The sequence below is a fragment of the Rhinolophus sinicus genome, linkage group LG17 (genome assembly GCF_036562045.2).
Source record: "Rhinolophus sinicus isolate RSC01 linkage group LG17, ASM3656204v1, whole genome shotgun sequence".
Classification (NCBI taxonomy): Eukaryota; Metazoa; Chordata; class Mammalia; order Chiroptera; family Rhinolophidae; genus Rhinolophus; species Rhinolophus sinicus.
In genome coordinates, this window is record NC_133766.1 from 7,676,312 (window position 1) to 7,920,104 (window position 243,793).

The 243,793-nt window shown below is 43.4% G+C and overlaps 1 protein-coding gene across 1 annotated transcript; it reads left to right on the forward strand.

The window, feature by feature from the left end:
- Positions 1–24,741: 24,741 nt before the first annotated feature.
- PAPPA2 (pappalysin 2) lies at positions 24,742–243,463 on the forward strand. Its single transcript, XM_074322117.1, has 23 exons — positions 24,742–24,873; positions 26,608–28,465; positions 48,588–49,659; positions 99,635–99,780; positions 112,641–112,934; positions 114,597–114,789; positions 118,039–118,160; positions 121,129–121,618; positions 124,597–124,725; positions 128,395–128,486; positions 131,919–132,112; positions 134,032–134,178; positions 154,481–154,616; positions 154,817–155,033; positions 173,409–173,580; positions 177,066–177,243; positions 178,437–178,650; positions 193,727–193,895; positions 195,258–195,393; positions 197,075–197,184; positions 206,299–206,370; positions 238,036–238,134; positions 240,216–243,463. Exons 2-23 carry the CDS (start codon positions 27,547–27,549, stop codon positions 240,288–240,290), a joined length of 5,376 nt encoding a protein of 1,791 aa, XP_074178218.1. The 5' UTR covers positions 24,742–24,873; positions 26,608–27,546; the 3' UTR covers positions 240,291–243,463.
- Positions 243,464–243,793: the final 330 nt, after the last annotated feature.

The window sequence follows — 243,793 nt, forward strand, 5'->3', positions numbered from 1 at the left end:
TGATGAACACACTATCTTTCTGTGAAGTCTAAACACACCTGACGCATAACTGCTGCTATCCCTTAACTAACACCAGCCATTTCCTTCTTCTCACATCCCCACTTTCTCCCAGAACTTACAGAAAACTCTGTCCTCTGCCCTGGACACAACTACTTCCTTAGATGAGAAGTAGATGAGAATTTCCCTAATTCTTCTCATTCATTAACCTCATATGGGGCCCATTTTGGAACCCACAGACGCACAGATTATCTCTAATCCCTGAGTCAGACAGTGATAAGCTAGAGCCTCTGTCCACAACTTGAGCCTGACTCATCACCAGCTCAACGCTATTTGTCTTGCTGACGTCTTTCAGGGAGGCTCTGACACTTAGGAAATTTCAGACAAAAATGATCTGTGCTCAGAACTTCTGAGTTTTTTTTATTTATTTTCTAAGTGGCATGTCAGAGATGGTGAGTGGTCCCTGTTCTTGAGAAATTCACTCATGCGTTCATTGTTAATTTTTTTGGAAAGACTCTATAAGGAAGTCAAAAAGGAATGAGACATAGACTCTCGTGTGAAAAGAGTTTATGATTCAGTGGGAGAAATGAAACAGTCATACCTACCCAGTTTGGCAGGGTTGATGCCCTCTTGGAAACGGGAGCTCTAAGTGAATCAGAGCTGTAAGGGTTATTTACGGCACAGTCCCTGCAGAATTAAGTTCCTCTTTTATACATTGACAAATGGCTGTTCTCTCCCCCCCAAAGTCTCTGGAGTTGTGACCTGCAATGCTGTGACCTTCAGTCCCACTCATACAACTGGCAGTCCTTGCAGCTGACAGTGATATTTCAGTCCCCTCAATATGGGAAAAGACTCCCTCCCACCAGACTCTAATTGCCTGCTGACTTTTATCCTCGGTTTGCTCATCCATATCCATTTCCTTGAACAAATTATCAAGGGGCTCCAAAACTTACCTTTCGACACCTGTCAAGGTACTCTCTGTGTATTTCTTTCTACTACTCTCGTTTGCAGGCATTGTCTTACTCCTTATAGGTCAAAACTGTTGGTCTATGAACATACACTGAGTGGTAGAGGTAAAGGATGTGATAGGTAAGACACACCCACAGCAGAATGCTCTCAAGTTCAAGGTAGCATGGTGGCACTCTTCCTCGTGGGGAACATTTGCAGTACGATGCAGTAACACTCAGTGGCCAGGAGGGCAGGTATCAGGCCGCCATGCTAGCTCTCACACGCTGGCACTCAGGTCATGGAAAAGAAAGCTATATGACTAGTACACTTTAACTTTACTGGATTTTTTTCCTGAGTATATTTCAAAGGAAACAGCGTTGTAACAAGTCAACACTATAAGGGAGGGGAGATGATGTTAAAATAAATACACACGCATAGAGTAGTGACATGAAACAAATAAAACACAAATTATTGGACACTATTATTTTTGGCTCTGGTAATCAGGAAAGGCTTCCTGGAGGAGGTAGCCTTTGCTATGGCATTATCTTCTTTGCAATGAATAATGAGACTGTTCACCAAGGGGTAATCAAGTTACCTCCAGGTAGATGAAATGTAATTAAGGGAGCAGAAGTATGGTCCAGCTCTTCTTATGAAGCTGTATTTGTTCCTCATCAAATGTTACAGGCTTGAAATATCAGGAGCATTGCGATGGGTGCTTTTGGGAAACAAGCTTGGCTGTAGCTTTTCTTTCTTTGTCTTCTTGAAAGGCAGGAACTGTCTCTTACTCATCTTTTTAGCCTTCAAGCCTTGCACAGTACCTGACAAATGAATGGCTCGATAATAATGATTCAACTGATTGGTGAATGAATGAATGACTCAATCGGTCAATCTAGTAAAACTCTACTGATTTCTGACCAGCCCATGTCGTCATGCAAGCATCGTCTGCCGAGTTTGAAGTGTCCGTACTCACATTACGGTGCATTTGCTTGTGTAGCTCAGTGCTCTGACAGGCACACGACACTAGGAGGGTGTCCTGCTTTACTTAACAAATTATAAAGTCGATAAGTGGGTATGTAAAGATGCTCGGAATTTCTTTTAATATATTAGGATGGTGGTTCTTAATGATGTTAATGGAGGTATGCCTGTCTGACTATTTCAGAATGATCTGGGAAACTTAAAACAATTCAGATTTCTGGGCCTTCTGTCATTTTGAAAATTTCCTCCTGTGATTCCGGTACCCAGCCAGGTTGGAGAACCACTGCCTTAATCTTTAAAATCAGATGCAAATTTCAACAATCCTAGCTACTAGCAATTTTAGCATACATGGGTCACGTAGTAGAGACCAAGGTGGGAAGTGCTGGTCTCTCTGAAAATTAAAAATAAATTAAATAAGTGCAGACATTCACCTAGTGCTTCTCTAATCTTCCACCAACAATGTGTTCATTGTGTGTTCACAATCACTGTCTCCGAATGCAAGTTGGTACCCATTTATCTTGGGATTTTGAGACAGTTCTCATTTCAAATAATCTTCTCTGTTAAGAGTAGAGATGAGCTACCGGCAGCCACACTTTTGAGACGTAGATTATACATCTCACGGAGATTATAAAACCTGCCCAGTGACCTAGAGCTGGTGAGGAGAACTCAAGGTCATATTTGTCTCCCTGTATCCTGCTGCCTCCCCTCAGTGGCTGTTGACCAAGGGCTTACAATGGCGCTGGAGCTCTTACATGCCTTCCTCTAGTCCTTGCAACAGCCCTGAAAACAGGCCCCCGTTTTGTGGATGGAATGTTCTAAGTGTTGACCATCTCCACGACATTGCTGCCAGTCAAATGCTATTGCCCACTCTAGCAAAGCCTGCTGTGTTCACTACACCCCTTGCCTTGTCCTCATGGGTGCACAGCTGCGCTACATTTCCCATCATTCCTTGCAGTTTGATGTGACCATGTGGCTGAGTTCTGGCCAGTAGAACGGGCAACATTGATCATTCCACTTCTGAGCTTAGCCCATGAAGAAGCGCCAGTGCAATCCTTTGGGCCCTTTTTCTTTTCCCATCAACTGGCTGAAAGTCGCAGACAAAAACACCCTGGAAGGTTCAGAAGAAAGCCCCAATGGTTGTGTGGATCCTCGTCAGACAGTCCTGTGGGGAGGAATAAACTTGTGCTTAGTAAAGAGACTGAGTTTTTCGGGTGGTTTGTTAAGCAGTGAGCCTGCCCTGACTAAGCTGCCCTGACTTTGAGCCACAGCCTCCGTACCTACAATGCCACCCTCTGACCCAAGAGCTCCAGAGCAGTGGGCAAAGGGAAGAGGTCTTTCAACGGAGCTGCGAGAGGGCTGTGTGACGGGGGGGAAAGCACAGGCTTGGTGTTGGAATAAATGGGTTTAAATTCTCACTCTCTGCCTGACTGGGACCTGAAGTAATTGCTTATTCTGCCAGCAATGCCTCCCCTGTGAAATGGGAATGACATGAGGTGACATACGTAAAGGACCTGGCAGTGGGGCTCATTCAATCTAAAGACTCTTCAGAAATGCAGCAAGAGTGTAGCGGAAAGTGAAGGAAGCATCAAAGAGGAACAGCTGGGGGCTTCAGATACCAAGTCCAGAGAGCCCAGGGTACCACCCTGGGTGACGCTGAGCAGTGCATCCTGGGTGGCATCTCTGCAGTGAGTGCTATATGTGCATCCTCACATTTGACCCTGCAACCAAGGTATTGTTATCCCCACACTGGAGGTGAGGAAACTGAGGCTCGTCTAGATCGAGCTTGGCACCAGATGCCAGGCACTTAGCACGATGCCTGAATCATGCATATTTTTTGGTGGAATGACTGACTAAGCTCTCAGAAGAATAAATGAGTAATTTGTTCTTTGCTTTTGCCCCCTCTCATCTACAGGTGGAATGGTCAAGCCTGCTTGTTTGGACTTCTGGATCCCCCCGCCTCTGGAGTTCTTTGATGGCTTTTCGCTTCAGAGCCAAAGAGAGAAGTATTCCTTTGGCCAGATATTCCGAAGAAAGCCGTCACCCAGGTTGGTGCTTTGACTTAAAGACACAGAACTGGTTTTGAGAGATGGAGAGTGGCGTTGCGGCCATCCTGCCATGCTCCCTGACAGGGCCTCTGATGGGGTGGCATGTGAATGATACCGGTTGTGACACTGAGTGCCAGGCAGGATTCCCAAATCATCCCCGTTTTCCTTGCATCCTGGAAACCCTTCAGTCCTAGGTAAACCAGGAGAGTTGGTTTCTCTCTACTGCCATGTCCAAGGAGCTGCAGTAAAAGATCATTCTGCCAAGGTTGGCCTGGGGGGCATGGAGCCTTCTGCCTTCAAATGGACCAGGAGGGCTCAGATGTTAAGGACTCAGGTTGCCCAAGAAGGACTAGAGAACAGAGGCCTCTCCCCACATCCTCTGGACGCACAAGTCTTCTGAGATTCATGAACATTTCTGTGGAGGGGCAGCCATCCCCCTGACCTTCTTCCGCCCTTCTCCCAACATTACAGAGAATACATTTCTTGCTTGCTAGTAAAGATCCAGAAGCAGATTTAATTTGACTTGGAAGAAGAGGCCAATATGATCTTTCTTATATCAGGGAGGTGAGCAAATTCAGACCAGCTCCCAAGACTTGGCCGGAGGCCCAGAGCTAAATAACGGTAGCATTAGTACTGACATACAGATCTATCTGGCTCAAGTGTTGGTTTTCTTTCCATCCTACAGTGCCTCGCAGGCACAGCGGCCCCCGACACTGAATGAAAAGGCAAACAACAACTCGTCCATTCAAATGGACTTTTGCACAAGCTCTCATTCACAACTGTCTTCTTCTTTATTTCACTTGATTGATTTGATTTAACCCAAGCACCCGTTTCCCTTCCCTCCAGTCCAAATTTCTCAGTCTGACATTCAAGACTCCTGGTTTTGGCCCTGACCTACCTTTTCGGGCTGAGAGCCCATGACTTCTTCTGTGCACCCTGTGTGTTAGCCAATCGGGGCTTCTCCGTGCCTCCCCACCTGGGAGCATCTCCCTGGAATGTGCTTTACTTCAGCCTCCCTTTTAAGATCTTGCCATCCGTCCAGTCCTCCTGAAGTCACCTTAGGTCCTTACTCTCTGATCTCTGCAGTTAAAACCTCTGTGTATTCCATTAGTGCTACGATAACTCATTCCGCTCACTGGAGGCTTCCTTGAGGGTAAGACACAGGCCATGCATTTTATTTTTTGACAACCTCCAAGATAACCTAGCACAACACGCTGCACATAGTAGGCATTCTATAAATATTTGTTGAAACGCAGTATAGAGCATTAAAGAAGAAATCTTTAGATTTTCCCCTAGAGTGTGACTTGAAATTGGGGCAAAGCTAATGATAGAAATAGAGGTGAGAGAGTGAGGCGAGCAGCCCCATTTCATTCTCAGAGTGTCCCTGAAAGTCTCAGAAAGAGTCCGAGACTGACCTCTGTGACCTTCATCCAAGTGTCAGAGCACAGCTCACTGTAGGTGAAAGCCCACTCTGAGGCTTTCCTTCTTGCCTGCAGTTGACCAAGGGGGGCAGACAATCAGAGAGCGCTATGGATCTGATCTCCTGGCTGCTGAATTCACCGAGGTCTGCGCTTCAGAGTGCTGGGGGTGTCAGTTACATAAAGTTGGAGGGCATTTTCTTCTATCCTAGAGTGAGGGCAGGGTAACAGTGTGAGGAAGAGAGGAACACAGCAGCTATTAGCCCAGGAGAACTGGTGCATAAGCTGTGTCTGCCTTCCGTCACCACACACGTCTCGATGTTGCATTTTCCAACCTAAACAAAAAACCTGGAGGAAAAATGATTTTGTGGCTAGTTCTGTTTTCAGTGCCGTGGAACATTTGCCGGCTTGGTGATCCATCACCAGACTTTTTTTTTTTTTTTTTAACCGTGCAAGATGACCACTTTGCCTTTTTCATGGGCATGTTTGCATCTGTATTGCTACTTACTTTCTCTCGAGGCCAAGTTTTCTTCTTTCCTCCCCGCCCCCCCGCCCTGCCCCGGATTTTTGCCATCTGTGCCATATTTCTTTAGAGTTTTACTTCTCTCGTCTCTTCTTTAATGCCAGGAGCAGTAATACCAATGGGCTGGAGGGATTCCAATGCTTGATGCACAGGAACTGGCCAAAAATCTCAACAGCATTACTTCACACACATTCTGGAAATTTCTCCCTTTCATTTCTTGCAAGTGGGCATGTAACATGGGCTGCAAAAGAAGACAAGCTCCTACTTCAGCACTGCTCCGAGGCTGACGAGTTACCTGCTCTTGGCATATCAGTCAGTAGGCCGAGCGTCTGTCCATCTGTCCTGCTGCCTGCTGTCCTGGGGAAAGGATGCCCCCAGGATTGGGATGGCACACCTAGGAATCACCATTTCAATTAAGACAGGCAATACCTCACTCTCCCCAGGCATCAAGTATGTTAGGAGTTGTGAAATCTGGGAAGCTTAAGATCCATCTTGAGGGAGGCGTAGAAGAGTCTCCTGTCCCCCTTAAATTGTCATGTGGGAGAAAGAGGCTGAGACGCAGATAGAGAGACGTCTACCAAATAGTTCTGTGCTCTTGGATGGCTCCCTTCAGATCTCTGGATCTTAATTTTGTTATCTATAAATTGTTTTAAGAGTTAGAAAATGCCTGATTTTACCTGAAGGGTGTCTATTTCAAGAACTGCCTTCTCGCAGCTCTTGCAGTTGGTTTGGCATGAAAAGCAGGGTCTGAGAACTGGAATTCAAAATTTGATAGGGCTAAGGGAGCATGTGCATTGTTTTTCCCTTTTTCTCTCCATTTTCATACAACTCTCCTTCTTGCTTCCATCTGGGACAGTCCGTTCTAGGAGCACATGAAAGTGTCATTAGGCCCAATATCTTAGGCCACTTTGGTAGTTCATAAAAGACAACCGAAGTTTGAGCTCTGTCTGCATGAGGCTACCAGGCCAAACTGGAACTGAATGTTCTGATTTGTACTGAATCATTTGCCAAGCAAATATGGAGCTCTTTTGATGTAAACAGGAGTGTTCACACCAAGACGGGTTCCTAGCCGCAGGCCGGCGGACCGGCTCCAGCTCAAAGGCTGCCTGCTTCCAGTAGTTCTGCATCACTGTTGATGGGAGTTAGTCCAACTTGACCCAGTGGGATGCTCAAGGTTCACCATCATTGGTTTTCAATGTATTGTATCAGTGGCGCAGGCTGCCAGAGGCATGACTTTCTGAACAAGGATAGAATCTGCAAAAAGGCTCTGTCTGGGCCCTAGAATGTTCATACACATGGTATGGAGATAATCGTAAGCCTGGGGTTGCACTCAGAGCCTCCGATATTTACCGAGAACCTGTCGTAGTTGGTGGGGATAGAACACGAACGATGGTTTTTAAAGTGCTTTTGCCCTTTTCAAATTTTCCCACCACAGGGCCTAGATTTTCAATTAATTTTCTCCAGCAAACTGGTGGGTCACTGTCCTACTTTTATGAAGGAGAGTAACTGCACAGCTTCTCTTTCTGGCATTTCTGGGAGCTCCTTACAAGGATGCACTAAGGTCTCTGTTTAACAACCAACGGATATTGGATTGAATAGAAGTTCTAGGGTTCTAGGTTCCTCTTTACGCTCACCCCCAGGATTTTCTTTCCAACTGAAGTGTAGACAGTACACAAGTCAGTCAAAAAAACAAAAAAAACAAAAATACCCAAAACCTACCAGCATAAAATCAAGCGCGTGGTCTTTAGTATTTTACAGGACTCACACTGAACATGAGCCGGCCCCCTGGCATATTTTGGCACTGACCAAAGTAGATGTTCGTGGTGGCACATCTGTCTCTTGGGAACTGCGCTCCCTAGACACTCTCTGGGTCTGGGCTGCGTGGGCTCAGAACTGGCCTTGATATTTTGGCAGAGGTGCCGCAGAAAAGCTGTCTCTTACTCTGACGCTTTTCACTCCATAAACCAGCAGCAATTTGGTTGTGGAAGACCCCGCAGAAACAACTCGAGAGCACTGAAAACACAGAAGCACATTTGCTGGGTTTAATAGCCCTTCTTCTGCTCTCTTCCTCCGGTACCTTAGGCATAAATTGCTGACCTCTATTTAATTTTCTGAACTGCAAGAATTATGGGCCCAAAGTTCAGTGAATTGGAAGAGCTAAGCTTTTATGCCTCTGAGCCAGCTTCCCCATAAGCATTAAGTCCACAAATAAAAGCAACATTTCTATTTATACTTCCTGGGGTTTGTGTGTGAGTGAAGTCAAGCGTGTCCCTGTAGCTCTGAGAAGGTGACTGCATGGTCACATCTCCGTCCAGGTAATGCGACAGAGCCTTCCAGTTTGGGCCAGAGGAAACAACCCGAGCAGATGGACAAGAGATATTAAAAATAACACACGCAATTTCATTCGGAAAAGGGCACCTGCTCAAACAGTGACTGATTTACTCATGGTGGTGTTTGTTTGATTCTCCTCCTGCCCACGGGTAACAAATGTGTGCTAGGGGAAGTCTTACGTTCATACCCTTCCTGGGTACTCACCTTTAGTCATGGTTGAGGGCCTGAAGGGCACCCCAGCTTCCTGTGCCCACCTGGCCGTGGGTCAACGCAGCAGGAGTGTAATTCCGGCCAACGCCAGCCTTACAGGAGACTCACATCCACGTCATGTCTTCTCTGTGCAATTGCCAGACTCTCGGCTCTGTGCTCCCTGCATCCACCTCTGCCTCTGTTTCTGTCTCCATCTCTGCTGCCCAGTATCAGCACAATCATTCGATGCCATTCACATGGATCGAACACCCCCTGAGGGACCCCCAACTAGACTAGAAGCTTCCCACTTGCCCCAGTATCCTCTGCGCTGGTGGGATTCATGTAGATTTGTTCATGGCAATCGTGGGGGTCGTTCCCAGTGAGGCAAACTCAGGTTTCTGACATTCGTATTTGATTTCTCACTGCTGCCCGGTTGCATGCTCTCTGCCCCCCCTCGAGGCCACTCTTTGCCAGCCTCAAAACTTTTCCTATTCCGCTCAAAACCCTGACCCTCTGCCTCTTTCCTGCTGCATGTGTGCTACACACAGGTTTCAGTATGGCGCAGGCAAACCTATGTGGGGTGCCCCTTTCCAGGGATGAGCTTTTCATTGCTTGGGACTTTCTGAGAATAACACCTCGGTCCAAGGGTGTAAGTCAAATGGTAAGGATTTTAACTACCTTGGTAGGCTGCTAGGGAGTTATTCTGGGGAAGGTGGTGATTCTGTTGAAATATTTCCTATGACTGTCCATAGGTAAAGGACTGTGTCACCGTCACAGTCGCCTTATGCCATTTTATTAAGGCTGAGCCCTGGGTACTGGATCACTAAGAGGTCTTCAGCTGCTGAAGAGATGATAAGTCTTCTGTTTCTTCTGACCAATCCATTTGGAGCTATTTGCTATTCAACTCTAGTCCTATTTAGTTAAATTGTTTTTTTCTGAGCAACTGGCCAGGAGTGAGGACATTTTGCAACCCCTCCCTGCCTCTTCTGTAGCACGATGCTAATACCTTAGTAAACATTCATCACATACCATTCTCTCCTAGAAGACTTCTGCCGCTGTCTGTGGCAACGTTTCTCCAACTCAGATGTGTCTGTCACCCAAAGAGCTGGCTAAAATGCAGGTTCTGATTCAGTGGGACTGTCAGAGATTCACCCATTGTCACAGGCTCCCAGGTGACGCCGGTGGTTCTGGTTCCTGGACCCCACTGTGAGCAGGGGGATCTGTCTAGACCTGCGCTGTCCTACACAGCAGTCACTGGCCACGTGTGGCTACTGAGCTCTTGAAGTGTGGCTGGTCTGAACAGAGACTCGCCACATGTGTAAAATACACACCAGATTTTGAAGACTGGAGTATGTGAATAAGAATGTAAAATGTCCCACAAATTGTTTTTTGGTTTTTTAAATATTGATTTGCATTTTGAAATGCTAATATTTTGGGCGTATTTGAGTACATAAAATGTGTTATCAAATTTTATTTCACCTTTTTCTTGTTGAAAAACTGGCTAGTAGAAAATGGTAAATTACACGTAGGGCTTGCATTACATTTCTGTTGGATAGCGTTGGTCTAGAGAACTCTGCCTAAGAGAAGCAGTAGAGAAGCAGGGAATTCTGATTTGAGTTCTGGCACCTCCTTGCGTTTCTGTCCTGTCACCCCAGTGTGTTTGATTGTCATTAGCTCCCTGGTTGTACGGCCTGGCTTCTTACCTGAGGGTCTAGGTTGACTGCTGATTTCTGGGTGTTCTCTGGGCCCAGCCTACTCATTGCCTTCGTCAGTCCCGACCTCCCTCCCGATTTCCATGATTCATAGCTTCCCACGGTCTCAGCAAGATGGTGGCTCAAACTTGCCCAGATTGGAGGAGCCAGTCTGTCTGCTTAAAACGGGGGAAGAACATGTCGTGCATATCAGGTTGCCTTTAGATAAGAAAAAATAAGGATAAAATATTTGGAAGATATTTGATGACGTCAACAGATTAAATAGATTCACAGTTAGAAGGCGGTTATTTTACTTAGGATTGCTAACTGCAGGAAAGCCTATTTCAACATGTGCGGTGGCTTATCTGAATCTGAGCTTGTAAGAGGTGTGTGCCTGCAAGAAGCAACCTACACACTCGAGCTCATCTCAGAGTAGCCGACGTTCCAGATTCAGAGCTGCTTTCTCATGGGTGGCCATCCTGAACTGGTAAACGGAGACTCCTGAAACGGTTGCATGTGATTCAACTGAACACACAGACACGGGGCTTTGGGGGGACTTGGGAAGAAGAAGGAAGAAGAGAGAGGGTTTGCAATAGTGGGAATGCAAATTATTTGCCCTGGGAATCCTGCTCAAATGACAATGCCATCTTTTGCACATTGCTAAATGTCTTGCTTATTGGGGTGCGAAAGGATCCCAGATTGTTCTTTGCCATGTTCCTCGTGCTCCTGTTTCCATTCCTGAGATCAGAGGGAGGTTGTAGAAGGTTGTATAATAAGTGGAGAGTGGAGGGGGACTGGGTCAGCATGCCACAGGGTGGAGAAAGGAGCACGATGTGAAAAAGGGGTAAATGGTCAATGAATAAAATACAGAAAAAAAAAATATTTTTAGAAGAAAGGAGCATGCCCTCTTCTCCTTTCCTCCACGCTGCTGGCTGGAATGTGGGTGTGACACCTGGAGCTCCAGTAGCTAAGTTGGACTGTGAGGCAGAAGCACGCGTTGATAGTGGGGCAACAAGAGAGAAGGAACCCCGATTCTGGAAGACGGAGGAGTCATGATGCTTTATTTTGCTGACCTCCAGATTTCATTTTCTTAAGAGCTGAGTTAAAAACCTTCCACTTGGCTTAATATACTACTCTTGGGGGATTACGCTCCCTCAGAGTTAAACTAATTCTCCTGATAACAGAGGCATGCATGCAAATAACCTGGGGAGGCGAGCATGGTGGCCTAAAGGCTCGTGAGAGTGTTGGGGTTTCTTCTGAGAGAAAAGTGCGTTAGGGGGAGATGGGGAGAGCAGAAGAGCACTGGGCTTGAGGGAGAGGGCGGAGTTAGGGCCCGAAAAACAGCCTCTGGAGCAGTCATGCGAATGGGACCACACAGAAGTGTGTTTTAGTCACTAAGTAGCCCTGTGACCGTGGAAATGGTGTTACTTCTTTGAGCCTCAGTCGTCTCATATATATATATGGGATAAGAATCGTCCTTGCTTTTTGGATTTTTGTGAGGAATAAATGAGATGATGCCTGGCACAGGGCCGGTGCTGCTATTAGAAGTTGAAAGTGAAGGCAGAAGGCCCCAAGGACACATCATACGGTACCTTGGATTCTGCAGGTCTCCTGACAAGTGCTTTCTCAGGACCTCATACCTGAGGGAACGTATAAGGCTGGGATTGAAGTTGATGGAAGACGGGCTCTTCACTAATTAAACTAATTAACAGTTCGTCCTAGCAGCCTGCGAGGTTACACTGTCACGGGCATTTTCACTCACGAGAAGAATAATAGCGTCATTAGCAACAACCTGTCAGGAAAACAAGGCACTAAGTTCTGAAGCTGCAGCCACCTGCTCACGGTGTCTAATTCTTTCTTGCTTGCTCTGGGAAGCATAACAGGTTGTGAGAAAGACGTTTTGCCCGCGACAGCCACGTAGGGGATGGGTGAGCCTTTTTGTGCTCCTCTGACAAGTACCGATTAGAAGAAGAATGACGATACCGAGCTTAGTAATAGTAGCGTTATCAGTTATCGATTGCCAGGATAATGCCACTAACGAACAAAACCTCAGTGGCACCCAGCCATATAGATATATTAGCTCATGAGTTTGTGGGGTTGATCTGACTGGGCTGACCTTGGCTAGACCAGTTCGTGCTTCTGAGGTCAGCTGTAGGTTGGCTGAGTGCTCTGCTGGCCTAGGTTGGATTTGCTTACCTGTGTGTCTGTGTGTGTGTGGGGGAGGGGGCTTGTACTGGATGATGGAGAATAGCCTCAGCCTGGAGGATTGGGCTCACTCACCGCTGTTCCATAGTTCCCGTCCTCCAACAGGTCAGCCTGGGCATGTTCTCCAGGCCCTGGCAGAGCAGCAAGAGCTAGCATGCCCAATCGTGCAAACAGCTTCCAAGCCTCTGCTTGGTCACATTCACTGGCATCCCACTGGCCAAGCCCAAAGCCAAATACAGGAGGAAGTGAGGAATTGGAGGCGTTAACCAACATACAGCAAGTAGCATTAATCCCAACAGGTATTGGCCGTGTACTGTCTGTATCGACACTGCTGAGTCTGTTCTTCTATTATCTTATTTCATCTGCCCATAACCCTGTGACGGAGGTGCAGTTCTCACCTGGATTTTGTAGATGAGGACAGCAGGCTTAGAGAGGCATTTGTTTAATATTTAGTAGCACTAGGCTTGGGCCTCACTTCTCAAACTCCAGAGCCCATGCTTCTAACTTCTATGCCACCCCGTGCCCACTGAGGTAGGGCAGATTATTTTCCCAGGAGACTTTTTTTCTAAAGGGACCTTTCTTTATAGATTCTTCTGCACCTGACTGATACCTGACTGAGAGTGAGGGGAAAGCATACCGTAGAAGTCATTTTCACTCTGATTCTTCCTGTGCTCTGAGTCCACTTCGTACAGATTTGATCGTGTCGCCCAACGCCGACTTAGTGAGTACCCACTGCCCCTCCCTGCGAGGCCGTGGGCAAGGCTCAGGTGTCATCCGTGCTGGACACTCCTGCATCTCTGTGTCTACTCCTTTTACTTGGGACTTAAGGTCTTCTCATGCCACTTCACCTGGCATATACCTTAAGTGGTTCTCTGAATACAGGAATTAATTTCATGCTCTGCCTTATTTGAAAGTCCTTCTCATCTGCCTGGTGCATCAGATCCTGGCGTACAGAAGAACTAGAACTCACCTTACCCCTTGGCCGTGCACTGAGGTCTGCGTGCTCTTCCTTATTTTCTTTATTTGTTCAGTGCTTAAGGAGGCAAATCTTTTTCTTTTTTCCTGAAGAAAGAAGATGGTCATTTAAAAGCAGAGAAAGTATGGTGTGTTTGTGTGTGTGAGTGTGTAAGACGCAGGTAGCTTCTTTCCCTGACACGGATAAATCAGTGACTAGAATTAATTGGGGAAGGATTTAAGGACAGTACTTCCCCGAGTGTGGAAGGAGCAGCCCTTCAATTTCCCTGAGAAAGTACCTCCCAGGATGCCTTAGTGTGGGCTCTCTCTTCGGCTCTGTCCACCTCATGCACCCGAGAGCCTGGCCTATGCACAGAGAATCGGCGGCCCTGTCCTCGGCCCAGGAACCCTCAGTTGCTAATGCTGTGACCTCTGGGACCCCGGCCCTGCTACCTAGGCCTGTAGTATGACCTTGGTCTTCCTGCCTTTTAACCTCTTGGCTCTCTGGATCTTTGCTGATGCTGTTACCTCTACTCACCCCTACGTCCTGGAACCTCATGTTTCATGGATTCCTTCTCCCATGTGAGTACCATGTCCCGAACCCAACCATGCAGCCCAGGCCCAGGTTTATCTTTCTTCTCTTTGGGACCTCGATGCTTGGAGAAAGGCTCTGACCTCGACTCAGTTTCTTCATCACCTCATCATAGTGACTCCACTCAAAGTGCTGTGGGCCTTGTTTCCATCTCATCCTTCCTCACCCTCCCATCCTAACCTGTTTTTCTACTCACATACGCTCCCAAGTGCCCTAATTAGCTCCTCCACCTCTCCCCGCTCTCCTCGGCCACTCACGCCCTCTGGAGCTGGGACAAACCTGAGGGTCCTCAGTCTTCCTTTGTCTCGAGCATGTGTTAGGAGTCAGAGTGGACCAAGCACTTTACAGGCACCCTTTTGTTCAATCCCCACGTTTCCATTGTATAGACGTGGGAGTCGAGACAGGGAGGGGAGGGCAGGTGTCCAGGGTTTTCCGTACTGATAGGACATGCGGATGCCAAGCTCCAGAACCACATCTGATGACGCCAGGGCCTGTGCCCGGAGCCACTGTGTTCTCACCCAGATGTTTTCCAGAAGCCAAATCAAGCTGGGTTTTCCTCTGACCAAGGTCTCAGGATTGCTTTTAGAGATGAGAGGTGAAAGGGAACTTACAACCTTTCTCCTCTCCTTTTTGGATCAGTCTTGCTTTTCTTCAGTCCCTTTCCCCCACTCCCCAGCCCCCGCCTCCCCAACTCTTGCTGGCCCAAGTTCCCTAAGCTGCATTCACACTCAGGGAATGTCTTTTCCAAGTCCCTTTGCCTCATCGCTAGACAATACTTCACAAATTCAAGCCACCTATGAATCCTGCTGCTCGTTCTTCATTCACAAGTCTTGTAAAGGGAGGCAGACTTGTAAGACAGGCCAGCTGAGGTTCTGGTTCTGGAAGTCTTCTGGTCTGGTTTTGCTTGGCCTCATAGGTTTAAAAAAAAATGGTTAAAGTCATGGCTGTTTATATAACCTTTATGGATTATCCCTCAGAGTCTTGAAGAGACTTCAGTCATCTCTGAACCCTTTTCTCGTCACCTATATCCTAATAGCTTGGCAGGTCCTAAGACTCACACGGTGATGAATGAAATTGGGATTCGAGTTTCATAGGTGTTATGTAAGGGCCTTTCATTTCCCCCCGGATAAGCCCTTCACCAAACTCTTGCCGTTCATATGCCTGTGAGCTGGTCTCAACAGGCAGATAAGAGCCACTGTGACAGCAGAGCTTAGTGGGCTCGAGAGTCATGCCAGTTTTCTCATCTGGCTGCCAAAGTTGCTGTGGAGTGTAGGGCTTGAGCTGGGGCCGGCAGCAGCGTGGGTCCAGCTGGGAAGGTGGAAGGCCGGTTTGGGGGAGGCCAGAAGGTGGAAGGCCAGTTGGCTCAGGTCCTGGTGGCCTGACGCAGCCACAGATGCTGTCACCCTCAGCAGAGCTGACCCCTCATGTGCAGCCTCTATTTCTGCTCGGTTCTCTTTCTCATGGCTGAGTAATATTCCATCGTGTATACACACCACATCTTCCTTATCTGCTCACCCATCAATGGACACTTAAGTTGTGTCTGTGTCTTGGCTATTGTGAATAATGGCTGCAGTGGACGAGCGGGTGCAGATACCTTTTCAGGATCTAGATTTCATTTCCTTTGGACATACACCCAGCAGTGGGATTGCTGGATCATGTGGTCCTTTTATTTTTAAATTTTTTGAAGAACCTCCGTGCTGTTTTCCATAATAGCTGCACCAATTTACATTTCTACCAAGAGTGTACAAGGTTCCCTTTTCCCCACATTCTTACCAATACTTGTCTCATCTTTTTGAGAAAAGCCATCCTAACCATTGTAAGGCATGAGGTATCTCATGGTTTTCATTTGTATTTCTCTGATGGTTAGTGATGTTATTAGCTATAAGATGCACCTTTTCATATACCTGCTGGCCCTTTATATGTTGTCTTTGGAAAACTGTCTTTTCAGGTCCTTTGCTCATTTTTTAAGGTGTGGATTGTTTGTTTGTTTGTTTTAGTGAGTTTTTTTATTTTGTTTTGTTTTTTGCTATTGACTTTGAGTTTCTTGTATACTTCGGAGAGTAACTCCTTATCAGATATCTTGCTTGCAAATATGTTCTCCCATTCCATAGGTTGTCTTTTCATTTTGTTGACTGTTTTCTTTCCTGTATGTGGTCGTGCTTTTCTTTCCCATCATACTTGGCTGAGCCTGACACTGGAAAGAGAAATAAGGAACAGGAACCCTTTTGCTATTCAAATAGTGCTTTTAATTATTGCATCTTTGAGAGCTGTAGGTACTGTTTCAATCTCTTTATGTCTGTCTGGTCTTAGTCTGCTTGGGAGGGCTCCAAGTTCTTCAATGGGAAGATCAGAAAAGGGAAGGACTCTTTGCTTCGCCCTAGGAATTTCTTTTCCCCAGTCATCAAAATTTCTTATGGTTCCTCAGTTGAGCTTGTTTTCTTCAGGCCTCTGGGGATGCACAGAAAATACGACATAGACACCACCCGAGATCGCCTTGCATGGCCATTGGGGAGAAAGACATCAACGTGGCTAAATTGCAGGACTCAGCGACAAATGCTATCTTGGAGGCTGAATGAAGTGCTCACTGGGACGTCTCGTACATGCCATGCTCTCCAGAAAGGCCCTTCACTTGGAAAACTCCTAGTCTCCATTTAAGACCCTGTTAAAAGAAAACCACCCCACCCTGCCCCGTGAAAGCCCTTGATTACTGCATGAAGAGTTGGTTGCTTTCTCCTGGGTGGCTGGTAGCACTTCATCAGACTTCCAAGATACCATATTTCCCCGAAAATAAGACCTGGCCAGACAATCTAATGTGTCTTTTGGAGAAAAAATTAATATAAGACCCAGTCTTATTTTGCTATAATATAAGGCCGGGTATAATGTAGTATAATATAATATAATATAATATAATATAATATAATATAATATAATTAATATAATATAATACCCAGTCTTATTTTACTATAATATAAGATCGGGTTTTATATAAGACCGGGTCTTATATTAATTTTTGCTCCAAAAGACGCATTAGATCTGATTGTCTGGCTAGGTCTTATTTTCGAGGAAACCCGGTAGCACTTATAGCCATGTCTTAGCAATTTATTCACGTTCGGGCTTTCTCGCTAAGACGTCTGTGAAGTAATCCAGGTTAGTGCTTGTATCTCATTGCTGGTGTATCCCCAGAGTCTAGTGTGATGTGTGGCAGGTGCTCAACTTCTGTTTCCTGGGAGATTAGGAAAGACCATCATGGCTTAAGTTCAGAGGGCAAGCGGAGGCTAAACGGTGGGGTTAAAACGAGGCTCTTCACCATGTGGCCCTATAAACTGACCTACTACGTTCCAGCCGATGAAAGCAAGAACTCAAGCCGTCCACTGGTAGAGCGGGTGTGTAGCATAGTGTGTGATACACTTCTCCAGCGGCAGCCAGCCTCTCCACCACAGCTTCTGAGATCTTATTGCTTTAGCCCAAGAATGGCCTCTGTAACTAACATTGGCCAGTGATAATTTGAGGCATTTGGGGGACAAGAACCAGAATCCATGACTTGCGTTTTGAGATCCATAATCCCGGATACTGTTTTCTATTTATTTATTTTTAAGTAGAGGGAGCTTAACAGAACTGGGTAAAGTGCTATTTGAGCAGGGAGGAGGTCACTGGATGGTATTTAGAATGTGTAGGTAGAATGTGTTCTATCCGTCTTTGGGTGGATATAAGGTACACACAGTTCAAACCACTACTGAGGAGCATGGACTTCAGTTTTATCACCAAATACCGTAAAAAATGCCGTTCCATTAGGAGCCTCCACATCTCCTCCCTTGTACATCTTGGCAGCGTGTCAAGAGCACATTCAGACGTAAGTTTCAACCAGATTTGTCTTCCTAGGCTTTTGGCATTGGTTGAGATGAGTGGTTCTCAGTGGGGGGGAAGTACTGCCCCCTAGGGACATCTTGGAAAATAGTGAGGGTGGTTTCCGTGTCAGGATGATTGGAGATTGCTGCTGGCATTCAGTAGGCAGGCGTCAGGGACATTAGAGGTGGACAGTCACACAAAATGAATCTTCCCGTATCCTGCTGGCCTCTTGAATGTCTGGCCAAACACTCATGTAGGGAAAACCCATTTATAATGATTGGAGTCTAGGAGCTAACTGTATTTTAAATAGACATGCTTAATCACAAAAGTATTTTTTGTACACTTTATACTTTCCTAAGAATGCAATGTGTTATTGAAGGAAGATTGCTTTTTGATTTGTTTGTGCTTTTTGCCAAGAGTTGTCCCCTCATTTTGGAAAGCTGTGCCATCGATGGCAATGCTGCCTACAGTATTTGTGTCACCTCCCCCACATACACCTCTATGAATCTGCATTTGGAGGTACTGTAGTTGTGCTGACTCTGCAAATATATACTAATACACTTTGATAACCCTGATTTTGAAATGTCAACATAAAGAAAAATACCTGTAATGTTTGTTGAATATCTCTCTTCAGTCCAAACTTATGAGAAGTAAGTTCAAGCATTTGATTACTACATTTGTCTTTTAATGTAGTCGTGTCAGAAATATGTACATATTTAAATTTATTTTATTTTCGTTATAAAATTATTTTCTTTTTTTATATTCCAGATAGAACATTTTTTTGAAATCATGTCAGGTGGGTCGTCCTATGTTTGAATTTTCAGTAGAAAATATTTACTAGAAAAATGGGACTTGTGGGACGGCGGGACTGAGAATGACAGATTTAGGACAAAAGAGCAGCTGGACCACAAGAAAAGCTTATCTTTTGAATACAGTGAAAAGTAGCATCAAAATGGATCTTTGGGAGTGATTGAAAGTTGAAAATCAGAGACTTGTAGGGTGGAAAATTTGAAGGACTTAACTTCTTTTGTAGAACTACCGCGTATTAAATACTTACTCTGTGCCAGATACGTTGCTGAGAAATGTTTCTTATTGTGGCCTCTCACCTATGGCATACGCCCTTGTATCTGTAAGACCACGCCGGCCATTGGGGGCAGAGCCGGGATTAGAATCCATGTTTGTCACCTACAGAGCCTTCCTTCTTAACTATACTTCATTAGCTAGAGTTTAGTCTGCAGAAAAGAAACTTGAACTTTTCCTGGCACCTACTGGATAGGGTCTCCGTTGAATGAGTTGGAGGATAGCTGAGAAACTTAGGGGTTCACACTGCCTTGATTTCCGTTCCTGCTTCCAGCTGTGGCTGTGATCTACAGAAAGGCTGAGCTGGACTGGAGTGTAAGAAGGGTAAATTTTCTTTTCCGTAGGCCTGCTCCCTTCCCTAAATACATCTGGGGCGGTGGGGGTGGAGGGGGTGGGGCGTATCCATTTTGAAATACTTGCACATGGACCACATTTCAGTAATTAAATGACGTGAGTACCTCTCAGTATTTCGAATCTGGGCTAAAACTCTGGGAGTTCTGTATCAGAGTTGACCTTAACACAGGAAGTACATATTTTATGATGGTTAATAGACCATTCACTAATCGCGTTATTAGTATTAAAAGTTTGTATGAGTGATAATAAATAGACAACTCAACATTTGTTCGTCTTGCATGATTCCTCCCAGATGGAGTTAATGAGCTGGGGAAATGACTAGTTTTCCATTTATAACTACTTGTTACGTGTCCCTTCGATTTCAGCAAAGTCATGATGGATGTGGGGGCAACGGTAGTGAGAACAGGAGTCCCTGGGGGTCTGTGTAGCCACCTTAGCCCTGGCAGAAGCGGAGCCTGCACTTGGCTGCTGCTATCAGCTGGGGCTACATTTCTTGAAGGCATTGGACCCTCAACTCGGGGAGATTTTAGGACAAAATCTTTTCCTCCAGAGAAATCAGTGGAATTTCCTCATCAGGAAACCTCTGGTTTTGTTGCTCTGGGAGTCAGATCCTCATCAGTACGTACTTTTGTCCTTCAGGAAGAGTGAGTGCAGGGTGGGGATGAAGAGCAAGGGCTCTGGAGACAAGCAGGTCTCTTCAAGGTGGATAAGCTCAGATGAGTCGCTTGAACTCTCAGTGCCTTGGTTTTCCCATCTGAAAATGGGGCTCATAGTGGAGCTACTCATAGGTTAGTTGGTGGATTAAATGAGATACTTGATGTGCATTGCTCAGTGGAGATGTACATCGAATAATAGATACTACATTGAGCATATAGTATGTGCTCAATTAATGTTAGTTGCTACTATTATTCACTTGAAAATGGGGATACCAGCAGTATCCACCTAACAGAACTGGTGAGAAGACCGAATCAACTACTATGTACACAGTGACCAGAACAGTGTCTGCCATACTGTAAGCAATAAGTGTTAGTTATTATTAATGTTGCTTTTATTACCATCTTGGAGGAATTACCAAAGTTTAAGATTCTGGCGCAGTATCAAATTTAAAAACCATTCCCATTGAAGTATTTTCACACTAGTACCATGTGTTCTGATATTTGACTTGCTACACACATGGCACCTGTTGCTAGGCCATCTTCCTCACTTTATTAACAGAGCTCCAAAGCGCCCCACATGTGCTGGCCATGTTTCTGGCTGTCAGTGTTACCGTGGAGTTACATTGGGATACATGGCTTTCTTTCAGGACTCAAAGTTCAGGGGTGTCCATGGCTAAGGTACACCTGAGTCTCTGGGATATGTGTACGAAGTGGGCACTGGCTATATATCTATATATTTATGTATTGATATATAGATCTATCTATCTATCTGTATATATATATATATAGCTATATATATATATATATATATCTATATATATATAGATAGATAGATATATATATATATATATATATATATATATATATATATATATATATATATATATATATATATATATATAGCTGAGAAAACAGATTCTTAGAGAAGTGTTGGGGTGAAAAATTAGAGAACCTCAAGTGCGAGCTGGAAGGGGACTTAGAGTCCTTGTACTCCCAGTCTCCTTTTACAGGTGGCTCAGAGAAGTCCGTTAACTTGCCCACAGTCAGGGAGCTATTAAGTGGCAGATCAGGGGCGTCCTCATTGACCACTGCTCCCTTGGTGTTTGGTTATTTTGTTTGTCAGGGTCATCAGTTGATGGAGCTGGAACTAGAACCCAGAGATGCTCCAGTCAGTGTGGTTCCACAGGGTCCCGTCAGAGGCTAGGCGAGTGGACCCGGGGAACGTTTAGGCACAGAGTGGCTCCAACCCATGACCAAGCAATGTCACCCTCTCCTTTGGCCTTTGGCCACTTAAAGGATATAGACAGGACACTGTATTCACAATCCAAAGACCCTGGCCCTACCCTTGACTCCATTTTTCTGCGCACCCCCTGCCCCAGGTCTACTGAGGTATAATTTACATACAGTAACCTTTCTTTGAGTTTTGACAAATGCATACAGTCACGCATCATCACCACAATCACAAAACAGTCCTGTCACCCCCAAACCCCTTTGTGCTTTTTGTATTCAGCTCCACCCCCAAACCCCAGCTTCTGGCAACCACTGATCTCTTCCATCTCTGTAGTCTTGCCTTGTGCAGAATGTCACGTAAATGAACTCATACAGGATGTGGCCTTTTGTGTCTGGCATCTTCCACTCAGCATAGTTCATGTGCGATTCGCCCTGACTGCATTCTTAGTGTCTGCTGGTCCTTGGGTCATTTGCTTGATTTTTAACCTCAGTGTCCTCATCTGTAAAATGGGCATAACTTGCCTTACATCTGTGGTTCGCAGGAAAGAATGCATGTGAACTTGCATTAGGTCAAAAGAAAAGCAAATATACAAATCTAGGTGTTAATCTTGTTATGATCTTGTCTTTTGAAGACACTCAGGGGGGTGCCAAGGCAATCCCAACTGAAGCATAAACCCTGCAGAGCCTTTGTTCTTCTGATGAGAAAAGCAGGATCCAGCAAGACTGGTAAACTCTCCCCCAGCCCAAGGACTCTACACGCTGGTTCCAAGGCTCAAAATGTTACAGGAAACACCTACCCAACTGGCACTGTCACCAGGGGAAATCCATCTCTGGCATGTTGCCTCTGCCACGCAGCTCCCCCAGGGTTGGGAAGCCTACCTACCTTGTCGATGAAATACTTTGATCTATTTGAATGAAAGACACTTTGCAGAGCACCCCCCTTTAACATCCATGGCAATTTATAATAGCAACAGTGCTGTGGATAAAAGATGGTTCTCTAACATACAGAGAACTGTACATTTCAACAGAACGATCAGGCCCCTCCTGGCTCAGAAGGCACAGGGAGGCACGTGAAATCCAGCTTTGCGTTTCCTTCTGAGGGTCGTGTGATTCTGAGGTACAGAACATACGTGCGGTTTTGCCTGGATGCGGACCCTGACAGGACAGTCTCTGCTACTGCTCTCCCGTCCGATTGGCTGTGGGTGGCAGACAGCAAGACAGGTGCAGAGGAGGGAAAGCCTGCGCTGGGTGTCAGGAGACCTGGATGCTGTATCTGGCCCTGCCATTAATTGTGGGACCTCACCCTTGTTTCCTCACCTGAAGGAATCTCACGTGACCCCCGTGAATGAGAGAGACACTGATTCCCAGCTCTGAGCATTGGCGGTGGGGCAGAGGGTGGTGGGTTGGGGGGGTGGATAGAAAGCAATAAGCCTTGCTTGAACCTGGGAGTGAAACACCCTTCAGAGAAGCTCACTCTTTCTAGCACTAGCTGAATAGGATTCCAATAAACATATTGCTGAGATGTTTGCTTCCAGGTGTCATTTTAGACTGCAAGTAGCTAAAACAGATTCTGCTCCTATATATAGATCCTGAGTTTGGTTGTGTTCTGGGAGGCTTTTATTACTACGCTCCCTGGCCGGCTCCCAGCCGAGCTTTTCCCTCCAGGGAGCAGACTTTGGAATCAGAACCTCAGACAGGATCAGTGACCATATTAAGGGGTCTCTCCCACATCCTCCTCTTTCTCCCTCTCTCCCCACAAATGCTATGAACTGCAGGTGGATGCCAACTGGACTGGCTCCTCCCTTTGCTCCAAGACTCGAAATAATGTGACAATGTTAGTGGAAACTGACCGGCCCCACTATGGCAGCAAAGAGAAGCAAAACAGCCCTGATATCCTGGCTTAAAGGAAATAGTGTAAATTGGGTTGAAATGAAGTGCAGACTGTCACAAACAGTTCAGTCTTCAGATCAGAGGACCCAGGTGGCTACTGGAGGAAGAGATGAACGCAGGGAAGGAGGAGGGAAGAGAGGTTACTTTAAAGAGACAATTACGGAGCCCTGACAATCTGACTTGCTAAAAAATGTGTCCAGTCAGTAAGAGTAAGCCTCTCCACTGTGTGTCCTTATTTTCCTGTGAATAAAACCCAAGCTCTGCTCGGTTTGACCGTGTCTCCTTTCACCTGCCTCTGCGATTTCTTTATGTTTAACCATCAGAGATCTAAACTGCCTTCCTGGTCTCCACAGTTTATGTGTCTCATCACCTCTCTCTCTCTTTCACTTCCTCTCTGTCTCGTTCTTCCCTCCTCTCTTCCTCGCTTTTTCTTTTTCAGTCCTTTCTCCTCCCAGACTTTCCTCTGTTCCTTTTGTCCCCCTGCCCTCCCCCTTCCCGGTTACCCCCTTTCCTCTTCAATCTCTCCCCCCGCCTCTCCCCTTTCTCCTTCTCTTTCCTCCCTCTTTCCTCTTCCCTCTTTCCTTCCTTCTCTTTTCCCCTCGCCCTCTGTCAGTCTTCCTCCCCATCTTCCCTCTCTCCACTTTCCCGTTCCCCATCCCCTCTCCCTCTCCCCCTCTCTCACTCCTCCATTCCCTTCCCCTCCCCCTCCCCCTCGGTCCTTGTTTATCTGTAAGCTCCAATTTCTTGCCTTATAGATTTACCTGCAGAGGAAGACACCGCTCCTCTTGCAAAAACTCTTTAAGACATCCATATTTTGTCCCTTCATTCCTTGGGCATGTCAGAAATGATATTCCTCCCCCAACTCCCCCCGTCAAAATAAAATAAATTCAGCCAGCTCCTGCTGTGTGTCCTTAAATCCATTCCCTCCAGCTTCGCTGGTTTGAAAGCCTGTACCCTAGAAGGGGCCTCCTGCATTTGCTGGCAACCCTGCTCCACTCTGATCGCCACAGATAGTGCTTTGCAGTGAAAAAAAGGGGGAAAAACCCTCTCGTTGGAGGTTTCAAAACAGATTCTACCAGCTTTGAAATCTGTGCACTGGCGGAATGGCAGGGCTTGGGGATGAGGGGTAGGCGATTGGGGTGCGAGTGTTTGTCATAAACAAATAAGCCACAGAATTTATATATGTGTCTAAATGTGCGTTTCCTTTGGCATGCTTGGTCTCTTTCTCCCTGGCATCCAGGGTGGGTGCTGTTCCAGTCTGACTTCTCTCACACTTTCGCTGGGGTCTGCGGTGTATGTGTGCCTGTGATGGAATTGAGGCGGGGGTTGTTGTGTTTTTGATCTGATTCACTTGACAGATTATTTGAATTCAGCCCACCTTTCCGCACATGTCAAACAGATGGGATCACTGCTAAAAGCCTTCAGAGAGCCTTGGCTGAACGGTGGGTAAGGCAGGGAGGGGACAGAGAGGAGGGGGACCGAGGGGAGACAGGGGTACCGTCTAGTGGCTTTGTGTTTTCACACGTTGGAACTGACAGGAGCCCTGCTTCTCCGTGGGGGGGTATTTTGGGGGTATAGGGTTGATGAGGGGTGGGATGGAAAGGAAAGCGATAGGTGGGGTGTTGGTGGGCAGGGTTATGATGTCACAGCAAAAGTTACAACAGGAGGAAAACACAGAAATGGTTCCACATTTTTTTTTTTTTTAAACTTTGGACTGCCAAGAGCTGAAGGAGAGTGGTGAGCAAAGGAATGAAGGGGAGAGAGAGAGAGAAACTAAACTGGAAGCTTGAGTCTTATGTAGCTTCTTGCAACCTTATGAATGGATTACTAGCATCTGAGAGCCAGGAGAGACCTATAGGGGATGCGAGATCCTTCCCACAGGAAAAGGGGAGCAAAGCACACGGCATTCCTCTTCCTGGCTGTGTTAGCCCTCCTTCCTGAAATGAATGGTAGGAAACCTTTTGCTGAGGGTCCTGGGGGTGGCATGAGGGAGGGGAAGTTTACTTCTGCTTTTCTTACCTGAGTATCTTCCCTTCATTTAAACTGAGCTTCCTCTCCTCCCTGCCCTCCTTTCTTTCCTTCTCTCTCTCTCTCTCTCTCCCTCTCCCTCTCCCTCTCCCTCTCTCCCCCACCCACCCTCCCTCCCTCTCCTTTTCTGTCTTTCTCTACATCTCCCCCAACCCCCTTCCAAAGCCCCAATCTCTATGGAGCTGCTTCAGGAAAATCAAGGACTGAGTCAGAAAAGTGAAGGGAGGTAGAGAAATGATAAGAGGAAAAGGACAGTTCAGGATGGAGCGATTTCTGTTTAGTGACGTCCACGTGCCTGAAGTGATATCTTCTTGGGGACTTGCTTTGAGGCTCCAGGGGACGCTGCACAGGGAAACAGGGCGCACCCCGCGGGGGTGTCTGGGGACACAGCGTGCTTAAGGCAAGTAAGGCAGTGATTAGCTGGGGGAGAGGAGTTTAGAGGTCGATGAGGAGACCCAAGGCAGAAGAGGCAGTGTGGTCTTACTCCATACTGTATGTGGGCTGCAGGTTTTCTACGTGGGTGACACAAGCAGTCATTTAAGAAGCATAAGCGATTTTTTTCTTATTATTGAATGAAGGACCCAAGACATTTCTCTACTTGCTTTGTGCCCACCTGAGGTCATACATCTGTACCTGTGTTGAGAATTCGCAACCATGCTCTGCGTGTGTGTGTGTGTGTGTGTGTGTGTGTGTGTGTTGTGTACTTGCAAGTGTGTTGGGGGTGGGACTCCTTTCAGATAGCCTACATCTAAGCAAATATTATCACAGAGGGTAAAGGCATAGTATCTGCTTCCCCATCCAATCCACCCATTTCTAATCAACTGAAAAAAATAGTTGCTTGGGTCTTGCTGTTCATTTTTGTAAATTACTTATTTTACAAAAAGTCACCCCACTCAGCATAGGGTGACTTTTAGTAACTTCAGAGTGAGGAACTCCAGAGAGAATAAGATCTTCATAGGATGTGTTCATGGCCTTTCCATTTAGTGCTTCTTACAGCAGGATAAGTGGTTTGCTCCCATCTCCAATGTCCAATATAAAGGGAATCTGGGGTATTTTGTTTTAAATCCCAAATGATTTAAATAAGAAAGAAATATAGGAGGTTTGTGCAAAATAAAAGAGATGCAAGAGGTCCCTACAAGGCTGGTGTGGATTTATTAGGCAGGTCTCTTCACAGCACGTGTGTGTGTGTGTGTGTGTGTGTGTGTGTGTGTGTGCGTGTGTGTGTGAAAGAGAGAGAGAGAGAGAGACAGAGAGAGAGAGAGACAGAAACAGAGACAGAGAGACAGAGAGAGAGAGACACACAGTGAGCGAGAGAGAGAGAGACACAGAGAGAGAGAGAGACAGAGAGAGAGAGAGAATACACACAGAAAAGAGTGCTCCCACGCAGTATTGATTGTTAGTTATTGATTGTGTGAGCTGCGTCTGTCCCTGTGCCTCAGTGAGGTGGGAGGTTTTCAGGAGGAAGGAGGGGACAGGGAGTAGGTGGAGTGATGCCCTGAACTTACTAGCTTTGCCATCATCGTCGTCTTTAAAGGCAACAAACAAGAAGATAGTTGCAGGCAGAGAGGAAGGGAGATGGGGCGCAGAAGGGACCAGAGCAAACAGGTCCCCTGAAGTATACGCTCTTCTTCTCGCTCTCTCTTCCATCTTCCCAGGGACCCACAAGACTCCCAGAAGGTGAAGTCCAGGGCTCTCAGCCTCATCAGGTTATTAGGACATCTGACTGGCACCCCAAAGGAGCACTGGACAGAGACTTGCAACATACTAGCAAGTTGAAAGGAGATTGAAAAAAAAAAAAACCACACCAAAAAACAAAACCTTCAGCACTCAACCACCCAAGCCGGGAGCTGAGGGGAACATCCTGGCCAGCACAGGCTGACTGGAGGCTGGATGGGCTCTGGCTGAAGAGACATCTGGAGAGTGAAAGTTAAGTACCAGCCTGGGTTTCTGTGCACCCAGATCCTTTTCGCCTTTTTAGATAATCAGCCTCCAATTCTGTGTCTCTCTCTACAAGTTCTTCTAGTGATTCGTTTGAAGGTGAATGTCTTTTAGGTTAAAGAGTGCAAAGAGGAGATAACTCCTAAGGAAGAAAGGGGAGAAAAAGGAAAATTAGAGAAGAGTCTTTTTAATGGGACTTCAGGTGGCGGGGGGTATGTGTTTGTGAGGGAGTGTGTGTTTGAGAGGCTTTGGCATCTGTCCATGTGTCCCTCCTCTAGAATCAGCAAGGGGAGGGGCTATTGAAAAAGGGGGAAAAAAAAAAGAAACCTGAGCTCTCTGGAGGAAATTCAAAGGAACCCAGAGAAATGAACTTCATTCTGCAAGGACTCAACTAGAGCAGGGAGAGGTAGAGGGAGAAGGGGTGAGGGACGCGCGCCGGGGCGAGGTGGAGAGGCCAGGCTGGCACAGCCCCCGAGCGGGAAGCCAGGAGGGGCACTCTTTTGGGGCTGCTTGAAAAAGTTTGTTCCGTGAACAAAACCCTTTCCCCGGTGACTGCGAATTCACGACTGGCCGTCTCTCTCTTTCTCTTCCCCCCATCATTCTGGTGTGGTACCCAGGAGTTGAATTCTGGTTCTGTGTCCAGAGCTGGGGGAGGTATGATTCACGTCCAGATCCTAAGGCTCAGCCTGGTGCTCCTGGCTGGGTGGGCCCTCAGCACGGCCAGCTCTGAGCCGGGCTGGACACGCAAGAGATCCCTGGCTCAGCGGGGAAGCCTGAATCAGGTGCCATCGGAAGGCGAACGCTGTTGGCTGGGGGCCAAGGTGCGAAGACCCAGAGCTGCTCCCCAGTATCACCTCTTTGGGGTCTACCCCAGCAGGCCTGGCAACTACCTGGGGCCCTACCCTGTGGGGGATCCAGGTGTCCACCATGCAGGATGCAGTGAGCCAGCCGCCGAGGGAACGGCTGTGAGCCACGGTCCCCCAGACCCGACTACAAGAGCAGGAATGAGCAGTGAGGCTGAGCAGCCAGCGGCCCCGTGGGTAGGGGATGGTCCTATTGGGCAATCTGAGTTGCTGGGGGATGATGACACTCATCTTGAGGATGGCGGATCCAAGGAGTCTCTAGGTGAGGCTGGGACTCAGGATTGCTTAGCTCCGGCTGTCACCATTCCCACCAGCTTCGCACACCGGAAGGAACCCAAACCAGAGACCCGAAGGAAGGGTCGCGCCAAGACCAGGCGTCGTCGCCAGGTGGTGAAGGGGCGGGCAGAGGGCGTGCGGAGAGACCCCGATGCCTCTCCCCGGCATTTCCAACCCTGGCCTAAGCGTCCCCTTGTGCCCGGGGTCAGAACCAGTCCTCTGGAGGACAGCGTCCAGAATGGTGAAGGGGACCCCTCCAGGGAAGCAGAGACCTCAAACCCCCATGGAAGAGGACTGCCTGTCTTGTACTTCTCGGGGAGGCGGGAGCGGCTGCTGCTGCGTCCAGAAGTGCTGGCTGAGATTCCCCGGGAGGCGTTCACAGTGGAAGCCTGGGTGAAACCGGAGGGAGGACAGAACAACCCAGCCATCATCGCAGGTAACAACCCGTTCCTGGGCTTTCTGTGGTCCTCGGGGTATGGCCAGCTTTGGTTTTGATTGGGTCAGACATAGGGGGCGATGAGGGGAAGGGACAGACTAGGGAGACCAGGCAGGGCTGGCCAGGGAGCGGTGGGCAGGAGCAGGAGGCTTTCTTCATCAGCAGAGCAGGACTTCAGACAGCGTCCACCATAGTGCTTATAACCTCAGGAGCATGGTCCCTTGTATCGACCTCCGGTGGGTCTGTACATTGTGCTGGCACTCAGGAGAGTTCCAACTCACTCTCTTCCTCTTCTTTAAAGAGGGAGACCTCTGGTTCTTTGCCACTGGGGAAGAGGTGCCACACTCCATCTCTCAGAGTCCAGGATGAGATACCCAGGCACCTTTGAAATCCCATGAAAGTGCAGGGACCTGGGCAGTGAGTCATGCCTGGGCCAGGCCAGGCAGCCAGAGAACAAGGCTGCCAGGTACACAGACATTGGATCCTGACTGGTTCCCTGTTCTTTGAGCAGCCCTGGAACTTACCAGAAAGCTGCTACCTGGTCCAGGTCCTGGGGTCCCCTAACCATCATCTGTGAGCCTGGGAACAGCAGGGTCACGTGGAAAAGGCGGGCACTTGCAGTCCAGGACCCTGTTTTCGAGCCCTGGCTGTTGTAAGAGGGACCTAAAAGTGCACCTTGTATAACTCTAAGGTCTCAATCAGAGGCAATGTCTGGGAACGTTACCCATGTTTATTCTCCACTATACCCAGATCTTGGTTTTCACAGAAAGTCACCCAGACAGATAAAGAAAAGAGTTGGGTTTGGAATAACTCATTTATTGCTAACTGAAGGGGGACTAGTTTCAAGCAAGGGGTGGGGTGATATGTGTGACTCCATTGTGTCTCATTATCCCTTTGGATACCCTGTGACAGAACCTCATGCAAGGGTCGGCACCTTTCATCTTATTCATTTGGCTTCTCCACAACACCCCTTGGTGTTTCCGGTCCCATTACATAGATGGGGAAACCAAAGCAATGAAAGGCGGGCCAGAGGAGCACTGGGAATGCAGCTCACAGCCCCTGAAACGCTTGACCGCTCCCCAGGTTAAAAACTTCTCAGGTGGCTGGATGCCTGTGACAAAGTTTCGACTAGAGAAAGAAATCTGGAAGGAGGGAGCCTCTTTCAATGGGGTGTTTCTGGAACATCCCTTCCGGACATGCTGTCTCCCCCTCTTTGGCTGTGATTTCTCCCTTGGACGCTGGGATTCCCAGACACTGAGCACTCTAGAGTTTTGTGGTTTTGCTTTATTTTATTTTGGGGGGGATGGGAGAGGGCGTGAGGGGAGGGGAGAGAGAAGGGGCTGGGCTCTGAGATAGGTGGGGGTAGAGAAGGAAATCCTTATTCTGGGGCCAAATGGAAGAAATAATGAGATGATTATCTGATCCCAGTTGGAAGCTTCACAGTTCTTCCCAGATGACATCGTCTTGCTGCCTAATCTCACTCCCTAGTACCCATCTGCCAGGGAAACTGCTTGCAGTCTAGACTGAGACCCACGACTCTGCCTACCCCTCCTCTTGCAGTAGCATCATGAGGACCTGGGATCCGTTCCCTGGCTGTGAAGAATTAGAGACGGGTCCAACAGGAATGTAGGAGGGAGGCTCTTAGAGACAATTGCTTTGCGTTGTTAAGACCCAAACCTGGGGGACAGACTCCAGACAGTGGGTACCTGACCCCGTCCCGTCCTCTCCATGTCCTTCTGTCTCAGGATCCGCACAGAGGAGAGTGTCGTTATGATTTGATTCCAGTTACAGCATTTCTTGTCACGCCTCTCCCACCCCACCCCCTGTACATCTCCCTCCCGTGCCCACCTGTCCGCCATCACCAACCGCCCCCCACCTTGCCACAGCGCACATGCTCAGATCCTCTTCCAGTGTGCCCATCTGAACTCTCTTCACCTCCCTAAGCATGTAAAATGAGGTAGGCAATCTTTTGCAGACAGTCTAGCTTCTGAGGTTGCTTTTTCTTCACATCAGAGTGGCCGCTGTGGTGTGCCGGTGTTTCCCCTGAAGGCCACAGCAGGCAGGTGAAGGGGAGGGAATACACGGGTCTCTGTCCTCTCTATCGTCCACCCTGTGTCTTCCTTCAGCCTCGTGTTCCTCAGCAAATACTCAGGAAAGATGAAAAGTCTGGGAGGGATGGGGGCTGGGAACAGGCTTTCAGTCTCCAGGATTCTAGCAGCCAGGCTCCCGAGGGCAGAGGCGTCCTCGTCTCCTTGTGCTTACCACTTCATGCTTCACTAGGGGCCCCATGGCTGAGAACCATGAAGTGGTCAAGGCAGTCCCCCTAAGAAAGAAAGGTCCTGATTTGCACTCAGTGACTCACTTCCATCAACAGAGCAGCCCATCTCCTCCGCGCCCCTCCCCACCCCCCGCCCTTTACCAGACCCCTGGTCCTTTCACGGGTCACTGCCTGTCACTGGGATGGTTGGCCTCCACCTACGCAGGATGGTGACAACTGGATCGTGTTCCTAGGACCTAAATACAGTTTTGTCGCTCCCCTGAGGATACTGCCGGTCCTGCAAGACTTAGCTCCACACTCTTTTCCAGCAGCTCTCAAACCTCAGCTCTGCTCACTTACCTTAGACCCAGTTTCCCGGTTCTCAGTTCTGTCCATCTGGGGGCATTTTCTCTACAGCAGGGACCAGGGACCTCAAACAGTTCAGCCACAGCAGCCCTTGTGGAGGACCGATCCCCCCCCCCCCCCCAGACAAGGGGCTGTGGGGAATACTTCCCACACGAGGCACTAGGTGGCAGTGTTGCTTCATGCACAGGAGAGTAGGGGTGTCCTTGGAAGCCACGTAGTGGGGAATGTGCCTGGTTTCCTGGAGGGCTGTCCCTACCCTGGCCTCTGGCCTGTGTTTAATCATCCCCTCCCAGAGGGTTGCTCGTAGGCATCCCTTAGGCTCAGCTTCACCCAAGTCTTTTTGCAGGGCCTATGCAAAGGGACTAAAGTGGCATTTGGGGGGTTCTGACTAACTTGCACTTGTAGCAACTAGTAAAGAAAACAAAATCAGCTAGTGTGACGCCCTCCCCTCTTAAACTGCCAGTCTTCCAGAATAGGAAGTCGGACTCCAGAATGGATTGCCGGGATACTTTTATTTAGGGCCAAAGACAACACAGGTCCCTTGGACTTTCGGCACTGGATTCCCGGTGGCCCCTAGAAGGGGAATGACGGTGCTGGGTCCCCTGAAAACGAGACCTGGTGACATTGCCTCTCTCCTGGAGCTCAGAAGTAGAGCAGCGAGGTCTAGGACAGGGCTGGGTGCAACTGTGTCCGCAGAGGGGCGTCTATAAAAGCAACTACTCAGGGGCCTGGCGGGTTAGGGTATGTGCCACTTCGGAGTCGCCTGAGGTCAAGATCCCATTCACATGGGCCCTTGGAACTCAGCATGGGACATAGCCCAGTTCTGTCCTGCCCTGGTGTGAAAACGAAACTCCAGCACCCAGCCCTGAAACCGTCCTGTTCCTTTCCTTCTGCCTCAACTTCCCTTCCTCTCCTTCAACCCCAACACACACCGAGGAAAAGCTGTTAGTAGGGCCCTCCTCACCCGGAATTGATTTCACATGTTTCCTGCAGTTGCCCAGCTGAGTAGCCACCTGTAGTTCCAAGTAGCAGGACCCTGAGTCAGTGCGTCGGCATCACGACTGGCGTCTGAGCGCAGGTGTCCTCACCCAGCACACACGGAGTGCCTCGCCACGCAGCACACGGCAGAGCCCCGTGGGGGACACAGAGGTGTCTGAGAAACCGTCCCTGACTTGAAGACAAGTTTTCCTCCTGTGAGGATCCAAGTTTCAGAGGGTCTCCCCGTACAGAACTCGGGAGCCAGAAAGGCCAGGAGTCGGATTTCATCTCTGACACTTACCACTGCTGGCCTCCTTGGCAATCCATATAATATAAGACCGGGTCTTGATATGATATGATATATGATACGATAATATAACTGGGTCTTATATTAATTTTTGTGCCAAAACATGCATTAGAGCTGATGGTCCGGCTCGGTCTTATTTTCGGGGAAACACGGTAGCAGCATCCTCTCCTTGTCACGTTCACTATCTGCCTTAAAACAACCTTGCTCTTTGGATCTTTTACAAAAGAGAACATTCAGGAATAAAGCATAGTGGTCATCTCAGAAACATCCCAGTTCTCCTTATGAGACAGAAACGAGTAGTGAAGAAGTGTGCTTCTGCCCAAATAGGCAATACAGTCACTGGAACCCAAAGTCTCAGCACCTTTTGAAGTCAAAGCATTGCCATGGCGACCAGTTGGGATGTCAAGACCAGTCATTATGGCTCAGTTCTGAATTAGAAGTCCAGTTGTCAATCAGAGGGGAAATCACTGTGCTTAAAAGTTAATCAGTTACGAGTCATCATTCAAACGGTGACTCAGCATTTGCTAACTTTCATACAAATAATTGCTGGACATTCTGGGTAAGTTAGGGAAGAAGTATAGTAATTTAGTTCTGTTCGTTTATCTCTCCATCCATCCATCCATCCATCCATCCATCCATCCATCCATCCATCCATCCATCCATCCAACAGTTACAAGCTTCTATTAGGTGAAGTATCAGGCATTTAGCCACGTGCTGGGGAATCAGGAATGAGAGAGGCAGGTGCTGTACCTGGAAGATGCTCACTGTCTAGTAGGCGCCAGCCTGGAGCTAGATTATTACAGCCCGGCCGTCGGGAAGGCCAGTGCTGCCTACGGGATGAGCTTGAGGACTCCTCGGGGCTATGGAAGCACAGCTGGCAACCAGACAGACAGAAGGACGCCTGGGAGAAGCTGAACTGGGGACAAAAGAGAAGCATAGAGCTATCAGTGTCAGATGGCACAGGACACCCAAAAAGCCAGCAGGCCTGAAGTGAGCTCACTGGATCTAGCTGTTGGGAAATTACTGGTGCCTTCGGAGCGAGGAGTTCCGCTGTAGAGTTGCGGGTCTGGAGTGGACTCCACCTTACAGGAAGTGGAAATCCGAGTGGGAGGTGAGGGAGTGAAGACAGAAAGCAGGGTCTAGTGTCCTCTACTCAGAAACAGCTGTACGGAGAGTGCGGAGATGTCAGATGTAGACGCAGGTTCAGAACGATTTTAAGAGAGATGCAAGCGTCAAGGCCTGTCCTGAAGCCCTACTGATCTAAAGCAGGCGACAGCACAAACACACAGGGAAATAATGGATGGTGAAGTCACAGAACTGTAAAGCATGCAAATGCAAGCTCCGTTGTTCCAAGACATTACTGAAGACATTTTTATTTGACAGATGCTCATGTAGGACTTACTCTGCCAGGCATGGCTGTGGTTGCTTTACAGACATTCACTCACAGACTCCTCAGAACAACTCGAGGAAGAAGATGGAGAAGCTGCAGCACCGAGGGGACTAGAGTGTTGCCCAAGGTCACACAGCTAGTTAATGCAGCACCGAGAAGCTCCCTGTCCCCAGAGTGCATGCTGTCACCCACGATGCGAAGCTTCTCTGAGGTTTACGGTGGGAGCGGTAAGGAGTGAAGGGCCCTAACCTGTCTCAGGGAAACCTTTTCATCTCAATCACACTCTCCTGTCTCCTGGACCTCAGCAAAGGGCTCCGTCCACACAGGCTAGAGCTCAGGGGTTCTTGTCCCCCATGAATACCCCGCACCCACACCCCTCAACAGCACATGTAACACCGGTAATCAGCCTCCAAATCACGTCCGTTTCACCTCAACAGTCTTTTCTGGGCCTGTCTTATTCTTCCCCACAGCCACCACCTTACTTCTGGGCATCTCTCACCTGAGAGCACTTCATTCTTTAGCGAACTGACGGCACCAAAGGAAACTGGCTCAAATACCGAGCAGAGCAGCTCAGATCACTTTCCTGCCTGAAACCCTTGGAGGATCCTGCTGGGCACTCAGGGTTACTTTCCGCCTCTGCAGGTTGCCATGGGGGACCCTACCTACCTCTGCAGGCTCATGACTGCCCTCCAGAGTAGACACACACACACACACACACACACACACACACACACATATGTAAACGTGTGCAAATGTGTGCACCTCTGTACCTGCACACTCACGTTACACAATCACACACACTCAAAACCACAGTCACGTACACACACATTCTCTCTCTCTCAGTTAACTTGTAGCAACACCAAACTACTAGCAGTGCCACAGATACACCGCTCTTTCCTGGCCTCTGACCTCTGCCCTTTCCACTCCTCCTAGCAGGAAACAACTGCCCCAAACCCACATTCACCTAACTTACTCTCAGTCCCTCCCTGGGTTTTTAGTTAATCTGACATCTCTTCCAGGAAGTCTTCCTCGGTCTCACTGGCGTAGGCTTGTTCTCCAGTGGTTCTCCTGGCTCCCCGTACTCAGTCTCATTAGGACACAGAGGTCCACTTCGCATAATTCCCATTTGACTTTTTATTCATTGCACAGATGCTCGGTGAGCTCCTGCTGTGTGCCAGGCACTGTGATGGGGGCTGATGTTAGACGGGCAGATACGGCCCTGCAGCCACGCCCTTTCTTTTCTTGGCTGGCTCGCTCCTGGGCTGGAAGCCGCTTGAGGTCAGGGGCTGTACTTTGTTCACTGTCGTACCCCGAGCACCTACTGCGTTGTGCAAACAAAACTCATCCAGTAACTGTTTGTTAAGAGTATGAATGAACAAATGAATGACTCAACCAAGGGGCAGAGTCAGTCTGACAAAGTGAAGTGAATTCCTCTCTTTGAAAGAAGGCACAGAAAGATGCGGTGTTCTTGAAGTCCTAATGGTTTGGAAGACGGTGAAGAGGTTTGAAATCCACTCGGTTGTAACTGGAAGGAGTGGTTACGCTTACTGTCCTCCTCAGCTCTCCAAATCCATCTATGGTTGATAAATACCAGCCAGGAACTTGTCTCCTAGAAAAGCCGAATGTAATTGCAATTTGGTGTAACTGATGAGTTTTACACTTTCAGAAAGTAGTCGAATTATTTGCTTCTGCGGGTTTGTACGTGTTGTCGCTTCCTCATTCTACCCCCAGAACTTTTGTTGTGTTTCGTGCATTTGCTCACATTATTCCTGTGGGGGAGGAGAGTGGGGAGAGGAGACCGTGGGAAGGTTAATCCTGTCAGTCTGAACAAGAGACTTTGCTCCTTCTTTGCTCCTCTCAAAATCTAGATTTATAACAAAGTTCTGGTTTGGGGGACGGGATTCTTGTAACAAAAGACACAGACAGTACCGAATTCAATTTGTTTTTTAATCCAGTACCTCGCTTACCGATTCTTTTATCCAGCAGGTATGGTTGAGCACAAACTAGTTATTCAAGAACGATTTCTGAAATAAACTCCACCTTTACGCAGTTGGCGTCATCGTAAACAGTAACCACAGCAGAGGTCTATTTTAGACGTTGTTTGTTTCAGGGCATGTTCATTATTTGAAATAATCGCACAGTAGACTATCCCTATAATCTGGCCTGTGGCATGTGTCCTGGGCATGAAAGCAGTCTTGGGCACAATGCCCTCCCCGGGTGCGGCAGTCTTACTGGGCCCTTGGATAGAGTGCAGGGTGTCACTGCCCTGACCTTAGCCAGGACCAGCCACGGCACAGGAGGAAGTGCAGGAGGTGGCCCCACCCGCTCTGGTTCTCTGCCCACAGCCAGGTCTGGGAATTTAGGAAAGACGTGCCATATGCCGGGTTGCAGAAGGCAGGCAGGAAAGAGAAAAGCAACTGCTTGCCTTGCAGTTCCTGGGGCTTCTGTTACCATCTCTCCTCCGGGCCCTGCCTCCTGCTACACTGCAGCCTTCCTTTTCTCTAGTCCGAGACTGTTGGTTGTTCCCACTTCCAGTTCAAATTCCAGTTACTCAGCTCAGCAGTCGGAGCCTCTGCATCGCCTGCAGGCTGCTGGGGGCTTCGCTGGATCCCGGTCAGCTATGTGTCAGCCCAGCACCTAGCGTGGGGCCTGGACTGGAGTGGGCACTTGGGGTTGAATAAATGGATGGAGAAAAATCTGGCCCCTTTCCACACCTACAACTTGATCTCGCCTCAGAGTCAACTACATTCCCGAGTCAGGGAAGTCTTTCTCTCCTCTCCACCTGACCTGCCTATTACCAGCTTCTGGCCTCTGCACAAGTTATCTGCTCACCTTAAATGTCCTACCTAAATGTCTTCATCCATCTAAATTCTTTTCTTAATGTAGTGGTTAGGAATTCAGGATGTGGAGCCGTATGTTCTGGGCTTAAGCCCTCTACCAGCTATGTGAACTTGGCAAGTTAAAGTCCCCTCATCTGTAGAACTGGAGTAATGCTCATTTCTGTCTCAGACTTGCGATGGTGAGATAAATGAACACACACCACATGCTTAGAGCTGCCTGGTGCATAGAATGTGCTCAGTCAATGCTGTTGCTATTTCATCCTTCCATAGCGATGTGGTGGCAGAAGAAGGACACCACTCCTTGCCCTCAAGTCACTGCCAGCTGAGGAGGCCAGGGCTGGTCATATCCCTTCTCCCTGGTCCATTCTTGTCCATGTAAATTCTCTCTTTCCTGAGCTCTTCTGAATAGATGCGCATGCCTAGCTGTGTGATATGGTTTAGCATTGCGTTATTTGTAGTGAAAATTTGATGCACCAGATTCCAACTGTCCAGTCTCCTCAACTAACTGTAATGTTTTAGTTATTCCACTTTTTAGGAAATAGAAGCACATGATTACATCAGGAATTTGGGTTCAGCTCAATCCTTTACACTTTCTATGGCCACCAACACAAAGCGAGAAACGGTCAGAAGGAAGAGGACCTTGAAGTCCTTCAGGAAGGGCCTAGAGCTTCCAGGCACAGATCAGAACAGCACGGGCCTAACAACCCTGCCCAGCCTCCCCTTCACAGATGGGACCATGAGGCTCAGAGAGGGAAAGGCACTTCCCAGACATCACACAGCAACAGGCTGGAACCACACTCCCAATTTCTTGGTTCCCACTTTGGTGTTATTTCAGCTCTTTCAGGTTGCCTTTTGTTAATTTAAATCTCTTACTGGACAGCAGGAGAAAACACTTTAGAAAATTTTTCAATCAGAAAAGGAAAAAAAAAATTATGACTATAGTCCTCATTTAACCTGAAATGTCAATTAATGACATCACTTATTTTCCTTGTTCTTTCTCTTTCTTACTCAGAGATCAGCTTTAAGTGTCCTCTCTGAACACTGGGCTCTGAAGACCGACCTGGGTTCAATCTGAGAACACGCCTATAATATCCTCTGGTTTCTTCTTAGGCTTTCAGACTGGCGGAAAAAGGGGTGCTAAGCCCTCAGGCCCTGATGGGCATCGTATGTGGGTTTGTGTGGTCCCTATGTATGACTTGCTTCCTAGAAAGCAGGCCGAGTCTCCCTGGGTTATTTGAAACCACATGGTAAAGGCAAAATGTTCAGATATTGTTAGGTAAACACGGGCCGTACATATTCATTGAGTGAATGGAAGACACATGGGGGACAAACACTAACGCTGTGAAAGGGATATGATGCTTGTCTTCAAGAAAACCTGACTTGCAAACATCTAACCTTAGCTGACTGATAGGGTGGGAGGTTATTTTCATTGCCAGCGGATCTGCTCCAAGCTGCCTTTACGTAAGACTCCCGCAATGCCTCTGAATCATGAAGTATACGTTGTATGCTATTTAAACACGTCTTCTTAGGGCACCATTGACTCCGTAAACTCTACCCGGTAAAAGAAGTGCCAAAGCAAATTTCTGAGAGGGATCTCAAGATTATTTATGTGGCGGAGGAAGGGAAACAAACAGGAAACTGGTGTTGGTACTGCTTAGCTGGAGCTGTAAAAGAGTCCTCAGAGGGACCTTGCTAGAGATGAGGGGAGGCTGCACAAGACGGGCTGAGGTGTCCTGCTTGGGTGCCACGGGGACTCACTGTCTCTCCCAGGACTGGCTTGGGCTCGGTCCTGAGGTGTCTTATCCCAATGAAGAGACTCAAAATACTCCAGGCTCCCTGAGGTGTGGGACTTCATACCGTTCTCTTAGCTTCTGCTCAGCCTACCCTCTGCATTTACATCCTTCCTGTTGTGTTGCTAGAATCCCAAGTTCACGCTTTCCCATGTTTGTTAAGGTGGGACTGAGAGGAAGAGAAGCCGGCAGGCAGCCTCACCTCTGCCGAGGAGCAGCAGCCCAGCCTGCACCTCTCACATGACAGATGCCCCTAAAGCAAAACCACAGCCATTTTTTTTTTTTTTTTTTTCTCCTGGGCATTGATGGGCTTTGTATGGAATCCCATAGTTACGGGCAGAGTGTGTTGAATGCTCAGGATATTTCATACTGCTTGTTCTCAAAGGTTATTGAAAATGGTTGAAATGACATACCCCTGCCTCCCCCCGCCCTGTGTTTAAAATTAATGGAGAGACTCCCCTTCCTTCCTTCCTTTCTTCCTTCCTTCCTTCCTCCTTCCTTTCTGATGGCTAGAATGACTAGACTAAGGAACATTTTAGTCCTGACTAAACTTAAGTTATTTATTGCCTTGTGGAGAAAAATTATTTAAAGTTTCTCAAACGTACTGAGATGATAGGTAATATTGGCACCAAGTGTGACTCTAAAGGAAACTGCACAGGACTGGGGGCGGGAGAGGTGACAGAAGTCTGGTGACCCCTTTTGATTCTTCTGGATCCTTAGCAGGAAGAGATGAAAAGCGGACATGTTTCTATAGGGGGCGCTGTGGTCAGTAACCGCCCCCACTGTGGTGAGTGGAGTGAGTGGTATAGAAGGGGGAGGGATTGCTTTTCATTCCATGAGGGGTTTTTCTTTGTTAGAGGAATGGAGTGGAGTTTCTAGGAGTCATCGCCAATTGGCAGGATGCTCTTGGCACCTCTTGTGGATTAATTCATTAGTGAATTACCATTCCCACCGTGAGCAAGACTTTGGCCTGGATATAATGGGAACGTGGGGAGGTGTAAGACAGGATTAGCAGCTCTCAAGGAGTTCATAATCTAGTTGAAGGGAGAAGGTCTATGCCTGTGAAAGTGATGATAGTATTAGCAATGGATAATAACACCAAGTGCTTATTTTATTGTTTTACATATGTGAATTAATTTGATCTCCCCCCAAACCCCGTAAGGTAGGTACTATTATGAGCTCCATGTTATGGGTGAGGAACATAAGATCTAGAGTCCTCCAGTGTTGCTCAAGGTTGTAGAGTTAGTAAGTGCAGTCGGCCTGGTGGATCTCTCACTCCATGTCTGCTCAATAAACTAGAACAATATTAACCACCTTCTTGATTCTCAGTTGGCTGCTGGGCTGGCTCCACTTGGCCATCTGTGGGTCTAGATCAAGGTCTTGGAAGTCTGGGAATGAGATAGGGCTGTTTTGGGAGATCCTCAGGAGACTCCTGAAGGCATTGCCTACTTTCTAGAAGGTGCACAGAACGTCAGGTTGGCCATGAAGGTAGCTTTTCTCTGACCCCTATGATTACTTCTTCAGCAAGAAAATAGCTAACCACCCAGGCAGTGGGTGACGGATGCCTAGAGTTATGTTGTTTTTGCTGCAGGGATCAAGGAAGCTTCCTTAGGGATGAAGCTCCTGCTTCCCCAGACTTATTTCAGATCAGTGGCAGTGCTGGCCTTCACACTGGCCCAAGCCCTTTGCTTTCTAGAGTTTTCCAAGCAGTGCATAATTCCTTTTGAATAACCTCCAGGCCATATAGAAATGGAAATAGTCGTGTACTAGGTACTAACTAACTTACCTTTGTCCTTACATGATCATTAAATGTTCCAATTTTCTTAACATCATCATTACAATTTTCTAACAAACACATCTGGGTAGGACACCATTTGCCATAACCTGTCTTTCGCCACTGAAAGCCCTTCAGTGGCTCCTGGTTGGTCATCCAGAGTGCAAAGTCAGAACTGGGTAGCTCTTGTTCTGTGTCCTTTGTGATCCATTCTAGCTGATGTACTCACACCGGATTATCATTTTACCAGTGTCCTACGTGCAGTGTATAATTCTTCATTGTCTATTCAACAAGTACTTACTGAGTGTCTGCTATGTGCTAGACTCCATTCTAGGCACTGGAGATACAACTGCAGACAAGATAAAAGCACCATAATTAATAACAACTCACATTTTTGAGTCTTTACTATAATCACGCTTTACCTGTATTTGATCTCAAAGGAGGTCACTATCAATAGTTCCGTTTTGCGGATGACAAAACAGATTGAGAGAGATTGTTTATCGCAGCAAATTAGTTAAGTATAAAAATCAAATCCTTTTCCTATGAATCTGCACTTATGAAAATAAGCATATATATGCTATGTTCTACAATTTGGATCAGAATATGAGTATAATTGAAATACAGCACTGTATAAAGTGTGTACCATAATGACTTAAGTGTATTAGAAAGTGATTACTACAATAAGTTTAGTTAATATCCATGATCTCATACAGATTAAAAAACAAAAGAAAAAGAAAAAAGTTTTTTCCGTGTGATGAGAACTTTTAGGATGTACTCTCTTATCGACTTTCAAATATACCATACAGCATGTTACCTATAGTCATATTGTACATTACAGCTCCAGGGCTTATTTCTCTTATAACTGGGAGTTTTTATCTTTGGACCACCTTCATCCAATTCCTCCACCCACCCTGCCCAAAATAGGGTTTTTAAAGGCAGAGTAGTATTCTGTTGTTTGGATGGACTGTATACTGTTTTTCTATTGTAAATAATGCTGTCATGATCTTTCTTTTTCATTCTTGTGTATGAACATACCTCTTAGATGGTTTCCTTACAATAATTCCCAGAAGTGAAGTTACAGGGTCAGAGGATGGGAATGTTCTTGGCAAATGGTTGCCCGATGGCTCTCCACAATGGTTCACCAATCTCCTCTCTCCCCAGCCGTGCATGAGGGGACCTGTTTCTCCAAATGTCACCACATCTACAGACTGTTATGTTTTTCATCTTTGCTAACATGAAGGACACACATTTTTATCTTGTCTTAGTTTGCATTTCTTTGAGGTTAAACACTTAAAATTCTTATTTCTTCTCTCTTGAGTTTCCCCATTTATGTCTTTACACCCCCTCTGGCTCCATTTTTTTTTTCTTTATTGCCATCCCCTGATATTATTATGTAGGTGATAATATTGTAAGCAGAGAAGTGACACAAAGGCTCAGTCATGCGGTGTTGGCATCTGTGTACGAGCATATGTGTGTATCTCCCATGAATGGGTGAGGGTGGGGTGCAGGAGACTTACCTGTGGGTGAGCAGTATATTTAAGTCACTAAATGAGCGTCTGTCCTAAACCCACTGCTGACAAAGGCGCATCCACAGAGACACAGATCTTGAGAAGCTCTGATTTAGAGGGCGACTCCTGAGAGCGTGGCCTGAGGCCAGAAGCCCTGGCTTCATCTGGAAGCCCGCTCGACATGCAGCATTCCAGGTGCTCCCTGAGCCCTGCTGAAGCCGAATCTGTGTTTGTTTAGATCCCTGGGTTCCTACCCACAGTGAAATCTGAGCGCTCTGTCTAGGGTTGGTCTTTACTTTCAGCCTGACGTCCAGGCAGGCGCCACTGGGTAAAGGTAGAGGGTGATGGTGCTTTTGACCTAGCTCCCCCCTACTCCCCCCATCGGAAACAGGAGTAACTCTAAGAGAAGCTAACATTGACGGGCCCTTGGCTGGGTAGGGGCCACCTCTTCTAAGCATGGACACACCTCTGCACTGATTCCCCACCTCACCATGCGGAGTCTCCTGCTCTCTCAGGCTATCATACAGCAAGCCCTCTCCTCGCCCTGCAAATCTACCCCGTGGGCTCCCACCCGGGGCATGGGCGGCCTATGGAAAGCCAGGGAAACCCCGCATCCCAATTTCTATCATCTTTGCGCATATCGAGAGCCTGACAGAAGCGAAGAGTGGGCTGTGAGCAGAGCTTGAAAGATGTGCTGGGAAGATGCTAGTGAAGCGTTCCTTCCCGGGAGCGTTGCCCCACCCGGGTTCTACTCCGTAAAAGCTTGGTCTCGTAGATAAAAGACGAGGCCTACTCCTGTCTTGAAGGAAACTTATCTAGAGCAGCTGAAAAACACCTCCCGACCTTCTTTTTTCACTCTCCTGCTCTTCCTGCTGACACAGCCCTGCTCAGCTGCCAGGTTGCGTGGTCTTTGATGGATGGCCTATCGCCTCCTCCTCGGTCCTTTTGTTCCCCTCAAGCTCTCGCTGGGTGGTGGGGAGCGGGGTAAGTAGCTCTGCAGAAGGCAGCAGATGGATGTGTGTGGGGAGGCACAGGCGTATAACATCCTGAGAAAAGACCTTGCCTTGTAGCAAGTTGATTTATGCTCATGACCTAACCGGGCCCTGTTTTTAGCTCATTGTCCTCCTAAAAAAAAAAGCAAAAAAAAACACAAAAAACAAACAAACAAACAAAAAAAAACTTGCACCACACAGCATGTTTTTTCAGTTACCAGAGCTGATGACACTGTACATGACTCCTCTGTTCTGTTGAAGAGAACCTCACCTTCCTGGAAGCTGACGGGCGCTCTTGGAGAAGCAGGACTGTGATCTTCCCGGAGGTGCAGAGAACAAGACTGCCGCGGGGGTTTCCTGGAAGTGGGGGTTCATAGCCAAGGGCAGACTTCTGCCTAGACCTTTTCTTTGTCTTCGGCCACCTTGGCCTGTTCTTAAAGGATCTCCCCGGGAGAGGTGTTCCCTCCAGGATAGGGCTTTGCCCAAGAAAAGCTCTCAAGTTTTACCACATGTGCTGTAATCCACACGCGTAGGACCCAGAAGGAAGCAGCTGAGTGTGATGGCTGGGGAAGAGCACAGCTTCTGTCATAGGAACGCGTAAGCCCCTGTAGCTGTATGGCGGAGAGGATGTTTGGGCCCTTTTGCATCCTTCCTGTAGGTCAGGTGCAATTGCAGGGTTATTGAGCGCCCCCAAGACTGGTGGGAAATGCTTCTTCTGGGAATCAAGACTCCTGACTCAATTTGACTTCAGGAGCAGACTGGGTGCCCTATAGGAGCTAGAACCTGTTCCTTTCTCGAGTGCATGGAAAATGCACAGATGTCTAAGGCAGGTTCTTGTCACTGAGGAACTCTCACATTGCTTGGCTGAATAAAGAAAATAGCAGGAAGACCAGGAGACCCAGCACGCTGCAAAGACCACCTGGACTAGGGCAGCCAAGGAAGGCTTCAAGGTCAAGGTGATACTAAGGCTAGCTTTTGAAGGACGTACCAGACGAGAGCTATTTCAACAATGGTTGCGATAGAATATTGCTTATGGGGCCGAGACTTTACTTGTGTCAGTGTTCGGAAAGTGATGTGTTGACCAGAGAGCAGGACTTTAATTGTGGAGGTGTTATTGGGAGAACGAGGTCTCACTGCAACTTTCTCTAATTAAGGTCTCTCAGACAGGGACATTTTTTGGCTTTTCCATTTATTTCAACACTCTGAAATAAGTCCACATAATGTTCCTGAAACACAGACCCTCCTCTGCTTTGAGGAAGAAAAGGGTATAAGGTGCTCTTTTCTCCTGTGTTATTGCCGTAAAAGAAGAACGCCAAGGACAGGTTGATTCCTGGTAGTTCTCAGAAGATCCTTTTTCTCGCTTGATACTGACTTATGTAACTAACAGGGCGAAGGAGGCTTCTCGCCTCATTGTGATGCCAGGTGCATTGCGGAAGCATCATTCCCTCTCTCTGCCGAAGACCCCATTCTGTCAAAACCAACTGACAGAAGGTTCCAGGAGGGAAGAGGGAACATTTCTGATGGAGAAGGAGATGAGCAGTCAGAACGGTGTGATCAGAAATGTTGAGAGATGGGAGCAGCTCCTCTCTGGACCATCTCACTTCCCATTTAATGACATGCTCTTCTAATACAGAGCCCTACTTCGCTATATACACACCTAGTGGAGAAACCAAGAGAAAGGCCGATGGACGTGGAAGCCACTGGCTTGGAAGCGAGTTTTCAGTCGCGTGCTCATCACTTCCTCCCACCTTCAGTGATGGTCCTAGCTTTGGGATAAGAAGCTCCCCTTCACCTTGGGGTCTTCTAGAATGGATTATTGGGTGTTGTGTGTTACAAAAAACCCTGTAGGGCCACCCAGAAAGTTTACCAAATGTTCAGCAAGGCAGCCTGTCAACTTAGGGACTGGCCAACATGGAACTACAACCACTGTGCTAGCCTGTCTGTTCTCCCCAAACTTTTCCCAGGTGTGGATGTTAACCTGCCCATTTTTGGGGGAATCAGATTCCAGGCACCTTCAAGAAGTTTTCTGCAGATTTGTCCACGCCACGCTCACCAGCCCTTACTGTTCTTCTTGCTCCCAAACAATAGCTCACAACTTAAGTTAGAGCATTTGAAGGACTTGAGTGTAGTGGAAAGAGCATGGACGTTTTGGTTGAACAGACCTGGTTTCCGCCTCGGTCTCTGGTCTTTCCTACATGTAAGACTGTGAACACCTTCCTTGATTCTACCTATGACCCTCGGTGTTTTGGTCTCTGAGTGAGGGTAGTAAAATTCAGCTCAGACATTTCTGGAGGGCTTATAAGGGTGACCACTTATCCAGCATCTGGATCATGGAAGACATTTAATAAAAAGTAGGTTTTCTCTTTATTTCTTCTTTGCATAAGCTGCAGACCTCCTGAGTGCAAAGAAAGAACCCCCCAAAATGGAAAGAAGCTGGATTCCTTCTCTGCAGGGGCCACATTTAAATATTTCCACAGTAAACATGTAACACTCAAGCTATGATATTCACCATTATTAGAAATTTTCATAATCACTCGGGGAGACTGTAGCCCAGTTTGAGAGAAGGCTTTTCTCAATAGCGTGAGGGAAATTAACGCTATTAATTCTAAACGCCGGCAATTGATAATAGCAGAGGCTACATGCAAATTATTTTTCCTGAAGACCCACATGAGGACATAAAGCTGTGTGAAGCTACCCAGGGTCTCTAAATACGAGTTTTGGAGTTGAGAGCAGGAATAGAATGAACAAGGTGGGCTCCCTCGATTTACTCCCCTTTCTCTGCAAACTTAAACGCAAAGTAAGGTTCAATTTGGTAAACATCGAGGCATAATGGAAGCCAGGTCCAAGGAAGAGCTGAAAGAATGACTCTTAAAGTTTGAGGATGACACAGTCCAAATGTTTGGCTTCAATACCACCACCATTTTTTGAGTTACATCATTCGATCTGATTTTGTTTCTAACCCATGGGCTATCATAGTTCAGTTTGGTGTTGAGTGATTTCATAAATCATATTGATGAGCTGGTCCCTCTGTTCCTCCCAAGAATGTGGCTTTGATGAATAAACAACAGTTATAACATGTTTGCTTCTATCACATGTACATTCAGTTATAAAATCTCAATGTTGCACAAGCTCAGAGTTTGACCACGTATAATGTGTTGGCTTAGACTGTGTTGGTTTTGTCAGCTTCACTTTGCTAGACTGAGAAGAAAGAGAAGTCTTCTAAGTGTGGGGATTTGGTAATTTTTCTTTGGAGGCAAAGTCCATCTTACTCCTGCTTGACGGAGTTAAGGGAGCAGGGCTGGGGGGCCCCCTGGGAGCGTGTGGATGAGCTGTGCAGCTGCTCTGTGATCCCAGTTTCTGGTTGAAAGACGCTGAAGAGCAGATCTGGGCTGGAGGTTTTATTTCCCAGGCACAGTTGGCCACTGGGTGCTCAACACGGATATATAAAGGCTCAAAACCCAGAGTGGAGGCAACAACTATCGCCCCCCCCCATCTTTTTTTAGAGCTGTTTTTTGGTTTACAACAAAACTGAGAAGAAGGTATAAAGGTTTCCCATGTACCCTCTGCTCTCACACATATGTAGCCTCCTACAATCAACATCACTCACCAGAGTGGTACTTTTCCTTTTTTTTTTTTAAACCAAGGATAAAACTACATTGACACATAACCACCTAAAGTTCATATTAGTAGTTTACGTGGAGGCCTACTCTTGGTGGTGTACATTCTATGGGTTCGGACAAAGATATAATGACATCCATCCATCATTATAATGTCACACAGATTATTGCCACTGCCTAAAACGTCCTCTGTTCTCTGCCTGTTCCTCTCTCTCCCCCCACCCCTGGCAACCACTGATTGTTTTACTGTCTTCCTACATTTGCCTTTTCCAGAATGCCGTAGAGTTGGAATCATACAGTATGTGGCCTTTTCAGATTGGCTTTTTTCACTTAGTGATATGCATTCATGTTTCCTCCTTGTCTTTTCATGGCTTGATAGTTCATTTATTTTTAGTACTGAATAGTATTCCATTGTCTGGATGGACCAGTTTATTTATCCATCACCTATGGAAGGGCATGTCGATTGCTTTCAAGATTTGGCAATTGTGAAGAAGCTGCTCCAAATGTGTGGCAGGTTTTTGCACAGAGTTTTCGACTCCTTTGGGTAAATAACAAGGAGCACGCCTGCTGGATTGAATGGCAAGAGTATTTAGTTTTGTAAGAAACTGCCGAGCTGTCTTCCAAAGTGGCTGCGCCCTTCTGCATCCCCACCAGCGATGAGTGAGCGTTCCTGTTGCTCCGTGTGCTCGTCAGAACGTGGTGTTGTCAGCGTTTCCGATTTCAGTGTGTGGTGGTATCCTATTGTTGCAATGCTTTTGCCTGGCCAACTCTTATATACTCTTCAGGAGTAGATTCTCATCCCCTCAGGAAATCCTGTGTGAAGTAGGGTCGAGATTCAGCTCTGTTTTCAGTCCCCTATGTAGCCCTTGATCTGAGTTCTGATATGATATTGAAGTAATCTCCTGTATTTCTCACTTCCCCATGAGACTTCTCAAGGGCAAAGACCACCTTTCCTTCCAAAGCTGAGAGACTGTTCTATGTCTGGCATGAATGGGGTGTTCGGTAAATGTTCGATGAACAGAAATGATTAATTCCACGTGGAACTCCTTTTTCCAGGAGGAGCGTGACAGTGAGACGAAATGTGAACGCTTTGGGGTTTAATGGAGTGACAGCCTTTCTAGTAACCAAGCGTGATTCTCTTCCTACCAGCCAGGGGGTGGAGCTTGGCTCATTCAGATTATGGATTGAATATTGGGGCTAAATCTTTGTCTGAGCACAGACTGTACTTCAGCCTAACTGTAGCCTGGTTTATTCAGTCTTAAGGAAGGAGAGAAATAATTATCCATTCACCTCCTCCAGATTAGAGGAATGGAGCTACATATTAGAGGAGATTCCTGGGAGGAGATGGTGGGTTCATGACCAAAGATGGAAACGTTTAAGGCCTTCCAACTGCCTTCAGGATTCCTCTTTCATCTCTGGCCGTGTTATATATGACTTTACTACTCCTGGATTCCAGCTTATTAAAGATCTAGTTACCTACAGGTGTTCCTTTGTTTATTCAGTTGGACTTAATGGATTTGGGCTGCAGTGAGCAAAGTGGTGAGGTAGCGTGTGGACCTTCATTGATCTGTGAAAGTTCCAGTCAGTACCATGATGGGCATGATTGGTTATAGAACAGTCATTCTGATAACTGACTTGACCGATTTTTCCGACTAAGACCGTGGGGCCACGCCATTTTGCCTACTCTGGGGAGCAACTGCTCTCTGTGGATGGGTGTCCTGGCCCTTAGAGGGACACTAGAGGGAATAGAGGGTTGGGAATGACACCTGGGAGGTTACAGTCTTCTCTGATGCGATCCCCTCATTCCCCAACACCCTGTTTCCCCCCATTAGAATCATCATTTCAATATTCAGTAGGGAAAATGAACTTTGGAGGACATAGGAGATTTGTCTTGTGTAAAAGCTATGGCTTCCCTTATGGATTTGAGGAAAAGGAAAGGGATAAGGGTCAGGAGGAGAAAGCATGACTCAAAGTCAGCACAAAGAGCATTTGTGACAAAGTACTAGAGGATGGTTGTCACTTGCATTAGACATCTCCTTTACAACGTCCAATTTGGTTATTTAAAAACACTAAAATGAGTTAAAGTTGATGGAATCTCAAATCAGATTCCTTGCAGTGATAGATGTCGCCAGAGCCACCTGATACAGGGTACTGGACAGGCATCTCAGGTGGGAAATCTGTATCACGTAATTGTTTTCTCATGAAAAGTCTGCATTCTCGCTATTCACATGGGTTTTCTTTTCCCTTTCTCCATCCCCCTTTGTATCTGGTATTTCTCCCCTCGATTCTTCCTTCTTTCCCAGGTGTGTTTGATAACTGTTCCCACACTGTCAGTGACAAGGGCTGGGCCCTGGGAATCCGCTCAGGGGAGGACATGAGAAGGCAAGATCCTCGTTTCTTCTTCTCCCTTCGCACTGACCGCATGAAGAAAGCCACCGTTGTGATTGGCCACAGTCACTACCAACCACGCAGGTGGACCCATGTGGCAGCCACTTACGACGGACGGCGAATGGCCCTATATGTGGATGGCACTCAGGTGGCAAGTAGTCTAGACCAGTCTGGTCCCCTGAACAGCCCCTTCATAGCATCTTGCCGCTCTTTGCTCCTGGGTGGGGATAGCTCTGAGAAAGGCCACCATTTCCGTGGACACCTGGGCACACTGGTCTTCTGGTCCACAGCCCTCTCCCAAAGCCACCTCCAGCACGGTCCTCGGTCCCCGAGCATGGAGGAGCAGTTGGCCACCCTGATCCTCACAGCCAGTTTTGAGCCCCTGGAAGAACAGTGGGCCCCCTTTCGAGATGAGAAGTACCCACGGCTTGAGGTTCTCCAGGGCTTTGAGCCAGAGCCCGAACTCCTGTCACCATTGCAGCCCCCACTCTGTGGACAAACGGCTTGTGACAATGTAGAACTGATCTCCCAGTACAACGGGCACTGGCCCCTACGAGGAGAGAAGGCGATACGCTACCAGGTGGTGAACATTTGTGACGATGAGGGCCTGAACCCCACCGTGAGTGAGGAGCAGATCAGCCGGCAGCACGCCGCTCTGAATGACGCCTTCAGCCGCTACAACATCACGTGGCAGCTGAGTGTCCACCGGGTCCACAACTCCACGCTGCGCTCCCGGGCCGTGCTTGTCAACTGTGAGCCCAGCAAGGTTGGCAATGACCACTGTGACCCCGAGTGCGAGCACCCACTCACGGGCTATGACGGCGGCGACTGCCGCCTGCACGGCCGCTGCTACTCCTGGAACCGCAGGGATGGGTTCTGCCACGTGGAGTGCAACAACATGCTGAATGACTTTGACGAGGGGGATTGCTGTGACCCTGAGGTGGCTGACGTGCGCAAGACCTGCTTCGACCCCGACTCGCCCAAGAGGTAAGGGACTGGAGCTTGGGGGGGTCTTGCTTATAGGGTGCATTTCTAGCCTTGTTTTCTCTTGGTGGATTCTGGAGACCAAAGATGGTACAGAGTCCCTCAGTAAAACCTACACCATCCACCAGACATCACTGTGCTTTTGTGAAGTACTGGGTGCTGTGTTAAGTAATTAGGGACACAGAGACGACGAGGACAAGGGACAGCCCTCACAGAATTCACAGTCTGTGGAGCAGGCGGCTGTGTCCATAGTTGAAAAGCACCTGAAGACGTATGTACCAGGTGTCTGAGGCACCTGGACATCGTAGCCTGTGGAGGAAGCCAGGCTGTCGCCACAGAGAACAAGCAGGGTTTACCGAGGTAGAAACCATTCAGCAGCAGTTCTTCCCGCAGGCTCAGGTTCCCAGCAAAGTAGCACCAGTCCAGGTGGAGGCCTGGTGTGCGCTTCGTGTCTGGTGCAGCTGGAGCAGTTCAGCAGCTTTGTGAACACAAGACATTCTGCATCTAAGCACGAGTTTCCTGTAGGCAACTGGAACCTTCCCATTTTGCCTCATTAAATGTTGTTCTCCACGTAGCACCCAGAAGGATCTTTTGTAAAAGGTAAATCAGATCCTGTTATTCTCCTCTGAAAATCCCACCCCCGCTGTCCCTAGAATAGAATGCAAACTCTCTGCCTGGCTCACAGGCTCTGCTGCGACCAGACCCCTGCCTACCCTCCAGCTTGCTCCCTCCACACCTTCCCCACCCACACTGCACAGCCTCCCAGACTCTCTTCTGTTCCGTTGAGCAGATTGAACTTGTTCCTGTCTCGTGGCTTTGCATTCGCTGTTTCATTTTCTCAGAATCCTCTTTTCCTTGATCTTTCCCTTGGTGAGTTTTCTCTTGCCGTTCCAATATCTGCTTAAATATCACCTTTGAGAGGCTTTTCCTGATCCCCCAATTTAAATCAGCTAATCAATCACTGATTTTAATTCTCTGTAGAACACTGATCACTTCTGATGTTTTTCTTGTCCATTGCTTTGTGTTCCCCCTGCCTGGAATATCAGCTGCATGAAATCACGCGTCTTGTTAACCATGACATTTCCAGTGTGTAGAACAGCAGCTGACACCTTGTTGCTTATCTCATGTTTATTTTAATGAATGGAATGGATCTGATGTGTCTTCAATGTGAGACAGAAAGCAATAAGAGGATTTCCATTTGATGGTCCATGCGAGGGTTGGGGAGTGTTAGAGGGAGGTAAGAAAGGAGAAAGATGGGTGGTAAACTTGTTAATTTGTGTATGTGGGCAAGACTTCCCTATTACATAACTGGTGCCTTCGTATAAATTATGAGAAGGCTTACACTTGAGCTGGGGTGGAGTGTTGGTGTTGTTGGGAGGTGGGAGGGCTGGATCTCAGCTCCCACCAGATACCTAGGTGGCTGCCTTTGTGTTTGTTGGTCACAATTTACATAGAAATTTATGGTGTCCCTGTATGTGGGCAGTCACTTAACACCAGTTAATAGATTGGCCTATAGTTCAGGCATGTGTTGTCAAGGATTGAGTGTAAGATTGGTGTGGGGACCGAGTCCCAGAGAGCAGTTTCCAGGCTCTCGGCCTCACATGGCAAGGTACTGGCTCGGGTAGTAAATGGCCATCAGCTGTGACTAATTGGCCATCAGCTGTTACCAGTTAGCCAGTAGCCACTGATATATCTGCCGTGGCTAAGCTAGCAAACACGGATTGCAATAAGCAAGGGGGTTGGTTGGTTGGCAGAGAACCGGGTGGCGGATTGTGGATCGTGTGGCTCCCGCTTCCTGTGTCTCCAACCCAGCAAGAATATAGTGGCATGACTCCCATCTATGGCTGCGTGGGTGTTCCTTTTTGGCCTAACCATATTCTGCATTCTTTTGGGGGGAACAGGGCCAGAAACCCCGCATGACACCCTGCATGACAATTGGGAATAAGGGGATACAGTTGAATTCGAGAGTTCTTACTACTTAATTAGCTTCGTAAGTTGTGCAAGTCCCTTTCTGAAACACAGATGTCTTGTCTGTAAAACAGGGATGATTGCAGTAATACTTCGTTACCTATACCCTAGGGTGGTTTTGTGAGTCAAATGAAATAAGGTACAGGAAAATGCTTGGTAACTAAAGTTTTCAACGTGCAAAAATAGTTCTAAACTAACATTAGTTATGATTATCAATATTAGAGCTGACAGTTTGGGAAGGCTTTGTTTACATAATGGTATGCAGGCACTGATCACATTACCAGAAATATCCACACAGGAAAGATTCTGTTTGAGTTTGGTTTTTAGATTTTGATAACCTTAAGCAGAAGTAAACCTCACTAATAACAGTGGTTGCCAACTCTTAGGATCTCCAAGAAGAAAGGGAAATCTGGCTTGTTCTCATTTGCCGGCAAGTTAATTAAAATAGCCCGCTGCCCTGACCGAGAGAGCTGTCTTTCAAGGTGCCCAGGCATCAATCTCCTTAGTGTGGCCCTTGAGTTCTCTAAATCCCTGCTGCCACTGCCCTTATCTGGGTGTTTATAACTTATTCCACTTACTCCCTGCAGAGTTGCCATGGTAACTCATCCCTTTTTATCTGTAGACCCAGAACTATTTCAAACCTTCTTACCCCTGCATGCAAAACTCAGTTTTGTGGAATAAAAGGAACTGTTTATACTTTTTGAGTGTTAAAAATATTTAAATCAAAGTAATGTTCATGTTTAAAAATACCAAATTGTACCAAAATATGTAAGAAAGAATAATAGTGCCCCGCTTAACTCTTTCCATCCTTTTCCACTCTTTGGCCTTGCTCCCATATTTAATCATTTTACCTGTCTGTTCTGGTAACTACCTCCATATCTCTAAATATTATATTACTTGATTCATCAATTTTAAACATTATGCATTGGCTTGCTCTTATGATAAAGATGAGACTTTAACTCTTCCATTGTCTCCTCCCTCTCCCCTCTATCTTTTCAATATAGTTATTTTACTATTTTCCATTGAATCAAATGCATACACACACACACAATATCATGAATGTGAAATATTTTTTGTTGCAGGACAAGATATTATTCTATTATTATATATTTTTTCTGGCATAGTTTCTTCCCCCACCCTCCCTCTACCCCTTGAGTCTCTATTTCCTCCCTCCCTCACTTTTTTATTTCCCTCCTTCCTTCTTCTTATTTTCTTTTTTTTTTGATATCTAATGTCTTTTTTTAATTTTTTTAAAAACACTCGGGAGCTCTCCCTTCTATTATAGTTATTCTCTTTTCTTCTCCGCTTTCAATCTTGACCAGTTATCTTTAGGCCTGCTGGAAAGTTGTCATCCTGGAACATCTCTTTATTGCTTTCCTTTTTCTTTTGAACTGGAGCCACTGTGTCCTGAGTTGCATGAATATCTCTTAATTTATGACCTTATTTTACTGGAAAACCTCCTTAAGTAACTTTCTAAGAAAGGGTGTTTAAGGTACTTTTTCTGACAATGCATTACGCAAAATGTTTTTATTTTTCCTTTACACGATACTGATAGTTTGTCTTGGTGTAAAATTTTGGGTTGTAAAACATTACTCTCAAAAAACAAAAGAAAACAACAAAAAAACAACTTTTGAAGAAATTTAGTAATTGTCTTTAGCTTCTATTCTAACAATTGTGTGTATTTTAAGAAGTGGAATTTTTTTTTTTCTTTTAAAAATTGTTTAGAATCTTAGACTTGTTATTTTGGGATATTATGATATATATATTTTTAGGGTTGGCCTTTTATTCTGCTTTTGTTGAGCACTCAGTGGTCCTCTCAATTTCAACATTCATGTCCCTCATCTCTGGCAAGTTCTATTAAATTATTACTTTGATTTTTAAAAATTTAGTTTTCTCTATTTTCCCACCCAGAATCTCCTAAAGATGGAAATTCTTTGTCTTTTTTCTCTCATATGAGCGATCTCTTCGTTATTTTGTTGTTACTTTTTTTTTTAGAGATTTCGTTGAGTTTATCTTCCAGCTCTTCTATTGAATTGTTTTCATTTTAGCAATCATAGTTTTAAGACCTTATTATTATTTGACTTTCTGTATTAATCTATTTTTATTTTAAGGATGCAACCTTTTTTGATGCTAAAAATTAGATCCATTCTGAATTTTTTTGTATGCACTATATCTGATTGATCTGTAGTCATGTTTTGTTTTTCCTTTTTTTTTTTTTCTTAATTCTTGTCTGTTTTTCATGTTGAAGGATTTCCTCAAAAGTCTAGAGCTTATTCACAGTAGGAACCTAACTTTTACATTTATACTTATGATGAACTGAAAAATGAAAATTATATATGAATCTCCTCTTTTGGAGGAAGAAATCTGAAGGCAGAACATGGTGGAGAGGAGAGGTTTTCTCTTTCCCAATTCCCTTATATTTATTTCATTACAGGATTTTCCCCTCCCCCACCTTCTGCCTTGTTTGAAATTTTATTGTTAAAAATATGTGATTTTTTTTATAACTCTTATTGGCAAGAACCATATTTTGAAAAACAATTATTCTATGATGTGCCAGATACAGTAAGCTAAGTAGAGGGACAAGTAGAAAGAATATATAAAGAGTAAGTGCTAACAACTTAATGGAGGGGTTTAGTAATTTCATCTAAATTTCCTGGATTTAAATACAGGCTGAGGCATTACAAGCAGAGCATGGGGTATAGAGTGCTTTTCGGTGCCATGGTTTGGATCATTTGAAAGGACTTTGGATTCATGGAGACATAGATCTTTGGAATTCTGTGAGGGCCTGTGACTTGTGTAGTTCTTGCTTGTCTCTGAACGAAATTACCCATATGTAACATCCTATTATTACAATTAAATCACAGAACTCAAACTCCCAACTCCATTATATTGTGACTCTGAAGGGACTCCAATTTCAACAAATGTTTTGCCAGACATTTATTGAACAAACAGAGTGTGCCAGGCACAGAATCCTACTACTCAGGAGCTCAACAGTTTAGTGGGAAGTGGGGCTGCACCTATCGATAGATTACTAAGATGCAGGTACAACGATTGGTGTATGAACAATCCTCCTTACTTCTCAAATCCTACTCAACATCCCCCCTTTCCCCACCCCAGCAAGAAACCAGAAATCTCGCCCCCAAAGACGTTGCTATCCCAAAGGCTCTGAGAGGAGGAGAGCGCCTGAGGAATCCAGCATCAAACATCTGTAACCCAGATGGGCCTATCAAAGGGCGAGTATTTATCAGATTTGGGGCTGGTCAGAAGGAGATATGAATTATAGATACATTACCCAGCCAGTTGAACAGAATGACTAAGATAGAGGAACTTGGCTTGGGGAGAGAAGGCTACAGAGGCCAGATGTCTATTCTACATGGTGGCTTCCCTGAGAGGCGGCTGCAAGTGCTGAGGAAGGAAGAGAGTCCACCTCAGTGAAATCACAAGTGTCATTGACTAGTCCTTATTCCTGATGGTGCATCCTAGGAAGCTGAGCTGAGGGACTCGCTCTGCCCTAAGGGAAACCAGCGTTCTTCATCGTTGCATCCTTCAGCTTCTTTTTGGTCATGCATTGTTTCTGTCATTTTTCCCTCTAAAATTACGTCTCAGAGATGAAGGATTCCTTGCTGCTGAACCTACTTTCCATCTCTTGTTCTTTCTCCACTTTTCACATCAGGGTTGAGCTTAGCATCCAGCCAACTCTGGAAGAGTGGGCTTGCCTCTCTGTTTTGGTTTCTATGTGTCAGATTTCATAATATTATCATGCAGAGAAAAATCACCAAATAAAAACAAATGGCTGAGCACAGTTTAAGCAAGCCATCAATCACCTAGTGTCCGAGCATGCTGTGAAGCAGACACAGGGATGCCCTCATTTTCTGAAGCCTGCGGTGGGCTAAGGTCTCTGTGTGTTGGTGACTCACTGTCTCTTCTCTATTCCTTGAATTTTGCTGCTGGGGCATTTGAGGGCAGAAGGACTGCTGTACAAAGACATGCTAGGACATGGCTCACTTCCCTCTAAAAATGTCCTTAAAAGGGTGGGCTGGGAGGGGCCCTGCATGGGCATGGAGCGGGTGGTTTCTGCAGTGGTACACTACAAGGTGTGTGTCCTGGGGCAGGAGGGCAGGTACACGTGACACAAAAGGGAACAGGTGGAGAACTTGGTGCTGCACAGACCTGGGTGCAGGGGATTAGCTGTGCTTTGCTCACCTACCCTCTGTGGCTATTGAGCCAAAGGAAAGATTAGGCTGGGCCCCCGCAGTGGCAGGTCTGTTAAACATCAGCCAGACTTCATTAGAGGTTTCTTTTGAAGTTGGGATTCAAAGTTTCCTGCAGCCAAAAAAAACATACGCGGGGGAAAATAAGTGTAAGGGGTAGAAGAGGGCAGAGAGCAAAGAAATGGAGGAGAAACGTTAAAACTGAACAGCAAGACTACTTCTCAATGCCTCCGCTTCAAAATGCGCAAGGATGCAAACTCTAAAGAGACAGGTCTCACCTTCTCATACTCATTTGACCTGGCAAAGAGAATAGGCGAGAAGACATAAGAGAACACCTTACAGGTAAGCTCAGACAGTTTTCGTACAAATAGAAACGTCTCCTGTTCGTTTTCCAACAGGCCAGTTTCTCCCCAGTCTCAATAGGTGCCATATAATAGAGTAAATGTAATCCAGTTTCTCTCTTCACCTGGCTCAGTGAACTTCCCTTCCCAGGTGAGAAGGGTGAGGTTGTTTTCCTCCTATTCATGGTTATTTCTTAGCCAAATAGACTTGTGACTGAGCCAGGTGGTATGTCTGGGTTAAAAATATTTCCTCTTAGAACATTTTTAGGAGAGACCCTAGTCTCCAACTACATTCAAGTTCAAGACACTTGGGCATTTTCCTAGGAGTTGGGGTGCTGGCCCTGGTACTCTGGCCAGATGCCAGTCTGTCTCAGATGATTTCACTTAGGGAACCCTTCCTAGAATTTCAGCTGAGGGATCTAAAAAACAGCTGCATGCTTACAAACATTTTTTCTTTCTCTCTCTCTCTCTCTCTCTCTCTCTCTCTCTCTCTCCTGTTTATATGTTACTTTAGTGACTGAATAAAATTTGAATCTTATTAGATCTTCCCCTAACCCAGAGAAGTAAGTTGGAGAGTGGTCTGGACATCAGGGTTTCTTCCTTCCTTCCTTCCTTCCTTCCTTCCTTCCTTCCTTCCTTCCTTCCTTCCTTCCTTCCTTTCTTTCTTTTCTCTTCTCTCCTCTCCTCTCCTCTCTTTTCTTTTCTTTCTCTTTCTTTTTTTTTTTTTTAGGATTTGTTTCAACAGAGTGTCTTCCACCTCTGGAAGAAGCTGCTGACCCATGAATTTCCTGAACCCCAGTGTGTCTCTGACTTCTCACAGGCAGCTCTGCCTACTATGTAGACCTGATGTGGGGACAGAGCCCCAGAAAGTAGTTTCCAGGCTCTCGGCCTCACGTAGACAGGTGCTTGGCTCAGGTAGTAAATGGCCATCAACTGTGATTGCATGGCCATCAGCTGTGGCTAGTTGGCCGTCAGCTGTAACCAGTGAGCCATTGGCCACTAATATAACTGCTGTGGTTACGCCAGCAGAGAGAGGAAAAGAAGAGGAAGAATGGGGGCTAGCAAGAAGATGGCGGCTGGGCTGGCAAGCGTGGATGGCGGTTTGCGGACAGTGTGGATCCAGCCTCCAGTGAGAGTATAGTGCCGCCAGAGAGAATATAGTGGTATGACTCCCCTACCTATGGCTCCGTGGGTGTTCCTTTTTGGCCTCACCATATCCTGCGTTATGTGGGGAGCGGGACCAGAGACCCCACCGGACGCCCTGCACGACAAATGGCGCAGCGAGCAGGGTCTCCTGCATGACACCTGATTTCCCTGCTTGATACTTGGATGAATCCTACCTCTCCTTTAAGTCTCAGTTAGGATGTCACTTCCTCCATCCTGAGAACATTCCTCTTTGTCCTCCAATAGGAATTAACTGTCTCATTTGTGTCACTTCTCGCTCCCTGCTGGCCCCACTCTGCTCAGGCCTCACTGTCTCGCCTCTGTGTTATTATAACAGCCTCCTTTCCAGTCTCCTGGCTTTTACTCGTGCACCCCTCCCCCAGTCTGTTTTTAAGAAAGCAGCCAGAGGAATCCTGTTAGAGTGTAACCCAGATCAACTCATTCCTCCGTCTAGAATTCTCCAGCAGCCTCCCAGCTCATTCAGAGTCAAAGCCAATAGCATTACCAGGACCTGCCAGGCCTTACCTGATCTGGCACCGGTTACTTCTGTGGCCTCCCCTCCTCCCGTGCTCCCCTTTGTTTACTCCACTCCAGCCACATTAGCCTTCTCACCGCCACTTGATTTGGCACATGTACTCCTACCACATGAACTTTCCAGTGGCTTTTCACTCTGCTCGAAGGTTCTTCCTCTAGTTTTCTGCATGGCTAGTTTTCCCACTTCCTTACAGTTTTTTTTTGTTTTGTTTTTTTGTGTTTTTTTTTTTTGTTTTTTTTTTTAAAGTCACCTTTGGTGAAGACTTCTCAGGTGACTTCATCTAAAATTTCACACGCTCCTTTGACTCTTAATGGTTTCTTTTCTGTTTTATTTCTCTTTTTAAAATTTTCTATTAATGATGTGCGTAAACACTCGCGCGAGCATACACACACACACACACACACACACACACACAATTTTGTTTATGTCCATCTTCTCCGGTAGAATATAAGTTCCATTGGAGAAGGGGTTTTTGTACATTTGGATTACTGTTATGCCCTCTCACTTAGAACAGCAAAAGGAATAGCCTAAGAAGTATTCAACAAATAATTTTGAATAAAGGAATGTTCCTACCCTAGTATGGTGGTTGGCAAACTATGGCCTGTGGACCAAATTTAGCCTACCACCTGTTTTTGTAAATATAATTTTATTGGAATGCACTTCTATTGGAATCCACTTGTTTACACGTTGTCTATGGCTGCTTTCATGTGGCAGAGTTGCGTAGTTACAACAGAGACTGTGCGTCCCACAAAACCTAAAATATTTAATTTACTGTTTGGCCCTTTACAGTGAAAGTTTGCCAACCTCTACCCGAGTGCATGTTTTTCATACTATATTGTGATTACCCATTGCTGTCTGTCTCTTGCACAAGACTCTCGGCTCTTTGTTTATAGTCTTGTGACATTGGAAGTGCTCAACTGATATTTTTTCACATGAATTTATCTATCTATGAAAAACTAGTGACGTGGGGGAATGATAGTGTTGGGCAAGGGTTTGGGTAGGGTAGGGTATACTCTGTACGGAACAAAAGAGTATTCAGAATCTCCCTCTAGTAATCCCTCCAACTGGTCTTGTTACTGTGCTGGAATTGCCATATTCTGAAGGAAGTGAAATAACGAAAGATTCCCATGAAATGTGAATATATTAGCTGGGGAGGGAAAGGCTATAAGCAATTTTAGTCATTATCTCATTGAGTAGCTGGGTTCCCAAATGGCTCTGAGTATGAAACATGGAGTAAATTTGGTGGATTGCAGAAATAGCCATCTACAATAGCCAGGAAGCAAGATGAATCCTCATTAGTTGGGGAGACAGTGATTGAGAGAAAGAGGAGACCCCCCAAAAGGGTATAGCTCCCTCTAACAAGACATAACGTCTTTGGGATGATGTCGCAGATTAGCCAAGGTTCTTACCCAGCAGTTTTAGTTAAGCTTTGTGGTTGTAAACACCAGAGACGCACTCAAGTCAACTAAAGGAAATGGACTTATTGACATATGGGCTGGAAGTGGAACTAGACGGCTCTCAGGGACTGAGGCAGGCCCGTTTCTTTCAAAGGCTGCAGGGTTCCCTATGTCTTAGTGCCTCTGCACCACTCATATCTTGTTACCAGTTGGCACCACTACCCATTCTTTCTGTCCTCTTAGAGCTTTAGTTTAAAACTACACTTGGCTTGCTCTGGCTCCTGCTTTTTCTCACTGTGTCTTCTCTTCAGATTCGTATCTCATTGCTAATTATCTCAAGTTTCTTGCAGAATCTGAAGGTTCAAATTAAGGTTCAAATTCTGGAAATAGTCAGTGTGAATTGGCCTGACTCCTCTTTATATGTCACGCCAGAAGTCATAGGTTTCTGGCCAGCCTCGCGTTCAAGCGACTGTGGCCAAAGGAGGACAGCAGGGAGAATTCAATTCCTCAGGGCTCCCAGGACAATCTTCTCTCAGGTGCTGCCAACACTCTGAATAGAGTGAGCTGGTTTTTATTTTTACTTCTTGGGGATGAAACTCTTGACAAGCATAATTTCCTTAGACCTTGGTATTCCTAGTCATGTAGCTGTGTCTGTCTGCCTATCTCTCCCTCTCTATCTCTCACCAGTGAAACAAAGCACTTTTGATGGATTGTCTTATTTAATGCTCTTAACAGCTCCAAGTAGCAAGTATTATGATTATCTCCATTTTATATACACAAAAACGGAGATTTAGATAAATAGGTATCACGTTGCAGAGGCAGAACAGGGATCAAAGTCTGACTTCACAGCGTGTGTTATTACTCACTGTTCTATCCTGTGTGTCAGGTGTAAGCCTTACACTCTGAGCAAAGAACTTAGCTCAGAGTGGGTATGTAGTAAATATTTGTTTATTGTAATTATGTAATTGTCTCAGAGAATATGTACTTGAAGAGATGAGGGAAAGGAAAGGGAAAACACTATGGGCTTAGTATTCAGAAAGGACATTATATGAGAGATGGATTCCTTAAAAACGAATAGTCAAGATCAGAGAGTTTATTAGGCAAGAGCAAAGATAAGAACCAAGGTACAGATAGTCATATGCAAATATACCCGGGCCACTGTGAAAGCAATTTGAAAGGAGGGGACATTTCCTAGGGAAGAGTAAGAAAAAGCGAACATTAGAAAATGTATATTGGGAAGGCCTTAGATGTTGGGCTAAGGGATTTGAACAGTAAGCAATTGCGAGCCATGGGATATGTACAAAGGTATTTATCCATAGATAGATAGAAATCTGTTTTAATGTATATCTGGCTTAATAGTTTTCATCTCTCTTGAATTTTGGATCTTCCTTCTGGGATCAGTTTGCTTATTATTATCCCTGAAAGACATTTTTTTTTTGCAATTTTTGTTATTGAATGTTTGCTAGTCATATGCTTTCTTAATTTTCATTTCTATGAAAATGTCTTTATTTACCAAACTTCTTAAAAGATAACTTTTCTAGGTATGCAATTTTAGATTGGCTTTTTGCTTTCTCTTATCAAGATATTATACCACAGTCTCCTGGTTTCCATTAATACCGTGGAAAAGTCAGCTATGTAATTGTCATTCATTTGTATTTAGTTTGCTTTTTTCCTTTGGCTGTTTTCAACATCTTTTCTTTGCCTTCAGTATTCTGCAGTTTTGCTGTGATAGTTTGCTGTAGATTTTCTTTATTATTGTGTAAAAATGTATACACATTTTAAGAAAGGAACAAACTGTATTAAAATTGTAATACTCAATATATACCGATAACAAAAAATGAATACATGTCATGTGTATACATTTTTTTGGCACCCCCGGTATTATTTTTCTGAGTTTTCTATTATCTCCTGCATTAAATATATATTACTGCTTCTCATTCTGTACTCCATGGCTCTTTTTAACATCTCTTCAATTTTTCGATCTTTGCCGCTGTGTTGCGTTTTGAGTAACTCTATTTTGATTTATTGCTCAGTTGATTTGTCAGGTTTCCAACTTGCTCTTAGAACCCACAAAAAAATTAAAAAAAAAAATTATTAGTATACTTTTCATTACTGTGAGTTCTATTGATTTCATTTCCATATCTGCCTAGTCATTTTAAAATCAGTTTGTGTTCCCTATTCATACTTTGGATATTGTCGTTTATTTTTAAAAAAACATAAGTTGATAGATACATGAATTTATGCATGTGATCAAATTGCATCGAACTCAACACACGCAAATTAGTTCTGGGGAAATCCGAACCACATTGGTGGATTCAATCAATGTCAGTATCCTGCTTGGGGTAGTGTATTATAATTTTAAGCTGTTCTCATTGGGGAAACTGGGTAAAGGATATTCAGTATTATTCTGTAATATTTCTTACAAGTGCATGTGACTCTGCAATTATTTCAAAATAAGAAGTTTAATTAAAATATATTAAGCATACTTCTTTTGCATTTTATATTAGCTCGTCTGATTCTGTTGTTTGTTATTTTTCTGGCTCTTGCTCATGGTGCCTTGTTTCCTGATGTGTGCTTTATGATTTTTGATTGTGAGCACATAGTCCTTGAAGCTTTACCTGGCAAATTATTTGCTGGCCTTGATTGATTGAAGATATGCCCTTTTACTTCTGCCAGTTGCCTGGGGGCAGTACTAATATACAACCACTTAAAATATACATAATTGGCAGGAGGGTTTTTAGACCATAGGGTGTTATGAATTTGGGGTGCAAACATGTGAGGGCTGATTTATGGTTACTTCCAAGGGGGAAATTTTCACCTTACATATTGGGTCAAAGTTGGGGAATGTAAGTTTCCTTGCTGTGCCTCTTGATGACCTGGGCTTTAAAATTTTTTTGGGTGCTGTGTTTTATTGATGGTATAGTCCTTGAGAGTCCCAGCTTATGTGAGGCTCTAAAACTCCCCACCTTGGCTAAGCCCTAAATTTTGCTTCCTATGCAAGATTCTCATGAGGCTGCCAAACTGAAGTTCCAGGTCACCAGGAATGGGCAGAGCCCTCAGGGAAGCCACTGGCTTCAGAAAACATTTGCTTTTCTGGATTCCTGTTCTCACTTTGTATGTGGGCTCTGAAGATGACCTTTAATTTCCTTTCAGCTTTGTGATTCATTTAAAATTTATGTTTGTATTTTATTAAGAAGCCTTAGCTGTTTTCAGTGGAGGGATGGTCAGTGGAGGGAGCTTCTAAACTCTTTACACTAGAAAAGGAAGTACTTCTCCCGACCACTGATTTGGAGGTCACGTGCAGAACCAGTGTTATGAACCAGGGAGGTGGGAGGCAGGACGATGACCATGTCATCTCCTATAGTAGTCTAGCAGGATAGGGTAACGGGTTGAAAACGATTAGGGAATTTATTGTGGCATAGTGGAAAGAACTAGGAAATTAAAACTGAGTAGGACTGGATTCTAGTCCTAACTCCAGCCTAACCACATAATCTAATCATCTGTTCATTCGGATTTATACTCATATTAATTGATATTCAACAAATGTTAATTGAGCACCTCTTCTAGGCCAAACACTTTTTTAGACACTGCCGATACTGTTGTAAAGAAAAAAAAATCCTTTTTTTTTTAATGGAATTTATAGTCTAGTGTGCGGAGACAGGCAATCAGCAAATAAAATAGCAAGTGAGTACATGATATGTCAGATGGTGATAAATGCTGTGGAAAGAAGCACAGGGGGTGCTTACTGTGGAAGCAAGACAAAGGGTGTCCAGGAAAACACCTTACTGTGAAGATGACATTTGAGTAAATATCTGAAGGAAGATTGGGATGGAGCCACATAGAATCTGGGAACTTATTCCAGGCAGAGGGGACAACAGGGAGGCACTATGGCTAGAATAGACTGAACTAAGCAGAGATTAATTGGTCGGGAGAGGTCACAAGCCTGTGAGGCCATTGTGTGGATTTTAGCTTTTACTTTCGATGAGTTGGAAAGCTGCGGTAGGGCTTGAGCAGTGGAAGGGCTTAAACAGTGGCATGATATTAATGGAGACAGTGTAGAGAAGTGCCTACCTGCCCTGTCTATCTCAAAAGGCTACCTTGCAGTTCAAATGAGATAATACCTGTGGAAAGTGCTTTGCAAATTGAATATACTTCATAAGTGAAAATGTTTGGTGAGACATGGCGTTGGGTTCAAAAGTAAGTTTGAAGAGATGGTGGACGTCCTCAAGGAGATGTAGAACAAATGATTGAAAAAGATGTGAAAGAAGGATCCATCTCAGTGTGGAATTTACAGGGGCAAGATGATGCCTTGTATGGGAACAGAAAGCACGAGCCATTACTCACCCTGGCCCCTAGGGAATCTGTGCTGTATCTCCCCGCCTCTTTCATATGTGAATGTGAAAATGCAAATCTGAGGACCACGAGCATCTTCTCTTCACTGTGCTTTCAAGAAAATGTATGGGTCAGGAAGGCCTGTGTCTGCCATCCGTGCTCAGTACCCAGTAGGTACTCAGAATTGTCCGCTGAATAAATGCTCCAAAGTTGTGGGGGTCATAGCACTTAGGACGATGACAGAGTTAGGGATTCAAAATTATACATGTCAAAATTTAAAGCATGCTGTGCTCAATGTAACACCATGGAAATTTACAGGGAGGAGCTTAGATTTTAGGATGGATATATATATGTATATATAAAAAGCCTAAACCAAGCTGGTGGATATTTGTGTGCGAAGTCATCAACATGAAAATAACGACGAGCACAAGCCTCGTATCGCGAGGTGGCCGTTAAAAATACGCCAACAGTTGTGGGCTCTGTTAAAAGGGATTGAGTGTTCAGATGGCTGGAGGAGACATTCCGTCCAGACACCGTCCCCATCAGGCTCTGTCTGGAGTCTGTGCTCAGCTCTGGGCATCAGCTTTTATGAGGGACATCAGCAACCTTGAGCACATCCAAAGCTTGGGGAGGAGAGTGCAATGAGTGAGATGGTAAAATGGCCTGGTTCCCATTTAAGTATGGGATGGAAGTTTCTCCCTGCTTAATTGAGGAGCCAGTATAAAGGGGATTTTTAAAACCTCACAGTGGCCTCTTGCATCTTATTCATTCTGTGGAGGTAGGAGAGAAAGGGATTCAGGACCTGGGCTCCAATGCAGACTTGAACTGAAGAAAGGACACATCTCTGTCTGAGCCTGAGGGAAGGAGGTGAGGGTGATGCAGACATATGTGCAGAGAGGCTGGGCCTGGTAGCTGTGGCCTTGTTGGGGAAGAGGAGGCACTGGCTCTCAAGACGGAGGCATTGCTGACAACGTAGGGGCTTGAGGAATGCGGAGATGGCTCAGAGTAGCCTCTTTCAGTCAGTCTTCATGTCCTGAAATTGGAAGGACACTTGTGAGTCTAACCCCATTTCCTCCTTTCAAGAGCTGTGGTGAAAGAAAGTGACTCTGAAAACAGATGCTGTGAGTCGCTAAGGTGGTAAAACCAAGGTCAATTCTCAAAGACACGAGCTTACTGGAATTCAGAGTCATGGAACGTTATGACTGATCTCAGAGATGATATAGTTCAACTGGGTTATGGTGTGATGTGATGTGGTGTGGTGTGGTGTTACGTTTTTGTATTTTATTTTATGGGTGAGGAAGCTTGTCTCAAGTCACAAAGCTAGTTGATTATCTGGTTGGATAACCCAAGAGGAGGTTGTCTGACTACTAGTTCTTTCTCCAACTGCACTCAGTTAGTCAAGCTGCTAGGCAGGAGGCAAAAGATGCTACCTCGAAGTCTCTGCCTCAGTTTCCCCATTTCATTCTCTGGCTCTGCTTCACTCCAGAGCCTCAAAACTATCTTTTGAGGGTCAGAAGGAGAAGTTTGAAATGACAGATTCTTTAGTAAAGTCCTTTGCCCATGTGGCCATGTGCTTATCTGGTCTAGTTTCAGATTATACAATCATTCATAGAGTAGATGATGTTGGCGAAGGAGAAAAATAAAGATATTGATCAAAAAAGGATGTGAACTGAAGTTCAGAATGAGAATAAAGCCCAGAGGCGCCCGTCATCCTGGGTAATGTGACCCCAGGAAGTCAGAATGGGCTGACTCTGTGGCATCCATAGCTGGGCTCCCCGGGAGGCTGCTGGCTTGTGACAAAGTCTTTGCAGTTGGCGTGGAGAGCAGCATGCAAGTCCCTATTTCAAAAGAACGAAGAGCCAGGTGCCCTTGCTTCGTTGCTGTTGCCACAGGACAAGTTTGGAAATAAGGAAAAATTTCTAATGAAGAGTGGACTGAGAAAGTCATATCATTTCTCCAGAGCTGGCAGTATTCTTCTCTTTTGGAAAATGGGTAAATCATTAACCTAACCCAGGGTCGGGAGGGTGGGGTGATGAGATGGAGATCGGATAACCCATCCTTTGCCACATGGTGGATCCCCCGTGGCCATTTACTTAGAGATATGGAAGGTCTATTAACCGGGCTGTGCTGTACTGTGGCAGTAGCTGACGTTAGGTCAGTCTTACCTAAAGCCTGTTGAATGACCTCTATTATTCCCATGGAAACTTGAAAGGGTGGCCAGAAATTAAACACATCCTTTGAGAATATATTTCCTTCCTGTCAAGTCTCATGCACGGCCCTCCTCAGGCAGGTAGGACGTTCAATGCTGTGTGTAAGCAGGGTTTTGAAGCAATGAATAGGTCCTGTTCTGAGTAAACTATAGTGTGTGGAGAAGCCCCCACATCAAAACAAACTTCAATAAGAGATCGAAGAGGTGCTTCTTCTTAGGGAATCAGGACATCTTATCAGTTGTAATGACTCATCTGAGTTAATTATCAGGACGGTTTGAGTTTAGCTCTATTATGAGTCCTGGTGGCCTCAAGCAATCGGAAATAGCGTGAGGATACTAGGTTGGAGGGGTGGCTCCAGAAATTCTGTTTGATGTTCAGTTTTATCCTCCTCCCCATACCTTCACCATCCCCAAGCAGAGAAGATCTGATTGGCTCAATGGGTCACAATCCAATATGGAACATTTTTATGGGCTAACTTGCAATTCACACACTGATACCCGATCCAATCACTTATAGCCAACATAATAGTTAATGCAATCGAAGCAGATGGTTTTGCGAAGCATAAAGAAAATTGTGTGAAGTTGCTTCTCTCTGAAGAGAGACATATAAGCAGTAGACACTTTGAGACTTCATGGCCATTCCTAGAAGGGGCCATATACTGAGGGCTAGTTCACCAATGAAAATGCCTCCTGGTAGCCATAGTAAAGGTACTTGCTAAGCAATGTTCCTGGAAGACTTTCGTTGCCCTGTTTCTGTTAGTACATCTTTTGGTAAGTAAGTGGCTCTTGGGACCAGATTTACGCAATTAATTCTCGAGGTGTCAGATTACTGCCTGGCACTGTCAAATTTCTTTAGGTAATGGAAGAAAATGGTAAAACACTGCAGGTGAGACTCAATTTATAGAAATGTATTCCATAAGCAACTTCTATCAGAAGGGATTGAGGACCAAAAATAAAATACACTTTTATTTGCATTTAAAATTCTTGTACCAGTATATTGTCTCAAGATAGATATTATTTAATTTCTCCTTTTTCATATTTTCCTGCTGAAGGCATAATACTATCCTATGCAATCTATTCTAATAGCACACTATGCCTGCAGGTGTAGAGATACTAGAAAAGAGAGAAAAGATTCTACAGAGGGAGATCAAGAGGGAGGAAAGAAGGTGGGACAACAAAGTGGCTCCTATGTGGAGAAGACAACAGCGACAGGAAACCCCAAGTCTAAAGGAGTTGTCGAAAGACTAGAAGAAGCCGTCATTAATATATTCATAAGAGGGGGAATTAATGCTTCATGGATATGCTAATAACTCAGTCTATTCTTCAGAGGGTGAGGACATCTGGTAACTCATTGATCTGAAAGTTACTTGGGGTCTTCTGGAATGTCCCCAGATTGAGTAGTTGTTTTGTTTTTTAAGCTCAACAAGCATTTATTGTAATGGAAGATGACAAGTCTAATATTAGGAAGAATGTAATGAGTTCACCTAGAAACCCAGGGGAGGCCTGGGTGCAGAAATGGACAAAGGGGGCATCCTACCTGGTGGTCAGATCTGCTGTTCTCACAGTTGTCACCCCTGGTACCCTGGCGCCCAAACCTAATGTTGGCATGATCAATATCCTTATTAATTTTTAATCCGTACTTCCCAATCAGACTTCACTTTTCCAAGTAATTTAGTGTATAGGCTCTTATATTAAAATAACAACCTGAAAAATAAAAAAGAGAGAGACATTGGCGGTTGTTTTAGACAAAGCCAATTTCTTAGCAATAAAGATTAAATTTCCATTCAAAACTCCAGAAAGGACCAGTTGATGGAAGCGATTTTTTTCTCTGGCACGGGCCACTCCCGTGAGGGAGCTACTCTGTCAGTGAGGGCTCAAAATTGGGATCAATAGCTTGTCTTTTGTAGTAGCTGCCTCTAGGGGACATAATACCACCTCATACCAGGAAATATTGCTCGCTCTGCCTTTCTGTCATTCTCTCTTTTAAAAGTAATAGTTACGAACACTTTCTACAAATTATGAAGTGTCTTGAGCCAGAGCTGTTATTCATGTCAGTTGTCACTTGATGGCCTCTTTGTGGTGTCCTCATTAGTCAATTATACGTAACGTTTAAAAAACATTCCACGGGTTTTTTGTTTGTTTGTTTGTTTGTTTGTTTGTTTAAATTTAACACCTAAACGGGGTGGTAGAGTTAGGGTCCAGCATGCATGCAGAAGAAAGCTCCCACGGAGTTCTCAGCCCAGAATGCTGAGAACTAATGTAGACCTGGATAATTGCCCGTGAAAGATGGAGGAAGTGTAGTTCATCTCCAGTTTATAGATTTAAGGCAAAGCCGATACTGTGAGTTCCTTGAGGGAAGAGAAGTATAGCACTTTATCTTTGTATGTCCATAATAGAAGGAAATGACTGTTACGCCCTGATTTTGTGTTGGCACTGAAGTAAGTGCATTTTACATTCTTATGTAATGTAGTTACCATTCTGAGAGTTGAGTATTATCTTCATGTGATAGAAGAAACAACCAAACTCTCTCACAGTTTGCCTTGTATCGTCTTGCATAGATAACATGGTAGGTACTCAGTACATTTGTCCTAAAATAAATTTGTTGAAGGTATAAATATGCAAACCGTGATCTAAGGAGGTGGATGGTGATCTCTAAAGAGCTAATGGGCCCGGAATTATTACCTAAGGCTAAGGACTGTCCCCAGAAGTCACTTATCAAGCAATTTTTCTTGTGTTCGATATCAAGGTATCTTGAAGCAAATGGTATTACTAACAAACTTGGTGATGGTAAACCATAAGAATGCAGGTTTCCTTCTGAAGTTGGGTCTTGATGCTGAGCACAGCTGAGGTACAGAGAGTTGGCAAAACATGATGGTGTGCTCTGTCCAATTTAACAAATCTTCGAAAATCATCTGCGCTCCTCAACTCCAGTGATGCCCACCTAAGTCCAAGAGAAATAACAATGGGCTCAAATGATAAGGGAAGTCATGAACCAAATGAATAGCTTGAGCTATTTGGGTCCCTTTATTATTGTTGCGATTATTTGACATCTGTCTCAAGAACTCCCTTTTGGATTCCCACTCTCTGGCCTGCTGTTTTTCCCTTTCTCATCCTCTCGGCCAGTTGAGTCAGTGTGTCTCTACTTCAGGGAGGTGAACAGGTCCGTGTGTGTCTGATGAGTCACTCACTGTTGGCTGTGTAGACTCCTGGGCAATGAAGAGGCTCTGGCAGCCAGAAGACCATTGAAGTGACTAGTGTAAACTGCAGCAGTGCCAGGAAGAGTGGGAGCCAACCTTCATTATGGTTGGGCCGAGAAAACAGCCAGTCCTCATTTCACCTGGGGCTGTCCCTGCTGAAGCCTTCCCTCCCTGAACAGCTGCCTTTTCTACAGGCAGCAGGAGAGAGAGCTGTCCTGGCTCTCAAAGAAATAGAATCGAGTGTACAGAACTCAGGGGATATTTCCCCCAAAGTCAGATCTTGGTCTGACTCAATTGAAGTGTAGTCCATCAGTAGTTTGCTGAGCATCTCCTGGGCTCCTTCCTTTACTTGGTGACCTTAAAAAAATCCGTTAACATCCCTGGACACCTGGGCAGGTGCTCTACCTGCTTCCATCGCCTATCCAGGGAAGTGGTGCATATAATTAAAGCCATACCGGAAGGGCTCAGAGTTCCTTGATCGCTAAGCCTCACACATTATGAGAGTGAGCCCACACTAATCCCCAAATAACAGCGTATGCTGCTTTGATTCAGGTCAGTTACTGCATCAGTGTTGTGACAAGAATAAATTAAATGCGTGCCGAATAGGGCACGTTTTTATTAGTAAGGCATTTAAGACCTTTCTTCATTTCCCTCTGATGTACCATTCTATTCTCATCTCTTATCATTCCTTGAGTGCACAAAACGTCTCATCGTTTTCCAAACATGTCAGGCTTCTTCCCATATTTATCCCTTTGAAGTTGTTCCTCCCTTGTTGGAATGGTTCTTTGCTCCTTCATCTGGTACATGTCGTATTAAGACTTAGTTCTTTCCTTCACATCCATCCCCGTCCCCAGTCCTTCTTCTGTGCATTCCTATCACTCTATAAGCACCTCTGTTGTTATATTTATTACATTGTCAGCATGATTTTAGGGGGAGTGGGAGCAAAGCCTACTGACACGGCTCAGGAGAAAGGCAGAGAGAGTGAAGCTTGGCAGGGCTGGGGTTGGGGGACTTAACTGAGTTGCAGGGAGGGCGCCTCTGAGGGCAGGAAGAGGGTGCTTGGTGGGGACGAGTGGCCATCCACAATAGGCAGCTCAGTCTGAAGGGCACTGAGAATACCTCACGGGGAGGTCGTTGGGGTCCACATGCTGAGAGCCCACTCAAACCAAAATAGGGCCATGGTCAGTGGGCAACCCAGCTGGAAGGAGGAGTTCTAGGCCAGTGCTACGAGGGGAACGTCACCAGTAGATACTGGTAAATATCACAGGGGTAGGAAGCCGAGGGCTCGCTGTGCCTGATGGATGCTGAGTCTGACAGCATAATCGATCCCACTCTCCGTCGGTCCCGAGGCCGCCAACAGCACTCCTGTCTGGGTAGTCGGTTTGACTCCTAAAGGGTGAGACAGCAGGAGAAGAGTGTCAGAACCTTCCTCTTGGAGGAGTGGGGAAAGCAGGGAAGGGCTGTTTTCTGGCAAGTTGGAAAGGTCTTCTAGCACTAGACCAACCATCTACTCCCACGGATTAGAGCTCATGTGCTGTCCATCTTTGTATCTCTACTGCGTGATACTGTGCCTGACGTGGGATAGGTTTTCAGTCAACGATTGAAGCAATGGATTAGTAGATAAATGTGTAGTCCCCAACCCTTATAAAATGCACACTCATACACACCATCAGTCGTATAAGAATACTAGACCAATACATTAGGGATGCAATCCATCATTGTTTGAGTATGAGTCCCCTTCCCATGTTCTCATCCCACTGTTTCCCCAAACTGAAAAGTACAAGGAGTCAAATGTATTTCAAAAACGGAGGTGGTGGTAATTTATTCTTTATTATAAAAAATGTGATACATAGACGAGAGTTTATAAAACATACATAGATGAGTTACAGAATAATGTTGAGATTTTTCTTTTGAACATTTCTGTGGCTGAGATGACTGCAGAGTATAACTGCTTTCTATCCTTTGGGTGGAAATGTCTGAATGAGTTATAACGTTCACCCATGTCTCTCTTTCAGAAGAGCCAAATGGAAAAATATCAAGGGTGGTTATTTATTTTGCAAAAGGATTTCCCATTAGCGGCCATTTAAAATATGATTGGATTAAAACATAAAACTCAGTGTTTTGGAAATTCTTCTCAGTAGTTATATCTGAATGTATTTCACATGGAGATCAAAAATGAGTATGTTGGGGGATGAAATAAAGAAGAGAGTGTGTAATTGCAGTGAGGTTTAGGCAGGACAGCTGGCCACTTCACGTCCAGACAACAGAGGGTGATGAAAAATCTCACTGCATTTCTGGGCCAGGTGCTCAGAGATAGAAATACTGTATTTTTTGGCAATAAGAGTGTATGTGTGGGTAGCCTGCAGGTCACAGCTGTTTTTCCTCTTATATCTGAGGAGCTTCCTTGATTCGTTCCTATTTCTTTAATGATTCAGGCCTGTATATTCAAACCTACGCTGCCGGTACCAAGAGAAGGGTCAGCACTGTTTTCCGAGGGGTGCAGCCACCGGGAAGGTGCGTCTCCCTGTTAATTACTCAACTCCCTTCCACCGTGTAGGTTTGATCTAAGACTGTCTGTGTATATCCCCTGGTTTGGCATCAAACCCAAAGTATTATCAAGTAACCAGTTGTTCTGGAAACAATTAGTTGGAATAAGTCAACAACTTGTTAACATACATTGTTTTCAAAAAAGCTGACTGTTTGAAAGAATGCAAGTGCTAGATAAGAATCTGAGAGTCGGATGGGACCTCAAAGGTCTCCGAGTCTAATGCTTTGAGAGCGAGAGAAGTTCAGTGCATTATCCAAAGAGCAAGGACTGGACTCAGACCTCCCCATTCCCTGTCCGTAAGGCTCTTGCCCCTGCCTCCAGGTTCTGCCTTAATTTGCTTGGCGTATATACACTGAATGTGATTTTGATGTTATTCTTTTAAAAAGAATCTAAACACAAGTGTTACTTTCATTGTTTTAGAAATCCATTTTTGGTAGTGCAATTTATCCTTCCTTCTAAGAAAAACTTATACAGGACATAATCTTGGAAGCTGGAGGATGCCCTTTAAAAATGTAATCAGTTCTGGGGGGAACTGCTGAGGGAGATCCTAGAGAAGACGAGAGGGGATAGCATCTAGGGTATAGTATGGGGCTGGTGTTAGGTCAGAGCCTGGCCAGCGTTCTCATGTAACAGGAGGGCACGCAGAGCATAAGGGTCTGGTGGCAGAAGCAGGTTAGATGGGATGGTGGGAGCTTGTTCGAATGTTCTTCTCAGTTCTGTTTCCTTGTGAAAGAGGCATTAAGGTAATCAACTGAGAGTGAGGATGTGGGGAGGAAGGTGTTGGAGTTTTGAGGGGAGAAAAGAAGATGTGGCATAATTATGAGGTGAACAGCAGGGTGAACAGGCGAGGGAAGTATAGTAGGACCTGGGCAGCAGAAGAGCACACTTGAGATTAAAGGCCATACATTTAAATTGAGTAAGTCCAGACAGCGTATTTGCGTGTTTTATTCTGGTTACCTTAAACTACTTGGGTGCAGGCAGGTCTCTGGAAATGTTGATTTAACTAGGTTTGGGGTTTTGCCAAGGGTATGCAATGAAAGAGGAGAAAGTAAAGACAAGGGAATTGAGAATATATGCAAAGGAGTGATCTAACGATGATTAGCTTTATAATCTAACTAATCAATAGAATATGACGTTATATTTATATTGTTTAAAATACTTTACTATGTTATATAAAAATGTAAAATAGAGAACAAAAGACTTTTGTGAAATACCTGAGGTGCCAAAAAATATATACACATGACTTATAGTCATCTTTTGTTATCGGTATATATTGAAGATTACAATTTTAATACGGTTTTTCCTTTCTTAAAATGTGTGTACATTTTTTGGCCCCCTTTGTATATATGTTTTATAATGCTAATATTTGATTACTATTGGATATTTTCTTTGAATGATTGCTAGCTCTTGAAAATACGCAAGGACAGCTTGAGCTGTGGTTGATCAAATCAAGCAAGGCAGAAGAAGATAGGATGGGTCTGTGTAGGCTGGTTTTTAAAGTTTCTTTTAAAAAGATAGTCTTGTATTTGCCTTTTCATTTGGTGTATCATCTGGAATTGAAACTGTCTCTCAGTTGCTGAATAAGAATTTGCAGTCTTCTATTTTTAAAGAGATTGCTTACAGATAAAATTCAATTTTTCTTTCTGGTTCTGCACTTCACAAGATGTATTGCGTTTGACAGGTCTTTTATGTTAAGAGCTGAATATGGAACCCTCGGCTGCACTTGCAATTTATGCTCCCCATAAACCTTAAGGCCTTCACCAGCAATGGGAAAGCAACCAGGATTGGTGTAAACAGACCAACCTGACCCCCATCTGTTGTGGTTTATAGTATTTTCCCAGAGAGAGACATTTACTCCAATAACCCTCCGATACTAACAGAAGGTTGCACACGGTGTCAGAGCCAGCTTCCTTTTGAGTAGGTGGATCTATGTGGACACACGCGTGGTATATATTCAAAGGGTCTTAGTCCATCAGAAAGCGGTTTCTCCCACCAGCCGATAATGCCTGAAATCCCATAAATAGAACATTATTTTCATGATTGCAGCCAAATAAGAATTTGTCCTTTGTGAAAAGGAAATGTAACCTTATGTGTCATTTAATGACAGCTCAAACTATTAAGTAATGGGCTATCCAAGTGTGTGATCACAGGGACGATGGCAAATTCCAGCATATATGTAGGAGTCCTTGGACGTCCAGAGATGCAGGTGGGCAACTGGTATCAGGTGAGACTGTAAGAGTCTCAGATATCAAGATGGAATTTAGAATTTCAGACCCTGAAAGGGGTCTGTGTGTCAATTTGAGGTCCAAGTCTGTGTGTGCTTAAGGTACTCAGTAGGTAATGAGGAAATGAAGGTAGGGACAGTGACACAGGTATGAGCCCTATGTCACAGGTATGATCAGGCCTGGGACAGAGGGCAGAGGCTGGCTCTAATGATGAAGGCTTTGATCCGTGTATTCATTCTAATGCATATATTCTTTAATTAAGCGAGTATTGATGGAATATCTGCTATGTCCTGGGCGTTGGGAAGGACTCTGGGATATGAAGACAAACACAGTAATTATCATGCGATGTACTATGATATTATGACAGAGTATTGTGTCAGTTATAGTCTAGAAGCACTTGGGTAGATCTCCCCCAAAAGACTGGGAACCAAAAGAAAGAAAGCTTCCTGGAAAACATAAGATATAAGATTCCAAAAACATTATTGAGGATCAAACATATGCCAACCAATGTGCTAAGCACTCAGGGGACACAAAGTTAAACTTTGGTAGGCCCTGCCTTCAAAGGTTTGCAATACACTGGGATCGATACTTAATCACGTAGCATCCATGAGCGTTATCTGCATCAGACAAGAAAGTTAGAGAAAGCTTCCTTGGTGGGGAACTTTGATTGATGAGTTATTTAGATAAAGGTTACTAATATATGTGCTAATATATTTCTGCCTCTTTACCTAACTAACTGTATTTTACATATTTTTACTATAAAATAAATATTTATTTTTATAAATAAATATATTCTAGGCAAAATAAGAACTTAGTACAAGAGCACAGGGCTATAAAATGGAAATTGAGGACTATAAAGCTGGTGCAAAAAATGTCTCAGGGAAAAAGCTCTTGATGCCAGAGAATTCGGCAAGGAGGAGATAGTGAAAACCCTCGTGTACTAAACTATAGGGAACTATTGACAGTTTTTAAAAAGATGTTACCAGATTAGCATTTTGTCGCAATATGGAGAATGTGTTGGAAGGGGGATGCTGGAGAAGTCATTTTGGCAATTCTCAGAATAAATGACAAACGCTTAAAGTAAACTAAGGTACTGACAATAAAAGTGGGGAGAAGAAGATAGATGCATGAGGGGCAGTAAGGACTATACTGGCTTTGGGAACTGATGGAAAATGGGCGGGGCCTGAGACAAAGGACGGCTCCTTTGTTCATGGCACAGACGAAACGGCAAACACCATTCACCGTAAGAAAGAACTGAGGAGACATAGCTGGTTTGGGAGTGAAGAGTGGAGGTGAGCGAGAAATTCACCTTTGCACTCACTGAATTTGAAATGCTCAGAGGCACACCTAGGTAACGATGGCCAGTAGAACATTGAATATGCAGTTTAAAACTTAGAAAACAGTATGTGGACCGTGGACATTGTTTTGACAGTGGTCAACAAATGGGTGACAGTTGCTGCCGTGGATTTTGATGAATTCATCCAGGGAGAGTTTGTAAAATGTGAACACCAGACCGTTATGAAGAGTTGGTGAAGAGTTGCCAGAGAAGCCCTTTGAAGAAACTGGGGAAACACAGGTGGAGGACAGCCAGGAGGCTGTGTTGTCACAGAATAGCAGGAGCGGATTTCTTGAAGGGTTACAGGGTTGATAAACAAATGTGATATAGCTATACAATGGAATATTATTTAGCGTTATACAGGAATGAAGTACTGGTACATGCTATGCCATGGATGGAACTTGAAAACAGTATGCTAAGTGAGGCAAGCCAGTCACAAAAGACCACATTTTATAAGATTCCATCTATATGAAGTGTCCAGAATAGGCAAATCTATAGAGACAAAAAAGCAGATTAGTGGTTACTTAGAGCTGAAAAGTATTGGTCTATAGGGAGATAATAACCAAAGGATACAGGGTTTCTTTTTGTGGTAATAAAAACATTCTAAAATTGACTTTAGTGACAGTGGTATATTATCTGTAAGTATACAAAAAACATTGAATTGTCACTTAAATGGGCAACTTGTTTATTGTATGAATTCTAGCTCAATAAAGCTCTTTAACAGAAAAAGAGAATGGAGTAAAGTCAGGTGCAGTATTGAGGTCTAGGAGAATAAGGACAGACAATCTCATTTGGATTCGAGAATATGGCACAATCATTGGCAAATTTTGTGATATGGGGAAGTGAAATACAAGTGACAGTTGGTGACGAGTGAATAGGAGGGGACAGAGATGAAGTCTCTGAAGAACCTTGGTTGAGAAGGAAAAAGAGAGCGAAAGGCTGAGAGTAAAAGCTGTATTTCTCTGAAAAACAGAGGAGATCCAGGACAACATGAAAGTTTCAAGATACGGGAGTGAGGAGTGGTGCCTGACAGAGGAAGTTATGAATGGGTGGAAAATGGCAGAATCTGTTGCACAGGCTGAGGAGAACAAGGGAAGCACAAGTAAACAGAGAAAGGATAGTTGATGATGGTTGGGAGCAAATTGAGTGAAGTGTTGCCATGTAGCTTCCATTTTCTCAGTTGGGAAGCACATTTTCTAAGGTTCAATGGGATTTTGCTTGGTAGATGGTTGGGGGGGTAAGGATTTTCAGTAGTGAAGGGAATGGACGAAGTTGCTTACGAGAAACGCGATGGGTTGCTAGACAACAGTGAGCATTCAACTAAAGTTGAAGAACCAGATTTAGTCGTGACACCAATCTGTATGGCTGTGTTTAGGTTGTTTTTTAAATCGGCTCTGAGGAACCTGGACAAAAGAACAAATGCTGAGATTGATTCAGCTTTGAAATTTTGGGGGACACTGCGTGTGAGGAGAATTAGAAAATCAAATGTCAAAATGAATGACTGAGCAGCAGCGTGGGGGAGGGGGTGGGAGGTAAGTAAATGGAGTGGGAGTGTGCTGAGAACGGTGTAGGGGTCTGCGAAGGGTTGTTCAAACCTTATTTTAGCAATGGAGCTATTTTGCTGAATGAAATCAATTCAATAAACAGCCCCCAAAGGGAACAAACGGAGCTTTCTTGGTCAGTGACCTAGCATAGGACTTCCCTCCTCAGCAGCCCCTCCCTGGGTGGCCTCACAGGGTCCTAGGGCCCTCAGAAGAAAATTGGAAATCACTGCTCTCTGGAGGGCTTAACGAAATGGATTAGTCAAGACAAGACATAGAAGAGTAATAATGCGAAAAACAAAGCAATAACCAACAAGAGGAAGATGGAAGAGGCAGAGAAAAAGAAGAAAAAAAAAGAGAAGAGACGGAAGGGAAAAAAGACACACTTATTTGAGCACTTACTTTTTACCCGACACTGGTCTAAGTGCTTTAAATGTCATCTTCACAACAACCAAGTCAGTTCAGAAAACCTACTACCTCTATTTACAGACGAGGACACCAAAACACACCCAGTAGGTCACTTGCTGAAGGGAACCTGGCTAGTCTGGGGAGCAGAGCCCGAGGACTTCATGAGAGGAACTTAACGCTCATCTCTGAGATGAATGATTGGCTGGCAGATTCTCCTGCCTGGGGCCAAACATGGAAGCTATGGGTAGGGCTTAGTCTGGGAGTCAAGTGACACCAGCTCTCCTGAGGGTGAGGGACACCACTGTCCCTCTCTTCCTCTCTTTCTGATTCTCTGTCCCAGCATTTGTTTTCTTCTCCCTTAATTTCCTGTTTTCCATTCAACTTTCCTCGGTCCCTTTGATTTGGAAATTAATTCTTCCTGGGTTTGTTTTTTCTTTTTATTGTTTCTTTTCTTTTCTTTTCTAAATGAATTAAAATAATTTTAAGGCTGACCTTTTTTAATGCCATTTCCAATCTCCCCTTGTGGCTGTTTTATGCTTAAGTATACTGTACCACAGTAAGGGAATGAACATTTTATTGTGTGGTGCATAGTTTTCATTATATAATAATTTAATTAGATGACAAATGAGGTTGCAAAACTGATGTTACTCACAGCACCTCGTACCCTGCAGCCAAATGCCCTGAGTTAACCTGACATTACCAGGAATGAGTGAGTCCTGGACCCGGAGCCCACAGACCCGGGGATGCCAAGTGAAGTTTGTCATCAGTTCTGAAACCAGGGAATCAGAGTAAATAACATGAAACAGGTTTTTTTCGATGTGATTCCAATGTGCCTCTGTGGCACCCATGTAAAATGGGTTCTTATGGATACACTCTGCTATTGAGAATAGGAAAGAGACACTGACAGCAAAGACAACTATAAAGTGGCAAGCATATACATGAGCAGAGAACTTCTCTTCAAGCCTCCTTCATTTTATAGAGGCAATTAGAGAATTTTCAGAAGTATAGACTTTGCCCATTTCTTTGTTTCCATATTTTGATCAGGGAACCTGAGACTTGAGGTTTCAGTGGCTTAAAGGTTGTCCAGCTACTAATTTAGACAACCAGGTCTAGAATGTAGTATTGGAACTTGGGTTAGCTCTAAATTTAAATAGCTAGCAAATGCCTCCGAACACATGCTTTCTCAGAAAGACTGGCTATACCTGCTGGTCATTCACAGTAACCAATTGGATAGAAGGTCAGGAGGAAACATTGGCAACCGGATTTGATTTTGTTAACATGGTTTCCAGATGAGAAAGTTGGTAGACTTGGTGAGCTAATTTTAACTTCTAAGTTAAACTTAAATATTTGGAATCACTGACTCAAAGTGTTTTTCCATCATTCAAGTTTTATAGATTATGGCCTCACAAATTTTGTTGTATATCAGAGTCATCCGGATTATCAGCTTTAAAAACAGTTTAAAAAATTTTGGATGCCTGGGCTATATGTGCATATATATATATATTTTTTAACAAATCTCAGAGGTGATTGTGATATACAGAAAAGTTTGGAAATTCTCAGTATAATAGATGACACATTTTGGGGGCTACATAAAGCCCTAGATCCATTCATTTATAAAATGAATACTTGGTGAGAGTATTTTCTAAGAACCTGGGTTCTTCGTGGGAAATAAAAAGAAGTAAGACATAGTCCGTGAACTTACAATGTGGTACTGAGGTAAATACAAATATAAACATGAACCAGGGTAAAATATGGTTATAGGTTAAAATGAGGTACAGGGTTTTGTTGTAGCGCTAAAACAACAAGAGTGAGGGGCTGGAAACTAGGTCATGCTTCTAAAAGGGATAAAGATTCATTTGGATGTTGATGGACTATTAAGACTTGGTAAATGGAGGTTTGCATTTCAGGCAGGAGCGAATGTTTGGGGAAAATTGCTAGGTGTATTCAGGATTGAGAGGTATATCATCCACCTGGCTCGGGGTACTTGCAGAAGGACAGGGAAACAGACGCCAACGAGTGGGAGCATGAAAGATCTTTAATGCAAAACTAAGGATTTTGAAATGAGTTATTGGGCAATGAAGAGCCATGGTGGGTTTTTGAACAGAAACTGCCATGACCGTCACTTATTCCTTGAAATATGAATTTGCAGCAGGGTGCAGGGTGGATTAAGGGGCGGGGGGACACCTGAATTGGAACAAGACTCCCTGCGTTGTTTCAGGCCAGAGCATCCCCACTGCTTGCTCAGAGTCTGTCCTCTGTAACAAGGTAGGTACATAGCAGCATTTGAATCACTGAATCAATGTGACAGATTTCTCCAGGCCGCCCTTGTGATCAAATCAGTAAGGAACCAGTACAAAATGGCACCGTACATTTTTTAATTTTTTTCTTTGCCACATAAATTGTAATAAAAATAGAAGGACTCTTGTGGTTTTACTAGGAATTGTATTGGATGAGAAAACCTGAAGCCGTGTTCCAAATCATAGTGATAGCATTACACACTCTTGAAAGAATTTGAACACATTTGATGACTTTCTGTTGATAATTTGAAGGTAAGAAGGCATGGGATCTAATTCCAACCGTCTGGTTTTCATTGTTTTTCTTATACAAGGCTGGGCAAGAGGGGTCTTGGTGTAACAGTGGCTCTTGAATCAATTGTTGGCGGCCTTGACCTACTCGGAACATCTTTATTTTTTCTTCTCTCTGCTTCTTGTCTTATTTTTATATGCTGATCCCAACGTCTTTTTTTTTTCCCCCTTCTCATTTTTTTCTTTCTTTTCTCCTGACTGCCAATCTCTTCTTTAGGTCTGTCCAAAAGGGCCATCATGACCATTTTCTATGGGAAAAGAGGGGATGGGGATTATTTGTTAATTATTGTCTGCGGTGGAGAACTTCTCGTTTTAGTTGAATTAGCTGAGTGTCATCCCAAGTACCTTGCCCTGTGCTAGGAAATGGTAAATTCTCAAAACATAATTTTTGAAAGAAAATACAACATAGAACACCAGACATAGTTATATCCTTAATAGTGAAGGTTGACCCTACTTGGATTTTTCAGGACAGTCATGATTCCAAAGGTCCTATTCTATTGTTTTATAAAGTGCCCTTGTACTATAAAACCACATCTTGATTTTGGGGTTGAAAATATCCTCACTCTACCCATGAAAAGGAAACATGAATCTGTACCCCAAACATAAAACATATTGAAAAGAGAACATTCTTTGGGTGTTTTACATACTCCTCTTGGAAAAGGCCAAAATGAAAAAAAATAAATGAAAGAAAAAAAATGAGTCGCAGGAAGGAGGAGGTGGTGGGTAGAAACTTGGCGGGTTTTGGTAACTCTGGTAGAAGCCTCTCTGGAATGATTTAGCCAGCATTTTCATTGGCAGCCCTCAGCACAGCCATTAGAGCTATTGAACGAATATATTGTTTTGAGTTTTCGTTGGCCCAGTCTCCCCTATTATTTAGGGAAACGGAATTGCACATTCGCAGGGAAGAGAAAAGCCTGAATGCCAGCTGAGTGGAACCCTCTTTCATGCGTGTTGTGTGTGGGTGAACAGGCCGGGGGCTGGGGGTTGCTGAGAATTCCTAGCACCCTGCAAAATCCCATGTGCCAAGTGCGATACTGGATCTGATCAGGATTCCTGGGTTGGTTTTTTTGTTTTGTCTTGTTTTTTCCACTTTTTGGTTGAAAAGGAATCAGAGCTTTGAGAAAGTCTCTCTAATAAATTCTGTAGCGGCCTTTTTCTATCTGGCAGTGATGCCCTTTTAGGAATGTCTGCTCAGGAGCAGAGAGCCCTGATCCTGGAACGCCAGTCTTTCTGGCCTAAAAATAAACCTGGGTTTTAAGAAATTGTGTGTGTGTGTGTGTGTAGGGAGATAAGTGGAGAATGCTGAATATCAAAAATACTTTGTTGGAAATGCTGACTCTTTAAAAATAGAGCATGAGGCTACAGAGATGACCCATTCATCCTTGTTTCCATCTTGTCAAGAGTGTCTTTGGGAAAAATGCCAGGTGAAAAAATGAAGATGCCCTGACTTGTTTTTTTTCTCTCTTTATCTGTTAGTTATTGTGGGTTGACCCCCCCTTTTGGTTCCAAATACTGGAGTATAGTTAGAGTAATAGAGACGAAATGACCCAAACTTTGCCTTGGGAAGCTCTCACATACAGAAGCTTAGCCCACCTTCCCTGCGTTTGCAGGGCCTGATTCATTAGCCAATGTGTGCTGGCCTTTTCATTGTGAAGCTGCCTTTGTCACAGCCTCTGAAACACTTGCACGGTATTCAGTGAACATTCTAACCAAGGTCTAATTTGCCCTTTTCGTTCCTTAAAAATGGAGTTTCTCCTCTAAAATAAGTCATTCGCCTTGGAAATCTTCAAACAGTAAAGAAATAGTTGTAAGTTCTGTCTTTGTTCCATTTTCCCTGCCTACTTCTTTCCATCTCTCCACAACTTTGGAAAGCAAGCCTGATTCTGAGTGTAGAGCAGGTTATGAAAGTATGTTCCACTAGCTTTTAAGTAGGCATTATTTGAAAACCAATAAAAAGTGTGCCATTTTGAAATATATTTGAGGAATTACAGTTGCTTTCTATGTACATTATTTCATTTAACTGCCTAGCAATTTTAGGAGGTAGGTACTATTATTCTTCTCACTTCCTAGATTATTTTTGTGTTCATTTTTTAAATGCTCACAGTCATTTTGCAAATCACGAACCATGCTTAGCGATAGTACATAATGCTCCAAATGATACAAGAAAATGGCAAAGCCCAAATTAACCCAGGTCACTTGAAGTCAGAGTTACAGCCTTCATTACTGCTAATGTGATCCCGTAGGAATTTAAACAAAATTTAGTTTAACACAGGAGGTCTCAGAACATTTAATAATCTGTATTTAGAATAAAGAAGGGAGTGCACTCCAGTCCTGTTTTTTTTTCCTACCGTGGAATCCCTTTTGTGAAAATTATTTAAGGAGTCATTGTTTTCCATAAAATGTAATCTAGCCTGAGTCACCTCATCACCACACTGGTGGTCTTAAGGGCTTCTCAGTGATGGCGATGTCACTGAGACTGGTGCAGGTGTTTGCACGAACACTGAGAGAAGTCAGGAGGTCTACATTACAGTGTACAATTTTGCAGCAAAGTCCGCTGAAATATCCCCATTACTCCCAGAGTTCCCATTTGACTCTACAACCAAATTGCAACTTGTTTGCCTAACCGAGCTTTGATAAAATTGTGAGGGAGAAATATTTCATGCTTCCAGAAGTTCCTTTTCATTCCATGCTCCAGTGAAAGGTAATGCTCCACTTCTCTGAGCAGTGCCAGCTGTCCTTCCTCTTACAGAAATGCCTCTGAAGGAGACGGAAGAGTCTTTTGCCCCAAAGGTAATCACTGAGAAAGGCACGATTCTTAGTTTTTACAGTCTAAATGACAATAATCGCAGAGGATACTCGATTGCATATTTTGGTGAGCAAAATAAATTTGTAAGGGTCAAAAAATGGTGAAATGCTAGCAGCTCAAGAGCTATAGGTCTGTGGCTGTCTGAATTCAGTATCACGTGTTCGAAACATACTTTAATATGTTGGCAAACATTTTTTTTTTTTTGTACAGGGCCAGGTAGTAAATATTTTAAGCTTTCAGGCCACACATTCTCTTTCTTGCATTTTCTTCCTCCTCCTCCTCTTCTTCTGTTGTCTTCTTTTATATACCTCTTTAAAAATGTAAAACACATTCTTAATTCATAGACCAGACCAGACTATGCATTGGCAGAATTTGACCTGCAGTCCATAGTTGTAAATCCATAGTCTAGAGTACACACACACACACACACACACACACACACACACACACATGCATACACACCCTTTAGGGGACACTGGTGGTGAAGGGGTGATATGGAGAGTGCTGGGGTGGCAGGAGAAAACTGGAGACATGGCTTAGCACTAGGTGTCCTGGGGAAAGGGAAATCCAGCTGGAATAGAATATCCGTGGTAAACACAGGAGACCACAAGCGTGTGAGTCATCGCTAGGCCATCGTCTGAAGGTGATCGCTTAGCCAGCACATGAGCCTCAGCTGGATTCAGAGCATTAATGTCAGGGGTGGAGAGGGGGGCGTGATGGAGGAAATGTGCTCTCTACACAGAGCACTGGCCTGTCCTGGAAAAGGAAGCGACAGTAGAGTAACTGAAAGGGTGTGCCCTCTGGGCCCCAACTCTCACAAGCCACAAGAGGGTGAGGGAGAGGCCAGGAGGTGAGAGAAAAGGGAGGCTCATGAGGTGTCTCCCTGTGTGTCCAGATTTCTCTTTCCTTAGCTGCTACAACACGTGCAACTTTCAGGTGGGCAGGAATGGTCTGGTAACTTTCTGGAATCAAAGTTTACAAATCACGTTGCCACAGGCAGAGAAACATTCTCCCCTCAGAAGCCTCTTCATCAGGAGGCACGTGTGCGTGATATCCATGTGGCTTATGAGGACTTGTCAGGTGAGAAGGTGGAATTAGGAGCCCTCTGTTTCTTGAGGTAATAATGACAAGTGAGCCCTGGCCGTAGGTTCGGGCAATTTCTGGGGAAGTGGTGAGCGCCACAAGAAGGGCCCAGAAAGCCTCAGCGGATTGGGGTCTTCCTAGCCTGTCTTTCCTCACAACCCGTAAGACATGTCCTAGAGTCTGTAACAGGATATTTTCTAAATGCATAGGTTATGAGCTAGCTTCCTTTGCACTGAATGGTTTTATCAAAAGCAGTCAAAGATGGATCCAGAAATCACTGTTTTCTGCATTATAATGAGCATATCACACAGTGGAACTTACTTTAATTCCTTTCAGGGACTCAGTGTTGAGAATTATTTCACCTACCATTAGAGGCAATACTGTGCCGTGTTAGACAAAGGGCTCTGGAATCAGACGGCTCTTAGTTCAAACCTTAGCTTTTCTCTAGTCACCAGCATAACTCCTCAGTGCCATGCTGGAGGGACACAGAGTGTGCTAACGTGCTGCCTCGGCTAGGAACCAAATCTGGGCTTGGGACGGATGTCAGGGAAACCTCTCTGCAAGAGGTGACATCTGTACCAATTTTTGATAATGGATAGTTGTTGCCAGAAAAGTACACCAAAAAAAGAACATTCTAGGCAGAAAAAAAGTATTTGTACAATTTCATGGAACCAAGAGAGAGCCTAATGCAGATGCAGAACTGAGTACTTTGGAGGTTTGAAAAAACAAGGTAAGAGAAATAATGGCCCGAGATGAAGCTAGCCAGGTAGGAAGGGTCCAGATCACGGGGCGCTTTGAAAAAAAAATTTTTTTTTTAATGAAAAATTTTTTAAGGCATTTGGATTTTGTTGCAAATGCACTGGACATCATTGGTGTCTTTAAAGCAAGGGAATGGCTTGCTCAGATTTCCATAAGGGAAAGGAAAGAAGATAGGGGAAGACTGGAGATAACGCAGCCAGTAAAGATTTTACTCAAAAAAAGAAAACACATGAGAAAAAGGATGCTGGCTTAAAGTAGTGGAAGAGTGGACAGTGGAAGGGAGAGATTTTAGAAATATTCAGTATAGAACTTACTAGACTCGGTGATTGATTGGATGTGGAATTGAGAAAGAGACAGGAGTTTAGGATAACTCTCTTGTAGGGTTCTGGGTTGGATACAGGGTAATGGGGATGCTTGTCTCTGTGGTAGGGAAATGCAAGAAGTAGAAATTAAAAGGGAGCATGAGTTAAATTTTAGACATGTTGAGTTTGAGGCCTCCAATGTTTGAGGACAGCTAAGGGATGCTATTCGTTAGACAGTTAGATGTATTTACCTGGAGCTCAGGAGATGCACCTAAAGTACAGGTACACGTTTTGGAGTCATTCTTGCAGAGGAAACTGCGGGAATGAATGCAGTGGCCCTAACAGTATAGAGAACGGTAAGTGGGAAAGCAGAGGATGGGCCCAGGGAAAGCAGTGCTTAAGAGAAGGGAAGAGAAGGAAGGGCCCATGGGAGAGTGTGGGGAAGAGCGTCCGTAGTGATAGGAGATAAAGTCAGGGAGTGCTGACTTTCTAGAACCAAGTGAAGAGGACGTTGCAAGAAGAAAGTTGTCGGTGGTATCAGATGCCTCAGAGAGGTCAGGAAGGTGAGGACAAAAACGTGTCCTGGATCGAATGACTGGGAAATGACTGGTAACTTTGCACAGGACCATTTTACAGAGAATGGGGCTTGGGGGGGTTAAGGATGAAAGCAGAACATCTTCAAGTCCAATTTATCATTCACAGCACTCATTATGTAACATTTATAAATTGCACATGTAGGACAGAATCATCTACTGTACTCAGAAATCATTACTGACAACAGACGTTCCTTAGTCACTTCTAGGTAGGAGTCATAACTAACTGGCTTTAGGAAAAAGTGAGCGTGGAAGTGCTTTCTCCTGAATCCCATCTAATTAATGCTCCTACATCTTCCTAATAGGTGGTTTTCCGTTCTCGCCTACAATGAGTATTTCATACCTTCTAAGTCTTCTCAAATTTCTGTCCTCATCACTTCACAGATGAGGACAGAAATTTGTCCTCAATTTTCTTAGGGGATCCTCTCATCTCCTACTTTATTGGGAAAGCAGCATAAATTGAAGAAGCATTCTCTCAATGCAATGCCATCAACCCCCAAATCCATTCGTATCCGTTCCTCCCCTTCTATGGCACGGGCATGTGTTCTTCTTGTCTTCCAGAAGATTCCCAAGGAGTGGCGCCTGAGACAGGAATTTTGGTCTTTGCGATTGACTGAGGATTTCTTTTAGCAGAAAGGGGCGAGGGAAACAGGATCAGGCAGGTGATCAGGGGCTAAGGAAGCCTGTGGTCTCCGCTGGAGTCTAACCTCAGTCCAATCTCCTGGGAAGCTCTGGAGCAGGAGTGCACCATGGACTTGGCCCCAGCTTGGGGCCGAGAGCTGGCTTTTGCGTCCTTCTATCAGTCAGTCATGTGGAGCGTGGGAGCAGGCAAGGAGAGTCTCCTGTGAGGCAGCTCCTATTTGGCAAAGGGAAATTCTTCCAAGAAAGCAGCCAATAATACTCCCCACAGCTCAGGGATGGGGTTACCTGCATTCATGGGGCACCAACCATCCCCGCCACACACCTGTGTAAGGGGGATCTCTCCAGTTGGGCTTTCTCTTTTCTCTTTTTCCCGTCTTTACTGGTGTCTTTTTATTACACGGGTTTGATAATGCCTAAATCTCCTGTTGTAAAAACGTTCCACCCCCCTCTACACCCTCACCCTCTTGCCTCACTGTTGAGGTTCTTGTCTGTGCACATTATCTTCGCTTCCTTAAGACCCACTCACTCTGCAACCCCCTGCAGTCTGCTTGTTGCCGCCACGGTTACTTGGAAATTATTTTTGTCAAAGTTACTGACCTCTTCCTTGTTTCTACTGCTCATGAAGACTTTTCTGTTCTTCTCTCACTCCAGTGCCAGGAACATTCTGATTGGTTTTCTCCCTCAGCTTTGGAGACGCCGATGTCCTGGATGTCTGCCAACCTCTTCCTCACCGCTTCTCAGACTTCTCGTTGCCAATTTCTTTTCCTCTACCTACTCCTCAGGGTTCGATGCTGTGCCCTTTCTTCTCACCCCAAACCCCTTTTCCTGGGTCAGGTTGAGGCATTTCAGACCTTCAGAAAAGATCACCCCTGCACTGTTCCATGATATGTAATTCAAAAGTAAATATTTATGTTTTTAAACAAAGCAGAATTAATATTGTCTCTCTCGAGAGCTTCTGATTGCACAAGTCTGGATATATTTTGGAAAATGAACTCTCTCCCCACCCCTTTTCTGGCTCCCTCAGCACACGTTGTGTTAAGTATACTTATTAGGAAATGAGGAACGCACGACCTCACTCGTTCCATAGTTCTTATTATCATCTATGTGTTAATGCTTTCTGAGTTTATATACTGCTGAGATCTAAAGGACCATATATAGATGTGTCTAATAAGCATCTATGTGTTTTCATAGGTAACTTCAAACAGCCCCCCAGACCTGTTGTTCCTCCTATTTCCAATTTCAGTGAATTGTGCTACCAAGTTACTCCATGTAAAAACCCAGGACGCACCCCACCTCGTTGAATTAATCACCAATAGCTATAGGTTCTATTCATAAATATCTCCCCCATCTGGTCACAGCCTTCTAACAGGCCTCTCTGCATCCATTTTGCTCTCCTCGAACCCATTCTCCACACATCCTCAAGACCAGTCTTTCTAAAAGGCGAAGCTAATGTTCCTTCCTTGCCGTAAACTATGCCAAGGTTTGCGAGCCCCGTCAGGATCTGGCTGCGGTTGCCACATTCGGCATCAGTTTCTCCACTTCCCTCCACATTTCATGGACGACTTCCCGTCTTTTACCCCGGCTACTGAGCCTTTGTATCAGTGGCTCGACCTCCCATGCCACCCGCCTCTCCAGTGTAGCTCCTTTTCATCTGCCAGTTCTTGCGATGTCAGTTCTGAGAAGACCCCTGGCACCTCAAATCCTCATCAGATGCTCCCGGCAGGAGGGTCTCACCACACCATTCACTTTCTGTACCCGAGAACCTGCTGAGTCACACACACAGGGCCACTGCCCATTTCCTTGTCATCGCCCCTAAAAGGCCACAAGCTCCACGAGGCTAGAAATGATACCTGGGCTTTACTCAGCATTGTATCCTGGTTGTTTAGCCCAGGGCCTGAGATTTAGCAGGTGCCCAGTAAATACTTCTGAATTGAGTGTGTCATCCTGCCTTCTAAAGTCAAAGTGTAAAGGAGTTTCCATCATCAGGGTTCTTAGAGGATTCATACACCTTCCCCAGGTCAATAGAATAGAAAGTTGAGCTCAGTTTGGTGCATGTCTATTGTCAAAAAGAACAGACGTGTGTGTGTGTGTGTGTGTGTGCGCGCGCAATGTGTCACAGAAAGAATGTTTAAAAATAGGTTTTTAAGAAAACCTTTTAAAGCGTTCTAAAGCGATGGAAGAAAGAGCTTTAGGAGAAGAGAAAAGAAACACAAAAGGATGACTGAAATAGTGGATGACTTCATGGGTTTTTGCCATTAGTTGAAACACGTTGTGTCTGTCCCAGTTACCCATAAGCGCCACGCCTCTGGGGAAAAGCTTCCTATTTTTAGATCTAGTATAATCCCTGTGGAATTATATTGCCCATTCCTACCCAGGCCCCGAGAGTCTATCGTGTACAGTGTTTTTGCCAAGAACCTAGTCTGCCTTTAGTCACCAAAAAAGAGTCGTCAAGGAGAGCAGATTTGGGGCTTTGTCTTTTGGACGTTTTTTTGTCTCTTGTTCTCTACTGGAGGCAGCGGGTCCTAAATGCTGCTCTTCCAAGTTTGGCTCCTTCAAATGTAACTGAACTCTTGTGGTTTGAGGGGGTTCTGAAGCAGGGCAGTACTGGTGAACCCAGGGGGAGGGACAATGGGCTGATCTCTGCCTCGTCTTCCAATCACAGCCCATCTCCACAACTGATACAGTCCACTAATACTAAAAGAACATGGGATATCATGCAAGATGATGTAGTGAGTCCTGCTCATGCTGAGAAAGGCTTGGTACTTGACTTCTGGAAACTTGGTCCAGCTCATGAAATAAGGAATACTCTATAATATTGAAATAAGGAATGGTCTTTCGTGTGTGTGTGTGTGTGTGTGTGTGTATCAATACAGAATAATACAAAGAAAAGAGAATCACTTCAAATCCCTCTACCAGTTTCATCTCCTTCTAGATATGTAGGTTGACCTATGTACGTAGTTTTAAATGAATAGAATTATATTAAGCTTACTGTTGTTGTACAGCCTGCTTTTTCACTCAGTGATATGTTGGGAGCATTTTTCCATTTTAATAAATAGAGATCTAGATAATTTTTAATGACTTCATGACATGAATGTTATATATTTTTAACTTGTCTTGCTAGATCCATGTTAATGCAAATTTATGTTATCTATATTTTTCTATTATATTCTTCTTTGCTATCATAGTATACTATTTATTCTATTAGCATAATATGCTATGCTATTATACTATCATGTTATTATACTGTATTTTTTTTCTATTGTACTATTCCTGTTGGGGCATATTTAAAATGTGTATAAATATCTTAAGTTAAATATCTCGAGGTGGGAATTCTCCTGTTGGCAAATATTGCCGAAGCAGACTTCCACATTATAATTACATATTATCATCCATGTGCTATAGAGTAGACTAAATGGCAGAGTGAGTCAGATGTAAGGGCTCAGTTTGGGTGGTCAGTGGGGCTTCACGGAAGAAATGAGATTGAAAACGGGTCTTGAAGGTCAGATACAATTTTGATAGTTGTATAGGTAAGGAGAGACCAGCGTAGCAAAGCAGGGAGGCAATAAAACACAACAAACAAACCAAAAAAACACAAACCTACCAACCAAACAAAAAACCTCAAAACCAAAAAAAAAAAAAAAATCAAACGTATGTTCGACATCAATGAATAATTTAGCTTGGTTCATTGGCGTGGTGGTGCCAGGACCAGCCTGGAGGGTAGGCTGGGGTCAGATTCAAAGGCTTTTAATGGCAACTTAAAGGAAATTTAAAGGCCCCAGAGAACCAAGAGTGAACAGAGAGGTGTTGTACAGAGTGGATGGGAATGCATATGATATTAGAGGAAGAAAAATAAGATATTTTAGTACACGGTAAATAAAGAGGGTCCTTTCCAGATAGTGACAGTGGGAAGGGAAAATAGGGATGCATTTTAAAAACTCTGTGCAAGAAGACTCTATAGAAGTTGGTGACTAATTGGAGGTATGTAGCTGCCATTTAAAGCGAAGCAACTGATAGAATCATGGCATGAATGGAAGAGAAAATTAGACTGGAGGTCTTGGCTGGCTGGGAAGATTAAATCAGCAAGGCAGATGGCTCGTAGATCTGAGGTGTTGAGGGCTCTGTCAGTTTTTATGGGCTGCCATAACAAAGGGTCGCGACCTGGATGGCCTCAACAGCAGACATGGATTGTCTCACAGTTTGGGAAGCTGGAGGTCAGAGGCCAAGGTTGGTTGGTCAGCCCCGAGGGCTGTGTGGACAGTCTCCTAACTTCTGAGAGCTTCAGGCAGGCCTTGGCTTGCAGCTGGCATCCTCCCTGTGTCTTCACATCGTCTTTCGTCTGTGCATCTCTCTATGTCCAAATTTCCGCTTTTTATAAGCACACAATCCTATTGGATTAAGGTCCACCCTAGTAACCTCACCTTAACTCGATCATCTGCAAAGACCCTATTTCCCAACAAGGGCACTTGCCAGGTACTGGGGGTTAAGACATCAAGATTTTGGGGGGAGATACAGTTCAACCTCTAACAAGGACTATCCTGGTGGAAATGCTCAAAAAGTACAAGAAAATCTAAGCGTGAGCTATACGCATAAATGAGCATGAGCTGATTCAGACCATCCGCCACAAATTTCCACAATGCCCTCTTAACGTTTGGGGCTCTAAGCTATTTTTCACTCCATCTTCTGTTCTTGCAGATAATTTGGTGCCCACAGCTATTACAGCGCCTGTCACCTTGTATTATAATGATTTGTTTACACGGTTGTCTTCCCCACCAGACTGAGCTTCTCGAAAATAAGAGTCGTGTCTTATATATCTTTTCATTGCCAAGGCCCAACACAGTGACTCACAGATATTAGGAAACCCAATTTAAGAACAGAAGAGAGAATGTGTGCTTTGGAGTTAGAGAAACTCGGGTTTAAAACTTGCCTCCAGGACTTGTAAGCTGTGCGGTTTGGGGCAAGTGACTATCTCTCCAAGCTTTAGTTTCTTATCCTTAAAATAAAATAATTATGCTAACCTCACAGGATTGTTGAGTTTTACATGAGAAAATATATGTGAAGCATCTGCCATATAGTTGGGACTCAATTAATTATGATCACTGTTATTACTGGGGGCAAATAAGTTATTGCCAGGTTAATGAATTATTCAGTGGATTTCCACTCTGAGGATTATTTATGTTGGCAAAAAAGCAGGCTTATGAAGAGTTTGGTTTTTTTTCCTACTGTGTCATTTTACTCTATTTTTCTATTTTTCTAGAAAAGGATATTCTTTGCATTTGTTTTTTTTTTAATGTTTATGTGGATTCTGGGCTTTATCTTTTATGACATTTTTTTTTATTCCTTTCTTTTTACAGTTTTATGCTATTCCTGTTTCCAAAATCTACATATGTTCTCTAAATTTTAGCTCATCACGGAGTTCTGTTACAGAACCTGATTCTTTTGGATGCTTTATAACTCCTTTCTGCTTCATTGGGACCATCTAGAATTAAATTGATTTCCAAGTTTTATACCCTTCCACCTCCAAAAGGCCATTTTCTGCTTGAGAATCCTAGGCTGTGGGATCACTTCTCTTTTGGAAATCTGTTTCATTAGAAGTCGAGTCCTTTCTGTTACCCACCTCGACACTGCAAAACCTCAAATGCAATGTCTTTCATTGAAGGTATAGCTTCTACTCCCTGTCACCAGCTAAATCTTTCTTGTTAGTACGAATTAAAATCAAACTACTGTATCTCTTTGTGGTTTCCTGAACTTTTTAAGAGAGGTTATCAGGAAGTCAGGAAAGGTATTGATCAGAAGCGCTGCCATCGCTCTTAGCAGGAGCAGCTTCCTGGCAGAGATATCCTCCTCTGAATTGCTGGATTATTACAGCCTTTTGTTCTGTATCGGTTCTGGAACATGCTTCTGGGAGGTATCGAAATGATTTCTTGCCTGACAAAGCCATTTGTCATTTATGCCTAGAAAAGTTTCACTGCTATTTTATTGTCACTGAAAGTTTCCCGTTGTGGGTTACTTGAGGTTTTAGATTTCAGTTGTGTTTGCTTCCTTTCTGCGCTGTGCTGTTACGTCCATTTCATTGAACTTCTTTCGTTTAAGCCAGGTATGCCCCTCCTTAGACATACATAGGCCATGATTAGCTGCCCATCAATTCTCTGAGATGATCCTTGCTTTCCTATATTATGATTTTTGAATTTTGTGGCTGGCGATGTAGACATCTGAGGTCATAGGTATTGCTATTGATAATACAAGGTTTAGTAAGTGCTTCTGTGTGATTTTATACATGTTACCTCCTTGTTTTCCTCCCAATAATTATATGTGGTTGGTAGAGACTTTCCTTACTCCCATTTTATGGATGAGGAAACTGAGGCGTAGTGATGGTAAGTGCCTTACCAGTGCCACTTGGCCAGTGAGTGGAAGAGGTGGGACTGGAGACCGAGCCATTCTGTTTAGAAGCCTGTGCTCATCAGGACCCCGACTTTTGGTTTGGTCACTTTCTCTTAAGTTCTACTGGATACCTCTTCCACCATGCTTTTCTTTTTTTCTTATCAGGATTTACTGAGTTAACTGGGTATTTTCATGATTTCCCTTCCAAATACATTCGAGGGCCTGACTTCCTTGAAACAGTAGTTAAACTACTGCCAAGAACTGTAATGATGGGATGTCCTCTTCTCCTCCCCTTGATCCCATAATCCCAGCATCATAGGACAGGGGCTTTTAAAACAAATCCTTTCTTTTCACACCATCTTTTGAAGCCAATTGCTCACTCCCTGCGTGGTCTTTCTTTTCCCAAGGATAATGTATTGAAGTGAAAGAAGATGTATTTTCTGTTCCTCCTGCTACAAGTTACCACCAGCTCAGTGGCTGAACATGACTCAGTTTATTATCTCACAGCCCTGTAGGTTGACATGGGTCTCATCAGTGTGTCGTTAGGGCCGCGTATCCTTCCAGCGGCTGGAGGGGAAGAAACCATTACTTCGCCTTTTCTAGCTTCTAAAGGCCGCTCACGTTCTTTGGCTTGCAGCCCCCTTCCTTCATCCTGACACCAGCTGTAACATTTCTCTGATGTTGCTCCGATTGCTACATCGCTTTCTCTGATCACAGGCGCAAGTGTTCTCTGCTTATAAAGACTCATGTATTTAGCTTGGCCCCACTCAGACAACCAGAATAACCTCCCACCTCAATGGCTGTACTCTCAATGACTCTGCAAAGCCCCGTCTGCCATGTAAGGTATTCCCAGGATCCAGGGCTTAGGATGGGGACATGTTTGGGGGCATTATTCTGTCTCCCACAGACGCTGTTATATAGCATTAGATGTCAAGTCCTTTTAGTCTCCAGTGACTTGTTTCAACCTCAAGTTTTTACAACACTTAAACCTTTCTAGACAATAATTCCATTTTAGTTCTAGTAGTAATTCCTCATTTCCATTTGAATGAGCAAAAGTGGATGAATGTTGCAGGTTTCATAAGTCTCGTCAGGTTCTCTATATTTGAATTTCAAGAAAAAATATATTTGCAGTCCATGATATTCTAGTGATGATGGTATCGCAGCTCTTTTGTGGCATCCAGAAGAGAAACATTAATTACCATAGTGTCTTTTCTTACCGTGGTCACTGGAAGGTGGTTGATTAGATTGAGGGGGTGCAGAAAGGGGAGGGGGGAGTGAGGGAGACATCCTGGGTTTTCTGCTTGTGTCATACAGAGGGTAGCACAGCGGTAGCAATTCCAGAGGGGTGCTGGAGGAGAATAGCACATGGGGACAAAGACTGAGTTCAGTGTCAGAGATAAGCTGACTGTCCCCCAGTCCACATGGCCCTGGGGTAAGAATGAGGTCACACTACCTTTAACAAGCACATTACAGTAGCTAAATGTATAACTAGAAAATCTTATCCTCAGATAGCATCCCTTTCTCTAATATTTCTGCTTGTCTCCAGAGGGTGTGCCTTAAAAACTGATGCCCACCCGTTTCTGTGGTTCTCCTGCTGTTTGCCATTGAACACTGGCAATGGTATTTATCCTGTCTGCTGACAGTCAGAATTTCCAGCTGATGCTCTGCCCTCACCGTTTCTCTAGGGAAAAACCGGCCTTCTGAGAGAGCTGGCTTCTAATGTAACCCGACAACACTGTCAGTGCTGTAATGGTGCTGGCATCCCGGAATCTGCCAGAAATGGAGAGAGTGTTCCTTCTCTCCTCAGTCAGTGCTTCCTTTAGTTATTAGGCCTTAAAGCATTGCTCCTGCATCCTGGGTGGCACCAGTTTTCTTATGCAAAGGCTTCTTTTTGTTTCTCCCTGAGAAGCTCCAAACCCAGTCTATAAAATTAGGTAGGGGACAAAATGCCATTGGGTCCTTCCCTGATCCGTGTCCTTTGATCCTTCCATGGACTGCCTCTGTGTTTACCCAAAACGCAGACCTTCTCGCAAATCTGTCCATGGAAAAGATGTCCACAGATTCATTCATTGGACCATAATTTCAGGTGCATTGAAATTCACTGTGTCAGAATTTCTTTTGTGCTCAGGTAGAACCACCCATCACATTGACATGTTGACTTCAAGATGTCTGTGGGTGATACAGGTAGAGACATGCCACTGCAAGAGGGAAACAAGAATCTAATCTATAGTCATATATATATATATGTATAGTATTTATATATTATAGATTACATAATGTATATTATATGTTATATATTACACATTATGTTTATATTATATTATATTTATATATCACATATAATTATATATACATATATATTTACATATATATGTGTGTATGTATATATATATATACATATATATATATGTATATATATATATTTGAGAGTCATCCAAATACTGATGGTATTTCCAAGTTTTAGAGTAGAAGAGTTCCCAATGATGAAGAAGGAGAGTGACTGAAAAAATGGACCACAAACAGGCCCCTGGGGAATAATTTTTAAGGATTAGATGAGGAAAGAGGAACCCATAGTGGAGACTGAGAATCCATGGTCTCAAAAGCAAGAGGAGAACCAGGAAAGAGCAATAAAAGTCAAGATGTAGCAGGAAGTAACTAATAATATAACGTTTCAACAAAGGAATCCAGTAAGAAGGTGACTGATTTTTTTTTCCATTTTCTGGAAAGGGACAATGAGAAGGTCATTACACCTTTAACAAAAGAGTTTTGATGAAGTGCTGATGAAATCCAGGGTACAGTGGGGTTAGGGGGTACATGGAAAAAAAATGAATGGGAGATGAGGAAATGATTCTTTTAAGAAGTTTGAAATAGGAAGAAAGAAAAAGAGGATACTAGCTATGATTTGCTCAGAAACTGCATCCAGTGGGACCAGAGGAAAGGGAATAAATATAGGTAGGGAAGTAAATGTTAGGGAGAGAGAGAAAGAGAGAGAGATGGAGATGGAAATGGAGAGAGAGAGTTCTGATGAATGGCCTCATGTTTATCATCAAAGAAGGAGGCATGATCGTTTACTAAGAGTCAGGGCAATAAGAGATTGAGGTTGGTGGGGGAGGAGGGGCAAGAGAAGAATGGTGAAAGTTTCAAATAATTCCTGGCAAGGAGATGACCGGAAGCGAATAAAAGTGTAAACAAGTAAAAGTTCAGATATCCATGAGATCAGAGAGTCAGGGGGATCAAATATATGGTGATGGAAGGAGAACTGACTCTGGGTGGTGAACACACAATGGGATTTATAGATGATGTAATACAGAATTGTTCGCCTGAAATCTATGTAATTTTACTGACAATTGTCACCCCAATAAACTTTAAAAAATCAAATAAATAAAGAAAGAAAATATTTTTAAATGCTTTTTGTAATGTTATTAACATCTGCTTGTATTAAAAAATCAGTTCTGAGTATGGGTGACAACGAGCACAGCATGCAGAGGTCACTGGAGGTAAGGACGTCAAAAATAAGACTGTGTTTTCAGTGGATGCTTCACATAAAAGTTGACATTTCCTGACATGATAGCAGTGAGGAGAAGGGGAAGCTTGTGCGCCAGACTGTGAAGCCCTTGATGTGTATGGAATACACAGGAGACAGGAAAAATGAAGAAAAGTGGAAAGTATATATGGTGCTGTAATAGAGGAATGGGGGCCTAAAAGCAGAAGGAATTTGACAGGAGGAAAACAAAACAAAACAAAACAAACTTAAGTTGGGAAGTTGCAGTGGGAAAATGCTAGTTTGGTACTCTAGGGACCTGTAATTCCCACGAGGTGGGCACAGTGAAAGGGTGCAGTGGCGGGGGCAGCAGGTCAGAGGAGATATTCACCGGAAGGAAGCATAGTTGGTAGTGGGCAGAGGAAGGGGGTGGAGGAAGGAACCCTACTGTACATTTTGGGTAGAGAACCATGGTATACAGTAATGAAAGGAAGGCTTAGATTTAACCAACCCCAAATATTCCAACTTTGGCACAGGTGGTTTCTATGAGGGTTCTTGAGGGCATGTGGTTTTGTTCTTCTGGAGGCTGCTTCCCACCTGTGGATTGTGTCAGGCCCTTCCTCTGGACTAGGCTTGGTCTGACTGCGAAGCACGGCCGTGGGTCCCAGTCGCAGGGCACACACTTGCAGCCTTTATGTCTAGTTTTTCAACATGCCAAGATTTGATACTGGTTCGACTTTCTTCAGACGGCTGAGATCTTTTTTCTTTTTTCTGACCTCATTCTTGGATTATTTCTGTCAATCTCTAAAAGAGTTAACCAACTGACTATTAAACTAGAGCACAAAGAGACACTTTTACTATCCTTCCATTTTACTTAGAAACCAAGCAAGAATTGGAGGTTGCATGCACACTTAGATACTGGAGTGTGGCCGGGGGTCCGTGCTCAGGGAGGAAGGAATCAAAATGAATGCACTACGTCTGTGGGACAATGGGACAGGGTGGGCTGGACACTGGGCATTGGTTAATCTCAACCAGCAGCTCGCAGTCCTAAAACTGGGGAGGCAGGTGTGCCGTCTTCCAGGGGTCACGTCAGAAATTACAGACATGAGCAGTGGGCACAACAACTTGACATGTCAGCCTCAAGGCCAGCTCGTTTCTGGACAATTTTTTACAGAAATCAATACACAACTTCCCTTTGGTGGTTCTGTGTCCTCAGGGAGAAGGGTATAGTGAGTATTTCAATCTGGAGTGTGGAGAGGATGAGTAAAGACACATCCTGGCAGAAATTTAGCTGGTTAAGGCAGCTCATCTCCCTTTTCATAGCCAGTTCTGGCCAATTCATGACTCTTCTGTGTTTGATGACATTTATGTATGTCATTTAACCTTCCTTTGACTATTAAGTTATTTAGGATGGCACGTCTGTCTCTTAATAAATCATTTCTGAAGCTCTGAATTTCTGAAGGATATCTACTCTTCCCCACCCTAAGTCAGGGCCAGGCTTTGGTCTCATTAGTTGACAAGCTAAGATATTTGTCATCGTTAGCCCCGTTTTACCTTCTGAAATGGTGTCCATGTGTTGTAATAGACGGGGCATTCTACACGCAAAGTAGACACACCGGTATCTGTATTTTGACCTGTTTAGGTTTAGGAATAATCTGGACAAAAATCTGTGTTTCCGACAACATAAGGCATTCTTCTCTGGGTTCAATTCATGGCTGTTTCCGCGTAGCTTTTTGAAATGTATTCTCTCCCACTTGCCGACCTCTGCGTATGTGTCTGTGGGCAGGACTAGGAGTGACCGCACCCAGTTCGCCACCAGCGTGACAGCAACACTCTCATCTGGAAGGGTAATTTATGGCTGGAGAGAGAGTTGGGCCAGGAAGCAACGGGAGATGAGTAGAACCAGCTAATGAGGCTGGTGGTGGAGGAGGCCCCTTGGAAGGAGCTCAAGGGAAATGCGTGGAAACTGCTGGGTTGAGGGAGGACAAAAGGGCGGCAGCCAAGACTGGTAAATGGCAGACAGAGGAGCCAGTAACGCAGATAGCCCAAATAAACTGTGCGAGGAACAGTCGGACTTGGGAAAGTGAGGGAGGGGAAAGAGAGAAAACTGTCAAGTTACCGAGTCCTAATTTTAATGGGGACTCTGGAGTAGAAACAGAGAAGGGTGCGACTTTTCTTCTGTGGTACCCTGAGTTGTGCATAGGTTCCGTCTCTGATTCTCTCCCCTCCCCTCCCTTCTTCTTTCTTCCTTCCTTCCTTCTGTCCCTTCTCCCATCTGCCCCTTCTCTGCTCCTTTCTTCTGGCCCGTTTGAAACATCTCCATGTTGAAGAATCATTTGATGGCACCACAGCTCCACACCATCAATTTGTCGATACAGGAAATTGTAATTATTTTTAATAAAGGAGAGAGGAAAAGGGAATGTGACTAATGTTCAGGGAAAACCAGGCAACGCTCCAAAAAATATTGTGTCTCCAGGAAAGCAGCAGAAGGAATAGCCCTCTGATCACATCTGACATCACCTCCTGGAATTTGAATGATTTCTTGGGGCTGAGAACTGTTTTTCCAAGATATTCTAAGTCAGGAAGACAGAGTATTTTTCAACTCCCTTTTCTCCCAAGCATCTTTGGGACTAAAGCAAAATATTGTTTTTGTTTCGCTACTTTCATCCCCCCTTTTGGTTCTGTTCCATAGGACACAAAGACACTTTTCTTTGGGAATCTCTGTGCCTTGGGTACTCCTTGCCAGTGTCTCCTGACAGGGACTGAGTAGGTGGCAGAGTGCTTGGGAGGCAGAGCAAGTGAGAGCAGAAGGGTCGTGCTGCCCTGACACGAGCCCTGACACGGGTTGGGAGGTTTTGATGTCCCAGCTTGTCCCCCCAGAATAGCAGCCATGAAGTATAATCTGTAAAGGCAATTTCCAACTTCCGTTGAGGGAGTTTTCTGCCCAGTTAAAGCACTGATAGGAACATTCCCCTCTTTGGAGTTGCAGACCACGGCCACCGTGGGAAGTACCCAGTGAGTCCTAGGTACCACTGCCCTCTGGTTTCCTTGTTCCTTCTCACAAATAGCCCTTCGGTAGAATGGGGAGTCTCTGTTTGCTCGTGCCAAAATTTCATGGATGCCAGGAAGATGAAAGTCTTTGATTATATATGAGTTTATAAAGGGATCAAATGCTTGTTTCCTTTTTGTGTTTTTTTTTAATGGGCTACGGGGCATGTGTTTTTAATAGACCGTTAATTCTGTGCGTAAGTGCAAACGCAATATCGCCTAGTGCTTTGAGGACCTCCAATAAAGATACTTAGTGTTGTAAGGCAGTTGAAGTGGAGGTAGAGTTTCCGTGGATTAAGGGACTAGAAAGAGAAATACACACACACACACACACAATATTCTTTTCAGTAGCTTTATAATATCCTCCCCAGTCTATCATTTACCTCTTTTTTTCCTCTTTTACTTTATGTTCCCTAGTCACTATTTCCCTTTAAAAAAATCATGTCTTGAAGGAAGCATATACTGAAGACTCAGTTGGTCTCCTCATAATAATGACCATACGGTGTGATGGAAAGAGCCCGGGGTTGAAAGTTGGAAGGCTTTCTTCACCAGGGCCTGGGGGTAATTCTCAGGGCAAAGAATTAGGAATATTGTTGGATTTCTCTTGAAGAAACAGTCTGGGTGTAGAGTGAGTATGATGTCAAAGACTGAGTTTTCATATAAATATTGTCGGGCTAACAAGGTCGGATATTACTTATCTTGGAATAAATATCCCAAGTGTGTATCGGTGCCTTTTTCTGTGGCCTTCATGCCCGCCTGGTCTCTGCCTCCCCGTCCCCCTACAAGGCAATGCAGGCTGGGAGGGTCCGAGTGTGATACCTTGTGATTCTGCTGTTCCCGGTGTGCTGATCTCTTGGTGTGATGACTTCTGCTCCCGTGTGCTCTCCAGGGCGTACATGAGTGTGAAGGAGCTGAAGGAGGCGCTGCAGCTCAACAGCACCCACTTCCTCAACGTCTACTTCGCCAGCTCCGTGAGGGAAGACCTCGCAGGTGCTGCCACCTGGCCTTGGGACAAGGAAGCCATCAGCCACCTGGGTAAGTGAACTGGAGACCAAGTAGGGTTGAAAAAACTGAGGAGCCCCGAAGGGAGTTTGTGAAAGTGAGTTTGGGGAAAAAAGAGAGAGAAAAACATATATTTACTCAATGCATTAACTGCTTTTGGCAGAGATTAGCTTTTGGGAGAATCTGTCAAAATGTTTCAAGGAAGACAAGTAAGAGGTATTAGAGCAAACAGTGGGAAATACTCAGGATGTTCTAGACCAAAGCTATAATCTAGATGTAAATAAATTGATAACATGGAATAAGATCAATTTTATGTCTTGGTGACGTGACATATTAAACAAAAAGAAAGAAGACAGAAGGAAGTAATAAAAATAAGAGAATAAACAAATAAAATAGAAAATAAACATTAATTAGAAAAAAATTAAGAGAACCAAAAGGTTTTGTGGGGAGGGAGGGGCAAAGGATTGATAAACCCCCAGAAAGACTGATTAAGGAAAAAAAAGAAAACATGAGAGAGAAGGAATATATTACAACCATGAGGACTAAAGCAGATAATATTCTTACACTGCAGACATTAATAGACAATAAATATTTTCCACAAATGGTGTTGAAGCGATTGGACATCCACAGGCAAAAGCAAATGAATCTTAGTATGAATCTCACACCTTGTACAAAAATGAACTCAAAATGGATCATAGATTTAAATATAAAAAAATAAAAGTATAGAACTTTTCAAAGAAGATATAAGAGAAAATTCAGAGCTGGGATTAATGAAGAGTCTTATATGTAACATCCAAAGCATAATCCACATAAATGAAAACTGATAAATTAGACTTCATCAAAATTTAAAAGTTTTTGTCTCAGGAAGACTCTGTGAAGACAAAAAAAAGAAATGTCAGACATGGAAGAAATATTTGCAAAGCTCACATCTCACAACGGATTTGTATGTAGAAGATATAAAGACTCAATAATTGACAGTAAAACAGACATTCCAGTTGGAAAATGGACACAAACATGAGGAAACATTTACCAAAGAGGATATACAGATGGAAAATAAGGAAATAAAATGATGTTCAAAATCATTAGCCACTAGGGAAATTCAGGCACGTGAGATATCACTACACACTTATTATAATAGCTGACATAAAAACTCCATGGGGATGTAGGGTACAGCACAGAAAATATAGTCAATAATATCATAATAAATTTGCACAGTGATGGATAGTTACTACACTTACCGTGGTGATCACATTGTAAGGTATGTAAATGTCAAATCACTGTGCTGTACACCTGAAACTAATATAATAATGTATGCTAACTATACTTTAATAAAAAAATTTAAATAGTGACAATGATAAATGCTAGTGCAGATGCAGAGAAACTGGATCTCTCGTCCATTGCGGGTGGGGATGTAAAATGGCACAGGCTCTCTGCAGAATACCTTGGCAGTGTCTTATAAAACTACGCATACACCTACCGTATGATCCAGCAGTTGTACTCTTGGCCGTTGAGCCTAGAGAAGTGAAAGCATATATCCATTCAAAAACTTTAACATCAATCTTTATAGCAGTTTATTTGTAATAGCCCCAAACTGGAAGTGCCAAACGTTTCCTTCAGTGCTAACTGCTTACACCAACTGTAGTACACCTGTCGTACGATGGACTGCTACTGAGCAACAAAAAGGAACAAAGCATTAATGCATGAAATGACCTTGATGGATCTCAAGGGTATTATACTGAGTGGAAAAAAAAATCTCAAAAGTTACATGCTGTATGATTCCATCGATGTAGTATTCTCAAAATGACAAACTTATAGAGCTGGAGACAAAGTTAGTGCTTGCCAGGTCTTGGAAATGTGGTGGGGGTGGGAGGAAGGGGTCTGAGTGTGCGTGTGACAAAAAGGATAACACGAGAGTGATCTTAGTGGAGATGAAACAGTTCAGCATCTTGATTGTGGTGGTGGGTACACAAAGGTATACCTGTGATAAAATTGAGTAGAAACACACACACACACACACACACACACACACACACACACACGAGGGCATGTAAGAGCTGGTGCAATCTGAATAAGGTCTGTGACCTCTGTGCATAAGCTGAGTACTTCATATATAGCAGGTGCTCTGTGAATGCTCACTGAATTGAAGGGGTGAATGAATAAATGACTGAAGTATTCAATTTAAATGGTTTCTGGAATTATCTCATGAATTATTGACTCGTAATGAATTACAAAAGAAGCTGGGGATACCTATATTTTATTCGAAAGCATTTTAGGAATAGCCGTGTTCCCCTACAACGTAGTTCTTAGTGTAATCTTCGGAAGTAGAAGACCAGACTGAACAGGTGAGAGCGCTGACTCGATATGCAATTGCTCATGTTCCTATTTATTTGTTCTTGTTCAATCTAACTGGGTTGGAACAAAGGAATTGTGTTGACCTAACTCAGGTGTAGCGTAGTAGAGACAGCTGGCCTAATATGACAGTGGAAGACACATAGGATTTGCTAAATAGAGTCTTTTCAAGACAAAAGATGAGATTATTTGTTTGTGTGAACATGTAAGACCCCTGCATTGTAAGGGTCAGCTGAGGGACCTTAGCAGATAAGTACACTCGCCCGAAAGTCTGAAGATGGAATCCAGCTACCAATGGCTTCAGTGACTATGTGACAAGGTCGAGGTTATTTGTGGTCCTGTTTTGCCATCAATGCCATTTCTGCCTTTTAGCATAATTTGGTACTTTTACTACCCTGGTAATGCAGGGCAGGATTTTTTTTTTTATAAGTAAATGAACAAATGAGATTCCCTTGAACTCTACTGTTCATTGGTTTAAGTATCTTTAGCCTTAGTACACAGCATTTGAACTGAAAATATATCTTCAAAGGCATAAGACTAATGTAAGTGGTAAACCAGCACTTTTATAAGCTATTAATACTATGCTCATGATCATTTATTCATTCAAAGAAAAACTGTGGAATCTGTTTTGTGGCAATACCAGAGATAGAATACTAAAAGGAATTCACCGCAAAGGTTTGCACAGAATACTTGGGAGACAGACATGCAAATACACACTTACAGTTCTATGTGATGATACCACACATGAGGTCAGGCAAGAACATGAGAGAAAGTGCTTAATTGTGCTGAAAGCATCAGGGAAGAGGTCCCAGAGGGGCTGGGGCTTCAGAGGAGAGCTGAAAGATACTTGCTTGGCAGACAATGAGAAGGCATTCCAGAGTGAAAAAGCTGATAAATGCCAAGGTTCAGACTGTAAAAAACCTGGACACACTTAGAAGTGGAATGTACTTGGCTAGAGCCATGCTCTTCAAATTTATTTTTGCTCTCTTTACCCCCTCAAAGACTTTTGAAAAACTCTACCCCTCAGACAGTCTAAGAGTACCAACTAAAAAGTTAATCATTAGTCTAAATAGTAGTAAAGAATATCATTTCTGGCACAGTATTTTAAATTAGTGACCTTTTAAAATAATTTTTAAATCTACTCTTCTAAATGTATTCTCAGTAACAATGATTTGATAATCACTATTATTCATTTAAAATTTTGTCATCATGCACTTTTTTTTTTAATATTGGGAAATTATTCATTGCTCCTTTTTTTCTCTTTGAATTTGTGTTTTCGTTCCATTTCTCCTGTAGAACCTTATACTAATGTAACACAGACATTTTTTTGGTCTTTAGTTGGTCACCTATTTCTCTGCTAGAAATATTTTGAATAAAAGACTTCTTTTGCAATAATAAGTTTTTGTAACTAAACGTTTTATTTTGAGATAATTGTGTATTTACATGCGGTTGTAAGAAATAATACAGAGATCCCACATACCTTTGACGCATTTTCCTCCAATGATAACATCTTATAAAACTGTGGTACTATATCGCAAGTAGGATATTCACATCAATACTGATCGTAAGTTATAAAGTGTTGAAAATTTCTTCTCAGTTGAGTTATCTTTTAAAATGATTACGTGTCCAAAATTGATAAAATCAGTATTTTAAAAAGTTGGTTAATGACCAGTAAACAAAATGGGAACTGCTCATTTTAAAGAGATGAGTGTGACTTTTCTCCCCCAAATTAGTTCTTGTTTCTGTGGATGGATAATAATTGATGCTGTAATGAGATAGGATTTAGCATCTGTTATGTTGCTTTTTAAAAAATTTTGTAACTCCAAGTACTGAGAAACTTTGTTCGCATAAATGAGTAGATAGGGAAATAAAGAATTCTGTAGCTGGACCAAGTGGTTGGTGCTGCCAAGGTAGAAAATATAGGAAAAGAGGACTGAATGGGGAGTAGGTTTGGCGTCGGACGTGCTGATTTTGGGGTCTCTCTACACATCTGACTCTGTAGGGACTTGCACAGAAGCAGGACTTAGGGGTTTACCAGACACCAAAGGAGAGAGAGGTTTGAGCAAGTCCCCTGTGGCTCACAGATGCAGCTGCTGCAGAGATGAAGTAAGTACAAGGAAATTTGGGCCAGGTTAGCGAGGAGAGCCTGTCACTTTCTGGCACAGGAGTTAGACAGTTCAGAGTGTCCTGGGCCAATCGTTTCCCTAACTGTTCTAGGGAATGTCTGTTCTGCTAGAGGATAGTCTCATCCTGACTAGATCGCCAGCAGCACGCCCCAGTGCGCACGGAACCCAAGAACCAGTGGGAGGGAAAGTGAACCCAGCTCACGATGGGGGCTTAACCATATAGGACCTTCAAATGAGTCCAGATAATGTGACCATTGTAGGGGGAAAACGAAAGTTTTTGAATGATCTAGTGGGCTCTGGCTTCACATAGATGGGAACGAATGGGCCCTTGAGCATGCCACCTCCCTGGGCTTTAGTTTCCTCATATATAAAATGGGATAATAAGCCTGAGGAAGAGTGTCTGGCACATAGTAGGGCCTCAGTAAATATTAGCTCCGTTATTCGCAGCAGCAAGTGTACAAGTTTCAAATATTGTGTGTCTGTGGTTGACCTTCCTGGGTTTGCCCTCAGCCTCCCCACCTGACCTCCAACCTGTAGATATTTTTGTGCCCTGGAAAGATGTTGGCTCCATTATAAAGAATAATAATAATAATAATAAAATGTGTTTAGGGGTCCACCTGCTTGCAATGGTAAGGCAGCTTAGGAGACGCCAAGGGAGTTTCCTGATAAGTCAGAGAAGGAAAGAGTAAGTGATGGTTGGCAGTTTGGGGGTGATGGGTAGCTGCTGGGCCGAATCTGTGAATGCCACAGGCCCAGTGGACTGAAGGAGATGCAGACGTGGCAGACACCTGGGGACGTAGCGGGTGGGGCAGGCAGAAGCGGCAGACATGAGCACACAGGTGAGATATCTTTCCCTCACCCAGAACTTTGGAAGGGGGTCCCCCAGGACAAACCTCAACTTCCTCCTAAGCAAACAGTTGACATCGAGATTAGGGTCTTAACACTATTTGTGACACGTCATGCCCAGTGTGGGTGAGGCTTCAGGTGCTGAGACGTAGCCATGGATTTGACAAAGTAAAGTGGATTTGACAGGTGAAGAGGTAAAGAGGCCCGCTCTGGGGCACCTAGTCTCTACGCGGTTGGGCAAGAGCAAAACAGATTTTGTGCCGCCTCCACTGACCTTCTCTTTACTAGCCCAGAGCAGAGTGGTTCTTCCTGGAGACGAGGTGTGCTGCAGTGCACCGTGCTCATAGGAGGGATTCTAGAATCACCACGGAGACAGCCCACACATCATGGAGAAGGGGAGGACTGTGCCTGGCAGTTACCCCCTGGCTGCTAGGGTCGATATTTGTCAGAAGATGGCATTCAGCAAATGGGGTTATCATGGGTGCCTTGGGATTTCAAACATAGTGAACTCTCTTGGATATTGGAAATGTTGGACGGAATTACTCTAGGGTAGGAACTTCATGCCCTGAAATTGGGGTGCCCCAAAGGTAGGTTCCTGTATTTATAAGGAGGTAGAGTGAATAATCACCTCTGCATATGATGCCCTGAAAGCTCTCCTCTTGTAAAACATGTAATCATTGACTCCTTGGGGCCCGGAACAGTGCCTTACACAGAATAGATGTTCAATAAATGCTAAATAAATAAATGAATTAAAGAAAATCTTTTCCATTCACAATGGGGTGCCTACAATTCTGGCATGAGGGGGTGAGTGTGTGTGAGTGTGTGTGTGTGTATTTGAAGCACTGCCCTCATACAGAAGCGAGGGAAAAATTGCATCATACGTGCTCAATGCCTCAGCAATAGCACCTTCAGTTTCTATTAATCAGATTACTTTTCTCCACGATGTGGGCGTAGCTAGAGAAACTGGAGTACTCAACAGTTGGGGGTAAGAGTGGCTGAAAGGGTGTAAAAGGAGACAAAAAAATGACACCAGACTCTGCAAAATCTTCACCTGCTACACATTTTTGTCTTGGTTTAGTCTTGCCCAGAATAAAGACTTCCTTCTAATGAGACCGCAGGCTGTAAAACTAAGAAGCCAATACAAGATTTGGAAATGAATGGTTCCTGGTCTGGTTCTATTAAAAATGTGTTACTTTTTCTAGCTCCCGTGACTTTTTCTTTTTCTTTTTTTTAACCTTCTCCACTTCTTTCTCTTCCTTTGTGTGTCAGTCTGCCTCTGCCACTTGCTTCGCTCGCCCTTCCCTGAACCAGTGCTTCTTCCTTGGACCCCCAGACACACGTTGATAGCTTTGTCCCTTCATCATGGAAAATGTATTTTGGGGAGCATGTTTTAGCTAGTAACTGGAAGTAATTAGGCACCTGCAGACCAGCCTCAACCTCCCTGTTTTATGGGCATATAACATTCAGCCCTAAAAGTTTTACAGAACTGTTTTAAAGTCATTTCAGTTTGTGTCCTTTTCCCAAACTGCCTGAGAGTTTTTTTTTTCGTTTTTTTTTTTCTTTTTTAATGGAGTGGCTTTGGGAATCATTCTCTTTAGCACATGCCACTCTGGCGGTCTTGCGCTCAAGCTGGGAGAAGCCAGTTGGAACCTGAGAATACAGCATGACTTTGGGAGCTTGGCTGTCTACGACTGAGATTTCATCTTTGAATCAGCAACTTCCCTCTCTTTGCTTCCCCTGCACCATCCCCTAGACCACACAACAACCCTGTCTTATTGTGTTAGCTTGTCCTCTATAATCGAGGCTGAAAGGTCTTCTAAGAGGGCATCTGTATTCCCCTCCTCTGGGCCGTTGAGCAACAGCTGCGCCACACGTGGCCACCAGTTGCTAAACCTAGAAAGTCCCATTCGTGTTACGTTCTCTGTACAAGTTAGTGGTGCTGGCGTGTTTTGAGTTCAAGTCCCAGTATACACATTCTGGTACGCAAGAAACGTAACTTTTATTTATTCTTCTGTACTTGAACTTAATTTCTATTTTGAGCCCCTGTGTTGCTGGGTGGTAGAAATTTAACCTTAGTCCATTGCGCTTGTTTTTCCTGCAGGCTGTATCTCATGGAGAGATGGCTTATAAATGCCAAGGCCATAGGAGAAAGGGCCATTTTGTCCCTAGTCATCAAGTGAGGCCAGTGACCTAAGATGACCTTTGTTCCCATCTCAGGGTCCCATCTTCAGGGAGTCCTGGGAGTCTCTCTCTGTCACCCTTCCCTCTTAGTCTCACTGGTCAGCCATTCTTCTCTAGGATTAGGCCACTTACCCAGGAATCCATCACAGGAATGAGGCAAGGTCCCCTGCCGTCAGATCATATGCACCCATTTTGAATCATTACTCCTTTACTAGGGTCTCGAAAGGTAGAGTACAGTCCACTTTATCTGGACCAGTCATTGTTTGTACCTTCCCATTATTTTCTTTTTATGTCTTTTCTCTTCCTCCAGCCTAGGTGAATCTTTTCTAGGCTAAGATGTGGTGACTTTGGTAATGTGAAACAAGGCTCACTCTCCTCCATTCATCCGCTATACTGGCTAAACCATGGAGTTCTCTAGGGCTCGAATGGCACAGGCTTGGGAAACCTCACAGCTAGAAAAGCGATTCTTCTTCCCATGCTTTTCACTCTGTCCTGTAACTCATGGTGACGTAATGAATGAATGCAGGAGAGTCTGGCTTCCTGAATTGTCAGTGGAGTAAGGATTGGGGAGAGAAGGGGAAGCAAGGAACCTTTGTAAAATGTCAGTATTTCCAAAATGGTGTCCTTCCATTCACACTCTTGCTTCGAAGTTTCCCCTCAGTAGGTACTTCTGATCTTGAGGAGGTTAATGAAGGTCAAGAGAGTCTGATAGTGTCTCAGAGTGAAGACTGGGGGCTAGGTATGATTGAAGCCATATATTGGCATGTCCTTCTATTTCCTGTTTCAGTGAGAGCAGAGAGCACAAAGGAAGGGATTCAGTTACAAGAGAGGGAGTCCCTTCCCCTCATTCTATCAACGTATTTTATCCCTCTTCTGTGTTTCAGCCCCCCAAGATAAGGAGAAACAAAAATGAACAGTGGTTTTGAGTATAGGAAATGATAATTACATTCTCTATAACGGGAGAAGTGGAGAGGGCAAGATTGTTGGCACTAGACACAAAGGTGTCTTGTACAAATCTGACCTACCAGCAAGGTCTATGAAGAATTAAGCTAATAGTCCCGATCCTATACTGTTTCCTTTCTTCCTACGATCACACATTTCAGGCAACTGTGAATAATTTTTACAAGCCAGTACATCGTCTGTGAAGAGAACGGGCACTTGTCTATTTGTAGCTCTGTCCAAATCTTGTCTGCCTTCTGAGTGCACATGGGGCTCAGGATCAGAGCAACACGGAAACCAAGGGCGAGCAGCTTTGGGGCAAATTTGAGCTCCTCAGTGAGGGTGTGTATCGACTTTGCCTGGTGATGCCTGGTGTTACTCTGGAAGGTCTGCTCTGGTTGCAGTCAGACTCTAGCTTCTATTCTCTTGACGGGTGAAGATGGTTAGGAGAGAGCCAACAAGGGATAGGGACAAATGCGCATGTGCAGCCAGGCTGCATTATATACTCATAGTAATATTCACCCACGGTCTAATACATATCTTGAGCTACTTTGTTCTAGAAAATAAATTAAATGCTTATCGGTCTACATTACTACTTCAATCTTGACCACAACCCCTTGAGGTAAGAACTCTTGATATTACAATGGAACAGATCAGGAAATAGCCTGGGGAGCTTCTAAAGAGTGTTCCCAAAGGTAAGGATCGATTTCCAATGAGTGCCCACAGCCAAAGAAGGAGCCCTGGTTGTTCCAAGGGCATCTTGTGTGAGAGAGGTTTCTGTGCAGTGGTGTAAGGACCCACCAGTAACCAACCCTCAGCGGCTGACCCGTGTTGCTTGTAATGAAAATGGAAGAAAGTGTGGAGTGTAAGTATCAGTATCAGAAGATGGGGCTGAATTGTTTAAATATTCATATAAACTTATACTGGAATGTAGCATTTTGTACTAACTTTTCATTATTCCTATTAAGTCACTCCTGGAAAAGTATTACACATTTCCTTGAGAGGGTGGGAATGCACAGCTCCTCAGGCCCAAGTAGCAGAGAGGCAGGAGGGGTTGCCATTCCAGGGACTCAGTTTTCCTTTATTGTTTATCATGTCTTGTCCCTCCTTAATGAAAAGAAGTTCTTGCATTCTGCTTTAGATTTGGGGCAACAGGTCTTTAGGCCCCACTCAGGCTTTGGCATAAATGTGTGTGTGTGTGTGTGTGTGTGTGTGTGTGACTGTGTAATTTTTATCAAAACATGAAAGAGCTTTTATAACCTAAACCATGAAATAATTAATGTTCTTCTGCTCTTACCCACATGGGTGTATGAGTGTGTGTCTCTGAATGATTAAATAAGTTAACAAGTCTGTCTTCTGATCATTTAACAAGTTTGTCTTAGTTGGAATCAAGAGTCACTGAGATGAGCAGTGTGGGACCCTGTGCACAGGAGCGCAACGTGGTAGAAAGAGAGAGCGTGAGGATTGACAGACTGTGAATCTGAGTCACTTGAAAATCTGAGGCAGCTCTGAAAGGAGAGTGTCTGCGGCTGCTCCTTTCTAGCTTTTTCCCTTCCCCTCAGCCTACAGAGAGACGGGAATCTTGGAACACAAATTACAAGGCTGAGGTGGTGACAGTCCAGGATAACACAAATTTCTTCACATGCTATTTATGATTGTCTCACACAGCCCTGCATGTTAGCTCTTAGCGGCGTGGGATGAGCATAGGAAGGGAGCTGAGGGATGAGCCCGCCTCGCCCCCTCATTTTACAGATGGACAGACCCAGGGAAAAGGTGAAGAGCAGAGCCCCGTCCCACAGATAGCATCAGGGTCACATTCCACCTTCCTTGCGGTCTAGGCCAGTGTGATTTCATAACCTTGGGCTCTAGTGGGCAGAGTTACCGTGAGAGGTCCAGGACCTTGGGCCTTTTCCTTAATGTGTATTGGTGTACGCAGCGTATACTCCTAGGTTAGAATACGCAATATTCTATTTAACACACACGTAGTAGGTAAGGTCATTACTGTGTGTTCCAGACAGATGAGTTTTGAGGAAGAAGGCCCTTTTCTCTGGAATCAAAAATATAGCTGTCAGTGTGTGGAAAGGCTTATGTTTTCAATGAAAATTTCAGTCCTGTCTGGTGAAATCTATATACTCCTGTCTTGGGAATGTGCATTAAGAGTGCCATGGCGGACAACCCTGCCAGTTGGCACTGGTGTTGGGGACGTTTGCTGGGAGTTTGAGGACTTGCATTTTTGTGCTGCTTCCTTGCCTTATAAATTAGCTGGTGTATTGAAAGGGGACTATGAATCTGTTGGAGAATATTCTTAGATTTAGAAATATGTCATTTGGGGTTGAGGGAGAGATTTCTAGAAGTTGATGAGTGATACCTACTATTATAATGACCACCCTGATATCCTCCTCGAGTGTCCCCAGGGACACACTCTCAGTCATCACTCCATCTTTGGCACGTGCTACATTTGCTATCCCTTCTTCCTGGCATCTTATGTTTGTTCAGCTATCATTCCTTTCTTCTCCAACTGGAAGAGATCCCAGAGGACTTGGTCTAGACTGACCATCGAATGAGGGGATATTTGGTGTCTGCTCAAAGGTAGGGCTTTTGGGTAAAAAATAACTATCGATTGGGAGTTTTCTTTGTCTTCGGCAATGTGTCATGAATTGTGCTCCAAGGAATCCAGTATTCCAGAGATGTAAAAAGGTATGTTACTCCCAAACAGATTCTATGTTCAAAGAAGTTTGGGGCAAAGGTTAAACGGAATTGCTGCTGGATTTTTCAGGGCCTCTACCGCAGCACTTTTCTTGTTAATGTCAATCTTCAGGAGGAGGGTGTGGCATATTGCATTTTTCTCCAGTGTATTTAACCACTGATGCCACTTTCTTTTTATTTCACAAAGTGTCACCCAGGAGCAGAGTTTAAGAACACAATTTGGGAAAAACTACTCAGTGCAATACTTAAATCTTATAGAAACCTTATCGGTGAATTGTAGCCTTTTGAAGTCCTATTTCTGGCAGTTTTTTTTTTTAATCCAAAGCTTATTTAGAAGTGGGGGGGGAGGGAGAGAAAGAGGCAGGGAAGGGATTAATGTATATAGAGAGAAAGCATGCGCTGGAGGAAGAAGGCTGAAGAAAGTAAAGGCACTGAAAATGCAATTGGGGGAGAACAGAAAACCATCTTCCTAGAACATCGTCACTGATGTGAAGGTCGATATCTCTATCAGGAACTGAGAAGAGCACGAGAATGTGTGGACTTTGAGGCTGATTACTGCCACAATTGGAAACATAACCACGAAGGGGCAGACCTCTTGAAAAGTGGACATGCGGCGTTTGTCGGGGTTTATTCAAATACTGGACACTCTGGGTGTTATTGAAATAAGTCTGTTTTCAGATTACTTATGTGGACATGATGCACAAATGAAAGAAATAGGTGAAAATCATTGTATAAAAGGAAAAACGATATATTGGAGAATGAGGATTTTTACTGGAAGTGACAGAAATACGCAAGGGAGATGAGGTGTCGCTCTGTGTTAGATGTGAAAGTAGACAATATATCGTAGGCCAGGGCTGGGTGCGGCTTCGTCAATGGCAGCGTGTCTGCGTGGACTGAGAGAAGCTAGAACTTGGGTTTGGGAACTGCTCTGTGCAGTGAGCTAGTCCCTCAAAGGCACATGGGGCTGCCCACTACAGAAACCGGTGGGTGTGGCACCAGATGCTCTGTGACTGTGAGTGTGTGTCACCTCTGACATGCTGAATTTCATGGTAGTTCTCTTGTACTTGTCTCTTGTCTCAATGGTTGTTATCTTCTTGCGAGTAAGGGTCATGAAATCAGAAGCCGCACACACGCCTGTCACTTACGAAACTCCTACAGTGTGCCAAATGCTAAAACACAAACAGGACGTAGGTGTCATCATATCAACTTTACAGTTAATAAAACTGAAGTTCTAGCAGGTCAGATAGCAGTTCAGGTCCTCTGAGCTGGCATGGGGAGGGTCCGGGAGTCAGACATGCATTTCCCTTGCTCCAAATCCCACATGTGTTCTCTTAGACCAATGGCTCTCAATCTGGGACGTTGTAAAAAAAAAGACTGAGGCATGTCCCCCATCCTCACATATTTGGATCATTTACCCTGGGCTAGCATTTGGACATTTGTACGTCTTAACAAGGCGATTTTAATGTGTAGGCAGGGCTGAGAACCCTGGCCCTCTATCATGTGACTTGTCTGTATTCCTTGCCCTGCGTCTAGTATAGCACTCACCCATGCTAGGGGTTAAAGACGCGTTTATTGATTAGTTAGAGGGTGTCTGTGGCCAGAGGGAAGAGAAAATATTGATGCCACCAGGAGTTATAAAATGCCCCCTTAGAGGCTGAAGTGGAGCATTTGATGTTAATCATAAGACGTAATTGTCAGGGGGCTGCTGTTCATGTTTAGAGATGTTTTCCACCCCTTCTATTGCAGGTGGCGTTGTCCTCAACCCAGCGTATTATGGCATGCCTGGTCACATCAATATCATGATCCACGAGGTGGGGCATGTCCTGGGACTCTACCATGTCTTCAAAGGGGTCAGTGAAAGAGAATCCTGCGACGACCCCTGTAGGGAGACGGTACCATCGATGGAGACTGGAGACCTCTGTGCTGACACTGCCCCCACTCCCAAGAGCAAGCTGTGCCAGGACCCAGAGCCTACCAATGACACCTGTGGCTTCACCCACTTCCCGGGGGCTCCATTCAGCAACTATATGAGCTACACAGGTATCACAACAGTCTTGATGTGTTTGGGGGTTGAGGGTGGAGGTGCGGGAGGTGGAGAGGATTACCAAGCCATCATTTGTGCCCGAGAGTTAACGTATATGTATCGTGGCATATTCTTTTTATCACGTCTTTGAAGAATTGAAAGAAATACTGAGGTACTAAGGGGTGTCTTTGACTAGATTCTCCCCCTCTAGAGCTGAAAAGAAAAACACACCTCCATCTTGGACAGTTGGAAAAGGGGACGAAGCCAGAGTGTCTCTCTGACCTCTCCACGTCATTATTCTTGTTCTTGCCCACATTCTTAGGCACTTACTCTGCAGGAGTGTCTAATAGTGATGGGAAGAAAAGGTGTCTGGACCAAGGTGGTTCTTTGTGCTGTTTTTGACGTTGGTCAAGAAAATGGTCTTGGTTAATTTTAAGCTCAAGATTCCTTTTCATTTTCTCTTCCAGCTTCAGAGCCTCTTCTTCCAATACTAGTGCTGAGTCTTAGCTGCCCCACATGACACCATCTCATTTAAAACATGATACTTTCCTGGCCTTGGGAACAACAATATTGTCCGTTCTTGTTGTCCTGGATTATGCTTCTTCCTTGTCCCCTCATACCTTCCTCGTTTCTGGCAAAAAAATAATACTAGTTATAGTCTCCTGCTAATGGACTCAAATTGATCATTTATCCCTAAAATTAAGGATTGATTTGATTGTTTTGATTGTATGATCTGTTCCCATGGTGAAGGAAGGACGTGATTTTTCTGTGAGGTCCAGGGGCTTGTTTGGTGATAAGTTCTAGAACTGTCTGGAACAAAAAAGAAAAAGAAAGCACAGGCCCTAGCCATGCCTTTGAAGGGAAGAAAGAGTGGTGAGCTTGTCCTGTCTGTGACCTAGCAATATATTTCTATCAAAGTCTCATTGGGCATATAATGTAGGTGCATCAGATTCTCAAGGACCAGCGTCGCTTCCTCCCCCAACAAGGACACAGTGGCCCTGGCCAGGGCAGAGACCAGACAGTGGGGTGCCAAGGACAGAGCCCTTTAGGTAGCACCTTGAAGTGGGCAGAGGAAACCTCTAAGAACCAAGGGGCAGTGTTTGGTGCGCTTTCATTGAAAAGACCCTGAAACTAAGCTAACTCCCTTTCTAACCCTATTGAAAATGTATCTGATAAGGAGATTTTGCCGGTAATGTGGAACCACCGTGGCCAGTCCTGTTGCCTCGTTGACATTTTGGCTCTCTCTCCCCTTGAGTATTTCCACTGAATACTCACTAACCTTGGCCAAAGTCACTGGGCGTAAAGCAGGTGTCTGCAGCTCCACACATGTTCTGAATAATAAGGCCATATGCTGAAATACTGCCATCTTGTGGTTTCCTGAATAAGCCGCCATCAGCTCAGAGCAGCCTTGCACCCCAGAGCTCACCCTGGCCCCACCCCACATCAAGGTAATGACCTGCTTTAGAGATAAGCAAGGGCTGTTCTCCACCTTTTCTTTCTCACCTCCAGCTTTGATACTTTCTGGAACAGAATACATTTATTTATTCGGCAAGTGTTTATGGAGCCTGACAAGAGCGAGGGTTGTGTTAGGCGTGAACAAGGCAGAATTTATCCCTGACTTGGTGGACTTCACAGGTTAAAACCTCCATCTCTCTCTTGTTCCCGTTTTGTCTCCACAGATGACGACTGCACTGACAGCTTCACCCCTAACCAAGTGGCCCGGATGCATTGCTACTTGGACCTTGTATATCAACAGTGGAGTCAAAGCCGAAAGCCCACCCCTATTCCCATCCCACCCGTGGTCATCGGGCAGACCCACAACTCCCTCACTATCCACTGGCTGCCTCCCATTAGTGGCGTTGTGTATGACAGGTGAGAGACGCACGTGCCATGGTGGAGCCGGTGTATTTTCTCTGTGGCATTTCTTATGCACAATGGGGAGAATGTGAAGTTAGGGGGACCCCGGTTTGGAACTGTACACTGCTGAGGGCTGCCTCAGTTCCGTCCTGCTCAGTTGTCATCTGCCATGGCTCATCATATGTGCTCACACCGTGGGTAGGGGCCTATCAGATATCTTCTTCAGAGTGTCCCATCTGGCAGGCTTCCGGGAGCTGTGACGAAGTTGACAAATATGATAAGATGAACTCTGACAAAACTGAGGGAACATTTGCCACCTGTCCAGGTCAGCCATTCCTCCTTGGTCTCAGGGTGGAAGAGAGGCCGGCTACTTACACAGTGACGTTGTGGGAAAGAGAGGTGACACGTGTTCCTCCAGACCATTCTGGGGCTACCCATTGCCTCAAGCTGTGCATCAGGGGCTTAACTAGATCACAGGTGCATTTCTAGTGCCATCTCTACCTCCTGTTGAACCCGATTCCTACCCCACTTGTGGCTACTATCTTGTGGAATTGCCGTGATCTGTTCATTTTTCTATCTGCCCCACTCACTGGCAGCTCCTTGGTCCCAGGAATGGTTTTTGTATCTTTGTCTCTTGGCCTGCCACGATCGATACCTCATACATGTTTATTGAACATAATTGTTATATTTGAAATTAGTTTTTATTTACCCTTTGCATATTGATATAAAGGAACACTAGGGAAGTTTTTGTGAAAAGGAGAGAAGGTCGGAAAAAAGATGACATCGGACAGTGGGTGGGAGGATGGGGGAATGTGGTTTACCTGAGAAGGACCGGAGCCTGCCCTGTCCGTGACCTGCGCGGGCTCTTGGCTTTCAAAACCTGCCACCGTATTCTAAATACAAGAGAAGCTGTTGTCTATTTGGACATTCTGTGTGTGAAGCATTGTGCTCGACCCCTTACGTGCCATGGTCTCGTTCAGTCCTTGCAGCCAGCACGACTCCTGCTATGTAAGCGAGAAATCGGAGGCACAGAGAAGCACAAGGGTGCTAACTCAAGACCCCACGACTAAATAGAGGTGAATTGGGGGCCTCCCCCGGATGTTAGGCCCCAGCTAAGGAGCTGAATGCCCCTGGAGCATGTTTCCATATACCCCAGCTTTGCTGAGAGCTGGGAGAGACAGGGATGGGAGAGAACAAGTGAATCATTTTCCAAGTGGTATTCCCGGCCTTCTCAGGTCTTGGCGTTTGTCCTTGATACGTTGATGACGTCACTTGGACCCCACCATCCTATAAAGCACTTCTGATGGTCGTCAGCACCCAAGCTGTCCCGGGCTCCCTTTGTGAGTCAGCACATATCCATGTGACATGTGGAAGAGCCTTCTGCCAGTGTGACCTTGTGCAGTAAGACCCCTGCGGGCATGCGCAAACCAGAGTTTTACATCTGTTTCTGCAACCCATGTAAACAATTTAATCTTCCAGTTCCCTCTCTGGTACAAACGTTATGATAAAGCAGACACCAGGGCTGGCTGGCTGTGAGTCTGTTGGCAGAAAAGTCTGCATTTGCTTCCTGTTGTCAGCTCTGTGGGCCGCCGTGTTGAGGCCTCCCCACACGTGTGTCGGGGAGACGCACGTCACACACCCAGCGATTTGTGTCACGCTGGGAGTTCTGTTTACTCCTCCCCAGTAGGTGTTTGGAATCCTTATGTCAGAGAGGAGTCCAACCACGCACTCAGCCATGGCCCCGGAAAGGCCAAGTGCATCAGGGAACTGTGGTCTGGATGGAGTTGCTGTGTCCACACAGAAGTGAGGGCCGGCTGCAGTCGCCGCCTGGAGTTCACCACACCTGGTCATTGCCCGAGTACTGGACACTTGTTGGTGTTTGGGAACGCGCTCACAGGAATTAAGGAACTCGTGGTGACCTTGGGCAATTTACTTAATCTCTCTGTGAGACTCAGCGTCCTCATTTGTAAACATGTGGTTCTTATAGGGATTAGAAATAATTCATCCTCGTGGCACCTCGCCGGGGATATAAGGTGCTGATAGCGTAATTATGACCCCTCTTTCATAATACGGTTTTTCTAGTATAGTCGACAAGATACTACTTTTCTCCCTTACCTGTTGAGAGACCTCAACTTGACGCCTGTATTTTCAGATGTGTCATTGACAGCTGGGCTTCTAAAAAGATTCAGAGTATCAGAGACGAGCCTCGTCAAGTGACCTCCCCTTGTCAATTAGCTATTGTCCACACTTTTTCCAGGCACCCCAGACCTGGTGCTTGCAGAGCTCTTCACAGGCCGTGTTAATAGTTGCAGAGATGCCCATAAGACACGCTCCCCCAGAGGGACTGCTCAGGCGGGTCCCAGTGCAAACTGCCGGACCTGCTCACAGGCGAAGGAGAAGGAATGGGAATTCGCCACACCACAGAGCAGTGCCCTCAAACAGGAGCCAGAAGGTGCAGCAGATGCCCAGAGGAGAGTGCTGGCCACGCAGAGGTGTCAGACTAAGTGGCACTGCACAGGTTACATTGGAATGGATCTTGAAGGGTGGATAGGAGTTTGCTAAATGGAGAGGCTTGGAAAGGCTCTTTGGCAGGAGAGAGGACAGCTTGTTTCACAGAGCTGTGAGAAGGGTATGATGCTTCTGTACAATGCTGATTGGTTTATTGTGATGGGAACATAACATTCACGAGGGCAGAGAAGTCAGTAAGGCTTGTGAAGAACCTTGGATTGTGGTAAGGAATTCGGCTGTTTCCCCATAGGCAAGCGGAAGCCCCAGGGCATTACATTCCGTATGCCTTTCATTTTGTGTATGTGATTAAAAGTAGGGAGTTTAAAACATTAGGCCGCATATAGCTAATAACTTTTCTCTGAAAACTGTTGTCTGTTTTAGTTGGGGGAAAGCAAGGGGCGTTTGGATGACTTATTGAGAGTCGGCGGAGAAAGGAGATTTATGTGGAAAGATTCGGATTGCAATTATTTTGTGTTGAGTGCTGGAGGATAGAAGCTGCCCGCTTGCATTGCCACAGGCCCCTCTTTATGAGTTAGTTAATTCTTCTGCTTCACAACCTTGAGATTTTTCATGTCACTGTGAATTTTGCAAAGATGAGGTCTGCACCAGAAGGACATGAATGAGAAACAGTTGTGTTCCCCTTTGTCCCCTAGAGTGTCACTGCCTATCGTCACTCCCCGACCCTCGAGGTTTTCTGAATTTCGTTATCCATGTTCATCTGATTGATTCTCCCCATCTCCCCTTTCATCTTCCCAGGGTCCTGGGCAGCGCGTGTGGTGCCTGCACTGAAGATGGGACATTCCGTCAGTATGTGCACTCGGCTTCCTCTCGGCGCGTGTGTGATTCCTCCGGTTACTGGACTCCCGAGGAGGCAGTGGGTAAAGGACCATGGCTTTTTCATTTGTATCTTGGTGGCCACTGAGAATGGGGGTGGAGGTAAAAAAGATGGAGAGGTGGTGTGTGTGTGTGTGTGTGTGTGTGTGTGTGTGTGTTTGTGTTTACTGTGGAGGCCCAATGGCTGTGGTGACATAGAAGTCAGCACAGAGGACAGACAGATGGACAAGTCAGCTGAAGCAGGGCGTGACTCGAGGATGCCATAGCTCAGGCATGCAGTGATTGTTACAGGTGCCCACTGGCCCACGGAGCAGCCTTGCCACATGATGGTGGCAGCTGACCTGTCTGTCACTCCTCTCTGTCAGGACGGTAATAGAGGCCACGTTGCAGGGAACACTTCCCCGGGTGGGGCCAGTCTGGTTGGGGTTGTGGTGAACTAGATGTTCCCAACTGCTCATTCTCATTTCTGCTCTTTTTATGAGTCTGTTGGTCACTGGTACTGGCTGTGCTTTGGATGTGATCTGAGCTCGGCTCTAGGAGGGGGAAATGTTTCTAGCTGTCCCTCCCCCACCTTCTCAGTTACACAGTCACTCACATACGTGTGTCAGTATCTGTAAGACAAATTAGAGCGTGAATGTTATCCCATCTCAGGTCCAGCAAATGCTGTTGTCATGACTTTGAACACCTTCTGACGACAGGCGTGATTTCTTTCATCACCATCACCTTCGATGTTGACTTTATTTTCATCTTTTTTGTTTCCTTAAGTTTATTAGGATCCTAAAAACTACTCAGTAAGATGTGTTGGACATGATCTTATTTGAGATAGTTGCAGTCTTGACTCAGAAAACAAAGAGAACCCTGGTCTAAGGGTCTAACGTGTCTGCGGGGACATCCTCTTGGGCTCCCAGTTACTCAAATGACAGGTGCCTCAAGGAGAAATTGAGGGAGACAATTTACTTGATTGATCATACAGGACTCTTTTCAACTAAAAGTTTTGGGGAAAGAATGGAAAGTGACTATAAAATTTACATTGGCACTGCCTTGGACCCACTTGGAGATTGGCATTTCATAAAAGGCCATTTCTGTGGCAGAGAGTTTGTCCTGTGCTAGTGTTTTAATGCCCATTTGACTCCCTGGCCTTGCACTTTTTTTCTTTTTAATTCTTGGGAAAATTTAAAGTTATCTGGTAGAGGTGAAAGGAACGAAAAGTTCTGAGTTCTAATTCTTGTATTGTGTCTTTTGACAACACAAGTCAACTTTGAGGGACTTCATGTCATGCTTTATCTAACATGAGATAATAATGAGAGCTTTCTGATGGTCCATGCTTCTCTTCTTAGGTTGGCTTCCAAAGGCCTTTACTCTGCTAGTTTTGGGGGATGACTGTTGGAAAATAGGGCTAAGAAATACCGGTCTCCCTTTGCTTTGAAAAGGTGAAGAACCAAGTCATGTTTGAAATATACACAGTGAAAGTAATTGAATCCCCAGAAGAGTGTGCACAAACCCGTATATTTACAGATATGATCAAAATGTATTTAATGACACTCAGTGAATACTTATTGACCACCAACTACTTTCTAAATACTGTGGGGAATAGAAAACTGAGCTAGTCACATTCCCTGCTTAAATGCCATCTTCTTGGAGAGAACTTCGCTGTCTCCATAACCTAAAATAATCTAAAGTAGCCCCCAGCCTCACCCCATCATTTTCTAGTCCTTTATCCTCCTTCATTTCTCTTCAAAGATGCCATTGACACTTGGAATTACGCTTTTATCTATTGTTACACCTATTGTAAGCTATATAAGGGCAAGACCTTTATCTCTTGTTCACTCTTCTAATACGTAGATTAGCGCTAAGTGTAAAAGATGTACAGTCATTTTTTGTTCCATGGATTCACAATATAGGCAAAAACAGTAAGGACTGGAACATGCAATGTGCACACACACACACACACACACACACACTCACACACACGTCCATTTGAACTTGTTTCCTTTGGATTTTGGAGCATTCTTTATTTTCCAAATTCTGAAGGGCTAAATAATTCTACTTTTGCAAATGTAGTTTGCAACTGTTTCTATGGGACATTGTCTAGATCTTCCACACTAACCTAGTAAGGGAGGTGAGGTTAAATAGTGCCTATATTATAAATGAGGAAATTGAGGCTTACAGAGACCTGCCACTGTCACACGGTAATGGCACAGCACTAATTAGAGCCTAACTCTGCTGACTCCTAACTTAGCATTTTCCTTCAGTTCCTCTCACATGACATAACAGAAAACCACTTTGTATGGATTTTTCTCCCATAATGCTGACCTTAATATACTGGCGATATTTGTTTTTTTCACCATTACATTTTTACTTGGCTGTTGAATCTCCATTTTTTTCCACTCAAGAAGGTTTCTATTTCCTGCTTGCCATTTTCTCCATGCAGTGGCCTACTTGTTCACACACACCTGCACTGAGAAGGAAATGTCAGTGTGTGGTTTTACAGTCTGGCTACAGCCATTTGGAAGGATGGCTAAGGTGTAGTCTCAGGGAATGAAGGAAGTTTTGTGAAGCCCCCCATTAAACAGAGGGTAGTGTCCGACTGAAAAAAAAACATTGGCCTTATTGACAAATAAAATGGCTTCAGAAGCACTAATTTATCATAAATTCTTAATAAACTAAGTGCAAAGAATTCTCTGCTCAAAGATCCTTTAAGGGCATGTCTGACCTGGTGTTTCTAGCTGGGATCTGCGGCGTCCCATCCCCAAAGCCCAATTGGAGCTCTCTTGTTAAAAGGGCACGAAGCAGAGTATAGGATAGTGAACAAGACACGATGCTTTTGAATTGTTACACCTTTGTCCTCCGTCATACGTAAGATCTAACCCACAGAGCTGAGCAGCTTCTGCAGGAATTCATTCCAAATGCTCATCCTCTTCATGCTTCTTTCTGGTTGCTGCTATGGCTCCTCCTTTGCAGACTTCCGGTGGCGGTTGCTGATGTGTCTGTCTTTCTGTTCCTCTCCCTCAGGGCCTCCAGACGTGGATCAGCCCTGTGAGCCAAGCTTGCAGGCCTGGAGTCCCGAGCTCCACCTGTACCATATGAATATGACAGTCCCCTGCCCTGCGGAAGGCTGTAGCCTGGAGCTGCTCTTCCAACACCCGGTCCAGGCCGACACGCTGACCCTGTGGGTCACCTACCTCTCCGTGGACTCCTCCCAGGCGCTCTTTGACATGGAGATCTTGCTGGAACACCAGGAGTCTGTGCATCTGGGCTCCTTCGACACTTTCTGCGACACCCCACTCACTATTAAACTGCATGTTGATGGGATGGTCCTGGGGGTGAAAGTCTACACGTTTGATGAGCGGATGGAGATCGATGCAGCTCTCCTGACTTCCCGGCCCCACAACCCCCTGTGCTCTGGCTGCAGGCCTGTGACATACCAGGTCCTTCGTGAGCCCCCATTTGCTGGTGGCTTGCCCATGGTGGTGACGCAACTTCACAGGAAGTTCACGGACATGTGAGTTGGGACGTAGGACTTGCTAAACCATGGGGCTTCCTGGGGTTTGGAGAGAGGATTTTGTTTCCTTTCCCCCGACTCTTTTACACTCTGTCATGCCCTTAGTTGGAGAAATCTTCAGCATCTCTGAGGGGATTTCATTCTAAAGTGGTATATCTGAGAGGAAGAAAAATATTTCCCAGAAAGGGGCAAGCAGGTGGTCTGACTGATGGTACATCATTATGGTTATGGAAAAAAGAAGTCAGTAGATGAGGTATTTCAACTGGACTGAAAGTAATGGCCACAAATCAGTTCATCAGAGTCAGCTACTTTTATCTGGTGACATAATTTACTATCTGATCCCTCACTCTGACTTTTCAGATAATCTGCCACAGATCCTGTAACACTCAGAGGCTCTAGTCAGCTCTTCCATAGCTAAGCAAAGAAACCAAGAGTCCTGAGACACTGTATTTAGTTTCATGAGTTACTCATGATGTGTCTTTCCTGTTTTCTTCTTTTCCATGTCCCTCCCTCCCCCATTCTTTCCTTCTCTTCCAACTCTTTTCTTACTCTTTCTTCCATTCTTTCTACATTTAGTGAGTTCTGCTGTGTTCCTGGCACCATGTGCTCAGTGCTGGGACACAGACTCAGTAAGATAAGGTCACTGGCTTAAAAAGAGTTCAGTGTCTAGGGTAGGAGGCTCGTATCGCCAAAGACAAATGCTCCTTACCTCATCACTTTCCTCCGAGACTGCCCTGAGGGCAGAACTCGGAGTGAAACAAAAGTTTTATCCGAGCTGCTATATTGGTTAGTTTTTGCTGCATTAGAAATAGTCGCTAAATGTGGGGGGGTTAGAAGAACAAACACTATTTCTCATGATTCCGTGGGTTGGCTGGGTGTTCTCATCAGGACTGGCTTGGCCAAGGTTAGATGCCCCGGGATGACCTCACGTATACACTGGAGACTCAGCTAAGGCGGCTGGAGTGTCTGGGAAGGCAGGGGCCTCTTTCCACATGACCTCTCACCCTCTCGTAGGCTTCACTTGGTGGAGAAAGGGTTTCCAGCAGCAAGGAGGGCGAGCCCCCAAACACTTGCATTTGTCAAGCCTCTGCTTATATTACTCATGATGATGTCCCACCAGCCAAAGCGAGTCACACAGCCAATTCCAGGTTCAAGGGGTGGCAAAGTAGACTCTTAGCTCTTGAGGAGAAGGACAGTGCAGTCACATGGCAGAGGGGCGTGCATTTGGGACTGGAAGAATCCACGGCCCTTTTGCAATTTACCACAGCTACAAAAAAGTAGAGAAAACATGCACCTTGAGCTTTACTACATTTTTCTTCCCACATTGGCTTTCTGAATTAGGACTGGAAGACAGTGAAATGGTCAAAAAGCGAATGGAAGGGAAGATCACAGGATGAATTAAAAAGAATATCATTTTTGAGCTTCTATAATAAGGCAGTGAAAATGATATCAATTATCTAATATGATATCTACACAACACACACACACACATACACACACACACAATCTTTAAGGTCGACAATATCCCATTCTATACATGAGAACACTAAGCTTTAATTTGGTTGAACAGAGCTAGTTAGTGGCTGTCTGAGGATTAAAATGCAGTTTTCTGGCTGAGTCTCGGTTTGGTTTCCCTTCCTTAGTAACAGACTGCCTTTTACAAACCCACATCACTGCAGGTTGGGGCTACTTGCTGCTGAGAGATCCCCCACGAAGCGTAAACACATGCAGACGCCTCCTTCCCTTCCCTTTCCAGCCATATAACAGTGTAGACTTGTATGCATGCCTGGGTGAGAAGTCCAACAGAACCACCCTGCAAAGGGAAGGCCTCAGAATTGATTAGGGTATAAAATTGGTTTTGCTTCTGAAATATCTGGCACTTCCCTAATGAATGCTAATTTAGAAATTCAAAAGTCCTTAATATTTAGGTGTCTTTCCTATTAAAATAACCCAAAGCCAGTACAGAGATTTTTAAAGGTGTGTTTTGAAACCCCATGACATTTGTGGTTTCATGGTGGTGGCATCCAGTGAGAGCGTGAAGCTTTGTGGTTGAGTTGAAGTCTGGTAAATAAGAGCGGGTCTTGGCAGGAGATTTGTGGTGGTCACTCATGGCAGGCCCAACAACCTTTGAGATCCGGTCCTCCGAAGTTACTTTCATCCCACCTTGACGTGGTGGTAGTTTTCCAGTTAGGGCAGGCACTGGACAACATTTAGATGAGGGCAGACTTTGTCTTTGGAACCATCAGCCCCGCCCCTCGTTAGCCCCTCTCCCCTTCTAAATGTTCTGTCTCTCTCGCTTTCCACCTGATCTGTGCACTTGGATTCTAGAGACAGTCTGGTAAACTCCTTCCTTCTCTGGTGTCACCTGATAAAACTCTATTCTTGGTATGTATGCATTTTGACAGGTTTGGAGGCCGGGAGTAAGATAACACATTTCTAATTGGGGAATTTCTTGTATCCCGAAAATGATATTGGAAGGTGTTCTCACCTCCTTCTAGGAGAGGGTTGCTCTCCCCGCTATGGATTCAGTTTCCTCAAGACAAGAATTCTGTTGAGAGACAAACTGTGACCCATAGACTCAAGAAGGGCCTTGCTGAGCCCAGAGTCTGGAGTTTCATCTTCAGTTTGTTTCTCAACAGTTGATGATTTTTTTGTGCCTTTTTTTTCTTTTTAACATAATAAAGATGCACTTGAAATGCCGCCCTCCTAGATTGTTGTAGGGCTGTTAGTTAATTCAGTCAGCAAACACTTTTTGCACATTCACTACTGGGAATGTACTGGGAATACAGATGGCAATATGGTTTCTAACATTCTGCAGCCACGTAACTGCCTCGATCCTTGTTTCAGACAATGTGGTATATGTTTAACCTTTATGTTCCCCGTCATATTTCTTTTAAACACCTGCAAACCATCTGCAAAGGACCTAGGGCATGTCTCACTCTCTGGATGTAGTGGTCACAGCCCATTGGTTTCCACAGGGAGGTCACGCCTGGGCAGATGTATCAATACCAAGTTCAAGCTGTCGCGGGAGCAGAACTAGGAGAAGCTTCACCTCCTCTGAGCCACATCCATGGAGCTCCTTACTGTGGCGATGGGAAGGTTGCAAGGTGAGTATTGTGTGCGTGGGAATCTGGGAGCAAGGACCCCCCGCCCTGCTCTAACGGGGGTGGGGTGGGGGTCAGCCTCCAGCTTCAGTTTGACTTGTTTTGGAAATGTAGGGGGCAGGGCACTGTGCAAATCTAGTATTAAACAAAATCTAGGACCTGGTCATGAACTTGAGAGGTCACTCACATATCTGCATAGTTAAGGAGGGGCCCACTTTTATTTAGATCTCAGCCCCCTGGAGTCCTGAGATACTGGGGATGATTTGGTGGGGGGCCCTGTAAAGTTTTCAGAGAACTGGTTCAGGGAAGGAACGCATGGGGGAGAAGGTTACTTGTCAAATGAAGCCACAAGAGGATGTGAGGATATCATTTGGATCAGTGACCTGTCCTATACCATTGACCAGCTGTGTGACATGAGGAAAGTTGGTATAGCTTTCTGATGGTCACTGGCTCATTGGACCCCTGGGAGACCAATTACAATACTATTTCCAGCTATTCTATAAAATCACCAAGGTAAAGATCAAATCCCTCCTTTGGTTTCTTAACATGCCATGTTCCTTTTTTTGTTGATCTTTTGTGACACCAACCTAGGGGACTAATTCATTTCGGTTTGCCTGAGACTTTCCCAAATTTAGCACAGGAAACTCCCATGTCCCAGCAGTCACTGTGTTAACCTATCCTGAATGCTCCTGTGACCTAACATGTCACTTATATAAAGCCACTGGAAGTAGGAGGCTGGAAGGCCACTCACTGTGATTTGTCTTAGATTCTTCATGCTAATAAGATGGCCTACTTTGGATTTCTTAGGCCGGGTGAAAATACATTGTATCTTGAGGCCCTAATGCGAAGCAATTCTATAGCCTTTCTTAGGATCCCACCACATCATTTAGCAATCACTAAACACTGTGTATCTTCTCAGTCTTCTAAGATCTGTAAGCTTTAGTGTAAGCCTATTGCTTTTCACAGAAGTATAAACACCAAATGTTTCCAGACTTTGGTAATATATGGAGGTGATTGTAGTTACTTGAATACCCAAACCTTGCTAGTTTGCTGCCAACTCCTGTCTTACTCAGTTTCAGCGTGCCACCTTCCTTCCTCCATTTCAATAAAATTTCTCCTTAGGGAAGCCTCGCATGTGCACAGAATAAGTCTATTATTATTATCCCTGTTCTGGCTGCCTCTTTTTAAGTTGGCTACCCACCTTCTTAAGATGTTTGGGGGGCTTGGTCCCCACTGCTACCCAGGCAGAGCCCTCCTTGGGTAAAACACTCTGCCCTGTCACAGCATCTCCTACAGCTGTTTTCTGATGGTGGCCCTCTTGAGGTCCCAGGATGCCACGTCTGCCTATGGGTTTGGGGCAAAAACGGTGAAGAGCCTTTTTCCTGACTTGGTGTTACATTCTCTCCTCTGCCTGAATATAGCTTTACCTGAAACAGCTTGGCCACTGGGCCTCACAAGGTTCCTTATTAAAATATTCCCTTAAGCTTTTATTCCCTGTATTCCCTCTCTGTAAAAAGTCATACTTAGTTCTGCCATCCAATGGGAAGATACCACTGAATTGCAGCTTTTTCTCAGCTGGATGCACCCCATTACACATAAAACAAGGAGACATACAAATCATTTAATCCACTGTTTAAAACTCGGGAAATGTGTTGATTGATTCTAAGGGAATCAGAGATCCCCAAGAAGTCATCCTCAGACTCTAGTTTTAATAATTATTTTATAAAAAGCTAAAAGTTGTCACGTTGGGTACCGCTTGCGATAAGACTACCAAAGCAAAAACAATGGAGGACCCTAAAATTCATATAGAAGTCGAACATCTCAATCTCTGCTGCCCAGTATGGGAACTACCAGCCATGTGTGGCTGTTGAGTCTTTAAAATGTGGCAAGTGCCACTAAGAAACTGAATTTTATTGAATTTGAAGTAACTTAAATTTGATTTAAAAACTAAAACTTGATTCGGTTACTGGAAAACCTTGAAGTATATCTGGAACAATTTGGTTAGGTGAATCCACTTTTAAAATATATATTTTAAGAAATCTAAATACAGATCAAATGAATTGAGATTGTTGTATGTGAAAAAGACGCATCAGATTTCAAAGAGCATTCACAGAAAGAATGCAACATACCTCATTAATAATTTTACATATCTATATATACCAATTACATATTGAATATTTTAGCTATATTGGGTTAGATGAAATATATTATCAAAACTAATTTCATCTGTTTCTTTTTACTTTTTAATGTGACTTTTAGAAAATTAAAAATTATATGGGTCTCATTGTATTTCTATTGGGTAGCAGTGCATGAGATGATAGACTATGTTTATATTAATTGTTTAGATTATCTTCAAAATGAAAATGAATTTGACGTGTCCTTCATTTCTTCAGTTATGTTATTTTTTATATCTCTTATCTTTTCTCCATTTACAGCGTACCACTTAAAATATCATTATTATATAATTGCATTTATAGGATACTTTTAAGTCATTTTCAAACATATTTAATTATTATTGTTATTATTATTATTATTTTAAATAAAGTTTATTGGGGTGACAATTGTTACCAGAGGGTTGGGGGGGGTAGATGAGGGTAAAGTGGATCAAATATATGGTGATGGAAAGAGAACTGACTCTCGATGGTAAACACACAATGTGAGATATAGATGATGTATTACAGAATTGTGCATCTTAAATCTGTGTAACTTTGCTCACATATTTAATTATTTAATCTTTACTTCATCCCTGTGAAGAGCTGTACTTTAAACAATGGTTAGAGCTTTTAGTGTTCTCCTGGGTCTGAAATCACTTTAGCATTCCCAAAACCTTTATCTACTGAGTTAAAATATGGGCCCATTTTGGACATGATAAAAATTCAAGGATTAAAAATGGTAACCCTCAATCCATTTTACAATAGCCAAATCTTGAGTCTTTCAGCGGGGCTTCAGTCCAAATTTATCTCTTTTGTTCCCATAACACACTTCATGTATTCCTCACTCTAAACTAATGCCCTCACCTCAATCCAAATGTAGTCATTAGTTGTATCAGCATTTGAGGTTCAAAACAAAAATGACATTTTCCTTCTCCCATTATTTGTTTGTCCCCTGCAATACATGCTAACTGCCACCAGGTGGTAGTAGAAAGTGATGACAGGGAATTGAGCCTTAAAGATGACTTACTTGGACTGAGAGAAAGCAGCGATTGGCTGCTGAGTCTCTTGGTACACGGACAGATTTCAATTCTACAGAATCTTAACTTTAACAATAACTGCATCTAGATTGAACAAAACAGTGAAAACAAAGAACTAAACAAAGATGAAAATGAACAGAAAACAAAACCACACCTAGATAAGCAGGTTTCCTCCTCTCCAAATGCACGATTTCTCAGATTTCATTCGTAATAGGGCCGGTAGGCCTTTTCTAGTTTAAGACCACCTACCAGAAACACCGTCAGGACCCTCATAGATTTTCCGGATGTTTCTGAGCCATGAGCTATGTGAATTTTAGGAATTCCAACAACCCAGTGGACGCGGAAATCAATAGTCATTGCTTAGACCATATCTTCTTTAAATGTCTGTATACCTAATTTTTTTTTTCTGTGAAAGCATCCTCTTAACTCCTACTTTTCTGCAGCTTGCACGGTACATAGGTATGTATAATTTTACCTTCTAGGAGCTTGGGAGAAGAGTGTGATGATGGCGACCTTCTGAGTGGAGATGGCTGCTCAAGGGCATGTGAGCTAGAAGAAGGCTTCACCTGCGTAGGTGAGTGCAGGCACACCAGCATAGGTTTGTGTTCTGGTTTTGGAGGTGTCTCCATGTCTTATTTTTGTGAACGCTTGATATCCTGCAACATATGGTTTAGCAACGATAATAGTAATAACAGTAACGTTTGATGTTCTATTGTGTTCCAGGCCCTAATTGCGTCACATATGTTACCTCATTTCATCCCTACTGTGAGTGTGAGGAAACTAAATGGAGGCACTGAGACCTTAGCTATCTTGCTTTGTCTTAAACAGCTCAAGATTAATATTACCAAGGATTTCTCTTCGGTCCTCATGTCTAATATCAAAACGTCAGCTACGTAACACAATCATACAGATTCTTACCTACAAATTAGGGTGAAGGATCCTTCCAAGCCAAAAGGAGTGCTGTGTTTAATAGATAAGATCTTGAAGATGGCAGAGGGTCATACATGTCTCAATATTGGAGAATCACTGGTGAAGTAGAACAAGGTGGCACTAACTCTAGACTCTTGCCACTCAGGGAGCCTTTCCAGAACACGTCTCCCAATTCTGACTAAAGCCATCGTCAACAGTCTTCTTAGGTGCAGATGATTTTTCCATTCCCATCTGCATACATTTGCAATGATTTTGAGAAACATAACTACTCATCAAAGTTATTTTAAACAGCCATGCATTTAAAATATTTTAATGTCTCTAAATCTCAAGATAATGTAGGATATGATTATAATTATGCCGAATTTATTAAGGTGTTAAGTACTGTACAGACCACACGAATGCCCTCAGTCTCAGGAGCAGAATCATAAAAATCACAGAATCTCAGTCGTCTTCCATGCAATGAAAAATATTCACGGCCCACCATGTACCATGTGTCTAATAGACACCCTCATCCCTTCCTGCATACAGTCTAGCAGTGACTTGAGTCCAGCTTCCTTCCTTTACAGAAATCCCTCCTACCAGTTCCTGAGAGATGGGCCACTAGCTTCTGCTTGCATGCTTCTAACAGCGAAGAACACAACTTGCAATGGGCCATTCTGTTCAAAATGGCTTTCTCTGTTCTAAAATTCCTCTCCCTTTTCTGGTTTGGAAACTGAGGCTCAGAGAATTTTACTGACTCATCCACGCGCATACAATGGGGTATCTGCAGAGCCAGCGCTGGAACTCAGCTTCCCTAATGCTTAATCAAGTGTTTTTTCCTTGCTATGAAACTAGAGGATATTTTTTTTCCCTGTTTTATTTGACTACCATTCAGATATTTTAACTGCTTCCTCATTATTCTCCTTTCCAATCCAAACATCCCCTCATGTGATTAGGTTTCCAGACCCTTTCCTATTTACCCTAAACTGGCATGCTTCACGTGGTCAGTTTCCAGAAAGGAATTCAATACTCCAGATGTGGTCTGGGTGTGCAGAATACACAGAACTGATTACCTCCCCTCTTGTGTACACAAGTACTTGTTATACCACCTCTGTTTCCATCATTTCTTTTTGTAGCGCAGAGTGGGCTCATATTGAAAACGTGCACATGCAAACACACACACACACACACACACATTCTCCAAACCCTGCCTTTTCCAGTGCAGCACAAATCTCATTTAACTTAAGAGAAGATGTCACTTGGTTTCTGTCACATCTAATCCCATTAAGTTTGGTTCATATTTCCTGGAGTCTCTAACTCTAGTAAAACTATACCTACGTTTTACAGGGTAGAGTTAAAACTGATATATTCCACAGTTAGACATCTGTTTCAGTGAGTAATACATGTATGGTGTGCTAAGCATATAGTTCTCCATTATTTCTCCAAAGATTAGGTTTGAAGGAATCATTGTGAAATGTGTTTTAAAAGTGTCTGTTATTTTGAGATGGATTTGAACAAGCAGAGGCAAAATTTTAAGCACATAGTTAAAAAAAAAACACAGAGGGAAGAAGCAAGAAGATTCAGTCAGTGATAATAAAGAAGAAAACAAAAATATATATGTTATAAATAATATGTACATTATAAAATATACACATATATTCGGATAGACATATTTATGTACATAAATACACATATACATACATTTCTATGAGAGAGAGAGAGAGAGGAAAATACGCACATACTGGCTTTGGGGGAGTGATTTGGGTAGGCCATGTGTTTGATGAAATGCAGGAATTTAAAGCCCCAAATAGGCCTAGAACCAAGTCTCAGAACGGTGGCACATTCTTGGCAAGTAGAGATTGATTTACCACAGTAGGATCTGAGACTTGAATAAATTATTGAGGAAAATAATTAATAAACACATGTTGATGAGCTGCTGAAAAATTCCTGGAACATCCCTGTGGTAGCACTGTAAAGAATTAAAACTAGAAAGGTTGGTATAGTAGCGATACATTTTAGTAATGATGTTATTGAATGTGAACCTATGTGCTGATTTATTCTGAATCTTGATCTTATTTTCGTGTCCAATTATTTTGAGTAGAAATGGGACATTAGAATCGTGCTGCTAATATTAACTTGTCCCACATTTTGGTAGAAAGTGCAACTTAACAAATGGCTTTATAACTGCAACTCAGCTTTGTACACTTGAAGCTAGTTTACCTATCGGTAGCTAAGAACTATTCACTTAGTAAAAGTTATGCTGTGAGCAAGTATGGAACTTGTCCAGAGGGTACAAGCTTGATTTATGACCCTGATAGCTTTCCTTAACTATTCTTTTCTCACCTGTTTGCCCTTGAAGACAGTCCTGTCAACAGCGGGAAGCAGCTTGGGGCACAGAACCCCGATCCTACCTTGTGTGAGCTCAGCTCAGATCCAAGCTCTATGGCTTCTGAGTCAAGGGACCTTTGACAAGTCACTTAAAATTACCGAGACTCAAATTTCCTCTTTATGGAACCAACAGAGCATACATACCTCACATGGTGGCTGTAAGACTAAAAGAAACAATACGTATGTTAATGCTTATAAACCCAGCGCCCACACGGTCCAGTTGTAAAGCAGTTGCACAGTTAGCTGAAGAAACACAAGTCAGCCGCGAAAAGCAACTAAAAACCAATCCCTCAAATGATGTAATATTTCAAACACCGGGAAGGGGATCCCAGTGCCGACACATCACACCATTTATTTAAATTCCCTTTCTTCTTCTATCTACTTCGCTTATGTCCCAGCTTCCCCAAAGTATCTTGCTCAACTACTCCTCATATTTTCTTTCCACACCCAGCCCACAGCCGCTTCTTACTTCCCTGTTCCTTCTGCTCCTTTCTATGCTTTTTTATGCAGGTGGATTCTCCCACATTCCCAATGAAAAATAATTCTTCATCTTGAGGGGTGTGTGTGTGTGTGTGTGTGTGTGTGTGTGTTGTCTGCACGTTTGTGGTGGGCATTAGATTGTCCGTCAATTATGGGATTCTCTTTAGTGGGCTGGAGAAACACGTAATTATTTTATATGACATATATAAAATACGCTATGTCTTGGCAGGGGAGCCAAGCCTGTGCTATATCTATGAGGGCGACGGGCTGTGTGAGCCTTTTGAGAAGGAAACCAGCCTTAAGGACTGTGGACTCTACACCCCCGATGGATACCTGGATCAGTGGGTTACCCAGGCTTACTCTCCTCATGAAGACAAGAACAAGTGTCCCGTTTCCCTGGTAACAGGAGAACCTCATTCCATGGTAAGTTAAGGCAGAAGCATAGCGTCACCTCTGAGCAAAATTGTGAAGTGCCCCCCCCACCCCCACCAGATGCTTAATGGGAACTTACATTTTTTTGTGACTTTGACATCAACTTGAGTCCTTACTGAACACAGAATAAGACAATGAGAAGTGAAAAGCTTCTAGACGAGCGCGTAAGTCTCGTCCCCCACCCTCACCCCACGTACCCTCGCCAGTTTTCCTCTAGGAACCTGTGGCTATGCAATAGCTGACTTACACGAAAAGCATCTGAAAATTAACCTTAGAAGTATGCATATCGGAAATTACACTCAGACTTTGTATTTGAGAGAATTTATTTTCAAAGAAGGAAAAGAAGCAGTAAAGAGTCAGGATGCCTGGATTGTACTACTGGATCCATCCGTGTTACTGTTGTTATTACTGAGTGAGGTTTGACAAGTCACTTAGTCTCTCTGGGCCCCAGTTTTCTCATACGCAAAATGGGTATAGTAATTTTTTTTTTTTTTTTTTTTTGCGTTTAACTCAATGGTTTACTACACATAGCAAATGAAATTTAAAATATAAAAGACCAAAGTATAATTTGATTGAAAGAATTCTAATTATTGAAGAAATTCTAGAGTCAGGACTAAAAACAAATCCTTAGGTACACAATTTTCCCAGGATATCCATCTAAATAAATAGAAGATCCCCTGAGGACTGGCTTCTGTGAATTCCCGTTGAATACCGAAAAGCAGATTAAGATCTTTGGCTGTTGGGTACTATTTGAGCTGTGTCCAATGCCAGATAAACTCTTCCATCCATCCTAACAATAGGCAATACAGTCCTTTCAACAGAAGTGAGGCGTAGCTCTCTAGGTATCTTCCTTAAGCCAAGATTAAATCACTGGGTTTTAGGCTTGAGGAAACATCCGCAGGAGATGGAGGGACCAGCCAAGGTTGGTGCTCCAGTTCCAGGAACTCGTCAGGGACCCAGGTGTCTTCTAGATTCCAGTTTTTTTTCACCCTTACAACTTTCTTCCTCCTGCTCATAAGATGATTGCTGCTCATCTAGACACAAAGTCAACATTTCAAGCAGGGAGGAGGGGGAAGGTCAAAGGGAAACAGATGCAGGCTCGCGGAGGCTTTGTCTTTTTATTGGGAAAATGGCAGCTTTTCCGGAAGTTCAACACCATGGACTTCCACCAACATTTTATTGGTCAGATCCAGGCCAGGTCATCATCCTTAGTTGTAGGGGACCCTGAGAATATGAGCATTTATAACTGGATACACTGTTCCCTTGAACAAAATTGGAGTTTGTTAATAAGAAAGGTGAAATGGATGTGGGTAGGCAACTAGCCATGTCTGCCACACTCCCTCAGCTTAATTCTGGCATTTTTCTCAAGAGTTCTGGTGCCCAGCGGCAGGAAGCCAGGAAAGTTGAGAGATGCTGAGTTAGTGACAGCTCTCTAAAGTGGTTCTTAGTCTAGCCTGTCTGTCTTCCCTAAGCGGAGTGGGAGGAATTTCCTGGAGTTACTCTACCCTGGCTCCTTGACTCGTCTGAATGTTCACTGGTTCCCCGACTCAGCAGCCTCTCTCCTGGGGCCGGTGGGTCCTGCGAGGTAAGGATCTGACCATCGTCCTGGACAGACCTCTATGACTAATGCCGCGAGCAGTTGTCTGAAATGTGCCAGGACACTTCTCTGGGCAAGATGCCCCAGTCGACGGTGGACTGTGGGTTGTCATGTGTGTTTTTCTACCCAGGCAAGTTACATCTGGAGGCCAGCAGAGAGCATTGAGACCTTCCACACTGAGAGAAGTTTTCTGCCAACAATGTCATCATTAGGCACTCGGGGAGGAAATCTTTGGTTTTGCACCAGAAAGGTTCATTGTCTTTATTGATCTCTCACCCTCCACATTTAACTTTTGGTTGAAATTGCATTTCAGAGTTGCACACCATACCATCCTGACTTACCAGAGCACCGCCACCTCACTGGCTGGTTTCCCTGTGTCACCAGTGGAAATAGATCTCGGGATGAAGGGCGTGAGCAGCAAGAAGGTAGCCTGCAGAGAGAGGATGAGGTCTGGCTCAAAGTAAGTGGCCCAAGTGATTTTTCAGAAAGGCTGCCTATACCTGGTGCGAGTGTCTATGTACGTTATATGTACATGGGTGTACACGTGTGTATGCATGTGTGTTCACACGTGATGCATCGGAATGGCTTGTCAGGAAATTTCCTTTTGTTATCTCAAAGTTTTTACATTTTGAATTTATCTTTACCTGTTCTTGAAGTGTGTACTTCTTTATAAAGTAATCGGTTTATCAAAGTGTACCATCCACACAGGAGAGTACCCGAACCGGAAATGCTCAGATGGGTGAATTTTTATAAAGAGAACATTCTGTCTACCCACTACACAGATCAAGAAACAGAAAATTAACATCACCCCCAAAAGGCTCTATTATTGTACCACAGAGGTGTTTACTATTTGATCTGGTGGTTACCATACATTAGTTTTGTCTGGTTTTGAAGTCTGTGTAAAAAACTTTACAGTATGTAGTACTCTGTGTTGGATTCTTTCTTATTCAACATTCACACCGCTTTGCTCGGCTGTAGTGCTTGTTTTCATAGCCACAGAGCTTTCTGGTGCATGAATACACCACAGTTTGTTTATCCATATTGATGCACATGGAGATTATTTCCAATTTTTCTCTCACGATATTACACATAGGTCTGATGCCAGTATGTCTGTACATTTGATGGATGTAAAGAAACAGGTGGGTATACTTGGAACTGCTAGATCATAGGTAGGCAGGCGATCGGCTTCCGTGGATAATTCCAAATAATATTCCGCAGTAGTTGTACTAATTTATACTCCCACCGGAGGCTTAAGAGTATTCCAGTTGCTTCACATTTTCACCACCACTTGCTATTTTGCATCTTAATTTTCACCATTTTGTTGGGTATGGAAAGGTATCCACCTGTGGTTTCCATTTGCATTTACATGATGACTTATGAGATTGGGAGATTTGTATATGTCTTGGTATTAATATATCTTTTTTTTCCCCCCTGAAGGACATATTCAAGTCTTTTGCCCAATTTTCTATTGGGTTGTCTGTCACTTTCTTCTTACTTTGTATGATTTCTTTATAATTTTCTGAATGCAAATCCTTTTTCCCTTACATGTTATGTAATATTTTCCAACACTCTATGGATTGCTTTCTCTTGCTCTTGATGGTACATTCAGATGAACCGAAATCCTAAATTCTACTAAAGTTCAATTTATCCTTCTTTTCCTTTATGAGTAGAACTTTTCATATACTCTATTAAGAAATCTTTACCTACTGCAATGTATACTTTCCTGTTATCTTCAAGAAATTTTATTGTTTTACCTTTCATGTGTAGGTCTACAGTCCATCTGGAATTTTTGTGTATTGTGTGAGATAGGGATAAAGAATTTTTACCCTGTGTATATGCGTTAGATCTAGAACCACTGTCACTCAAACTGAATCCTCCCCCCTCCCCCCACTGTGCTACATAATCATCTGGAAATGTATATGTGTAGGTTTGTTTATTGATTCTGTATTTTGTTCTACTGGTCTGTATATTCTTGCGTCAGTGTTATACTCTTACTGTACATTTTGTTTTTTTTAATGAGTTTTAAAATTGATACTGTTTAAGTCTTAAAACTTTCTTTTTCCCCCAGAATGTATTGGCTATTCTTGGTCCTTGAAATGGCCATATAAATTTTAGAATCAGCTTCAGTTTCCACACGTGTAAACAAAATCTGACGCAATTTTGATTGAGATTTCATTGAATGTATGAGTCAATTTGGGGAGAGATTTCTCTTCAACATACTAGTCTTCTAAAATATTCTTTCAGTTACTTAAATCTCACTTAATTTCTCTTAATATTTTATAGTTTTCTGACAAAAGGGAGTTGAATTTTATCAAATGCTTTTCTGCATCTAAGATGTTCGTTATTTTCTAGTTTGTTCTGTCAGTGTCCTGACTTACTGTGATAAATTTTAAAATGTGAACTAACCTTACATACCTGGAAAAAAAATAACAACTCGAAGGTGATGTATAATTTTTTGTCAACAATTTTGGAATCTTTTTGATAATAGTTTAAGTGTTTTTTCATCTGTGTTCATTAGAGCTTGGCCTCTAATTTTCTTATATTTTTACTGTCTTGTCAGATTTTATGATGAAGGCTAGATTTGACTCCTAAAATAAGTTTCTTTTTACTCTAGTTTCCTGGAGAAAATGTTTTCTGTAAGGTTGGTATTAATTTTGTAAGGATTCATCCGTGAAGCTATTTGAGCCTGGAGTTTTCTTTGAGGAAAAAATTTAAATTATGTGTTAAAATTTTAAAACATATATGGAAAAATTTGGGTTTTCTATTTTTTCTTAAGTCAATTTTGGTAAGTTGAGTTTTTCAAGTAATTTGTCCATTTTTTAATAAAATTTTGAATTTATTGGCATTAAATCTCTTTATAATCTCTTATTTTCTTTGTAATGTTTTCACAATTTCTAGGAACTTTTTTTACTCATGCTGTTGTTAATTTTTGGCTTCTCTTTTTTATTTTTTGCTCATTCTTGCTAAAGTTTTATTGAGTGTATTAATCTTTTATTAATCTTTTTATAGAACCAATTAACTAAATATATATACATGCATATATTTATCTGTATATATGCACATGTTTGTGTGTATATATATGTGTGTATATATATATATATCTGTATATATATAAAAGGAATATATATGTATAAACATAAAGGGAAGAAAATAATAAAAAAAAAGAATATACATATGTGCTCTTTTTTTCATTTTTTTCTTCATGTTTGCACTTAATTTGCTCTTCTTTTTCTAGTAACTTGGAAAATTTTTAGCTTTTCTTCTAAAAGAGGCCACAGTTGCCTTCTAAGAGCAGCTTTAGCAACACTCTGCAAATTTCACATGTCTTATTTCTGTTATCATTTAGTTCAAACATATTTGTTAATTGTTAGTTGATTTCTGTTTTTGATTCCTGAGTTATGTATAACTGTGCTTGTTTAACTTCCAAACATTTGTGGATTTTCTGGATACTTTTATTGGTGAGGGTGGGGTGGAGTCTTCTGTGGCCAGTGAGTATATTCTGCTTGGTTTCAATCCTTTGTAATTTGTCAAGACTTCAATTATGGACCAGCATATGGTTAATATTGGTAAATATGACATGTTCTTTGGAAAGAATACATAGTCTGAAATTGTTGGCTACAGCATTCTATATAGTATTTAAGATAGCTCAAATTCATCCATCATGTTGTCAAAGTTTCCTGTACAGCAAGTATATATTGTACATATACATATTTTGCCCAATATTTTGTGTACTATTTTCCAGCATCTTCCACCATAATCTTAGATTTTCTGTTTCTCCTTTATTTTTGTCAGTTTTTGATATATGCATGTTGAAGCTATATTATTATGTGTGCAGACATTTCTCACTTTGTATAGTAGTGTGGAACCCCCAAATGACCATGCAGGCTAAAATTATGCAAAACGAACTTAATAATTAGTGGGAAAAATTACCGTTGTTGCATGACTTCTTAAAGCTTTTGTCACAATATTAAAATTTCTCACTTTACGCAATACATGCGAAAGGAAATTGTAAAAAGTATTAAAACTGATACTTATTTAGTTCACTAGAACGTAAAACATTAGAAACAGAGAATTCAAGTATTTTGTTTTGTTGTTAAAAAAAAAGGTTACCAAGAGTAGTTTGAACAGTACTTGCTTTTTTTTTTCCCCCATCATATGACTTACATTACAAAACAGTTTTTCTGTGCCTTCATGAACTGTCATGTTTCCATTTGGATCAGTTTCCTACATTTTATCTTTTGCACTTCCAATGTTATAAAATATTGCTGAGAGTTCTTTTGATGTGACTTTTTTTCTTGGAATCGCTTCCTCTGGGATACCTTCATCCTTTTTGTCACCATCACTTTTCCCATTTCCCATAATAATTTCACTTTCACTGAGTTCCTCTGGCTGCATATCCAGTGTCTCTCAAATGGCCCCAGCCTCAGTATTCCCACAGTCAACTATTTCTTCTGTAACTCTATTTATGTATAATTCAAATTTCACCTCCACCATTATCACTTTTCTTTGCTGCACTTTCATCCTTGTTGGCAAGTTCTCTTTTGATGAACCACTTTTGTAAAATGTCAAGTGGGTTTACCACTAGGAGATAAGGAAGTGACACAACAACACACTTTTTTGTCTCTGCATGAGCTGAATAAGAGACACAATGACCAACCAATGACAGACTTTGAAAAAAGTGATGTAATTGGTCACTGATCGTGATTCACATTTGTTATTTACATAGTGATTTGTGGATTAAAGGACTATTAATTAAGTTTGCATTTTCTACAATTATAGTAACTATATTGTGCTGACATTTGGATAATTTCAGAATACCTAAATCTTCCTGGTGGATCATCTCTTTTAACATTAAGAAATGTCTCCCTTAATCTCTACAAATACTTCTTGTTAATTGTACACTTTGTCTGATATTAGTATAGTTATACCTGTATGTTTATGTTTGCATATTATGTCTTCTTCCATCCTGTTACTTTTAATCTTTCTGTGTAATTATATTTAACGTGGTTTGTTTGACTTCACATAATTGTTTTTCATACGTATATATATATACTTGTATACAACCTAAAATTCTTTAATTTCCAATTGGAGTACTTAGTCCAGTTACACTTAATGTAATTAATGATGTTTATTTATAAGTCTACAACATATTTTTGTTATTTACTTGTTTCATATATTCTTAGTTTTTTTCTGTTTCTTGCCTCTTTTAGATTAAACAGTTTTATTGTTAGATTTCTTATTCTATTAGTTATTTATACTTTTATTTTATTCTCTAAGTGGTTATCCTAGAGTTTATAGCATGCATCCTTAACTGGTTAGAGACTGCTGTGAATTAGTACTCTCACAATTTCATAATCAATAAATACTTTAGAATGCTTTAACTCCATTTACTGCTTCTTGGCTTTTTAAAGTTAGTATAATTTTAAATTACCTAATATTTACCAATTCCAGCAATGTAGAAATCCTTCCTACATTTCCATGTTCCCCTTATTTTTTATTTAGCTTGAAGAAATTCATTTATTTCTTTTAATGTGAATCTGTTGGCAATGAATTCTTTAAGGTTTTGTGTGGCAGAAAATATCTTTATTTGACATGCATTTTCAAAGGGTATCTTTGCTTGGTAAGAATTCTAGGTGGCCTGTTATTTTCTTTCATCCACGTTACTCCATTGTCTTTAGTTTACTTTCATACTTTCTGTGGTGAGTTAGCTGTACATCTAATATTTATTACTTTGAAGAGAATGCCTTTTATTATCTGGTGCTTTTTATATATTCTCTTTGTCTTTTGTCTTCAACAGTTAGGAACAACTGTGATGTTTCCAAGCCTGGTTTTCTTTGCATGTATCTGGCTGTTTGTCAAGATTCCTACTTAATGTCTTCACTTGTCCATTTACAGTTCCTTCTTTTTCTTGGACACTAAATACACATACATTAGACCTTTTTGCTGTGTATCTTTTGTCTCTTTTCTCTTTCTTCTATTTTCGATTCCCTTCCATCTCCATGCTTCATTATGATTATTTTATACTGACATATTTTCTGTTTTATTAATTCCAACTTTTACTCCATATAATTGGCTATTTATTAATTTCAGTTATTGTATTTTTAATTCTAGATTATCTATTCAATTATTCCTATAGATTATCATACTGAAATGCTCCATCTTATAATCTTTTTTAAAAAATATGTGAATTATAAGCATATTACAGTCTGTGTCTCATAATACCAACATGTTAGTGACCTGAGGTCTGTTTATGTTGACTATTTTTTCCCTTTATTTTTATTCATTTAGGCATATCGACTATCATACTGAATAATGTTTTCACTGAATATTAGACATTGAATAAATTATCGAGCCTCTGGTTAATGATATCTTCCTTTCAAGATTATTTATTTTATTTTTAACCAGGTAGTAAGATTTGGGAAAGGACACCTTAATCCAATCAGCAATTAAGATGACTGAGGCTTGTGTTTCTGTATTAGTGGCCCTGAGATGTTTCATTTTCCCCTTTCTCCTAAGTTCTAGCCCTTCAGGGGTCTCAACTTAAATCTTTGGTTGGGCCCTCCACCTTGATAGTCCCTGAAGTATAATTTCTATTTCCTCAACAGTATGTATCTGCTAAAAGTTCTGCTTAGCTTTTTCGCCTCTCACCTGCCAATTTTTGCCTAGCTTCTTAGACTCTTTTGCTGCATAGCTTAGGAACTGAAAAACATCTCGATGGCAAAAATGACTCAGAACGTTTGTTTTCCCTTCGATGTGGTTTCTTTCTGAGTCTCATCAGTCCTGGCAGCCCTACTTGTTCTCAAATGCTTTCAAACATTTTTTATTTGTTTATATTTTATAATTTTTCTTGTCAGGCGTGTTTGTTCTACTATAAGCTACTTCAATAAGCTGGAAACAGAAATCTCCAACTGGAATTCTTTTAATGTATGTCAGTTAGCTACCATTTAGTTTTGTACCCTGTTCTTACTATTCTTACTATAAGTGATCTAGGAGTAATAATCCTTCTAGAAGAAAACAAATCACTAATGTCATTGAAAGTTTTTCACAAATCCACATAATACCAATTAAATTAGAAAGTGATATTAAAAAGCTGGTTAGATTTTTTTCTCTCAAAGTTTTCTGAGCCCTGCATGGTTTCTGACACTTTATTATTCCTTTTAGTATACTTTAATCTTGATTTGATACACAAATATGATTTGTATGCAATGGATTAGAGACTAATTTCTTGCACAGGTGAGAAACAGTTGTACTGGAAAACATTAGCCTTGAAAATATCTTTCCAAAATCATTCTTTTACATTTTCTCTTTTACTAAAATCGTTTTCTCTTTTACTAAAATCTTTTTACTACTTGCCCAAATAAATTTTTATTATTTTACCTCCACATTTACTGAGGTAACTTGTCTCTCTTAGTTTATCTATTTTTTTTCCCTAATCTTGAGCTAGTAGACCAAAATGTAAAAACTTCCTTTTGCATAGCCTAAAATGTAGATTATTTTTGTTATTTACAATAATAAGCACATTTCAAAGCCATTTCTCATTTACAAAGTGCATTCTCATACACTTCATTATTTGATCCCCACTATAGCCTTGTGAGTTTGACAAAATATATATTTTCCTGTTTTACAGATGAGTAAAATAAGAACTACAGACTCAGGGTGCTTTTTCTGTGTATTATTCTATAACAAACTGGTGAACCTAGAGATCAAAACCTGAAGATCATGTCTCTTGACTCTAATTTCATGTCTACTGCTCTACACTATGTTGCCTCATTCAGTCAGCATTTATTGCGCACCTGGGATATGCCAAACCCAAAACTAAGCACTGGTGATAAACAGGGGAGCATGACATGAGCAAGAAAACAAATTAAAACATATGTGGAATTGGAAGGAAAGGCTTCGTCTCTTCTTTTGTTGGACTTCTTCTAAATTCTTCAAAGACAATATATCTATGGATCTAGTTAATAGGATTTATTGAGTGCATATTGTAAACTCTGGGTGCCATTGGGGAATAGAGAAAGAAACAGACGGCAGGATCCCTCCCAGAAAGTGCTTTGAATCTAAGCAATAGAGAGAACAAATGAAGCAATTTGAGAAGCAGACATTCAACTAAGTACTTGTTTGGTTTCACAGGGAGTCCATCAGCATATGCAAAATCATATGTTTATGTTTATTTTCATCACTTTTCTAAAATGTCTATAATTTGGAACGGTCGCACTCAGACTAGACTGGTTAGCAATCCTAACAGAAACCATCACATGCTCATAGTATTTTAAATACCATGGTCCTCCACATCAGTTATAAATTACAGACCACGGCCTGGAAAGCCTTGCTACATAAAGCCTAAAGCCTGTTAAACATCATTTCCTCGCTTTCTTTGTTTGGGTTCAACTAGCCAAATACTGCACATGAATCTCCACCAGAAAATGCAATACATATTTAATTGATTTGATTTCAAAGATGAGACTCTCTACCACCCAGCACTAGGGAGATGGGGAGAGAGAGAAACATTTTTATTGACATTTACTCTGTTCCCGATATGTATCTTATTATTAATTCTTAAACAAGTTCTGTATGAGAGATAGGATTTTTATTATTATTACTATTATTATTATTCTAAAAACAATTATCTGGAAACTCAGAAGTGTTAAGCATTTGAGATAACACAGATAGTAAAGAAACAGATAGGATTCAAATTCAAATCCAGCTTATCCCTTCTATACCAGGGGCTGGGAAGCATTTCCTGTAAAAATCCAGATAATAAACACTGCAGAGTTTGAGACACACAGTCTCTGTTACAATTGCTTACCACTGCTGTTGTAGAATGAAAGCAGCCATAGACAAGACGTAAATGAGTGAGCATGGCTGTGTTCTAATAAAATTATACTTATGAACACTGATATTTAAATTTCATATAAATTCATATTATTTTTCTTTTGATTTTTTTCAACCATTTGAAAATACAAAAACCATTCTAAGTTCACAGACCATACAAAAAATCAGGCAGTGGGTCGTATTTGGCCTATGGATTATAGTGTGCTGACCTCAGCTCGATATTATGTTTTCAGTTAATACTAAAGGTATTCATGGTTATTTGCCTTATTTGCACACCATGACAACATTCACTTTTAATTCTACTCAATAACACTGCCTAAAATTAACAATGTATTGCACTATAGAGGGATTCAAAGATGAATGACTCACCATCTTCACCCTTACAATGAAAGAAACAAATAATAAAGAGAAAACAACTATCAAAATGGTAGACTTAAATCCAACTGTATTTATTAATTACATTAAATGCAAATTGTCTAAAAATGCCACATAAAAGACAGAGATTGTCAGTGTACATAGATGGAAAGAACCAATTGTATACTACTTATAAAAAACACGTGAAATATAAAGCCATGCAGACTGAAAGTGAAAGAGTGAAAAATTATATACCATGTAAACTCGAAGCATGAGAAAATTCATGTTCTGTGTTAACATCTGACAAAATAGGCCTCAAAGCAGATTATTACCTGAGATAGAGGGACATTTCATAATGATAAATAGGTCAATTTATCAAAAATACAGAGCAATCTTAATTGTTACAAAATCAAAGCATCTAAGAAGAGACTCAAAAAAGTGAATTAAAAATGGACAGAACTAATAGACAAACAGCCAAATCTCTAATCATAATTTGGGTTTTTACCATCTCTTTCTAAGTATTTGAAGTAACAAGTAGACGAAAATAAGTAAATAAGTAAATCAGGATAAATATATAAGATCTGAAGATCATTATCAAATATTTTGACATAACTGACAATTGTAGAAACATTACATTCAACAACTGCAGAATACATATGGTACATTCAGCAAAGCAGGACATATACTAGAGTATAAAACAAGTCTCAATAAATGCATGTGATTGAAATTACCATAGTTCCCCGAAACTAAGACCTAGCCGGACCATCAGCTCTAGTGCGTCTTTTGGAACAAAAATTAATATAAGACCTGGTCTTATATAAGACCCAGTATTATATTATATTATATTATATTATATTATATTATATTATATTATATTATATTATATTATATTATATTATATTATATGATTATATTACACTTGGTCTTATTTTAATATAAGATCAGGTATAATGTTAATTTTTGCTCCAAATGGCACGTTAGAGCTGATGATCCAGTTAGGTCTTATTTTCGGGGAAACACTGTATAAAGAGTACGTATTCTGACCTCAACAGTACTAAATTAGAAATGATAACTAGATACCTAGGAAATCTCCAAATTTTTGGTAATCAAGCAATACAGTGCTAAACAATCCATAGGCCTAACATGATTTTTTTATGAGGGAAAGTAGAAAGTATTTTGAGCTGAATGATAATGAAATAATATGTCAAAATTTAGAAGATGAAATTTAAAAAAGTACTGACAGGGAAATTTATAGCTTTAAATATCTATATTTAGAGGCAAAAAGAGGTATAAAATCAATTAAGTTTCCACCTTCAGTAATTTAAAAAGCTCAAATTAAAACCAAATTAAAAATAAAGAGGAAATGACAGGGAATGCAGAAGTCAGTGAAGTAAAAAAAATTCCATTATTACTGTTATTTTACTTTCTCTGAACATAGCAGCTAATTCAGTTAGAGTTTTTAATTTTATACTTTATGAGATATAAAAGAAATGAAACATAAAATGCGAAGGAAAAAGTCAATTTTGAATTATCTTCTCATAAATTGACTTAACATCTGAAAAGAGAAAACAACCTGAACATTATTTCACTTAGTATCATAGTTTAGTACAAAATTAAATGAAAGGAAATAAATATGCTGTCCAATTTTAAACAACAAATAATGAGAAAATATTGTTAAAGAAAATACTTCATTTATAACAGCAATTAAAGTGGTAAAATATCTAGACATGAATGTTAAAAAAAATGGAAAGATATGTATATAGAGAGAGATACAATGAAGGCTTGAAAAAATGAAGATGTGCAAACTGGTCCTGTGTAAAAAGATTCAATGTCATATGAAGGTTAATTTTCCCTGAGTTTAAACTTCACGTAATTTCAATAAGTTCTAAAAAGAATTTTAAAATAATTACAAAGTTGATTTTAATGTTGTTATGGAAAAGCTGCAAAAGATGAGTAATGAAGGAAGCCTCACTTGTCCAATATCAACATATATCATAAAATTATAGTGGTTAAAATGTCAAGGTGCTGATAGATTAATAGATCAATGGAATAAGAGAGCCCATAAATACATCCAAAGATATAGAAGTACACATAAACTTAATAATTTCAAGACATTGAGGATAGTGTAACCATTTCCACATAACCCTGTCTAAACCTAATGTTTTCCAATTGCTTACAATTAATCTGATGGGAATAAAGTGATATCTCATTGTTGTTTTATTTTGAATTCTTATGATTATTAGTGGGGTAGAATAACCCTTTGCAGAAATAATTATGAGGCGCTTAGAGTTTCTCTTCTGTTTAATTGTAATATGGACAGATTTACTAGTTTTCTTCTAAAATTGCAAAGATTTTTTTTCATTTTCTTATGTAAGTTTTATAGTTTTGCCTTTTAAAGTTTGATTTTTAACATATTTGAAATTTGTGTTTTTTTTCTCATTTAGAATAAGGTAGGGTTTCACTTTTTTCCTAAATACGATAAGCTAATTTTTCTAACCCCATCCATTAAAACATTCATTTTTGTCCCGATGATTTGTGGTGCTACGTTAATTATATACTTGTTTCTGGAATATACATGAGTGGTGTTTTTAACACTCTGTTGCATTCCACTGATCTCTTTCCTTTTCTTTACACCAGCAATACACTGTTTTTATTTCTATAACTTTTACTACGTAAACACATTTGGTAGAGCATTCCCCCCTTCCACCTTTGTGCACATCTTTTTCAAAATTGAATTAGCTATTCATTATTTATGACTACTTATTTTCCATACAAATTTTAGAATAAGCCTTAGGTCGTTTCATCTGCCTCTTGAAAAATGCACGGTATGTATGAACTGAACTTAAACAATTGATTTGCATCGGTTGACATAATCATGTGATTTTTTTTCTCCTTTGACCCATCATTGTGTTGAATCACATTGATAGATTTGTTTTTATTTTTTTAGGTATCAAATTATTTTTGCCTTTGTGGATTGAACCTACTTGTTTATTATAAATTATATTTTAAATACATTTTTGTATGTTATTGGTTAATCTTTTATCTTTGATTTTTATTAATATATTTGTTTTATCATTTCCAGTTTGGGACTATTGGATATTTCCATAAATGTATTAATTTCTTCCACATATTCAAATTTAATGCTGATTATTGTCCATAATGTATTTTTATTATGTCTCATCTCTATTTTAGCTATAGTTATCTCTTGATATGCTTTTGAACTTTCTTTTCCTATTCTTTTGTTTTTTGATTACTTGTGCTGGGATTTCTTCAAAGAACAACTTTTAGTTCTGTTTATTTCTTTTTTTGTTCTAGTTCTCTAATTCACTGATTTCTATTCTTATTTGTGTTATTTCTTCTCTCCCTGTTTCTCTGGATTTACACCAACGTTCTTTGTTAGCTTCTTGTGTTGAATCCTTGAATGATTTGTTTTCATCGTTCCATAATTTTCCCTCTAAGTACTACTTTAATTGTAGCCCATAAATGTGGACATACAGTACTTTCATCGTCAATCAGCCCTAAGTATTTTGTAATAACTCATATTTCCTTTTTAAAATCATGGATTTTTAATAGCATTTTGTTTGTTTGTAGCACTGATTTTTCGGAGCATAACAACTTTATTATTGTGTCAGCTGTGTGTCATTATTAGAGATTTATTTATTTTTTCTCCTCCTCTTGGCCGTGCATTTTATTAGGAAGCTCTTAAATAGTGAGCCTTTATTCATTCATAAATTAAAGACCAGTTCGTATTAGAAATGTGTACTCTCCATTCGCTGGTCAAAAAGTGTCTACCAACTCGTAACATTTTTCTCTATATATTTTGTTTATATACACAAACAGTTGCAAAATCCTTTTCTCCATTCCTCTTTTTTCTTTTTTTTTAATTTGTGTTCTCTGGTCTTCTTTCTTTTATCTGCTCATTTTTTTTTGTTTCTCTTGTTGTGCATTCTCGTATCTTTCCAACTTTGGATTGTCGAAAGAAGTATTTCAGATAATCAGATAATAATTTTTTTTAGTATAAGTCCTATCTATGCTCTATTCAAGGCACCCTTACATTAAATAATTATTTGCACCTGTGATATTCAAATTTAAGTGAGCATCCTGTTTGTTTTTGTTTGTTTCTTTTTTGCTATATCTGGCAACCCTAATTTTTTAAAAATTTAATCAGTCAGGTGCTAATCCTGTATTCAGCGATGACTTCAACCATCGAGAAAACTGTCCAGATTTCATAATTTAGGAAAAAAGAAAAGGCCCGGGTGTAGAAAGTACCACGTCCAGTCACTGCTCTGAATTCTTTTACTTTGTTCATCAGAAGGTTGATTAGACACTTTGTCAGAACCTGTTTTCTTTCCATAGAATTCTGATAATATTACTTATCTGAATTTTCACTGTTATAGAAGAGGAGCGACAAATGAATAGGGAATTTAGAAGCTCGGAGAAAACAAGCACTCAGAGAAACAGTATTAGAAGCCTTGATTTTACAATTAACCAGTCAAGTGGTCTTACGTAAATCATATAACCTTCTTGGGCATCAGTTTTCTTAGCTTTAAAATGAGGTGTTTGGACTAGATGATTCCTCCCAACTCTGCATTTTATTTTAAGCTTAATGGTGACATTGAAAAAGAATGAGATAATAAACATTAAGAAAAGAAGCCATCTTAGGCTAACCAATGCTAAAGGCAAAAATAATCATATCCACTGATGCCCTTAGAGCAGGGGTGTCCAAACTTTTTTCAACGGTTTTCACCAAGGGCCACATACGGTAAAATACACAAACAGCCGGGCCACTCACTCGAGGTGAAGTACATATTGCCTCACCTGGTTTATTTAAGTAAACTAAATATATTTTTGGAATTTGCTATGGGCCAATTAACAATCGATTGCTGGCCACAGTTGGCCCGCGGGCCGCAGTTTAGACACCCCTGCCTTAGAGCCTGGCCACTCAGAATATGGTTGGCATCCCAAACTTCAGCGTCCCAACTCTGCTAAAGCAGAATCAGCCCCTGAACACGATCCTCAGGTGATTTGTATGCACCTTAAAGTTTGAGGAGCACTGCTTTAGAGGAGTCTCACCTCAGCATTCAGTAAAATAACTGATGTGCCAAATGATGCCTCCCATTTATCAATGAAAATACAGTTAGCCACCGGCTTCTCTGTTTAAGAGGGCAGATCATTGCTAACATATGTTGGAATTATTTCTGTACACATGGTTGAAACTTCTGAAAAGTTCTTGCCTTTCAAAACAAAATCTTCGGTTGGGAAAATTAACCTGTATGGGTCCCTGCATTCCCTGGGAATCCTGCCAAAGCAAGCATGACCGTGTATATGTAATTTTCAATTCTGTCAAACCCTAGCTTAGCATTTGAAAGACGAACTTGGTCTCCCAGTGGCTTAAGAGTTTATCCCCAGAGGGTAAAGCACTCAGTTTCCACTTTCCTATCTGATTACCACTAATCTAACTTTTTATTGATTTAACATGGAAGCTTTTGCAGGTCCTAGACGTGGCAACTGAGCAGACTCCAAGTTTCATGAATAATTGAGATAGCAATTTTTTTTTCAACCAAGAGGGAAGCTTGCCTCGCTCTGCAGTGCACTACTCCATCCCCTGACTTATGCCTTCTTGTTCCCAAGGGAACCTTCTGCCTCCATGTATAGTCCATAATTTTCTCATTCTCAGACTTTGTCTTAAGTGGAGTTGCCCCAGGATTCAGACTTTGAGAGGAAGATTTGCATGCAAAAGTTTAAGTACTGTCCTTGGCACTGACACCTGTGGGGAGTGAAAGAACTAGGAGTGGGTGGAGGGAAGAATAGCCACAAGAAACTGTCAGCATCCCCCAGGAAGCTGGGATGGCCCTCCGGAGTCATCCCACCTTATACATCACTCACTCCTCCCCAAAGGCCATTGGACATGGGTTTGTCCCCTCTCCTCCCATTCCAGGGAAGTGGCATGACCTTGTGGGGCTTTCTTCCTCTGAGGACAGTTTCTGAAAAGAGATGATTGCGAGCTGAGTACTCAGTCATGAAGGAGGGGATCTGGGGGGCAAACCACAGTATTCACCACGGATTTGATTTTGTCTCTTTCTGATCCCCCGTTGGAGTCCTACAAGCTCTTCTAACACGGAGAGCTAACATGGAGAGGTCTTCTCTGCATGCTTAGCCCTGGAGGCCAACATCACAGATGAGGAAATGCTCTTAGAAGGAACTCGGCCACTTAGCTGGTTCTGATCTGTACCCTTCCACTGACTTGCTCAATCATATATTTTCAAATGTCGCCCCTTGGGCAGTGAGGGTCATAGTGGTGGTTCCCTCTTCATTTCACAAAATGATCTTACTCTTTTGAAAAAAGAACCACGGAAGCTTGTAGTGTTTATAGCCTCACTTGTATTCTGAAGGAATAACACAGGAAATCACCTGGGCTTTGACTGATACCAAGAGAGACAGAGGCTTGGACATGGAAAGGAAGTCAAGCCAGGTTCAAAATTCCCTTGACTTGACACACACCCTCAAGTCTGGAGGCCACCAGGACAGCTCAGTGGCGCGAGGCTGGTTGCCTCACATGCTTCCTTCATCTGTTAGATTTGGACTTCAGGTAAAAATCCCCAGAAGTGGGAGTCAATCTCCGTGTCAAATTTCTAAGTCTACATAGACAGAGATATTATCTGGATGATCCATACAAAATTTCCAATATTTGATCATTTTTCACCTACAAAAAAGGCATATGGTTCAACCAATAGTGCCAGCGTTCTTAATCTGCTTTCTGTTGACCACCCCCCACACCCCCGCATTGGACTACTAATGGATTTTGAAGTGTTCTCTTAGCTCCCTGAAATGGTATGAAGCTTTTATGCCTAAGTGTTTGTGTGACTTCATTTCTGGAGGGAGAGAGGGAACAAGTGTCAACACGTTTTCTTAGGAATCTGTGACTTCCTGCTCACCCCAAATTAAGAATCCCTGGGCAGTCAAAAGAATACAGAACTTAAAGTTGGAACACCCAGATCCCAGCCTGTCTAGCATTTAGCTAGAGGAAGTCACTTAAGCTCTCAAAATCCTGCTTTTTCCACTTCTTATAATGTAACCTTTGTATCCTGGGGATATGAGAGTAAAAATCTCAAATAGGCATAAAAACCCAGTGAGCTTGGTGAGGACTCCAGCACAGTATGTGATCCTGCTTGGCAAACTGTAAAGTGCTCTATGAACAGAACATGGCATCTGCCCACTTTCTCCTGTACAAGGGCCTTCCATTTCTCTCTGGAATCAGGAAGAGCCATAGATGAGGGAAAGTGGAAAGGCCCAGGAGAAAAAACCTAGTAACTAACCAAAGGCATTTTCAAACCTCAGAGAAGATTCTTTTCAAGTTTGTGGTGGAGTTTCAGGGTCTGCTATCCAGTGACCACCACAAAGGATGACCTGGAAGTTGAAATTCTTGGCTTGGGATTATATTGAGTGTGTCTGTCCCTAGCAGGCAGTTTGAAGATGGATTTTGTTTAAGCCCAGACAGTTCTGTGCTGGGGGAACATTCTTTCAATCTTAACCTTCACCAGTGGCCAAAAGTTAGATCAGTGGTTAACGTGCAGACTTTGGATGAAAAACCAACTGAGCATGTGAGACTGCTTTTCTACTTCTGTCAGTCAGTCTTTGTCTGTCTGTCTATCTATCTATCTATCTATCTATCTATCTATCTATCTATCTATCTATCTATCTATCTATCACTCATCTGTCTGCCTGCCTGCTTGTTTATCTGCCTGTCCGTCCATCCATCATCCATCCATCCATCTACCATCCATCCATCCATCCATCCATCCATCCATCCATCGATCCATCCATCATCCATCCATCGATCCATCCATCCACCCATCCATCCAATCTATGTTTTCTCCGTTTCAATGTATTTTGCGATGAACTCACTGATTTCACCAGCAGTCCCTCTGTCTTGAGACCTTCCTCAGTCCCCTGTATCATTTGTTTTTCTAAAAGATCTTACCTCCTTTCTGATGTCTAGTTTTACTTCTTCATAAGAACCATGTTGAAATTAATTTTACATTGCCCATGTAACACATGGAGGCAATCTCCTCCTTAAAACAAATAATAAAGCATAAAGCTCATAATTGTCTTGATGTCTGAACATCTTGGATTTTTCTCTTGGGGCATGCCTGGCGTTCATTTCAGACCTGAGTGTGCCCCCAGGAGGTGTATCTGGGGTGCTTTATCCTGAAGGGGGGCACAGCTGTTCACATAATGCATTTGGTGTGTTGATTAAAGGAGTATCACACTTAGCGTGCCAAAGGTGACACGAAGGTGGAGTAAGTAAAGCCTCGTGTGGGCAAATTTCCTGCTCTAGCCGCTACTGATTTTTCGCATCTAGGACCATAAAATTCATTATTTTTTTCACATAAAGTAAAAATAGCCTACACTATTATATATATTCTATTATATATATTAAAATAGCTGTAACTTGGCTGTAGAAAGAACAACTTTTAAAACTATCATCTGTGAATAATGAATACACTTTTAGTGTTCTAATTATACTGTAAATTCTGGAAGTTTGTTATGTACAGCAAAAGTAGGTTTTTAATAACTGTGTATTGAACTGGATTTCCTGAAAAGTCTATTAAAACAGTTATATGTATATAAAATATATTTTTCATAGATTCCACTTATAAAGTAGAGATATATTCCAAACCAAGAGCATCAAATATTGCCAATTTGTGTAGAAGTAGAATCCAGAGTACCAATTTAAAGTAGTATATATAGATATAAAGTATTTTAGTCTATGCATTTTGGAAAAACAGTTCTCTATATCTCTATATCATCCAAAATATATGAATGTATGTTTCTTTTTAAAATCTTATTTCACCCTTATCTTCCTGAAGTATAAACAGAAGAAAAACACTTTTAGGAAATAAGAATTTTTGAACATTGAGTTCTTACTAGATGATTGGCACTGTCCTGTGTGTTCTCATGTGATTTCATTTAATCCTCACAGTAGTCAAATCAGATTGGTAGTATGTGTGTTTCTCAGATGTGGGGAAGAGGAACCCTAGGCTTTGAGAGGAGAGATGGATTGATCGGATTTATCCAGTAAGTAAAGATGGAGCTAAGAGTCAAACCCAGGGCTCTGCTTAGCCAACCCTCTCTCCAGAATGATGAATTTGCTTGGTTCCTTTCAGCCCCTTCAGACGGATTATGTAGATATGTGCATATTCAAACTAACCGCTGGTTTTGAGACTCCAGCAATTGTATGAGAGACTTTATACTTTCCTTGCATCTAGTGGCTGATAGGGTGCCTCCATGGTATTTAGATGAGAATGAAGTCTGATTACCTCTTCTGTGTCACCGGGAGAGGAAATGCCTAAGGCTGGGCATCTTGTACCTTGATCAGACCCGTGTCTGGTTTTGCTGTGTGTATCCCAACATTTCTGTGCCTGTGTCTCCTTTGTAAGTCTCACCGGTGGTTTTTCTACTTAAGCCATGGCCTGGAAATCCTGGCCTAACTGCTTCCCACATGTCGAGGCATAGAGACCCTGCCACCAGGAGCCAGGTTTAGGGTCCAGAGCGGTTTCCAAAGACCCTTGTAGCAAGGAGGCATGTTTCTAGGAGATGCAGAATGAGTTTTGGGCACAGTCCCTCAGGACAGAGAAATCCGCACGGTAAGACCTACCCCGAGTGATTAGTTTCACTGGGTGGTGTCTCTTTGGGGCCCTGACAGGAGGCGGAAGACTGAACTCTCCCATTCCTCGTTGAATCCACTCCGCTCTTCAAGTCTGACGCCTGTTGGGGTAAAGCCACCAGGTACTTGTGTGGACTCTGTGTGTTCCTGGCGCAGGAAATGACCCAGAACTTGCTTCCAGCGCTCAAGTCTCTCTTGTGGTTTATGGAAAGGAAGAGGGTGTGGGAGATCCCAGGGGACTTTGATGTTGTCTGCTCTTGGAGTTGAGGGGTTCGCGTTGGGCTGTTGGTTACCGTATGGCGTGTTTCATGTCTAGCCCTCATCCATCCAGGGACAAAGGACCTCATATTGCAAGCCACAACCTATGGGTCTGGATGCTTCTTAAGTTATAAAGGAATATTTATTACTTCAAAGAGGGGAAATGAAAAGGGGGGAAGGAGACACTGTAAAAAGAGAGTGTGGCCGGTCTCTCCCCTCAAAGGCGGAGAGAAAGAAGGGAGAGTTGTGCTCCATTGACCGCTGTACATTATAAAATCACCCTAATGAAGCCAGCAGTGCAAATGGACACCATAAACACACCACCAAGACTCAGGGAAAATCAGTCTGCGGACAAGGAAGAATTCTCATTAAAATGGAAAACATGTTTTACTCTCCTCCCCGTTTTAGAGGAGGCCCCTACCATTAGAGATTGCACCCGCTTTTACCCTGAGGACAGTTTTCCTGGGGCTTTGTCACTCTCAGAACCTGATAAAAAGCTAGAGAAATGCACACAGGTTCTAATAATGTAACAGCCATGTAACACTAGGGAAGATTGGAATTTATTCTCAACAGAAAATAAGAATATTGGCCATATGTCCTCTTTGGAGAAATGTTTATTCAGGTCCTCTGCCCATTTTTTAATTGGATTGTTTGGTTTTTTGTTGTTGTTGTTGTTGAGTTGTATGAGTTCTTTATCTATTTTGGATATTAGCCCCTTATTGGAGGCATTGTTTGCAAAAATCTCCCATTCGGTTTGTTGCCTCTTTATTCTGTCGATGGTTTCTTTCGCTGTGCAGAAGCTTTATGTAACTTTACTAACCGTTGTCACCCCAATAAACTTTAATTTAAAACAAAAGTAATTAAGAATACTGTAGAGCTACAGGAAATAGGACAAAACTAGAATGACTGCATCAAATAATTTCAGTGTGCAAAATAAGCTCTTCAGGTCATCTCCCAATTACTAAGATGTTTTCTTTTCTATTAAAGGATTTCCAGGGACAGAACTTCCAGAGATTGCTTTGCAAGACTGTTCACCTACCCCTCTAGGAATATTCCTTATAAATAACCCAAGTTTCCTATGCCTCAGTGTTGGCTTATTTTCCAGCTATGCAGAGGGTATATAGGCTTGGGACACCAGGAGACCTGCGTAAGTGTGGCAGCTTCTCATCTCAGAAACAACCGACTCTGTGATAACCTCTCCCCCATGGCATCATTCCATGCTCAATGTGAGGTTCTGATAAAACTTGTAGGAGAAGACAGGGAGATCCGGAGGGATAATTAGCCATGCCAGTTCAGAACAAAGCGTTAGCTTGGTGACCGTTGGCATTTCTCTCTCTCTTTAGAGATAAGGAGGTATTGGCTGGCTATGCGGTGGCTAATTGTCTCAAGAAATGGTCTCTTTGAGTGATCTTTTTTGAGAAATAAAGAGAACGACAGGTTCAAACAAAAAAGAAACATTTGAGGTAAAAAGTCTACGTAGCTCAGAGTTATTTTCTTTCCATCTAATGTTAACTTTTGGTGTGACCTGGGACATCTCTGTGCCTACTCCATATTTTTCTCACTTGTAAAGGAGAAGGCAGCTCTTACTTTAGGTGGCTCGATAACCCAATGGAAATAATGGCTCATACTGTATGTGCTTATTTATACCTAGGTGTGTTTCAGTAGACCAGGAGTGGCCACGGCGATTTTCATCTTCTTGACGTCTGATGGTCTGGTCTCTGAGAAACATCAGCGACCAACAGTAACCCTCCACCTGACTGATTTCAGTGGAAACAACCACTCTCTTGGTGAGTCGGACAGTTATCCTTTTAGGGCCACTAGAGGGTCATCCAGCAGACCCAGGAGTTAGCTTCATGTCTGTCTCTGATATTGTTTGGGACCTTGCCCACATCTACAGCTACTGAGAGGATACAGTGAATACTAGATATGGGACAATGGTGTTATGTGAATGGCTTAAAATATTATTCATGTCCTTCTTTCTCTTCAGGAACCTATGAACTGTCATGCCAGCATAACCCACTGGTTATCAATGTGACCCGTCACCCAAATGTCCTCTCCCACCACACCACCTCACTGCTGCTGAATTTCTCATCCCCATTGGTGGGCATCTCAGCGGTGGCTCTAAGGACGTCCTCTCACACGAGTCCTTCAGCTCCCAGTAACTGCATCCCAGCGCACGAGGGGCAAAATCATCAGGGACTGAGGTACCAAGTCCCCTTCCTTCCTTCTTCCTTTCCTTGTCTTGTGGCTGTGATGAACTGCTGCCTTTTCCATACATAGCATTATGTAGGCAGTGGTTGCTTAATCGCTAACTAAAAAACTGGTCTAAGAACTGAAAAGACATAAGAAGCAAGCAAAGAACAATTGGTAGAAGAAACACTTGGGTTTTATATTTTGTTCTTTTCTTAGCTGAGCCTAATTTTTGTGTGTAAACGTTTAACATCTTTACAAGGTCTTAAAATCTTTTTCTTTTCTTTTTTTTAACATATAAAGCCACTGCCTTTAAATTAACATTGTTATATAAACTGCCAACAATTCTCTGCCAAAACCTCAATGTTCTCTAAGCAATATATGTTTTTCCACTTGTCCCCACCTGGACAGCATACATAGCAAGTTTAACAATTAGTTTCTAAGGTGTGTCATGTAATCAGTCAGTTACACATGGAAATCAAGAATGCATTAGTTACATGTGTCTTGCTGTGGACATCTGTGATTGTCATCATCTAAATAGAGGTTTCTTGGACTTTTCAGCCACAGCTAGTAGAGGGACTGTACTTCGTAGCGTTGGTGCACCCATGGTTGGCCCTGATGGGGGAGAGAACATGCCAAACAATAATCTGAGCTCTAGTTGGGCTGGACTCATTCTGTACATGATCTAATCAATAGAGACGGACAGTACGTAACAGGGTTTAGTCCCTGAAGGAGTAAGGTGTCAGGCATTTGGGGTCCTAGTCACAAAAGCTGGATTTCCAGGCAGTGCTCCATCACCAACGAGAAACTCTGATACCATCGTGTCCAACCAGAAACCCAGCCTTGATGAGGGAGTAGGAATGGACTGTGCCAGTATAGCATGTTAGTTACTTTTTTTCTTTGTAGCAAATGATATCAAAATCTAGTGGCTCATCACAGTTTCTGTGGGTGAAGAATCTAGATGCAAATCAGCTGGGTGTCTCTGGCCTAGAATCTCTTAGGAGGTTTCCATTCAAGCTGTTGTCCAAGGCTGCAGTAACCTCAAGGCTTGAGTGGAACTGGAGAATTCACTTTCCAGCTCACTTATGTGGTTGCTGGCAGGGCTCGGGAGATCTGCATCCAAGCTCACTCACATAGGTGCTGACACTGGGCATGCCCGCTTAGGCGTGACTCAGTTCCTTGCCATGTGGGCTTCTCCATAAGCTGCCTGAGTGTCCTTATGACATGGCAACTAATGATCCAAGAGACAAGAAGAGCCAGAGTTGGAGTACATGAGAGACTGCCCAAAAGGGAAGCCACAGTCTTCGTATAATGTTGGAAGTGACAACCCATTACTTCTGGTATATTCTTTTCCTTCGAAATGAGTCAGTAAGACCAGCCCATCATCATGGGCAAGGGTGTGCACCAGCATGAAACATTGGGGGCCATCTTTGTGGCCATCTACCACATGCGGTAAAAAGGGGTTTACAGTAAGGAAGTGCTAACTGGGCCAGGCATTGTTATAAGTGCTAGGAAGGGAGGAACAGTGAGGAACTGAGTCAGGAGAACGCTCACTGGAAGGTTAGCTCATTTGTCTGTGACTCTTAAGTCTTCTTCGTGAGTAGACATCTTCGAATATCAACACAAGAATGTACACTATTAAAATAACATTGTGTCCTAGAATTATTGCCTCTCTCTCATGTGTTTTCAAATTATTTTCTCCCCTGGCTCTACCTCTGGCCTCAAGCCATGCAGAATTTCTCTCAGGTCCCTGAAACATGTGTTCTTGATGAGCTTCATGTCTTTGCACATTGCGTTCCTACTTTCTTGAATGCCTTCCAGGGCCTCTTCCCTTCAACTCATATTTCACCATCAGGATTCACCTTCTTCTGTGAAGGTTTGGCAGACACCCTCTGTGTTTCCATAGGGTATTGTACACAACCCACACACTCCAAAAGCAGCTCTCACATTGGCGGTAACTGTTTATTCGCTTGTTGTTCTTTCCCACTCAACTCTGAGCTCCCAGCCATGGAAATTCTGCTTAGTATCTCTTGGTACCTAGCCGAAGGCCTGGCAGATAGTCGGTGTCAGAAACTGTGTGTTGAATGACAGTTACAGACTTGATCCATCCACGCTCCACAGAACAGAACTGAACAAGCAAGGCAAAGAAGCAGAAGTCACCCTTTTCTAGACCTGAGGGATGAGACTTCTTCTCACCATCATAGCTGTGAAGTTTTGACAAAGAAGTAGATCAACTGTGATCACTGCTGCTAGTGCTTCACCTATTTTCATCTGGCACTGTGGGAAAAACAAGTTTCATATGCATGCATTTAAACCAGTAGAAATAGGATATGATTCTCCAGTTTACACAGAGTGGATCTGGAATGCATAAGCCTTTCCAAACCACATGTGACTGACAGGAACCATGCAAATTGGCTTTTCCTTCTCTGCCAGCAAATCAGTGCAATATAGTAAATTTTGATACACAGGGAACCTAATAGATCCCATATAGTTTCTTTGCAAACAGATTTAAAATCTGAATCCCTATATATGCTCAAATAATAGAAGTCTTTCTGCATCTTTGTAGCGATCACAGTTGTAAATGTAAATAGACTATAATATGAAACCCTCAAATTCTGAGCATAGTGCGAAGAATTCCTGACTACCTCCTTCTTACTCCTTATGACCTGAATTCCATTAATACTAAAATGGGCAAGGGAGAGTTGACAGATGCCTGGCAGTAGAAGAAGTGTTATCCATTTTGTATTTAACCATTAATGACCACTGGCCTGTCTGTCCTACAACACTACATCTTTAAACCAGCCGGACTGGCCCACAGAACCTCAGCTGAGGGCCAGTAAACCTAAGTCTGGCTCTCCAGTGACGTTCACGATCCTTGGCTTGGACCCTTTGGCTTTGCTCTCTCTCTTCATCTGGTTTCCCATTCTGCTATGATGGCTACCCAGTTTATGACCCTCCTGATAATGAACCACTTAGTCGTGAAAACCAAGCCCAGTGTTCTAGGTTTTGGCCACCAGTGCTCAATAAGAGCTCAATTCATTCTTACTCACTGGCTGTTTCCAGCTGTAGCCACTTAGGGAAAGGGTCTACACAACCTGCCACAGCGTGCTATGCATTGGAGTATGAGGCCGACCCACAGCCCACCCAGGACTGTGTTGATGACATTGGAAAGTGGGAACCACCTTTTGGTTATTACAGTGGCACTTGGAAAGTGTTCAAGATATAAGCCAGGCAGTAGTAGGTAAATTTGCCTAAATGAGTGGATCTGCTTGCCGATAATTGGGACTCTTATTATCTACTTTGGAAATCCACAAGGTCAAAACTAGAAGAATTCACTAATAGGGAAAAATGGCTGATGGGTATGTGGTTTCTCCTGCAACAGAATTCTGTCCCTCCAGTCACAGGAGCACAATGGAAACGGTGACTGTCACTTCTCTGATCCTACCTGATGGTGTAGCCATTACATCCCCCAGTGTTGAATACTCTGAAGGTGAAGAGCACTGTCCTTTTCCAGGGCACGGGCTGAGGGCAGTGGTGGAAACTTCTGACCACTCATCTCTTTTCAGCATTTGCACTTTCCCGCCTGCTGAGTTTTCTTTCTACCTGCTCTATACAAGGTTGAGAATGCAGTGTAACCTTCCAAACAATTGTGCTTCTTTCCGTTTCTCCTTGTGTTGCGAGCAGTTCTGGCTTTTTATAATTTGATATTAAATGATTAGGTGTGTAATTGCCTGTGACTGTTTTATCTTTATTAGGGATCATGCTTCTTGCCAACCCTTTCTCCCCTTTAAATACTTCTGGCTTTGTATTCTACTTCGTCTGAAATTAAAATTCCCATCCCTGCTTTCCTTTTGTTTGTGTTTGTTTGATAAATATTTGCCTTTCTTTTATTTTTAACCTTTCTCTGCCTTTGCTGCCAACGAGCCCAAGGCACATTGCTTTATTGCACTGTTTACAATGCAGTGGGATTTCACTGTATGAAAATGCTCCCAGCTTTTATTCTGAAAATGTATCACATGGTCCTCAAGCCTCTGGTATCCTTTAGGACTCAGTAGCATTTTTACCTTTGGGACATTTATCTCCCAGAATTCGGTGGCCTTTGTCAATGGTTCCCTCCCCGCCCTGTTCATTCCCATTCTATCCCACCAAGATCATTATACTTCCTGACCTGAATTCTTGAAATAGAGAAAGGGCGATCCTGGTAAGGACTGCTGGACAGACAGACCTGTGACCCTTGGGGAGCAGTGCCTAGTTTTCTGGTCTTTACAGGGACCAAGGAACAAAGAAAGAATGTTCCATTTCCCATTCTTCTTTGAGCATGGTGCCATTTCTTATTTGCTGTCTTAAAAAAAGAAAAATCATGCTTTGGTTTCTCAATTCAAGTCTAATACATTTGAAATCAGGAGAAAATCCTCACAGGTTTCAGCTGTCAGTCTTGGTTTTTGGTATTGATGAGGATTTTCATGTTTTTTGTTTATTTGTTTTTCATTTGTTTGTTTGTTTTTGTATTGTTGGTATTTAAGTGGGAAGCAGGGAGAAATTATCTTATGATATTCATGTGAGATGAACTGAGAATGATACACGTGGAATTTGTAGCATATTTTAACACCGAGTGGAAGCACAAGCCATTCCCCATCTTTACTTTTTACCATCCACCCTTGACACGGTGTGCCCGTTACCCATCAACTTGTTTCTCAACTCAAAATCCACTCTGATAACCCTCATTTGTAACACTAGAACCGAATTTTATAAATATTTACCCTTTGCCAGCTGGCACAGTGTTAAGTTTGTCAGTGGAGGGTTCTGGAGAGACACCGCAGGAAGAAGGGGCCTACCTGCCCGGTTTCGGTGTGCTCTCTTCTCTCTTCCTGCTGTGACAAGCTCAGCAGTGGTGTGAAGAACACCTATGGTCACGTCCATCAGCCATTTGGCATTCCCAGTTGGTTGGCTTCCAACTGGCTCTTGATGAAGCTACCAGACAAAGATGGTAGCTTGTGAACTGTAGTCCCACTGTGTGTCAGGGGTTAATGGCATCCCGTTTCCCTTTGACGAAGAGTTCAGCATTGTACTCAGGCCCAAAGGCATAACCAGCTGATCCCCAAATTCCGTCTGTGTGAATCTATCTCCTAGTACCATTTCCACTTTCATTCTGTGTCAGTCAGGCTCCAGCCAGGGACACGGAAATTAGAATAGGAAAAGTTTGATGTAAATAACTGTCGACTAGTAACAGAAGATTGACTACTAAGGGGTAAGGAGAATCCTAAATAATAGAAGAATGGTGGATGACGGGAACAACCATTACTTTTAGGGGTGATGGAAGACTATTTGAGGAAGGAACAAATGCGAAAGAGGCTGCGATGGGATCTCATTGGAGAGAGTGGGTGGTGGCACACTGGGTGGCAGAGAAGTTCCCTGAGGTGCCACAAGCTGGGCTGGCTATAAGGCAACCCCCCGATAGGGTACTGATTAAAGCTCAGTAGGAAACTGCCTGGGGCACCACTGGGACTTGCTGGAAAGCTGCCACGGGGGAGCTGATGAAACTTTCTGAGAGGTGACCCACTGGGCACTGATGAAATTTGACAGGCAGCTACCCACTAGGGTGCCAATGAAACTTTCTCTCGGAAGTCATCCACTGGGGTCCCTTTGAGACCTGCTGGGAAGCCAGCTAACATGCTGGTGGGACTTGCTGGGATGTGTGGGTGTCACTGAAACTCGTTAGGGGGTGAGCACCACTGGACTAAAGCTCTGGTGGACATCAAGCCAGGAGAGGAAACCAGGTAGGAATCAGGAAAACATGCCCCTGTCTCTTGCAGTGGCTCTCCTGTTACGTTCGACTGGGAAAATATGACGTCATGCTAACTGGCAAAAGTGCAATGCTTACGTGGTCTGTCCCTGGTATCACAAAGCAGGGGAGTGAAGGGTGGGTTTGGAATGAGTTGATAACTGGCAGGAAAGGTCTTGTCTACCAAGAAGAAACCCCTTTTCTCTCTGCCTTTCTGTGTTTCAGATAAGATTTCCTTTAAGGTCCTGGCTTTAATACTTAAGACCACTTTTCAATAATGTCTAAATAGATTGACCTCACTGGAAATGCATATTTTCTCTTTTTAATGTTTTGAACTTATTTTAAGTCCAAGGCAAACATAAAGTATAACTACCTCATTAGCTTATTCAGTATAAATACACATTCTGATTGAGATGGAAAACACGTAATAGATACTCATAAATATAAAATTGTAGTGGGTTCTGAGGTTTACCTTAAACTATCACTTATCAAAGCCAAGTATTCTAATTTAAAATTGAGTGGGATATTCAAATGAAGACCCATGTGGAAATCTGCGTTCTTTCTTCTCTCTCTCGTTCTCACTCTGATTCTTTCTCACTCACTTGTCTATAGTTGTGCTCTGATCCTTTTTATCCTTGTGGGTAATTGGAGTTGATTCATAACAATTTAGGTCTGATACAATGAGTGTGTATGTGTCTGTGTGTATGTGTGTGTGTATGTGTGTATGTGTGTACACGTGGTATAATATGCATTGCTGTATTTTATTCCAAGGAGAAGAAAGGCTTCTGAAAAGTTTACTGTAAATTGATTTGTAAAAGTATTCTATGTGGCATGTGTTGTGTTTGTGTATGTGTGTGCGTGTGTTTCTGTGTATAGAAAGAGCTAGACTATTTGTTACTCAAAAATATTTATTAAGTGCCTACAATGTGCCAAGTATTATTTTTCAGTTGAGGAAAAACTGAGACTCAAAATATACAAATTCACCTGATTTGAGATGAGCACAAATGCTAGAATCTGAGTAATTTGTTTTTAGTGAAGAAAAGTTCTATTATATGAATGGAAAACTGTTTCAGAAATATCCCCGTGTCTACTACTGTCCAAGAAATACTGCATCCTCCCTCAAACTGTATTTGGATTGGTGTAACGAGTTTAACTGACCCTGGAATAATTACAGAACACCTATGTTTTAAAGGTGTTTATGTAAATGACTTATTCATTTTGAGGAAACCATGAAACCAAGAAATGTAGATGTGGGCTCCAACGAATGCAGGTGAACTGGTGATATTTGATGGGGAAGGTGAAAAAGGGTGGGATTGTAAACACAGTCTGGACTTCGGGGAAAGTTCAGGAAATGAATTATCTAGATTAGGGCACTTTTATGGGCAGAATCCAGGGGATTTGAGGTCATTAGAAAAAGAGATATTTTGACCCAGCTTTTATAGAGTCCTAGCCCAAACAAAAAATACCTTACTCCACAGAGGAGAGAAAATCTGAGAAAAAATATTTCACTATCTTGGAGATTAGAAGTGCAGGTAAACCATGAAGGGGAGCTATAATTTTGAAAGGCTTGTCTATGTGTATCTTTATCAGTTTTCTGTTGCTGTGTAATACTATTACTACGTAATTATCACCTTAAATCAATACACATTTGTACTCAATTTCTGAGGTGCAGATTTTAGGTCGGGCTTAACTGGGTCCTGTGTAAGGTTACAATGAGGTGCCAGCCAAGACTGGGTTCTCCTCTAAAGGCTAAGTTGGGCACATCACATGGTGGTTGGCATTTGGTTCCAAAAGGCCGCCAGACTGAGGGCCTCGGTTTCCTGCTGGATGTTGCACAGAAGCTTCCCTCAGCTTCTTGCCACATGACCCTCTCCATGGGCAGCTCACACCTGGCAGCTTGTTTCTTCAACGCCAGCAAAAGCGAGTCTCTCAGCGAGAGTACCTTTCAATCGTAGGTGACATCATCAGAAGTGACACTGTCCTTTTTGCCATATTCAGTTGGTTAGAAGCAAGTCACTGGTCCTACCCACACTCCAGTTGAGGGAGTTACCCAGGGCTGTGGATTCTAGGAGGCAGAGATCATGTCTACCCCAAAACGTTAGCCTGGGCTGCTTGAACGTGCGCCTACCTTGGAGTCGTAAGTGTCTAAGTGTGTGGGTCTCATATCCTGACAGAGGCGCACCGCACGCTGTATTTCTGTAGTTTCACCTTACTAGACAGTTTGGGCCCCACCGGACACGGGAGGAATTCGCATGAAGGGAAAAAGCGTGAGGGAAGAGGAAAGACTCCAGGAGTAAGGGCTGCTCATGAAATTCCCCAGTTCTCGGTAGGTAGTCTTCTACCAGAGAATGTCCTCTCACTGCCCATTGTCTAGATATCGACATGCATTTTATAAATAATCCATATCCTTATTTTCTTCCCAAGTTCATTTTCCCTACTGGTTAAACCTCAGCCCCCCTCCCCCCCCCGAGCCCCAATCTCCATGATTCAAATGGCATTATTCTAGTATTCCTTAAAGTGAAATTGAATCAGTAATATCAGTTCATTTCCTAGAAACTCATAAAATTATGTAAAATCTAAAAGTGAGAAAGTTTGGTTATTCAAATCATCTGTGTTTTGATGCTTTTCATAATGTTGGATGATTGAGAGTTAATTGTTTTAGCAATTTTGGTCTAGTGTGTAAATGTATGTGTGTGTGTATTTCACTAGACGCCAGGCAGTATTTTAGAAAAGGCTAATGTGCATTGAATTCAATAACTACATTTTAAAATGATTTAACTTTTTAAATGATAGTGCCATTCAAAACGGTATTTTTTTTTTTAAGTAAAAACATAAATGTTTTTGGAAAGAGCAGTGTCACCCCAGATTTTTCTCCTTTTCTCTCTCTTTTTTTTTCCCTGCACAAATCTGCATTTTTCTATTTACTTTAAGCAAACTAAGCTGAACACATAAAGTCTGAGTCAAGAAAAAATAATGAATACACACAGTGTGCTCTTGTATGATTCTGTATTCAAGGCAACCACCCTTAAACAAAATGTACCTTTTACAGTAAAAACCTTTACCATTAGGCTAGTATAGACATCACATTTACAATGACATCGGAGTTCTGCCTCTGACTCTTGCATACATAACATAAAAATTCACATACACGTTATTAACATACTTGCCATGTTTTCTTAACCATGCTTGTGTAAAGGTGAGGATCATGTGGTTTTAAAAAGGAGTAATCAAAGACTAATGGAGATCTTGTTTGGTTTGGAATGCTCAGGGCTCACAGAGACATGCAATTTAGGTACAAGTACACTCGTTCAGGCACTTTTGTTCTCTGTGTGGAGCCTCTGTTCTTCAAGTTGTCTTTCCTGAAACAGGGATTGCAAAAAGTAGATAATCCAGAGAGAAGAACCCACAATTAGCTATCACCAAATAACCCATGATTTTCTGTTTGCAATTTAAGAAGTATGATAACAGGCAGGGTTAATGCCGTCTCAGGCTGACTTACCCTGGGTGCCTTGGCTCTTCATATCCCCCTTTTGGTGGCACCCCTGTGCTGTGACAGAAAGATGTCTTTAGCCTGAGAAAGCTATTCTTGAAAAGGTAGATCTGCTGACCAAGCAGACAGAGCCTTCATCACTAAGTCACATATTTGGAGGATTTCTGGGTCACCCTCCATTGTCTGTGGAGAATCCAATGTAGACATGGGATGTTGGGTAGGTGGGGTGGGGTGGAAGGATGTGGTAGAAAGGAAAGCAACTTTCCCACAGAACTTCACTTCTATGACTTTAATAATCCCAGAGAGTTTCTGGGAGGAAGTGGCTTTGTTTTCCACTTGGGAGATGTTGGAACTCAGTTGTGAATATGTTTTTTCTTGGATACTCCGTAGGTTACAGGTAGGGCTGGGGTGAGGTTATAAGGCCTCTGAGCCCTAGTCCCGGGGCCTGCAGCCGGAACACAGCTCAATGCCTTGGCTTTCCATCCCTAATGTAATCATTTTGTGAGCCTGCTCTTGGTAATAGGATCATTCCATCGCTATTACCTGTCATTCTGCTTCATGCTCCATTATTCTCTGGAAGCCTCATTGCTGTTGCTTTACCAATTAATATTGTACTTCAGTTATTTGGAGCTCATATTTGAAAGGCCAACACTTTCCCTTCCTCCTCTGCCTGGACTGGGCTCCTGTACCCCGCCAGACCTCCCCTTCCCCTACTGTCCTATGTACAACATTCGGACCACCTCCCTTTTTACAGCCTCGGAAAGTGAAGGGCTCCTTCCTTCCTTTTGCTGGGGGCCACGTGTTAAAGCATGTGTTTATTCTCTGGCTTCTCATCTTTTATTTGTAGGAGACGGTTTCCCTGTAATGCTCTGGGATGATGGGAAGTATTCTGTCTTGCTGCCCAGACAGGCATTATAGAAATGAAATGTGTATTGCATTTTTACTCATGTGATCATCTTCTTCCCGAAAGCAGTTTCGCAAATTAACGTTGAATCTGTTTTTGTTTCTTAAGCAAGGAAAGAATTATAGCTGCTCAATTGTTCCCTAGGTTTCTTACCCAACTTCCTTTTCCCAGAATGATTTGTCTATACAATAAAGGGGAAGGAGGAGAATCCACTGGAGAGGATTGTGATTGTCCTGGCCGATGACAGATGGCGTGGTGACCGGCAGGTCTGCTTAGGGAGACACAGTGAGCTGTTTGAGTCTTTTCAACTGTTTGCTCTCATGGGGTTCTAGAGGAAAAACAAGAAAAGGTCATGAACAGGGTCTCATTTAGGCGATTATTGAAGGATGGCTAGACTATTCTAGAGAAAGCCTTTACTAAATTAAAATGTGACCCTGTCTGAGATGGTCCTTAGGGGGATATATTCTGAGAACCAGTTGAGTGACAGCTTTGGTTGAAAGCAAGAACAAGCACAAATAGCTTAGGAGGTCTTGGGGTCGGTGTCTTTCTCTGAGGAATAGGTGGGTTTCCAAACGGTGGCTCTGAAACAGTGGCTCCGCAATGGTATCTGAAATTCCACTATTAGGAATTGTTTTCTTCAAGTCTTGACAATCTTTAGAGGTCTCTTTAAAATCGCAAATAACTATTTATTAGAAGTAAAGATGTTTTAAGTTGTTATCAACCAGAGGTATTCATTCTCTTATGGACCTTGAAAATTCAAAAAATAGACCAGGGTCTGGCTAGTATGCAATTTAGTGTAGGCATTGGGAAGTTTGGGGGAGCGTGGGAAACAGAGAAAATGGTGCTGAAAAGAGGGGTGAGTTTAAAATGTCACCTGCTTCCCAGTTTTGCTCAGGTCTGGCCTATCCTTGTAGTCTGTATTCGTGGCAGCTGGTGGAGAGAGCACAGAAAACAGAAACAAATCAATATCTCCAGGGTTCTGTCATTTTGCCAGCCTGCCGAGGAGACAGACATTGTTGACGGATTTGACCGTAAGTTCTGGTTGAAATGCTTCTCAGGCCATGTCTGGTTCTGTGTAGCCATAACTATGAAGACAGGAAGTGTGGTGACTGGAGTGGCAGCAAGGCCCAAGTCCAGACCCCTGTCCTCTTGCTTTTGGCTGCATTATCTCGTCTCACCACATGATTTAGGGATAATCTCTTCCGTTCTTTGACCCTTCATTTCTCCATAAGCAAATGAGCCATCGATGTCGCAAGGCTTGGAGTGCGAGGAAGCGCAAAGAACAGAAGGGAGTAATATTCCAAATCTGATGTCAACCGAGGATTGACACATTCTTCTGGGAACACTGTGGAGCTTCTGTTGGGAGTCCAGGAACTTTACAGGGAAAGGGAGCCAAGGGGAGAGAGGGAGAGTCTCAGAGAGGCCCAGCATGCGTTTTAGGTCCTACTATTTCAGGTAAATTTGGGACTTATTCCAGGTGCTGCCTTGAAAATCCTCAAGATGTGAGTTTGCACATGGCTTCTGTATGGCCACAGAAAAGTCATCTACCCCTTCTCCCTGCCCTGTAGGTAGTGTTCTAGCAACGATGCAGATGGAAACTCATGCCCATTAAGCTTTATTCACAGGACTGTGTTGTTCCCTCACGAAACCCCGCATGTTTTCACTATTCCCCAGGCTTGGCCTCTGAATGTGGCTGGGGAAGTGTCACTCCTGAATGAATAGTTGAATGAGTGCCCCGGGATGAATAGTAGGTAGGAGGGACTCATCGGTGCAGTCAAATGGGGGCTCCAGTGTTCACTCTTCTTTAGGCAAGGCGTCTGGTGGAGATGCCCACTGGAGGCAAAGAGCGTATGTTTGTAGTTGCTTCCAGTGGGTGATTCTGCTTCCGGTGCAGCACTAGGAAGCGCATTCTCTGCCTGTCAGCCAGCAATTGTTTTGACTCTTTTGTTGGTATTCCACCTATTTTATAATCTGCTTTAAAACTATGGGTTTTGAAACTTGGTGAGACAGGGCCTTTGAAAGGAAGTGCTTTTGGCCGTGTGATGTAAATCTGTTTCTCTTTAACAGGACAAGGGGCATTTGGATGGGACTTCCAGTGTTACAGCCAGGCGTGGTAACAACTGTGCCCAGAATTAGAAACGAGCAAAGCAAATTAGGCAGTCCTGGGGCCACCAGAGTCCAATCCGGAACTTACAAATAGGTCACCTTCTAGAAAGAGATCGGCATCTCCAAACATGGATATTTTGAGGAGCCAACTTCGGGGCAGAGACTTCGATAGAGGGTGGGGGGAAACTTCCGCTTTCCCAGGATCCAGGGATGGAAGGAGAAGTCTGCTTTGTGCAGTAATTCATCATTTCTCAGTCATGTGAGGAAAGAATCAGAGTTACTACTGAGATTCCTCTGTTTTTCTCAGATGAGAATCTTCAGAGCAGCGCTTGAATTAATTTTCCCCTCCCAGTTAGTCTGATCCTTTAGTGCAACTGCTCAAAGTACCAGCATTGTTCTGCCTGAGAAGGCTGATGGTTTGTGTCCTATAGAACAAAGAGGGGGCCAGAAGGCAAAATGGGGAGCCAGAGCCGAGACCACCCCTTTTTGTATTGTTTTGGAGAAACAGCAAAGCTCTCTAAGGATGGATGCTATTATTATTATTTGGTTTTGCTGTTGGTGGTGGAAAGATTAATGAGGACTCCGTCTCTCTAGTCCACTCTAGATTCCATCCATCCTACTTCCATCTGCTGCCAAATCCAGAGCATACATTCCTTCTTAGCCCACACCCTCTTATTTCAATAAGAATCAATAAAACACAGTGGGGGAATGGAGAGAAATCTGATCCTTTTTTACTATTTAACCTTAAAAGAGCTGTTTCTACAGAAACCACTGGCATTGCTCTTTGGCCAATGGTGGCACTTCTTGGATAAATGAATTACAATATTGTGTTCAACTAAACAACTGGAAAGTTGGGACATTAAGCAAAAACTTACACTGGGCAAGAAGGATTGTGTGAAACTCCTTGGGTTCTCCACCACATCCTGCCCATTCATGGGTTTTCTGAACTCCCACCCCAATACCACTATCACCTCATCTATGAAAATAAATACCATGTTAGAGCTGGAAGGGATCGTCGAGAGAACCTAGTTCAACCCCATCATTTCACAAATTTGCAGACAGAGGGTCAGAGTGGTTAAGAGACTTAACCAAGGGTTTAGAGATAAGCAGAGGGCAGTCAAGACCGGAGCCCAGGTCACATGAGTTAGGCTCCTTTCTGCATTACACCATGCTGTTTCTCAAAAAGGATAGTACAGATGCTAGACAGTTTCTCCTCAACTAGCCTAGGTTCCAGGTATCAAACTGTGGTCAGCCTTTTCTGGCTGCCTGAGGATGATGGGATACTGACTAGAAAAATTCATGAGCTGATGTCATCCTGATTTTGAGTTTGAGCCAAAATTAAATGCTTCTTTGTTATGATAGTGTAATTTTAGTGTGCTCGAAATCCCATCATTTCTTTTGGTCTCAGTTTCCTTATCTCTAAAAAGAGGAATTTGGGTTGAATGACCTTTAAGGTCCATTTCCGTTTTAATAAGCTGTGATTCCTTTAACATCATTGCTAAAGGTCAGCAGTTATATTTAAGAAATGGGGTCTTCCATCAACCTTCACATGGAGAAACGTAATTGATTCTGATTGACTCTGGAATACTGTGTTAGCTTCCTGAAATTCCTCCAGGGTGGCTCAGACCTTAGGGGAACCTTGGACCAATACTGTGGGGAAGTGGTGGGCAGACCGGCCAGGACTTCGCACATTCATCAGGAAATACCCAGTTTCCCAAATGTGGGCCTTGGCTGAAAGCTTGGCCGACTTCCCTCTAGGAGCCTCAAGGAATGGAAAACTAAAAAGAGGTGCCTGGTTTGGCATGCACTGGGAGGCAGCTCAAGACAGGTTTGATAGTGGGTCTGTTCACTCCCTCTGCAGAGTATCTGCTTTCTGGTGTCAGCCTTACCTTGTTCCTCACCCACCACCAAAAGGTGTAGGCGATCTTTGGGAATTTGCCTCTCAGTCTATCTTTAAATATAGATGTTGACTCCTTTCAGTATAAGTTCCCTAAATTTGTTAGTCAAAATTTGAGACCCACCCGTACTGAATTTTCTTCAATTATTATTTTTTTTCCCTTCAGTTCTCAGTGGTAGGGAGGAAATGGTGAATTTTGGCTCAGTGTTCAGAGTGCCGCCTGTCTGTAAAACATCAGCGGTAACGTTCCAGGATATCTATGTTGCCTTTCCAAATCCTATTTATTCATTGAGATCAAATCATACTCACTGATAAAACTTTCTCTGAAACAGCCATGAGTTTATAATCAGTAACACATGATTTAATTATTTTTTTCTCTTCGGCTATAGTGAAAGTTTCTTCAGAATAGGGGAAATGTTTTATGCTTTTGATCTATCCTATGGCTTCTACGTGATAATATATTGGAGCACACTGATCAAGCAATGGGGCCAGTTTCTCCCGGAATCAGTCTTGTTATTTTATAGTCTCAGCCTATGGAATGTATTGATATATTATTTTAACTTACACATATCCAGACCTGGGTGGTGCTGGGTTTCCCTCCTGGAGAGCATCAAAAGCTTTGAAACTTAAAAAAAATCACAGATGCTGGGATCGCACCTCAGGCCTACAGAATCAAAATCTCCAGGAGACAAAATCTGGGTGTCTATATTTTTTAAAATGTCCTGAGTGTAATGTACAACTGTGGTTGAGAAAGCCTGCCTCACGACATATGAAGGTCACCCCTGTATGGCATTTTGCCAACAAAGATTTCCCAAGTACGGGCATCACTCACAGACCCAACCACCAAAGGCGACACACACATCATTACACAGGACGGTGCGAGGATTCTGCCTGGGTGACCACAAGCACGTTATATACAGAGGAGCCAGGCTAGGATTAAAATGCATTCTGAACAGGGATTCTTCAGTCCAAGGCATTTTTTAAAACCCTCAAACAGTAATGACTTTGGGGAGTGAGGACCAGAAGAGAGAGTAGAAGCTTATCCAGAGACGTGGAGAGACAAAGAGCGAAGTTAGGATTATGGGTAGGTAGCTGTCTACAGAGTGTGATTTCTAAGGCCCTACGGACTCAAAATTCCGTCATGAAAAACTCATTCCTTTGGCTTGAAACTTTGTCTCCTGTTAAAATGGAAATACCTGTGAATCACATCTGACTGGGTTCATCGTATCCTTACCTGAGAACACATTGTGATGAGGTGTGAGGAAAGATCTGGAAAAAACGGGTGGGAGGGTGAGGAGCTCTTGGCAAAGGAGGAAGCACACTTCGCAGGGCATCTTGCGAACTGCAGCAGCTGGACAAATCCAGCCAGTTTGATTTGCTATCATTCGAGAAAACTGCTCAAAATGAAGACAGACCATTAATATTCTATAGTTTCCCCCCCGACTACCCCGCTGAGAGGCTTCTTGGCTTACCCTGACCTAAACTGCTAGCTTTTGAATTGAGAAGAAAGCAACAGGAGAGCAGCCTCTCCCCAGGGAGATGGCCTCGTGGTCTGGGCTGGCCCTGAGACTGAGGGCTCTGAGATCCAGCCTGAGGATTTTCCTCCGACTCTCTGTGTGGCCTCCAGCCAGTCTCCAAACAGCTTTCATTTCCTTGCATGTCAAACCAAGACAAATACCTGACTTCCCACCTCTCTGGGGCATTGTAAGTCTCCAGGCTGCCATTGTCGTTACCACTTGTCTGAATCATAAGAAGAAAGCTTTTGAGATATTTAAAGACTAATTATGTTTACTATTCGCATGATCTTGATGATATCTGAACGTATGTAGCTTTAGGTGGAGAGGAGAATGCATCGGGAGGGTGGGAAAATGGAGAACACAACTTCACTCAGAAAAGCAGTGTTTGTAGTGGAAGAGAAACGCAGAAGGGGGTTTGGGGTTGAGGTGTGAGGGAGAAAAGTCTACAATTGGTACCAGATGCCATCAGAAGCTAACGACCTGACAAACACCGTCCTCGTAAAACAAATTCCTTAAAAAGGAAGCAAATGGAAATATAAGCTAGTGAAAGAATTTGCAGCAGCTGCCCTAAAACCATTTCTCACTTCATAAACAGGTCTGGGTTTGGTGGTTTTTCTTTCTTTCTTTCCTTCTTTCTTTTTGGTCTTGGTCTTATTCATGCCGCTTTTCCCCTCCCCTGTGCTCTCAGTCTGCCTCCCTTGCTGCCAGTGCCGGATGGACTTCTCACACTGGGAGTCATAGCAACAGTAGTTCACGGAACCCCATCCTGATGGAAGGAGGCTCATTCAGAGTCCTTGTTTTGTGTCTTAGCATGTTTTTATCCTCAAGGATGACATGGTATCATTGGATGGAGTCGCGGAAAAAAGCACGTGCTATTATTTCACATTAATTTCTGGGCAATAAGCTGACATGGACCACAACTGTTAATGACTCTGTTTTCCAATAGTCTCTATTTAACATGATGAAGAAGTACTGCATTTTGTGGACCGCAGAGCACGTGGCATGTATGGCACTTGGAGCTTTTTAGCATTACTAAGGACGTGTTCTGATTTCATCCCATGAAGGAGAGTTAGCTTTCAGATCCCTCATCCAGATAGGTTGAACAGAGACTCAGAGATAAAGATGTATATCCTGTTTTGCATGCAGTTATCAGCGTTGAGTTTGGGGGAGTTTATACTGACAATGAACAACCCCTTTCCCCCAACTCATGTATTTCTTCCTCCATCAAGCTTCATGGAGTGAGTCCCATTTTGATAGCCATTGACTTACTGTTGTCTGTAATACGAACAAATTTAATCCAGCAAATTTTTATTGTATCTATGCAGCAAGGTATATGGTAAATATAAAAGTGGGTAAGCGTATTTGTCTTCAAGAAGTTTATAATCTGGCTGGAATATTCAGCACTTAGGAGATACTTAGACACTAATTGCTTCGTGTATCAAAGGACGAATAACTTAATTAACTAAAAAACAAGCACACGTACATACATGGTTATAATACAAGGTAGAGTAAAAGAAGCATTAGGAGGGAGTTATCTTTTTAAATTTCCCTGGGAGGTCCAAAGGAAGACGATATCTGGAGGGGCTTCATGAAGAAGGAAGGCCTTTTAGAAATCTCAGTAAATTGCGCAAAGGTACAGAAGTGGGAAAATCAAAAAGTGTGGGTGGCTAACAGGAAACAGGCCACTGAGGGTGGGACTTGGGCCACTTGCTGGGGAGCAGGAACAACCATAGCCCTGTGGGATGTGTATCATTGTTAGCCTTATCCTATGGGGGGAGGAGTAACTCAAGCAAATTACACCCGTAGTAAATGGTGGAGCCAGGATTTAAATTCAACCCCCTGGGCCCAGTGCCCTAAATTGTTAGCCTTTATGGTTCTGCCTTGGTGACAAGGGAGTAACTCCCCTTGCTCTGTCACATGTCTGTTGCTATCATGGCCCCGGCTGAGTCTCCCTGAACCGTGGGGAGTTCTTGCTTGATTGGCCCTGGACATCAGGCAGCAATCCTCCGCTGATGTCCTGCAAGCGCAGGGCCAGGCATGTGGCAGCAACTCGTGTATGTGTTTCCTCTTCTGTCATGGACTTGATTTCTGGTCAACTGGTGCTACTGTCAATGGTGTGTACTGCTATTCCTAGTTGTCGAAAATAGTTCCGTGCCCATCCGTAGGAAAATGTTGCCTTTTCTGCCATCTCAGATACACAGAGCCTTCATCCGGGCCCTCCTGGGATGAATCTGTGATCAAACAACTAAAAGGTTAATGGCTGACACAACCCGAGTCCTCCCTGCCCCCCTCCCCCCGAATCACTCCTGACCTTTGTCCTGGGTCTGTTCTGATTGTCTGGGGCCCAGCCGGACTGGTTGTTACATATTTTGAGGATTTCCTTCTAATCTGTTCATTTCTGATGCCATCCAGAGCTTTTGGGACGTGCCCTCTGCCTTGTGGCATCACCCTGTTGTCCTCTTGGGAGAGCCATAGAAAGTCAGCTAATCATCACTCATTAGCTGATTCTGTTCTTATTTATCTTATGTTGCATGGTTCCAGGTCGTGTAGAAGGAGGTGGTAAGTTTCATGTAGGTTTTGGAATAAAATTGTTCTCTCTGGTTTAGAGGCACTTTCTAGAAGGAGCTGCAGTCGTTGCTGCTGCATGTTTGTTCCCTTTCAGTCTAAGATGCTTCTGTTTCTGTCGTCCCCAGCTGTGTTCACCAGCCCTGTGGGGAGCCGGGCAGCTGTGCCCCATTGCTGCTTGATCATGCGGAGGTGGTGAACTGTACCTCTGAAGGCCCAGGTCACATGAAGTGTGCTATCACCTGTCAAAGGGGATTTGCCCTTCAGGTCAGCAATGGGCAGTACCTCAGGCCCTTGAAGGTGAGTTGGAAACCCACGGTCATCAGGACCAAGTTCCTGGGGAGCGAAGGTTCTCATGCTCCTCTCCTGGCCCGATCGTGGAAGGGCAAGTGTTTTTAAGTCATTTGAAAGGAACAGCGAGGACTCCAACAAAGAAGGAGAAGCATGGCTTTATAGAAATGGCTTTATAGAAAGGAACATCTGAGCATGGGCAGGTCCCATTACCTAGGGTGTCAGTTTCTTGCCAGGGCACCGGTAGACTGGAATGCTTATTCCATTCTGCTCCCGTGTTCTGGTCTTCCTGTCAGAAAACACGGTCCCCACCTTTGCCTTCAAGATGAGAATGCCACAGTTTAGCCTCACCCACAATTTGCAGGCAAGCTACATTGCCGTCAGCTTGTCTGTGCTTCATTGTCTGACCCCCAGCCCTTCTTACAACAAGGCTGAAGGAAAACAGTCTGCATTTCTTCCCTCTGTTACTGAGGTGGGGATTCTATCATGATCCTAGCTTTGACTGAACGTTCCAAGTTTCTACAAGCTACCACAGCACCATTTCCAGGATTTCAAGGTGATTTGGAGGTAGTAGAACTTCTTACTTATGATCATGGCTCGGGAGGCAGACCTGGAATGAAATTTTGGCGCTACTGTTTATGAGGTGTGTGATTTTTAGGTAAAAACAAACAAACACATAAGCAAAAGAGACTAACCTCTTTAAGTTTGTTTCTACATTTGTAAAATAATTAGAACAGAAGTATTTATGTCATTTGAGTTATTATGAAGACTAGAAATAATTTAAGTTTCTAGCAAAATGACAAGGCTCCTGACACTCTATTAAGTGGCCATTATTCTGAGCGAGAGGATGTCTTCTAAACCAAAAATTTTGTTTTCCCTCTTTCCTTTAGAGAGCTTTCAGTTGTCTACAGAACAGAGCAATTTAAACTTGAAATCTGCCATTAGAAAACACGATCATAAGATAAAGAAAGGATGCATTAGGCACGAGATAATGGTACTTTAGGAGAGACCCAGAAAGATGTGGCATGAGGAAAAAGTGGCAGTATGATTAGTAGATATCAGTGGTTTGTAAGGGCAGATTTTTTTTTTTTCCCATCTTGTACCAGTTGACTGCATGGGAGATTTTCACTGGCTTAGAGATAGAATTTAAAGACACCATCTTTGGTTTCACATGGCTTAGGTTTTGTATAGAGACAAACAGTTTTAATAAACCTTGAGGCATCCTTGGTCTATGAGGCTTTGGTGGAAATGCGGAGCTCTTATCACCTACCTGTTCTTAACCCAGCTTAATTTGCATTAGAAAAGAGACGGAAAAAATGAAAAAGAACAACACCAACAAACAAAAAACGTGGGGACTGAATGCATTTGTATGATAAATAAAGAAAGGGAGAGAAGAAAAGACAGTGTTTACAATGCATTAAAATTAGGAGCAACTTCCAGAGAAAAATGGACAATACTTCATGAAGCCAGGAGAAAAACCAGGCGATATATGCAGCATTTGAGAGACGTTTTTTCTATATGATCCTCGTGGTTTGAGCCAGGCTCTCAGGCTGTGATAAGTGTGTAAGGGGCAGAATCTGGGTTGGGGGGAGGAAGGTGGGGGCTCACTCTTCACCAACCATATGGTGGAGTCAGCTCTCCAGATGACCTGACCACTCGTGTCACCCGACACTGGCCCCACTAAGGAAATTATACAATCCCGGCTGGTGATCACAAGACAGTGGGGATATTTGCTTTTTGTTGACACAGGCACTGAAACTAAACAGAAAAATGTGTCTGGCTTTGAATTGGGTCCCTCTGGCAGGGAGCAGGGAAACACTGGGAAGCAGTGAGTGTCAGGGGTGACAGGTGCTTTACCAGTCATTTTACCTTCGGCTTTGGCCACTGTGGTCTCCTGGCGGGATGGCTGGCTGAGTCACAGATTCACCCCCACCCTCTCTGACCTTTGGTAACCTATTGGCTAGAGTGACTGCTGTGCTTTTTCCCAACAAGCTATGAGCTTCCAGGTCTCTCAGTGCCTGCTCATTCTGTTCCCCACACCCTGAACACTTTCTTCTCCCCCTTTCCCCTCTGCTCCTGGGAGGTCCCACTCATCTTTCAAAGGCCAATTCCTGTGTCACCTACTCTGTGAACCTCTCCCTACATGCTCCCTCCTGCCCAGGGATGGGCAGTCCCCCCCAGCCCCCATAGAGAAGTCTCACTACTGCAGAACAAGCACACAAACACACACACACACACACACACACACACACACACACTCGATATTGCTGTATTCTTTACATATTTATATTTTCTTTGTTTTTGGTCCCCGTTTCCTATTTCTTTCATTTCATCATTTGCATTCTTAATATTCTCTCAAATTGTTGTGGAGGGGGGTAGGATATAACAACTAAAAGTGTATCTCTTGCATTTTCCTTTCCTTCCTTTGTATCTCTCTCTCTCTCTCTCTCTCTCTCTCTCTCTCTCTCTCTCTCTCTCTCTCCCCCTTCTTTACATTCTTCCCCCTTCAGATGTTTTCTGAGCCACTCCTACATCTGTGATTCGTTCTGCTGGTAGATTATTAGCTCCTTACCAGTGTCTTGTTCCTCTAAACCTGGTGCAGAACCTGGCCTTTCCAGGTGCTTAATAAACATCTCTTCATTTGTTTAGTGGTGATGAACTCGAGGGCTGCCCTTCAGGAAGGAAAGGCCCAGGGAAATGGCTGAAATCTCTCACATTTAACCACAAAGTTTGGAAGGTGCCTCAGCGGTTCTTAGGTATCATGCACCATTCTCATTGGAGGTGATTGTGTTCAGTCACACCATCAGTTGGCCTATCAGTAAGGGTCCGAGCAGGAAACAGATGACATGCTTGAAAGTGGGCAATTTGAGAGAATTTCGTAAGGGGATGACTCACAAAGGTGGTGGCAGGATATAGGGAAGTTCCAAGGAGATGGCGCAGTCCCCAGGGTGAAGGAGCTCGGTCATCACCCCTAAGCCTGGAACGTTACTGTGGGGAGCAGTTAGAGAACCCACCGGAAGTGAGCACAGGAGCTGTGTGGGAAGGGCTGCCAAAGGATGGAGCCAGCCTGCAGCCATACCCTAGGGACGGAGCAGGAGGAATAAGCACCCTGACCTCCCCTTCCTCCCTGCCTCTCCAGTCTCCTAGTGTGTCCTGGGGGCTGAACCCAAGCCAGAGTCAGAGGTATGAAATCCACAGGGGCCAGCGTCCCTGGGCACAGAGCAGGGTGAACAAGGGTAGAGAGCCAATCAGGAGGGCAGCCAAGACCTGGCTGGAGGAGCATCTCCATTTAATGATTCTCTTACACAAACAGGCGCCTTCCATCAGCAGCGTACCTGGGTATTGTGAGACTGTCTATTCAGACAATAAGGCATAAAGATGGAGACAGGCAAAAGAATGTTTACCTGTTTGGAATGTTTGCACAAATAATCACTGGGAAACTATTTCGATAAGCCTTTTGATGTGACTGTGACAGAGGCAAATTCTGTTTCTAGAAGGACATTCTGCTCACGTGTTCCTCTGGGCACTGGGACCGGGCGGTGGGCTGTGTGCCCCTCGACTGTGGCGTCCCCGACCCGTCCTTGGTGAACTACGCAACCTTCTCCTGCTCAGAGGGAACAGGCTTTCTGAAACGTTGCTCAGTGTCCTGCATCCCACCGGCCAAGCTGCAAGGTATTGTGTGTCCGACCGGGAAGTGTATGCGGGTTCCCTTCAGTCCCCCTCTCTTTGGGGGTGCTTTGGGGATCGTTCCTTCGCCCCAGTACTCTTCCCATTTGCTCTGCTGTGCCACCCTCTTTCTGGTCATACCACCGAAGTCCCCCAGCCCAACACCGTTCTTTGTCTCCACGACCTGGAATTAGCGCTGGCTCAGGAACTCATTCACGACAGAAATTAAGAATTTCCCCAGTTTTTATTTGAGTGTAGGTCCTCGAGGGTCAAGCCAACAGACAGTTTCCTGATAATAACGATAGTAAAGATACACGTGACCAAGTACCTTTTTAACTGAATGTTTATAACCATCCTACGAGTTAGATGCTTTTAGTTCTATTTTATACACAAGAACACAGTTACGAGACTTGTTGCCGGCGGTGGTGCTAGTTAGAAGACGAGGAGGGACCGGCTGTAACTGACCCACACCCTGCTCCTTACCTCTTCTCAGACTTCGGTATGCCTAACGATGGTGTGTTAGAAACACAACTTCCTGAGCGGTGTGCTGACAGATCTGGATTTAAAAGGTCTGGGGTGGGCTGGTGATGCAACTCTGGGAAGTCCACGCATTGCAACCTGGAGAGACCATATAGGCATGTGCTGTGGTGTTTAAGCATCGAGCTTTGCCTGAGTTCAACCCCTGCCTCTGCCTCTTCCTAGTTTGGGCAAGTTACCTAAACCCAATTTCCTCACCTGCAAAACAGGGGGTCATAATGGTATGTGTTTCACAGGGTTGCTTGAGATTTGAAATTTACACAAGTTAATACGTGTAAAGTGCTTAGAACAGAGTCTATAACAAGCACTATAAAAGGGTAATGTATTATTATTATTATTATAATGCTTTCCAGGATGCCGTCATTGCAATATTTTTATTATTTGTAGTTAGGAAGCGATTTAATGATTTTGTTATTAGCCCTTCTTTCACTGAGGTCAAGAAATAGTTATTTGACCTCTATTCTGTATAATAGGTCACATTGGATGTTCTCTGGGTAAAAATATAGAAACAGCTGACCTGAGATTTTAGAGAAGTTGCCTCACAAAGAATAATGCAGCCTCTAAGAATTCCAACGTGCTGTCAGGTGTGGGTTCTTTCCGCTCCTGTCGTACCTCTGGACTCTCTATTCTAAGCACCCTGTGCTTCTCTTTCCTGGAGTCAGGACTGAGCCCATGGCTGACCTGTCTTGAAGATGGGCTCTGGTCCCTCCCCGAAGCCTACTGCAAGCTGGAGTGTGATGCTCCCCCTGTCATCCCGAACGCCGACTGGCTCCTGCCACGCTGCCTGCAGGGCCACCACGATGTGGGCTCCATCTGCAGATACGAATGCAAACCGGGCTACTACGCGGCGGGAAGTACGGAGAGTAAAGTCAGGAAGTAAGTTGGATCGTCGCTGGTCCTTGCCGTTCTCTCTACACGCGCACCTTGTTCCGATTCCCTCTTGGTGAATCCCAGACCATTTTGGGGGGCATGATATTAAGGCCTTCGAGGTTGTTCATTGCTTGTTGTGTTTGTTTGATTTTCTGCATCATCTCTCTTTACCTGCACAGGTGTATTCCCCACTCATGACAGGCAGGTTAGCCGACTGTGCTTTCTGTAAAGATATTCTTTCCCATAAGAGATCCTGCAGTCTCACCTAGGTGCTTTCTAGAAGAATCTCTGCCCTAACTGTCGTTGTCTTTTAAAGTAAGTGTTAGGAGACGCCCAAGTATTACACAGGTTCCCCACATCCAACTGTGTGTGGGAACTTCCTCGTCAGGACAGTTGGGGGCTTATGACGGTGGCTCTGGGAGAAACTGCCTGGGCTGTTCCCCAATTCAGACTGTGTGATGCTGGGAAGGGTTCTTTTTCTGCCTCAGTCTTTCTCATCTGTAAAATGAGCATAAAAGTAATAATACCTACCTGGTAGGGCTGATGTGGGGGCTCTATAAATTAATGTGTATCAAGCATAAGATTCAGTAAACATTTTTATAGCAAAACACTCAGTCTGTATTCGCTATTAGTATTGTTATTAGTCTGCTTTCTTCTTCCTGGGCTTTTGTGTACATACTCCCAGAAATCAGAGTGCTGCCTTTCTTCTGAAAGTGTGGCAGATCAGAAAGAACAAAAGCTTTACAGCATATTTAAGAGGAAGGGCTTTGAAGAGAGTCATGCTGAGGTTCAAATCCCAGTTATCCCCCCTTTATCTGCTCAGTAAGCTCAAGCAAAGGTACTTCCCTCTTTGCGTCTCAGGCTCCTCTGTACATTGGGGATACTGCCCACATCAGTGTTGGGGGAGAGGGGATTAACCGAGATAACACACATCCAGCCTAATGTCTGCCTTGTGCCAACTGCTCAATAAATGGCTTCAGAAAAAGAACCCTTTTCTGAACAGACAGAAAGCTTTCAGAAAAGGAAACTCCTTGTACTCAGTAAATAGTAGCTCTTCTTTCCCTGCCATAAATTATGTCAGTACGGGAGAAAATGAGATTCATTTCTTATCCAGGACTTCATTAAAAGTCTAACCGTAGTAGGTGGTTTTTTTTACGATTTTTTTTTTTTTTTTAAACTATAAATCCTAGCTGGAGATTTATCGATGATGCCAGGAGATACAGACTTGACTTGTAAGTGAGAATTCCCTAAGGGAGCAGAAGAAAATCTGGAGACTTACTCTCTGGTTCATATTCACCCTTCTCTGGTCAATACCCAGCCGTCTTAACGTGGGGCGATTGAGTCTGGCTTCACCCAGGGCCTAACACTCCAGAAAAAGCCCAGCCTCACAGCTGAGAGGGGGAGAGGCAAGACCCCCTTCCCCCTCCTAGCCCAAGACAAAAGTCAGGATGATTGGAACATGAATGATACTCATGAAACATTTATAGGAGGCAGCACTCTGGTTCAGTAGATTCTAGCAGGTCTAGTTAACCTGCACAGCTTTTGACAACCGAAACATATTTGCATGTGATTTTCATAGCATCTAGATTAATTTGCACAGTCACATGTTGACAGGCAATGAGTGTGGTGTCATCTTGAAGTGGAAATGGTCTTACAACTAGCCTGAAAGCTGCTTTTTTCCTTTCTCTTCTTGCCTTCATTTTCACATACCTGAACCCACCTCAGATGTCTGCAGAACAGTGCAGTGAAAAATAATTGGGGGGGGGCGGGGAGTGGGCGGAGAGAAAAGTCTCAGGAGCAGGAAGAATCAGGGGTGAAGAGATATTTCCAGCTCTCTCGGCCCAGTGAGACTCCCCCCCAAAACTGTGGGGTTTCTGCCTCCCCTGCGTCTCCACCCCAGGCAGGACACACAAGGACCTTTCATGGGCAGAACTTTTCTGGTTGAGAAACCTGGAAACTTGCATCACAACCTCAGCGTTGGTTTGGGCTTAAACATTTACATTCGCAAGCACCGCGTTGAGGACAGATTCAGTTATTTACCACACTGTGTAAACTGATTTAAATCTTAGTTTATACCTGTTTACATAGCAGGCGGCGGGTTGGTAATCAGAAGTTTGCAAGTCGAGTGTAAATCACTGTCACTTGCCCCTGTGTTTACGCAATAAACTATGTCAGCCTTGTTCTGTGCTTGGTGGAAAGAGCCCAGAGTTGTACAGATGGAGCCCTCAGCTTCTTTCTAGGACATGCAGGCAGGAGGAGAAGAAATTAGGAAAAGCAGGCAGGGAGATCCAGACTGAGTGGGCACACACTAATTTTATGCAGTTCTAGAAGTAGTGGAAAAACCCCCCTGATGGTCAGATTCACAGCCTGAACAAAGTACTCAACTTTCGCATCCACAGTGGAATGGGTGGTAATTATTTCTACCGAACAGTGTTGTTTGGAGGCTGAAAGTAGGTAATGTACTGAAAGCCTTTCACAAACTATGAAGTTGAATACATGTCCTAGATATTCCTTTTTGTTCGTCTCTTTTTAAAAGTAGGAAACAACTACCACAAGTACCTTATCTGCCTGCTTCTTCTCAAGTCCATTGTTTCAAGAGAAAAATATAAGTACTGGGTCTGACTTTTCTATCCAACCTGTCTAAGCTTTGTCCCATTCAACGAGGGGTTGGCTAGGAGGGCACCGCTGCAGGTGGCACATCACCTGCCTGCTCTATGCCAGTCTTGGGGCTGGAGTGCAGAAACATACATGAATTAGACCAAGACTCTGGCCGCAAGGAGCCCACAGCCTCCACGGTCTCTTCCATGTGTGTTATTTCTCCTGGAAGCAGAGCGTGGAAGGGGATGTGGATACAGGTAGGCACTTCCTCCTGGCCCCTGGATTCCCTGTCCCTCTTCCTGGAATTTGAGGGTGGCTCTGCCCACACTGAAAATAATCCCCGAGGATAGGGAAATGCAGTGGCTGAGTCCTAGGGTAAGGACTTTGACCTTGAAATCATAGCGGATGTCAGCATCACCCAAATGCCCCCAATTCCCCAGAGGAAAATTGAGAAGGAGGGTAAATGGATGTTGGGCGGCAAAAAAATAATCAGTAAAACAGAAATAAATGGCTCCCATCTAGTACAGCCGTAGGATGGTACAGCCATGTCATGAAACATCCTACTACCCTTAAAGATGTTTGGAGGAATATTGAAGACATGGGAAAACGTTCACTATACAATCAATGCTAAGTGGATAAAAGCAAGAAAGTAGTTGTTATAAATGGCATGGTCCCTATTTCCATATTAAAAGTATATTTTTATCACTTTTTCAATTGCTGCAATGTTTATGATATTAATAATCATAATCTAAGGTAGTAGGTTTATAGGGAATATTACTCTCCTTTTTCTGCTTATTTATACTTGCTACGTTTTCTAGACTCTGTAATGAGGTAAATGGATAAACAGTTAAAGACAAGATAATGAAGTGCGCTATAAAGAATAGATTATAGCAATCTGTGTGGGGGCAAAGAGGGAAAAAGGACGTCTAGGCAGATCTTTCTAAATAGGCAAACCAAGAAGAGACCAGCAGGCCAAGGCAGTAGTCAGAAGGGGGCATGGCCCTTCCACCCCGTGTCCAAATCCTTCCAAGTTTTGGGGACAAGCACCGTCTCTTACTGAAAGCCTGACCCCTCCTCCCTACCTTCCAACATATCACCTCACTCTCTAGAGTGCACGGGTCTGCCCACAGGTGTGCAAGCTCACCTGCAAGCCAGTCCCATTCTCCCCTTCTTCTTGTTTCAAATGAATTCCTCCACCTTTGCTCTGGAGTCCATCTCACCTCTTTCAAATTGATCTCAATCCATTTACCTTCTCTCTCCCACCTCGGAACCCTCTCTTCCTCTCACCTGGTTACTTCTCTGTGGCTGTGCTCTGGCCTCTCTCGGGTTCAAACGCAAACACCCAGAGCCTTTTATTGATCCACTGTCCCCTCCAACTACCGCTCTATCTTTCTCGCTCCCTTTTACAGTGAAACTTGTTGAGAGCGTTGTCTGTATTCACTGCCATCCTCTCTGTCCTTCCCGTTGACGCTAAGGTTTCTACTTCCATCCCCGCACTAAAGCAGAGCCTGCCATGGACCTGCCTGCTGCCGATGCAATGACTCTTCTTGGACTTCCCTGTTTCATGGGAATATTTGCCTTATGTTGTGGTCACCGTGAGAGAGGGTGGACCCTCCCATCTAAACTTTGGATTGGATGTTACAACTAGTGGTGCCATATACAGACCAAGAGAGTATGAAAAGGTTTATTACTCGCATAATGAGGCTTTCGGGGGGGGGGGGGGAAGAGAGAGAGAGAGAGAGAGAGAGAGAGAGAGAGAATCAGAATCTCAGGTTGATCTTCAAATGGCTCGAGAGACCAGGGAAAGGAGTCTGGCCTGGGGTTTCACGGTGGTTAGGGAGTGGGGCTGCGGTGAGGGTTCCTGTGTGTTAACAGGACCTGGCATGGTTTGAACTTTCTGCTGGTGCCAAAAGAGGAAGCTCCCGGGCTTTCTTCTGGGCCTGCTCGTTTGTGGGAGATGGTAGGGCTCGAATGCTGTCAGAAGTCAAACATCAAAAATGGCGTCAGGCTGTTTATTACAGCACAACTGGCTCTACCTTCCTTAAAACTCTTCTGCCTTAATGCTGTTCCATCTCACTCCTTGATTTTCCTTCTTCTTTGCTGTCTCTTCTCAATTTCCTTTCCAAGCTTTTTTGACTCTGCCCATTTCTTCAATGTTGGAGGTTCTCGGAACTCACTTTCTCTCTTGCTCTGTACACTTGTTAGAGCTGAAGTCCATTTACCCCCTCACCTCGACTACCATCCACGTGCTGACGATTCCTAAATTGACACTGGCCCTCTAGACTCTTCCCGTAAGGGCCATAACACCCACTGGGACAACGGCCACTGGATGTAGCCACTTGGATACCCCACCTGCATCTCAAACTCTTTACTATGCAAAACAGAGCCTATTATAATCTCTTTCAAATCTGTACACCCTTCTGTTTCATGTGGTTGGTTTGGTCCAAGAACCTGCACATAACCTGACTCTTCAGCGTCCCTCACCCTCAATGAAATCAGTCATCATATCCCATCGAGTGTCATCATCTACCGACTCGCGGATATGCTCATTTCTCCCTGTCTGTGCTGCTCCTTTTCTATACTAGGCCACTATCATTTTTCACTTAAACTGATCTTTAAATTGATCACTTAAAACTTCACGTTAAACTGGTCTTTCTGACTCCAGCTTTCCACCCTCAAGGTATCCACCACTTTGCAGCAAAAACGATCGAACACAAACAAACAAAAAAAAACCCTCAAGTCCAATTATATAATATTCCCCTACATTAACTGAAAGACCGATCTTTCTGCCATTTCATTTAGGAAAAAAACAGACACTTAAAATAGTTTCAAGATCTTGCATGATGTCCCTGGACCTCGCCTACTTCTCCAGCCTCATCGCTCACTGGAGGACCACTTCCCTCTGACTGTCACACACAACTCCTCCTGTAGCTTAGGCTCTGATGCTACTAAACTTCTTTTATTTCTTCATATGTGTCATGGCTAGCATGCCTCTAGGCCTGCAAACGTGCTCATGGCTAGCATGCCTCTAGGCCTGCAAACATGCCCTCCCTTCTGCCCAGCGCTCTCCCCAACGGCGACCTTCGCGTAGCTAATTCTGCTCTCCTGTGTTTACCTGTTTACCTTTCTCTAGGAAGCCCAGCACATCTCCCCTATCTGTAGGAAGCACTCCTCCTGTGGGCTTCCACGGTTCTGCACGCAGAACCTCCCTGCCAATATCCTTTAAGTCACTGAGCAGAAGTGGTGTGGTCACCTGTCTATGTATATTCTCCCATAGACCATGGATATTTGTTGAACATAACGTGCCCAATGGCTACTACAGTTATCGCTTGCTTATTTACTCAATAGACAGTTTCTGAATGGATGAAAAGACTGAATTTATAAGAAAAATCATGATAGAATTTTGACGTTCAAGTTGATGCTAAAAATGGTAAAGGAAAGAGGGGTATTTTCCCCAGGAAGTACTGGAGCTCTATTTCAAGTGCTTCAGAGTGGAAGAGCACTTCTTAAAATATGTGTGTATGTTGTTCTTCTAGCAATTGTCTTGGCCACAAAGAAGGAATGGATAGTCTCCAAAGACAGTTTTAATTTTATTTATATTCAAGCAACACTTAAGCTTGATTAGCATAACTCTGTACTAGTTAATAATAACAGAAAAGGGAGTACACCTCTTAACAAGCTCACCAGAACAATAGTTCACATATATTAGCATCACCTAGGGAGACTTTTACAAATATGAATGTCCAGCTCACACCCCAAACCAAAGACATCAGAATCCCTGGGGTGGGCCTCAGTCATTAGTGTTTCTGTAAAGCCACCTAAGTCATGCCAGTAAGTGGCCCAAATCAAGACGCACTGGTCTAGAGGAACTTTTGTTCCTATAAGAACAATAATATCAGTCATGGGATTTTGACTTTCCTAAAGAAATCCAGAGTAATGTGTGTGTCTTTCAAAATTAGCGTAGCAGCATTTTTGCATGCCAGAGTTTTACAGGTCTCTTTGGGGTTTATTTATTTTTGGAGATAATAGAAAAAATACAAACAGAATTGTCACTCCAAAGAAACTATAAAACATAGGTAATCTCAGGAGACCTTTCTTCTTCACATTTTCTAATACCTTCTCTCCAAGCCCTTTCCTTCTCTCTAAGCCCTTTCCTTTTCTCCATGCAATTTACTTCCTCATACACACCGTCACAAATCACCCTTTGTTATTTCACGAACCTGACTTCCTAAGAAGATCAAATAAATGTGTTGAACTTATATTTTATAGAAAAGGCCATGTTATAGTATGGCTTTCACACACTCACGGTTACCTTTTTCTCGTTAGCTGTTATCTTTATGTGTGACGTTAGGTTAACTTCATTAGGGCCCGTAATGAATTCGACTTCTAAATTTTTCCAACCTCCTAATTTTACTTAGATAGACTCTCATTCTACGAGTCATTCACCAAGATGCCACCGGAAAGGTGCTTAGTCATCAGACCTTCTTGAGAGTAATTGTAAACGGCCATTCTTTCTGAGGGTCACTCAGGCTAGCAGCTTTTTCCAAACATAACTCTGTTTAAGTTCTATAAACACAAACGTAGGTCCTGACGGCAATAAATAGGCCTCATATTGCGACTATTTACTGTTTAACAAATGTTTGGTTGGCAAACCCCTCCTCTGGGGTTTGTCTGATCTGACTTAGTGGGAGGGCCTGGGATGGCCCTGGAGCTGGACGTGCATGTGGGACCCATCTGTACACACACAGAGAGATCATTTGTGTGGCAGAGTTAAAAAGCATAAGGTCTCAGTTCTTCTCTGTTGAGTTAATGATCATGTGACGATGATTCATCCCTTGTGCTATGTGTACTAAGCGTTTTACATATGTTACCCCATTTGCCTCTCACGACACTACTAGTGTTATTATATAATAACAGTATTATATAATATATGCTATAGTAGTATATAACTTGACATAATACAGTAATAATACATTTCAGTGTGTTGCTATCCCCATCACCGATGAGGAAACCGAGTGTTAGCGAATGGTTAAGTAGTTTTCTCATCACTCAGTCAATACACGGTATTAAAACCATTCTGACTCCGAAGCCCATACCTTGGTTAATAAGACTTTTGAGCTTGAGCAAATTACTTCATTTCTTTGGGCCTTTTCTTCCACATCTGTAAATAAGAAAGAAAGAAAAAAAAAATCTTGAGTGACTTCCAGCTCTAGAAGTCTATATTTTGTATCTTAACAGAATCAATGAGAAGAGTTAACACTTTGGTATAACATCATTGAGAGAAGTGATACATAACAATTTATTACTCCCAAGGGATAAAAAAAAGAAGCAGTGATATGTTATAAACACAAATACTACACAGGCATGATCTTAGTGAATGATACTTTAGGTTATACTTGGAGAACTTCTGGCCTAAATGGATGGCCAAGGTTTTATTTCCTTCCTCTCGATGGGATTTGGTCAATTGTTCTCCATTCATACCCAAGAGGATTGGATCTAGGTCTTCCTTGAAGACAGAATATTGGGAACTTTTTAAAGATTTCTAGAATTGGGTTTAACAATTAAGCACTTTCCTAAAACTTCTAAAGAACACAATTTAGTGAAATTGCTAGAAAAGCTTTCCTTAGTCCAAGTATTATCTCTTGGCTTAGTGGTTCATTACAGACGTGCTGGGTCAGTGAGATCTAAATTTTAATCCCAACTTTGCTATTCATTAGCAATTTGACCTCGGAGGCCATTGAACTTGAAATGAAAGAGGCTGAGGGTTGGACAATTTGGGCAGTGACAGATAGAGATGGAGAAGGGGTCCCAAACTTGAGTTAGGTGTTCAGACCTGGGGGCAGGGCATTATTGTACCTGCCAATTTGGAGACCTAAGAAAGTCCAAAGTTAAAAGTGAGGGGTAGGGCTTATAATTAGAACTATCCACCTACTTTTAGCAGTTAGCTGGTTTCTCATTCTAACAGAGAGGCTCTATTTTACCTGGGAGAAGAGGTTTGTCAGGGGAATTATTTTTTTCTTTTTTTTTTTTTAGACAGGGAAGAATGGAAGTCCAAAGCCAAGTGGGGTGGTGCTGGGGACACGAGTTCCAGAGAGTGGACTGGGCCAGACATCGGGAGGCCTGGTGTTAGAGAGTGCAGACTGGCAGTGATGGGCCGTGGACTAGCCACGCTGACGTCAGCCTGCCCTCCAGTTAGGAGACTGGCTTGAGAAACCAGGCCTGCAATTTGTTCAGAAGAAACTGGCATGACGTCTGGAAGTGCTGGTGGTTCTATCTGGAGTCAGTAGAGGACTGTGTCTTTTAAAATGGTCTCGGTCAGTACTTCTCAAACTTGAATGTGCGTAGGAATCACTGGAGGGTCTCGCTACAATGCAGATTCTGACTGAGTTAGTCTGGGGTGCAGCCTGAGCGTCTGCATTTCTACCAAGCTCCCACGTGATCCCTGTGTGGCTGTTCCAGGAAGCACACCGTAAGCAGTAAGGGGCAAACCTATATTTTGAGTAATGAGGCTTCTGATTTTAGAAAACTGACCACGTGTCACACAAAGCACTGAATCAGTCATGCTTCAGTTTCCTAATCTATGGAATGGAAGTAATGTGGTTACTCCTTGCCCTTCCATCTCCTTTTTAGGGGTATTTTATCTGGTAGGACTTTGAGATACTCCATACAAAGGTTCTAAGTCAAGGGAGGTTGTTTATCTGCAGCTCTGTTGGTGGGAATACTAGCGCTTCCATGTTGTGACTTACTCGTAGGCGTGGTGTCAGACTGCTGGTGCCAATCTGTGCTCTGCCCTGAACCCGTTCCATGACCCCAGGCAAGTTATTTTACTTTTCTAAACCTTACTTACCTCATCTATAAAATAAACAGTTATACATCCATTGAACCAATGTTTATTATATGTCTGATATGTCATAGACACTGGGGATATACTACGAAATAAAGTCTTGCCCTCACCAAGTTTACATTCCAGTAGGACAGAGAGGCAATAAATGACTAAAACCAAAAAAACACGAAAATAATTACAGCATATATATTCTATGAGAGGTACACAGGTGCTTCAATTAAAAAGTAAAAACATTGCAGGTGTAAAATAAGTTTGCTTTGGGGTGGGGAAACTTATTCTTAGAAAGAAGAGCCAGTCAGGAGAAGAGGAAAAAGAAAAATATCATAAGCAGAGAGAACGGTGCCAACGTCCTTTGTAGGGAAAGAACTTGGCTGTGCATGGGATTCTAAGTCCAATGTGGACGAAGTGCATTCAAGAAGGTGGATGGGGCATAGGATGAGGTCAGAGAAAGTGGGGCCAGATCACGCAGGACCTCGGGAGTGAGAAGTGAGACTGTGTGGATTTTCTTCTTCATGCAACAGGAGGCAATGGAAATGTTCTAAGCAGGAAAATGACAGGATCTAATGTATTTGTTTTTATGAAATATCCCTCTGACTGGTGTCTGCTGACTGGTTAGGAAGGAATCCAGAGACGTGGGGTGTCCAGTTAGGAGGTGAGAGATGGACCCTTGGGCTAGCACTCATGGTAGTGGAGATGCAAGAGGCATGGGGACAGATTCCAGAGATCTTTGGGAGGTAAAACTGAGAGAACTTGCTGATGGATGAATGTGGTCATATGGGAGCTTGGGAAAAAAGGTAAGGTTGAGAGAAAGAGTATGATCAGTGTTTCAAATTTAAGCAACAGGGGAGATGGTGGTATCGTTGACTGAAATGAGGATAATTGAGGATGAGCATGTCTGGACATAAGGGAAGCAAGAACTCAGATAACAGTCGCCCTTATCACGTAGGGTGGGTTTGAGGATCTAATGATGTAGATATATATTCTTCTGCACTGTGCCTACCGCTTACATGCTCGATATTTTGTTGTTATTCTGTTATTATAATTATTCATAAGAGTCTACCCGTTGGAGACACCAGACGCCCTGCATCAGTAAAGACATGATAATTCTCTTGGAGTCAACAATCATACTTTTATTTTCTCCAATGGAAAATAAATATTACTTTTGAAAACCTGGCAGTGGTTTGAGAAAGATGGGTTAGACACGCATGTGGGCCTCAAGAAACATCAGTCAAACTTTCGGCCAAGTTTTGATTACAAGATCTTTATTTCTGGCAATGATGTCAGAATCAGAAAGAGCACAGCTGGATTTTCAGCACTAGGTGGATACCACAAGTTCTGGAAATTGGAGAAAGCATCTTCTAACTTGGAAATTGGGATTTGTCTGAAGTAGTTAGAGGGAAAATAAATACAAACTCTCTTCTACCCCAAGCCCCCACGATACCCTGTGCCCGGTCAGTTGTCTGTCCTGTTTGGTCTTCGCTAAGCATCCAACCTTTCAATCAGGGTTGTTAGATGGGTGATTTTTTTCTCTGATATCTACACCTATGGTTTGTTTTTGCTAGCAAAGGAAAGTAGCCTAGATTTTATTAGTTTGCCCACCTGTCTATATGTGAAAACTGCTGGCGAATTTAAAAATATAGAATGCTAGGCCAGCCCAGTAAGTTTGATTCGATATGCCTGCCAATCTAGGTTTTTGAAATGGTTCTTCCATCATTGGTCTACATATATCATTTGGAAACCAGTGGTCTAATGGTCGGGGTGTTATGTTATGGTTTCAAGACTCTGAATTCTATGCTTGCTTTTGCCAGTGACTTGCTTGCTGTGAGGCATTGGGCAGGTCACGTGGTTATTAATGGGCAGTTTCCTGTCTATAGAATGAGATAGGTTAGCCCCCCTTACTCTACTGGGATAAAGAAGATATAGGAAGCTGATAGTCAGCGAGTAGAATGATTCATGTGAAAGACACTTGGCCTAGACTATCAAAGAAGCCTTGGAATCCCTGTCCTGGTGAGGGCCTGCCAGAGTGCATTGGTCTCCTACCCGATGCCGTCATTCTTTGAAATGTAAACTTACTCCCTTCATGGCTTCAAAGTGTCGCTTGGCTCTTAATTCGTACACTTTATGAGAAAGAGTCGGACCATTGTGAATAAACCAATTTTATTTTCCGTTAAAAACTTTAAAAGGGTCAGGGGTCACTCCTGAATATTACCAAACTGGAGGAAGCAGCCATGAGACCACTGAGGTCAGAGTCCTGCCATTGCTATAGGCGTCAGTCCCCTTCCAGGGCCTTGTGTGGGAACAAAATTTCCTGGAGGTGGGAGGATTCCAGGACACTCTGATTCCTGCCACAATCCCTTTTAGAGCAAAATGGCCAGAACTAGCCCATAATATTCAAGTGCTAAGCTCCGTGCTGTGGGATCTCAGGGTTAGCACCATATTCAGGAATTGGCAGGCATGGATGGAGCCAGTGGGACAGCCCTTGCTATTGGGCCTGAGGAGCTGATGCTTTGTGAGAAGTCTGAAGGGGGAACCTGAAGTGTCTCATCTGATGTTACGACGTGCAGATGCTGTGAGAGACTTACGGAGAGGTGGCCATAGGAGGCCATCCCCGTACGAGAGAAAAGAAACTGTGAGGGGAATCCGTGAGGTTGAGCAGGCATAGGAACCCCTGCAGGAAGAAAACTGGATTTCCCAGGGACCAGGACTCTCTCCCAGCCTCTCCCCGCTCCTGCCTGCAGTGCCTCCTGAGGGGCCCAGGGGCACCAGTGAGAATTGTGCTGCTTCCCATCCGACCTACCAGCATCTCCACCCCCTCCACCCCCCACCCACCCACACACCTATATTTTACTGGTATTACTAGTGATTTGTAGCACAGACCTATCATGATGTCTGGATACCACCCACAGCATCCAACTCACTCTTCTCCATCCAAGTTTGATCTGTCACCCCTCACCCCTGAGGTTATTAAACTGGCAAGGAACTAGATGAAATCGGCATTCTTGAATAGCTCTTCACTCTGGGCAAGGAAAAGAAGGACTGTTTCCATGGCTGAAGTGTTCCAACCAATTCAGAGAAAAATACCACATGAAGTCAAAATATTATCGTCCTGGCCAAGCAAGGGTTTTCCTTTATAACTATGCTGACATGCAAGGTTTTGCAGTCTCGTCTCTGCCCCAGTATCAGTGGTATTGTCTGCCCTCTCCAGCTGGGGGGTGTCAATTCAGAAGAGGTAGGGGAAAGGTTTCATCCGTGGGAGGCGGTCAAAAGAAGAGAGTCCCTGGGAGGATATAAACTCTGTACTGGGAACAAGGAGTGAAACATCCAGGCCAGGAGAGGGACAAAAAGGAGCTTCCGTATAGTAAAAACACCTTCATTGAAAATACATTCGGGGAGGTATTTTAAAACGACATCTTCCATTAGGGAAAGGAGGCAGGTACTAAAGAGTACATGGTGTGTGATTTCACTTATAGAAAGTTCAAGAACAGGCAAAGCTTATCTAATCTGATGAAAGTCAGAATAGTGTGGGTTGCAGGGCGTGGGGAGGTTTAACTGGGAAGGAACACCCCGGGGAGTTTCTAGGGGGCTGCAAACTCTCTGTGTCTTGATCTGAGTGGCGATTACCCAGGCATGTTCACATGTGAGAATTCCTTGAGCTGTACACAAAGATTTGGGTACTGTTGTGTATGTAATTTATTACTCAATACACAATTTCAAAAATGAGTCTTCTATTTTTACCACACTGATAGATGTAGCATCAGGAGAAAGGGCATCTGGGAGGCTCAGTAAGGACAGGTGATACTAATATGAAAAGGAGACTGTAGAGCACAGAAGGGGCAGCTCATCCTGACACAGTGGAAGCCCATTGGCTGTAGCCGCAGGTCAACGTGGGTCCCAGTCCCGTCGGCAGCTTGTCCTGTGGATCGATCCTTAGGCCAGCTTTTCATCTCTCTCAGGCTCAGTGTCCTCCTCTGAAACGTGGATAGTATTGGCCTTCAACTGCTGTTTGGGAGATTCAATGAAATTATGTATGTCTTGCCAGACACCCAAAATACCGCTCAAAAATAGTGTTTCTTATGAACAGAGAGTAGATATATGTCCACATAAACTGTGATGGTGAAGAATTCCGGTCATAAAAATCAAATTTCTGTCCTAAAATATTCCTGGGACTAAAGGTGTGAAGAACGATTTAATAATCAACTAAACACTCCTTCACTTAGTTTTAAGTAGAGGTTGTTAAAATACGTTAAACTATTAAAATTTATTTAAATTATTTCGAATCAAACACAGTCTGTGCTGTAGGGTCTTGGGCAAAATACTTAACATCTCTGAGTATGTTTCTTTATAAAATGGGAATACCAACACCATTTCCTTAGGGGTATTCTGATGATTTAGTTTGTTAAAATATGTGTTGTGCTCTTCAGTGTGTCTAACACACTGTGAATTTTGGTTGAATGATTCAATTTGGCAAATAATTAATGCCTAATATAAGCCAGATGTTGTTTTAGTTCCTGTGAATTAAAAACACAAGAATAAGCCATAATCCTTGCCTTCAGGAAGCTTCCAACCTAGTGGGAAAGATAGACATGTGCACATTTATACTAATATAAAATTAGAATACTGGGGAAATAGACAGGAGGTATTGTACAATAGCAGTCAATTCAAAGTGTGTGGATAATGGGCATATTTAAATTTACAAAGGGCATCATGACCTTGGAAAATAGCAATTTGAGGCCACTATGTGGTTGAGTCAATGGCCAAAGGATTATTTCTGTTTTAGAATCACAAGCTTATCTGTACCCAGGAATGTTTTGGATCAGAAGTTGATGCATTGAAACAGCAAAATGGAAAGCACCTTCAAATTGGCAGTGAGTCAGAAGGGGAATGGAATAGACTTCGAAGTATCAACACCTAATTCTGTTGATTGCCATCTACCTCGAATGCAGTCTCTCTGGTGGGAAGCCATGTCCGTTCATGAGAAGGAAGGGCGAGTTTTTCAGGGCAACGTTGAGTCATGTCTCCTTTGAGAATGTGATGAAAGCTATGAATGCTTTCCAAGGAAAAAATGGACTTGTAAACAAACAAAATGACCATGGTAATCTCCAGCAAGTTATTATACAAGTTCAGTCTAAGAGCCTCTGTTTTAAAAGAAAATTCAGATTCACACTGCTGCATCTTCTCCTCTCTCTGGAGAACCAGCAATAACGGCAACTTCACCATTCCATCACCATATTAACATTGATGAGCCTCAGATCACTTCTGGGGAGTCCCTACATGTATGATAACCTTCTCTGTCTCCCATCCTCCCCATCACTTACGTGTGAGACTTCTCCAAGATGAAAGGCTTAAAGAAAACCCAACTCTACACAGTCTAGACTCTGTGCTGATACTTATCAATCTCTCGTGAGAGTAATATATCAAATATTACTATACCAGCTACGACTATCACTGCTATTAAGTGTACATTACTAGTTTTACTTCCATGACTTAGAAATTAGACTGGAGAGATAGGACATCTGGCTAGCAAGAACCAACCTCCCCTGCCTATTTGCTAATTCTTATCACATCTCACTAAGAATCCAATCTTCTTCCATGACCTCCTTGAGGGAGTCTGATGAGTTCTTATATTTTATGTCTTATCAGCAAGTTCCTGAAGATACAGTGCCTGGAGGATGGAACCTGGGAGCAAGGCCGCTGTGTTCCAGTGGAGTGCGAGCCCCCTTCCCCTGTCTTTGAAGGCATGTATGAATGCACCAATGGCTTTGAGCTCAACAGCCAGTGTGTGCTCAACTGTAACCGGGAAAGTGAAAGGGTAAGGATGCTTTGAACTTTGCTTCGCATCAGGCTGTGCTCTAATCTTGATGACCAATCCAAGAACGTTGAGTAGAAATGATCTAAGTGGATCCCAACAGGCAGAGCCTTACTAAGCTGGGATTCCGACAGGAGGGAATGATACTTTTTGATAGGGAATTCAGAAGATATCACGTTTTGGAATATTTTTTCAGAACTCTCTCTTGGATAAGAAGAAAAACCTGATAGTTGGGTATCTGGGTACGTTCCCGAAAGTGCTAGGATTCTGATTTGGCAAAGTGATTTCCTCCCATGAATAGCCACTGACCTAATAGCAGGAATGCTGGTATTATATTCTTCTGTAGAACCGAGCCCTGGGCAGACACATGAATTCTTCAGCAAAGGAAAAGCTGAAAGCTTGGTTTGACTATTATTCTCTCTAGGATTTTGGCTGACAAAGTCCGAAATGAAAACCACAGTCTTATCGTGGTTATGTGACTAAGATCAATTCTATTTTAGAATCTTTTCAAGTAACACACGCATACATGAGACAGGAAGTTAAGCAGACTTCCTGGGCAAAGATCAATGACCTTGACTTCTCTCCTGGCTCATGTCTTTATCTCAGTGTCCAGCACTCCAAGATAAGCACTGCAGGACAGATATGAAAAGAATATGCCATGAATGAGACAAACACATCTGTTTGCACTGATTATTTATGCACTCACGAAGTTGGCCATATGAATGGAGAGTTATCTATAATTCTAAAATCTCACTTGCTTGGGTTTTGTGAGTTACTGCTATTCTCTTGTTCTACGTTATTGGAGGTGTGAAGCCAAGAGTTATACAAACCAACAAACAGGTGGAGAAAGGCAATAGAACTTTGGTGAAACCAAAAGTAACCATGGTGTGTCCATCCAAACAGAAAGGTCCAACACAACTTCAGAAAAATTATGACTTGGTTTCACTGGATCAAACTCATCTTGAAAAAAGTCTGATATTTGTCACAAATAGCATTTGCGTGACAGTATGGATGAATCAATGCAAAACAGCACCATCTGGAAAAAAAAAATCCCAAAACATCTCAGAATGCACGGGTTACAGTTGATAGCTCATCCTCATGTTATAGCCAAAGGAAAACACATTGTGAATACATTTCATTAATGACAAAATTGCTCATAACTCCTTCACATCAAAAGAGCAAATAATTGTCATAACTTTTTAAATTTGTTTTGATCAGTAGCAGCATAGTGTATTATTTCGTTAGTGTCTTTTAATCTAAGTTCTAGAAGTGGGAGAATGTTACCATTTGATCAGACCATTTTCCCCGCCTCTGAATGAGGTTAACAAAACAAGAATGAAATGTTCTTTACCTTTAACATTCTAGCTCTCCATCCTATGCACTAAGGAGGGGCTGTGGTCTGAGGAATTCAAGTTGTGTGAGAAGCTGCAAGGGGAATGTCCACCACCCCCGTCAGAGCTGAACTTCGTGGAGTACAAGTGTGAACAAGGATATGGGATTGGTAAGTTCAGGAAGAGATGCTGAATTCTGCTCTCAAGGAATCTTCTCATTAGATCTGTCTGGATCTCAAGTCACTGTTCTCCCTGAGAACTGGATGGAAATACTCTTAGCTGCTTCAGTAAAAGTGAAATGTACGGCAAATTCTTGCTTTCTGCTCTTCCCAATGTGTGTAATGTTAGTACAGTGGCTGAACCATTTGCACAATGTCTGGCTGTGTTTCTCACTTCGCTGCAGGCTGAAAGCGGATTGGTTGGTGGCAGTTGTCCTTCCAAGAGGAAAAGTGGGAATGTGTAGTCATACACCACACAGGTGCTGGGTGCTTCTTTCATTCCCTCTGCAGTTGTGACTAGAGCAGAGAGCTCTTGGAAGAGACCATTTGAGATAGCATTTGCTTGTGTTGCTCGGCAGTGATTCTTTCTCTACAGAGGACCAGGTTCCAGAGCTTCTGGGCAATTTCTGGATCAAATAATTGCAATTAAAGGTCTCTGTGGCCAGAGTTGATTGCTAGTGATGCTGACTCATCTTTGCCCTGGCTGGACCAAAGCATCATAGTAAAGAGGTGCTGTTTGTGGAAAACCTTGTGAGATTAACCCTAAATTCTGAACTCTGCAAGAAAGAAGTGATTGTACAAGTCATTCTAACTTGTGTAATGCCATGGGTGTAATTTAATGGGAAAGCTCGTTAGTTTTAGAGATGGTTCTTTACTATCTTCAAGTTGCTCTTTGCTCGGAGATATCTTGTGGTCAGGCATGTGGTTAAGGTGCTTAGACTATGCCTCTTGAGTGGCGTTTCATGAGCAAATATGCTCATCTCCCCACCCTCTAATTTCTACATTAAAATGTCAGGCACTCACATATATTTAGTCCTTAAGGGGCTTGTAGCTCTTTGAGTTATTATACAAGTTAGCAAAAATCATCAAAATGGAGATAACGAGAGCTGAAAAGAAACTTGGAGATAATTAAAGCTACAGGTGAGGAATAGAGAACCCAGAGTGTGCCTCTGTGAATAGAATTTTAGAAGACACTTGGACTCCATATACAAAAGAGTGCAGCAAGATTTTCTTCAAGAGGCCAACACATAGCCAAAATCTCTTCTGATTTCCCATTATTTTCTTTTTTAATCATATAGTTTTCTTGGCTGTCAGCATAATGATCTTCACTGTAGCAATAGGCATTATAAATCTGCCTTCATAATTCCTGGGCCATTTTTTTCTCAGGTAGTAAAGTTCTTAGGTAATAGATCTGGGGTTATATGCTTCAGAAGATCCTATAAGCAGGAAGAATATTAAATGTACTTAAAAGGCATCAACCAGTCAGGATAGATTTTTGGCAAGCCAGAATCCAGGAGTGGGGTCTTGGAGGTCTGCTGGACCGAGACTTACTCTTTTAATTGCGGTATCATGCAGAGATTCATGGATTCCAAAAGAGTCCTGGACCAGACGGGGCGGGGGGGGGGGGGCGGCACTTGGGGAATAGGTGTTAACGTGGGCAAGTGGCTCCTTACGAATTCATGTAGAAACTATCAGGCACATGGTAGATGAATATCAGCCCTGCTGATAACCACGATAATCGTGACCTATAACATAGAAATTGCTCTTGAAAAATCAAAGCTATTGATTCCAGGATGAAAAAGACTGAGATCTGGGAAGTTCAAGTGTACGCTGTAAATTTCTGTTCCTGCAGGTGCAGTGTGCTCCCCATCGTGTGTAATGCCCCCCAGTGACCCCGTGATTCTGCCAGAGAACATCACTGCTGACACTCTGGAGCACTGGATGGAGCCCGTCAAAGTCCAGGTGAGGAAAGGGACATTTTTTTATGTGCCACGGGCGTCAGCCTGCTGAGCAGTTCTCCACTGACAGCTGACGCCCTGGAATAATTTCACAGCCTTTCAAAGCATCCGTAAGTCAAACAACCACATGGAATCGTTCCTAGAAAGAAGGATTTTACAAAGAAGGACAAAGAGAGTGGGAGAAAAAATGATGGTCCACATACAAAGCAAATCTTAAAAGACAATCTAGAAAGAAGACTCAGAGACATAAAGCATAATAGTACAGGTACAGGAGTCTATAGCGTTTTGTGCGTCTTTCTATTCCTAGAGCCTTTTCCGGTGCCACACACTTTGTAGGTATCGGATAAGCCCTGGTTGAATGAGCAAAGAAATTGTTGTAGCACTATTTTCGACTTGAAAAGTCAATGCATATTTTTTTCCCCAAACTGGGTCCATTTCAGCAGCTTTGTGTTGCTGTGTGTAGTCACACCCTCATCAATTTCAAGCTGCGCATTCCAGAGAGAAAACGCAGGCAGAATACTTTTTTCTCCTTAAGCCAAACATCAAACTATCTGGGAAAATCGTTTATCCAAGTTATGATTGTGAGCACAATAACAATTGCAGAAACCCTGTAGACCTTGGAATAAAAAATAAAAAAAATGTGTTAAAAAAATGCCGAGATGTTACTCCTGGTCGCTGTCATTCATCAGCTGCGTAACCGTAGGCCGTTTAACCTTCCTCTGTGCCTCCCGGTCCTCGTGTAAAGGAGGCATCATATGTATCTCATCAGGTTAACATGAGTATCCGATGAGAACCTGCAGAGAAACCCTTTTAACTTGGCGCTGAATGCATACTACCCTTTCTTGATCAGTTGCCATTCTTACTGAAGACGGGTTGCTTCCCTCACCTCTGCCTGCTCTTCTCCTCTGTAATGACACTGCCTTGCTCTTTGTGACTTGGGGGATTGGCTAAACTATGTGGCACCTGGGCAGTTTGCAATATCCTTAGGAGCTCTATTAGTTAAGTGGCATTCCTGAGACTTGTGTCAGATTTCTGTGTGGAAACAAAGTGAAATCATTCAGTTCGCTGCTTCCAACAGTGTAGGGGAAATGAGGTAACTCACAAAATGAGCCGCATCTTCACTTTATAAAAGTACTTTGTCCCCCTGTCCCCCCCAAAAGAAAATAAATCCCAAAGGTCAGAATTTCCAAAGTTAAAAACATAATTAAGAACATTTTCATTTGTTCCTGTAGCCCCAAATCAAGTATTTTTTATGCCAAAAGGAAACCAAGGGTTAACCCAATAGTTACCACTAGTTATCATAGAATGGCTAAATAAGCCTGGATTCTCTCAACTCTTTCCTAGATATTCTGAAATTAAGGAGTATTGTTTACAAACAGTGCCTACATAGGATGCTTCATTTGTAGGAAATTGAAACTTCATTGTAAGAGAAAACCAAAAAGAAGTCAATGGAAGTAATAGAATGATGATGAGGTTATGGATCTTGTGCTCCTGGGTCCTTAGAGAGGCAATTAGGTACCAACGGTACATGATCTCATGACGTCTGCCATTTGGGGGCACTCAGTGGCTCTTGAGGGCTGGGGAATCCAACCTTGTCCTCATAAATAAGAAGAAATGCCTCGTAAACCCAAGCAGTTTTAGTAAATGAAACTCTTCATGGAGTAAAATCCTTATTGCTAACAAATTGATTTATTTGGGGGGTTAACATATATTGTACTCAAGCTTAGATTCCGGTGTCCTTAAGAATCACTTAGGCAGTTTGTAAAAGGAACAGACGTGGGTTCCACCCTTCACAGAGGCCAGTGATGTGTGCCTTCGAGCACGTCTTGAACAAGCACCACTGTTATGCTTTGAGAAACATGGCTACAGCAAAATAAAATCCTGGCAACACGAAAATTTTAAGTACCCTCTAAGCACACCTATTTGGAGCATGGCTCATTGGGTTAGTAAATGGCGAACAACTATTTCATGCAAACCTCTGCTAACTCCATGCTTCACATACCTTTGTGTCTGGCAAGACTACAGAGCAAATGGATTCAAGTGCACGTTTGCTCTAATCTGCTTCCAATGACCTTACTCTTTGTAGTAAAAGCGACACATTACATTTGGAGAACACTTTGTTTTCAAACTTGTGCATATGATATATATTTGTATATATTTATAATTTGATTTAAATCTTATCACAAACCAAGAAAGTAGGAAAGGAAGACTTTATTATCCTTATTTCACTTAAACATTAGACATTGTTGGATGATCTTTCGAAGGTTGCAAGATGACAGGAAATGATCTGGCTCCAAGCTCAGTGTGATTTCCCAGGAATCACCGTTTGCTGTAGTTTTGGTTTGTGTGTTTGCTTGTTTGCTTCCCCCATCCCCACCCGTGTATGTTTAGGTCACTTCTCTCAACCATGAGAATTCCCTCATTCCCACAATTCCCTTCCTGCCCCATGAAGTCTAACAAAAACAATTTAGAGAACTATGTCCCTACAATACTGCTTTTCCTTGTTGTGAAAGGGTTTGTTTTTAATGAACAATCGAGTATACTTTTTAAATGCCTCCAAAGTTTATTTGCGTTTCTCGGGGGGTTCTGCTGGTTTTTATTCATGCAAATGATACCTGACTCCTAGAATAATATACTTGTCATTAAAGGAAGAATTTCTGAGAACTTAGGTAGCCTGGGGTTTTGATGAAAAACAGCTCAAAGTAGTAACTTGCATAAAAAGAAGAGTGAGGTCGTCCTGGGTTCAAATACTACCTTTGGAGCCTCTGTCTACTTATTATTAATAGCAAGGATGAGGATAATAGTATCTGTCTTGCAGAGTTGTTACAAAAATTCAAAATAAGACTTGTGAAATGTCTTGTGCAGTTTCTAGCACATAGTTCTGGATTAAATAACAATACCATTTCAATTCACTTTAGTACAAATCTTGCTTTGGGAGATTTCCTTGATTTCTGAAAAGGTATCTTCAAAAAGAAAAGAAGACATTGTTCTATACTTTGTGCGCGCATGTGTACGTGTGCGTGTGCGTGTGTGTGTGTGTGTGTGTGTGTGTGTGTAGATAGAAATGTGTAGATCATTTGTTCATCTTTTTTCTGTCCCTTTTACACATGAGGCTGGATGAAAATTCATGGCCATTCAGTGTTTCCTATTGTGACACCTCTGACTAAAGAAGCACTTTCTAACCGCTTTGGTTGTGAGACAGAAGAGAGTAAGGATGAAATTATATTATTATTTTTAAATGTTTCAAGTGTGTGGTGGCTTTGGGAGACAAGAGGTAGGGGGTCCAAATTCTGGGCCTTTGTTGTTGTCATGGTGTCTGCCTCCCTCACCTACTATACACAGAGATCTAGACCTTTCTATGGTGATGGCATCAGCAGAGAAATATCCTGACAGAAAGAGAGGATGGTAAACAAAAGGGTTTCTTGACAGCTCAATAAATGCCATCCAGGTGACGGAGCAGTAGAATCCGGTGGTTGGGACCAGCAGGAGATAGCCAAGCACCAGTTCAGTACCAAGGCTCAGACCCAGACACGGGGGGCCTCTGCCCGACCACCCTCCAGACCTCTTGGCGGTACCCGGAGGCCTGATGCCGAGTGCCCCTGAGCTGAGGGTGTGGAGAGCGCCTCAGGCTTTTGCTGGGAGCACTTTGTACTTTTCTCATCTCTGCTTGTTCTCTTCTTCATTGATTTCTTCCCTTCTTATCTTTCATTCTAACACTGTAAGATTCTTGTCGGTAGGAAGGATGCCTCACTTTCATCCCCCGATCTCCTCAATGCATGACTCTCTTCATCCCTTGCTCCGAACGAGGCTGCCGGATGAAACCAAAGATCCTGGAGAAGAAACTGGCTCCCGCCTGCACAGAGCCATTTCTCAGGGATTTTTCCAAAAAGCCTATGCAAGGTTGAATTTTTATGATCAATCACTATGTTGACAGGGTGTTTTGTTATTATCTTGTGACTTTCCTATTTAAAATAGGAAAATAATGTTTTGGCTTACATTGTCAAGAAGTGGTCCTTTGGGAACCTGATTTCATGGATTCTTTTCTATGCATAATGTGGCAATTGTTTATGTGTAAATGAGTTTTCTAAATTGCACTTGAAAGTGTTTCTGTCTGAAGTACAAAAGCATCCATCATGACATCTGATTTTCCCTAGTAGTTTGCTTCATAAACTTATTTTTCACAGACAATGCTTTTCTTTTTTTAGTATATTATAATCATGAGGTCCAAATTAATGAGATTTTCCTGTGGCTGCACATGTTAGGTTTGCGAAGGTTCTCTGCATGAAATCCCTCTCTCAGCTCCGCAGTCCTTCAACAGAATTGCTCAGTCAAGGCAAATCTTGTAATTTCTTACTTTGTTTTCCAAAATTGGTCCCCAAAGGATTAATAATTATTGAGATAAACACAACATGTTTTAAGAGGAAGAGAGAAGCAGGAAGAAAAAGAAGATAGTACCCTCCAGGAGCCCTAATTTCCAACTGAATTATCTCACCATCCCTGTCTCCTCATGTCCTAATCCTTGCCCTTGTCTGTCCTCCCACCCCAAAGTGTCCTCTTGAAGGATGCAGTCATGTGTAACAGCTCCAGTGCCACTTGCCCCTCACCAGTGGGAAAAGAAATCACTCATGAGAAGATCTTGTTTTTTATCAGCTTTAAGAGAGTGGACTTGCTCACTCTCGGTGTGGATGTATCTCCAGGCATCTAGCCATCGTTACTAGAGACAAGTAGATAGGAGGGTGTTGGAGGACAAGGGAAGAAGAGGAACTGGAAGCAGATGGCAGGGCAGTGTACTAGGGTCCCGATAAACACACAGGACAACGCTGTATTTCATTTAGGTTGCATACATCCATAGAAATAAGGAAATTGTCACAAACGTGGGCAGCAGCAGAGCTCTGTGGTCTGACGTGATGAGCAGCCCATCCTGCCAAAAAACTATTGGAATGAAAAAGCAATTGAGCAATTTTTTTTTGATAGAACTTAAAATTGGCTAAGCATCAGTCCTGTGACCTTTAATTAGGAAACAACCTTTATACAGCCGTGGGACCGTCCTAATAACTGTTAAGTGATTCTCTCTCTGTCCTCCCTTCCTCCCTTTTTGCTGTTCTTCCTTCCTTTTTTAAATTGCTTTTTTTTTTTTTTTAAAATGCCTCAACCAATTTTAATGGCTCAAATCTTTAAGTTGATTTTCTCACGAGCCGCTTTCCTGTTTGAAAGTTCAAAGCAAATCTTTGGCACCTAGCTGGGCACAATCAATCCGTCTGAGAAGTGGCTTGTCAGTAGTATCACAGCAATTGTTGTAACCATACACAAAGTGTATAGAAATAATGTTTTAAAAATTCAAAGTAGTCATTACCCAGCAGGGAGGAAGGAAGGAGAGTGCTAATGGAGGGACACGGATAGGGGACATTAATTAAATCTCTAGTGCCTTGTCATACGGTGGAAGCAGATACAGCAAAATGTTAAGATTTGATAAGATTGGGCAGAGGATATAAAGTTCTTTCAATTATTCTGTACAGCTTTTCAAATGTAACATACATAATTTGTCAAAAATAACAAAATCCCATTGGGCTGGTAAAAGATAAACTGAGGAATATTAAAATTTTAAGAGATTATTTGAGCAAACATCAATTCAAAGGGGGCAGTGCCAAACCGGAAGTGGTTAGGAGCGCTCCACCAACAGGAGCTCAGGGAGAGAGAAAAGGCAGACGCAAAGTAAGGAGATTATTGATTGGCTATTGTTTAAGACCTCCTTGGCTGTTTGTGATTGGTTGTCCTTTTCCATTCCATGACCTTGAGGAATTTACAGGCTTAGATTTTTGTTTGCTTATGGCACCTGCCATGGCCTCACACTAGGTCTAATGGCCTCCTTGTTTAATTAATTTAACATACCTCCCCAGGAATGTCTGTGCTTCCTTCTCACTACTTTTCTTCCTGTTTCACTTCCCTCTTTCACCTCACCACCACCAATGTGCCCATAAAATTCAGGTCCTGAAAAACATTTAAAACGTTCCTCCAATTTTGATCAATAAATAGTTCAATTAATGGCATATGCATATCTTAACTTACGGGATGAGTGACTTTCATAGGCCAGAAGGTAAAGGAGAATCCTAGAGATACAGCATCATACGTAGTGGTTAACAATTACTTGTAAAATAGCATCTCTCCCTAAGTCACTAAGATAAGAAGTGTAAATGGGAGGTAGTTCCTATCCTCAAGGATTTTGCAATTTAGGAAAGCATATGACACAGATACCAGAAACATTTGCAATGTTTATGGAGGTTAAAGAAGGCTACCGGTCTGGTAGTTTCAAGTCTGGATTATAAAACATCACAAAATCGTCGAGATGGGTATTGTCAACTCCACTGTTGTGAATTTATTCTATGGATATAATTGCACATGTGTGAAATGGTTTATACATAAGTTTTGTCTGTTAGAACAAAAGACTATAAATAACCTAAATATCCATCTTTCTGGGTCTAGTTAAGTAAATCAGGGTACATCCATGCAATGGAATACTATGTAATCAATAGAATACAACAGCCCAGATACCATATTGTGAACAGAACCCCAAGAAACGCTGTGAAGTGAAATAAAGTAAGACAAGAAAACAACAATAAACCAAAGTACAAAATAAAATTCTATAATTTGTGTGAAGAAATAAAAGATTTTATGTATGTACGTATGTATATGCATAGAATATCTCTGTAATGATACAAAAAAGAACTGAAAATAAGAGGAAGAAAACCGGGTAGTGGAAACTGTGCACCCTTTTATATCTTTTATATTTTATTCTGTGAGCATATATTACATGATCATGAAATAAAATTTCATAAAAATACTAAGATGTCAAAACGAAATTGGAAATAATAGGAGAAAAGAGAATAGGAGAAAAAGAATTTAAAATCAAGTCAAACCTTTTTTTGTCTTCTTTTTTGGTGATGTATTTATAGAATTTCTAAAGTCTTAAAAAAAAAATCTCCTGTATTTATAAAAGGGGTGGGTGGATAGAATGTTTGGAGGGTATAAGAGAAGCTGACACACAGTTCAGAGTGTTCTGGAGAGTTCTGGCCATGGTCATCATGTGAGGTGCCAAGGCCGAGTATCCTTTTATTGGAGGAATTCGACATTTTTCCACATCCTCCCCAGCAGACTGAGTACTTGGAGGGCAGAGACTAAATTGCTGGATCTTTATTTAGATCCTTCTTGCTCGCTGGGGGAACCTGGCTCACAGTGAGTGAGGTATATATACAGAGGATGCCAAAACAATGTATACACATTTTAAGAAAGAAAAACTGTGTTACAATCGTAATACTCAATATATACCCATAACAAAAGATGAATACAAGTCACGTTTGACTTCTGCAATTACAAGAGGTGCTCAAAGTGGTGACCATCAGCGTCCAGACACTTCTGATTGCGGCAAACTGCTTACTGCTTGAGCAACGTAAACCAAAGTGTCCACTTGTATACATTTTGTTGGCACCTCCGCTACATTTGGTCTGAATTGAATGCCTGGCTGATTGAGGTGGGGACTGGGGTGCTTAGTGGATGCAGTGCTAAGAGAAGGCATAAAGTTGCCATGTATTTACATTTCAAGGGCACAAGTTATTGCATTTTTCCATTACCATTATCTGGTGATATACCAGCTTTAAAACATAAACAAGAATTATTTCTAGATAGCAGTGTCATTGTTTACATGCAAATAGCCTGCTTAAGTGGCTTTAAATGCAGGAGAATAGCCCACTTTTTCAATAGACTGAACACTCCTGTTGTGTTTGCGTTATATATTTGTGATCCCAGATAGATTTAATAATCCTTTTTTTTTTTTTTTTTACTGCAGTGGTAACTTAAGCCAAGTCACCTTCTACATTTTTACAAGATGGAATTTTGAATATCAAAATGTGTTAGGATTTATAGTATTTATTTCCCTCTCAGGGGAGCTGTGAAAGAGAAGTTTTTGTTTCTAACAGTATAACTCCAGGAAAATATTGCAGTTTCCCATTTTCATATCTCATTACGAGGCATATATTCACATACCTACATATTAATATTTATATATGCAAATGTCTCCAATCTGATTATTGCAGTCTTTGCATTATAGAGTACGGGAGATGCTATCTTGTGTAAAGCTCATATCTCAGCATGTATTATTTTTCTAACCATTGTACTGAATTCCTATTGTACTGAATTAAAATGTGACTATGAAAGTCTGCAAACGGGTGGGTTGGTAGCAGGCTATGGAGAGAATCTCCTTTTCACTTTGAAACCTCCTCTGGGACCTTCTCTTTTCCTGAAGTGCATCTTTTGAAATTTTAAAATGCAAAAATTAAAAGGAAAAAGCTCAGTGAAAATGAGTTATTACTTAACAAAAACTGGATAACTGACTTGTTTAAATGCGCATATGGAAATGGCCATTGGGAATGAGACAGTCTCCTGTGTTCTAATATGAACATGTTTTCGCTCTCACCACCTTAATGTTGGTGCCATTTTCGGTCCTGGTGGTTTCACATTAACCCAATCTGTCCAGTGCATAGACCCTCTTTTATTTCCTACAAGGAAGAGAAAAATGGTGCTCACAACAGTTGCAGGGAGGGCAACGCAGCCTCCAGTCCTTGCTTAGGCGTTCGTATCTTATGATCTAGCATTCCTGAGATACTTTTTCAGTTCAAGACTCTTCTTGTGAGGTTCTATTCCTCAGCCTTTAAAAACTCACAGTACTTCCTGGTCAACACAGCCATCTCACAGTTTCTTGTCATGTTATTTAAAATGTCAAAACAAATGGAACCAATATTGTGCTTAAAATCACATGAAACACATTATAATATCGAGGATGCTTTTTTTTTTTTTTTTTTTTTTTTTAACCACACATACACCATCGCTCTGGAAATTTTGATCCCTTGGGGAAGGAGAATGAAAAGGATGAAAAATCCCCTCCACTGAGAGTTTCTGTCTTGGCACTAATAATAGGATTTACTCCACCGGAAAGATCAGACATCCTTGGCCCTCTTCGTGGCAATGCAGCCAGGATCTGGCTCCTCAGGGAATGGGGTTAGACGGGTGGAGTAAGCTCAGGATTGGCCCTTTCTCTTACTGACCAGGCATCTTTGGTTTTGTTCAGAGCATCGTGTGCACTGGACGGCGTCAGTGGCACCCAGACCCCTTCCTGATCCACTGCATCCAGTCGTGTGAGGTAAGCCACCCCTTCTTCCCACACGTCTCTGGTCTGCTTAACTCACAGGGACTTGAGTCTTCCTAATTCAAGATACTCCCCTTTCTTCACTCTTATGCCTATTGTTTAATTTCTTAAATTTGGCTCCATCAGCCCACAATTACAGGTATTAGGATTTTTTATTTTGGCTTTTTTTTTAGCAAAATTCCAGGGTTTCATTTTAAATGACATAATGCAAAATCAGTTGAAAGCAAATCAGAATGATTTGTGGTTTGGGGATCCCTCACTGGGCCTTGCTTGAGCTTAGTTCAATGAAGGTTTCGCAGACCCCTGACCCACCGACAGGTTGATTTGGCCAACAACAGTGTCTTAAAACCAATTTTGTTTTGGTTGCCAACACTTAAAAATTGGGATTTTTTCCCCCTAACATTGATATGTGTATATAAAGAACATTTCACACACGCACTCCAAATGTAAATAAATATAAAACACTTTATGAAATGATTTTTTCTCTTGAAAAACAAGACGACCTGGCAACCATGGCAACAGCTAGCTGGAGCTGGGTAGCAGCTACAATCCCAGAAGGGCGGCTGCTCTTCCGGTGAATGTGGTCATCACCTCTCCCTGTGGCTTCCCACCCAGTGAGCTGCCCTCATGTACGTCCGCGACCCGGGTCATGTAGGCATCTGTCTTCGGCCTGTGAGGGAGATCTGTAATCCACTGTTGAGTAACCCAACGTAGACCTTTTCTACCTCTAGGAATCCCTGCCTACTTCCTCCCAGGTGGACTTCCTGCGAGGGAGGAGTCAGGGGGCTATGAATTCCTTAGCTAGAGTAACAGGATTATTATTGCCAGGAAGGGTCATGAATGGGACAGAGCCACGATGATGGAGGATAACCAAGGATCACACACGCACCATTTAAGCCTTCTCACCTTGGGAATAACCAGTGACAGATACAAAGACTCTAGTCTCAGTCACAACAGGTTTTGTTGTCCACTTCTCTCACTGGAAGTCATTAAGCCACTTGGGGTCGCTCTGGCTGCTGCTTGTGTGCTAGAGAGAGCCCTCTAGCTGCCATTCATTTCTAACGCCTCCCCCCTAACCCACACCCCCCTACACACCAGCCCCCATGCATGTTAGTCCCTCCATTCTTCTGCATCTCTGTTTCTCTTGCTCTAATACTAGGAAACTGAGATCTACATGATGCAAAGAAGGGGAAAGTGTGAGACCTGAGACAAAGGGAAAACTGGGTAGGGAAAGGAGAACAAGAAAATAGCACTCTGGGAATGTATCAGGAAACATGCTAGCATGGAGTGTGCTTTGTTACGGGGTGGGCCAACAAAATAGCTCGTCTTCTGCCATCATTAGAAAAACAGATGACCCTGGGGAGAGGAGGAGGGGGAGTGACTCATCCCCTGGGCAGGGGGTAAGAAGAGGGAAGAGGAGGCCAGGGAAGGAGGGAGATAAACAGAGAAAGGACTAGGGGACTGGGAAGAGATCAGAAGGATCCTGAGAATTCCTTTCTGCTGCTTCAGTGTGTGATGGAAAGAGGGAGGGTAGATGACAGGGCTTGGAGCTGGCTTCCGGGTTTCCCGGAAGGTTAAACACAGACCTATCCCTGTTTCTCTTCCCTGCCTCGCTGCACCCCAGCACACTCTCTGGACCCCTATTCCAGAGCTTCCTAGGCTTCTGTCCCTTTGTCGATGTGACCAGGAACAAAACTCCATTCCTTCGTGTGGCTCCCCTGCCAAACTGTTACCATGCACCCCTGAGCTTTGACCACCTGACTGCTGTTGGTACCCTTCAGGGGTTCTCAAAGCATGGCCTCTGGACCAGCACGATTAGCATCACGGGGGAACCTGTTAGAAATGCACATCCTCAGGCCCCACCTCAGACCCACTGAGTCACAGACTCTGGGTGTGGGACCAGCATTCTGGGTTTTCACAAAACCTCTGAGTGATTCTGAAGACCGCTAGAATTTGAGAACCACCCCCTGAGTCACTATGGGAGCAGATAAGGTTGTGGATCCCTAATTTGAAGCTGTCTTTGTCCAGGAGTAATTCTCGCCAACATTGTTTACATTCTGATTTTTCTACAATATTCCCTGGGATTCTCTGGGTAGGACAAGGTTTGAAAGAACACGATTCTGCTTCTGGTCTCCCAGGACAGTCTAGGAGGAGAAAAAAGGCACTTAGAGGAATGGGAGAAAGAGGCCCAGCAAAAAGAGAGGAAAGGGAAGGAAAGGGAAATGGACGGGAGAAGGAAAAGCAACTCAGGAAATAGGTAGTAAATGCGTAGAGGAAGGCGGAGATGAGAAAGAAAGGGTGAGAGAGGCTGAACCTGGCATGTTCTGGGGGCAACTTGGCCAACACTAATTCTTTACTGGAAAAAGTTTGCTAAATATATTCAGGGGAACTGAAGAGTGTCCAAGACACACGGAGGGAGGACAGACCCAGAGGCGAGATAAACCCAAGAGGGCTGGGTGGAGGAGAGGACATTTCAAAAAGGGGTAGCACAGAAATCCAAGCTCAAATTATACACTTTGTTCCCCAGTATCTAAAAAGGTTTTCTCTTGTTTGCTTTCCAATACTGAATATAATTCTAAGGTGTGCCCTTTAGACCTTGAGCCTTATAAGAGTAGATTCCCTCCTTTATTTCTGTCAATGAGCCCAAGGCAATGACCTCACTACCTCAGCCCGGCTCTCCGCCATGTCACTTCTGTGCCTTTGTTTGTGTCATATCCCTCTGCCACAGAGATTCTGCTGTCAGTTCTCCACTGTTCTGTGTCTTGCAGATTCCTTAAATGACAGCGCTAGGGTTTTCTCTAAAAAATCTGTGTGAAGTAATGCCATCTTCTCATTGTCACTTATGTCCCCATTGTCTCAGCAAAAACATGTGTGCACTACATATGTAGAATCCAAACTTGTTCATACGTTAAACCCTATTTTTCTAGTTGTTTCTCGTGTTTGGCTTTCTTCATCTGAACACTCCTTGTGCTTTCTGTTTCTTGTGTGCATTGCACATGGGCAAGGTGGGCAACTTGGTTGGTGGAAAGGTCTTGGAGTCGAACAAATGGGGATTCAAGTCCTGGGTCAGCTGAGCGGTGTGAGCCTTTGTGTCTTAATCTGTATTGGGAAGTGGGGGCAACAGAACTATTTTAAGGAGTTGTGATGTGGAATTCATGTGCTGATGTACAAAAAGCCTTTAAGTGTCATGCATGTGTGGTCCACAATAGATTCGTATAAAGTATCTCCTTAGGAACTATTCGTCACTTTGTGAATGCTTATTGAATAAGGATAGCAGAGGGCAGGGCTGCTGGTGTGGCCTTATCATGATCACGGCAAACTCCGAGGATGGGAAAAAAGAAAGGGAATCAGGCCATTCCCATGGAGACCCACTAAGAGCTGTAATTCACAGATCACTTGGAGACAGCTGCCGTATCCAGTCACCAGGTCATTCAGTCACCGGATTATTTTATGAGTAGCTCTACTGATTCCTACTGTTGGTGTCCTTACTTTGGGCTTCACCATTTCTCACCTGGGCCATTTCATTGGTTTCATAATTCTCTACACGTCCAGACTTGTGCCCATTACAATTATAGACCAGCGTACAAGTAGTCTATGGTAACTGTGTAGAAAACAAATATTTATTCTGCCAAATGCTTGTCCAATAAAGTGTTTTCCTAGTGTTTCATACTCTTTTCCTAGTATGGGGAGAGAAAGAGAGAGGGAGAAAGGGAGGGAGGAAGAAAGACAAAGAGATTTCTTGAGACTTCCTGGACAGGACAAAAGTCTCCTTTTGCGGGGTAATAATTAAAGGGAGTGTTCACTCCATCCATGAACCCTATGATGGTATCAGATCGTGTAAGTGTTATCTTCTCTCTGTCTTTTTTCTTCTTTCCTGGCTTTCTTTTTCAGAAGGTCACATTTATGAATTCTGCCCAAGTCCACAGTCCCAGGTTCCACTTAAACTAAGAACAGCTTGTCCTTTGGAGAATGCAACTGAGAATGAAAACCAAACTCACAGCCTTCTTTTGGCTAGAAATGATTAAGTAATTCCCTTCCTGCGGGAAGATAAAAATCGAGTGCCCATTGACCTATAGTTTGGCTCCGCGTTTTCTATGAGCGTGTATTTCTTGCAAGTCCATCCTCTTCTTCCCAGCAGCCTCCATTTCGGATTACAGTTTCTGATTCTCTCTTCAACCTTTTGTTGGTTCTTGTAAAGTTGTGCCCTTTCTCAAAAAAAAAAAAGAGCTGCAGACGAGGACAGAGTCAGAATGATGTCAGATGAACTAGGGTCAAATGTTGATTCTACACTTGTTAGCTGTATGTAGTATCTGTCTGGCTTTGTTTCTGAATTCCTGAGAGAACCAAGTGAAATACCTGAGGTTAAGGTATTATGTAAATTGCCAAATACTACAGCATATGAGTAGTGATATTGCCTAAGGAACAATATACATAACTGTGTGGCATCAGGGTCTTATTGAAACAACATACTAAGAATCAAGAAACAGTCCACTTACACCCAGTTTATATCTTTATGACTATTTATTGCTTACTGCTGGTAGCTGTGGTTAATTAATGTTATTGAGGCCTCCAATAAAACTTGGAAAGCCTTTTACAATTTGGGGGAAATTCCAAAGTCTCTCTGAGCATTAGCTGTCATTCCTCCTATAAATTATTATATACACTATTGTAAATGTGTGTCATCTCACTTGTCACATTATTTCAAGACTGAGAGGTCCATCCTTCCGACAGTCTGCAAGCTCCTGAATGGTAGGACATATGTCTTGTTCACTTTGGTGTCCCTTTGAGGAACTGAGGCCTAATTCTTCAGTGACACCTGCTTCAAGCCCCATAAAGGTAGGGACAGAGAATTGAAGGTGGAACTTTGACTTTGAGAGTCTTAAATTGGTAAAGATTGGATTCGTCTTCTGGAAAGCAGCGTGAAAACTAAAGGTAGAATGTAAGGTAGGAAAGAAATGGAAGACGTAGAGAATAAAATCCCTGTTGGGTGTAGAATCAGAGGGCCGTGCTAAGGACATGTGAGGAAGGCATGAGTCGCAAAAGGAAAGCTGTCTGGGGTCTGGAGGCAGACGTGAACCTCTCACTTCCACCCCTTACTCCATATTTCCTTGGGCGAGTCAATTAACCTCTCTGAATTTAAGTTTCCTCAGATTTAAAATTATCTAATAATGAAATATATCTTTTAAACTTGTTGTCAGATACCAGGTTCAGAAAACTATGAAGCCACAGCCACGGGGTTGGGGTTTGGGGCCTTGGTCAAGTGTGGGTCATGCTCATTTTTCAGGGGTAACAGCAAACCTGCTCTCATTTCTGGGGAGTTTTGCCTTCTCCATAGATTTTGACTTTGATTATACCTGTGTGTCTTTCTCTGAAAGGGCCACTGTTCAGATCTGGGGCCTTTTTGGTTAGCCTTGATTTCTTACTGTCTGGATGGGTTGCATTTGGGAAACCTAACTTGGCATCAGTCTAAGACCAGTTCTGCTTTTGGTTTTACTACTTCGAAGCCTACTGGCAATAGTTGTTGTCAAGAGAAAATTCAGACTAAGATTGGACAGATATGAGAGTCAGAGCCTGACAAAAGTTTTGCAAGTACCTATTGTGTGAATGTTCGAGAAGCACTGGTTGAGTGTCTGATAAACATTAACGGAATTTTCATTTCTCAGTAATGCGGAGTGACTTCTGTTGTTCGAAGCAAAAGGAATGCTTGTTTTTTTCTCCATTATTTTGCCTCAACAAGCAATGCATACATATGTGCACACACATTGAGAGACTGGAAACCAAGATGACCTGGAGGAGGGTTTGCTAAGAGATTGCTTACTAAGACTCTTTGGAGCCCCGAGTCAATCATTTGGATGTTTTTGAAGGGATGAGGGGCTTACAGAAGACTGGAAGAAAAGCCAGAGTATATACCATTTCAAAAGAAAAGGGCCTGATCAATAAAGGCTATCTGCCTGCAAGTTTGGTTTTTCTGCTAGAGAGCTCTAGGGCAAATTTCTGCAAGTCCAAGTCCTATATTTATAAAGAACATGCGTTCCTTTACCAGCATCATGTTCATTGACAGAAGGATTGGCCAAAGATATGAAGGAGAAATCGCTTCTTAGATTTAGCGGATGTGTCATTCTACCGTGTTTCCTCGAAAATAAGACCTAGCCGGACCATCAGCTCCAATGCGTCTTTTGAAGCAAAAATTAATATAAGACTTGGTCTTATTTTAATATATACAATATAATATATATTATATATAATATGATTATAATATAATTATATAATTATATGAGATAATTGTATAATATAATGTAATTAATGTAATGTAATACCGGATCTTACATTAATTTTCACTCCAAAAGACGTATTAGAGCCAATGGTTGGCGAGGTCTTATTTCCGGGGCAACACGGTAGTCCCAATGGATATGCTCCTAATTTAAGAAGGCAAATGAGGAACTCTACCATGTGGCGATCAGCACTGGGGTTTGTGCTGACCTAGGAGACCCATCCACTGGGAGATCTTGTCCTGGCCACACCTGTCTTTACTCGTTTCACACTAGCAATAGGCTCGGCTGGTAGGCTATTGTTTTTGTTTGTTTGTTTGTTTGTTTGTTAAGTGTGCTAAAGAATTACATGGGGTACTTGTTTTTAAAATGTAGAGTCTTAGATTCTGTCCCTCCCTCCCATCTCTTCCATATCAAGTCTGGTGTAACATCCAAGAATTCACTTTTTTAACAGATATCCCAAGTGCTCCTCACCTGCACTTGGAGAAACACTGGGCAGAGATGAACTAATAACTCACAGATGATTATAAACACAGCTCGCATCTTGGGGGGAAAAGGATTCACCTTCCAATAGTTCCTCAATAAATAAAGAAACCAACCTGAAGTAGAATAAAGTTCCGAAAGGTCAAGAATAGAGATAAAACATCTGGTGGTCAGTGGTAAAACTGAAATTCTTATAAGCCAGAAAAAATTGGTTAGTTTTAAAATTATAGTTAATTTTTAAAAAAATTATGGGTTATCAGTAAACAGCAACATGACTGTTCTTAAAACAAGCTACAGTTAAGTTTAAGTGGGACCAACAGAAAATGGAAGTATTTCATTGACTTTGCATTTTTGTCACAACTGAGCTGATCCTATTTTCTCATTAGGTCTCGCTTTCATAGCCATTAGAAAATACAGAACATTTGAAGGTAACAAAAATAATAGCAAAAGCTTGATAGTAATACGTTTGGGGGAAAAAAATCAAAAGAACTGGAATTTTTTAAGCCTAAGAAAAGGATAAAGATTAAATAGTAAAATTTTCTTGTATTAAATATTTTACTTGGAAAATAGTCAACAGTCACCATCCTTCAATAAGAACAAAACACAAAATATTGGGCTTAAAAAAGTCAATGGACTGTTTAAAGGAAATCTGTGTGAGAATATCCTGAAAGCATTAGACTGTATACAGAGTTTTAAAGGGAAGTGTTGAAGGCATATTAGTCTTTGGAGCATTTTAAAGGAATATGTATTGTCCTCTCTCGGACATGGTTGGACATTTTCTGCTGTCTTAGACACAGAAGATCGTTTGGTATTCTCTTTCCCTGTAAATCCAGGGTGCCATGGATTTAAATGTAAATATATTATGCTTTCTTAAAGCAACCAGTAGATATTTTTATGTATCATTACCATTAGAGTTCCGGCCTTATAAGGGGGGAATTTGCATAGGAGGGAATTGTGAGTGGAAAGACCAGGTGAGGAGGCCTTGGGGACAGATTGAACTTAGTAAGAGGGACTGTGTTTACTTAAACATAGGCGGGCGGTTGTATTGTCTTTAAGCATTTAGTAGTTGATACCAACAACGCCTCCATCACTAATTCATTCCATGTGCTACCGCCATTCCTTGGATTCTTTCTTCTGTGTTGTTTTGGACCTCTCCCTCTTATTATTTCTATTCCAGATGGTAGCCCTGTTAGCTACGTCTGGGACACGTGCTTCTCGATCACTCATGGGCATGGCCTGGGTTTACTGCTGGAACTCTTTGGGAGGCAGGGGCCAATCTGTAATTCATGAGGTGGAAATTATGGCATGAAAATCAAGTTTTTATTTTCTTTGTTTTTCTTGCCTAGAGTTTGAACCGAGAAAAGGTGGAGAGGAACTGTTGTCAGTCTAAAAAGTCTCCTTGTAGGAGATGTGTTTTGTTCTGAGGGGCAGAATGCCTGCATGCAGACCTGAAGGGCATAGATCAGAGGTGAGGCGTGGGAGGAAGTGATACCTGAGCAATGGTGGCAGTTATGGGCCTGTGCATGATGTGCGGTCCTTGAGGAGGGCTTTGACCCTTGTTAGGGCTTTGTCCCTTGTGTTTTGTGACAAGATGTGAGATAGATGATAGACAGACAGACAGACAGACGGACGGACAGATAGATAGGTAGAGATAGAGAGAGACAGACAGAGAGAGAGACAGAGAGAGATAAAAGAGAAGGGAAGGGAAGAAAGGGAAGGAAGGTAGGGAGGAAGGAAGGCAGGAAGGAAGGAGGAAAGATGGATGGACGTAGGTGGCTAGATGAAGTGTTATAGCTCTTCATATCTGACAATGTGACGCTCCATCGCAGGGTGACAAAACCTATCAGCACAACCACAAAGTTGAGGGGTCTTTATTCTAAAAGGTGAAATGAAAACATATGCACATCTGGGGGAGTCCAGTGCAGAAGCCCCCCCATCCCCTGTGGCAGCTGAACCAGGCTTAGGCCCTCCTGCAGGAAAGCAAGAATGGGCATCTTCTCCAGGGTGAAACACTTCCAGACCTGGGTGAGTCCGGCCCGTGGTGATCTCTGAGACTCCATTACTATGCTTTAGTAAGCTTCTTTCCTCACCAGATAGTCACAAATGAATTCTAGTAAATGCCCAAGACTTGAACTTGTACATGTGACCACATAAAATTGCTAGTTATCTTTGAAAAAACACTCTCACCTAAGTGTGTCTTTATAAATTCCTTATTAAAAGGAGAAAAATGAATCTTTTTTATGGTATCTATAGACAGAAAATCCAATGTTATGTGCCAACCCTTGGGTACTATGTGATTGTGAAGTTAACTTCTCTTGTTTCTTTTTACTTATACTTTGTCATTTAAACAATAGCCAACAATTAAACTCCTAGGTGAGAGCAGTGAAACTCGGGCCCATGGAGAACCAGATGGCCTAGGACAACTGTGGCCCCGGACCAGTGGCAGCAGCATCACCTAGGAACTTGTTAGAAATGCAGATTCCCAGACCCCACCCAGGCCCTCTTCAGAGCCAGAAACACTGGGCATGGGGTCTGACAGCCAGTTGTACGCAGCCCTCCGGGTGGTTCCAATACACGCTCAGGTTTGAGACTTGCTGGCCTTGAGTTTGAGGAAAATAGCCCAATAGTGACAGTGGTGAGGGATTTGAAGAATATACCAATACTAGATCCCTTCTCTGGTTCCAAATCTCTCTCGTTTCTCTTCCCCTCAGCTTCAGACTGAAACCTGTTCAGCCCTTCTTTTCTAGTTTTTGTCTGTAAGGTTTATCTCCATTACTATGCTTTAGTAAGCTTCTTTCATCACCAGATAGTCACAAATGAATTCTAGTAAATGCCCAAGACTTGAACTTGTACATGTAACCACATGAAATTGCTAGTTATCTTTGAAAAAACACTCTCACCTAAGTGTGTCTTTATAAATTCCTTATTAAAAGGAGAAAAATGAATCTTTTTTATGGTGTCTATAGACAGAAAATCCAATGTTATGTGCCAACCCTTGGGTACTATGTGATTGTGAAGTTAACTTCTCTTGTTTCTTTTTATTTATACTTTGTCATTTAAACAATAGCCAACAATTAAACTTCTCTTTGCCATATTTTAGCTGTTTGGAATTCAGGTATAACACTCATTCCTTCCCTGCTTCTCAAAGAACAGGTCATAAGGGCTATTTTTCTTTCACAGACTCACCAAGTTTCCTAGTGTCTGTAGGCAAGAAAGGGGTTATAAAAAGGGGGTTAATTACTGTGGAAAGAATAATGGCCTGGCAGCCAGTCATGGGGACAGCGACTCCACTTCTGGTCGGGATAGTGTAGATCCTTACAAATCTAAATCTAAATATGTTGGATGTGTTAAAATCCAGATAAAAATTGAAAATTAGCTTAAGTTGGAGCTGTCTTCCAGGCTCACTGGCTGCCATGTTCCAATCCCCTGGAGATTTGTTTGTGAATTTTGCTGCCATTTAGGGTCTGTCCAGAGTCCCATTCGGTGCAGGGCTCTCCTGAAGATCATCCAGCTGGAATCTCTGAAAATCAGACTCCAAGTGTTAATTAGGGCTAGGTTTTCATTTTGAAAGCAAAAACCATTGTTTTCTTTTCCCCTGCTTTTTTTTTTTTTTTTTTTAAGTGAAACATTAAAAGCACAATCATGCAAATTGTAAAACCTCATCTAGATAAACAACATTCATGAGAATGTATGCTTGTCTAAAACTCCCGTGGACCCACCCTGTGACATCCTGGTGGGCTTTCCAAGAGGCTGTGTTTTGCTTCATTTGTCTTCTGGGCCTCTTGGGTGGGCCACTTTCTAACTCTGTTAATTCTCTTTAAGACATGGGCTGTCCCTTACTCTCCTCTTACCCGTTTTCTGATTTGCTCTGTGCTTTTCCTTAGTTTCTGTTGTTTTGATTTTTTTTTTTTTTTTTAGCCCAGGCTTGCAGACAATTTAAATATCACTTGCCTACAAAGTTGCCATCACAGCAACGCTACCTTCTTTTGTTCCACCTGCCCAACCTTCCAGGTGCTTCCCAATTCTTATGCTAAGGTTACGAGAATTAGGAGCAAGCAAATACGATCAGGCTATTTATATCTATAAATAATCCTACCCCTTTCTTCTTCTCATAGAGACTTTGCTCCACTAATGTTTCTTTTTGTGTGTCTATAGTGTGTTTTAAATGCACTCTAAGCATGGCTCAATACATTCACGGAGATTGTCCTTAAATTCTATAGGACACAGATTAGTCTACCACTTACCACAATGTCATTTCTGTAACACCTTTATTAAGCAGTCGTATAGACAAGCTCTTTCAGAAAGGTCATATAATTTGAATCACTTCTAATTCGTCCTCCTAACATAGATACTCCTTTAAGTAAAGTTATTTTACTAAATACTTGTTATAGTAACTGAGTGCAAGAAAGGTGTTCTCTTAAGTCTCATGGTTTGTTTTTTAAAGTATATAAAGTCTGTTCTTCTGAGTAACCCAACAGTGAAGTGATGACAAAAGAAAAGGGTGACACGCCCAAATTGCTTTCAGTTATTTACAAATGGCAGCAAATAGCATGTGTAGTAAACAGATATACATTTCAACCATTGACTAAGGAGTTTAAATCTCAGCTCTGCCCTTATTAGCTACATTTTTGTGTAATATTTTTACATTTACTTTTAATTCTGTAAAAGCAATACATGTACCTAGTTTAAAAAGCCAGTTAACACCTCTAGGTTTATTTGGAAGACCAGCAATGTCTGCCCCTCTGCTACTAACCTCAGTACGAGACATGTGATCAGCAATAATAACTTAAGTGAAAAGAGTGTCCATGGAAAGGCTTTTGATATGGATGAGACTCAAATATATTTATTGGCTGTGGGTAGTGATCTGGTTGAGAGTCGGGAGACCCAAGGTACAGAGGGAACAGAAGAGATTGCAGATACTGTTGGCTCTGAGTCAGGTGGAAAGGCAGTCACAATGACTGAAGATACATGAGCAGAGCGGCAGGTGGAATTCAGAAGAATTCAAGGATTTCAGGTGCAGTGCTTTCTCATTTCTCTGTGCGGACTTGCCCTCCTCAGTCGATGGCAACTTCATCCTTCCTGTTGCTCAGGACAAAAGTCTTGGTGTCATCTCAATCCCGCTCTTTCTCTTACCCTCCACGTCCAATTCATCAGGTAATCCCACTAGCCATACCTTTCAAATGTCTCCACAAGCCAACCACTTTTCACCATGCCAACTGCTGCCACCCGGGTTTGAGCTGTCATCGTCCACCTGGGTTATTGCAGTAGCATCCTGACTAGTCTTATTACTACCCCCCCTCACCACGGTCCATTCTCAACACAACAGCCAAATTGTCCTGTGAAAATGTAAGAGAAAGCCAAGCATTCCTCTGCAAAAGCCCTTCAAGGATTTCTCACTTCACTCAGAGTAAAAGCCAGTCTTTACAGCGGCTAACAGCCTTCCCAATGTCCCCTCTCTGACCATTTGATTGAAAATTACAACTACCCTTTCTCATTCTCCAGTTATCCCGCAATATATAGCACTCCCTTACACTTCCCTATTTTTCAATAGGACGATTACTTTCTAATTCACTAAATAATTATTTGTTATAGTTAATGTCTATTTTTCCCCTGAGTGGGACTTGTTATTTCTTTTATTCACTGTTATACCTCAGTGGTACAGTGACTGGCCCATGGTAAATTCTCAGTACATATTTTTTTGAGTTGGGGGAGAATTGGCAGCAGGGTAACTATTTCAAGAAGCCGCTTGATTACTGTGGGGAAAAGGAAAATTTTGCTGATGTGTGAAGAATAAATAGATGGCCGAGATCCTGAGTGTTATGACTCTTTTAAGAGTCTTTTTTACTGAGTGCTTTTTCATTGTTCTTGTTAAGTCTACACTTCACGTGGTCCTGACCTGGGACTTTGACGATGGATGAAGTCTGGACTCCCAGGGTCCCTTGAGTTCTTTGAAGCTATCTGTGCACTGAAAAGAGAAAGCTTGATTCCACATATTGCCTTTCTTCTCCTCAGTGATGTGACAACAGTTGAAGTCATTGAACTCCCACGGGAAAATAAGAGCTCCCTTGGTTGACTTACCATGTTCTTTTGCTCTCTCATGAGATAATTTTTGTAAAAGCATTTGTAGACACTAAAATGCTACACACGTGTATGGGATGGTCGTCATTATTGCCATCCCTGTGTGTGAAGTCTGAAGCAAAGCCAGGCTGAGGCACAACACCACCTCAGGTGACACGTCCTACACGTTGCCCATTGGCTTTCCGACCGAGGGAACTACGAGGAGCTGCACGTATACAGCTGTAGCAAGAACCAGTGGGAAGCAGAGCCTCTGCTTATCTCCTTTCAGCTCAGTCTGATTCCTTGGAGGCCCACAGCTCTGAGCTAGTCTTGTGTCCCTGTGGAAGCAATACCCTTCCACGTGTAGGTACCCAAACTGGGCTTCAGAACCTGGTTTAAGGGGCGAACAGCTCAGATCTGAGGCTGAGCTGGCAGCATCCCGGCTCCCGCCCAACACCTTGGGGTGACCTTCCTTCACAAGATCCCTCTTAAGAGGGTACCCACCATCCCTGGAGGACACACACCCTCTACCTTATTCTTTTCCTATTTCATTGAACAAAGTGACAAGTGACAAGAGAGAAAATGGGCCTTTGAATGCTTAGCCAAACTAAAAAATATAAAAATAAAAATAAAACAAAACAAACAAAAACCCTCAAAGCATGCACCTCTTCTGAAAACAGACTCCTTGCCTCTCCCTTATCTCAGTATCCCTAGCCCAGGGATCCTGTAAGCCTTTTGTTTCCCCAGCAGATTCTCCAGAGCCTCTTCAGCCTTATAGATTGTTTTCCTCCCGATGTAAGGTCAGTAATGAGAACTTGGCAGGCAGAGGATTCAAATAGGTCAGGAGGCGCTTGTGGCTTTTCTCGGGCTTGTTTTCCACAGCCCATTCTAGCCTGCAACATACTTCTCAAGACTAAGTTGGCTGCAGATCTAACCCACGGTGAGAGGCCGCCACTGAGGGCAGCGTTTCAGACGAGCAGGCTTCCTGAAGCACAGCGCCCGGGTGTTTCCTTACACACGCACACGCACACACACGCACACACAGACACACAGAGCAGCAGCATCGGGGGGGATCTTCATCGAGAACAGATGTTGCTGTCCACGGTGCCAGCCACGTGTCATGCACGGCATTTTCTTCTGCTGAGCTCCTGGCAACTGTGTTTTTCTTTTCTTCTCCCCTCCCTCCGCCTCCCACCCCCTTTTCCTACCCCCTGCACCCACCACATGAACAAATTCCCTCCTGATTCATGCCGGGCCAGCCTCATATTTGTGTTGTTGTTATTGTTATTGCAAACATTAGATGCTTCCAACGCTGGAAAATAATAAAAAGAAAAGAGAAAAAGAAACCACAGCAACCCCCCAAAGAAAACATGTTCTAACCAAGGAATGAACAATACTTCATGCATGAGAAGCATCTTCCTACCTCTCCAAACTCAGCTACAGAATCTAAGCTCCAAATTCCAACACATGAAAAAACAAATTCATCCAGGTTTTTGTTTTTGTTTCTTTTCTTTTTTCTTTCTTTTTTTTCCAGATGAGCCTCCTACCTTCTCTCAATCTAAAAGCTTGCTGCCCCCCCCCCCCAATGGCTAGGATTTGTACAAGTGTCATATCTTCCTTTTCCGACTTACACCATGGTTACTAAACTCTGATCACTGCTTCAGGTCCATTTATTCACTTCTTCACTTAAAAGAATATTTTTTGAGTGCCGACTCCATGTCACGATTACAAAAACGAATGAGTTCCCAACATAGGGTATGCAATCAAAATAAAAGATTAAATTGCTACCCCATGAGTAATAACACAAAGACACGAACTAAGTCACATGGACACACAGGGAATTAAGCAAATAATGTGCCTTAATTATGTGGAGAAGATCTTATAGATGGGTACCTACTTGAAGTGGGTTTTGAAGGATGAACTGATGGAAAGCCACAGATGGCAAAGGAAGTGGCCCAATGCAGTCATCAGGTTTTTCTGAAATCTGTGTCACAAATCCCCGAGTATCGATGTCCTTTAATAACAGAATTCATTTCTCATTTATGCTTTTGTAGGTTGACTAAAGTGGTTCTGTTTTAGGTTATGCTTTAGATTTGCTCCACGTGTCTCCAAAGGCATGCCAGGACACTCAAAATCTCTGGTCCAATGCAGCATATGTTCCACACACTCACATTCCATTGATCAAGGCAAAGGACATGGCTAGGTCAAAAATTAGTAGGAAGGAGAATTACAGTCTGCTGGCAGTGAAGTCATTGCAAAGGAAGAGAGAGTGAAAGGAACGGTGGACACAGACTATCAGCCAGTCAGCAAACATTTGTTACAGTCACATTCACTCCAGCTTATGCCCAGTCACTCCAAAAGTCTTATCCAGTCACCGTATCAGGCTTGACATCTAGACTGCCGTGACTTCACATCAGGTCACGATGTGGCTTCTCTTCATTGGGAGCCCAGTGTACTGAAATCACAAGTTCTCTGCCTTCCACACACCCGATGGGCAAAGTAGAACAGAAACATGACAACAACAATAAACATCTTCCGAGGAGAATAGTGAGGCAGGAAACAGTCACTGTTCCACAACAATTCCGAAATATCTCTGAAGAAAGCTGCAAAAACTGCTCTAAGAGTAGGGAGTGTTACTCATTTAACAGTTTTTGATTAATCCCTGGGTATAGCTCCCAAGTTCATTGTCCTTCATGGCTCTTGGCTGTGCTCTCTTGGAAGTTCTCCCTTTTCCATTATCCCCTTGGGTCACAAAAACAGAGCATGGGAGGACATCCCCTATTACAAGCTAAGCAGCTTCCTCAGCCTGCTTTCTGCTGGGTCCCCTAGAATATAGGGCACCCAAAACTCTTTTTATGTTCTCTAAAAGTAAGTCTCTTTTAATCCAAGATGATGGTACTTTTGGCAGTTCAATTCTCACACACTTTATTGATTTCATATTTATTCAATTTCAGTTGAATCCATATTCCAAGAGCTATCCTCACAAGTATTTTCAAGATGTGACTCTTTCTATAGATTTAATTATAGGTGTTCTGATTTTATGAGCTTCTCGGGGACAAAGTTCCTAGTCTCTTTTCTGTGAGTCATTTTGTTCAGCTGCAAGGCTGTCCTTGGTGCCACTTTAATTCAGTCTTAACAAATGATGTAATGGTCCACCCCTTGATTTGGTCTTTGCCTGAGGTTAAGTCTTAACTTCAGTCTTAGCCTTCTCACACAAAGCATTATTCCGTTTTATCTTTGGCTGGTTGGAAATGAGAAACAGCTTTGTTTTTTGGTACTACAAGACCTAGAATTTCTAGTGCTCTGTATTCCCCGTCAATTCTGCTGACAAAGCAGCAGCCTTTTCTGAGCTCATCTCTTCTTGCCCTACCTTATCAAAAGAAGGTAGTAACCACTAACTAACCCTGTTTAGAGTAGTATTCTTCTTTAAATCTTCTTTACGCAAAGTCAATAGGCGGTTAAGTAAATTTTCTGACCTACAAGTTGTAACTTCCCTCACCACCACAGGAAATATTTAATCAAATATTTTCTCACTACATAATGAGCTATTCCATTTTTACAGCCTCCTAAAACAGTTCCTTTGCTTCCTGATACACCATACTAGAACCAATCCCACACATATTAGATTTTTATGTGGCAGCACCCCACTTCTGATACCGATTTCTGAATTCTTCAGGCATTGCCATGATAATGTCATATAACAAACAACCCTGTAATACCAGAGGTACATCACAGAAAATATTATCAGTCTATTCAGTGAAACTGATTAAGGAAACATGAATGAGTGTGGAATGAATCTGAGGTTAAAGAGGTATGCTAGGCTAAATCACTCAGGCTCTTGTGTGCCAGCAAGCCAGCGAGTTTGGACTTCATCCTGTATCCAGTATTGAACTAATGGAGGCTTATAATTAGAATATGAATTAATCAGGATAGGCTGTGGTCACAGATTAACTCTAAAATCTCAGTGACTTCACATGACCAAGGATGCATTTCTCACTTATGACAAGTCTGGTGTAACTCTCTAGAGCACCCATCTATCTCTTCCACGTTATTCCCCTGTCCACTTAAAATGTGGTCTCCATGGCTGCCTCCAAAGAGGCAGAGAAGAAATAGGGAGACCAGTAACCCTTGAGTCCCTTGGACCACAATTAATGCCTCATTTCTGCTTGCCTTCCCATTGATGTGACCTCAAACACATGAGTCAGGGAAACACAAGGAAGCAGGTGGGCATTAAATGTCTCCATCACAGAGAAAAGATGCTGGGACTTACATTTTAGGAAGAAAATCATGGTGGCAAATTCTGACCGTGAACGTCAGCACCTTATTCTCTCTCACCTGAACTAATGTAACAGCCACCTCACTGAACTGAGGAAGTGGAAAGAGATGAGACAGAAGAGGCTGAAAACAAAACTATTTCTGCAGTAGAGCGGTGACTATTTGGATGTTGGGTGTGATGATGGGAGAGGAGCTGAAGACGAAGTGAACTGGATCGGAGGGGGTGTGGGTGATGACGCCTGGGCTTGCCTCACACTATTTCAGTTTGCTGTGAGATCCGCTCAACTAACGATTTACTGACACATAATGTTTAAACATCTACTGTGGGGAACAAAGAGAAGAGCTGATTCATGTGTATGCCGTTGTACGTGTGTGCTATTTGTGTTTTTGTCGGTGTACCTATTGTGAATGTCAGTTAGAGAAGCTTCTAGAAGGCAGGGAGCATGTTTCATTCTTCTGTGTTTATACCTATCCCCCACAATCTAGTTTAATATTAAACAGTCCATAAATAGTCAATAAGTATTCACATTTGGCTAAGTGATGCTCATTTTATTCTCTTCTTTAACTGCTCTTGACATGTATTATTTGGTAAATTTCCTATGCATTGAATATGCAACATTGTGGTTCAGAACTAGAGTCACTACTTTATTTTTAAATTTATATTTTAATTAGAGAAATCAAGTAGTAAATTGAATATGCATCCAGATGTGAAAGATCCTGAACACGCAGAGATGAAATCCACTCCCGGATGTCCTCTCCCTGATGAGCTGGTTTGAAAGTTTAAAATGCTTAAGTTTAATTTTCACCTCTATCGCTCATTCCTCAAGTGACCTTGGGGCAGGGCCCTTTGTCTCATTTTCCCCATCAGTGGAATAGGGATACTCATATTCATCTGCCTCACCAGGAAACTTGAGGACTAATTAAAAATAAGATTAGATTCAACTGAAGGCTTTCTAATGTGAGAAATATTAAACAGCATGTTTGCAATGCTGTTAGGTCTCTGGCCGTGGAACCACTTATTACCCTGATGACACTGTAGCTGACTTGAGACCTACCTAGCTTATTGGCCTTACTCCCCTGTCCTGGTTTCATGCCCTAGGAGCCCAGCCTGAGGGCCAGAACCATCCAGAATTGCCTAGTAACTGATAGCAGAAGTCAATGATCTTTTACTTTTTGGGGCTCCCGTGAGAGCTGCTTCCTACCTGTCCTCCTCTTACCTCTTTTCACGTTTCCTTTTTTTCCAGACAGGCTCTCTAGGAATTCTTTCGGCTATGTTAGTAAAAATAGCTAGGTTAATAAACTCACTAAATAAGGCGTGTGTGTTAGTCTGCTCATGTTGCTATAACAAAATACCACAGAATGGGGAACTTAAACAATGGCCATTTATTTCTCACAGCTCTGGAAGCTGGGAAGTCCCAGATCAAGGTGCTGGTTGACTCAGTTTCTTAGTGAGGGCTCTCTTCCTAGTGTGCACATGGCTACCTTCTCACTGTGACTTCACGTGACAGAGAGGAAGCTCTGGCTTCTCTTCTTATAAAGATATTAATCCCATCACGAGGGCCCCACCCTCATGATAACCTTTCAACTTAATTACCTCCCAAAGGCCTCACCTCCAAATACCATCATGGTGGGGCTTCAACATATGCATTTTGGGGGAATACTGTTCAGTCCATAACAACATCTATTTTGCTCATGCTCACTTCACCTGGGCAAAAAAATATCCTGATACATAGAACTGGATTTTCCAGGTTTTTGGTTTTTTGGCTTTTTTTTAATAAGTAGCTACCTCCACTATGTAATTTTGGAGGTGCTATGTGTGCTCCTATTTCTCCCTCAAATACTTATCTCCTCCATGTAGCTCCAAAGTCCTAAACTTTCCACACTTAATTCTTTGCCTTAATATTTTACCTTTTATTTAGTAGTAGACCCAGATTTGTCATTGACCCCTCAGTATGTGAGCTGTTTTTCAGAAGGGTAGGAGAATGCAGATACTATGGTAGGAATGGATACATTGGTGGCGGGAGTGGGTCAGAGGGAGCAGAATTCATCATGAAGGTGGGAAAAAAGGGGGGGGGGGAAGACCAGGGGATTAAAGACAAACTTTGACACGGCATTGCTGTCATACCTCAGCTGTCAACAATAGAAGGTAAGAGAGATTATTAGTTATTTCAGATAACTTTGCTTATGGATTTTGCCTGCCTGAGCTCTGTTACATGTAGATATTCTGTCCCATAGTTGGGCAAGGTGACTGATAAGGTCCCTGGGATTGCTGGTCATCGTTAACAGACAGGAAGAATGACCAGGTTACCTAACAGCCACTGCTGGGAGGGCTACTCTGCACCTTCACAGACAGGGACCTACCAACACCCACAGTATTGAGGCTCACCACACTCAGGAAACAAACAAAAAATTGCTCCTGGTCTCGGTAACTTTAGTGAGTGTTTATTCTATGCCAGGTGCATACGATGAGGAATTATTACCGTCCCTGTCTTACTGATAAGGAAACTGAGGGGCTGCATTTATGTCCAAATGTGGAACTAGTCAATGAACCCCAGCGGTCTGATTCCAGAACCCCTGTTCTTAAACTGGCAGGAAGATTAAAAACAAAACAACACATAAACTAGGAATGCAGGACTGTTAGAAAACTCAACAGAGAGATGACCACGGGATGCTGGCCACCTGTGAGGACACCTCCCTGGGCTTTGCAAGCTTTAAGCCAGAGAAAGAGGAAGCACGCCAATGAACCCTGCTTCGCCAGGATCGGAGACCAAGGAAATGAGACTAGAGAACATGTTGTGAAATAGATGCAGCCGCTCCATGGGTGAGTGAGTAAGATACACAGACAAGCATCCCGTAGATAAAGGGAACGTAAACAAGACACTTGTGCAGAGAATAGGTTCCATATGAGTGAAAGTGAGACTGGACGGGTTGACCAATTAACGGAGAACAGAACAGCCGGGCTGACAACCCAGGATGGCGTGACAGGTTGAGGATGAGAACCACAGTTACCAGCCACACAACTGGAGCTGTTCAGAGACACAGGAACTCAAAATTAGACCGGGACTGAAAGAAACAAGACTATTGGCAAGAAAATGTACTAGAATAAACATGACACCTCCCTCCTGCCATTCCTCAACTCGGCTGGACCTGGATGTTACTGGGGGTGATAAAATAGTCATGTCTAAGTTATGGGGAAAGCCTGGCAGAAATCAGGCAGGAGAGAAAATGTGTGGACCTTCTAGGCCCGTGTTTATATGGAAAAAGAAACTGTGCCTAGTGTCTCAGTGTGAGACATGACAGGACTTGGTGACTGATCAGCTCTATTTCCAGTGACCCAGTCCTTAGATTCAGTAGGGATTCTTTCTAGCTCTTTTTTTAATAAGCAAAGTCTTTGAGGAAAGCTTATCATGATTTGAATAGTCAAAATGTCATCGCTAAACCTTTGTCTCCAGGGGTCTTCTACCCACACATGAGCATTTGCCAAGTCCTGACAATTTTCCTTCACAATACCGGTTCTTATCTGCTTTTTCCTGTTCCACACAACAGCCAGCCAGTTCCAGTCTTCTCAGTTCATCTCTGCTTGAGGTCAACTACCTGCTCTGGACCCCGCCATTTCTCTCCTGAACAGTCTCCACTGTCTCCAGATCCAGCCTTTGAAGCACAACTTTTGTATCATGTTTTTCTGCTCAAAGAAAGAACCCCCTTCTATTGCTCTCTGTTGTCTTGAGGACAAGGTCTAGAATCCTGTGGTTGGAGATATTGACTTACTTCCAAACTCGCGCCCTTAATACTCGAGGCAGAAAACCACAGATACATCTTTTCTTTTTCCATCTGAAATCTTGCTTTCTATGTGCCCTCCTGCTGGAATTTTTCTCCCTACTTTTCCACCCAAATCCTATTCATCCTCAATGACTAAGCCCAATCCCACGTACGCCATAAAGCCTTTCTGAAATGTCCCAGCTCCTTTCCTATTCTGAACGTCTATAGCTCTTAGCAGTGTCATTAATTACTTTGGGAATGAATCCCCCCTTGGCTTGTGGTTTCTTTCCCATTGTCTCAGATGCTATTCAGATTCGGCCTTTCAGTGCTGATGCCAGCAAAGCTTCTTGTAAGGCAAAGCTTGTCATGCATAGAACCTACTGTGCTGCCTTGTACATAGGGATACACTATGTGTCGATCAGAGATCCCAGGATTCCAGCAACTAGCCCCATGCCTGGCTCATAGGGTATGTTTTGAAGTTAAATATCCTAGATGGTACATCTCTCATGGATTTCTGTGACACTGACTTTTCCTCAGATGGAAAGTGGCGACTTCATGCCCGTAGTTTTGGTGAGGGATTGGACCGGGTGTGCAGTATTGAGAAGTGGAGAGGGAGATGCCATTATTAGATGATGATAATGCTGGAGGCAGCGTGGACCCATCATGATGGTTATAGCACAGGCCTGGGCATCAGATGGTGTCTCTACATCTTTTCTGCAGACAGATTCCTTACAGCTCTGGTCCTTGGTTTTTTTCATCTGTAAAATGGGCATGATAATAACTCGTACCTCAGTGGGTTATTGTGAGGGTTCCATAAGGTCTTGAGTGCAACCTTGTAGTACAGAGCCTTATATACAGCAAATGCCAGATATAAATGAAAATAGTCTCTTGCTCCTACGTGATCGTTTGTAGTTTGTAAAACTATTTTACTTTAGGTTCATTCTTTATGCCTGGAGCTTCTTGAGAAATTATATCTGTATGTGTGTGTCTGTATAAAATAAAAGCACATGTTTTAATGTTATCTGTCTGTAATATAAATATACAGACATATATCTTATATATGAAAAGTATATGTATTTATATCATACATGAACCATATTTATGTGTATGTGTGTGCACACATATACATACATACATATTACATATATGTGAAAGAAAGAAAACGGGACAAAACAATTGCTATGCATTATACCCTGCCAATGGACACTTCTGAAGATCCAAAGCAGTGTGTGGATTTAGTTTAACCCCAAAGTGAAGTCTTTGTGACGAGCTGGGTGTGGTATCAGAATGACAGAGGCTTTGCCAACCACTTTGATTTCCTAAAGCAGGTCTGCCCACCCTAGGAGTCTCTGCTTTCTCCTCAACATTTCTCTCAGTGTGCTTGATTGCTGAGGGAGAGAGGGAGAAAGAGAGAGAGGGATCGATGGAGGAAGGGAGGAGGGAAGGCATGGGAGAGAATGGGACAGAAAAAAAAAAAGGGTGCTCAGCAAACAGCAGGAGGGCCAAGAAAAATATTTAATCCAAACAATGAATATTGTCGTTCCCTCCCACAGTCTGCATTCCCGGTCATCTTCCACGGGCAGGCGTGGGCAGCCAAGAAATGCTGAGCTACCTGGCATGAATGCGTGTGGTGGGGCCGCGGGCTGGGGGCTGAGCGCGCCTGGCGGAGACTGTGGTGGTGCCTCCATCCCACGGCCAGCTCAGGCCTGCCTCAACCTCCCATGAACTGCAGCCCGGCTAAGGAACCAAGAGACAGAGGGAGGAAAAGGCTCACAGTCAGAGCAGGAATCCCAGTCTGCCCTGGGCCTTCTTCCAGGATGCACGTACCTTTCTATCCCTGTCCCCCAGCTGCAGGTTTTCCACCTCTGATGCCTCCTTCACCTCCCAGAGCTGTGTGAGCCCTTGAACAGCATGTGCAGCTTTGTGGGTGTCATGTGGGGCATGGTCTTAACATAACAGCTGGCAGAGGGCCAAGAGCAGAGGGGCTGAGTGATGGCCACCTCCAGAGTGGCAGGTGCCTGAAATGTTCAGGTGGCCTGAAATGTTGCTGTTTCATTCTTCTGAATCTTGAAGTTTAGTTCTGTAAGAATTTACTGTTAGCGCACCTCTGCCTGGAAGGTCGTCCTAAGCTATTTTCAGGTGATGTTTTAGAGAGAGTAATTGATAGTGAGAGCAGATACCTGGGGAGGCCAGGGAACAAGATAGAGAAAGTGTTCCTTATCTTGGAGGAAGAGCAAGAGGTGTGGAAAGAAAAACCATTCTGCCTTCATAGTTCATAAAGTTGATCGGGATCTATGAGGGTCATTCACCAGCGCTCTGTTGAGCACCTACTCTGGTGTGTCAAGCATTGTGCTGATACAGGGGCCCGAGGAGAGGGGTCAGGGGTAGTAAAGGGAACGAGGCAAAAGTGGGCCTGTCCCCCTGTCCTTTCCAGAGTTCAAGCCTCTTGTGTTCAAAGTTTCTATCTCTGACCTTGAAACACAGTAGGTGGGCTCCACTTAGCCTGAGAGGAGGCAGAAAACTCCTGGAACAAACGATTGTTAATCCATTCCTGTTTTAAGGAAGACAGCCAAGTGCCATGCAACAAACTGTGGCAGGAGAGCTTGCCAGCCACCTGGACCACTCCCGCCATGAAAACAACAAAAACCAAATCGTGAGGATGAATGGGCCCACCGGCCTCGCAAGGGAGACATGATAAGGCCTGATAGCACGTCATTGTCAGTCCTTCCTGGGAGCCCGAGCACAGACGCTGCTACGTCATAAACATGAGTAGGCCAGGAACCCAGCAGTCAGGACACCTGGAGGACGGCTGCCGTGGTCACCAGATAGCATCTTGGGAAGGGGCCCTGTCTGGTTGGGAAGGAGGGAGGACGGCCCTGCCATGAAATCAGCATTTGATAGCGAAACAGTTGGGAATCCCTGGCATAAAATCTACACTAGCCGACCCCGCAGGACCGGTGGATCCAGAGGAAAAGGAAAGCACAGAGGATGCGAGTGAGACTGATGGAAGAGGAGAAAAACGGTTTTAGGATTTCTGTTTGCTAGGGACATGGAGTTGGGGTTTGGTTTGATACCGAGGGGCCAGGCAGTGACCTCATGAGTGGTTATGGAGATTTGGGGAATAAATCAGGTGGTGGCAGGGAGTGGATGCTGTCACAGCATCCTGCAGATTTGGTAAAGGTTGGGGGAGATAGGGCCAGGGTCTTACCCTAGTCAAGACCTCTGGGTCGCAGGAGGGCCAGGGACACACTCCCTTCGGTAGCAGTAGCATTTCTCTACAGGCCAGGTCACAGGTTTGCAGGAGGGCTGTGCCATTGTATTTTTAAGCCCCCTAAGATAGTGTGACAAAGACCTGTGGAAGAATGTTCTCTTCTCCTGGCTGTCTCTTCAGAAGCTGGCCTCTAACTTTGAGCAGATGTTGTTCTGGCAGACAAATGCAGACTCCACGTGAATACTCCCCGCCCCATCTTCACCTCTCGGGGCTCTAAGTCCCCCCACCCCCGCCCCGCACCCACTGTGGAGGTGGACGAGAGGCTCCGGGGGGGGTGGGGGTGGGAAGCAGGTTGGTGTCTGTTTGTAAGTGGGGTGGTGAGTCTGCTGTGCACGAAAGCGGCTGCTAGCAGCTTAGTTTTGGCTGAACAGCAAGTCACAGAGAGTCTTCTCACCTTCCTGTTTGCCTGTGGTGCACGTCAGGGAAGAGCTGTCAGGGATGGTTTGGGGTTTTTCAGAGGCTGAGACACCCGTCACCACGATGGTTTTGAGGAGAGCCCTACTTTCCAGAAGCCAGCCAGGCCTTTCTTCCTCTGTTTTGATGAGTTCCAGACCCTTTTCCCTTGTCACCTGACTCTCCGTCATGACTCAGATGGACGTATTTCTGGTGCAAATGAATGGGGCAGGAAGCTCACAGGGATGGCAGCTTCTATGGCTTTGGCTCTAAAGCATTGGTGGCAGAATCTTGAAGTTTTTCTAACCAGACTCTATAGCAGGAACTCAGACACCGACCCACACCCGCAGAAGCAAAGGCTGTGTTCCTAACGCCTTCACACAACCAGGATTCATTAAGTGCATACTGTGGGCGGGTTCTGTGTTAAGTATTTTACCTCTATTTGCTCATTTATTCATTACAACCACCCTGCAAGGTAGGTGTTATTCTCATTCACGAACGAGGACACTGCTGCGTAAAGAAGCTAGTAACTCGCTCGGCGTCAAAGAGTAGGTAAGGGGCAGAGCTGTGATCTGGGCATAGGTTTATCTAACACCATACCCCATGCCCTTAGTCACCATAACGCACAGCCCTAATCATTTTCCTGGGCAGGAGCTATTAAGCTCTGGGTACCTTGAAGCAGATGAAAATACTATGGGTCAAAGGAGTCATTTGACCTTATTCTGTTTCCTTTGCTTTTTCCATCTCAATTGGTTCCAACTATTTCTCTCAGAAGAGATTTTATTTTTGCACTCCTTGGTGATACCTGCTCTGAGACTGTGCTTTGGTTTTGCTGTCAGATAAAATAAGCTGGTTATAACCAGGCTTCTCTTTCATTCAGACTCTGTAAAAGTACACGTTTGCTTTTCTTTCTTTGAGGGCCTGGTGGCTTGCACAGGCAGAGATTGGAAGCCCTACACGGAAACTATATGACCTCACATGGACCAGTAAAGCATAATAGACCACCAGACTAGACCCCAAATCCCGATTCCTCTCTTAGGGGTCACCAAACAAGGCTGCTTCCTTCTGCCCATCCAACAGAATGTGTGCCACCATTGCCTTCCTTTCGCCTACGTCTTGCCTATCTATTGTTTGTAGAGTAGACGCTTGGGCTTCAAGAGAGTACTCTCTGCAGTTTCAACCATTAGCTGGTAATTTGGTAGGTCCTTCCTATCTTAGTGATTCGTGCTTTGCCAGAGCCTGGGTTTGAATCATGGAGACTTTAGGGCTGCTAGGCGGAAGCAAACCTCATGGTTCCAAGTGAGTCAATCTACCTGTGTAGCATCATTGCATGACTATGTCATTGCATAGCAGTCCTCACAAAGGCAGTCGTGTTAAAATACAGAGTCACTTCAAAGTCCCCTACCTTGCAAAGGCCCAGACCTGGGCCTCTATTCCCCATCAGCTGTTAACACCCAGCCACCTATTATAGATATGGGCAAACATTTCTAGGACAGCCGTGGTTTCAGTGCCTTCTTTGTCTGCTCTGGTTTTCAGCTTTTTTTCTTTTTTCTGTTTTGGCCCCTGGTGATTTTCTTTCTTTTCCTATTTTCCCAGCTGTAGAACTGAAAGGATATTGTTAAATTTGATCCAATATTTTTTGGGTTATGATGGAAGGAGAACGTTTAGGTAGTATATTCTACTCTCTGTTCCTACTCAGAAATGAATGTATACCAATACTGCACCTAGTAGAATATTGAAATAGATTATATGTATTTACACACATATAATCTATTTCAATTCCATGAAATAGGTTATTTGTTTATATACACATATAATCTATTTCAATTCCAGTGTCTGTCTACAGTGTTTATATTTATACTAAGAAAAGAAACGGAAAAGGACTACATGCCCAAAGAAGTTCCACCTGGGTCTAAGTTATGTGATTCTTATAAAGCAACATGCCTAGGAAATTTTCTAGAGTGGAGGGATAATAAAAAGGAAGGAGCTTGTCAGTAAGTGTACTAAGGAAATGTAGTGGGCCATCATCATCTTGATTTATTTGTTGAGAACCTAGCAGGCCTCTGGCACTGAACTAGTCTCTGGGACTAAATAAAGTTTTAGACCCTGAGCCCTTGATCACACACTCAGAGTGTTAAGTCCTGTCACATCCATATATGGCTCACGTGTCCCATAGTAGCGCAGAGACAGGGCCAGCTCTCTGGGTCCAGGAAGCCGGATGAGATTTTCCAGACGAGACTGTATCTAAGAAACTCTTTCTGCTCCATCCATCTCAGAGTATCTGCCTATTTTAATTTTACATTTTCCGAGAAGACTGTCTCAAACCCACAAACGTGAGATCCTTGGCACCTCCCACCCCAAGGGGTGAACACTGGAGAGGGGAATGAGTTCATTTCCTCTTCCCTCAGATGACTGCAGTGAGCAGAGAAACTCCGGGCTTTAACATTCTAGGGCCAGAAATAAATGTTTCTGGGTTTGAGGCATCTGCTGATAGGATGGAAGCTTGGTGCTGCTTCCTCCAGGGGAAATCAGCCTGTAGGGAAATACGGGCCGACCAAGCCCTAGGACCAGAAGGAGCTGTAGGGCCAGGTAGCTTCAGAAAAACAGAAGTGAAGCTGTGGGGTGAGATGATATATATGACCTTTTCTTCATCTCTGTGTTGGATCTCGGGGTTTACTGCACTATTGGTGCTCCTACACCTAAGCCCTTTTTATAGAGGTGCCAAAGAAATGTAAGGTACCCAGCATTCCCAATAAATTAATGGGATCGTTACATGATGGTGGCCTGGTATAGTAGAAGGAACATCAGACCGAGAATCAAGACAGATGGGCTCTGTTCCCGGGACTGCCACTAACTAGCCTTGCAAGCAAGACATTTCACCTACTAAGGCTCCATTTCACCGTTAGTAAAATGAGAGTTTTGTGCTCAGTGGTCTTCAAGGCTCCACCTAGCCTGAGAATTTCATGGATGTGCCCCTCAAAAACATAGCAAATGTGTTCTGGTCGTCAGGGTCCCTGATGGGTTCTCGAAGGCCTCCCAAGTTTTGCCCTGGAGATTCTAAGAGGCCTCATGGAGAAGCCCAACAGTACAGACACAGTAGGCAGCCCCACGCCGTGAAAGGAGAACAAGAATCAGGCCAGAGGTCACCATTCAGCCCTGGAAAAAGGGCTTCTTTGGGGCCTGGTGCACCCTAACCAATGTTAGAAACAGGTGCAGTCCGATTTATCATTCACATAACTGGAGGGTACTGATGCGAAATGATGTGGGAGAAAGAAAATGTGTTAGGCATTCGGCAAAAACTTATTTATATCTTCTCCTGTCTAAAACCCTCCTCAAGACAATACATCAGGATTCTGGCCTGTGCCTTCCCTCTGGGGATCTCACTTCTGACTGAGATCCCAACCCGGAGGTTAGAAGTCCGTACTAACCTTTCTGAAACATCAATGCCGTCATGAGTTCTGTGGCAAGCTGTCCAAGAGAAATGTTCTTCCTCTAATTCGAGTAGTGGAGGTATTATCAGCCAGTCAGCCGGAGTTGATGGAACTCTTCCTGAGGGCAGGCCCTGTGACGGGCAGCCTGGGACCACCCACCTGTTTTCCCTTTCTTCTTCCCCTTACACAGTTTCCTCCGGCTCCTCTTCCTCCCTCAGTAATCCTAACCTCTCCTTCATAGTGGCTAGCTTTAGCAGTGAGCCCCTGGAAGCTCAGGAGAGAAGAGCCTTAACCCCAGAAATCTGGATTAGGCTCTTCTCTCCTGATCCCATATATGTGCGGGCTCTCATCACATGAGCGATAAGCCCCTTACTCTCGAGGGCTAGAGTCGTGTTTTCCTTATTCATCCACATGTCCCTATATGCCTGGCACATGCAGGTGTGGAATAAACAATGTCAACTGATAGAATGAATGACCACATCCGTAGACGACAGACAGGCCCACCACCTCTATCTGTAACTCCCCCGAAGAGCCTTCAACAGAAAATGTCACCAGATGATCCAACGTCAAGAAATGATCTTTACTGTTGAGAAGTTTCCAAAGTAGAGGAGGTAGGATAGGCTGACAGCCCTTCCTCTCCGTACTCCATCGCTTACCTGAAGCCATTTATTTGGCCACCTCGACTACGTGGAACACAGCTGGCATGGAGAGGGTGGCCAGACATGCCTTCCTGTGACACGTAGAATAGGTATCATCACGCTCATGTGTCGTAGAAGAGTAACCCAGACCCGCTCGATTTAGCTATTTAAGTATAATTCTAAGTGGCTTGATGCTGGCTCAAAGATAAATGACACACGAGGGTGTGTGCGCGCGTGTGTGTTGGACGAGCCTCATCTAGTGAAGGGTAAATAAATGGCCCAATGCACAAAGCTTCCCTCTAAGTAACAATGACGTGTTCAGGTTGGTGACTTTGTCTTCCGGAAGTTATTAAAAGGCAGGGAAATAGGCATTTTGTCAAGGTTTTATTCTTTCGTCAACACGGTTAAAATGAAAACGAAAAAGTAGCTCCTAAAGGAATGAGGTTCAGGTATTTGAGAAACACACTTCGTTTTCTGATGTTACAGGATAAATAAGGTATACGGGTGGGTAGCGTGTCACCCACGGTCACGGTCACACTGTACAGAGAAACCCCGCCTCATACGCTTCCTTGGGAAATGTCCTGAGGGGAAGAGTGACATCCGAAATCTGACACCTGTCAGTTACTGAGCTTTAGCTCCTAGTGGCCATCCAGTCTTCAGAGGCTTACAAAACTTTGGATCAATTAGTCATTTTTCCCTCCCTAGTTTTTCCATTGTAATTGTGGACTCAAGCTGTCAAGCTTCCCAGGAGCCTGTTGCCATAGGAGCCTCTGTTTGTTTCGGGTGGAGAAGTTGTTTTTGGCAGGTTGGGGAGGAGCGATTAATTCTAATAGGTATATAGTAAATTACAGACTTAGGTCTTTTCAACCTTTTCTCTGTATTTCTGCTCCTTTTTAGAACTCCCCTTCTCTTCCCAGATGACCTTTTAAGAGCAGAAAAGAAGCAACTTCTAGAAATCATGTCTGGACTATACAATAGAAGTTCAGTGAGACCCAGAGAAAGTGAAAATAGGTGGGTGGTCCCAGTATCACAGGGCCCACTGGTCGCCTAGACCATTTCGGCTTTTTTCAAGGTATCTTCCCTAATGTTCTCGTGAAGAGAAGCCATCCTTGGAGAGGACTTGGGAAAGAAAACTTCCCCAGTATTTTTTTTTTTTTTTATTAATCCATTCAAATGTTTAAGGTGTTCTTATGGAAAGAAAGATCTGCCTTCGCTCTTCCGTTAATCCTCCATACTGAAACCAGACGTATATATGCAGGGAAAGTATTTTGGGTGGTCTTTGGATTTTTATAGACAATTGCATGAAAAAGAAAGAAGGAACAGATTAAGCTTTGCCAATGAGTCAGTCAGGGTTGGAGGAAAAGGGAACAGATGCCATGTGAGATGAGGAAATACGCTCCAAACGCTTAAAACAGAAAAAGAAAACTCCGGGGAATCGCAGCAGGGCCCAAGAGCATCGAAAGGTGGTGAGGATGCAGCCAGTTGTATTTTGAGCCTTAGTATTTGGCTGCAGTGGTGGCCCCAAGGCCTGATTGTGTAGTTATTCCAAGTTCTCTGAGCCAGAGGAGCTGGTTCCAGTGTTAAAGACAAATGCTCATCTCGGAATCTTTGTCTTTTATCCCAGTGAGGCCAGTGTTGAAAACAGAATTCATTTTCACTTCCTGCTCTCCACTGACATTGTTCTGCAGCTGTGTGACAGCTGTGGCGTTCCACCCCACAAGTAGCAGCTTTTTAGTGATTGGCAAACTGGTACACATCTGGAATGATGTTCAAATGACCTCAGGACCCCGTAGAGTAAAATCAAAACACTGAAGTAATATCTTGGACAAGCCTGTTCTGATACAACTCAAGGGCCGAAAATTATTTCATGGCCATTTCTTGAGTTTAGTGACCTAGCGCATCAAAGTACAGCAAAAATAGGGAACAGTCCTTCTAGCTGATATTTAAGAAGCGTGGGGGAGAAAAAGTGATTTGCACATGGAATCGGAAAGGTGGCCTCAGAACTCAAGAGTCTGTTGAGGCTTGTGGTCTCAGGACTCCGACCACGAGATGTTTCTGAGGCTTTGCAGTTGGGCATCTGCTCAGGATGGGGAGCAGCGAGTGTGATTGAGTAGGGGGGCTGGCTGAGGCACCTTCCAGGATGCTGGGGTCACTCTTTCCCGCCAGGAGTGGTTCTAGAGAAACAACGCCTTGGGCTGCTGAGCTATTTTTTAACCGCTTGTTGCTATTCTTATCATGCATTCCATTTTGGGGTGAAACACTCCATTAACTCTGGTTTGGTCTGGGCCCCTTTCCCATTTTGGTTCCTGTTAACTTGCAGCAGTAACAGGAGTGGATGGAAACAGTGTAGCTTGCTCTGCTCTAACCCTGTGTCTAGCTGCTGCGTGTGCAGAGGTGGGCGTACATGTGGGACTCTGTCTGCTCCAGAGCTGGCCTCCCAAATCCTAGGACCACTGCAGTCTGGACAGACATCATTTGAGCCTTCAGAGCACCCAGGATCACGAGGGTCTAGCTATAAGTACAGGCACCAGCAGAAGGGGTGGAAATTATGATCCTTAATTGGTGAGAATCAGCAAAAAGCTAAGATACATGACTTCTAAGGCCAAGCTCTGCTTGACCCGAGCTGGGTGGCCAAGGGCAATTTTTGTCATCTCTATGCACCTCTGTTTCCTCACTGAGAAAATAGGACTTTGAAAGCCAACCCTGCCTAATGCACAGGTTTTTTTCTGATGATCAAGGTTTAAAATATGTGAAGCTGTTTTGAAACCTATATGATACAAGGGCCTATTATTACAAGAAGATGAAACCGTCCATCAAGGAGTTCAAATGAACCATTCTGGACCCCAGAGTAGGCCAGGAGCAGGGGCTACAGGTGGAATTTGACAATTCCTTAGGCCCAATGGTCTTATCTTGAGACTTTTCAACTTCTTGAGAATGTTAGGGCAATTGTGTCCTTGCCCTTGGGTGCTCTTCCATAGTATCTCTTGAGTCTCACAAATTATGTTGGGGTGGGGGTGCGAGGGGCAGTAGGGTGAGGTACAGTGCAGCTGGCCTTGGGCACTGAACTCCCACCTCCTTGCCAGCCTTTCCAAGCAGATGGTTGGTGTGATACTATCAACAACCGGGCCTATTGCCATTACGATGGAGGCGACTGCTGCTCTTCCACACTCTCCTCCAAGAAGGTAAGTGAGAGCACCTGGGATGGAGGGGTTGGGAGGGTAGAGGGCGGCAACTCCAGGAATAAAGTCAGGTGCTTTGACTAGCTCTCCTTCATGGTGTATCATAATTGGTTTCTCTTCCGCAGTCAAGAAGAGGGAATTATAATGACCACACATTGGAGTTTCTAAAGTGACAGGATTAAGGGTAGTGGTTTTTAGGACAGATTCTTGGAAAGTACTAATTCTCTAATCGTCAGTCTAGTGACTCCTTCAGAAAAGCCATGGCTCGTGCTATTGAAAGACTCACACCTACTTGCCATTGTCCAGGAAACGTCTCTGTATGTTTATTAGAAGCATAAGCATATTATTAGAAACATCTCTGTAAGTATATTAGAAGCATACTGCAGTCAGGTGTTGAGTGGCCGCCATAAACTACCTGAAGCACTTCTTGGAGCATCACGTCCTGAACGGTAGTCCTCTTCTCGACGCCCTTTATCCCACTTGCTCTGGGATTCTATTAAAGTAGCAGATATGCTTAAACTAAGCCTATAAAATTCAATAGGCTGAAATTGCAGTAATGTGGATAAAAAACCAAGTTCTCCAAAGATGCTATGTTGGCCAATTTGATGAATCAGAAATAGGCAGAAGATGGACGTGTCTCTATAGTAATGTCACACCTATATGATCACCTCTCCACAGACCTGAATACCTCTGATGCGAATGGCTACCATTTCCTGATGGCTCATTATGTGCCAGGCACTGTTCTCACCACTTAACGCAAATTTACTTAATGCAGACCTCTCAGGGGCTCAAAGGCCACAACTCAATTCGGCTCTCTTTGCTCCAAAAATCCCATAAATCCCAAAACCAAGAGGAACAGGTCATGTGCTTGGATTGCGGGTCAGAAGTCACGCCAGCCAGTTCCTGTCCTCACTGGTGGAAAGCAACTGGTCCAAGTTCTGTACTCCAGAAGGCACGATCACTTAGGAAGAAAGCAAGCAGTTCTCTCCCCATCGCCGTCTCTCACCCAGCAAATCTCGGATTTGTCTTTAGTGGATTCCAGTGACTGTGGCCGGCATACACAAGAATCAGGTTGGAAAAGGCACTTCATCCCCCATTGACTCCCAAATCTCATTTTTCTTCGTGTGTGAAACTATGCAGGGAAATTTCCCCAAACAACCCCACCCATTCTCCAGCCCATGGGCCCAATCACCAAGTCCATCTCTTCAATGTTCTTGGACTATTCAGAGATACCTGTTTTTATCTCCTTGGACTGCCCATGTTCAAAGGGCAGGGCCTCTGCCACTTTTACATCATGTGTCCCAAATGCCCAAATCTTTCTGAAGTTGGTTACTGACATCCCCAAAGTATTTTTATCTGTTGCATAGCCGTGCAAGCAGGTAGACAGCTTTTTCTGGACCATCTCTGGCGTGAAGGAGAGGTAATTACATAGCAGGAAGACAATCCAGCCACAACCGGTGGGTAGAGAGATGCATTGTTTGACGAAGCCACAGTGTGTCCTGGATTCAAGAAGGGTAAAACCTCACGTTTATGAAGATGGCAGAGATGATCTTATTGCCCCAAAACACCAGGGAGCAGGAGTCGTAGAGCCAGCCTGTACAGCTGTGGTTTTTCAAATAGTTTGCCATCACTCGTTGTTACGTTACCCAACCTCTCTTGGCCTTCCCTGGGACAAGAAAATACCAACAGTCATCTTACTTCACAGGGATTTTATGACAATAATAATAGCAGCAAAAACATTAACAGCAGTAGTTTTCGATATTAGTGGTAATATTAGCAGTAGTAGCCGCAGGAGTCATAGGTGCCTGGAAATGGGTGTTTTATATCCATCATCTTATTTAACTCACACAGTAGTGAGTTACTGTTGTCCTGGGGTCTTTGTCTTCCTCACTTCATAAACAACGAAGAACATGAATCAAGGAAGGGTGAGTAAGCGAGAGAACTGAGCGTCCATTTCAGTGCTGTGATATTAACACATAATCCCACACTCCTCCAGGACCAAGCAAGAAAAGTGACACCTGGTTGAAAAGGGTGATGCATGGCACAAAAATGCATTATTTCACATGTTCTTTGATCCCCTCCAGGTCATCCCATTTGCTGCTGACTGTGACCTGGATGAATGCACCTGCCGAGACCCCAAGGCGGAAGAAAATCAGTAACTGTGGAATCCAGCCCTCCTCCCACTGCCCTGGAGGCAGTAAGAAAGAGAGGCCTCCACAAAAGGAAACAGCAGGGGAATGAAGGAGAAAGTTCGTGAAATGAAGGCGGAGGAGCATGAAGGAGCTTCTACAGAGCGCAGGAGGATGTGTGTGGGTGCCAGCTGTTGCATCAAGTCGCTCAGTTAGGGAAGAATCATGGGGAAAGGTTTCTTCAAAGAGGCAGCTGATTCAAAGTAGAAAGAGAAATACGATAGGTATATGAGGACCCTCCTCTGTCATTTAGATTCTCTCCAACCCCATCCTCCACTCCTGCTTTCCTTCCGACTCTCAACCTTGCTAACTCTTCAGCCCCACCCGACTTATAAATCAGCACCAAAATCCTAGAACAGAAGGGGCCGGGAACACGCTTCATACCCATTTGGAATGAATCGCCACCTTTCAGGGCTCATCTCCTCGAAACTGGCTCTCTCCCTGTCTTTTGTGTAGTCTCCCTTAGTAATAATGAGGTTAGTTATTCTTTCTAAGTATTTAAACATAATTATATAAATATATTATATATATATATTATATTTTTTGCTGTCTAAGCTAAAAAGTATCCATTGTTCCACACATGCTGCTGTGAAGGTCACACCCCAAATAAATGCTTTTGGTTTGAGGGTTTGAGGACCGAAAGGCAAGTCCTGCTGCCGTCTTTCTCCGGTGGGCACTGGCAGGTCAAGAGGGAAGTGGAGGAGACAGAGATTAGATGGAGTTCTTTATGCTAACGTGTCAGCTAATCATCTTTTTATGAACTGGAAGCTGGGCCCACTTTGAGGAAATGGGGGCGTTGGAATGATGGTTCTAAGAGGGATGGAAAGTTGGGTGGGAATCCCCATTGGTGATGGGCCCAGGACGGCTAGCCCATGGTTCTTGAGTAGCCATCCAAGAAGAATATATGAACTCCTCACTTCTAGGAACTCTTAGTTGGAGTTGGTGAGACCCAGGATTTTCCACACTTCCCTATGTGCTGTTTCAAGTGTGGCTCTCCGCCAGCCAGTCAGTCAACAGTTTGTATCAGGGCTCATTCTCGCATCACCAGAATTACAGCCACTCACATATTCCTCAAACTTGGCCTGTGGTCTCACTCCTTCTGAGTCCCCAAGCCTGGCTGTCATTCACAGCCACATGACTAATTATTGATTTTTCCAAGAAAGAAAAGGTTATGGAAATGACATAGGGAAAGGCGGGAGGAGATGGAAGAGTAGGCAGGGGCGGGGAAGCCACTGGAAACCAGAGAGAGGGGAGAGGTCAGGGTAAATCAGGACAGAAGGATGAAATGCATCCAAGACACTCAGCCTCATTCCAAGTCTCCAAAGCAGATCAAAGGGATCCTTGGAATAGCGCAGAAACAGGTAAATTCTATTCAAATGTGACGGATCACATCTATGACCCAGAGATTTCGATTTGAGTGAGCTATGGAAACACGTGGAGCGAGGGTGACACTCTGTGGGGAGAGAGAAGAATGTCAACTATTTAGGGTCCATTTTGTTCTTCTTTCTTGTTCAGTCTACGGCCGGTACACACGTGAGCACATCAGCCTGCCTCTACATCCCGGGCTTACTTCTTTTGCACAAGGGCTACTGTGGTTGCATTTCTTAGCAACAGTTTCTGGATGAGGCTTTGGGGAAAGAGAGTAAGGAGCCAATTTCTTGTTCAACACCCACGTTTATCACCTCTGGAAGGGCTTGAAGCTTGTCTCCCTCCAAGCTTCTTCTCCAAAGGAAGCCAAGAACAGGCAAAAATTAGAGTGCCCCCTGGGCCTCTCTGGACTGTGCCCTCTTTGGCTCTGATCACACGTTGTCTCTACTCCCATCAATCCTGAATCAGTGGCCTTGCAAATAGGAAGACGAAATATTACTGACCACTATCTTGAGCCAGACTTCATGTAGGAAAGAACGATATTCTGGAATGGAATGAAAAGGGTAAGGGGATATACACATATTTATATTTGGGGCTATGCAACGAGAGTGGCAAAGTTATTGGGGAAAGGAAAGAACAGAGTTTGCCCATCCAAACAACTTTCATCTTCTCTATTTGCAGCCATAAGGGACATGATGGGCTACAAACTATTCACTGTCTGAGTTCACTTTTAGTGCCCCCAAGAAGAGAATAAATATTTATATCTGGGATTCTGGTAGGCTTCCATATGGAAAGAGCAATGGAAAAGTTTGGATTCTCCATTTAAAAAAAAAAAAAAAGATGTGAAATTGTTTTCCTGGGGAGAGTATCCAAATTCCTGGAAGGGTGTCAAGCTCTGTGTAGGGGAGCCTGCCTTGTCTGAGACCCAGGCAGTGGACTCGTTACCCTGGGCATCACGGGCATTGCCAGCTCAGGAAGGCTGCAGTCTCCCCACGAGAATATGGAGCCTGTGATTTGTGCCAGCGTGGGTCTGCGCTCAGTTTCTCCACAGGCGTAACAGGAACATTTCTTTTTCATACTTCATTTCAACATATTGTATTCTCTGTTGGTGATACCTGCAATTCACCACTGCCCGGGAAAGGTGAGCAGACAGTTTCTGTGGTGTGTGGAAAGCCCCTCAGCCTGAAGCTTACCCAACCTTCAGCAGCTCCAGCCATTAACAGACAGAAGGTTCTTTCAGCCCTTGTTCCTGAGACCTAGTGTTTTCAGCTCCTCGGGTCACTAACAAAGTTGAAGGACTTTGGATCCTTAAGATTCCTTAAGATCCCATTCTGCTGCTCTTACCTGCTCATGGGGGGTCACGGATGGCCTTTCACCTGTTTCTTTGTTCCCAGATCGCTTCTCTGCTTCCTCTTTTTTCCTAGTAACTAGCTAGGACTCTGGTGCCCAGGTTGTCCAGGACTAGTTGACCTGGCTGATTAGTGTGACAGCCTCCGATCAGAGAGACGAGAGGACAGAGTGAGGAGAATGGGCAGCTGGCAAGTTTGTACATGAAAGAAAAGAGCTGTTCTTAATTCCCTCCTTTCCTTCCCTCCATTACAAGGCGTTGGACTTGACACTTTGTTAGCTCGCTATTAAGCGCGTCAGCACCCCATGGGGATGGTTTGATTGGGAACACAGTGAAAGGAGCTGATCTACTGTATTGTACCGTAAAACAGCTATAGCCAATTATTTGTAAAATTGTAAGATGTTCATTAAAAAATTAGCACACAAAATGGGAGGTGTCCTTGCTGTCATTTTTTTGTTTCCATCATTCCGTCACTTCCAAATCGCTTTCCATTTGCTTGTGCCAGGTGCAAACATTCGTGAGTGATCGATGGTCTCATCGTTTCTTTCAGTTATGCAGAAACTATTCTATTAAGTAAATCGTACGTGTCAGGAAGAGAAACAGGGAAGTTCCTCAGGAGAGATGACATGTACAAAAGCGGAGGGCACAACACTAATGTCAGGTGCCTCACAAGTTGTGGAAATAAAGTGTAAGGATCATTTATAGTTCAGAGGAAGTAGGCGTCACTCCTGGATGCCAAAGGCAGGTCGCATTTGAA

Bases quoted from the DNA above. Each gene is read 5' to 3' on its own strand.
- PAPPA2 (XM_074322117.1), top strand. From the start codon at position 27,547: ATGATTCACGTCCAGATCCTAAGGCTCAGCCTGGTGCTCCTGGCTGGG. The intron at 114,790-118,038 runs GTGAGAGACGCA...TCATCTTCCCAG, and splicing joins AGTGGCGTTGTGTATGACAG to GGTCCTGGGCAGCGCGTGTG. The intron at 238,135-240,215 runs GTAAGTGAGAGC...GATCCCCTCCAG, and splicing joins CCACACTCTCCTCCAAGAAG to GTCATCCCATTTGCTGCTGA.